This window comes from Numida meleagris, chromosome 4 (genome assembly GCF_002078875.1).
Source record: "Numida meleagris isolate 19003 breed g44 Domestic line chromosome 4, NumMel1.0, whole genome shotgun sequence".
Taxonomy (NCBI): domain Eukaryota; kingdom Metazoa; phylum Chordata; class Aves; order Galliformes; family Numididae; genus Numida; species Numida meleagris.
Genome location: NC_034412.1, coordinates 51,658,458 through 51,924,081, shown reverse-complemented (window position 1 = coordinate 51,924,081; position 265,624 = coordinate 51,658,458). Strand labels below are relative to the sequence as shown.

General features: G+C 41.4%; 7 protein-coding genes and 3 long non-coding RNA genes across 42 annotated transcripts in view; 5 read left to right on the top strand and 5 right to left on the bottom strand.

Moving 5' to 3' along the window:
- LOC110399100 lies at positions 11,862–35,700 on the top strand. Of its 2 annotated transcripts, none has more exons than XR_002438893.1 (4): positions 11,862–12,015; positions 22,655–22,803; positions 32,767–32,848; positions 35,349–35,700. It is a non-coding gene; the product is annotated as an uncharacterized LOC110399100 (long non-coding RNA). The 2 variants fall into 2 exon arrangements; XR_002438892.1 differs by lacking the exons at positions 32,767–32,848; positions 35,349–35,700 and adding exons at positions 23,358–23,437; positions 24,581–24,767.
- LOC110399155 lies at positions 48,720–154,988 on the bottom strand. Of its 2 annotated transcripts, XR_002438927.1 has the most exons (7): positions 154,864–154,988; positions 153,322–153,491; positions 152,569–152,702; positions 149,937–150,055; positions 146,963–147,139; positions 140,970–141,056; positions 48,720–48,773 (listed from the first exon to the last, which is right to left on the bottom strand). It is a non-coding gene; the product is annotated as an uncharacterized LOC110399155 (long non-coding RNA). The 2 variants fall into 2 exon arrangements; XR_002438928.1 differs by lacking the exons at positions 48,720–48,773; positions 140,970–141,056 and adding an exon at positions 146,118–146,296.
- LOC110397530 lies at positions 155,420–159,536 on the bottom strand. Its single transcript, XR_002437827.1, has 3 exons — positions 159,446–159,536; positions 156,566–156,711; positions 155,420–155,532 (listed from the first exon to the last, which is right to left on the bottom strand). It is a non-coding gene; the product is annotated as an uncharacterized LOC110397530 (long non-coding RNA).
- GPAT3 (glycerol-3-phosphate acyltransferase 3) lies at positions 175,260–194,178 on the bottom strand. 2 transcript variants are annotated; one of them, XM_021396007.1, is made up of 12 exons: positions 193,938–194,178; positions 186,556–186,628; positions 181,638–181,908; positions 181,075–181,149; positions 180,472–180,561; positions 180,155–180,248; positions 179,638–179,753; positions 178,409–178,464; positions 177,770–177,855; positions 177,375–177,503; positions 176,879–176,958; positions 175,260–176,351 (listed from the first exon to the last, which is right to left on the bottom strand). In XM_021396007.1, exons 1-12 carry the CDS (start codon positions 194,079–194,081, stop codon positions 176,225–176,227), a joined length of 1,341 nt encoding a protein of 446 aa, XP_021251682.1. In that variant the 5' UTR covers positions 194,082–194,178; the 3' UTR covers positions 175,260–176,224. The 2 variants fall into 2 exon arrangements, with proteins under 2 accessions (XP_021251682.1, XP_021251683.1); XM_021396008.1 differs by lacking the exon at positions 193,938–194,178 and adding an exon at positions 193,768–193,878.
- Positions 202,471–231,476, bottom strand: LOC110399072 (glycerol-3-phosphate acyltransferase 3-like). 14 transcript variants are annotated; one of them, XM_021397236.1, is made up of 14 exons: positions 231,339–231,469; positions 224,955–225,041; positions 218,417–218,489; positions 216,584–216,854; positions 215,381–215,455; positions 215,157–215,246; positions 214,147–214,240; positions 213,748–213,863; positions 212,144–212,199; positions 210,913–210,998; positions 209,671–209,799; positions 208,048–208,127; positions 205,049–207,577; positions 202,471–204,702 (listed from the first exon to the last, which is right to left on the bottom strand). In XM_021397236.1, exons 3-13 carry the CDS (start codon positions 218,454–218,456, stop codon positions 207,463–207,465), a joined length of 1,152 nt encoding a protein of 383 aa, XP_021252911.1. In that variant the 5' UTR covers positions 218,457–218,489; positions 224,955–225,041; positions 231,339–231,469; the 3' UTR covers positions 202,471–204,702; positions 205,049–207,462. The 14 variants fall into 14 exon arrangements, with proteins under 14 accessions (XP_021252911.1, XP_021252910.1, XP_021252919.1 ...); XM_021397235.1 differs by lacking the exon at positions 231,339–231,469 and adding an exon at positions 226,073–230,417; XM_021397244.1 differs by lacking the exon at positions 218,417–218,489.
- Positions 230,609–236,606, top strand: ABRAXAS1 (abraxas 1, BRCA1 A complex subunit). 5 transcript variants are annotated; one of them, XM_021397230.1, is made up of 9 exons: positions 230,609–230,759; positions 231,401–231,428; positions 232,696–232,732; positions 233,306–233,372; positions 234,006–234,199; positions 234,597–234,716; positions 235,321–235,405; positions 235,853–235,964; positions 236,099–236,606. In XM_021397230.1, exons 1-9 carry the CDS (start codon positions 230,673–230,675, stop codon positions 236,521–236,523), a joined length of 1,155 nt encoding a protein of 384 aa, XP_021252905.1. In that variant the 5' UTR covers positions 230,609–230,672; the 3' UTR covers positions 236,524–236,606. The 5 variants fall into 5 exon arrangements, with proteins under 5 accessions (XP_021252905.1, XP_021252904.1, XP_021252906.1 ...); XM_021397229.1 differs by having other exon boundaries at positions 231,401–231,491; XM_021397231.1 differs by having other exon boundaries at positions 230,643–230,759; positions 231,405–231,491.
- MRPS18C (mitochondrial ribosomal protein S18C) lies at positions 237,808–240,035 on the bottom strand. 2 transcript variants are annotated; one of them, XM_021397249.1, is made up of 6 exons: positions 239,875–240,035; positions 239,711–239,772; positions 238,794–238,877; positions 238,402–238,459; positions 238,028–238,087; positions 237,817–237,944 (listed from the first exon to the last, which is right to left on the bottom strand). In XM_021397249.1, the coding sequence occupies exons 1-6, from the start codon at positions 239,924–239,926 to the stop codon at positions 237,874–237,876; spliced, it is 387 nt and encodes a 128-aa protein (XP_021252924.1). In that variant the 5' UTR covers positions 239,927–240,035; the 3' UTR covers positions 237,817–237,873. The 2 variants fall into 2 exon arrangements, with proteins under 2 accessions (XP_021252925.1, XP_021252924.1); XM_021397250.1 differs by lacking the exon at positions 238,028–238,087 and having other exon boundaries at positions 237,808–237,944.
- On the top strand, positions 240,032–255,274 carry HELQ (helicase, POLQ-like). 9 transcript variants are annotated; one of them, XM_021397221.1, is made up of 18 exons: positions 240,032–240,335; positions 240,659–240,959; positions 241,882–242,060; positions 242,609–242,809; positions 243,781–243,853; positions 244,316–244,413; positions 244,896–244,994; positions 245,683–245,828; positions 246,684–246,923; positions 247,821–247,962; positions 248,264–248,368; positions 248,867–249,086; positions 249,849–250,006; positions 251,138–251,236; positions 251,519–251,692; positions 252,208–252,321; positions 254,381–254,515; positions 255,063–255,274. In XM_021397221.1, exons 1-18 carry the CDS (start codon positions 240,180–240,182, stop codon positions 255,138–255,140), a joined length of 2,718 nt encoding a protein of 905 aa, XP_021252896.1. In that variant the 5' UTR covers positions 240,032–240,179; the 3' UTR covers positions 255,141–255,274. The 9 variants fall into 9 exon arrangements, 5 of the variants coding, with proteins under 5 accessions (XP_021252896.1, XP_021252893.1, XP_021252897.1 ...); XM_021397218.1 differs by having other exon boundaries at positions 240,659–241,397; XR_002438866.1 differs by lacking the exon at positions 255,063–255,274 and adding an exon at positions 251,866–251,968 and having other exon boundaries at positions 240,133–240,335; positions 240,659–241,397; positions 254,381–254,395.
- HPSE (heparanase) lies at positions 257,877–262,891 on the top strand. 4 transcript variants are annotated; one of them, XM_021397225.1, is made up of 12 exons: positions 257,877–258,168; positions 258,992–259,137; positions 259,296–259,421; positions 259,541–259,714; positions 259,786–259,957; positions 260,073–260,120; positions 260,815–260,908; positions 261,132–261,238; positions 261,312–261,426; positions 261,697–261,815; positions 261,938–262,084; positions 262,258–262,891. In XM_021397225.1, exons 1-12 carry the CDS (start codon positions 258,008–258,010, stop codon positions 262,415–262,417), a joined length of 1,569 nt encoding a protein of 522 aa, XP_021252900.1. In that variant the 5' UTR covers positions 257,877–258,007; the 3' UTR covers positions 262,418–262,891. The 4 variants fall into 4 exon arrangements, with proteins under 4 accessions (XP_021252900.1, XP_021252899.1, XP_021252902.1 ...); XM_021397224.1 differs by having other exon boundaries at positions 262,198–262,891; XM_021397227.1 differs by lacking the exons at positions 261,132–261,238; positions 261,312–261,426.
- The window catches only part of COQ2 (coenzyme Q2, polyprenyltransferase), an 8,028-nt gene continuing 7,140 nt past the window's right edge, over positions 264,737–265,624 (top strand). Inside the window, 3 exon segments of the mRNA XM_021397234.1 lie at positions 264,737–264,946; positions 264,948–265,050; positions 265,329–265,495. Of these exon segments, the coding sequence (XP_021252909.1) occupies positions 264,752–264,946; positions 264,948–265,050; positions 265,329–265,495 (465 nt within the window). The 5' untranslated portion in view covers positions 264,737–264,751.

Genomic DNA, 265,624 nt, shown 5'->3' with positions numbered 1-265,624 from the left:
AGCCCCCCCAAAATATTGCCACACCACAGGAAGAGTGGGGCAGGTGAAAAATGGATGAGGTATTTGCTTCTCAGCTGGAACCACTGGCTATGAACCTAATGAGAAAAGGAAGAAAACCTCAAGGTGACAGGAGATAGGTCCCATTCCCGCAGCTCCTGGCCTCCTCCCTCCACTGGCACACAGCATTGTCTCCACATTATCTGGCAGTATCCCCTCAACTGGAAAAAGAGGCACTTCTATTGAACACAAATTTGCATGCACCCTACAGCCCTGTCTGAGGGATTTGCCACTAACATCACCAGCTCCACATACTGCTAATTGCAGAAACTGCTAATCCAGCTGAGAAGCTAAAATTATATTAGTTTTCAACAGGATTTACATATATTCTGTTGTATTTCTGCATCAGCTAGCAATTACAGTTTAAACTGTTGAACATGCAGCTTGCTGTAGGCCTAAGTAACATCTAATAGCATTAGCAATGCACTTCCCCATCAGCCTCAGGATCTCTTTAGAAGCTCATTGATCCTGAGCCCTGCTGTATGGCACAGCAGCCACGTGTTCCCCTCCCAGCAGCCTTCCCAGAGGCCTCTGTTCTTCCCAGCGCTGCTGCCTGGTGAGCTGAGGAGCAAGGAAGGGCCATGCACATCCCTCAGGGATTCCTTCACCTGCTGCTGGCTCCGTGGCATGCAGCACTTGATTTCCTTGATGAAGTTTTTAAATTGGGGATCATGGTGCCATCTGGATTGCACGTATCATACAAACTATACCTGCTGGCATTCAGACTGGGGGAAAGCTTTTGTTTTCTTGAGAGGGATCAAAGGTAGGCTTAAAATTGGGCAGAAACACTGGTGCTTCTCATAGTATTCAAGATATTAAGAGAGATTGAAAAGCCAGCTGTAAGTAGGGCTGTCAGCACTGCATTACCTTGGTTTTCCTTTTCTCCCTGTATGACGTGCTCAGTTAATTTCAGGCAAAATCAGTGGACTCCTACTCAAGACTCTATGCTCTGTTAGGGAGAGAGATGACTCTACAAAGCATACATGTGTACATCCAGATAAATATGAAGAGAGATCACAACCCTTAGAAATGACAGCACCCTTCAGTGCGGAAACAACATTGGCACTCTCTTTTCCTTCCGAGCAGAACTGGGCTCCCTTGGTTCATGAGAAGGAAGTTACAAGGGTGATTTTTGATAACATTTTAAGTGTTTAGGGAGATCACTCAGAGACAAAATGGTGTAACCAGATGAAACTGCAACTGCTGTTTCAGCCCTCTAAATAAATGAAGTGGTTTTAATCTGATCGGAATACTGAGCCAGAGTTGGTATCTCCCCTTTTAAAAATATTAGCAAATCTGGAGCAGCCATAAATGGACAAGATCCGGGTCTTGTTATAATCAGTCTTGAAAGCACTGCATATCACTGTGCTGTAACACAAACTAATTTATTAGTGAAGGTTCAGAGCACCTCTCTGGTAAAGCCGCAGCTTCACACAGTGCAGCTGGGACTGTACATCCTGCAATCCATGGCAGGGAGATGACAGCACCCTCCTATCACTGTAAGATCATGAAGCCTGCATCCAGGCCCAGGGCCCCCAGCACAGGAAGGATGTGGAGCTGTGGGAGTGGGCCCAGAGGAGGGCCACAAGGATGCTCAGAGGGTTGTAGCACTTCTCCTATGAAGAAAGGTTGAGGCAGCTGGGCTTGTTCAGCCTGGAGAAGAGAAGGCTCTGGGGAGACCTCATTGCAGCCTTCCAGTACTTGAAGGGAGCTTACCTCCAGGAGGGGAACTCGCTTTTTGCACTGTCTGAGAGTGATAGGACAAGGGGGAATGGCTTTAAACTAAAAGAGGGGAGATTTAGGTTAGATGTTAGGTGGAAATTCTTTACTCAGAGGTTGGTGAGGCTCTGGCACAGGCTGTCTGGAGAGGTGGTGGATGCCCCATCCCTGGAGGAGCTCAAGGCCAGGTTGGATGGGACCCCGGGCAGCCTGAGCTGGTGGGGGCATGCAGCCCTCGGCAGGGGCTTGGGGCTGGGTGGGCTATAGGGTCCCCTTCCAACCCAGCCATTCTGTGATTCTATAAAACATCTCTGTAGCTGTTCTGTGTCTGTAAGGCAATCTGTGTGCATTTAAGAGAGGGAAAAAACATCAATTATGAACACATCAGGAGAAGGTTGAAAAGCTCTGAGAAAGTGACAGACTTATGTTTTACAGCAGCAGACACATGAAGCCAAGGGTTATAAGGTGTGGGTACATAAAATAAAATTATATACATGAGTATATATATATGTATATATGAGTGAGTGAATAAGGCGAAAAAGGCATCAAATTACAACACCATCTAGCCTTGCAAATCTGTCCTGGTGCCAGTAGCTGTACCACTCTGTTCCAAAGGTGGTATTATCACAGCTGTGTTTGCATTCAGTGCTTTTTGTCTCTTCAGGATTTTTCCTGTAGGTTGGTGGGACTGCCCAAATGCTATCAGTGTTACTGCTAAAGGGACTAACATTAAATACACACAAGTGGTATTTTGCACTGTGGGGCTTGGCCTCACCAGGCAGCAAAATTCCAGTCTCATTAGGGCTGAAGCAGAGAAGTAGACCCTTAATGAGGCACATGTATGTTTCCCTCTTATACGAGCAGTGTTTGCAAGGGGATTCAGGCTCTGTCCAGCCTGGTTTCTTCTCCATGCCTGTATAAACAATGAGCACACCTACAGCTCCCCTATCTGCTATCTCCTATACAGCCACCAAAGGCACAGCAGATGCAGATGCTCCACCTACATCCACCACATTAAATGCACATTTGAGACGTAGGTCAGACCAGGGCCTCTGCAACATAAATGAGCTGTAAATGAGGAAGCATGGCTCCAAAAATCCCTCAGCTGCTGCTTCAGTGGTAACTGCTTTTGGTTGCTCAGAAGCTTTTTTTTCAAAAGCAGTGGTGCCTATCCTCAGGCACCCACTGGTGAAAGAGGTGTGAGGCATTCAGGAAATCTACCTATTGATCTATCCTGAAATCCAGCTGGCAAATCCCCCAGATCTGAGATTTAAAGCAAACAGGTTTACTCATTAAAACTTCTGTTGTGTGGAAAAATAGAATCATGAAGCATTAAGGTTGGAAAAGACCACTAAGACCATCCAGTCAAACCCCAGCCCATCCCCACCATGCTCACTAACCATGTCCTTCAGTGCCACATCTCCACAGTTCTTGAACACCTCCAGAGACAGTGACTCCACCACCTCCCTGGGCAGCCTGTGCCACTGCCTTGCTGCTCTTTCTGAGAAGAAACGTTTCCTAATATCCAACCTGAACCTCCCCTGGTGCAACTTGAGGCCATTCCCTCTCATCCTATCACTGGTACCTGGGAGAAGAGGCTGAACCCCACCTTGCTACAAACTCCTTTCAGGGAGTTGTAGAAAGTTGGGTCAGACAGAAGAAGAACTCCTTGAACTTTGTTAAAAACCACACAATATTTGAGGTGTTTTACTGTTAAACCGTATAGTCTGGCAAGGTTTTCTTTCTAATATCATCCCAGACGACAATGTAGAATATTCATACAAACTCTGGCATAAGGTATAGGGCAGGATGTCAACACATTTGGCATAGGATAAAAGCATTCTTCACCACAGGTAGGAGGAAATCCACCTAGTGATTTTAATCGGCTCTGGCTAAGGCTCTGTACAGAATGCCAGATGCACACAGGCAACACTTGCTTCTAAGCAGGTCTCTTACCCTGCACAAAATAATAATTCCAAAAAAAGAAACCCATTGTATTTAACCATCACAGACTGGGAAAGCTGACTCTCATTCATCTGATGGCAATCCTAGCAAATAATTCATACGTCAAAAATTAAGAGTGACACTGATCTGCCTTTAAAAGTGCACTGTAGAATAAATGCTGAAATACTCTGAACAAAACTTAGAATTTATGCAGTGAATGCATGGTTGTTTATAATTAAGTGATGAGCACTAAAGTGATCCATGGCAGAACACTCCTGATTTGACTCCTGGTTGGAGTCAAAAAAGGGAAAAAAATGATTCACATTATTTCTCATACCTTCATCTGGTATTTACTGCAAAATTACTGTCACACTGTGTACTGAGTCTATGTAACAGAATGTGCTGCAGGCTGTACAGCAAATCTGGCTTAGGAAATGAGAGCTCCCTTTCTGAGAAAGCCATCCCAGGTCATCTGCCTTCCTGAGCTGTAAACCTTCCTGACTGTCTGTCAACGCAGACGCTGAACTGCTCCAGCAAGGTGACTGAATTCAGGGCTGCTATGAGGCTCATGAAAGCACAGAAACCCATCAAGGGAATCCAGGGCTGCCTTTCACTTGGCAGCAGTTCACTTACTTTGTCATCATCTGACTGGGCACCTGTCTCATCTGATTCATTTTTATTTTTTTGCACAAAACTAAGTCTCTATTTTCATCTGTGAAATTTGAAGAAGTTTCCACTGGGCAGCTGGCCTCCTGCTAAATAAATGCCACTGACATCTGCCTGTGCCCTCTGTGAGGCTGGAGATGCTACAGCGGCTGCAGTGCTGCAAAGAGGCTGCCACGAGACGGCAGTGTTTCTGAAGACTTTTCCTCTGAACAGCCGGCTCTACAGATTTCGGGGATACTTGCTGCTTTATGCTAAAGGCCAGGAATAATTCACTGCTATGGAAAGGCCACCCTCCAGAGAGCTAGAAAAGAAAAAGGGCAAGCAGGATGATTTTCTGATATTTAAATGCAGTTGTTCACGCAAAATTGTCTGTCATCTGCTTCGCATTTCTCATTGTAATGGTCACTTCATTTTCAACCCTTTCTTTTGCAGCACTGGTGTCAGCATGCTTCACCTGAAGCCATATTATATTGCAAGCATGTTTGAGATGATTGGAGCTGCTGTTCTCTCCAGATAACATTGTCAGAGCGGAACATTTTCATCCCTAAAGGTGAAGAACAAAGCTTTGGTAACAGCATATTTTTACAACTGTAAATGATCCCAAGTAATTTAGGGAATGTGGGCAAATGCTTGCCCTTAATCAAGAGGGTGAGGTGCAGGCAGCTGAACTCTGCCAGCTCAGCACCCCTCAGCAGAGTTTTTCTGCAACTGCACAGCTGCACAGGGAGGTGGCCCAGCCCAGGGGTTGAACAATTCTTGTATCTTTCAGTTTGGATGAAACCAGGTATTCAAGATGACCCTGAAGAGGGAGTTATGCAGTTACAAGAACCTCCTGCTGCTTGTTGGGTTTTGGTGCTGGTGGCATTCAGCTCTCCTGCTCTGAAATTTCATTGGCTGGGGCCAAGCTTTGTTCCTTGAAGAGGGCAGAAACAAAGTTCAGAAGCATCTGCCATTGGTTGCCCTGAAGAAAAGGGCTTGATGTGTCCAAGCTCAAAAGGATGCCAACAACTCCAAAAATGAAATGCTTAAACAATAGTAACAAAAGCAACTGAACCAGAAGTCCATGTCCTTAAATGCTAGAGGTCTGAAGCCATACCCTCTGGTGACTGTGGACAGACTAACAGACACACTATAGCTTCTAACATTCCCAACTTCATTACCGCTGATGTGGAAGCCAAAAGTAACAGAGTTTGGCTTTCAGCTTCCAGGGAGACTGCCCACCACTGGCAGTTTGGAAAACCATCAGGCTGCCTGTAGCTAAGCACCTTTGATATCGAGTTGCTAGAAAAGAGGGCCATAGGAGGCCATCGTATTATATTCATAGTTGTTGGTCAGTTAGACCCACACTAGCAAATACAGAGGCTTTGCCTTTCCTGTCTGCAGAGTTACAGAAGTCTATAGCTTTTGTGTTTTCATTTCTCGTGATCGGTGAGCTTCAAAAGTGCCTTTTTGTAATTGCAGTTGTTGGTGAGTTTGCTGCATAAAACAAGGATAGAGAGCAACATCAAAGCTCTTTCTTCCCACTTGCCTCCTCTCTCAAGCCCTTCTCCATTCAAAGATGTTAGATTCTTTCCATTGCTACCCATTTTTTTCCTGTATGCTTTAATTGTTTGGTAGAATGCACAATATACATACTAAACTCATGCCATATTCACTAAGTATAAAACACTTTTCTCCATATGAGTTCATTGCTTATGCTTGTCTGGTACATTGAAACATGCATTTCTGGGAAGCTGCAATAAAATAAAGTTTTGTAAAACATACTTCATCGCAGTGATAAAAATGAAGTTACATCTGGATGGAAAGATGATTTTAAGTAGTAAAGCAGTGATTATCTTGTCTGGTGGAACAGCCAGAGAGGTTTAAGCAGAATATTTACCCTGAGTATTTGCACAGCATTTAAAAAGACTCAGTTCCAAATTCTTCTCACATGACAAGAACCATTTTGGCACAAGTAATTTTGCTTTCTCTCTTGTGCTCTTTACCATAAAGAAAAATGCAAGTGCGCTCATAGCTGTATAGCTTTTTTGGAGTAATGCCCATAAGGCTTTGGCTGATTGAAACATACATCCTAGACCATTACTGTATATTATATCTTCAAATTCACATAAAACAAACTACTGTCTCTCATAAAGATCCTGCCATCTTCTCTCACTCCACCAGACACAGACAGCGGGGACAGATCTTCCCCACAAACACACGATCACATCTTCACATCCTGCAGTGTGAAGACTGCCTGACTGGAAAAAGTGTTTTTCATTGTGGAGTGGTGAGAAAGGGGGCCCAGGACTGGAACAATGCTGTCCTAATGTTGATCACTGACAACGGTGTGAACCTCTGGGAACATTCAGCTCTGACTGATGGTTTTACATCACTGTAACCACACCAGAGTTAGTGAAGGCACTCTGGATTTACTCCACACTTCCAGCAGGATTGGAATTGGATTAATCGCTGGATAGACATGAACCTTTTCTGGAAAGTAATAAGCACAGATATTCTGTCAGGTAGCTAACCTCAGTAAGCATTTACATTATGTTACTTCAATCAGCTGACATGGCTGGCAGAAACATGAAATATGAGGATGAACAGCACGATATCAAGCTGACTTCATGCAGCTTTGGCAGTTTTATGATTACTCTAATTGCAGAAACAACAAAGCTCTGTTGCTCCTCTATTAACCTCAACTTCCCACATTTCCGCAATAGAATCGTATTCGTACTACTTGCATCCATTACCCTCGTAAATATGGAGATGCTGAGAGAAAAATCGCCTTTGAAAATGGTCTCTTCCATCTAGCCCTTGACTGAGTAATGACAAAGACCTGAGATGACACTGAATGAATAGTGAAAGTTGAATGAATAGCGAAGTAAAACATTTCTAATTATTTGTCATATACTTAAGTTCTGCAATCTTTGAAAAATTTGATCCTCAAACTGCAGGATGCAGGCAGTAATAAGGTGAAATGTTTAAAGCATCAGAATAAGAGCCCATTATAATAACACTGACTAAAGTTACAATCATGCTTTACCAAGTCCTTTGAAGGTTAACTTGTCGTACCTCAGAGAGCTGCAAATTCTGGCTTGTAGGACACTGCCTATAAACATCTTTCTGAACTTTCACTGTACTCTTGCAGTGAGCTTTCAAAAAACCATTCAAAGTGGCAAATGTTTATTTGTGGCTTTGTGGTTTGTCTACATATGAACATAAAAAAAAACGCAGTTAGGAATCTGAGGAATTACCCCAAGTGTTTATAGATACCAGTAAACTTAAAAATAAAACAAGATATTTCCATCAATAAAAGTGCCTTTTTACTACTTTGATAATGATCCTTTTAAAACCAGAAAATTGAAATTATCAGATGATTCTTGAAATTGTTGTTTGTACAAAAGACTTCTAAATTAAGAGCTGAACACTGAATGTAGTTGTAGCAACTTCAAACCAAAATTGTTCCCGGAACTGACACACTACGCTTGTGTCAGGCCTTTAGACTGCCATGCCAGTAGGATGTCTGGGCTCTAGACTACATCCTCCATTCCCATGTCCCGAGAAGGTAAGTGTGCCCCTTGTTTCTCCTGGAATTAAAGTATGTTTCAAGTTCTTTGGGACTAAAAGTCACAGATTAATGGCTTCTGTAGTAACTGTTTGAAACCAGTTCTGGATTTTGGCTTTTAATCATGCTTTTGATCCACAGTAAATCTTTAGTTTTTCCCAGAGGCTACCTCTCCTGTTTTCAGAGAGCTTTCTCACCACAGCATACCCCAGATAAATGCACCTGGTTTACAGGTCCTGCACAATCAATGCATCCTTCAAATGATGCTGCAATGCACATCCTCCATCACCCCCTCCCACAGAGGGATGACAGAGTGCAGACATGAGGAACTCCCTGGTACAGTTGCCATTGTGACATTTCAGAATACTAAATGTGGGCTTTAATTTTCTTTATTGCAGACGGTGGTTTCTTTTTCCCCTCACTACAGAAGTCTCCTTCACCAAGGAGGAAGATGGGAAGGGAAATATTTTACAACTTAAGGTAGAACAATTTCCTCGCCAGAACTGCTATGAAGGGTAGATGTGTTATTTTAAATATTTCCTGTAGTGTTTTCTGAATGTCATAAATGCACCCATCCCCATTTCCACAAAACCATAAAAGTGAGTTCTCAACCATTGTGCTTATGTTTTTTTTTTCCCTTCAGTAGAATATCTTTTAGCTCGCTTCAGTATTTACAGTTGAGCTGGTGCCTTCCTGCCACTGAACAGAAATAATGAGTGCCTGTCAGCATGAACGCCGCACTGCTTATGAGGACTGCATTCATTGGATAGCAGTTTGGAGCAACATAATTTATAATAATTAACACATTAACATTCCAGTAAAAGGTAGTCTTTGCTGTACTCTCACAGTACACAGCAATAACACCATCATCATAATAGTTAAAACATTACCTTAGCCTGCCAGAATCACTTGCTCACAATCTGCAATGCTAAATTAAAATGTTCTTCCTATTCCCATACACTTTACAGGTTATTTATTTTTAATTTAGCTTTGGGTTCAGAAGCTACAGCCATACCCAGTACTATCTCTACCATTCCTCCCTTCTCATTACACATTCACCAACCTCACGTTGCTGGCTTTCCACCCAAGCTGCTACTGGCCTTCGAGCATTTTGTGTGCTACCACAGCCCTAGGGCAGGGGAGTAACCACCTCCCAAATCCACCAGCCTACAAAAGAGAATTGGGAACACTCACTACTCCCAACAGGCACTTGCTGGTGTGTGAATATTAGGTTGGATATTAGGAAAAGCTTCGTTTCAGAAAGAGCAATGAGGCATTGGCACAGGCTGCCCAGGGAGGTGGTGCAGTCACCAGCCTTGGAGGTGTTCAAGAATCATGGAGATGTGGCACTGAGGGACATAGTTAGTGGGCATGGTGGGGATGAGTTGGGGTTGGACTTGGTAAACTTAGTGGTCTTTTCCAACCTTAGTGATTCTACAAAAAGAAATCAAAGTCAGCATATTCTTGGTGTTAAGTTCAGTAAATACTACTCCATTCTTTCATTTAATGAGCAAAGAGATTATAGGTGTGATTACTGCACCTATAATATGCACTATTTTCTATTTTTATTAATACTGTCCAAATCATAATCATCCTGTGTGTTTTTCATATGGGAAGGAAATACTGCAGAGGTACCCCTACCCTGAGGACAGGCAGGACAGAAAGGGGGACTGCAGGTGATCCGAACTGGACTCCTGACTGCGACATTTCCTATTTGATGCTTGTGGGTTGATCAGTGCAACACGAGGGCCAGCACCCTTCCATTTACTCACACTTGCCTGGTTTCTGTGTTTAGACTGAAAGCCTCAGTTACTCTCTGTGCATATATGGAGCCCCTACTACAAAAGAGACTTTGATCTTCTGATCCAAATGAGCCTCTGATCTTAGCTAGGGCTCATAGGTGCAAATGTTGGAGAAATAATAACAGATGGAATATCAGAGTGATATATTAATTACCATATAGAGCCATATAAAGCTAATCGGGGAATGTTTCTGGGCAAAGATCTCATAAATAAACCAAATGTGAATGCATAAATAAGTAGAATGCAAAAACAGAGCCATTATAAGGGAATATGTGTGATTTTTTTTTTGTCTCTATGTTAAACAGCCCTTGACATCTCTTTTAAAATTTATATATTTGCACTGGCAAAAGAACAATCCTTTCCACCTAAACTACAGAAAGAAAACAAAAATATGCTAGACAGCTTTGCCGTTAAGATACATTTTGTCTTGCTTTCCAAGTATATTCAAATTTCTTCTTCTGCCTACCTGCCTATCACACTTGTCAAGAACTAAGCATTGGAGTTTGATGAAGGTTTTTGAAGTTACAAACATAAATTAAAGGTGAGAATTCTAACAAGTAGTATCTTAGAGGAAGAAGGCATAATCAGAACTGCCTGAAAAAATTTCAGATCTGGCAGATCTTAGATACTGAGCTGCCTGTATATTTTTCACACTATTCATCTCATATCATAAGCTCATAGAACACATTTTCACAGAATCCTGGAATCATTAAGGCTGGAAAAGACCTCTAAGATCACGAAATACCACTTCAACCCACCCCCACCATGTTCGTTAACCATGTCTCTCAGGGCCACATCTCCATGAGAGATCTTGAGCACATCTCTTGAGCACCTCCAGGGACGGTGACTCCACCACCTCCCTGGGCAACCTGTGTCAGTGTCTCACTGCTCCTTCTGAGATTAAGTTGTTTCTAATATCCAACCTGAACCTCCCCTGGTGCAACTTGAGGCCATTACCTCTTGTCCTATTGCTGCAATCTGAGAGAAGAGGCCAACCCTCATCTCACAACAACCTCCTTTCAAGCAGTTCTAGAGCGATAAGGTCTCCCTTGAGCCTCCTCTTCTCCAAATTGAACAATTCCAGTTCCCTCAGCTGCTCTCCATAAGACTTTTGCTTCAGTCCCCTCACCAGCTTTGCTGCCCTACTCTTGACATGCTCCAGGGCCTCCATGTGTTTTTTGTAGCAAGGCACCCATAACTGAACACAGTACTCAAGGTGCAGCCCCACCAGAGCTGAGTACAGAGGAACAATCACCTCCCTGCTCCTGCTGGCTGCCCTATTTCTGACACAAGACAGGATGCCACTGGTCTTTTTGACTGCCTGGGCACACTGCTGGCTCATGTCCAGCCAAGCATCAACCAAAACCCCCAAATCCTTTTCCTTCAAGCAGCTTTCCAGCCACTCTGCCCCAAGCCTGCAGCGATGCATCATGGGGTTGTTGTGGCCAAAGTGCAGGACCTGATACTTGGTCTTGATTAACCCATCAAGACCACGGGAATGGGAACCCATCCCATTCACCTCAGCCCATCCAGCTAGCCTGTCCAGATCCCTCTGTAGGGCCTTCCTACCGCCAGGCAGATCAACACTTCCTGCCAACTTGGTGTCATTTGCAAATTTACTGAGGGTGCACTCAATGCCCTCATCTAAATGGTCAATAAAGATATTAAACACGATAAGCCCCAATACTAACCCCTGGGGAACACCACTCATGACCAGTTGCCAGCTAGATTTAATTCCATTCACCTGCACTCCCTGGGCCTGGCCATCTAGCTAGTTCTATCTTCAGCTAAGAGTATACCTATCCAAACCACAGGCTGCCAGCTTCTCCAAGAGAATACTGTGGGAGACAGCGTCAAAGTCTTTCCTGAAGTCTAGGCAGAGTACATCCACAGCCTTTCCTTCATCTACCAGTCAGGTCATCTGATCATAGAAGAAATTCAGGTTGGCCAAACAGGACCTGCTCTTCGTGAACCCATGCTGGCTGGGCCTGATCCTGCACGTGCTATGTGATCTCACTCAATATGATCTGTTCCATAACCTTCCCTGGCACTGAGATCAGGCTGACAGGCCTGTAGTTCCACGGACCCTCCTAGTGATTCTTGTTACAGATGGGTGTCACAATGGGAAGCCTCCAATCCTCCGAGACCTCTCTGGCTGATCAGGACTGCTGATAGACGGTGGAAAGTGGCTTGGCCACATTTTTATCAAGGCAGTTGGAGAAGCAGATTCACATCATACACTCCACAGGAGCACAGACCAGAAGAACAACAGCAAGGGTACAAGTAACAAACTGGAAATATGTTATGGAGATGAGTAGGGCCAAAAAGGTTCCAAAGAAGTAAATTGCTCCTTGTGAGGCATCTGGCCCCTCCGAAGTACTGCAGTTAACATCACCACATTCCCCTCATGTGTCAAACTCCATTGCACACAGCCAGGTCTCCACGAATGACAAACCTGAATGTTAAAAATTCCTTCTAAAACCAGCAGACATTCATAGCCATACAAACACAGGGCCTATGGATAGTGCAGATTTAACTAATGTATATTTCGCCACGCAGGGTTTTTTCCAGTATTCTAGAGCATCAAGTTCCTCTGATGAATTGCAAAGTGTATTTTATAATTTTTCTAAAAAGTAGTTCCTTTAAACTGTTTAATACAGCTATCAGGCTACTAATGGTTACTTTCAACCCTGGTAAAGGATTTCCATTATAACTCCTTATCCTCTGCTGCATGTAATTTTCCATAAGATTTACCTCTCAGGCTGACATTTTCCAACCTTGCGGTCTGCCCAAAGACAGAACTTTTTGAAAAGCTGAAGGAACTTTCCCTCCAGTTCAGCAGTGCAGTTTTAACAAGGGTCTCTCAGACCAGCACAGTGAAACTTGCCTCACTGGAACCAAAACCAACACATATTCTAATACCTATTGCTATAGTCACGATGCATAGACAGGACAAAAGAATTATTCAGGCTACATAAGACTGTTAGACACACTAGACTAAATTCTTCCATGGCGTCAGCTATTGCAAGCTCCCTGAAGCCAATGGGATTATACTACTTTACACCCAGGCTCAGTGAGGCCTGCTTTCTTTCCTGTAGGTGTGCAACTCAGGCTTTTTCTTGTTGCTCCACGTTATTTAAAGAGCTGGCAGGCTCTCCCTTTGAAGTGTTCAGTCCACAGAGAGCTCCCCTGTCGCGTGTTTAAAATGTTTTAGTGCCACACAGACTGCTGCTGCTCCATGCAGGGCTCCAGGAACACTCACTGCCCCAGTGCTGCCTCCCTCCCACATGCATATCTCCATTCAGGCCTCACTCTTTTTCCTCCCCTCTTACCAATACTGCAAAACCGCAGGCAAGCTTCTAGCAGGCTCTTGAACAGCACACAGAAAGGAGAGGCTCTTCACAAGGAACAGCCCCTCCACCCTTGATATCCTCTTGTCCTAGGGTGTTTCTGCAGCTGGAGACAAGGAGTCACGGGCTACAGGGTCACATTCTCAGTCCTAGTTCCCACTACTGCAGGTTCTTTGGTCTTGGGTTCTTAAGCCAGCCACAGCTTTGCTGGGCTTCTTGAGGAGCAACTGAGTGCTCACGCAGGCAATGTCTTCTCCTACCCTTGTGCTCCTCCCTCCCAGGTCATACATCTTAGACATCCCTCCAAAGACACACAGTGAAGGTACCTACAAAAGAATCACAGAATCACCATAAAGATCATCCAGTCCAACCACAGACCCATCCCCACCATGCCCACTAACCACGTCCCTCAGTGCTACATCTCCATGGTTCTTGAACACCTCCAGGGACAGTGACTCCACCACCTCCCTGGGCAGCCTGTACCAACGCCTCACCAGAAGGTAAGAATCCCACTAGCTCTGAAATGGACTCAAGGCCTTTAATTCCTATGCAGTCTTTTTTTTTTTTTTTTTTTTTTTTTTGCTTTTAAAGCAAAGTTCTCCTGTTAGCACTTGCTCAAGTGAAAATCACCACCTTGCAGTGTTTAGAGAAATGGGCTCTTTACAGCTAATTAGTTATCTGCCCTTTAAACCCAAGCATTCACCCAAACATGTGTTTGCCGTGTGGGAAAAGAGTGCCTCTTTCACACTTCTCATTATAAACCAAGCAGCAACGCAAGCTGACGACAGACGAAGGTGAAAACCACCTGTTCTCATTCAACAAGATGTATCACCGCAGCACCCTCGTTTAACAAACCTGTTGATTAAATAGGAATAAGGAGCCCATGGAATTATTTACTGGAATGAGAAAAAAACAACCAAACAAAAAAAATATACACCAAATAACAAACTACCCTGAAACATCCAAGATTAATGGAAAAAGTACTCACTTTTCCAGGATATTTGACCTACACTTGCAAACAAAAATCCGTCTTTGTCACACAGGGAAAATGGCTCTGTCACTTATAGATACGGGATAATGATCCCACCTGACATCTTGAAAGGAAACGAAGCAATTGCTGACACTCTGTTTTTGCCCAGTTTTAGATTTTGATTTGAAATCTCTCTGCTTTGGGGTGAAGATCGCCATGAACAATGCTAGAAGTAGTTATCTTGTTGGTCATGAGCACAGTTAGCCTGCTTATAGTTGCAACTTCAAAGAATAGAATGTTAATAGCGAGCAAAATTTTCCACACTGACCTGATCTGCGCTTGAAATTATAAAGACAAATTATATACTAACAGCAGGAGAGAACTCAAAATTTAGTTTTTATGTCTGTTCTTTCCCCTTCCCCATTGAAGTCACTGGGTATTTTGCCCACAGAAATATTTTATCAGCTTACATAACTAGAAACAAAAAAAAGCAGTGATCTAGATAGAAAAATAGAGCATCCCACCCGTAGCCCACATCCCCAGGGATGAGGGATGCTGCTGAGCTCCCTGATGCTCCCAGAAGCAGGCAATGCTATGGGCTGGAGAAGGGCTCAGCAGCCGCCAGCTGACACGAGAAGGGAACTGCAGCACTAGACTACAAGTCTCCCTTTCCCCCAGTTTTTAAAGAATTAGAGTTCATAACTAGTGGGCATGGTGGTGATGGGTTGATGGTTGGACTAGATGATCTTAGTGGTCTTTTCCAACCTTAATGATAAAATAACCCTATGATAACAAAGATCCTCACGGGAGTATAGTGAAAAGGGACACAATATGCTTCCTCCCACCATCCTTTCTTTTTTTAAAAACCCTAAACAGTGGAAGAAACAGAACCGCCAATGATCTCCCTTTTCAGCCTCTAAGAAGCACCCTGTATGCAACATTAACCTTTGAGTAGGTCAGGCAGATGCTCTGGTTAAGCAGGATCTCTTGATCCTGATCCTGGGAACATCTGAGTTAATGGGAAGTAGTTAACATCTTGGCTTAGGTCTCTTCTAACCCAAGCCATTCTATGATAAGTCTATGATAAGTGAATGCGGCAGTTTATGCTGCCAGCATAACAGAAGTTTGTGCAATCTTCAAGACAGCTACATTGCTATGAAGGTGGAATAACGTGTAGGCTCAGACTGTTCCAATTTCTTGGATGGAAGGAAGGAAGTTTTCATTAACATCACAGAAACAAGAGCACACATTTAAACATTTTTTTTTAATTAGCTGTAGAATCTCCCCTTGAATTAACCTCGTCCTTTGTTTAACCATTCACAGCTGAAACACATAGTGCATAGGCAACGTGCTTTGGGAGTAGCATGAGGGTGTCGGAATCAAGTAAATTGATATCCTTTTCCTAATACTAACTTGTGTACCTTTCAACAGGTCTCAGAGACTTCATGTACTTCATTTGTCAGTATTTACGTCAAAAACCACCAGGTTGAATTTAGGGAATCTCATGGGGCTTAACAGTACTTTGCAAAAGGGCACAGGAAAAACCTAGCCAGAATTCCTTTGCAGCTGCAAATTTTATTAATTCATTAGGCCATCTCTTTGACCATAAATTGCAGAAGTGATCACTGCTATTGTTTCTTCTATTTAAAATTCCAGATGTAAAGTGAGATGTCTAAACATGCTCGTGAAGACAGGGTAAAGAAGTGATAATCGAATTCAATTTATGAAGAAAGTGGGAGATTCATTGCCACTGAAAGAGCTCAGATCAAGTAACTGTATGCCTGCTAAATGGAGTGGCTGAAATTCTGCACCATGGCGCAACACAATTGATTTAAAAGAATTTGGTCCAAGCACTGCAAAAACTGCTAAACAGGCAGGGAATATACTATTGGCTCTGAAAGACATGAGGTGTTTTCAGAGGCACAGTGCTATCTATCAGCAACACAAATAACAGAAAAGGCTCAACCTTGATAGAGTTGATGTAAAAAACAAAGTCCAGCAGTTCAGCATGGTACTGAAATTCCAGGAGATTAACAGCTCCCTAGTAGTCAGTAGATTACAATTAGATACATTCCTTCTTAGAGAGTTTCCCTGAACAGAAAATAAAAACATTTCCAAAGTGAATATTCAGTGGACACAGGAAATGTTTTGCAAGCATTTTGCAACTTGCATTGCAAATGCAGACCATTTTTTTCCACAATGCTGTCAAACCAGAGGAACTGTGAGGCAAACAGTGATGACAGATATGGAATTGCCCTTCCTGGTTCTCTTCCTCTGGAAATCTGAGGCGATTTGAAAGGAGTCTTGTACGTTGTTAAGAGCATAAAATGAATTTCCTCAATACACAAAGCTCTATCCACTTTTAGGCTGCGTAGAAGTGTCAGTACCTACCATACACACTGTTCAGTGCATTTTACTCCATATTTTTATTCAAAGAAATCTACAATACAGGGAAAGGAGGCAACAAAAATGGAAAAGGGATTGAGAATCCTCTGGAAACCCTGTTGTCTGCCAGTTCTCTTCCAATACAAACCAGCCACTCTCAGCATGCTAAGTGGTAGTTTTCTAGCAAACCATTAAACAAAGTTCACGGAACTCAACTGACCAAATTGCTGTCTGGATTAGAGCTGAAAGACTGCAAAAATTCATGTAGTCTCTCCGATTCCTGCAAAAGAATCTGGAGTATGAATTAGCCTATACAACGCTTCTTTCTTACAGAGAAGATGATGACAACAAAATATGGAAAGCCTGGAACATTAACTTCATCATTTTGCATGACAGTACATCATGCCTGTCAATCCTGTAATTAAATTCTGTCTGCAAAAGATGCAGTTCATCTTCAGGTGTTTTTTTTTTTTTCCAACAGCGTTCAGTATATGATACCACCAAATGCATTTCTTGCTGAAAGTGCTTCTCATGACTTAAAACACAATTTGTTTTTATTGACACGGAAAAGGTCAACCCTTTGTATCTCCACTTTGTCATCAGTGGTAGGCATATAGCATGTTTTTTCCTGTAGATAAATGAATGGTTCAATAGCAGCTTATGTCCTTAAAACCTTCATGAACTTTTCCAGGCTGAAGAAGGAAATGATCATCTCAAATAAGCCTCCAGAAAGCTGGTCACCAGATAAACTTCGGGTCCAAAAGACCATGTCATTCAGAAAATGGCATTCAAACCAAAGTGCCCAGAAATTTGCAATGCCCATAGTTCATTTAAACTTGTAGCTTGAATTAAGTAATAGTCGACATATCCAGAGGACAGCAGTTAATATGTGCAACAGTAAATCAATTGATCTATTCTCTCCCCAAGTCACTTGCTCCCAAAGTCAGCTCTCAGAAGACTTCACTGTTGCAATTTCTTGGCTCACCTGGAGAGCAAATACGCTTCTGCTGCTTTTCACTAGCACTGATATTTCTCAGCAACAAAGTGCCATCCTCTTATTTGAGTGAGTTCTAACTTCTTCAGGTACAAATCAGTAGAACAATTACATTTTTTAGGTTTTGGCATCTTATTCCAGATCAGCTTTTCTACTTCTCCACTCTTCTGCAGGTTTAAAAGGATCATCACTCACTCTCAAGAGTTTGTAACCACCACCTCCTTCATCAGATAGTAACATTCCACTCTTCTTCACTTGCAGAACCCTCACCATTGACACTCTGCAGACAAGATATCTTAAAATCATCCTGTTCAAGATTAGGAGAAAAAGATACATCCACTGAATTGGACGCACATAATCTTAACTACTTGAGAAAAAAACAGGCAAGATGTGCACAGGAGTCAAAAAAGTAATTTGGGAAGACAGCTATTAGAGAAAACAGCAAGCTACCAGTGCTTTTTAGAAGCAGTGATTTTAGCAAATGGTCTTGATATCTCTCCTCCAAATTCCACTGCAAGTCTTCCTATTTTTTAAAAACTGAAAGTTGCATATATATGATGCAGCTGGACAGCAGTATTAGGCCAATCACTATCCAGGTAGAGCCACCTAAACAGGCATAGAGATTGGAAACAGCTAGAAGCAAGAACGGTAAGGAAATGAGATTAAGAATTAAGTGAATGCAGTTGAAGCACTAAGATGATTCTTGATTTGGAAGATGAAGATATGGCAGGTTAATACAGGCTCACAAAGCTCAGGCTTTGGCTCACTAAGCCAAAAGATGGATTCAAACACAAAGAAGTCAATTATCTTGAGCTGTGGAAAAGGAAGTCCGTTTTGGCAAACAAGTTTTGGCAAATGGCAGGGGACAATGTGACAGGCAATGGATGTAGAGAGATTATTTTAATCTGCTAGGCAAGATCTTGGCACAGACACAAGGTTTAACAGTGAATGAGTAGCATGCCAGATGATGTATTAATTTTTTGAGACTGCTCCTGCAGGGACAATGTGTGTCAGCCTAATGCCTGTTTCAGCAGTTTGGTTCTTTGGATTCTAAGGGAAGCACAGCAATGTTGTTCTCTGGTTGCTTAAGTCTGAATGCCTCTGGGCAGCAGTTCACCAGAAAAGAGCTCAGACTCAAAACAGCACAGTATGAATGGTAACAGGTGCTCATCTAGACCTGCAGTCCAAGGTAGGCTTTGCATGTTCCTCTACTGAACAACTTTCTGTAATAAGTTCTCAGCAAGTATACTTGAAATTGTTGAGAAGCAGCACGTAAATGGATCCACAGTTCCCCAGGTATCTGGCAAAGCAACTCATTAACAGTAAGAGGCAAAACTCAACATGTGTAGTATGTTACTAGCATATTAGGTGCAATGTGGATGAGCAGGGGAAAGTTGTCCACGAGCCCTAAGATTAAGTGAAGGTATTAGGAGTGTTATCAGATTCCATGGACAATTATTTTCACCAAGTTATGATTTTATCATATGTCATGCTTCCAATCACCAGATTAAAGATTTTCTAATGTAGGGTAGATGTTGGAAGGGAGGCACATCTAACCAGACTTCCTGGGACTGCAGACTCTCTCATGAAACTTTCATTACCTCCTGCTTTAAGGTAGAATGTCAGTACCACAAGTAAATAATTCCTGGGAACTTTAATTTGGTCTTTCTGTTAAAACTGATCTAATCTAATCTAATCTAATCCAATCCCAGTGCTATGGCTCTGTCACTAGAGGTTATTATAAATAAGGCTCATTGAAGTTCATAACTTGCCAGTGGCTTTTGAAACAAATCCAAGAGCTGCCTCTCAATCAGAATGTCCCTTTGGCATGAAGGCTTTCAAAAAGTGCATTTTGTGAACACATGGAGACAAAGATCAGAAGAACACTTTAATGCTGTTACAGGCAGTTGAGCAAGCCAGAAAAACAGAAAATGAAACTAAATCAACAGGGGAGCCGATGCCACACAGGCTGTGTTCTACGTAGGCTGCAAGTTTCCTCACTCACACACACCAGAAGGAAGCCAATTATACCCAGCCATAACAGGCGTTAAAAACATAAAGTGTATCAACAGTACGGCTAATTCTAATATAGCAGACATAGCTAATATAGATACAGCTCAGCTTATTCTCTTCTACCTTATGGAAAGAAAGCCTGAAAAATCATCGCATCTTTCCTAGTAGTATTCTTGCCAATACTTGCCTTAGCTGCATGTATGCAATCCCACTGCTGCCAGCAGGAATTCGGGACTGAACTCTGGACTGCCGTTATCCTTCTCTCAGAACAAGGAAAACATCTGATTACTGCTGCTTGAGCCAGAACCGAACTGCTAAGTTATTTCCTCCGAAATTTCCAGAGAAAATTTGAAAAATATTTTCTACTCCTAAAAACCATGCTAGGGAAATATTCAGGTGCTACAAGTTCATCTCATCTCTCAGTAGAGACTGACTGGGGGACAAGCTAGATCATGCCCCAGGCCTCTTCTAGGCCACACATCGAGTTTCCCTTCTGCAGAAACCAATGCACCTACAGCCCCTTCCCACATGAAATTCCTGCGTGGTCCAACACCACAGACACAGCCCGAGTCTTTTGTCCAATGAGATCATTCTCAAGACAGTGCTTGGAAAGACCTGCTCTGAGTATCCTTGCTTGATCAGGGAGTGGGGTCAGATGGACATGGAGGTCCCTTCCCTCCACAACCATTCTGGGATTCCAAATAACCACTTACTGAATATGTTGCTGGGTTTTTGCAGATTTCTTAATAGAGCAGCAGGTTGTTATCTGTGATTCCTGGAATACTACAGAGAAAAACAACAGTTGTTTTTAGGTTTGACCTGCAGAGGAAAGCACCAGCAGCAAAGTCCCAGCCCCTTTTGTCAACAGAAAACAAGAGATAACAGAGGTGACCAGTTTGGTCTCAGCTGGAGACACTGCAGTATATTTTGCAGTGAAACAACATCTCTTCCTCCTTCCAATAACTCCTGTCTCATTAGTATGGTTATTGTATACTGTGACACTGCAAATAACAGAAGGACATCACACGTAACAGAAAGTCATAGGAAAATCAGATAAATTGAGCTGTTCAGAGCTAAAAAAGAAAGAAGTAACAGACTGTACAGAACTAGCTTCTGCATAAATCAATGGAAAATAAAGCTCAAAAGAATCCAGTGCCCAAAGTGAAAAAATTCTGTTAGTAACGTAACCTGAAAACTTTCAAGAAATTAGAGTACAGACTGATTCATTCAAACATTCACTAACTAGATCTGGGTCAAACCTAGTCATAAATTTTTCACTCAGGCATTTACAGGAAAAAGATTGTACCTTGGTCAAAATCAAAGCATTTGATAAGCAGATATATCGTGACAAAAAGAAAATGCATTGAGAACATTAATTTTCCAGGCCTACAATGTCATTCCAGTTACAGAGTTTTTCTGCACACTCTTCACGTGATCTCATAATTTTGCATTTGACTTGCTGAGTTCTACTGTGATTGCAACTGTAATAGGCTGTTAGCATTCCCTGCAAGGTATGCTGCTCTGTGTACTATTGCTGAAACATTAAACGTTTATTTTGGTGATGTAAATAAGAAATTGGTTTTCCTCTGCATCCACTCACATCCTCCTCTTCACCATACTGATCCAAGTACTAACACTCTTGCAATGCATCAGTATGCCAAGACTAATACACTTCCCATCTCTAACAGTGTTACATGTACCATGGAGATAACACTGCCAGCAGCATCCCAGTAATGCCCATAAGGAATTAATAGCTCTATATTGGTCTTTACAGCACATTTATGAGGGAGCTCTGTCTCAAGGCTCAAGGTTAACCATAACTCCACGGTACTCACACCCTGCCTTGCTTGCAAAACACATAAGCTTGATGACCACATGAGAAACACATTATTACTGCACCTACATTGCCTTGCAAACATGCCCCAGGCCACTTTCTGAGTGGCAGCAATGAAGCTGATGCCCCAGTCTAAGGGAGGGTGCCAGGAGGCCACGAAAAATAAGAGTTCAACAGAGAAATTGCAAAGTGCTGAGGCAATATTTGCCAGTCACTACAAAGACTTGGGCAGCCGGGCTTTCTTCATAGGATGAGGTGTCAGCTATGCTCTGTAATGCAACCTAATCACATAAGGCTTTACAGAAAGTTCAGTTTATAATTCCCCCGGTCTATTCCATTTATCACTGTGTGACTTCACCCAAAAAGAATCTGATAAAACACACCCAGCTTTTATTTTGGTGGAGTTCTCTTTCTTTCATTTTTTTTTCTTTCAGAAATTGCGGGCCTAAGTGAATACTTGCAGTGTTCCTGTTCCATAAACGGTTTCACGCTTAACAGCAGGCACCAGAAAGGTTCAGTTCTCCCTCTGATCCTATGTTTACAAGGAGCTGGAGGTGGATTTAAACCATTTTCCATATTTGGGATCCACTCAAAACCAAGTGACCTAAGGGCAACCCACTGATACTCCATCTCCTACAGCTACAGAGAGGCCCTTCTGAACCTGAGCAAATGGAGAAGAGCCATCATGCGCTCCTTTTCCCCTTACAAGCAGTGAAGAAACTGTCCTGAGCAAGGGCTCTTCTCCTGTCTACAAGCAGCATCTCTACCCCTGTCGGTAGGAGACGTAATGGTCTCAGGCTGCACCAGGGGAGGCTCAGGCCTGATATTAGGAAAAACAGCAGTGGGGCACTGGCACAAGCTGCCCACGGAGGTGGTGGAGTCACTGTCCCTGTGGGTGTTCAAGAAGAGGGTAGATGTGACACTGAGGGACATGGTCAGTGGGATGGGTTGGGGATTGGACTGGATGGTCTTAGTGGTCTTTTCCAACCTTAATGATTGTATGATTCTGTAGGGGTAGACTGGCTGTTACTGGCCCACCACAGTCCTGGCAGCCCCATGAAAATGAGCCGCTGTGCCTCACAAGGATACATCAAAGAACAGAACTACAAAATAACTGATACATAACTAAGTCATCCCTAACGGATGCTTAAAAAGGAACTATTGAAAGCAAGAAAGAGGGGCCATACAAGGCACCAAAAGCTGTTAATAATGACAGAAGAAGAAGGGATTTCTGGTTAATCAACACCAAGGTCACAGTCTTGTGGAATAAATTTCATATATAGTGAATAACTCACACAGGGTGATGGTATGTTTAGCATCAACTCTTGGCAAAGATTTGTTTGCTTAATGACTTTTCTCCTTTTTTTCAGGCCAGCCACCTTTGACAGCAGAGAGCTTGTTAAAAGAGCTAAATGTCATTGAAAATGTGCTGTTAATCCTACTCGTCAACAAATGTTAACCACGAAGTGATAATAAAGAGAAGAAAGAAAAGATGTGGCTCCAATCGGGATTATGCTTGGTAAGTGCAGAGACCTCCATCACTCTCTGACAAGAGGCTCTCATACTGTTTCTCCAAATATATGTCACCATCCTTGATTTTGCAAAAGTGCTTTGATGTTCGTTTGCAGACGGATACACTGTACTTTTCCTTTGGCTTGTACAAACAAAGAGAGGCATTTTAGTTTTCTTGGCAAATACTGTCAGATGTTTTATGTGCAGCAATGAAAATTAAGTAAATCTTTGATATCACAAGTCCTCCTCACTTGAAACAAGCTTGGCTCAGCTACTGGTGAACGTTAAGGAAAAAATATATAATTTTTTTCTAGATAAATAAGTTTACAGATGTTCGTAATGTTTTGAATAACTCAGCACTCACCAACTTTAATGATCTCTGTGGAATCTGTTGGGAAGCAATAGTTGGAGAAACGAGCACATTAAGCTGGCCTTGAGTTCTTCCCGGATTCTGACCTTTTCTGCGCACACCTCCTCTCACTCTAAATCATTCCATTTATCAACGTAATTCTGTTATGTTGCAAGCAACTATTCTACTCCCATGTAAATGTGCTGCTTCAGTTTCATGCAGGAGGAGCATGTTAACCTTCAAAAGCTTGACTGGATTAAATGAAAACAAGGAAAACTCACGTCTAAGAAAGGTAATCACTTCTGCATCAGTGCTAACCAGCCTTGGTTCATGCTGTTCTGTTTTTTCCCACTTAGCTACTATTTCCTCTCTCCGTTGATTTCAAGGTCAACTACTAACACTCACAGGATGCCTGAGAAAATTCTGCCTTGCAGAGAACTTTTCCAAATTGTTGTGCATTTTGTTAAGTACTGGTTTTGAGACTTCAAATGAGTCACTTCTTAAATGGGTCTGCCACTAGTAAAAGATAGGACTTAGCTAAATTTGGCGGTTTATTACTACTACTAGAAGTTGCAGTAGAGTAAGCCTTGGGATCAGGGTTTGATCGAGAGCAGCACTGACTGGGTCTCCATTTCACATGGAGGTAGGTGGAACTAAAAGAGGAAAAATGTCACTAAGGAATGTTACCTGCCTATGTGCTAATATGTCTTAAAATGTCCTTTCCAGCATATTCAAGCATTCTCAACTGCAACACAGTAGTTTTCCTTTTTTAAGATTATTTTTTTCAATTCATTATAATTTTGCTGAAGAAAATCATGTTTAAAAGACTCACTTTACATTTTTGCATATCAGACAATATAGGGATAAAATAATTATATCTTACTACAGTAGTTTCAAATATTAGGGAGAAACAGGTGCAAGCTGTGAACCTCACAGTGTCAGTGGACAAGCTTCAGCTCAGTCCCACCAGGCTCTGTCTTTCAGAAGATGTGAGATCTTCCACTGCTCCCCAGATGCACAAGCCTACAATACAGCTGAAGGTTTTACAAGCAGCCCACAGTTTAACAGGCTAAATTACAACTTTGAAGATACTACTTTTGATCTCTTTTGATCTCATGAGTGAAGCTGAGTTTTATTTTTTATAACATCCAAGTTGTCACTCAAATCTAGATCAAGCAGGAACTTCATTTGGGTGCCTGTAGGTCTCTGAGCACTTCCCATAAGCATCCGGAACAAATATAACTACAACTAGCACAAATTGAAATGATTTATACCTAGGACTCCAACAAGACAATCTGGAAAGCCTGGCAGTCATAGAATTTACACAACAGTAATTGAAATTGAAATGATGCAACAGCTAGAAGCTCTGTTCTTTGCAGTGGCTTCCCAACTAAATACAGACTCTGTTTGTAATGTCTGTCCTCCTGCTCCACAGTACACAGTACACGAGGTCCTGCCTCACCACGCAATGTCATGCAGTCATCATGATGCAGAAAACATGAGTGTTGTCAGCACCTCGGATATGAACAGAAAGATCTTGTTTCTGAGAGAATCAAATTTCTTTCTCGTTGCCTTCAAAATATTGCTAGTCTGCACCACCTTCAATAATAAATGAAAAATTCTTCCTAGATCATGACAAGCTTCGATAAATTATACAGAAATACAAAGACTTAAGTAAATATCTACTCCAGTTGGCTAGGAGGGGAAAAATGAAAGCAATGAGGATTATTGCTACTATCACATTCCTAGGAAGTGCTCAGTTCCTCAAAGGAGTGGAACCAATACGAGTATCATCACAGAAATACCAAATAACTTAAGGTCCAGGATGTGAACCAACCATGTTTCCATTTTTCCATCCCTATAAATTCTCAGTCCAAGGGATAACAGTATCTCTATCATGACAAAATTTAGTTTCATGCTTCTGTTTTACTGTTTTACACAGGCTATGTGCTGTGCCTTAGCACATCAGTCTTTTCCACAGGTGTAAATAAATAGTTACGACACTCCTAACTGTGAAAGTAAAGCTAGACATTATCAGCCATAGTAACTTTCATCTGAAAGGAAGAACAATAAAGAGTAGGAGACTCCCAAAGGGCTATACAATTTGTACTTTAAATAAAAAAGACGCTCTTCACATCATTTTCAATAATTCTGTACATTCTAAGACAGTTCCTTAAAATTTCATCCTTTGTGTAAAGATTCGCAATTGTTGAATTAATAATTCACCTTCTCACTTATCACCACTGTCTCCTCATCTCCTCTCATTTGGTAAGACTGCATGTACATGCATACACCCTCCTCTAACACATACATACGAACACACACTCAACCATATTGTTTTACATGTAAATAGATACTGCCTATAAATTTATAAAGCAGATGTGACTAAGAGGAGCTCTGGTAGCGGAGAAATTAGATTGTGAAGTCAAGCAAGAAAGCCAGAAAACATAAAAATATTAGAACAGCATTTTCTATTCAAGGAGATAGTTTGATCTTTTTCCCTGTAAAATCTCAGATCAACTTCCACCTAAGCTGGAAAGATTTAAATATGTTAATATTAGGATAACATGATTATTCCTGCTAGAAAAAAAAGTCTCTCGCATCCAGACAGAATGTCGTAAATCATGAGTATCATGAAAATGATGTTTAAAGTAGGCTAAAACTTCCTTTCGTATACTTTAGATGTACTAAGCACTCCTGGTTCCTGCAGAAACTTGTGGTAGCTGAAGGGTAACCATCTCTTATCTTCTCTATTCAGGCACCTGTTAGGGAGTTCTTTTCAGATATGGTTAAGAACTTCCAATTCTTTATTTAGAGTCTTCCCCACCTTGGAAAAAGCAGCAAAGGAACACTGTCTTTACAAATGCTAAACTTCTGAATTTACCCTATGTGAAGAGTGTGCAGGGGTATAAAATAGATTGCTTCCCAGTTCATCTGCTACTCTCTCACCCGCAACTCCTGCCAAGAAATACTTCAAGCAGGAATACCTAAGTTTGCAAACATGACCTGAGCTGCAAGCATGCGATTATGTATTTTTGTGTAACACCAGGCTGAGTTACTCCTACAGTTACTTAAACCTACATGCAGACAAATCTTACAGGTACATTGCTACTCGAGACTTTCACGATGCTGCCAATGTTAGCAAAATTGCCCACAAAGCACTGTGGAAAGTCAGGAGAATTAGCAAGCAAACTGCCACTTGTTAGTAGAGAGAGGTAGTTATTGTATTGTATATTGACAAAGTTGGGTTTCTCCACAACAGTTAGTAAACAAGTTGCGCTCCAGTCATCCACTATAACATCAGAGGGCTTTGCTCTCATGCTTTCACCACCCTTCGTATCATTAAATCAAACATTCGTGCAAGGTATTTAGGACCTGCTTGCCAGATTGCAAAGGTAGATGTTGTTTTTGGCTCTCCCAGCAGAGCTGAGCCCTGAAGTGAAGCCAAGACCTGTAATCATTTGCCTTGACTGTAATAAAAATAAACATACCCCATACCATACGCACTTCTGAGGTAATTACTGCCATTAGATCACAGCCTGGAAATGAATTTTAAACCATGCAAAGAGTCAGAGTACAAAAAACCTGTGTTAAGATCATTTTAAATGTCAGATTACAACATGCCAAAGAATGGAGGCTCCAATTGAAAGACAGAGCTTCAGCTCCAGTCCACCTTGTTGGGCTCAGCCACTTCAACCCACATGGTTAAGCCAGACCATCCCTTGGTAGGGGATGACCTGCAGGCTCAGCAGAAACAAATCAGTTACTATATCTGAGGTAGTACTGCCTCTAGAAAGACAGTCTCTGTGTTCCTGTAAACCTATTTGAAGCATACATTATGCCTACCATGCATTCGCCACACCCTATTCTCTAATTTCTATTCCTAGCTGCATTTCTCTGCTGCTGCACATACACTTACCAGCTGAGCATCATCCAGTTAAAACTCATTTCATCCAGTTAACTCTCACTTGAGCTCCACATCTCAAAAAGTAAGAACTTATCTCTTTGCAAGGAACACTGCAAAAGGCCACGGCATATAGAATCCAAGAGTGGCTTCCAATTTCCACATCAGCTTCATAGCTCAGCACAACAGCTTTCCTGAAACATCGTATCATGAACCTATTTAATCAGAAAGCATAAATGAAAAAAAAAAGAAATCTATAAATCTCTAATGGTACATGCAAGGAACGGTAGAGGCTCAGTGAAGTTGTCTAATTGCATCCTCAGAGGCAAGCAAATTCCCTCCCTCCAAGGTGCTGATGTAGTCACTACTAAATCCCTCCAGTTGCTCCACACCACACTGCCTTGCTGAGAGGTTTAGGTAGATCTGAGCCATCAGACATGAGGTTTAACTTTCTGGATGACAGAAGCATGGAATAGGACCCCATTTTCTTAGGACCACCCACCACCATTAACTCCAAGAGACTAGAGATGCAATTTGGATGTTCAAGGGAACACCTGGAGCTGGGAAGCAATTATACATTTTTATCTACCAAATCCTTCTGGATAGCGAAAAACCCAAACCCCACCAAGGGAAGCTGTCTGACTTTTCTGAGACACTCCGGTCTTCCAACAGCCCATTGAAGATGAGAAAAAGTAAACAGTATTAAAAATTGATATGGAATAATTTGAAATTAAGAATGAGTGCTGATTGAGTGCTGTCAAGGAAATGAAAGTCATCCTGCTATCCTCCAAGCACCAAAGGCTTCTGTGCCTCAAGGAGTGGAATACCCACAGGAGCTGAGGAGAGCTCTTCCTGCAGCAGTACCTCAGGATGAGCCCTCTGCTAACCTCATGGCATGCTGGTGACAGCACTCTGAACTTTACACAAATCCAGTGCAAGGATCACTTAAAACTCTGTCACACTTCTCCAACAGCACGCTTCTACAACTTGCTTTTGGTATTCTTCTGTCGTTCTATCATTTAAAGGCAATAAACAATTGAAAAACTTGCTGTAAGATTGAGCATGATGCACTGGGAAAGGGAAGTTCAAGACTTGGCTGCGATAAACATGCTCCTTAGCCACACTGGTTACATTGTTTGTTGTTCTCTTGACCTTGCAATTACTTTCAAGTCATCAGAGACTGCTCCTCACTGTGGCTTCAAGGTCCTTTGTTAAACTTACTGCCAGTGACCCAGTGACAACACCACCTTGTCTTTAACTTCTGATTCAGAAAACAGTCATTCAAATGAAGGATACACTGACAGCCCATTAACTACAGCAAAGATTGCTGTTGTGACTACAGTTTGAGAGAGACCTATTTAAAAATAGATTCGGGTCTTAGAAACCACTCAGCTTATTCTGCCTTTTTCCCTCTTGCCTGCAAGACAAGTTACCAAACCAAATCTGGCATTTGTTTCCTCCCTGATCTAGTTACAACTTCATTACAGTAATATTGGCCAGCAGAAAGTAACTTATTAAATAAATGCCATTTAAGTGCGTCTACCTGGATAGCTGTTTCAGATAACAGAGACAGGGTAAAGGGAGGGGCTGCCTGACTCAGCCCACTCTCTGCCTTCCCTTGTCGCAGCCGGGCAGCCCATTCCAGCACACTGGGAAAGGGTGAGCAGCAGCCCTCAGTATGCAATAAGAGGAGAACTGAGACAGCCCCTGCAAGGCCTCCTTAGCAATTTACAAGACCAATAAAAATCTTCAATCTAATTTCACTATTTTGGTGTATGCACTTTGACAGCTGCAGCCAATGCTCCTGCAAGAGTGCATCTTCGTAGAAGGTTTATTCTACTCTCTAAAGAGGAAAGCCTCCAACCCCTCAGATTATCTCTGAAGTTTTTCCACAGAGTTGGAAGCAGCCCCCAAAGCTCAGCATAGACAGTTCAGTGCTTACAGCGTGTCACCAGAAAGGCCGGTGGCTTGTCCCAGGAAGCTCTTCACTGGGCACCTGTTGCTGTTCCCTCCAGGGAAGGAGCATAGGTATTTCTGACAACCACTGGAAAAAAAACAATTTTCAAGGAGATGCTCCACCTTAGGCACTGAGAGCAAGCAAGACCGGCCAAAACCACAATACCATGGACTTTTGGGAAAAGGCTGTTCATGTCCTTCTAACAGCACTTGCAGAATAACTCAAGATTCCATCAACAAGTAGAAGGACCTTCATTTGTTCCAGGGACGCTGTAAACCCAGTACCTCCTCAGGTGATCATTTGCTAGGTGGATACCTACCACCACCTCCCCACCACTCCCTGCCAGGGGAATTTGCCCCACGTTGAACTACTAAATACAAATAATGTTTGCAGAATGGGGCGGACTTTTTGGTCATTCCACTGTGATGACGCAACTAGCCCAGACTTGTGGCTTTGGGTTGGGGTTCTTGGGCATTGAGGAGTAGATAAACTTCATGAAAGGATTTGAAAGAAAATAGTAATGGGACCAAGAATAGCTGACCCACCGTAAGCTAGTAAACTAGTCCATTTATATATATGCACACACTATTGCTTCAGTACTGTTTGGAATTAACAGGTAATTGAAATTTGCCATAGTAGAACTGAATGAGAGGAATGCTTGAAATTCATGAACCCCATCTTAAACTTCCAGTTTTCTGAGATGATGGGATTCATAAAGGTCACTGTCAAGATCAGTTAGCATGCCACGTATGCCTTTTCAGAAGGTCTCATCTTGATTTCTCATCAGTATTTATTTCTCTGTCCAAGATCACAAGCCTTAAACCAGACAGAAAGGAGAGCACTTATTACCATTGCTACATCTGAGAGATTTGAAATTTATCAAAAGTAATTCCTCACCAGCTCTCCTTTTCTCTTTGCTACAGAATTTCAAAAGTACAATTAAACAACTTCAGGATTTTTTTATTTTGAAAGGATAATTTGAGATGGTCTTGCATTTACTTTGATGTATGTCTCACTTTAATGATGTAATCCTGAATATCCATTTCCTGACCGTTTTGCAAAGATAGCTGTATTATTACAAGAATGTTTACTTGCCACCTAACCTCATTTTAAACCAAACGTACAGTGAGTTTTTCCCCCCTACAAAGAGAAACTGTTAAACAACCTTTTCCACAGACCTATAATCAACCCTTTAAATCACACTTGAATAACAGACTTTCATTTATCAATTGATCCACTGTTCCCCCCCCTCCTCCACTTCTTTAGGTGCAGCAGATAAAAGACCCAGTTGTACCAGCAGAGCCCACTGCTTTGTAACCAAACTCTGCATGAGAGAAACATTCCTCTTTTTTGTGGTGCGGAGAGAGGGAACAGAGAAAGAGGGAGAGTTAAGTTTTGTTTCCTCATTTCTCCCTCCTCTGCCTAAGTTTGTTTTTCTCCTGGTTCTTTTGCTTTGTTTTGAGGCTCTGGGAGGAGTGTAATGGTGGTGGCTTGTGTGTCTATAAAATCCTTGAAAGCCATTGTGTAGGTAGGTCAAAGAGAAACCAAATTAAAAACTAACAACTTTTGAATTTCGGCAGCTGAAGTTAATGTTGACTAAGAACCCAAAAGAAGGGGGAGGAGTGAGGCGAGAAGTGGCCCTATGGAAAGCGAGGGCCAGCAGAGAGATCTAGAGGACGGCAGGCTCAGAAGGGGCAAAGCTGCTCCTTTTGATGTGGGAGGTCTGCAAGTAACCTACTGGGACACTCCCTGGGCTATCTCATTAACCATGTCACCAAAGCCCCCCAAGGTCCAGAGAATCATAACATTATCTCTGACATTACCACACAGATACAAGGTTCCTTAGGCAGTCTATAAACATGCCTGTACTAACCAATTCATCGTGGCTTGACACCCCTGCAAGGGCTGGATGCCCTTTAGTGAGCCGCATGAATTGCCCCAGTCATTCATCAAAGTTTCTCAGAGTGCATTTCACACAGCATTAAATTTAATTAAAGCAACACTGACTGCATTGTAATCCTCTGGAGGCTCTTTGTCAGAAGGAGCTGGAACACTTTCTACTTAAGTATCTATTGTTTAGGTGGGATTTTTTTCCTTTCATTGTCTCAACCCAAGTGATTTGCTGTCTCTCCCTGTTTTCTGTTTAAAAACTCATATCTCATGAAAAAGTTGTGCAATGAGAAGAGGAATCCTAGACTGACAAACAATTCAACTCCTGCGCACTTGCCTGTAAATGATGTAAAACATGGAAGACTGTTTAAAAAACCATATAAACGTACAAAACGGCAACAACAATACAACACTGGACACTGAAAGAGGATAACTAGCAGAAAGGAAGCCTGCAGCACAAGCTACCTGTCTGTGGGTATCTTCCCGCTGTGCTGCCTCAGCCATGGCCCTGTATCATCTCTCATCGCTGCTGTGATGAGAGGTGGCTCTGCAGACCAGGCAGCCATTGTTGGGACCCATGGCTGCAGCTGAACCCCACAGCAAAGCAGGCCTATAGCGGCTGGCATTCACCTTGGGGACGAAAGCATCAGGAAGAAACAGACCATCGAGGTCTCTTTTGCTCGCTCTGTTCCTCTGGATTCCCATTGGTTACTTTTACCTTCTATTTCATTGGCCCCTCCTAGCATTTAGAGGACAAGCTTTGTTTCCATCCTGCCAGCTGTCATTTCTAGCAGCCAACAGAAGTCTAAAAGCTCTGTTCTTATTTGGCAGCAAGATTTGCCTGGGAGAAGACATGGGAAACAGACCATGTAATTTTCAAAATGATGAAGGTTCCAACTCTGCATTGCAGTAAACCCTGATGGAAACATTTTGCGTAAACGGGGACAGCTGCTATGAGCACTTTTCTTCCTCTTGACCAAGAGGAAGTGCTGAGTGCCATTTTTCTGCGTGCAGTAGGCCATGGGGTAAGGAGAGATCACCTCTCTTTCACCAGCTATGCGACCCAAAAGCCAGAAGGGTCCCACACTGTTGTAAAACTGCCTAATGGACTAAGAAAATCTTCAGTGCTGCATGATGTGGAGTAAGATTTTGTGGTTGAACCACTGAATTTGTTATCCTATCATCTCCTCTCCACTGAAAAACTGAGTTTGCTTCTGTTATGCCTGAAGTGTTTTGTTATTCCTGTTACCAAATAACTTTAGATGACAAGGACATGTTCTTAATCTGTCCTCAACAGATAGGGAAGCAGCTGCACTCTCCCTTGTTTTATTCCTCCATGCAATCCCTCTGAAAATTCACCCTTACCATTACTGTTCTAGGAGCCTGGGAGTTTCCACTCTTTCCGTTTCTGTATTTTAAAAAAAAGGACAGTAGACTACAAAGAGCACTCGTGTTGCCATCATTCACACTCATCGGTAAATGAGAGGAGAAATGTTGAGTAGTTTTGCATTTCTCCAAACAAAAGCAGCTAGGCAATTGTGTCCAGAATGGGACCTGATAGGAGTTGAAGTTTCAAAGGACCTGACAGGGGGGTCTTGAGAGAAATTCTGTGTTATGCTCAGCCAAGATCAATGTTATTGTTTATCTCAGAGGAGTATTTATTTCCAGTTCTCTGTACTTCTCATAGCTCCTCATGTGAGATCTTCTGCTGCCATGCCGTCATGGAAAAGGTTCCATAAAATAACAGGAGGGGCTCAAGGCCCCTTTGATTTTCTTCACCAGATGCACCCATTACCACAAATTCATCAATTAGCCTTTACTGCAGTGCACACCACCTCAGCACTTAGCCTAGCTGCCTCACGTTTTTCAGGTCTCAGATACAAGAGGAGACTGGAAAAAGATCAGCAAACTTCGTGCAGGACTCGAGCCTTACGGGCACGCCTCTCACCCAGGTAAAAGTCCATATGCAATTCTGCCATCTGTGGAGTGCTGCATCAATTTGTACAACACGCCAATTTTACTACTGTAATTGTGCGCAGCCACACCACCCAGCACAACCTCAGTGGTCAAACTTGTGCATAACGTTATACTTTAGATGACCTCCTGCTGGTTTAGAAAGAAAAACTCTAACTTTATTCTCCCTTGGTATTTACTTGAGTTTCCTTTTCAAGCTTCTCAAACACACAATAAGCTTTTGATTATCGGGGTCTTAAGTGCTCCACTGGACACCCATTGTGTATTTATGAATGGAATTAATAAAGAAGCAATCCGACTCCATCAAGGGAGCATTTGCAGCTACTCTTAAGTGTCTCTGAGCGACACAAGTGGAAATTCAAAAGACCTAGAGGTTTCTGGCCTTCATTTTTTACATCCAGTAGAAGCCATAGGATTTCACATTTGTCATTTTGGGATCACTGTACAGCCAATTCATTTACTGAACTAAAAGTTATTTAGAAGCTGCACACAATCACACTATAAAACCACTTGCCTTGCTAAGGAATGCCAATAACCTTATTGCTATTTAAGACAAATTATTCTGGCTGAGTTTTTATCTCCATATAGATTTTCAAGTCACATTTTCACCTTTGTGTTGCAATTCTCTGTGAATTCTCACACAAAGAGTGCTTGAAATACGGATTGCAGTTTCCCTATTAAAATAGGATGAGCCCAGATGCGTTGCCCTAAAAAGAAACCAAGAAAGGGGGCGTAAGGGGCGGTATATAACAAGCTCTGTGTGTCTGTTAAGCCTTGCAAGTACATAACATGCCTTTTAACATCAAGTATGACCTTAAGTACTAAGTGCATATCAGCATTTCCTTTATCATCAGTGGGAGTGTTCATACACATGCCTATAAGTAAGCAAGTTTCTTTGCAATACGCTGCTTACCATTCTAACATCAGCAGCCTGAAGTAAACTTAAAAGGTATTAGCAAACATATTCTATCGTATACATTAATTCTGCCTGATCTACCTCTAGCTGACCTACTATCTACATCTGAGCTGATATTTATATGTTTTCCTTTCTAATTGCAGAAGTAGTTACCTTAGTATTAAATCCTTAACAGAGCTTGTTATTCACATGGGTTTTTTCCCACTGTTTGTCTTCCTTTTCTTGGCTTGGTAAGCCTAAATAAATCTTCATTTATACAAATTCATATAATGATTTTATCACTTCTATTCGGAAAGTATTTGCAAGATTTAGGGCCAAAATCAGCCTGGAGAGTCAGAGCACAGCCTTGAGAGCTTAAATATTTATTTCCTCTGCGAGGGCAGAAGATGACAAACAGGTATATCACAGAAGTCAGTGCCTACTAGAATGGCAGCGAGTTTATTTTAAAAAATTCTGAGAAGCTTAACTGTGTGACTCCCTGCAGCAATGAATGCCACAGGTAGCACAAATGATTTTCTTTTGTTAAACTTTAGCAATCATTCCTTCTGTTATGACATAAATACGGAGTTTTTCAGTTTGTGTTATTGCTCTCAGCCCCCCTCTATTCCTTCTCTCTTAACCACTGCTCTTTGTAAGTGCCCCTTTTATGTGCACCCACTTATGCCTACCCATTGCTATGAACCAGCTTCACACAGTGCTTGTCAGTGCTACTGGAGTTGCATCTGCAAAGGCTTACAAAGAAAAAAAAAAAGGAAAAGAATCTTTACCAGGGAAACAACATCAGTGTTAGCAAAAATTCTGCTACTAAAAAGTCTGACTTCTTGCTTCAGATGTTAAAAGAAAAGGCCTTGGGTACAGAAAAAGAAGATCAAACTTAGACAGCAATATATTTTAGTTTTCTCAGAAACCTTGGCCTATTCAGGCAAATGCACCAAATGGCTGCCAATGTCAGAAAAAAAGGTTGGGAAACAGTTGTGTTAGCAATTACAACAGTCTCTCTTCTTCCGGGTGAGATACACAGGAGGGAAAATCTCAAAGAGGCTCCTACAGGGCCAGCAATAGGGTCGGTCTGACAGATCAGCACAGGCAAGAGCTGCTTCTAAACATGTCATTTTTAACAAGGTTTCAGAAGTAAGAGGACCACAGAGGCCTCAGTGATCCCCTTTTGTACCCCTCAAGATGAAATCTGGTCCAGAGTGAGCAAGCTCAATCAGGAGCCACCTCAGATGCGAATGTGCCTCTCTGAGTCTCTCCAAGAGCCAAGACATGCATTAGTGGGATTGATGGCATCTACTGTTTTTCAAGAGTGTAGAGAACACATTTCTTCTACCATACAACCAGGATTCCATCAGGGTCTCAGCCCCTGTAAATGTGAGAACAGTCTTCAAGTCCAAAGAGTTGGAAGAGGTGCATCAGACCAGCAAGAAAACTGGAAAGTGGGGAACAAATATTCATGCCATCTTCTGAAACTTTTTAGCTCCAGGCTAGGTTATTACCAAACTAGTATTAATTAGTGAAAGACATAATACTCAAATACTCTTTTATCTGCTGTATTATTCCAGAAATAGCCCTCTTGTCTTGTGAGCTAACACACATCTTGACACTCACTGCTTGTAAAGTGTTTTGGAGCATCTTCACTGGAAGCACTATAAAAAAAAATCCCAACTGTTGTGTCCAAGTTTCTACAACACTGATGTCAGCAGCAGGGAGCATGCAACGTGTGTGATTATAAAAGGATAGCACCTTGGAAGAAAGTCACTGCAATGCTGAAATGTTGTTTAGGAAAGTGAATCAAGTCCCTTATCAAGCATTATGACCAAAAACACATTCTTCAGAACATCGGGAAGCATCTATCCTGCAATATGATATTGATTTTACCCAAATTTAATAGATGGCATATATGCAAACTGTAAAGATGGGAAGAATAATAAAGCATTCATCCTTTTTACTTCTTAGTGAAAAGCCTGCAGTGTTTATGAGTGTGAATATTCAGTCACATCAGTTATTTTTTCTGCATTTAAAGAAAACTATTGCTGTGATAACTGGACAGGAAATTAAGCAGGAGAAAAAAATACATTTTGTTATGTTACAGCAGGCAATATGCTATTATAATTATGTCACTTACTGAGTTCAGAGTCGTGAATAAAATTAGCTCAGGAACACCAAAAAGTAACATTCTTTTCTAAAACAAAAATACATTTAAATTCCCAGGTCTGTTGCGACAAAATACAACTATAAAAGTGAAACTTCCCACAGAAAAATAAGATTACTTTTATTTTCAAAAAGGCAGAAATCAGAGTAGAAAGGTGTTTTACATATGCATCTTCCTTTGCTATATTTATGTTGCTAACCTTGATCTTCAGTGAGAATGCAAATACCAAAAATGACTTAATGCAATGAATGAGAAGTGAACCGTATTTTGAATGTTTTGGACTAGTAACTAAAATTGGCTGGAGCAATTCTATTATGCATGTGAGCACGGTATTTTTGGAGGACATTCCTTTGACCAAAACAGAAGGAAGTAAATACGCACCATATAAAATACTAATAGGATTTCCTGTGGGGCTGCAATAACCTTGTTACTTAGTTGAAATAAGAAACATCTCCTTAAATCCACCATCACGGAACAAGGTACCATCTACACCTCAGCTGTCTTGAAACTGCAGAACTGCTGACAGCTGGTTGGTCATTCTGAAGGAGTTATCCCTTTATTACCACCATTTTGTCCTGTTCTTACTTTCTTCTTACATATCTGCCAAGAGGTCACTGTCAGTCATGGGTCTTTTGTTCTGATTTACTTCTTGGATTATGTCAGATGATAAATCTGCACAGTGAACACAATATGATTGAGGAAACTGGTGGTTCTTCAAATTTTCAAATTTTGACTGCCAAACAAAACCCTCTGCAACAAAACAGATTGAAATTCTGTAGCATTTTACTGCAGTGGAATGTTCCACAGCATCCTGAAATATGCTTTGAATTGATTTAGTTATTAACTTGACGCAAATTAATCTTTGTACTCCTAAGCTTTCAAACTTTGCTGATTTCTCAAGTATTAAAAACAAAAGGGGAAACCCAAAGAAGAGCAAGTTTAAGATTTTGATAGTGTAACGTGGCTATCTGATGCAAGATAATTCACACACATTTTGATAAGGACGTAAAGCTAGGCACTTCTGTTGAGAACAGCCCGTGATAAAACATCAGTCTTAATGTCCTAGTATTGCAGTATCTTTTCAAGGACAGCAGCAAAATGAATTGAGCAGGTAAGTCGGTTCGTACTTCCCAGAAGAACTGTTTCATAATCAGGCAAACACACAGACATTAATTTGAAGTTCATTCGTTCAAGTTCACACTTCACTCAAGAATAAGTACCAGCACTTATTTTATCCCAGAAAAAGTTTAGACCACTGAAAGCTTGCCTAGTTATCTAGCAGGAGGTAGACCACACGCTCCCATGAGACAGACTTCATCAAACATAAAGCTCTAACTAAAATGATCCATAAATAAAACCTATGATCTTTAACACAAGTTAAAGGCAGCACTAATGTTCAAATGTCATTTTTAGATGACTGCCTTGGAGCATGGTAAATAGCTGTATAGCATGGGAGTGGCAAGCAACTGTGTGGGTTGGCCTCTTCTCCCAGGTAACAGCAACAGGACGAGAGGTAACGGCCTTAAGCTGTACCAAAGGAAGTTCAGGCTGGAAAATTAGGAAACATTTCCTCTCAGAAAGAGTGGTAATACATTGGAACAGGTCAAGGAAGTGGTGGAGTCACCGGCCCTGGAGGTATTTAAGAACTGTGGAGATGTGGCACTGATGGACATGGTTAGTGGGCATGGTGGGGATGGGCTGGTGGTAGAATTTAGTTATCTTAGAGGTCTTTTCCAACCTTCATGATTCTATGATTCTATATACCTTGAAACTATAGAGAAGACATTGCTGGAACCTTTAAAACTCCCTACCACCATCAATACTTACATAACAAATGATTATTTACAATATAATGTGAAATAATTCAAATTCCAGCAACAACAATAAGGTACCTATACGTTTGCATCCAGAAACACTGTTTTAAACTGTAATTGTAATAAACTGTAATCAGCTTAGGAAGCTTTCCACATGTTCAACTACTACTACTGGCGATGGCGGGCAATGCTCCAACTTTTGGTTTTAAGAAAAAAAAAGATTAAAATTGAAATTATTAATTAAGAGGGCTAAGGAGCTAGAAGTAGCTATTGTTCTGTCTGATTTATATATTAGGACTGCAGTTCTATTCCTTCTTTTTTTTTTGAAAGAAGACTGCAAGAGGTTCAGCACCATATAAAGTGGAAATTCCTATGAAATAGGGACGAATACTAGGACAGGCTTATTGCATGAGGCCTCATCTCCTCTACTAGGTGCCCAAGCTGCTAAAAGAAACACAAAACAGAAAGCCTCACCAAAAAAAAAAAAAAAAAAAAAAGTGGGAAAAGGAGAGAGAGCCTGGAGGAAAAAAAAAAGTGTCACATATGCTAAGACTTCCTTCAGACTGGTTACTTATCCCCTCTGCAGGAGGGACACCCAGAGCTGGTGCCCAGCATCCAGCGGCTTTTGGAGGTCTCTAAGGGAGAGACTCCACAGATCTGTGCATCAGACTTCTCCCCAGGATAAGCCACATTCTGCTGCCTGCAGCTCAACCTGCGGGAGGAGCACCTATGCGCTGACCCACATAAAAGTACAGGAAGGGCTAAAGAGAAACTCACGTAACCACGTGTACTGTGTCTGTTCACAGGCGATCGGGTATGCTCAAGCATATGATACGTTCCGATGAGTTGAAACAGAGTATGTTCACACGTGAGGTCTTCACACCTGTTTGTGCACGTTCACATGTGGTGTGCTTATAATCATTCTTTCATGTTCACATGTGTGAAGACTTCAGGTGTCAATGCACATGACACGTACACACGTTGAGGCATGTTGCAGGCTCATGTGGTACATTGACGCATGTGGCATGCTGGTGCGTTCATGATTGTTGCAGGTTAATGTATGCTCATGTGTGTGGCATGTTCATGTGTGTTGGCACATGTCTGTGGTCATGTATGGTCACGGCACATGTTGCAAGTCAATATATTGCATGTTGTCACTGATGCATGTTGACTCATGCTACATCTCAAGGCACTGATGCATATTGCATTACTGCATGTCAACATGTCATGTTTTGCATGTCATCATGCATCAATCATGTTGTCGCATGTCAACATGTTGCATGACATCATGTGTCGATGGATGTTGCTTGTCATCATGCGTCATCGCATGTCATCACATGCTGCTTTCCAGAATCACAGCAGCTATCTGAACTCAACAGCTGCCCCAGGACTAGGGTAGCCATTGCAGAGTAAGCAGGAGCTTACAGCAGGACACAAAGCAGGAAAAGGTAGGGCAAAGCTTCAGCTGTCATTGCCACATATTCAAACTTTGATACGTGTGAGCAAAAATGTGTTTCTCTCTTAGTAGGGACACTGGACACATTGAAGATAATGCCTATAAAACTTAAACATTTTTGCATCTGTCAGTATCCTCAATCTTTTCAGGCATCCTGAACTGGAAGTTTAACATTTCTTGGCATCCATACCAGTCCCAGAGGTAAGGAATATCTGCCTCTCAAGGAAAATGCCCCAGTACATGACATGGGAAAGACTGGTAAGAGCGTTGTATGTCTTTTATGATCAGATTCCAAACAAGGAGGAAATTCTGCCACTATGAGAACAAAGTTCAAGCCTCCCCCTACTTGTTCCATCTAGCAAAGTCCTATGCCATTTGTTAAGCCTACCTTGCCTGAAACAGTGACGTTGTCCACCCCGTCCATCCTCTGCATCCGAGCAGTGATCACACACTGGACACTCTCCCCAGAAACCCCTAGACTGTGCACTGACAGCAGTACTGCTACTCCCAAACCATTGTCAATGCCCAGACTAGGCAAACAGGAAGACGAATGGTTATTCAGGCAAATTTGGGCCACCATGATGGGAAACATGCAGGGGGAAAACATTACGACCAGCATCCCTTTGAAACAACTTGACATCTGATGGATGAGCATCCATAAAATGACAAAGGCTCCCTGTGTAAAGCCCCTTGCTACCAACGTCTTCTCCCTGGGAAACTAATTACCCTGTACTGTCACTGAAAATATTATTTTTCTGGTAATTATTTTCCCTTTTCAATGACAAAGCGGCCATGAAAAGTCTACCCACGTCTTTTTTTTTCTGGTCAAAACTGGAGCTGAAAACATTACTCAGTGCTGTTCACGTGACTTGATCTAGCGGGAAGAGGAGGATGTTTTTGTGATGCTGACGCCCATTTGCCAGTTTGCAGTGTGCATGCATGGGAAGGCAGGGAAACAGCAGTAGTGACAGTGGAATAACAGTAGTGGTGTGGAAGCTGCATGAGGCAAAGGGACAGCCATCTAAATGCACTTATATGAAGTGCTAGGTGGTGATGTTTTTATCCTCAAACAGGTGCTCGACTGATTAAACTTAAGACATAAATGAGGCTCCCCAATGTATGCATGTGCAAAAGCAGTGGGTCCCAATCAAGGCCTCGCGTTTATGCTAACCTCCGATTTTGCAAGGCTCGAGATGCGAATCCAAGGTCCGAAAGTGCTATGTAACTTTTATATATCATCTTACATGCTATAAATATTGGAGAGCTTCAAAGCTGAATATGTCTCCAAAAAGAGGTTTTTGGAGAAGGGAAAAATTAAAGTGATTTTTTTTTTTTTTTTTGTATTTCTGTCCATTGCAGTCTGGCATAGTCTGTGTATCTATGGAAAGAAATCATGCTAAGCAAATTCTGGAACTTAGCCCTCAGAACATTTATATATTCATTAGCCCCAGAAGAATACAAGCTCTTACTTCATGGAAGGAGACAAATGATTTGATTACTGATAGTTGCCTAACCGAAGTTCTACATCACCTGCTGAACTTGAGGTTATCACAAGAAAAATGAGCTAATATAACAATCCAGCATATATATGTGAAGACATATGGTCAGAAGTTTCCTAATTCACATTCAAAATCAATTACACATTAGCTCTCCAGACAAAGACATTAAAAAAGAGAAATAAACCGTCCCTCAAAGTGTGAAGAGAGATTATGTTCGGCGGCAGAACCCCACACTCAAAACAATTTTTATAAATTAAGATGTACTGCTCAGTATATGTGCATCCACTGGCAATTAAATTACAAATGTCAGCCAGCAGCTGAGCCTGGTTAGAAGCAGTCAAGGTCAGAGGGAGCCTTCTGAAGACTGAGCTGAAACTGAAAACAAAAAGTTCTCTCAAGCAATGTGACTAAAGCTTTCACATTGCCAGCGTGTGACAGACTGGGATCTCCCGAGCACTGCACTTAGTGACCAAAATTTTGTCAGCTTCCCCTGCGTAACATCACCATCTCCAGTAAATATTTTCACATGATCTACCAATGACAAAAGCCTCTCATTTCCTGTGTGAGTTCTTCTACAATACAGTGCACGCTGAGAAATCACCATTGTTACCACTGCTGATAAAAAGCCTTATTTCTTGTTAGAGCTTTATTCTGTGGAGAATAGAGAAAGAGAACTTCTCTGTCGTTTTGTTCTGGGCCATCTCTGCACGAGTCAGAACACTAAACAACTGAAGTGGCAAATGCCTGGCAACTGTGCACCACAGCACTCAGCAGGTGAAACAAGCAGCTCTGATACTGTTTGGACAGACATTTTTAGAGGAGGAAAGATCTGTCACTCAGGCTTCTTACAAAATGCTATTACTAAAGTGTAAGCATCTAGTCTGTGTTGATCACAAATAAGCTAAAAAAGCACCCAATAACCTATTTTCTCTGTCAAGTACAACTCCCTTGTTTTCTTCTCATCCTAAGTCATTTTCCATTCAGGATGTCACTGAACAAGAAAGTCATCTGAAACACCTCACACATAAAAGTAAACCTGAAAAAGAAAAGACACGTTTACTCACGTAGGTATACAATCTGCTATCTGTAAAAACATCCATCCCAGGAAAAGAGAATCTGCCTAAACAGCTGCATCAAAACCCTATTATTTATGTCAAATTTTTCCTTTCTTCGGTTCAAGACTCTGCTGAAGAGGAAAGCTAGGCAGTTTCTAGCCCTGTGTCACAGCCTTGTTTCACCAAGACCTTGCATCTTGAATGCGCCAATCTATTCTTTTATCTCATCACTTGTCAAGTGTTTTGGATCTGATAGCACATGCCTTGCTTCAGCAAAGTGGTACGAGTCAGCTGATGGATACTGCCAGGAGGAAATTTAATACAAGTGAAATATTGCATGGTTTTTTCTCTTTTGAAAAAGACCACTCAGATAACTGCAATGTGAAAAACAAATTTGATTATGTGTTGACACCAGCATCAGCCAAGTGTCTACCATGAAGTCAAGCAACTGTCAAAGTGCTTGGTGAAGCAAACCAGCAAGTGTTCAAAAGATTCACTAATGTTTAACAAGAGTTATTCAATGGAAAGTAAGAATGCATACTCTTCTTGTATTTTATATGCTCAACAGTAGAAATCTGGAAATTCATCTCTGAACCACAGCCAGGTAAATAATTTGAACTATTTCCCACAATTCACGTAAGATTAAATAATAATAAAAAAGGTATTGCAGCCATACTTAGATTCTTAACAGTTGTTTTTTTTTGTTGTTCTTTATTTCTCAACAAAAAGTCACGAAGTCAGTTTTTACACCTTCTCTCATAATTGAAAGGTTAATGTAATTTATTTTCACTGGAAATTCTTGAGATGAACTCAGATTTAAGGCTTACGTTCCCCCCTTTACACCAGAGTAACAGTATCACGTGATTTAGTTTATCAATAAAAGAAGGATCAGATTGCATTAGTGTTTAGGATGAGGTATCACATTGCTGTTCACCTCCTCTAAAGCCAGACAGTATTTTAGTCTTAATTGTAATTAAAAAATATTATTCCAGCAGAGTAAGCATTTCGCACATTGCTGAAAGTATTGATAACCTTCAAAGGAAACACAAGCGCAATTATTTCCTGCAGCCTGAACCGCGGTGCCTTTTGTTATCCAGCTGTTTGCCACTGCAGTAGACAGCACTTCAAATTTCTCAGTCACTCAGTATAACTACAATTAAGACCATCTGAAGGAAGTACAATGTAGAGACCCCTTATCAGCCACGTTATACTTTCTTTAAGTGGCAATCCACTTAAGTGTGGGTAAATAGCATGCACTTATGAGTATAACATGGTTCTGGTTTAGTTTTTGATGCCAATGCAAATTAGTGAAAAGAAAGTCCAGCGAATGAAGAAATGTGCCTTCTTTTAGCAAGTGTTATCTCTAGCAGTTGGTTAATAACATTTTCTATTATGCTTCACAGTAGTATGTAGGACAGTTCGCTGAGCACAAGAGACACCGCCATCTACATAACGCATTGTTTATGAGAGTTACCAGGGGACAGAAAGGTCTTCAAAACACAGATTAACTGCTCTTGCACAGATTTTTTGTTTTGTTTTTACCCTATCAGCAAATATTATAGGTAAAAACAGGAGAAAACGTGAAATGAATTTCACTGAACACTGTTTATTAAATTTCAATACCACTATTAACTGTTAAACTATTAACAGTTATTAACTATATTATTAACTATCAGATCTGTGCCCAAGGGTCCTATTGAAACAGTCAAGGTTACATCACTAAACAAAATGTAAATTTACCCGCTTCTCAATGAATTGCAGCAGTACTGGATTACCATTTATTACAACAAAGCTCTGAAGGGGCAAGAGGGAATCAACACGAATTCAAAATGACTTAAAGCTCTCTTATTTAAATAGTCGTGCATGACATCAGGTACGGGTAATTTACCAAGAAGTCACAATGTTTCTTCATCAGAAAGTTTAATGCAAAGTACATGCCTTGTCTACAATAAATTTATGTTAGATGTTACAATTATAAAGACTCCAGTGACTGGGAAAAGACTACTACTACTTTTTTCTTTTCCTACCATGAAAAAAAGCTCACATATCTTATTATTAATAAAAATGCGATGGAAAATGAAAGTGGAGATATTTATTTACCAGGCTGGTGATTTAACAATTGGTCAGTGTAGTTCTGCCATAGGTCACAGTCTCAAGAAAATCAGCAAACTAACTAACTTGGTGTAGGGCCAAGGAAAATAACTTTCATCCTTTGGAACTTGATAATCTGACATTAACCAACAAGGGAAAAATTCACATATAAAGTTTCCACCACTCTAGCTACACGGAGCATTATCCTAGCACAACAAGGAACAAGAAAGACCTCATCCACAGCCCAAACCCAAAGGTTAAAATATGCCTTCGATACATGTCTGGGAGATGGAATCCAGTCCAAGAATAAGTGACCCTCTCTTGGGGAGGAGAAAGAAAAATCAATCCCCAACTCTTGGCAGAAGTTACACATGTGTTTCTGAAAGGTGCCACAGCAAGATTTGGAAACTCCTTGAAAACATTTTAAATACCATCTGTGACCCAGAAACCTGCCTCAGCGCAGCAGATGGTTCCCAGTAGTCCTTGCACAATAAATAACAGGTAGAACCGTAACAGGCTGGTCCTTAGATCAAAATCTGCATTCTAAATCAAAAAAGACAAACTACAGAAAGTTTGTCAGATGAAATATTAGTCAACCTTAGTTCTTAAATTTAACAAGCTTCAACAACAAGTAATCGGATGAAGCTTTGAAATTATAATTTAGAGAGAGCAAGTGACTCCATGGAACATACTTCAAATGCCTGGGCTGACTCCTTGTGCTGCTAAGCAATGGTTTGCACGCGTAACTGCTGAGAATGCAAATTGAATGGGAGGCTACTTGTGAGGGAGAGGGGCTTAATCTGACATGCAGTAAACTGAAACCTCACAACTCTCCTACAGCAGAAGATTTTAACTCTCTCTCTTCACAGGCTATCCCAGCTTAATTCTGAAGACCTTGCTCAGGTACCTTGACAGGTATCTTGTTTGGCAATCCTGCTGTTGTCTATAACTCCAACGCAAAAGGCGTGTGATCAGACACGTGATCAGAAAAGAGACAAAACAAGTTGGTAGCGGTCAGGAAGAAGCTACTCCTATAAGCTTTGCTATTGCAAGCTCCCAAAAGCAACCAAAAGAGTTTACATCATCTGTGATTGGGATACTTCTGCACTCATAGCTGCTGTAATCCCCACAGAGCAACAGAAAGATTATATTACAAAGGGCAGTGAACTACTGTAGTAATTGCTATTACAAACTCCACAGAGAAGCCAGACTGCATAATGTTGATGAACTAGTGCCCTCCTGAAGTCATACTCTTAATTCCCATATTATTTAGTAAACGTTAATTATTTCCAGATGGTACAAATCTCCATTTCAATGAAAATCATTTCATCACAGCAACTACCTAAGACTTCAACATTGTAGTCACTACCCTTGCCTCCATAAAACACATTTCCATACATTTTAAACACTTAAAAGAAAAAAAAAATCAACATCAGCTCCCTCTTCCTTTACTCACCATGGCACACCTTCTCTGTTTTGCTCTTGCTGCACTAAAAGACATCACACCTACCCAGAGCAATGAGTGCTATAGGTTCATATAGCGCTATGTGTTCATGGTATCAGTGGCTCATAGGAGACCCAAGTAGAACCCCAAATGCAACTCCTGGTTGAAAGGCAAGGAATTTGATAGCCGTTTCCAAATACAATCTTCTTAATGGAGGAACAGAATGTCTGACATGAGCATTAGGAAGGGAAGGAAATACAAAGCATGACAGAGTGACTGTCAGTAATTTAAAAGACTCCTCACATGGTTTACAAATACACATATATGAATAGCATATGAGGACATGGAAACAGGTGTGTGGGTGCTTATATATATATATATAAATACTATCATGGGACTGGGCTACTGGACTCTCTTAAAGACCATGTGGATCCTCCCATACAGCACACAATTATATTTTTCCCTTTTTGCAGTGGCAGTAATAGGCCTTTGGCACAAAAGTGAGATGTGCCAGCCCTGTTAGTGACATAAGAGGAGCAGGCATATATTAACTGGAACCATAACGTTCGGGTAATGCAGACTAGACACGAGTGAGTATTGTAAGCAACTGATTCTATAGGTAAAGCACTGAAGCATATTTCAGGTACCCAGGTGAAAGCCATTTTCATCATAAAACCCAGCCAAGAAAACACAATTTTATATCTTCTACAGCAACTCCTATTCAACATGTTGAACCCTTTACTCAGTCTTACTCTACAGCACATCCAAACTGAGCTACGATCCATCTTAAACATTAGCAGAAGATGCAAGACCACAGCTGTTAGACTTACTGCTCTTTGTTTGTGAATCTTAATTTCTTACAGGTCATATTCAGTAAGCAAATATCCCCTCACTGCCACTTTACTGATACTGGAATTAAGTCTTGTTTTAACAGCTTTAATTCTTGTTCTTTTGTTTACACACAATGAAATTCTGTGTCTTATTATAAGAATGGATATCCTTCATTAGATCCCATGTCTCATTCTCTCCAGTTACACGCCTTCCCCAGCAGCCAATAGCACAAGGTTAAGACAAGCATATAGAAAACAGAATTATCAAATCATATCAGTTCTCATCATCTGCAAGCAGCCATATCCTAAAGATTGCCTAAGCTGAAGATTATCACACTGTGAATAGAAGCCAGAAGTAGCCTTAGAGTGATTTGTCAAAATCCCTTCCTTCCATTTATTTATACTTTTTACAACTACAGAATTCAAGACAGATTACTACAACAGGGTAAGTTTTTTTTTTTTAATCAACTTAAAAAAAAAACAAACAAAATATTGCTATCAGTTCATTTCCTTGGGTTACTCTGATTCTTCTAGCATGAAAAATGGCAAGCAACCCTCCTCTCTTTTCACCTTCCTCACGGTGTTCTTGAGTTTATCCATCTATCTGATAAACCCCACCGAATAAGAGGGTTGAAACAGTATATTTTTATTTGCAAGGAGGAAAAAGAAAAACTTATCCTTGGTCTAACCAAATTGCTGTCTGTATAGTGTCATCTGAGAAAGGCTGTATGTTCATTTTTCTGATCGTTCAAGTAGATTCAGCTGTGGGGCAGGGATGTGGATCATAGCCAAGTTGTAGGGTTGGATTTTTTAGCTGTTGTTGTTGGAATTTTTTTTAAGGAATAGAGAAATAGAAAGGGAAGAAGATAAACAACAATTAAGAGAGCTGAGAAGGAAAATCCATTGGTATTAGGTAATCCGTCTGAGGGTTGTCCGCCATCATTTTCCCTTTCTAGGCCTCACCAGAAATAAGAAAAAAAAGGCAGCTCCGAGTGAAAGAGAAATGCTGGTGGATGTCAAACATTTAGAGGAGAAGATCACAGGCTGCAGTGGAGATGGCAGGCCTGCGAACAGTGCCAAGAGCAAGTGATGCATAAAATCATTAAATGTGAAGGGCTGGGCAACAGTGCCTAGACTTATCTGGAATTTAATCAGAGAGAAGAATTGCAAAAGAAAAGAATAGAGACGGCTGAAAGCTGCAAAGTTATGTGTTTGACCTTTTTATAACACACTCCCCCTTCTCTCCCCAGCCAGAAAGACTAAAAAACAAAAAAAAGAAGGAAAAGCAAAGAAAGACCAGGTAATCTCAGTGCATTATTGTGGGTATTACCAAATGAGTATACACTTATTTCTCTCCCTGGCTTTCTTGGGAATGCAGATGTGGCCCAAGTACCTGACAGCTGTTAAGCCAATGCAGTCTCCTCTGAAGGAGACTGTCTTCCCATTTTTAGCTTGCAGAAGAGGCAGACAGCTTGCCACAACCCCATTTCTACTTAAAGAGAAAGGCAACCTCAAAATATTCCATAACAGCAGTCATTTAGCCGGGTATAGCATTTTCATTTCAACATCATCTCAGAGCATTTGACAAGCTGCAAGCAGCAATGAGCCCCCATCACTGACTGGTATGCAGCTGTAGGGGGCAGCCTGGCAAGGACTCACCAGACCCAAGCACAGTGTGGGCACCCCAAATTTTTCTGTTCACACTCTCAACAGTGGGTCTGAAGTGATGGCTGGTTAATAAGGAGGACTGTTGGTATAAAATACTTCCCCAAAGGGCAGTGGTGAATCGCTGACTCTCCAGCCACTCAACAAAGCAAGCCAGCTGTTCTTATAGCACTTTAGCAAGCCACAAAAGGGCAGAATAAACATGAGCATGTATATGTAGCAGTCAGTCTTATTTCCTCAGCATCCTCCAAACAAACACAAGCGATTATTTCCCCCATGTCTGACTTAAGGGGACAGCATTCGAAGAAAGCTGAACTCCCCAGAGCTGTCCTTGTTCTCTGTGCAAACTACAGAGGAGCCAAGTGCTTTCATACCACTGACTCATGAAGGTGGGCAAGTGTGAACTGACCTCCCTAGAAAACCTGTCCTTGCTACTCTACTGGGTCAACTGTTTTTTTTTTTTTTTTGGCTTTACTTCCACGAGTCACAGCCAGCTTTGCACACTTCGGACCTCATCTTTATCTTTTTCTGTTGGCAGAAACCAGCTTCATAAACTTGCAGGCAATATGCTTGGGTAACTGTGCTATAAAGCTTAAAGAAAAAAAAGTATCCCTCAGGTCACCTCATGGTCAACCACAGTCTTCCTGAAAGCGGCGCAGGAGAAGAGCTGACAAACTGGAATTAAATCCTCTGATGTGGGATGTCTAAATATCCTTCTACATGCTAGTATGTGTCCAGACAGCCTGTTTCCCCAGGACGCTGTTAGCAATGAGTGTTACTGCTACTGTCTCTCAAACAGCACGGTGTGTATTTAATTCCAAGCCATAGAGCCTGCCACAGTCGCAACAAGCAGCGGAGGATAGTGGTGGCCCAGCATCTAGTGGGTAGTGAGCACTCAGCAGCTAAGCAAGCAAAGAAATCCCTTACCTTGAGGATTCTGAATTTTAAAACTCTTTGGATTCTTGCCTCAGAATAAGGCTCCTGCAAGAGAAAACAAAGAAACCATTTTGAATTTCAACTACAACATTACAGTGACGAGTCAATGTAGTAAATTAAGTTGGACAATGGGCCTTGTTTAGAATCACAGAAATATTAAGGTTGGAGAAGACCTTTAAAATCATCTAGTCCAACCACTAACCCATCCCCACCATGCCCAATAACCATGTCCCTCAGTGCCATGCTCACATATTCCTTGAACACCTACAGGGACAGTAATTCAACCATCTCCCTGTGCAGCCTGTGCCAGTGCCTCACCCTTCTTTCTAAGAGGAGGTTTTTCCTAATATCCAACCTGAATCTCACCTGGTGTACCTTAAAGCCATTACCTCTTGTCCTATCGCTATTGCCTGGGAGAAGAAGCCAACCTCCAGACTTGTATGGGAATTTGCAGTGGTATGTTCCTCCCCATCATTCACAGATACGTTTAGGGTTGCAAAAATAGTGAAGAGTCCAAAAATTCCATGAGCTCTTCATCAAGTGGTGTCTCTATGCCAACAATCTTTGAGAGACCCTCCATAAAACCAAGCCTAAACAGAAGGGACTTAATTTCTCTTCCTGCCACCAGTATTTACACAAGTGTATGTTGAGGTATTTAGAAGAGACCCAACTTCTGTTGACAGAAGAGTTCAAATGCAGAGCCTCACAAAACAGGTAACCATCAATTGAGACTTCTAAGACTAAAAGCGAGATTCTACAGTGTTTTAATAACACTATTTTTGCAGATCTTACACTTTAAAGGAAGTTCTATAGGAACATAACATCTGAACACCAAGGTTCAGAGCACTAAATATCTTTTTTGTGGGTTTTTTGGTTTTTTTTTTTTTGTTTTAAGCAAAGTAATGCTAAGTGTCTTTATTAACAATGTTCGGTGTACTTATTTTCTTGGCGAGCAAGCAGCAAATCCAGTATGCCAGTGCAAAGGCAGCCCCAAAGCAGTTGTGTGTTCCTGATGGGGCTGCCCTCAACCTGACTTCACTTCCCAGCTCTCAATACTCAGCACGCTGTGGGCTCTGTTTGGCCACAGACTCTCCCTGCAGCTGTGCTGATTGCTCAGTGGGGAACATGTCTGTTCTCACAAAGAATTTAACAAATTAACTAGGAACAAAGTAGCCTGGAAATGACATAGATTAACACATGCTGTGTCATGCCAAGAAGAAGCTTGTCAGCTTGTTGTTTTCACAAATCTGAAAGGAAAATTCCCAGGACCCACTCAATATATGAAGCTGTTTTCATGTTTAGATACATTAGAAAAGAACACAATCATTGCAGAGGGAAAGTAAGAAACAGCCTACGTAAAAAGAGTGCATAACAAGACTCCTAGGAAGCATCTGCAACACAAATAAGGTGAAAGATGGGGGAAAACCATCCTTGTGTAAATTCCACAATCAATGGAGACTTGTCACAAAAAGTGACAAGTGAATATTACAGAGTTGAACAACTAGAACATTTTATAAGTGTTTTGATAAATGTAAAACATAAAGAGACAACCAAGTCCACTGCTGAAATGCTCTTGTCTGAGAGAAACAGGGGTCAGGGCACAGTCTGGAAATGACAGGAAAATGCTGAAAGCTGATCAAACCATAACAACTCATGGTTTTGTACAACTCCTAAGAAACCTTAACAACATTGTAAAGCATATAGTAAAAAACATTATCCCAGAAAATAAGAAAATACATCTTCTTTTAAAAAGTTTATAGTAAAATAAAAATTTCATCAGTTTAAGAGTTTTTTCAATTGTCTAATTCTAGCCATATAAATGTCCTTCAGCCTGAAGAGTTTTTAAAGCTAACTGGCCAGCTAACTACTCCCAGTTTCAAGCTGATAACTTCATTCACTGATTCTTCATCTTGGTCCATCTTAATTAAAGCAAACATTCTGGTTCTCTCTAAAACACGGGACCTGCATTTATCTTTTCTCATAATGTACATAGCACGCGAGGTGCTCAGTTTCTGTTTGAGACTAAATTTGCAGAGTCTGTGACAGTAAAAGGATTATAGAATCAAGGACGTATAAAAATAAATATAATCACTGGAGAAGATCTGGAAAAGGAAGCTGATGTTCAAGGAGATTAGTGAGGTGGGATACACAAATATAGATGAGCCTTACCTCCTGAAAGAAGACCTAGGATAAGGAAGGATCACTAACGTAAATACCATGCTGTTACAAAAAGCTGAAATGCCATGCAAGCATGTCTTAATTTCATTTAAGGAAAATCCTCATGGGCTCATGTATGTTCTGCATGATCTTGGCAATGCTTCCATTAGTGATGTGAATGGAGATAGATTTTGTCACCTCCAGGGGTCCCTTCCAGACTTTCTTTTTCCCAACAATTTTCTCACATCAGCGAGGAACAGAAGGACCAGCTGAACTGCAGACAACAGTTGATCTTATTTGTGACGGTCGCTGTCACACTCAGCACTGATTTGGGGCCCTAAATGCACAAAAAGAAGTATTACAGACCAGAGCCAGGCCTATCGTGAAGCGGGGCCTCTCCCTCAGAGTCCCCCAGCAGGCTGCAAGCCTGCCCAGGTGAGATGGAGAAATCTCAGCAGTTGAAAGAAGGTCGTTTTGACTCCTTCTGCAATAGCAGCTCCCACTCTTGCTGCAGCTGTAGCAGCAGCGCTTTTAGTTTAAGAGGGAGGGGTGGCAGCAAATTGTTTCAGATTAATCTTTTCTTGTCAAATCTAGACCATATTTTATTTCACACAATCATGAACAATATCTCTGAGCACTTAATAGAGGCTGAGGGCTTCTGCATTTGAAGGGAATGGGGCAATTTCACAGGACATTTCAATCCAACCACACATTTGGACTATTCGTGTAGAAGTTAATGAAAACAAGACCTAAAAAATAGGAACCAGCAGTGAGTCAGCATTTTAGATATTCTTAGGTTGAATAATTTATTGTTTTCATCAGCCCGTTGCCAAAAGAAAACACACTATGGTACCCTTTAGAGAACAAATACATTTTTCACAGAAAATGAACACCTACAGCATCCCAGTGTGGGGATAACTCAAAGGTAGCCACTTGGAAAGGACAAGAGGAAAGTAAATTAAAATTTCATCAATTGGATGCTGAGTTTCTTCTGACAGCTGTAGCTGGTATTTGTTTGCTTCCTGATGTATTTGAACTCACCTCTTCAGCTAATGGAGAAGGACACAAGAACTGCTAGAGCTAAAGTCACTGGAAACACAAAGTCCTTCTGTGGTTTGCATACTGTTCACCAGTTGACAGTGCCTTCTAAAAAAAAATACTTCTGTAGCTATCAGATTGAGTATTTGACCAGTTTTCAGACAGTTTTAAACACTGAAAGTCAAGTAGCATACGTATGTGGGGCTTTTTGTTGTTTTTCTTCCAGCTGGCCAAAATTTTCTGTCTCTCCACAGGAACTTCCCATGCCACCTTCTCTTTACTAGTTCATGCTTTCCACAGCTCTCACATCCCACAGTTTCAGCTGGCCTCTCCAAAGAGGCATCAAACAGGACTCCATTAACTGTGAGTGTAATGGCCTTCAAAAAGTGAGTAACAAAAGCCATCAAATTCATTTCATATAGAATAACAAAATGATTAAGAAGGAAATACTGCACTCATCACCATCTTGACATTTGATTTGGTGAAATGATCTACACAGTGATGTGAACTGCTATACTGAGTGAGATCAAGGATCTGTGTGCTTCAGCACTGCGTCTTTGTCAGTAGCCCATATTAGCCACCATTAGCGATGAAACTGAAATGTCACCTTGGAAGAAGAAACTAGGAAAATTTCCTTCTAAAACTCCAACACTAAGAGGTTAACATATGCACCTAAACATGCAGATTCTGATCTATGTCCAGAAATCCACTCAACTTACAACTAATCTCATCAGCTGAACTACTGAATGTTTTTTAATACCTCACAGTGATGCCTGGGAATGAACTATGCTCCTGAAGTAGCTGCTGATCACACAACCTACAACCCAGGGCTTCGTTCAGACCACACCCTGCTATCACAGGTAAAGCAAATGGCATTCCTGCCATCACTTGCTGAAGTGTATTCAGATAGAAGCAGCAAGAGGCCAGGCTCTACACTGCCCATTTGAGAACCACTTCAGGACCGAGCCTCATGCTGGCTTGATAAACACTCTACCACTCTCAGTTATCTGTGCTTTGGTGGTGGTGTTTCTTTTTAACTAACAAGTGCAAATTGGCTTAATTTAATTTTTACCAAAAAAAGAGTACATCAGTTTATCCAAGATGCAAGTCTGGCTGACAGTCTGTTTATTTCAAAGAACCTCACATCTCTGCCAATGTAGAAATAAATAATATCACAGCACAGCATGCCTTTTCCCATTTATTCATTGTGTGCCCTAAAGATAAAGACAGATTTCCAGAGATGCTGAGAGCATGAATAGTAAGTTTGCTTTTATTTGCTAGACACAAGACGATCAGTTTTTGCAGAAAGATAGGCGGTCTATTTTCATCAGTGTTTGGAATGGGAAGTGTAGGAAAACCTTTTTCTTCTAGCCCAAGATAGGCTTGAAACACATATAACAAGGCAGAAAGAAGAGGAACAAAAGAATGCCTGAAAGAATGATTAAGTGCTTCTGAATTTACACAGTGAAATATGGACAGTTTAAATGTCCCAGCTATTTGCTTCTCTTCAGCTAGCGAGCAGTTTGAACACGCCGTGGTGCTGTAAGATTAATCGAGTTCTGCATGCTTTCAGCCTGCTTGGGGTACCAAGGAGAGAGAATAGCCACAGAATCTCTATTTGCCAAAGCAAAGAGAGTATCTCATTAAAGTATGATTAATAGCCATTTGTGAAGCAATTAATTAGTCATTTTGACAGTCAACCAATACACATGCCTTTGCTAGACTACAGGTTTGCTTTAAAAATAGTAGAAAAGAAAAAAAGAGAAAAATAAAGGTTCCCTGTTCTCATATCCAATACACCAGCACAGAGGGGAGGAAAAAAAAAAAAACAGAGGCTTTGCATATTCTTGTCTTGTCCGAATTCATTTGGTGTGTCTTTAAGAAAAACATCGCCAGAATAGAAGCCCTCTAACATGATTGATGGCTTCTCCTTCTATCCGCAAGTTGAAAATTCAGAAAACAGGGATTTTTTCATAGGTCTCACTGCTTATTGGTACAAGAGTTATTTCCACTTTGCTGCAGAATTGATTTGCAACACTGGCATATGAGTTTGTATATTTTTCTCACCAGCCCATCATGAAGTATCACTCAGGAAGTCTTCGGTGGCATGATGGATTGTGGAAATGACAGCCTCACGACACCATTTGCCATGGAAGAGTAGGATAATTGTCATTAACTTCCAGAAGCAGTGGAGCATCTGCATCCTTGCTGTGGATGCCTGCATTTTGCAAAGCATATTACCCAACAGCTGTACAAAGCACATACCACCATGCTAATTTAATTTCATCCTGCCCAGGAGGCTAGACATCTTCCTTCAGAGCAAGCTGTCTTACTCTTTGAGCAAGAGAGATGAAGAGCAGGTTTCTGGGTTGCACGTTGAGTTGTTCTGATTTGCAAAGCAACTTGTGGTCAGCTGCTGACCTTTCCTATACCCTAATTGCTCCTCTGCAAAACAGGCAATTATCAACCCTCCCAAAGATATATATTTTTTCGTAACACCTTATTAGAGCATTTTGCAATTTTTGAGTAGTATTACTACTGGAACCAGTAAAGCACTGAAAACACTATGACTATAACCTCTTCGTTTTCCATGTGCATTGACAATTTGTTGTTTATCTTACTCAGGTGTCTCCAACATCCATAGCCATTACAGAATGGAATTAAAACACAGAGTTAACTTGGAGCATGAATTTAGGCATCAAGAAAGTGAACAGGATGTAACTTGTGCCTTGAGTGAGGCTGATTATCAAGTTCCTTCATTGCACAGAGGAACAGACTGGTTAATGTGAATGCTAACTGCTTCAGAGCATGCAGCAGTCTTTCTGATGCACCTCAGATGAGTCTGAATTGCTTGGACTAGGGCACAAAAACGAGTATTTGTCTGCTTCAGAACAATGTTGTATTTGCAAAAAAAAACCTTGAAAACAGTGGACAGGCTGGGACATATGCCAATAATCAGAGAAGCCTGTGCTTCGTACACAAATCAGTGTATTATTCCTTTTTTTATTTTTATTACTTTTTAAATTTTCTCCTCCCTTACCTTGGGATGCACTTGGATACATAAAGACAAATTATCTTAGACTGCCTTGAAGCAGTAGCTTCTCTCTGCAGCAAACCTTCCTGATGACTGATTGGGCATAGTTCAAAAGCTCCTACCCTCAAATGCATCTAAAGAAACTGTGTGGCGTGAGAAAAATATTTGAAGTGGTACAATGTTATCCAGTAACATTGATTACTGTGAGCTACCATTTCTATTGCTAATATTTTATAAACTGTCTGTTCTTGAAACTGCACCTCATAAGTCAAGGTCTTGTTCAGTCTACTTCCTCCTCTCATGCCAGCCCTTATCAAAAATACCAATTTTAAAAGGCTTTTTTGTTGTTGATGATGTTATTTTTTTTTTAAAGTGTCAGTATCAGAAAAATCAATTTTCTTTTTTTTCTTTTTTTTTTTTTTTTTAATCTTCTTTTAACCAAGGAAGAGTTCACAGGAATATTTATCCACTGCATTGGAGATGATTCCCCACCAGGAATGTCTGCATTTTTTTCAAGGGAGGGAGAAGCACAGGGTTCATACAGGAAAACCATGCAAGCCCATCACTGTTAGTGGCACTTCTTTCAGGCTCAGTGTGAAGACATTCAAAGTACATTTAAAGGAGCGTGTGCCCTTCCACTGATTTCAGAGGGATCGGTGCTATCACAGAAGAACATTTTTAGGGAATCTTACTCTGACTCATGTTTTCATCTTTTTGTGTGGATAACAGAGAACACTGAGAGGGTCAAGACCATTAGCCTGGCATCATTGACCAGCAGTAGATAAATTTTATGCACATACACAAATTACATCCATCAGCCCAAGAGATGGAGAATTTTTTCTTCCATCTCCTACTACTGAAGCACTAAGCTAAAGGATCGCTTTACTCTCACAAACAGACATAGTAATGAAAAACAGCCAACCCTCACACAAGTAGCAGGTGACATGTCTGGACAAAAAGCTGGGGGCAGCAGAGGAACCTTGAGCTTCGTTGCAGGTCCTTAAGGGCTCCATCATAACAGTAGGAGAAGGCTTTAAAACAGTGAGCTGTCGAGGGAGCAAGAGAGGTTACCTTGTGATGGCAGAGTATACGGAGACATTTCAGATGGGACTCAAGACCTGTGCTAAGATAGAGAAAAGCATCTGAACCTGAACTCCTGCAAGCTGTCCAATTACTTCTGGAGTAACTTGTTGGTTTTATTTAGGAATCTCTCTGGCTGGGGAATGGAGTCTCTTATATCCTTCAAGTGCTAGCACTATATAAATGAATAGCATTATAAAGAACAACAGACAGATATCTGCACCTTTGCATATTAATGATGTGTTAACATTCTGGAGTGGCCCAGAATTCATAACAAGCATGCTTGCCTATGCAAGCACACAGAAGTTTAGATACATAAATAAATGCACTGAAAGGCAACTAAGACCTGCTTGCTCACATCCAGTGTAGTGAAGTCATGAACATAGGGTTAAAATATTATATTCTTCCCTGTCTCAGAAGTTCTGTTTTTGTTTTGTTTTGTTTTTTCCTTTTTTTCCCCTCTCTCTCTCTCCCCCCCACGGTGATATGCAGCAAAACTGTCTGCAACGACTGCAAATTAGCCACTGTGGATAGGACAGATTAAGAGCTGCATCCTCTGTCTGTGTTCATTGCTGTGCTTTTATTGACTCCAGCAACGCTATCCAAATTTGCAGCAGCTGAGAACCCATCCCAGTGTCATTCATCACTACGGTGCACACGAGCAAACGAACTGAGCTTCCCCCACCAATTGAGTCCCACACCAACACTGACAGCTAATGCTACAGTGCTGGGGAGAACACGTACCTGGCATGATCCTCCCCATACGGCAAGAGCACAGGCACCAGTAATACTTGCAGGTTTCCACCACACTTGCTTGTTTTCCTTCCATACCTGATTACATGAGCTGCAGGTCCCCTGTGCTCCCTGCAAGACAAGCTATACCCACCGTGGGTGCTGAGCTTAGGTGCTGCCACTGGAGTCCTTATAGGCTTCTGACTCAGAAATCCCACTGATGGCTGAGATGTGCACTCCTGCTGTTTTGAATGCCTTTGAAGTAGCAGATAAGTTACAACTCTTCCTGAGCTACCAAAATGAAAGGATAAAGATCTTGCTGAGGAGCCTCAGCTTGAGATCAGGTCCAACATCTCAATACAGCTTGGACTTGGAAGACTGAACACATCCAGATAATATTTCAGGAGGGTTACTTGCATCTGAGGTTAATGGAAAAAGTCAGGAGAGTAAAGTCCCACACTCTGTGGAGTCACCATCCCTGGAGGTGTTCAAGAACCATGGAGATGCAGCATGGAAGAACATTTAGTGGGCGTGGTGAGGATGGGTTGGTGGTTGAACTTAGTGATATTAGCAGTCTTTCCCAATCTTAATGACCCTGATTCCATGGGGGCTGTTCCAAAGAATTCCCCATGAAGTTCTGTGGGACTCCTTCCCAGCAACAACCACTAAATACAGAGAGCAATAAATAATCACCACAGAAACATGGTAGCCTGACAAAACAAAACAAAACAAAACAAAACAAAACAAAACAAAACAAAACAAAAAGAAGAAGAAGAAGAAAGATGAAGAGTGCCAAAAGGTTCAGCACTGCTGTTTTCTGTATCAGTCTAACTTCTCATAGTGATTTCCGTTGATGCTGACCTTAACACTGACCACCGGGTCTCAAGCCCTCTCTTCCTCTCAGGTATCTCTCTACCAACAGGTGCTGATTTGATGGCCAGCATTGCCATCGCTTTCTTCCTACGGCTTCTTTTTCCTCTGTCTCCACAAACATGGTATTCTTGATTCAGTCTCAAAGTTCTTTCCACGCATGTGCTGTAACTTCATGACACACTGAACCGGCTGCAGATACACTTGCATCTTAATCTAAAACTAAATGTTGTGGACTTCACTGCCTATACAGCACATGACATGCAGCTTTATGCAGTCTGAACGCAAACCACATACATGACTCAAGCACTCAAACGAAGATCAAAGTGATGTGTAAGTCTTGAGGCTTCCCCTTTGTCACCTGATATGAATAAACAGTTGCCAAAAAGGAGACCACACAGACGGGCAGCTCTAGATATTGCTTGAGGTTGTAGACAGGAATGCAGGATGACAATACAATATTGTATAAAATATACATTATCTGTAAAATAATTTGCAGGCTTTCACTTACATCTAGGGTTGCAAGCAGACAGATCAATGCTCTGGCTGCAAGTGACCTTTTTAGATATTTAAACATGTACTTCTGTTAGCATTTGTATACCAACTGTTTGTGTAAAAGAAAAAATATTTGTAACTCAAAACAATCACAGGACTTCTGCATTTTTCTCTTACGCTGTTCCTATTACATTCTGCAGAAGTTACAGCCCTCTTCTAGTCTCACAAATAGATCATTACCCCTAGCAAATGCCCTCCAACAAACCCTGGGGCAAGAAGCTACAAATCTATTTGCACAGCCCTGGTAACTGCTCTCCCAGTGCAGGAATCCCACCCAGTTCACAAATGCCAAGGACAGGGCTCTCCTGGGGCAGCCCCATCCCCGCAGTGGCTGAGCTCAGCCTGGGCACAAAGCTGCAGGAAGGACTCCTGAGAACAAAGCTGAGCTACGCTTGCTCAGTAGCAGGGCTCAGCTCTGAAAGGTGTGACAAAAACACATCAAGGAACAAAAGGTAGGCTTTGGTTCACAAGCCAGTCATTAAAGAAACCATATTTTCTCCATCAGAACCGTAAGCCACCAGAAAAATCCTGAGGCATCCACCAGAGACATATTTTAGGCTCTAGCCTCTATGCTGTTCAACTTCACTGGCTGACACTCTAATCTTGAAAGTAAGCTTTTTCAAAAACGATCACAAATCAAGCAACGACAGAAACATTTTACTGAAGTCAGCCATCCAGGAAAATAATACATCAGGACCTTACTCAGAACACAGTTAAAGCACTTTCAAGACTGAGCATAAGAAACATCATACTAACCGTATTTTAACCTTGTCCCCATCCCATCCTAAAACTGTGACCATGCCCAATGAACTTCTCAGCAGAAACCAAAGAAAATTCTCATAGACGGGAATAACAACCCGGCAACCTTAGAGTGCCTGCATCATCACAGCATCAGCAGCTGCTTCCTCGTTCCGATGCAGGACAGTAAATCCAGGAGAGCTGCTGCACACACATCATGTGCCTGGGAGGAAGCCGGAAAGAACAGAAGACTCTGCATGAAAAATGAGATGCTGACCAGCAGAAAGTGCCTGCCCATCTCAGAAAGCTTCAGCCCTGCAAGGACTGCTTTCTTTTTGGAGTAGTTTAGCAGTGCTTGTGCCATTCAGCCAGTGTTAGCTACTCTCTGTGGTCAGACCTGCCGATGATCACACAGCTCCAAGCGTACAGTACAGTCATTCTCAGGAAGCTTAAGGAAAATTTCCACTCTCACAAGAACAACAAAAGATAAGTAGATGTCAGACTACGTCAAAGTTTTCTGTAGGTGCTTTTTGCTGAAAATGTCTTAAATAAAGCTTTCATACGGGGAATTTGCATCCCTCTATACCTAGAAATCTGGCACAAGACCATGCTCCAACTGAGATGTTCAACCAAACAGGCTTTGTATGGGGGAATTTCCATGTTTTATCCCCTACTTGCTGTAGCCACTTAATAAAGGTTGCGGTCAACTGTAGCATTCAGTGGCAGAGTAGCAGCAAAGACAGTTCTGGCACCATTCTGGAATGTCATACAGTATCACAGAACCATGGAAACATCAAGGCTGAAAAAGACCACTACGATGATCTAGTCCAACCTCAACCCTTCCCTGCTGATCATGTCCCTCAGTGCCACATCTCCATGTTTCCTGAACACCTCCAGGGATGGTGACTCCACCACCTCCCTGGGCAGCCTGTGCCAATGCATCACGACGCATTCTGAGAAGAAGTGTTTCCTAATATCCAGCCTGGACCTCCCCTGGCATAACTTAAGGCCATTAACTCTTGTCCTAATCATAAAGAGTATTCCCAAAATGAACCCTACTAGCACTGAGACAGTATCAAAGTGGCATATAAACAACAACATGCCACAAAGCCTCCTAAACGCTGAATGTGAAATGAAAACCTACAGACCAGATTTTTCCCTAGCTTAGTAAAAAGCTTGCCTACTGCCATTCCACTCAGATAAAACTTCAGCTCTGCTGTCCTTTCACATATTCACACGGCTATTTGCTATGTGTTATTCCAGTGACATACTTCTTTCCAGATGTTAAATGTTTCATCATGCCCTTTCCTGCAGTTTTTATCAGGTCCATTTACACATGATGTACTATAAATCCTCCTTCACTTCATATACTATATCATGTAAGACACCCTGATAAACATACAGATACAGATATATGAAGGCTAGTAAATGTAATAGAAAATTTAGCATGCTACTTGTATAGATATGCTATTATTCTTTATCTTGTGATTAACATGGACTGGCACTACTGTACAGATTTATTGTTGACCATATGCTCTTTAATTGCCATTGCTTCCCCCAGTTTGCCCCCTTGAGCATCTGCAGCGTGTGTGGGCTGACACTCTCTCCTTTCACTCAGCAAGATCCCAGAACGATTTCTCAGCTGGACACCACAATGGAGAGAAAAATCCTGCAACATCTCCAAAGAGCAATTAAAATATATATTTTTTCTTTTTATTAGAACTGAACAGAGGGTAGGGAGGAAACTCACTGTCACTGATGTTCTTCATCTGCATGAGCTTAAATTAGCTAGAATGCTGTTTAATTGTGAGCTGCTAATGTGCTGCTCACAATTAAGCCAACTGCTGCTGGAGCAAATGGACCTGGGGAAAAAAGACTTTCAAGTCCAAGAGCAGATGAGCTAGTAGTGAGCGAGAAAACACGACACAGCGCTCTCAGTGACAGCTTTTACTGATTTAAGATCCTTTTGACTGTAAAACTTGGCCGAGACATAATTCAGCAAAGACTTTGATTCATTTTGAAAAGATTTACACTACGGTTTTAAATGAAGCCCAAGTTAATTAAGTGTCTTCCTACATTACTACCGAACAGTTCCTCTCAGCTTTTTTTCCCCTTGTGAACTTTACAAGTTTAGTTAAATAGTCTTTTCCTTCCGTTCTCAATTATATATAAGCAAACAGAAGTGATATTGGTTAAGTGACTTTGAAGCCATTGACGGATTATTACAATACAAACAATTTGTAAAGTTTTTTTTCCCACCCCCAAGGATCTTTTTTCTTTAAAGTAAAGATTAGAAAAAAAACTTGTTTATTTTCTCTCTCCTGTTTAGTCATAGTATTTTATATAACCTTCCTTAAATGAGGCTCCTCAGTGACAATGAGTGCCATAATTTTACATGCAAATCAGACTAATAAATTAAACAAATTTGCCTGCATATAAATGAGAAAGCAGTCAATTTATAAGCCTAATAATAACTTTAAAATTTTTCTATGTGTAGACTTTGCTAGAATATTTTTCATATAGACAGGTTTACCAAAAAAAAAGTGCCTCTTTGAAAAAATAAGAAGTTTTTTATATCTGCTGTTAAAGTATTTATGAACTTAATTTTCAAATGGTCATCTTTTTATATGGTCTCTAATTGTCAGAGGAGGGAAGGGAAGCCCAAGTCACAGCTGTGCATGCACCTCCACTGCTGGATGTTTTCAAGAAAAGGGTAGATGTCACACTGAGTGAAATGGTCAGTGGGCATGGTGGGGATGGGTTGGTGGTTGTACTGGATGATCTTAGTGGTCTTTTCCAACCTTAAGGTTCTATGACTCTACGCACTCATCCCTGAACTTCTTTGGTGACATGAAATCAACAAACCTCGTGGTGCTGCAGCCACAATACCACTGTCTCCAGGTGGCATCAGCCAACTTGGGCATGTTCACAAGGACACCACTTTCTCCATGTTACAGGACCCCCCAGCAACCAAAAACACAACCAAAGTTTGTGCAGAACCCTGTCCTCATTCTCCCTGATACCATTTCATTTAAAACTTGCAGAAGCGAGTTTAACAATCTCATTCACCAAAGCTGTAGCCAGTGGTTCCTGGGGTTTGAAGAGAAACATCTCCCCCCATTCTGACTGTTGCTGGAGGGAAGTGACCATTTCCATGCCACTCCCAGCACTGTGACTTCAGCAGAGGAGAGACAAGTGATATGACCTGAGAATGGGGCCAGATTTCCTTCAAATTAATGAGAAAATAATCAACATCTGCCATGAATTCCTCCTACAAACAGTCTCAGAGATATTCAGGATACGTCAATTCTGTGCAGCCCTAAGAAAATGTAGATGAAAACAACACCAACTTTGTTTCATGTGTAAGAAATACCTTATATTGAATTAAGACCATGGTTATATTGTATATTCAGAATTTTTCAGCATCTGCAATTAGATACTTCTTCACTGATACCCAAAGGCAAACTCACTGTGTTGCAAATTACTTCTTTTTCCTTTCTCTGTCCTCCATCAAGTTCGAGAACCATGCAGAATGCCCAAACACTAACAAATCAAACAAGGAAAAAAAGCAAACAAAATTGTCAAAAGGGCAATAGACCAATGATCGAGACCCTCACCACCCTATGACAAGTCACTCACAGGTGCAGCAATCCCACATCCTTAACAGTGACTGGTGGTGCTGCTGTAACCTTGTCCCTGCTAACCTACAGGCTACAAGCATGAATCTATTTTACCTTCCCCATATGCTCAGCACTCAGCACAGGAGATCCACAACCCCACCACTAAACTACCTGCTGCTCTTATATAAATCTCTCTGCTTCTGGACCGGAGAACATCTCCACTGGAAGGGATCCAAATTGTGGGAGGACAATTTGGCACGTGTCTTCAAAATAGCAGATGAATGTATTAATGGCCTGCCCCCTCCCCTGGCCCTGGCTCATTGCTTTAATATCCTGTCCTTTATGAGTGACTTTCAGACTCACTTTATATTATGTTGTCTACCCAGGCAAGCATTTCTTGGTTTAAGATTATTTTTATGCTTAAACAGTAATACATGTTTCTATTTATTTATTAAAACATTGAATTGATGCTGTCTAGGAAACTGAAGACTGCATCCATTCTGTTCAAGGCACCACATCTGCTGGTGCAAAGAGACCTCTCCAGATGCTGAGACCAGACATCCTGCACTGCACGAGGGCCATTCTCCCTCCCACACATATCCCCTATAACCACCCTAGGACTTCTGCTCAGGCAAAATGAAGAAATCCCTGCTCTTCAAAAAGCAACCACCTGCCTACCGATGCTAAAAAGAAATAGCTGCCCAACGGCTTGGGATCATGTTGTACAGGAGCACACAAAGGTTCAAGCGCTTATCTGGCCACGAGGAAGTCTTTCACCCAAGTGAGTGGCTTTGGAGTACATTAGCCTGGGGCTTGAGGGATTTCACAGTTACCAATTTATTTTTTCCGTAAAGCAAATTTCTAACCATCTCCTGCATGTTCATCTACATCATGTAATAGGCACAATAGGAATAGGCAGGAAGGCTGTATTTATTTTTGTCCAAACCTTGACCAAGGTCCAAGAAAACAGACTTTAAAATACTTATTAGCTACTGGAGATCTGCCTTCAAATTTCAAACAGAATAGAGGACCCTTCATCTACCTTCATAAAAACCAGAGATTTCTGAAACTCTGTTTCACTCCCCCTTATTCTCAGTAAGAGACTATTTGGGCATGGTTATGGTGTTAAGACTGTACAACTTCCATTTCAACACCAATCACAGCTCATGAACTCTACTGGGGGAAGCATAGGCAGCACTTGGGCTAGGGGGCACACAACAGGTCTCCCTCATTCAACCTAATATCTCACTGCTTATTTATCAGCTTAGACTAGGGCAAATATATAACAAGCCTAAATGAGAGAATCTTGGTTGCACATTGTAAATTTTTTTCTCCATATCTAGTGACTACAGCAAGACACCAGTGACAAAAGCATCTCCAATGTTTTGATGCTACCAGATTATTTGCTTCTGTCCCTTTGCTGTTTTAGACATTAATAAAAATGAACTGATAGAGATATTCACAGCATTCAGACAGCCAGGTTGTGTGATGGAAGAAGTACAGAGATATCCCCCATTATGGGATAATGAATGATGGAGAGGCTTAGACAGTTAGGCACATGGGGACAATGACAGAAAGCATACTTGATTATTTTAATTTCCTAAACAATGAGAGATCTGAAAGGTTATTTAAACTTCATACTCTCCAGCATTTGTCTGAAGCTATTATCTCACCCAAAGCTCTCACCTCCGCACAACCCAAAGAGACTTCAATACCAAACCGGTGAGATCTAATCAGAGTTTATTGCTTTTGGTATAAACACTGCCACATTTTTTATCTTTTTTATTAAATTTACCAACTTGAACATCCGTATTTGGGATCAAAAGGTGATTCCTGCACCCTGCCTCAGAGTGCTAGGCTATATTTCTCATACAATAAAAAACCTTTTCTTTTAATTTGTCGGAAAAATGGGCGACTTTTCATTACCAAGGCAGGGAGAGAGAACTTTTCATCAGATTATATTCAGAGTTGATAATCTCTTTAAACAGGATGGGGTGAGTCCCTACACCTGGACCTCTTCCACAGCCTCCCTGCAACTGCACAACGTAAACCCATCACTCTTGCAAAGGACAGCTCTAGAATTGCCTACACAGCAGAAAACTGAGGTTTGGGGAATTTCACTCAGTAGTACTGGTCCTGAAGAGTGGGAGCAGGCAGAGAACAAGGTGATGGGCACTGGCACCCATAGTTCATCCCAAAAGAGCCCAAACTGCACCCAAGGCTCATTTGACAAAAGAAGTGAAGTGGCAGCTTGAGAGAGAAACCAGAACATCTGGCTGTGTTTCTCCAGCAGATTAAAAGTTGAGACACCCAAATGCCACTGATACTTGGTAGCAGAGCTGCTAACACTTCCTATATCCTAAAATCTCTCACCTTCAGCTACACTTTGACACTTTGCCACAGCTCCCAGACTTGCCTCACTGTTGCTGCTCACAGGCCACTCCGACATTCTGTTTTTAGCACACATTTAGTCACTGCTTGGACATTCCCCCATAGAAAACCCACTTCTTCATTGCTTCATCTACCTGACTGCAAACTATTGGCTCTTGTTTGTTGGTTTGTTTTTAACCAGGATATTCTACCCCTTGTAGCTAACTCTGCTTTTAGTTTTCTAGTTGCTTAGATTCTGTCTTTGCAACCTCAGACTGGAAAAAAAAATACATTTCTAGAAGAAACAGCTAAAAATTGATTCTAAATAATTCAAGAAGCATTACTGACAAATGGATGGAAAGCAGATGATAAAGCTGTTATGCTCTTCAGTGTCAAGCAACAAAACGGAAGGAAGGAGGGTTTATATTAAAACTATATAAATGTAATTCATCCCCGCACACAGAAAATTTGTAGCATGCCTAAGTTTGTTTTTCACAAACACTAGTTATTTTTACAAGTGTGTTTTGTGTTAGGATTAAAAGAAATACAAATTAATCCTTTTGTAACTGGAAAGCACTAGTGTCCAGCTTCAACATGATAGTTAAGGAGCCTCAAGTTCATCTTAATGCTTTTTTCTAAACATTTCACAATCTCAACAAATCTTAACATTAAAATCACCCATGGCTCTCATCAAGTCAAAAACAATACAGTTTAAGCAAAGAGCAGTAATTTTGCTCATTTCTGAGGACTTAGTCTGACATGTGTCAACAAATCTTCCTATTTCAGGCTTTTCAGTTTTACTGAAAAGAATCCATATCACTGCCCTATCCCTGCATTTTACAGTCAACGGGCACTTACTGAAGATAAACAAATAGCTCACATATTAATGCTAATAGCAACAACAGTCATAACAATAACTCATACAGCTGCCTATTGGACTGGGGGGGTTGACCTACCAGGATGGCACCCATGCAGAATATTTTCGTGAATTCTGCATTATGGAAAACTATTTATTTAAACAAAGGAGTTACAGCACCAAAATAAAATGGAAACTGAAACTGGATTTTTTTTTTGTAGAACATAGTGAAGGATATAGAAAAACACTGAATGAGCTGGCAGTGATGTATGAAGACAAAATCATGACGAAATACTGTTATGTTGCCACCTGGTGACAGCAAAACAGCATTTTGAAATAGGCTGACAATGTCACCCCAGCTTCTGCTACACACGTGCACCCATACTGCAAAAACTGTTCAAAGAGGACAGTATATGCAGCTGCTGGGGGCACTTATATGATCACAGTACACTTTTCTGTCACTGTGCTCTGTGTACAGTCACTGGGTGCTCTTCAGCAATTTCCAACACCGTAAATTTTGTTGGACAAAAGTTACCTGACCCAATGAAATGTCAGCCGTGAACCAGAGGATGGCAACAGACTTCAGTGATAACACAGTTAGGGTTTCTCCAAAGTGGCTGTCATCTTCTAATGCAGATTTAGACAAGTAGTCAAAGCCCAGGTGCATTGTGGGATGATAAAACTCACCTTGGAGGGACTTAATGCTTAATTAAAAGGACGAACACTGCAATAAATGCGCTAATGAGATAAAATCTCACTAATTCCTAAATCTTATGGAGCCAAAGTGTCGGGCTGAGTTTTAATTAATAGAGTTCTATATGGGTTTCTCAGAAATAACAATAAAACATTAAAGTAGTAAATCATGTCCAAAATCCATCACAAACTTATTCTAATGTTGGACTAGATGATCTCCAGAGGTCCCTTCCAGCTCCTGTGATTCTGTAAATCCCGCAACCTTTTTATGTAAGGATTCAACGATTTCTACACTTCTGAAGATGACCGTCCCTTTAAAGATGTAATTTCATGCCACTGCAACCCTTTCCTTTTAGATTATCTTGTTATTTCACCATTAGTTTATCACTGCATTTGATATGAATAATCCCTGACACAACCTTCTCCCCCACCCGGTTCTTGCCTCAGGTGCAGTGAGATGCTCCATCCATGGCACTGAGCTTTAAGCTACACATGGTGTTTCTCTGGGAAGTTCTTTCTGCTCATCTCATTCAACCAGTCCCTTGGCTGCAGTGAATGAGTCCAGAGTCACTGTGGGCACAGCCGCTCTCCACAAGCCCCACGCACAGGAGGGCAGCAGAGGACACCTGAGGAGTTCACCTAAAACCTGTAAGAACTATTCATGCCAACAGACCCACAGCCGTTCAGCATTGCAGTTGGACAGGGCAGGAAGGAGAAGGCCAAAGGCACCCGACCCAATGCTCAGGGGAGCACGTCACCTCTGGTGTCCTAGCGTTAGGCTCTGTCACCCTCTAGTGGGTGATGCACAGAGCTTTGCCATCCCACCAGAGAGCAGGGACAGGGATTGGAACTTCCAAGTCAAAAGGTTTCTGGGTTCTCTTCCCAGAGATGAGCCAAACTCTCAGCACCTGAGCATCTTCTCCATTTGCCTTTCTCATTTGTTCAACTTTCAATTGTCTGTTGAGTGGCAATGAAGAAATACTAAAAATGTCAACATATAGTGGTGGGAGGTATGAGAATATGCCCTCATTAAACTTTTATGTATGTATTTATGTATTACACATGTACGAGTCAGCAAATCTATATTAATTTGCAGAAGATATAAATTAATATTAATATACTCATTGCACATGTTAAGCAGATTATGACCCATTTTTTGCCTATTAGTACACAAAATGTGCAGCACTGCACATTATTTTATGTCCTGAAATACATTACAGAGGGGCCAGGACTCTAAGGTAGCATGAAAGGGAATACAAACAAGACTTCTGCTCCTGACAAGGGCACTTAAAACCTTCTGCGAAGCATTTTCCAATTTTTTAAAGGTTTGCTATTTCTGATCTAGTGTTAACACTGTAAATCTGAAAATAGATCAACTTCAGCTTTGGGTGCAAATCCTTTTTTTGAATATCTAAGCATGACTTGAAGGTTGCCCTTTTTGCCTTTTAAATGTGTAACTGGCAAGGCCTGATATGACAAGGACAAGTGCTTTGAGTTGGAATACCACTGGAACACCACTGGCTGTCAAACAGGCACTGAGTTTGGACTGAGTTACTCATTATATGACCCGCAGGAGAGAGGCATAAGGGGTATTGGGTTGTCCAGGTCTCTGCAGCAAGCTGGGATTGCTCTTCCGTGAGTTTCCCCAAGCCAATATTCACGTGCACTGCCAGGGGAATGTGCTATAAAAACACTCAGCATTTTTATCTTGGAAAAGTAAATTTAAAAATAAGAGACACGGGGTAGGACCTGTTAGCATAATTTCAAAATTAGCATATGAACAAAAGCCAACAGTCTTTCTCCTTAAAACCATCTTCCAAGTGGCCAAATCAACCTCGGTTCTGCAGATGGAGGACTTACAGTTCAACCATGGCTGAGACATTCATAGCCCCCAGTGGTGGAGATCCCAATGGGACAGAGGAACACTGCATATTTCTCCCTGCCAGGCACAAGCTTAGCAAGCAGCCCATCACCGAGGCATGCCACGGCCCCTCCACGCAGCGTGGCAGCCCCACTCCCAGCTGTCACAGCGAGGCAGATGCTCACAGTGTTTGACTTTATTACAGCACAGCCAAATCAAATGCACAGCCACTGCTTCCTCAGATGTCTATATTTCATTTAAACTGGGATAAAGCAAAGAAACTGGAATATTGTCTCATCATGCATTCTAAATCAGACAGGGTAGAAAATAATGGGGAGTTAATCAGATCACTGAAACTCTAATTCACTTGGTATCGATCGGGCAGATTCCTAATGGGACGGCAGACCAATTTCAAATTACAGTAAGCGGACTTATCCTGGAATACCAATGACCAGCTCCTTTGAGGAGCCTGGGCAGACCAGGGGCTCTCCCCTCTTTATGGCACATACTCGGCCAAATGCATGAATGTATAATACAATGCGGCATTTAGCTAATTAATAGGAGATTGATGAAAGGTGCAGTTTTGAAAGCAGAAACCTCACTTGAATAAACATGGGATGAAAGCCCCAGCAGGAATTAGGGAGGCAGAGCCTTAGAAACAATTATTAAAAAAAAAAAGAGAGGAGCTAATGGAAGGTAATGCAATTAAACTAGGCTTTTCATTATATTAATTGTAGTCTTCATCACTGAAATCTTATGTATGAAGCATTTAACTCTTCACTGGCATTATTTATTACTTATTTACAGAACACTTTGCATCATGGCCCCAAGATGCAGGGTTTAGCATCGCTCATCTTGGTCAAGAAACTTGTTACAGGTACGAAACTTGCCTTTGCTCTGCACAGCACACTTGCTTATATTTGCACAGCAGTCACTGCTGAGCACTTGTGGCCATATCTGACAATGGGAGCATATTCTGAGAGACGTTGCCAGACGCAGGTGGCATGTGAATGGAAGCTTAGCAGCTGGACTTGCACTGCAGAAGGTGGAGCTTTAATATCACGAACACACAGACATAGCCTTCCCCAAGGAGAGGTGCTGCAGAAGCAGACGAGCTCAGGAAAGACCGCATGGGCAAGGACTCGCTCTGTTTGAAAGCACTGGTATATAGTGACAGAGTCACAACAGTGCAGGGAGAATGCAGTCTCAGTGACTAGAACAAATATTTTTACCTGCAGATTGTGAATGTAAATTATTATGACAAAGAAATACAGTGCTCATTTTCAATTACTGCCTCATTTGACAGGAAAATTAATCCTGATTCCGTAAATATCCATTATTCAGATTAATATCTTCAAGTACTTATAAATAACCAACATTTAGGGTATGAGTAATTCACAGAACACTCACAAATGCAATCATCAAGTTGTGCAATCAGTTCTCTGAGTCACAGTATGATTTCTGCGTTCTGACTGGATGTTTACACAGAATTTCAGCCAAATGGTCTACCCTGGTAGATACTCTTCAAGCATATTCCTACAAAAATTCATTAAGCTGCATGGAGACACCTGAAACTCAGTCAAATCTGGCATGTCGCAGCTTTCCACATGTTGTGTATCGCACAAGACCTGTGTCACCCCTTTTATGATGAGCACCACTTCCCAGGGGAGAAGGTGTCCTCGTGCAAAAGCAAAGCAGATGGGAGCTGAAGGAGCACTGACACTCCTCTGGGAGAACACCAGAGCTCCTTCGCAGCTCTTCCAGTTCACTTCTCCCCAACCTGGCACCCTCAGAGTCCGTATCAACACCCTCTAATCAGCTGACAACCACCTGCTGAAATCTGATCCTTACAGGCCCCTCAGCACAGGGCCTAAATTTAATTGCCTATGGTTTACTCTGGCAAGAAAGCAAATGCCACAGAATCATGGAATCTTGAATTATTAAGGTTGGAAAAGATCTCTAAGATCACCTAGTCCAACCCCAACCTATCCCACCATGCCCACTGACCATGTCCCTCACTGCCACATTTCCATGCTTCTTGAACACCTCCAGGGATGGTGACTGCATCATAGGCAAAGCACTGCGATAGCACCAGTGCAAAAGGCCCTGTTTCAGTGTGTTTTGTGTGTCCTTTCAAACTTCCCAGATGAAGTTCTCCCTACAACTATGGAGGGAGAACATATCTTTAATAGAAGAATTGAGTCAGCTTGGTTCAATCTCTGAATTGTGGCCATTCACAACTCTGGTCCTGAAGTCCCAAGCCAGCCTTAACCTGTGCCAGCTTCCTCCTCTGAGCTGCAGCCCTTACCTGTTCCCTTCCAAAAATAAGAGTTCCCCTTGAAACATGCTAGCTTTGCTACATTATGAGAACTGTGAAATCCATTGGGTCATTACCAGTGTCTTGGGCAGAAGGAGGCTTTCACATGGAAGAGTGCCCCAGTGCCTTGAATTAGACCTCCTTTGGTTATGTCACTGTCTAACAGCTGCCCTCACGATGGAGACCAAGGCCGTGGCTGAAAACCTACCAGGTGTGGGAAGAAAACTGCCTTGGACATTGCCACAGTACTATAAGGTATTTTACCAGACAAAAACTTTATTTCCCAATGAAAAAAAAGAAAAAAAGAATTAAAAGAAAAACAGCAAAAAAAAGCAGAAACTTTGCTCCACTGACATTCAGCCTTACGTGAAGGGTTCCTCCAGATTTTCCCCAGGCTAGTTTGACTCTGGCTGGCAAGCTTTCATTTATATTTCAGGGCTGGAAATAGCTCGTTTTTCAGCAGGTATTATAGTTGTCAGATTCGAATTATTCTCATTCGTTGAAAAAGTTATTTACCCACTCCTACAGTAGTTTCCAAGCTTATTTAGCATTTCCTCCCCTCCTTCTATCCCCGTTATCATTTGCTGTTAGTTTCAAAATATACATGAATGCATAAGCACTTGGTGAAAGTTCTTCAATAAAAGAGAGCACCACCCTGAACTACTCAGCAATGGCCAAAGCATTCCAACTTAGATTCAAAGCACTAGGGTGAATGGAGCTAAACCAACGGTGACCATTTTGGAACTAGCTGGTCCATTAATGGAATAGAAGTTTCCAGCCAGTTCTGCTGCAGAGCAGATGAGACATGTGTTGCTGTTGAAGCCTCCTGCCTGGAGTTTGAGCACAGGAGCATCTAGCCACATCTAGCAAAGCTCTTTCTTTGACTACATTCAGAGAAGTCAAAGTTTTCTGGGGGAGAAGCTTTTCATACTCAAGGAATCCAGAGCATCATCTCTGGCTCTTTCAATATTTAGAGCAGGCAATCACAAGCTGCAAAATATCCACGACTTACCAGAAAGGATTCAGAGATGGAAAAGCAAGGAGACCGTAACAGCAAGAAGGATTTTTCTCAGGCTCTTCTGGCAAGGTCTGCTGTAAAGGAACAGCTCTTGCCAAAACAAACACCCTCCACCCCACAGAGCAGGAAAAGAAGAAAATCTTTACTGAAGACAGACTTTTCCTACAGCAAGACTGACCTTTTAGTCTGTAATTGATGGGCTACAAGAAAGGTTGGAGAGAATGCCACTGCATTTAGAGGGTTTCACGGCATCCTCATAAACTTAACCGAGGATATTGATCGCTCTGCTCCAGGAAGCCCTGGTGGAGATGCATTGCTAGGCTTCAGCTGATGCTGACTCTTTTTCATAAAGCTATACATCAGTTAGAAATTGTTATTGATAGATGTCCTAGAAAGGTGGCTATGCTGAACAGCACAACCAGAGAGGATACACATAATCTGAGCTATTGCCAGTCAGCATTGCACAGGAGCAGACTTAACTACTGCTGATGGGAATCTGCTCATGTCTAAAAACCTGCATGGTATAAAGGGAATAAATCTTTTCACCTAGGAAGCAACAACATTATTCCTCATCACAGACTAATTCGAGCAGGAGGCGAAGCATGTAACGCTTCATGTTGACATGCAAGTACAGGATTTGGAGAGGCCCATGAATTGGAAGAGCAGGTTTTTCTCTGGGTAAAACCCAGTGCTGTTCCACACAACCAATGTCCTAGAGAACTTGAGGGGTCGCACAGAGGATCTTCATTGTTATTGTGATTTGAATCAAGAGTATTCAAACTCCTTACTCTACATTTGAGAGGTGAGGAGATAGGAGTAACACCACACTCCGAAAACACAAGATTGTTTGGAGAAGGGGTTAGTTTTTTGGAGAACCTGATGTCTTGCATACTGATAGAATGGAATCAGTAGGAGGGGATCTGAGGTCATGCTCTGTTCACCATTCGGTACTCTGTGTGGCCCACTGACTTGTGACATCCCATATAACTTCCTTAGGGACAAGAAATTCATCAGAGCCCGTTAATTCACCTGTGCCTTAGCAATCACCAGCTATCTTTAATTTAATCCACTGTTTACCTGTTCTCCTTCTTAAGAGAAGCTTTTTGGGTAGTCAGATGATTTTGCTTTCAAATCTCTATAAGGTCTAATCACAAAAGGTATTTCTACTGCAACATGTGACCTCACTAGCCAGATTTAGGTGGGGTTTCTTTCATTTTGTTTATTTTGTGTGCTAGGCTTTATTTATGTTTTTTGTTTTCTTAAATCCAAATATTTTTAAATATTTATTTTTAGACATGCAGTGCTTCATGTCTTCCATAGACATTACAGGTCCCACACTCAACATGGTTACTTAGGATGCTCAGCTAAAATTGGGGCACATGCAAAAGTGAACTGAGGACCACCTAACAGTTGGAAAAAACAGAGGAGAAATAAAAGCCACATGCATTTTCAAACAGTTTCACTCATCTTCAGCATTTGTGTTCATCCACCCCCATTTTGAGATATTTTAAGACATCTGCCATCTTGAAGCAACTAGGACAAACACTTGCAGCTAAATACTTAAGTGGGTCTCTCTTTCCAGCTTTAAGTTGTACAGCCAGATCTACCCACATTTCTTGTATTGTATGTAAACAAATGAGGGGTGAAACACAACTTCATCCTCTCCTAAGCTGACTACTTTCTACAGCAACAACCGAGTTCTGTGTCTGCCAGATCCTCACATCAGTGCAAAGATGCACAGATACATCAATTTCCACTGCCTCCCACTACCTGCATCCACGCACACTTACATCCAAGTATTGATTTCCAGAATTTCTCCAAGGAATGCCAAAAATAATAAACAAAAAATAAATCAGAAGCAAAAGCCTCTTTCCATTATGTATTAAATATCCTTCCATGAAGTTAGAACAAATAGGAGATGTATATAGAGTGCAACGGAGACATAAATCTAGTGTCGTAGTAATCGATTTCTGCCTTGTTCTTTTATTTCCAGTAAATAATGATCTTCAGATCTTTCATGGTGGCACTACAGTAAAGTCTGCTAAGGGAACACAGGCACTGTTTCATCTTTGCTGTAGCCAACAATAATGCCACTCTAAAATCATTACACTCACTTGTTTCCTGTAGCACACTGGTAACAACATTTAGCAGGATCAAAGGAAATTTACAGAGGGCATCCCCTCCACTAACCTCCATCCAATCACGTATATGATCAATAACGCATTTTGGATTGTTCAGCAACATGCAGAAATTATGGTTTTCTACAGAAAATCATGCAGCTGTGCATTTCTTCTTCATTTTCAGCTTTCTAAAGAACACCTCCTGAAAACTATACACAGCAATCATTTCTAGTTAAATCAATTATATTCAGAGGTACTTCTTGTATGTTAATTAAAACCTAAAGAAACTTGACAAAACCCCCTATTTCTACAAAAGTATTCACATTCATTTTTTGCTAAGTGTTGTGGAGAGCCTTGGAGTTGATTTCTGTGTTCAGACTCTGAAGTAGGTTTTTCAGTTTGGTGTATCATCAAATGAGGATATCAAGCTACAAACTTCCAATGAATTAATTAAACAGAAACTACTGGTTCCTATTTATAACTTCAAAAGAACAAAAAGTAGGAATCTTAAAGTACCAAATAAACAAAATCAAATTACTTAGAAGTCAGGTGATTAATATGGGTATTATTTCTCAGCTGTGTAACAACTGATAGTAAAATATTAACCTCATACACCAACAAGCTGATAAAGCTAAATGAAAGAATATCCTGCATTACTCATACCTGACCCAGTCAAATGCATGTCAGTACTGCTGCTCATCATCCTAGAAACTGTGAAGAACACTGTAAAGAACTAGCTTAACACACAAGACCAGAAACATTTCTGTTTAGGCTGGCCTGTTTCAGTGGTCAGCACAGAGAACTGATTAAGAGCAGACTTGTATGTGAAATCATATATTTCATTAGACAGAAGTAGTGAGAAGAAAACATATTAAGACTTAACTATACACACCGCTATCTCAGATTCCAATCAAACAAGGAAACAGCTCATTTTCTCCTATCATTGTGATTTTCCCCACTTTTTACCATTCACTGATTAATGACACTATTCCAAGTCAGAAAAGTCATTTTGTCAGACCTGGGAAAGTACTCGGGGTATTACAGTGTAGGGATCCAACTGCGGTCAGTGAATCTTAAGCTGAACTTATCCCCTAAGTAAGGGAAACACACAGCATGCAGTACCTAGTCCACCCAGTCTTCTGCTGCTGTGGGTTTGGCTCTTGTCTTTTTGAGAACTCCATAGAGAAACAATGGAAATAGTTTAAATTACAAGCTACCCAACCCATACGCTAATGGATGAACAGCTTTATATATAGGGAAGACGAGCTGCACTGAAATGCAGTAGACTGTTCTGGTGGTATTGATCTCAGAGATGTAATCCACCCTTTAACACAGCAGAGGATATGCAGATATGGGGAAAGCCATACTAAAATGAAGGCACTAGCACAGAGCTGAGCTGCCAACAACTAAGTCAACCACTTGATGTTTTTAGCCACGCCCTCACCTATTTCATTGGATCACTGCAACCATTTAGGTTCCAGTGTAATAGCTCAAAGCAGCCCTGTTTTACCCTCAATACAGAGTTCTTTTTTTCAGTATCTTTGGCCCATAGAACATCTGTGGCAGGTCAAATTAACGACATGAGTGGCAACTCAATTTGCTCCTCCATGAGTATGCAAATGCATGGAACAGCCTCTGGTGGCAATGCACACCTTGGGAACTCTGACATTAGGGAACAGCAGCTATCTATGATATTAGTGTCGTAGAAACAAGAACTATTAAACACCTAAGAGTGCCATGTTAGCTACTCATTACTTTGACAATAATTGAAACATACAGAATTTCTTTATAGACGTTGGAGGTTTCTTCTGAAACAAAGGAGACCTCAAGATGCTTAGCAGTCCTGAACTAAAAGGATTTAAACATTTAATCTTAAAGAGATGCTCCCAAGTTCCAGGCTAGAACAGTTTATAAAGGTCATAAAAATTAACTTATCTTGCTGACGGAAGCTTTTTTAATGCACTCCAAGTTACAAAGGAATCACAGCTGGAGCCTTCAGGCCAATGGTACTATATTTTTCTCCCATTAGCGGGGACAGCAAATATCTACATTTGGATTTTAACGCTGTATTTGTCCTCAATTCATTAGTCTTCATGGCTGAACATAAAGACACAGAACTAGCTGGGGAAGTGCATTTTCTATTTGTTTCATTGAATAGCCTTGCATTTGTTTGCCACAAGAATTCACTAAGAAAACTGCTGAAACAAAACAAAACAAGATGATTACTTAGACCAAGGCAAGTTCTTTCTATGCAATAATAACAGAGTCTTTAGTTCAATGCGCTAAAGACTACTTCAAAAAACCTGGGAGGACAATGCTCTGCTTGCAACAAGAAAGTTGAAAGCAGTACATGTCTTTGTATGCCTCAATTAGCTGCCGCATGGTGATGTGTAGAGGGCTGGGGAGGTTTCGGGAACTTTTTCAAGGTTCCCAATTTAGAGCCAACTTATGCCCTAAACTACATCATCTTTCATAGCAGAAAACTCCAAAGCAAGTCAAGCTTTCCAATGATGCTACTAAGGTTATTCTTCAAAGTAGATCTAATCCTTTCATTTTTATTAAGAGTGAGAGCCTTCACTACCTTATAGTATTACATTAGGAGGTATTTAGTTCTTTTCTACATTACTTTTTTAAGCTGCAATTTGCCCACACTTTGATTAAAATACATGTAGATTCCCAACATCAGCATTATTTGTTACAAATTAAAACAAAATACACATCACCACTCACATTCTACTTTAACCGCAACAGTTCCAAACAGAAATCTGACCCAGTGCTGATCTCCAAGTGTATTACGAGACCCTGGGTGAAACTTCTATTTCCTCTGAATTGAAACTTTGACTTCCAAAGAGCAACAATTGTCCTATGGACTCCGACAAAAGCATGCTCTTGTCAAAGCCCAGATGTCAAACTCTCACCTTTTGAAGAGGTAACAAAACAAACAAACAAAACAACAAAACAACAGCAACAAAGTAGAAAAGAGTGGTGAATTAAGAAAAGGAGCCTGGAACTGCATAGACATGGCCTGTCTCTCTAACACCTTCAAAATATTTGATGAAGTTGAATTTCAAATCTGAAAATGAGTTGGCTTTACACTTACAGTCATCTCAGCCATGTCATCCATACAAGTCAAAAGCTTACATAATGCTACAATGTACATAATCTGATACAAGAGTGGGTACAGAATGAGGCTGTAATGATCTCTGAAAGCACATAAGAGAGTTGGGTATGTATAGACATCCTGGTTATCAACTACATGACACATCTGAACTATCCTAAAGCAACTAAACTTTTATTTACTCCTAAGAGGATCTGTTCACTATAAAACTTTGGATGTTTGCCAACAATACTTTGTAAAATAGAGAATCAGACTTTAAGGTAAGTCTTTCAAGATGACTGCAAAATCTTAAAGGGGAGCTGAACAATTATTATAAGGTTTTCTATCAAAGCATGGCCGTACCTAATTACAGCAGACATTCCTCTAAATCTGCGTCTAACAGTGGTCAGTATGGAAAATGATTTATGTCAGAATTTTTTATGTTTCCAGACAATGGACAGATTACAAACGTGCATAGTTTCCAAGCTATGTATCCTTCCCAATGCTAAAGCAATGAAGTTTTATCAGCAGCTAAAGCCCAAGCCATGTTTGGAATAAACTGTGCTAATCCACATCCTCCACAAGAGGACTTGAAGAATCTGAGAAGCCTTTTCTAAAATGCTCCAAGTTTACCTCAAAGGCACTGACGGACAGGTGGAAAGTAAAAATAGTTCACACACTGATTTTAATACAAATTGACAGCCTGTTTTTCCACAAATGTATTCCAATTATCCATTGTACAAACTGAAACTTAACGTAAAAGCTTCAAGTGATTTGCAGATCCACTCTACAGTATATTGTAAAGTTGGAAAAGCCTGACGCAAAAGACTGTTCACATTTTATAGTGTTAGGTATGTGACATACTTCGAGGTGGACTTTTTCTTACACAGCTAAGGCCAATATAATTATTTTTATGCTTCTTCAAACACATTCTATTTACTCAAAACTCAGCTAGTCCTTATTTGGAAGGAAACAGACCACAAAAATAAGTCCCAGCTGCATGGTGAGGGTGATGATCCTCAGAAACGTCCTGTGCCTACTTGTTTAAGTAGGGAAAGCAGGTATGTTCAAGGATATTAAGAGTTTGATCCTAAAATTCCCAGTGGCACTCTATATGCACTTTGGACCAAGCAGAACTCAAAACACCAAGTCAGCCAAAAATACGCTTATTTAATGCTGAATTCAAGTCCCTTTCTACAATAGACCTCTTCATTTTTATAAGGGATCTCATCAGTGACAATTAGTAATACGTTTTAGGCCCCCTAGTGAAATCCAGTAGCATGCTGCTCCTCAGCACACAAGGTGCTATTTGAGTTCTTCACCAGATCTTTCAAGTAGGCATAGATCCACCTACAACGTGCTTTATCTAATGCTTAGCTTTCAGATCAAATGGCAAGATCTATATGCAATAAAAAAAAACTAGCTAATTGTTCTTGCGAAGCATCCTACAAAGAACGCACTGATTCAAGCAGATTAAAAGTTTGCATGATGCAGGTAAAGATTTAACTCCATAATGTCAGACGGGAGAGTGATTCTGAGAATACGGGATGTACCATATGAGATACTTAACACTGGGAAGAGTTTGAGTGCTCAGGGTTTCCAGAGCCAATCATAGACACAAGAATCCCAGTCTTGTCACAACTAGTGAGTTATTTGCACAGCTTATATTTCTTCTGCCTCAAATATCACATTTATAGCATGCAACAACTAGTATCTATATTATTACCACAGACACTACACAGTGACTTCCTGTAACAGCTGAGGTGACTGAAGAATGGCAAATACTACAAGAAACTGTATAAGAAGGAAGGAGGAAATGCTTCTTTCTACTATTTGGTAAAACACTCATTTGCAAACATTTTAAGCTAAGGTACACAGACATCAAATATTTGATATCCAGTACTAAAGCAGAAACACAAAGGTCAATAGTGCAAGCTATACTAAAAAAAGCATTTTGTAGCAGTCAGAAGAACACTTCGTTCACGGGATGCACATGGAGGCCATTTCTGACCTAACACATAGGTACATGGTACTACATGGTACTGCCGTTAGCAGGACCCTAGTCCTTACTTTACTTTTACTTCTAGAACATGGACATTAGCCTTTTACCAACACAGACCTCCCTCAATCACCCCAGACGTTCAAACATTACTGACAGTAAGTGCAGAGATATCAGCCAGCTCTCCCAGTACCCAGAGGCACATCCTATTCCATCCCTTCCAGAAACTCATCCACGTGCAGCTAACAGTCCATAATCCAGTCCTCTCCTGCAGGCTGTATTTCCCTCCCCAAGCCTGTCCTGAACCCCTACCTTGCTAAAGACTAAGGCCAAAACAGCATCAGAAACGTAGGTCTTTACCCTACCTTTCATCAGCTGTTGCCCACCTGACCCAGAGAAGCTCCCTTCCAATACAGTCAGTGCACAAGTACTACAGAAAAGCTGTACTGGGTACAGAAAAGCTCAGGATCTCAAATGTTAGTCTCACAGTAGTCTGCATTTCAGCAGCATTTGTGAAGAACAGTATTCATTTACAACACGCTGGAGTAAAACAATAATCACCACCATGAAGAAGTATTTAAGAATTTAAATTTAAGAACATAAATCTGTAATGGATAAATGGCAGCGCAGTACCCAGCAGTCTGGCTGTACTAGGAAGCCATGCAGATGGATCTGTACTGTGTTGGTCATAAACACACTTGCAAATTGAAGTCAAATTCATTTGCTGCCTTTGAGACACTTTGCTGACCCAGTCCATGTTCTAAACACTCACATGGAAGGCAGCTTCCCTTTAAACAGGGTACAAAGCCACCTAATCTTTTTCTTTCCGTTTGCATTTTTATCCCACGACCATCTTTCCTTTGCCTTAGTTTATTGCTCCTAGATTTTGATAGCCTCTCTGCTTATCTAGGAGAAAAGTAGAAACAGAAAGCCTTCAGCAATTCCATCTCAGCTCCTCACAGACAACAGGGTATAAATAGCACTGGTACATACTGGTTTGCCAAAACACAAGAGGTCAGAAAAAACATTTTCTTTTGAAATGAAAAAAAAGGAAGCAAAACCTAAGAACTGTAATAACAACCTTGGCATGAGACCAACGTAATACCAGCCTGAATTACACTTAGTACCAGACTCTCATTGGAAACCCTAGATTGCTTTCTTCCTGTCCCTGACATAATATTCAAGCTGGGTTTATATTTGCACAGAACGGGGCTGTTCAGTAGAGTCCATGCAAATCAAACACTTGATTTATGCATCATTCCACCGGAGGGTGTAACATTAAATTTAATTTTGTAAGAAAAGCCTGAGGTGCCTCTATGCCTGGGGCTGACATTGTGAACTAGGGAGAAAGGTGCACAAGAATTCATTACTATTTCCAATATGCGAAATGCAGCATTTGAATGAAACATTTGTCTCTTGTCAAAAGGGAGTAATGTCTGCTCTTTGTAAAAAATATTTCTCCCCCCACTTTGATTTTATCGCCAATTCAGCATACTGGGAGCTGAGGTTACAAGTATAGCTCAGACTTGTGATGATGGTGGGATGAATTGCATAATGACATGAAGAGGCATTGGTTGAGCTCTAATGCAGCTACAAAGCATAGATATTGATGGATAAAGTTGAATGCTTCCTGGTAGCAACACTTCATCAAAACAATTAATAACACTGCTGGTCTTTCTGACCTTATCTGGTAGCTCTTCAGAGAAGTCTCCTGCCTGCTTGATAGACTCTTTAGAGTTACCTACATATGTTCCTGTGCTTTAGTTCAAACAACAAGCTTGGAAATACCAGGAAGAAGCTTCCTGGTCAACTTCACTACAGCACCCAATCAAGTTAAATTGCCTGAACACTGCTAAAGGAACTCCGTTGCCTTTCATCCCAGACAGCACAGATGCTTCAGTTGTCTTTCCAGCTACACAGGCTCTTTCAGCTATAGATCATTAAAATGTTCTCCAATAACCTTTCAACATTTCAGATCTGAATCAACAGAGTACAAAGTTGGAGAGAAAGACCTACAAGCAGGGCAAGAACTAAGCATGGTCAGGATGCAAGTTAATCACATACTGCAGCTCTGTGGTGCTGTTATCTGTCAATAAAAGCAATAGCAATCCTTCCTTTCAACCCCTTTTTTCTGTTTCCTGCCTGTGCTGCCCCCCCCCAAGCAAGCTTACACAACCCAGAGAGAGGGCAGGAATTCTGCTGTTATTATAAAAGCTGAATTCAGGCTTCCCATGGGCATTATTACTACTGTAATAGAAGTAATTAGTCCCTTTGTTTTCTTTCTTAATACCATGCCAGCAAAACAGTTTCTCATGTCTCTTTTTATATTCTGCATTAAGTGGCACAAGACCAAGCAACATAGCCTTTTTATAGCCAAGTCCCTCTACTTCCCCACAGCCCTACAGCCACAGCACACCTGCCCATTCTGTACTGCAAAATCATGCTTTCAAGGTCAAGCCAGAGCATTCCTGTCCCATGAGGCCACACTTCTGCATAAGTTGTTCAGCTTGCCAAGCTTTGATAGACTCTTGATCTGAAATCTTGAAGCTATTTTCTTTGTTCAGCTAATGAACAGTATGGTGATGAATACACATAAGGCGAAATTGATCCACTTAATTCATCATTTGTACATATGTATAGATTTAAGCCCTTTTAAATGGATTCTGGGATTAAACACCTATACCTACATTTGTGAGCCATTCGAAAATACCTAAGGGCATTATGGCAAGTTTTGTCCCTTAATTTCTGAGATTCAAGGACTAGCCCCAGGTTTAGAATCTGTAGATTTTTAAAGCAAGTTGTTTTGCTGGCTTGTTCAATAGAGTCCGTGCAAGACTTCACTCCAGCTGCACGGCCCCATTTCCATGGCAGCTCCAGCAGATCTGCCCCTGAAGGCTGCACCAAACTTAGCACTATGCTGCAAAGAGCTTCATGGGAGGAGGTTAAGGGAAAAAAAAAAAAAAAGAAAGAAAATCAAAAAGGCAGCCCAATCATTAGAAGTCAGGCAAGACAGTATTAGATAAGAACACAAGCCTGAGAAACTGAGAATGGAAATGAAGAGCAGAAATCATCAGAAGCGCAAATTTTATCCCTAACTTTGTATAGTGTTAGCTCTTGTTATCTTTTGAGCAGTCCTCAACATCACACCTTCACGTGTCTTTCTAGTACTATTGCACTCTTGCTCACATATAGCAGTATGAGTCAATCTTATAGAAGGGAAGGCTTAGTACCTCAATAGGAAATATAATTAAATAACTAAGATCACATCTGGTGTCTTAGGCAACTGCCTTCTGACTAGAAGACAGCAATTTGATTGCCACCAAATTGCTAAACCTCATCTCTACGTTGCTGTTTAACAACCCTTACATTAATGGAATCACAGAATCACAGGGGTTAGAAGGGGCCTCAAGAGATTCCCCCCAGCCCAATCCCCTGCTAAAGCAGTTCCCAGAGCAGGTCGTCCATGTAGCCATCCAGATGGGTCTTGAATAACCCCATAGAAGGAGATTCCACAACCTCTCTGAGCAACCTGTTCCCATGTTCCATCACCCTTACCATAAATAAGTTCTTCTGCATGTTAATACAGAACTTCCTATGCTCAAACTTTACTCCTTGTCCTATTGCAACACACCACTAAGAAGAGTCTGGCCTCATCAATCTGTCTCCTACCTCCCTTTAGATATTTATAAAGCATTTATCAGATCCCCTCTCAGTCTTCTTTTTCCCAGACCCAGGTTACTCAGCCTTTCCTCTAAGGGAGATGCTCCAGGACCTCTATCATCTTTGTGGTCCTTCACTGGACTTCTTCTAGGAGATCCCGGACTTTTTTGAACTTGTGAGCCCAGAACCGGACACAGTATTCTAAATGTGGCTTCACCAGGGCAGAATAGAAGAGGAAGATCACCTCCCTTAACCTGCTGGCCGCGTTCATTTTAATGCACCCCAGGATACCACCGGCCTTCTTGGCCGCAAGGGCACACTGCTGGCTCATGGCCAACCTGTTGTCCACTAGGACCCCCAGGTCCTTCTCCACAGAGCTCCTCTCCAGCAGGTCAGCCACTGATCTGTACTGATGCCTGTGGTTATTCCTGCCCAGGTGCAAGTCTCTACATTTGCTCTTGTTAAACCTCGTTAGGTTCCACCCTGAGTAACTCTCCAGTCTGTGCAGGTCTTATTGAATGGTAAATGGAAATCTGAATGGAAAGCTGCCTCAACATTATGTGGTTACTGTCTTACCTTTACTGCAAATCCAGAACAGGATCACAGAGCTCAGACCCAAACTCCATCTCATATCTACGTAAGAGCCAGAAGCACCAGGAGGGAATAACACACCCATTATCCCAACAAGGAATAGCACAAAGCAAGTCCGCTAGTTTCCAGCTGGAATCAGTTCAGAGCTTATATCCATGAGTTTGTGCTGACAGTAGCCTCTCCTTCAGAAATTTATTCTCCTGATAGAATTATTGGAAACAATGATATCACCTCTGAATATTGCTAGGCTAAGCAAAGTCACACTCTTCCAGTTCTCCCTGAGATGATAGTCAGATCAGTCCTTTAATTTTCCCAAGCTCTCTTCTTCGCACTTACTCACTGCAAGTTCATTTGTTTTAGACTTCATCCTGAACCAGGCATTCTGTGCAAGCTCTCTCTCACACCTGGTACAACAGCACAAGGAGGATATGTGCCAGCAAGATCACTGAACCTCTTCGTGAAAATAACCCAGTGTGAAATATCCCAATCGTGGCAAACAAGGAAGTCAGACACATAACACAAGACACAGATCTTCTATTCCTCACAGATACTTTCAGCTGTTTAAGTTAGAAATGTATTAAGATAATCACAAAACTATTTTAGGAACCACTCTATATATAAGGATTTAGCGCTAAGAGCAATTAGCAGCAGGGTTAAACAGAATGAAGGAATAATACCATCACCAAGAAAACAGACAGTTTGTGGGTAGCTTTTTCTCAGCTTTTATAAAAAAAAATAGAAGAACAAAAAATACTGCTACTAGAAACAGAAGCTAGATAAACTCATGCTACTGATGAACTGTATATTCTTAACCATGAGGCCAAACAGCCACTAAAACCACTGCCTTTGGAAAAATAGATTGTATTCATGTCATATTCTTAGAGTTGGATGGAATTAAGTAGACCAGTGATCAACTGTATCATCCGAGGATTTATTCAGTTTTGAGCCAAGCAGGATATGTAAAACAAATTTTACTTCAATATATTTTATTGCTTATTGCTAGGTGATCGCATAAAAGATCCTGTCTCATACCTAAAAATGCCCATTTAGACAAGGTCACAATTAAGTATACCAAAGCACCTTCTGCCTCACTAGAAGTCTTTCAAGTGCCTGTATCTCATGTGGGCTTAAGATAAATCCCTAAATTGCCATTACTAGAGTGTTCCCCTCCCCCTGCAAGAATTCACTGCATTTACATGGGTCAGAAACACTCCAGACCTCATTATATGAATATTGATTTCAATAAGGAAATCAATAGGCATGAACTAGCAGCATTTTCAAAATGTTTTTAAAAGGACTGTAATTGAAACTTGCTCTAGATCTTGCACAGGGAGTGTTGATATACAGATTGCTGCATATGAATACCATCACACATTTTCACACTGTACAGCTTTTTTGGGAAAGCTGGACCTGATTCCATTCACAGCTCAGATAAAGGTGAGATGTCCAGCAGTGGTCTCTTAAACCTTGCAGTGTTTCGATGCAGTGGTTTCTTTGGTATAAGAGGGAGTTACTTTCTAGGTGGCATAGATCTGGTTGAAAGGGGAAAACTCCCAGAGTAAAGCAAGTTTGACAAGTGGAGCCTACCTGAGAGATCACGTAGAGTTAATTTTCATTAGCTTTGTGTATGAAGTGTTTATATGGCTACCTGAGTAACTCCTCGCTGAAGTGAGGAGATGCTCTCTGTATTAACCCAGGGTTGATACAGAGTTTGATACTGGTTTGGAACCACAGCTCATGTAAATTGGATCCTTTTAAAAATGAAGGACGCTACACAGATTTAAGTCAGCATTTAGAGTTTGGAGATGCAGCTATGTCATCAAGAGTCCTGTGGGGAAACAATTACACAGCAAGAGCTTCCTGAAGGGTTCTCCATTATGCCAGCATATCCTTACGCTGAGATAGAAGGCATCCGAGACATAACATGCACATTTTCTTTACAGGCACTACAATACGACAAAAACTGAATCCCCTTCGTATACATGGACTGCTTCATAAACAGCAGTACTTCATTCTCATTTTATCATCATGCATGTGTCATTTAGCCAGAAGAAGACAGTTAATTTCTAGGCAGAATTCTGTGCTTCTTAGAACTGCCCGTAGTTTTACATATTGGAACTCTGAAAGACTGCATTTCCTCAACAAACGAAGAATCACTGAGCAAAAAAGTAAAGAAAGAACATGCACATTCATTAGTGCTCCTCACAGCTCTTGCCACACAATATAATCTAGGTTTCATCTGTGAAAATACTGAATGCAGAGAACATCAAGAACATAAGTTTTCCTACCGACGGCTTCCATGCTTTCTTCCAAGAAAACTGTATGGATGCTGAGAGTGCTGAAGTATTCATATTTGATACGCTAAAGTATATCAAAGCTCCACTATTAGCTAAAATAGGAAGTTCCTAGGATTCCTGAATAATTTGCATATATTCGTTTGAGGAGTAACAAATGGTAACAAAGCTGTTATCATATATTTCTTAAGGAACAACTCTGTCAAATTTTGTTTACTCCTTTTAGATGAAACCGCAGAAGGCCATCTCCCAAGGGCTTCTCAACATGACAAGAATGTGACATCTGAAGACACAACTGTGTTGGACCAGGACTGCTAGTGAAGCGACCTCTAGTGAAGATGAAACAAGAAGACATATGTTACAGAATAACTGCTCCACTGTTTATTTATATTTACTATTTGTTCTGGTGACTATTGAGATGATGATTCTTTGTGAGAAGCTTTTTCTGATTTTCTTTTCAAGTCCTAACTTATTTTTCTTAATTACAAGCAAAGTTTAAAATGTGCAAGTTCACTTACTGCTGAGAAGGGCAAGAAGGTAGCAGAGATTTCTATCCAGATCTTGACTTTACTTGAAAAGAAAAATGATTGAATCCCAGCAGAATCCCTGTCCTTTCACTGGGCTGCATTGTTCATATATTCAAGCTACTTTGTTTCAGCTATGGCTACAGCTTCAATGAGTGAAGCATTTTTATAAATTAAATGAGCTTCTTCGAACTGGGCAATGGATGAAAACTAAGGTATCCTCTGCAAGCAGCTTGAAACTTGTCCAGGAATGTAACTTGATGCAACACTAACAGCCCCACTGGTTCTTTCCTCTGTAAGTATACTGGAATGCTACTGTGAGACCAGCCATTTTGTCTACTCAACTCTTTCCCTTGGCCCAAATTATAACGAAAACACAGGCATTATGCCCACAGACTCTTCCTGCAAACAATAAAAGCATTAAGCTATTTCCTTCAGATTTATGGCAGACCTATCTGCCTTCTACGTACATTTTATAGGCATTTGCAAGAAATTAACTAGTTGAGGCCAGCTTGGTGGCACAGAGAGAGCATCACACATAGCCAAGTAGTGGAACTGGGAATTTTGCAGGACTGGTCATCACTCACTGAAATAAGGATTGCAGCTTCCACCACAAAACTAGTGATAATCCGCCCACCACATGGCAGGAACAGGTTCCAGGTGCTCACCAACCAACTCAATAATGCAACAGAAGATACCTCATTCATTCATCCATAATGGTAGGATTTTACTGCTGCTCCTCACCTCAAGCATTCCTCCAAATGTAGATTGGACCGGGTCAGATTAAATGATTCAGTTTTGAGACTGAAATTTTTGGTTTCTCCATGGTTATTTCAAGGGGGGAGTAAAAGTAATGATCACTTATTTTAAGGGGATAATAAATATTTAGCTCAGAAGAAGGAAAGGCTATTGGCTTGAGCCACACTGCAGTCCCAAAGAGTTTTTATTCTGAGCCTAATAAAAAAAAAAAAAGCTCAGAGCAAACCCTGAATTGTTCCCACAAAAATCCCAGCAAAAAATAAACACATGCTTTGACAAAAAAAAAAAAAAAAAAAGTATATATATACATATACATAACAGGTGTCTAGTTCACAGCTACAGGAATTTAATCCACTTCTGTTTCAAGTCTACTTGATCTGTAATTGTGGCAACTGCTTACAGTTTGCTTTATTTCTGTTTTATAAGCACAGCCAAGGTGGTCTCTCTTACCCCAAACACAGACAGCTGCACCATGACCTCCTGCACAAACAGGGCCGCAATTTCAGGGGGACAAAGGATGATTAGGACAGGGTTCAATGACAGAAGCCACATCATGAAGTAACACTCTTTCCTTCACTGTGTAACAACTGTGTTCAGAAACTGTCTTTACCATGGGCTGGTGTACTTTACGCAAGCCTTCTATTTTTAGGCTGCTTTCCCTTATTTGTGCAGACTTTTTTTTTTTTTTTAATCCCCTTGCATTGGCCTCCAGAGCCTGTTTGGAGCAATATTGTGAAGCAAATGACCAGATATAATGACTTTCCAAGGTCCTTGTGATTCCTTATTAACATTCAGTTAGCATAAGTCCTGACTTTATTATTGACTACATTGAATACACAATACACTGACCTCTGCCATCTGCAACTAAATCTCTTCCTGCAGATCTATCACAGTGATTTCATACACAGAGGAAGTGGAAGAAAACAAAGCAGTAGCTACTTTGTTTTTTTTGTCCTGAGAAACTTTAACACTCTGTAGGAAAGGCTGCTCATGGTGCTTTACCATCACTGGTATCGCAGCTTTTTGTTGTTGTTGCTCAACGTTGGAGTATAATGTCAAAATCTAGGGCAGAGAGGGAGGGAAGTACCATACCAAGCCATTGTTTTGAATTAAGAAATCTTGCTGGAAGCCAAGTACTGACCGAGAACCCCAGTGAGACTTCTTTTTAAATACATGCTACCCTTCAAATTGCTGAAGGATTTAAAGATTGAAGGAAATAAAAGATTAAGTTGCTGAAATGTTGATGCATCTTCAAGTACCGAGGAAGACAGTATGCCAGCCACAGGAAAGTACAGAGAAAATGAGTAACATCTAATTCACAAAGATACGGGAAAATGATTTTCCACTTTTTATGTTCTTGAAATCAGCCATTGTGGATATCCAGCTCTTCTCATTGTTATCGCTGGAGGACTCTTCAAAGAGCTCACGTTCAACTAAAGCCACATCTTGCCTCCACCCTATTTCTGCCTTGCTTCTCACTTCTTGTGTTTCTATCACACATGCACGTTATCATGCAGAAATCACAGCAGCAGGAATAACTTTTCACAAAAACCCATGGTAGGATAACCACCAGTACCTCTTTTGGAACTATTGAAGTCAGCAGGCTTGAACCCACACCTGCGTTCATTGCCTAGTCAGAGTCATAGTGCAAAAACATGGTCATCTTTGCACAAGGCTCAGGTTCACTCGTGGCACATTACAAGTGTACAGATAAAGCCACCCATTCAAATCTCAAATCCAACACTAACAAACTTCCCTTTCCATCAAGTTCTAACAAATACTGTTGGCCTTGGACTTTTTTATCCTTCCCACACCACCACTGTCCTGATCTTTCCTATGAAGAAATGAGTGTGTGAAGTTACACATGGAGCTCTGGAATTAGTCCCCAATCTCCTCAGTCCCCCTAGAATCTTAAAAAGAAAAAAAAAGACAATCCTTTGCAAATCTCCATTAACTATCCTGGAGAGGGAACTTGTATTTCATTGACTGTAGTTTATGCAAATAGGATCAGAGGAATTAACATATTGGAAGGAGCTGACATTTGTCCTGATATATTGAATCGTTAGCATGACAGAATCACTTAAGCTGGATCCACTAACATCAGGTTTCCTCTCATTATTGACCCCTGCAGAGTAGGCCTGACAAGTGGAACTGCTGCAAAGTTCATTAATAATGTGAAATAAATCAATTGTTCGGGAAATACTGAAAACGGATGACACTGAACTCAGGCTTTCTGCAAATTCAGCACATATCAGTTTCCATCAAGGACACTAGTTATAACAATGTCCTTTTCTGACCTATATTCAGGAACTACAATTCACTCCTAGGCACGCTCACAAGGATACCGGGAATGCTGCCATCAATGGAATAATACACTTCACTGTAAAACAAAAAGCAATATTATCTTATCCACACTGACATACATACCTCAGACATTTTAGCCTTGTGATTGACACCCTCAGTGTGAATCAAGGGCAGGACACACAATCTGTAGCCAGGCTTTGTTTTCATCTCAGCAGAGCAGGGAGATGATCACTCGTGGACCAGCCAGGCTGCCCTTCCTAACACAGATGCACTGCCAAAGGCAACAAAGACACCTTTTACCTTACAACCTACAGGAGGCAGAGAAATCCATGTTGAAATAAAGCTTGGAAGAAATACGCGCATTGAAGACAACAACGCTGAAAATAAAATCGTCTTCCTTGTGTGAATACCAGAGTTTAGAGGGCCAAGCTCTGTAACATTCTATATTGGTGAGTGAAAAATGCAAAGCAAGTAATTCACATAATTCATGTTGCTTTTTGCTGCTTGCAAAATGTCCATGAACAGATTGAGATTTTCTCTAATATATTCACGGTTCAAGTTTACTCCAGTTTTGGATAATTTTTATCATCTGTTTTATGAAGCTGAATAATTTCTTCTGCAGACCACAAGCTGGTTGTAAATATTTGACACATGCTAATTGAAGCAGAATGCATCTCAAAGAGCCACTGGTGCATGTCGCACAACTTTGAGCCTTGGGATTACATGAGTTTAGCTCATGCAAGCCAGGAGAAAAAAAAAAAAAAAGAAGCTAAGTTTCTTAAGACCCTCAGACAGAAAGAAGTACAGAATAAGCTAAAAAGAATGAGAAAAAATTAAAGCAAATTTGTTCCTTTCCAGCACATACAGTCTTGGTCCAAAACCTCATCTGTAGAAAAACATTTACAAATTTATGGCTAATTGTAATGAATACAGCTTCTCAAAGCACAAAGTTAGTATACAACATCCTTCTGCTTTGCTTTGCTTTGCTTTATGCTTATCTTATCTTGCACCTCCATTGTTTGCTCCTTCATTCCCTTCCTGTTCATTTCTTAAGTCTTTCCATTTCTCACAAATGGAAGCAAATCTCACAAACCAGGAAACTTTTCACATCTTGCACAGCATCAGTTATGCTCTCGCTCTAAATTACAAGCATGGCAAATATTAACAATAATAGTATTTGCAAATGAAGTTCTGAAGGCAGAGCCTTATTACAGTTAAACATAACCCACACCATTTTGATACAATCCAGAAAATTCTATACAGGCACCTATAGTTAATCCATTGCAGATAAAGTACTGGCTGAAACGGCATCTAAAAGGCACAATCCTTTCTTTGTTGAAAAACAAGTCATTCAGCAGCAAACTGCCTTGCTCAAGGTCACACAAGCAGCTGTCAGCAATGCAAGTCAGGATAAACCAAAAGTCTGTAATTCCTACATATAAAAGCCTTCTACCCCAGATATGCCTTCCAGTTCTTCAGCATATCATCAGCATTTGAAGGTGCTTCCTAGCAGGCCTAAGATGGCATCACAACTGATGATTATAATGGGAAACTAAACAGTAAATGGAGCATTTTGTGTAGAACACCTGCTGCTCTCTGCCTATTCTTTTATAACCTTATACTTTCCAAGGTTTAAATTATAGATCCTGTTATTTCTGTGCTAGTGCTTTAATTTACCATCCCCAAAAATTATAATTATGATACTGTCATGACTGTTGTCTCCGTGGTGGCCTTTCAGTCGCATCCCTTCCATTGGTTCATCATTCTTTACTCTATTGATTGCTTTTGTCAACATCCTTCCCCCGGCTCGTGCAGTCCTGATGAGGACAGGTGGAGCAAACACTGTGGTGCCGAGTCAGCGCTTTGCTGGCCGATTTGAAAGGCAAAGAGTTCCAGGAAAGAGCAGTGAGTGCTCAGCCTGGTGCAGAGCTCTGCCAGGGTGTGATATACAGAGCTTCGTACTCGCCTACATCCTTTGCAATGAGCAAGGCAGGAAGGGGCACCTAAAACTCATCGTTGATTGCCCTCCTGGTATTTTGATATTAAATACTCCATAGAACAAGGTTTGTGTGCCTGCTTGTCACACACTTACTGAACCTGGTTAATTTTAGGAAAGCTTGGATGCTCACTCGGTGTTCCTGAGGCATGGAGACCTCATTTAAATGGGAAGGTAATGCACACAGGAAGGCTGAACTGGCTCCTTTGCATCTCTGTCCTCAGCCATCCCATCCTGGATAAGCAGGGTCCAGGTCTGTCCAATATTTCTTCTCCATTTAGCCACTATAGAGTTGTAGGGTCCATTAATTCCTATGAGCCTGGCTTTCCATTGATGCCCAAGTCCAGATGAACCACCCTCACAGCTGCATTACTGTTTATACGGTCATGCTGCTGACCTATCATCAAATTATTCTCTCGGCTCCAGCTAGGTTGCCTACTTGCCATACCAAGGTGTAGGCTAAATAACAGATGTGTTCTTTAATTAAGATTCAGAAGTAAGTATTGCAGAGATTATCAACCTCTTATCTCCACTTTCTTATTTATTAGAGCATCACTGCCATTTATTCTCTAAATAAGAAATTTAGGAAATGGACTTTTTCTTGCACCTGCAATGTACTATGTGCAGCTGAAGCTCTCCCTCCAGTAAATCCATCTTCCTTTGCTTCAGAAACACTGTCAGGCTGTGTCAGCAACTTGCCCTTTCAGAAGCAGAGGTATTTCCTGTTGCTTCCATTTCATTTGATTGGAGCCCTGCAGTGCCCTGAACACCTGATGAGCAGAGCGCAGCTGGTACAGAGTGCTGCTGCTGGCATCATGACTGGTATCCAGAGTGAGAATGCAATCTCATGCCCATCTCCATCACCAGCTGCCAGTCAAATTTTGCATTAGCTTCAAGGTGTTCTCCCTGACCTACAAAGCCCTTGAAAATCTTCAGTCTTTTTTTTTTTTTTTTTGCATTGATGGGATTTTCTTACATTGTTTTGTGCTGGCCTACTGTATTTTAGGGACAGTGAACCGTTTAGACAACACAGAAGCGATATAAACGTGTAAAGAAAATAATAGTGCATAACAGCTGATGAAGTTATTTACCTTCTGACTAAATGATTTGAAAAGGTGATTTAAAAAGGAACTATTTTAAAAATGAAAAACAATATACATGGTTGGGCACTGCAGACCTCAGAAAATATTTACCTTGCCCTTCCATCCTCAAATGACTGAAAGGTGTTAAAACAAACAAACAAACTCTAAACTTACATTATTAATATTTGCAAAAAATGATGAAAGCTCCAGACTGTGGTTTGATTTGATACAGTTTTTTTTGTTTGTTTTTCAGTCTTGAAGCCTTCCCTTCAAGAATTTAGAGCACACTGTACAGTACTACAGCACTGCCAAACCACTATCTCCCTGTGCACTCCTGCTTGGGATGCTGCTGCTTGGTGTGTAGCCAGGCAGGAGACCTATCCTCCCCCTCCAAATTGCCATCTTGAATTTTTAACCTGCTTAATTAGGACATGCAGTAGAAGAGAAAATCCTAGGCACCTCAAAACCAGGTCACGTTCTTGATCATAGCGGGAATATAGGTACAGAGTTGAGATTTTGCATATTTTCAGAGCCCTCTGCTATGCAGCACATATCAGTGCATCATCAAGATTTGGGTTGTAAATTAGGAAACATTTCTTCTCAGAAAGAGCAGTGAGGCATTTGGCATAGGCTGCCCAGGGAGGTGGTACAGTCACCATCCCTGGAGGTGTTCAACTACCACAGGGGTGTGGCACTGAGGGACATGGCAACTGGGGATGGGTTGGTGGTTGAAATTGGTGACCAACGTTAATGACTCCACAGTTCTATGATAAAGGCACACTGTGCTGCTGACAACACCTATTTGTTGAGGGGTACAAGGAAACATCAGGTTTGCTTTATCAGAAAGCAAGGCAGCCATTTCACAGTAGTATCTCATTTTGTCCAGAGCTGACCCTCAGTCAGGATGGCTTGGCTCCTCATTCAGAACTGGAGAGAATTCCTTTCCAATACATGTACATCAGCATCAGATGATGAGAGAACAGGAGAACACTCAAACTTTCAATCTGAAGCTGCTCCTTAATTGAGTAGACCATTTTGGCTTCCTCACATCTGAGTACTTCATGGGTGTGCAATTAAAAGGGGGTAATGCTGAACAAAAACTAGGTCAGCCAAAAGAGAAGAGAGGCAAAGCATCCAGGCAGAACTCCTGGGGGCTTCCAGGAATCCAGGCTGAATGCATCTCTGCACTCCACTGCCTCGTTGTAGCTAGGGGCCCTCCCACCCACTTCACCACAAACCCCCCTCATCCTCTGCCTTTATGGTGTCTTCACACTTCTGTTTATGGCAGCATCATCTTTTAACCTTCCTTGAGGCAAGTTTGCTGTTCACACACAGGTGGCTCTCTGCCTATCTTTCTCCAGCAGACTTTATTATCAGCAAAACCCAAAAAGAAATTTATCCTTTGTGCTGATGCAATTGACTTGTCACCTACTTTTACAGCTAATTAGCTCTTTAGTAGATTATGCCAGATGTCAGAGGTCATCTGATAGCTGATCCTGCTAAACTGACTGTAAATATTTCTTTCCAATTGCACGCAACTGCCTCTTCCTGCTACAGGCCCCCTCAAATTAACAATGCACATTTAACCTATTTATTCAGAAGGCGAAGTATTAAGTCTGGGTGTAAAAAAAATGACACTTTCATATAGTACAAGCACTCAGAAAGAAATCTTTCACTGAAGCCCTAACCTAGTAGGTGAAGATGTCAGAGATCTCTAATTAGAGCCTGATAACAGAGCTTTTGGTCCACATTTTCTACTAACATGTTCACTGCTTTCAATATCAATACCTATGGAAGATGTATCATGTGTTACCGATGCTGTATATTTGGTTAATTAAGTAGAAATGTCTAGGAATTTCCTACAAGAATAATCTTGTTATATAGAATGTTCCTTCAGTGTGGTACAAATTCACAGAAAATTTCAATTAAAACCAGCATTTTTCAAATAAAATTGGTGTTAGGAATAAGAGAGTAATGTCAGCAAGGGAGTCAGATAAGACTAAGTGACAAGGAAGAATATGAGAGAGAACAGAAATGTTGAATGACACAGCTTCTCATTACTTAACCTGGCTGTTTGTCTCTCTAAGCTTGAAAAGTGGTTCATTTTTGAAGCCTAAATGTCCAGTTTTCAGAAGTTCATTGCTCAAAGGCACTAATGAAAACTGATAAATATCTTCATAATGCAAGACAGCATTCCAAAGAAATCTCCAACTGGATTTTTTTTTTTTTTTCCCCAGAAATGACACTTTCCTTAATGGGGAGGGGGGGGCTCAGGCATCAGAAGTTGTACTGCTTATCCTACTTGAAGTTCCGCCTAAACTCTTCCAGAAAGTTTTTAAAGATATCTTTGCTTTTAGATACTCCCTCATGAAATAATGTAGGTAATTCTTTAGAGATAACTCTTTTGGGAGCTCTTAAATCCACATTACAGGTTTGCTCAGCCTGATGACTTCTAAAGCACTGAGGATAAGCAAACAATTCAGAAAGATACTTTAAATCTGTAAATCTAAAGTGAATCCTTGTTGTGGATGTCTTATCCCTGGAGGTGTTCAAGGCCAGGTTGGGTGGGGCCCTGGGCAGGCTGACTTAGTGACTGATTTAGTGGTTGGCAGCCCTGCCTGTAGCAAGGGGGTTGGAATTCAATGATGTCTGAGGTCCCTTCCAACCCAAGCCATTCTATGATTCTACTACACACTAACACCTGACTACCCAGTCCTGGTTCAGTCCTCTAAAGGCTCACTTGTCACAGAAATCAGCAGATACACCAGTGCTCTCACATGTGGGCTTCAAGTGACAAAGTTTGTCTTCAGATGTATTTTTTATGGCAAACATCACAAGCACACTGTTTGAAATCCTAATGGACAATGGAATTTAACTCCTTGTAGGACCATTTCTACTGCAGTCAGAAAACATCTTGAGACCCACAATTACCAAAGGCAAGCCCAGCCTTGACCAAAGCCAGAGAGCTACCTGAGACTCTACTTTGGGTGCAGCTTGGAGCTGCAGTCAAATGAATAGTTAGGGAAAATGCTCAGTAATTGCTGATCATTTTTCCCTTAATTTCATGGCCCAGCTGCAAGGGAACACACAGATGTGACCAGGAAAAGGTTGACTAATTTCTCAAGAACATTTTGTAAACACACCTAGGAAATCATACTAGCAATGTGTTGCTGGTTCACAGATCACAGAGTAAGAAAACTGCTTGGAAAAACTAGTGATTATGAAAGAAAAACTGCCAAATAGCATTTAAGAATAGGAGCAGTACTTCTCTCACTTTCTAGAATGATCTTGAGCAAAAGATACCTTCACCTTCAAACATCACATCATGCAGACAGAGTACCCAAGGTTTTAGAGAAGCACCCCTTCAATATTCAAGATTTCTGGCATTCACAACTGTCTTCGGCAGTGATTGCTTGAAATTCATTTTGCTATTCTTTCTGTATTAAGAAATCAATGCCCTTTTTTTAATCATTTATCTATCCAAAGCTCCTCCTAATTTATTATCAGTTCATTAATGTACTGCCTACTACCTTTCAAGATCATTAAAGAAGTTAAATAATATCTTAAACCTTCTTCCTCAGCATTTTGTCCCTTACAGCTATGTTCTATATATGTGATTAAATTCGCCTTACTGTTTCAAGTCTGATCACCCCTCACCTCTCCTCTACAGTTTTTTCTTTTTTTTTTAAAGGGGATGTGATTTCAGTTTCCAGCCTTACAGTTTTAAGGTATAAAAAATCATTTCCAGGGGTAAGACATCCACTATGTTTCAGGCCCATTGCCTGCTCTTCCTTTCAAGCAGCAAGAGGCTGAGAGGCATTAAGGCATTTGTAAGGCTCCAGCAGGACACCAGAGCCTCTCCAACTCAAGTCTCCCCAGTTTCTTCTGGCTTCTGAAGCAGAGGCCATCTAGGTGAACCAAAACAGTGTCCATCAGTAGTTCCATCTCTCCATAGAGTGGGCCTGCCTCTTCTCTCATCACCGCCTGATCCTACCTGGCTCCATGTTTTATCTGTTCTTCTGTCCTTGGCTAGATGCACTGTCTCAGAGCAGTGCACTGGATCCTCTGCCAGCTGAGCAAGGGCATTTATTTTTCCACCTTGGCAGTTCAGCACGGTGATTTGCACGTGATGGACTGGCCTCTCCTTGCACATCTCTATGCTGGTACCGTATAATTATTGCCTCTACTGTTAAGGGATTTTTAATTGTTTTTAATATTGATCTCTAGCCACATGGACGCACAAGTCATTTTTGCTTATTTTGCATTTGCAACGCTGTGTTTTGAAGCTGAGCTTGTCATCTACAACCAGGCCTACTTCTATATGAAATCCTACCTCCAGACAGCATCTCACTTCACATCAGTGAGAGTTCTATTTGGTTACAGAATGGAGAACTTTGCCCTAGATTAGCGATGACTTTAACAAGGAGTGATATGCTCATTCAGTCAGCAACAGATAGCCTACATTAATTTAACACTAACAAACTACATCAGCATAATAACTGTCACATCTGATTAGGAGGTTTCATCCGAGTTTTACACACAGTGCCTACCTGCCTTGTTCTTCCTACATCTTCTTCCCTGTTGTTCAACCCAACTCACCAGGAGAGTCCATTAAAACATAGCAGACTATTCTTTGACGCTTCTCAGATTAAACTTGCAGCTTAATGCCAAACACAAGATTAAATGCTTAGTTCTAAGAATCAGTTTTGGTCAGTGTTCAAATGAGAGCGCTTTAGTGAATGAGACAGAATGAAGCCAAAGAGCACCTTCCAAAGAGCTGGCTGCTGCCAGGATGGCGTGCCAGCTTGCTGAACAATACAGATGTCCTGTTCCCTTTCCCACCCTATAGCACAGTCTGTCTCTACTACTTCCCCCTACCTGGCAGGCCAGACAGAAGGAAAAGAAAAAATGAAGTTATGTTCCACCAGCCACCCTTCATCCTAACTTGCAGGTGTCCCAGATGAGATAGTTGGGCTGAAGGCTAAGAAAAACCTCACTCTAAGCTGGAGGTGACTTTATTTCAGATTAGGTGAAAGAGCTATCACTGCAACAAATAGCTGGAGAACTTTGCAGCCAATGTGGCAATATCTGTCCCGTCTCTGGGGTCATAACCTGGGCTCACTCTCATTCGGTACCAGCAGGGCAGAGTAACCTTCAGAGAGGCCACATCCTATGCTGGAGGGAAATTCTGTGCTTGCTGAAGTAGGTGCTGGGGCACCAAGCCTAGTAGCAGACCTTGGGGCAGAAGCAGCAGGGCACACAGGATCCAGCCTGTGGGGAGCTCTTCTGAGACCCACCTCAAGGCCTAGTCTTCCAGCTGCAGTACTTCATTCCTGGTCTAATGTGCCATCCATAGACTCACCCTTCTGCTCATTCTCTTATATCTATACCATCTTTCCTCTGAGCAATGCTCACCTCATACTGTGCCTTTCCAGACTCTATCCTAAGAGCCCAAGTTTCCCTAAATCTGCCTGTATCCATCATCTCCTCTTTGAATGGAGCATAATTCCACAAGCTGCAAGAACCTGAATGCACCTGCTGTTTACTAGAGTCATTTCTTAAAGTGCTGGCATCTCCCTTTGGCCTTAATAAACCAAATATTAAAATATAATGAGAACTTTAAAGCAAGCCAAAAAGAGCAGTGGCAGAGGACTCTGGCTCTTCAAGAAGATATTACAAAACTCATTTAGGAGCTAAGAGAAATAGTGTATTTAAGACTAGTTACTACCGCAATTAAATGAGATCAAGGATCAGGCATTATCAGTCAAGATCTCAAACTATGTCACTTCCTATAGCGCTCTCCAACACAGACATATATACACACACACACACACACTTGGCTAGACAAGACTATATCATTAATAAATTGGTAGAAATTTGTGTCCTTGACAAAATATTCATAATATTAAAACACTGTTGTAGTGAGAATAACTTTGATCTAAATATAATTTAGAGGTCTGTAACTGAATCAAAGTACGTATCAGCAGATTTGGGCGCCATGAATTCAAAGGTAGGCAAGCTTCATTATCATGTTCCTGTTGCATTCATAATCCATGCAAGCTAACCTCAACCTCTACCCTTGAACTGCCCAACAATTGGGCATCAAGATACGCACCACCACTCTGCTCCATGTGCAGCAGGTTTGCATTGGAAAGGACACAAAATCTGCCACCGTGGGCAGATTTACCATCAGCTGCAGAAGCACTCAGCTCACAAACCCTGGCCTGCTCACTCCACATCTGCTGTGCATCTATTTGGAAAGCAGGGATGGCACAGGCAAGAACAACAGCAGTTATAATGGGAGAGAGCAGCTATGAGCAATAGATTGTTTTTACTACTGTGTATCCAAATACATGGGAACTAACTCAGCATGATTTTACTGAAATTCTGGAACATCAATTTATAGAAATGGTGGGCAGGACAGTTCACTGTTTTTAATGTTTCCAGACAGCAATGGGTGTAATAAAAACCTTACAGCAAACAGTTTCCTTGGTACTAATTTAGCTTATCCTCTAAAGTTTCTTAATAGGACTTGCTCTTGCCAGTATTGAGCCAGCACAATAGAAGCCTCTGGTTTGGAGCTACAGTGCTGCCTAGGTGTTGCCGGTAAGCCTCATTTATTTATTTTGGTTTTTGCTGTTTTTCTAAGCAGTATAGTAGAACGAGTTATGCTTTCTTCGTGTCACAGGCCTCCTGGGCTGATTTTGTACACACAGAAAAAGAAGCTTCTGGCATTTTTCACATTTCAACCAGCAGTGGCTTGGCTGCATTATCAAAGCTGGTCTGGCAGATACACAGAGCAGAGCATCCAAGACCCACCACAGACGCTGCCTGCACAAATGAACTAATCGCACAGATACTGCTGGGCCACAGCAAGGAGGCCAGGGGAAAAATAAAAGCCCACGGAGACGGGACTAGGCCATGGCTATAAAGAATCTGCTTTTCTTAGCAGGTGCTTCAAGTTCCAACATCTGCTGGCCATATAAATCAAAGCTGCTTCTACAAGCGTTTACGCAAATGAATGACGTGAACGTGTAAATACACTATAAGGCTTCTTCCCTGTTACTATTCTTGGCATTGAACTCATAGAGAAGGTTCAGCAGTTTTCTTGCTTATGAAAAGAGTATGCTTATGGGAATAAACATTTCTAAGAAACTGGTGTTGTGCACAGGATTTTTAAAGATATCTTTGCATAAAATACTTATACAGTATTTTAGAGTAGGGAGCCTTCCTACTTTTAGCTCTATCATATATTCAGCTCCCATAACTGAGTCCTGATTTTAGGAAGTCAAAAGGAATTTCACAAGCTTGATCAAAAAGGGTATTTTCCTTCTATTGATCATATGACTCCTGTGAAAGCAAGCAAAGCTGTCAAAACTCTCAAGAACCCTCAACCAAACATCAGTGGCTATCAGGTGTGCTACTGTTTGTCACCTAATTAAGTGATGAAATGTCAAAACAAAAGTTTATTTTGGGGTGGTGTTAGTCATGTGGTTGGTGCACACCACGCAGCCTCCACGCTGATATGGCTTGAGACAAAGCGCTTTTAGGTACCATTGGCACAACATGCTGGACTGGCTGCCTCATCCTTGGTACTGAACGTGTCTTCCCGCATCTGATGTTCATAGAGCCACAGAATGATCTCTCTTTTTTACTGGACTTGTTTCCCTGAGGCAGCAGGCTCTGTAGACATTATGCCCCAACCCAAAGCTGCAGTGGGCTATTCACACAAGCTTCACATACAATCCAGCAAGCTCCTCCAAGATCATGGAGATGCCTACTGGTTACTGCCCTTTCCATGCAGATAGAATCATACCGCCATTAACATTGGAAAAGACCTCTAAGATGATCTAGTCCAATCACCAACACATCCCCACCACTGCCCTCCCCTCGTGTCCCTCAGTGCCACATCTCCATGGTTCTTGAACACCCCCAGGGATAGTGACTGCACCACCTCCCTGGGAAGCCTGTGCCAAATGCCTCACCACTCTTTCTGAGAAGAGTTTTCCTAATATCCTACCTGAATAGTCCCAGAAATCCCAAATCTGTCGCTCTAGCCTTGGAGACTATTCAGCAGATAAGCTGTCTCAGTTGGGTCCCAGTGACTCCATCGTGGCCACAATTTCATCAGCTCCACAGCTTAACCTTAACTTTGGTAATTTTCCAAGCACATCCATAGTCTCATATAAAATATATAGAAGTCAGGCATCTTTCTAGATGCCCTTCTGGGCTGAGTGTTTCCATGCTGTACCCCATCACTGAAAAGATCTCGCACAGTCATTTGGACTTGTAGAAGAATCTCTGCCAAAAACACATTCAGATGCGCTATCAAGAACAAGCACTGGGCATTTTTAATGTAACCATTTGTGACTTTCAAGCATTCTCAAATTGCGCCTCCATTTCTTTGGCCCTCAGAAACATCTGTCACTTTGGAACATCTTAGTGATTCTAGAATGCACCCTCGTGATTCATTTGAGTAAAAAGTACAATGGAGAAAAACTGAACCACCTACAAGCAGTAAGGAGATGACACAGAAAACACACTGTAACAGAAAAATATAATCAGGCTCGATTTGCTTTCCCACCTTGGAGCACTCCCGCACAGCTTATTTTCCATCCTGCTCTATTTACTCATTCTAATACCACAAGTGATCTGAAAAATCGATGTGAGCGTTCAAAGAATAAAGTAAATAAGAAAAAAAAATAATGACAGTCCATCCCTAAAAGATGAATCCTTATGTCAGATGGCACCAAATATCAGCACACAAAAAGATCGAAGGAAAAAAAAAAAAAAAGATAATAATGATTGATACTGAATCATTATTGCCCTGGATTTAACATAGACTATTTTGCAATATATCAGAGGAAAAAGTACTGTAAAAAGACTTCAGAACAGCGGTAAGTATTTAAATGGTACGTGATAGCTTTATAAAACAAGCGGTGGGTCTGGGAAAAAAAGTAAATCCTTGCAGCAACTAATAAGCTTCTGTCTGCACAGCGGAGTTCACAAAATGGCAATACTGTGTCATTAGGCTGGCACGACAGCTGAATTGCTAATACACCATCAGCAAAGCATGTGCAGAATGAAATCTGTGAAGTCCTGCTGCATGCCTGGTCTCAGCCCTAGTGCGAGGGTCTGAGGCAAGGCAGCACCTGCTCTGGATGCTCCTCCACTTTCAGAGCACAGCAACATTTACACCACATGCTACATGTTTTTCCAGACTCACCTGTGCCCTGCTGAGCTGCGTGAGCTCCACCAGCAAAGACAACTGTTCTAAAACAGTGCACGGTTCTCACGCAGGATCTAGCACCACAGACAAAGCAACATTAAGACCATGGCCGTGTACTACCTAGGCTGCTGTCCAGAAGTAATATGCTATGAGCCTTTGTCTGATGTAATGCAAACCCAAATATCACCAAAACAAATACTTAATGCTAGCAAAGTGCATGTATTATCAGAATACTGAGCAAACAATGGCTAATAAAAACACTTCCTCCAAATCAAACAAAGTCAGATTAATTACTGAAAGGTTACAACACAAAGGTACACTCCAGCAATTTTGAGGGTGAAGTGGTTAGATACCAACATCTAGTACTATCTTTGGTGTGAAGGAGGAACTTCTTTGTGAACAAAACAAGTGCAACCCACAAGTCTAAAGAGAAAACTATCCGTTGTATTTGTTACAAAAACAATTACAGAAGGAAATACACATGCCAGGCAACATTCTGCTAGTATAAAGCAGCAGGAGATGACTAAAATTAGTACACATTTGTCTAGCTGAAATCGAGTTATACTTTTCCTCCTAACACAGCCTAGTTGGCATGGCCAGCTGCGATGTCATTCCTGGCTACTGAAAGCCTGCAGCAGATCAGAAAACTGGGACCTCTTCCCAGCAGTTCAGCTTTAGATATAAAATATACACTCATCTCCATCCTGAAAAAGCTGATAAAAATTTTGACAAGGATCTAGAGCAGATGTAACCTCTAAAGACACCTGAACAAAGGTAACTTAAACCCTTTTTCTACCGTGGTTAATGCATAACCACAATGCAGAGCTCTTGGAATGGGTCCAGAGGAGGGCCACTAAGATGATCAGAGGGCTGGAGCACCTCTCCTATGAAGAAAGGTTGAGGGAACTGGGCTTGTTTAGCTTGGGGAAGAGAAGGCTCCACAGAGACCTCATTATGGCCTTCCAGTACTTGAAGGGAACATATAAACAGGAGGGGGAACAACTGTTTACATGGGTTGATAGTGATAGGACAAGGGGGAATGGTTTTAAACTAAGACAGAGGAGGTTTAGGCTAGATATTAGGAGGAAGTTTTTCACATAGAGGGCGGTGATGCACTGGAATAGGTTGCCCAGAGAGGTTGTGGATGCCCCATCCCTGAAGGCATTCAAGGCCAGACTGGATGTGGCTCTGTGCAGCCTGATCTAGTGGTTGGTGACCCTGCCCATGGCAGGGGGAGTTGAAACTAGATGATCTTTGAGGTCCTTTTCAACCCAGGCCATTCTATGATGAACTAGTTGGCACATTTAACATCCATTCTGAAACTGCCATTTGAAGCATTACAATTGGTTTGGTCAAATAAAAGGTAGAATCCCTCAGCTACTGAATACATAGAGCAGGCAATAGTTGTTTCAGATGTTATTTGTAGATTTTTGAACATACCTTAAAGCATTGTTGAAAAATTTTCAGTACATGTACCCTATTATAATACATGGTCTAACACTTCAGAACAAACTGGACTAGAAGTGCTAAAGACTATGCGCTGATTTCTGTAAATCACCTGCTTACATTTTCAAATTCCATTTAATTATATAAATAAAGACAAAGGAAAAAGGCTTCCTCTGTGGAAGCCAAGGCAAGGAATGTTTTCAAACAGGTTAGGCAGCGCACTGCCTACCATATATAAATTCATCATCCACGCACACGTTAATGGTGCGGAGGTTGGAATAGTTTCTATGAAAACCATGGAACATTGCTAAGGCTCTCTGAGACCAAAGCACACACAGTGAGAGTAATTGCCAAAATCAGGGCATAAAGCACTGTCCTAGCACCTTCCTTTAGAGCACAAACACAACACAGGACCTGTCAGCCCACTGATGAGAAAGGTGACCACTTCTAAGGAGAGCGGGCATGTTAAAGTATTCTGCTCACCTCGGAGCACAGAGCGGACAAAGTCAAAAAGGCCATTCTGGTTGGAATCCAAGTAATAAGGTAGTTTTGCCAATGTCTTGCCATATGGATGCACAGGTGATTTCTCTTACCTCGTAACATTTAATACACACATTCACACAGACTGCATTTCCAGGAAGAAAGGTTAGGGGATAAAATACCTTCCAAAAGGACAGAAATAACATCAAAACAAACAGCCTGAGCAGAACTCATCTAGTTAAAAGCCACCCAGTCCTTGCTATTTAGCCATAGCTCTCTACAACAGCATGAAATCAGGTTGTTTCACCATCAGTTTCCTGTTCTTGCAACTTTTTCCTTGTATGAACTTGGTCAAGTCACTAAACACCAGCTTCATACCCTTAAATTGAAGATACTGTCCTTCTCCCATATCCACCAGACTTACCAGCTAGGATGCAGTCTTTTTTGAGAAGTAAGAACCTCTGAACAGCCTTCCAAGGAATCCTACATTTGGTCAATTTTCCTCATCTTTTAGGTAATTTAATATTGCATCAGCAAGAACTAAGGTAGGTCTCTTCTCCACTTAACTCTCACTAAAGGAGTTACAACTCAGCATAATTGAATTCCAGAATTGAGAAAGAATTTCCAAATTTATGTTTTGCTTAGAAAGACCAAGCCTAAGTAGTAGTTTTGGGTGGATTAGGAAAGAATCCCAAAATCTAGAAGTATACATAAAAGTAATAATAATTTAAAAAAGAAATCAAGATAATGTTTCCATTTTCTGAGAAAAAAGTCTCTGCAGGGGAAAGTGAACACTTCTTTCTCCTCAATTTTTTTACTGGATTGAAGAGGCATACAGCGCAGTGAAGGGAGGAGACCGGTCTGGCTGCTGCAAGTATTATCTACACAATCCTCACAGTCTGCACATCCCAGAGAGACTCTACTGCATTTACAAAGACCTGGGGTGCCTACTTGACTGTTAGTGCCCTTGGAAAAATCCTACCCATTTACCAACTTTGAAGCCATCTCTCACTCTCCCCATTCTGGGGCCTGCAAGGGAGAATGTCTGGTACTTCACAGCTACAGTCCTTTGAAGTGCCATTGATATTCAAAGCTTGTGGAGCCTTCTGAATCATAATGGCACCCTCAAACGCGACTCAGGCCACACTACAAATAAACTTGCTCCAGTGAACCTGCTCGCTGCTTCAGTGTGCTAACGTCAGCCTACCTCTGAGAAAAGGGCTCCGCAGCATAAGCATTGCAAAGGAAAATAAAATCCTCAGCATGGAGCCCCGGAGAAGAAAAACAGTGAGATATTTAAACCTAACCATTTCTTTTTAAATACTTGGGTGTTCTTTACAGAGGGAATTTCCCCCTCCTCTGTTCCCCACCAGAACCGTCCAAAGCGTTACTCACTTTATTTACAGAGCTTTGATGTGAGCCTCCCAATTTTTAGTTCAGTTTTCAGGAATGCAAAGGTCAACTGATTTTCTCTTTCTGGGGAAATTAGGCTGAATTTCGTTCTGCCATTTATTCCAAACATGGAAATGTGTGGAGGAATCCTACCTTAATTCACAACAGTCAGAAGTTAAAACCTCCACTGTCAGAGAGTTTAGTCAGCTTGCACCAAAAACACATGCAATTTTACAGACAGAGGGTGTTTAGCCTCTGCAAATTAGCAGCATTTCAAGAACCACTTGCTCTCAACAAACAAAAATAAAGTGACATCCCTTATGTCTGAAAGTTGGGATCATCATATTTAGTGCTGGTTTGTAACAGTAATCTGAGTCTAATTAACACACGGAACAGCCACATCATCCAGAAAGCTCACAGCTCCCTGAAAGGGAATAGGAACTGATGGACCTCATGCCCTTGGACCCTGATGTCTTACTTGCAGCACGTCCATCTCACAGGGTGTCTGTATTTCTCTAGCACACCACAGGCATACACATATATGCAGCAACCCTTTATGCTATAAGCATATTTATAGTGCATGTATCTACAATCAGCTACTCCTGAACTCAAAAGAGGAAAGAAAAAACTATTCCTTTCTCTTTTGGCTTCATCCGAAACAAGCATCGTCTTGGAGATGAGGTGGTCAGAGTGTTATCAGCCACATAACCGCTCATGGAGAGAGTTCACCTTCCTTCCAATTCTCAGCACTGAAAAGAGAATCAGATTAATTCCTGCCAGGTGCTTTGAATGGGACACACGCTGAGCAGGTCATTAAGAAATGCACTATAACTAACAGTCTCTTGTGTCTTACAAGCAGCTTACTGCACTAAACTAATCTCACCTTTGATATTTAGGTTTCCTTTGCATAACAAAGGAGCAATCAGGTACATCAAAGGCTACACAGAGGCCAAGCAATTCTTGTCTATAGTATCAGAGTATTTTCCTACTTAACTCACTTGACAGGAAAACAATATCCATTCCAAGCTGTGAAAGAGACATCAAGCTGATCCCTGCCCCAGCAAACATGTGCCCTAGCACCATTAAAATAATCAAATAATACAGTTCTAATTGTTACTTGGTTTCAGTGCATTTGGTATCCCACTGGTTAAGACTGAAGCTGTAACAACGTGAGCCAACATTTTCAGATGTTCTCATCTGTACTTAGATAAGTATGCAGGTGAGCTCACTCATAAAGGGCCCAAGCTCACTGCATTTGTTCTAGATACATAATACAGTGCATTTGTTCAACCAGATTAAACACAACAGCCCAGAGTCACATCTCTGCATTTCTTATTCTTACTTGGCAAGGGGGGGATGGAATTTCTTAAACTTATTAACTTCCTGGTTTTCAAAGTCCCAACTGCGAGATGTATATGAAGTGCAATATTCTCTATTTGATATGTTTTGTTAACTACATAGCTACTAAAACACATACATTCTACGTATGAAACGGCTCCGCATCGAAACACTATGAGGCAGTGATGCATGTGTTAAACTAAGGCTCCTGAATACATCACTTGCATGTTTATACAGAAGGTAACAGTGAGTGACATAAAAATTCAGTCTATCACTCTAAACCATTCTATTCAATTTGGATATGGATATATGTATAAAATATATATATATATATGCACACACACTTGGCAATGCACATTCCTAGCAATGCCAACAGTTATCTCTCTCCTCCTTGATCCCTGAGAAAGGATTTCTGGCCATAAAACCTACAAAACCCTTAGCAAACACTTGGCAAGTCACTGAATGGGCTGTACATTCACTAAGGGGATTTCCTGTGAAGGCAAGTAAAGAGTTATCAACTGCCCATTACTACAGATTGGAACATCTTGAAATACAACATTTATATAAGGAAGCAAATAGTTCACATGCTTTGAAGTATATCTGTATTTCATCTACTTACGCCTAATAAGATGTATTACCTCCTGTAACAAACCACAACAATTTCCAGCATCAGTGCATCACAGTACACTAAAATCTCAATGTTCCTTTGGTTTTGGATGGTATTAGAAAACAAGTCTTCAACTGAATGAGATCCCTACTTCACAACGCAATCTTGTCAAACTTTCAGAAAAAGTCAAGTACTTCACCTTCCCGTGCTTAGATATGCTTGCAGACTCTTAACTTAAATGTTTGATTTGGTTCAAAAGCTCATACAGTCTGTTCAAGCCCTAGAGATCTATATCGTCAATTCCTTTGAAGCCTATTGATGCCATTGTTTCTGAATAAGGTAAACAACAAATGACAGTTTCCATCAGCTTTTGAACAGAAATTTATACTAACCAAAAAAGGCTCAGGAGCCTTGCTCATAGAATCATAGAATGGCCTGGGTTGAAGAGGACCTCAAAGATCATCGAGTCTCAACCCCCCTGCTGAGTGCAGGGTTGCCAACCACTGGACCAGGCTGCACAGAGCCACATCCAGCCTGGCCTTGAATGCCTCCAGGGACGGGGCATCCACAACCTCCCTGGGCAATCTGTTCCAGCACATCACCACCCTCTGTGTGAAAAACTTCCTCCTAATATCTAACCTAAACCTCCCCTGTCTCAGTTTAAAACCATTCCCCCTTGTCCTATCACTATCCACCCTCGTGAACAATTGTTCCCCCTCCTGTTTATATGCTCCCTTCAAGTATTGGAAGGCCACAGTGAGGTAATATATGGAGATATACAGTTTCAAGTGTGCAGAACCTCAAGGAATGGCAGGCACAGCTCTAGTTACGGACAAAAATAAAAGTTATGTTCACCTACACATTTTCTTCAGGTGCTCTTCAGGACGCACTAGTAAGCTTCTCAGTACCAAGAAGTCATGCTGATGTTATTTACTGTTTATTTTCATTTTTGAGTTGCCACTAACACAGGAAAGGCATCCAAAGCCCTCATCTGGCAGAGATTTAAGCACGGGCTGAAGTTTAAGCACTTGAACATTCTCACTGACTTCTGGTGAATTATGTTCAATGACGTAAGCATGTTAGTTCACTATTTCACATGAAATCAATAGAGATAAACTCACTGCTATTTGTCTACAGCAGTGATGGTTGCCACAAAGAACAGCACCAGGAAATTATTAAATGCATATTCATTGTAGGGCTTACACGACCCCTGGCATTGAGCCATCATTGCAGGAAGAAATATTGAGGAGCTATTTCACACTTTGTGCATGGTTCATGCTGGGAACTGAAGCTAGTAGTATTTGGACAAAACAAGCATGCTTCTATGTCACTGAAGCCCGTAATAAAATTTGCACATGCACACACACCAAGTATGGGACTCTGAAGGACATGTAACTGTAAATGTGCTATTTTGCAACTTCTAAGAGCTTGACTTTGAACCTTGCAATATTGTTTTGATTAGAAGGCTTTGGGGTTTGATTGTTTTTCCTCCCTCTGCTCTCCAATAGGTTATGCATTTACCACTGTAAAACTAGTGTATTTGCAGTAAACCATCTGCAGTTACCGAAGTCTTCAACCTTGCTTCAGCATTAAATCAACTACAAAAGCAATTTATTGCTTCATATATTCCAACACCATGAACAATATCCATTAAATCTCCATCTCATGGAGTGACCACACAGCTTTATGCTTGGATTGCTGTCCCGCATTACAGTGTCACCAAGATAGTGGATTACTCTCTGCCTTGCCACATGAGCTTCATTACAGCATCCTGATGCACCCAGATTCCTAAGAGGTGCTGTGTATTTCCATTTGGGGAAAAGGTGTCCCCAGTTTAAGTATACTTCCATCGCGAAGTGTAAACACTGAGTCCAAACTAGCATTTGTCCTGGGAACAGAGGAGCTGCTGAAATGCCCCTTCAAGAATCACAAGGTAACAGCCATTGAAGTTGCAGCAACTCCTCAGTGCTAAATCCTACACAGAACATGCATTGAAAGTCTCATAAATGTACCACATAAAATCAATTACAACATCATGAGCATTTAGCTTGTTTTTTCCCTGAGCTTGTACATCTTGTTGAAATAAGAGCCTTTCAGTCACTTTTAGCCAAATCTGAGTCTAATGGATATTGCTTTTTAAGACACTAAAATCACTTTTATTTCTTCCTTTGATGGTGTAGAGCAGGCTTTCATTAATGTACTGCGATTATTTTTTAGACTTTCTTCCTCCACAGTCATTGGAAACACCAATTCAGCAATTCCAGTCCTTGGTGCCTACATCTCAGAAAGGATTTATAATAAGGAATGACTATTACATGTTCAGTGAGATAATTTTTGGCCAGTGCCTAGAAAAAAAAATCTGTCAAGCAATCCACTACCAGTGGTTTAAAAAGGCTAGTGCAACTAGGTTCCATTTCTGCAGTGACTTCCAAGAGATTTACTGCACCTTTTCATGAACGAGTCCAGCACTTGTACGCAGACAGGACAAAAACTATAATCAAAAGGCTACCATGCAACAGGTACCACAAAAACTTCATAGGCAAATGCAGAAAGTTAAGTGTCAGCATGTCCCACCCTCCCAAAAAGAGGTAATCAATCTCAACACAGGTGACTACCACACTGGGCACTTCGGGCAGCTTTTTCAACCTTGGAGGTTTGGGCAACCTGCCAGTAATGAAGATGTATTAATGCTTAATGCAGCTTAATGTAATAGGTGTCATGTTCATAATTTACAGAAGCTCTTTCTAAAGCATTAAATTCATTTATACTCCTTAAAAGCTACTCAATCCTCAGGGCTAAGTTAGTTTGGTTGGTGAGAGGGGGCTCTTTTTAGGATCAAATGATATATAAATTGTTAACATATCCAAACTCATCCATTAGTGCGTGTGAAAGCAATAAATGTGCCAAAGTAGCAATAACATGATCGAGGAAAGTCATTGTGGTCATTAGGGCTGAAAGGGTTTCATTTATGGCCCCAAAGAGAACGAAGGCTATAAAATAAACCTTAGTAGCCCTGATGACCAGAGAGTTTACCATGTTAAAATAAAAAATAAAACATTTTTCGTTTCATAAATGGTCACATTTTGCTTCACCCATTTCACTGCCTTCTGTCACTGTACCCAACTCCGGGGTGCCACATTGGATACAAGAAGGAATACAGAGTGCGATACAGGAGATTTGTGCATTCAGGGGCAATGCTCATCACCTGCATCTTCCCACTGCAAATCACAGACACCCTGCAGAGCTGGGAATCGCCCCCAAGGGCCACAGAAGATCAACAGTTTGAGGCCTTGTAAGCCCTGCGTTGTGGTTTCTTGGCAGCAGAGCACATGCTGCTGTAAGGAAAGGTCTGTGCTGCTGCCAGACTCAGTGCGTTTCTGTCCCAGATCCTCTTCCATGGTATTTCATACCTGAGAGTCTGCTTTTCTCCAAGGCACACAACCTTAGCTGCAAATGAGCATGTAGCACCCAACAGCATGGAGGAGAAAGGTGACTTTATTTTCTTTGACACATCAGGAACACAAGGCTGACCCTGGTGGTGGAGATATCTGCGTGCCACTAACAATGATGTAGACTCAACAGTTATCATAAGCCGAATTCCCAAATCCATCACTCAGCCGATCTTTCCTTCACGACAGCTGCAAGATAGTCCAGTTATGAACCAGTGGCAAAAGCTCTGGGAACCCAGGATTTGGCATTCTATGTCATAAAAGAGCTGTCAGATCCATACTTGCACAACAGTATTTACAGTCCACATACTGTTAGAAATGTCGAAGACTTCCCTTGTCTTGAATTGCAGCACTATCTCTGTCCTGATGCAAAGGTAGATCAGTTGAGAACTATGGAGCTTAGTTAATAATGCAAATTAAAAGCTTATTTTAGCCTTTTCCTATTTTGTTTTCAAAGTGTTCTCAGAAACAAAGTACCAAACTCTGTTCCTGGTTGTTCAGAGATGTCCAGTTGGTACTAAGTCAAGACAATCTGCAGTGCTGTTGAGAGCAGAGCTTGAACTGAGGCAAACAAGCTGAGAGAATGACTCTGCTTGAAGGTTCTGCTACCTGTTCTTTGCCCATTGTGTCCCCTAGGACAGATGAGCACCAGGCAACCAGCAACAAGGAACACAATGATCCCACTAGGTTCCAGAGTTCTAGCCTCCGCCTTTTGTTGCTGCCCGGTTTTAGAATCATAGAATCATTAAGAAAAGACCACTAAGATCATGAAATCCAACCACCAACCCATCAACTACCATGTCCCTCAGTGCCACATCTACCCTTTTCTTGAAAACCCCCCAGAGACAGTGTAACCACCACCTCCCTGGATTTTTGATCAGTTTTTCATCAGCATTCCCCACCACAAGAGACCTTCCTGCAGCTGTCAGGGATCCATGGACACCCTGAGCCATGCCGAACCTGCTGCTGAGCAGGAGCTGATGCTGTGCCTCTGCACGCACTGCTGTGGGATCAGGGAGTAAGTGTGTCTAACAACCTGTAATTAAGTCATGTCATGTAGCCAGATTCGACTTGGAGAAAAATGCCTACAGTAATTGCATTTAGTTCATCTTGTAGCATGGTCCCAATCATAACTGTTAATTCAATTGTACGTTCATTCTGCCAGCTCATTGCCATTAAGCACACATTTAATTACTTCAATAAAGGATTAATATGCAGCACACAAAAGAAAGGACATCACGCTGTGCCAAAGCACACAGCTGCCCCACCATTTAGTGAGGAGATAAAGAAAGCATATCATTGGGCAGTATAATCCTGTTACAAATACATCATTATTAGATGAACATTCGGGACTTTTATTTTCATGCTTGTTATTCACCACTCAGCATACATATATTTCCTTGGCACCAGAAAGAGTTATAATGTGCGAGTGACAGCTCTGCCATTGTTGTCCCAGCGATGGCACCGCTGGCCCCCCTCTTCGCTCTCCCCAAGCTTGTAAGGTTGCTCTTATCTCGTCTCCAGGCGAGGGCTTACAGCAGCTACATTACAACATCCTGAGATAAGGGGCCCCGTTTGACATTATTCCTGTCTGTGCTGCAAACAACTGACAAGCATGGCAAGTATAAAAAAGGAGTGAGAACAACAAAGGCTGCTGCCCCCCCAGCTCCCCCGCCACCCTCAGAAGACAGCTCATCAATTCTCCAGGATGTACACAATCATTATTGTAGGGGAAACAAAGACCAGTGTCAATTGTGCAGTGTTATAAAGCAGTCCCTCAAATTAAAACCATGTACCTAACTGCATCTGATGGCAGAAGCTATTTAGCAGTGATATTTTACGGAAAGGCAATGAAAAGCAATAACTGCTTTATTTAATGTATCTGTTCAATCCAGCTGCCTTGGATGGGCCTTAATAGAAGCTGTCGATCAATGTCACAGCCTTTGAAATAACTGCAGCAGACTGCAATAAACACGAAGGGAAGATAACTAAAGCAACTGATCAGCCTCTTGTTACCTTCCTGCACTGAGAGATTTGTCATTTGTTTGTACTGCTTATAATAGCCTGGGTTGATGATTATCACACAGGAGGAGCGAAGCCAAATGGGGAGAGGCATGGATGAAATAAAGTTCACCTGGGACACCAGGAATTCAGGGCTGAACCTCTGGAATACAGCTCTGCTCTTCAGATGCTTCAGTTCAGGATAACTTCTTCCTCACTGTTCTCTAGCCCAGAGAAGAATTTAAAACCCACATTCGGGGCAAGCTGCCTTGCTCACCCTGGCAACTCTTCCTTAGCAGCAACACAGCTCCTCTACACAGAGGATTCCTTACCATAACAAACAGAAAACTCAATTACTCATTCAAACAGATGCTGAAGATGGCGATGTAGAAGCAGGTGGTGCACAGGCAGCTGCCTTTATGGCATAAAAGTACCCCAGTCAAACCAAACAGCTGCCTGTGAGAGAAGCAGCAATACCTGCTTGCCTGACCCGCTGGACTCAGGAAAGTAATTCCTAACATGCCTCTTTGCTGGGCGAAGAATCTCATCCTGGGCCTTGCATGGCAGCTACCCCTGCAAGAAGATGGGGCAGTCTGAAGTCCACAGCTGTTTCCACAAAGCACCTTTTGCTGGCAGCAACTGGAAGCTGCACAGATTCCACAGCTCCAAACACAGCAGAGGCTCACACAATTGCTCACATACACAAGGCACAGCTTAGGTAAGGGCTGCACAACCAAAACATACAGCAGCGCAATAGGGGGAGATACTGACTTGGAGCTGATCTGGTCAATCCATTTACCACAGGCCCAAATGAGTCTTTAAAGCAAGCTAAGATTATCTAGTTTGCTAGGCAATATTTTAAAGCTTCATGTTGGCAGCTTTGACAGCAGTAAAACTTGTGTTTAATTTAAGCTCTTAAGATACAGTAGGCTGATCCTTATTTGCTTTGCTTCAAGTAAACCAGAGAAAGCTCTACAAACAACAACAACAACAAAACAACCTGCAGGAACTCCTGAAGGGTTCTTCTTGTTTTCTGCAGGCCAAAGATTTTACTGAAAGATTCAAACCTAATAATTTTTTAAATGCTACCTAGAATCTGATTTGGTAGACACTTCTGTGAGAGAAGTATCAGTTCTCTGACACCCTCTGTGGATATAACAGGCTACAGAAGATAAATTCCTTGCTATTTTACACCTCTGCTCAGGTAGTTTACAACAACTGCCCACACAGTCTGCCTCAAGGTGTATCATTTATTACTTGTACCACTTCTTACTTAGGATTTTTCTAAAATGTTTTTGAAACTAATATTGTATATTTCAGGTTTTTACCCCTTGGTTTTCAGTTGTTGCTAGCATTATATAAGACCTAAGGTTAAATCTCTATGCATGTAGTTGTAAGCTCTTCAGAGACAGTGGTTAATTGAGACTAACACATGCCAGTTACTCCTGCCATAACAATTCACTCTTTAGGGATCTGTACACCTACTCTGTGTGCAGTCCTTCTGGACTTGTTTTGTACACGTCATCACAGTCCCCCTTTTCATCTCATCTTGTACTTACACGTTCCTCAACTATGCAAGCAGATTCTGAGTGCAGGGAAACAGGACGAAATACATACTGTTACTTCCCTTTGCATTCACAGAACGCAATCGAGCAGGTAAGTTGACTAATCCAAGGGCACAGAACTTCTGCAAAGTCCTTACCTCCTAAATCTTTTCTCATAATTGCCCAAATCATAATGCTGTTCCTCACAACAGGCAAGGCTCCTCTCCCCCACTGGAAGTGATACATCCTGACCAGAACAGGCCCTGACCAGAAGCACTCACCCACATGGCACCAGGATCAGTTAATTACAACAGTCTCTTGGACAGACTGCAGCCTTTATACACGGATAGCTCACCTGTAAATAATTTTTTTCCTTACTCTTGGCTCTACATACATGAAAAAGAAATAAACATGTAGTTACAAGATAGATGTAGGCACATGTTCATCACAGCTGCCCAAATGAAAGCCTGCTCTAAGTCTGAGCAGCAAACTGCCTTCAGTAGCCCTGCTTTTCCATGCAGATTCTCCTTTCCTGAGAAAGCCTGAAGGGCCACAGGACTGGACACGGCATTCCTCCAACTCACTGAGTTCTAATGTACTAATTTGAGCCATTTCGTAGCTTCAACATTTACAGTCAAAATCTCTGAAAATTATGTTAGAAAGGATCACGGGAAAAAAATACCCTGGAGTAGAAGCAAATGCCCAGGAAAAATTCCTTGGATAGGAGTACATGGATTGGCCAACAAGTGCAGCGAGCAGATCACAGTCCACATCAGGCAAAGCCTCAGTGGACTGCAGCAGACCTCACAGGAGCCTCCCAGCAGGCTTCCAGGGAAGCCTCCTCTGAATAGCCTTGTGTATAAACAGTACATACACCGGGTCTACAGAAAGAGCCACATAGCACCCAGTGTAAGACATTGGGCCAGGCAGACCTACTTCCTACAATAGTCTACAGCAGTTGTCCAGAATTTGTGTGAAAAATAAGCATATGGACATAGCTCCTAGTAATACTTAGTTTAGGTATTCCCTGGAGCCAGGAGAGGTGACTGTATTTAATAGGACAAACTATCAGGGAGTGAAATTCAGACCCTTCAAGTAAGCATCTTACATAAGCACTTACTGGAAGTCATTTGCCAGCCAACAATTTTCATGACAGTCATGAAATAGCATTTAGAAAATTAATTCCTGTTATTCCAGTACATAGAAGTCTTGAGAAGCAAGCTTTTCTGCCCATGATCAGAGATCAGTGCATTTTATCCTGTTTTGGCCTTTGAAAATCCCATAGACACATGTCACCAGCAGAAGTTTATTAGCATATTATCAATCCCTTCCACTCATTGTTTTCTGTTCCATAGTCTCTCTAGCTTAGAGATATGAAGTTTGTCATTCATGTTTGCGCTACATAATGGATTAAGCTAAGAGAAACTGTAACTACTTCTAAACCGGTGTTTATACACAACTGCCTTGCTTCCTAGGGCCAGCAGCAAGGCAAGTCAGTGTCAGCTGCCAGTATGCGACAGGATAACCTATGTTCAAACACATCCCAATATCAAAGCAAGAAGGAGAGAAGAGAATAGAAGGTAGTAATATCTTTCCATACTTTGCCAGTCTGGCAGAGCCTCAAGCATCCAAGAATGGACAGCAGGCCCTCAGATTGCAAAGCAACTGTCCAGCCTCCAAGGTCTCCGTTGTTTGTCTTCTTTGCAATCCAAGAAGAGTGAAAGGAATCACAGTTCTACTTTCTACACCTGCAGTCTGCATATCTTCTTCATCAAGATGAGGAAGTATCAAATATACCATCGCTAATCCACACTGCACCTGCCAATTAAGCAACAAACCCAAGCACTGTCAAATCGCAAAGCCAGGGCTTGTGATCAGCAATCAATCACATGGCTAGTGCCAACACTACAAACAGTGGGGATCTGGCAATGTGACTGCAATGCCCAACTGCTGTCTAGGGGCCGTTAGCCAAGAACCATTCACAGCCTCCATCCATTGTCTCTCCCAGTGCTGGGCTGCCCACTGCACTTCCGTGTCAGTCCTCATTCAGGAAAAACAAAAAAGGCTAGAAGTTCACAGTTTAACACAGCAGCAAACCCATTTTCAAGGTACTGTAGCTCCTTAGTCTGGTAGGACAACAGGGAATATGTTTTAAGGTAAGGTGCTACAAGCGATTAAACTCATCAGCAGGTGAATGTAAAGCTTAGAAATGGAGCAGATGACAGCCAGAGCCAAAAAACAGCTTCAGTTCTACATAGCACCGACCTACCCCTACTTATTCTTCCCTTTGCTTCAACTTTACACTTGTTCTCTTTCAAACCAAGAGAAAGAGTCATCAACACTTACATTATGTTGCCTCAACTTCAAGCTAAGGTACGAAAAAACACACCAGGATACTGAGCAGGCTATTAACATGTGATTTTAATTCAGCTACCTGCTTCTTCTAAATGGGAAATTGCTAGAACGCAAAAACTAACGTATTTATTCTCCATCTCAAGATCTCCAGCATCAGCAGCAACCCTCTCTGGTGTCATCACACAAAGGCTGTCACCTAGTGGTCTTCTGATCCATCTCTTCTCTATTTCTGCAGCATTCACACCCCTCTACTTCCTCTCCTTAAAAACAAAGCAATTTTTTATCCTCTTATCTTCCACTATGATTTATGCAGTCTCTTCATTTGGCTGTTTGTTATTTTCATTGAAAGACATCACCATCCCAGTGAAGGGCATTGCCCCATCCCTGAAGGTGTTCAAAGCCAGGTTGGATAGGGACCTTGGCAGCCTGATCTGGTGGGTGGCAACCCTGCTCATGGCAGCATAGTGGGACTGGGTGGGCTTTTAAGGTCCCTTCCAACCCGAGTCATCCAAAAATCCTATGACCATTAAGATAATGGTCGTGGACTTCCCTCCCATTTAGAGGCTGGATGACCAAGACACAACTGCCTGCCACTTAATCAGGTGCTGTTAAGCATCAAGCCAGTGTGTGCTTCTGCTCTTAGATAAGAAGAACCTGTTAGGAAAAACTAAACTAACTTTGTTAAAGAGATCTAAAGAGCAACTGTTCTTTGTTGAATTAGATAAGAGCAAGAAGAAACAGACCTATAGTCACAAGAAGTTACATGCTACTCATTACAGTTTCTGGTTTTCTAAACTGCTAGAAGAAAACAACTTCAGAAAGTAGCTACCAGCAGACAATCAGCAGCTACTAAGCAGAAACACTGACACCGTTCTGTAAGATAAAAAACAACCCTTAGCTACCCAGGTTAAGTCAGGGACATGTGCTCACATGCAAACCACCTCAGTCTTCCTGTATTTCTGTAGAAACAGACATCCTTTATATCATGGTTTTACAAAGTTATTTACCAGACAACCCCATCAGTAAAATACCTAAATAGCAATAGTGCTCGTGGGACATCCTAGGACTGTGTCAAGCAAACCAAGATACCCCATAGTGTTTTTTTTGTTTGTTTGTTTGTTTTTGCTAAAAACAGTTATTTCCATCAGTCTGAGGATATGGAAACAAATATCACCATTGTCCAAAATAGACAACAAGTATTAGACTTGTTATAGTTCAATTGTAAGGAACTTACAAAGACCATAGAGTCCACGTGCTTGACAGCTTCAGGGCTAACCAGAAGTTAAAGCCTATAATAAGCAAACAAACACATTCACATTATGCAGAATTTTAGACTTGGGGAGCATTTGTCCCACAGAGGGCTAGAAAATAAAATACTCCACAACCTACTGACAGACAGAAGTCCTGATCCACCACTGCACATCTGCTAACCTGTATACAGCTTAGTTATCTTCTGTTATGCAAAGGGATGCGTACCTGCAATTTCATCTTCATTGCTCTGGGGTTTTTTCTCCCAAATCTTACACATCCTCAAGATTACTCTGTGCAGAGAAGCTCTGCATTTAGACTTAACTGTGCATGTATTAAAGAAAAGCCAACAAATCAAGAATATTAGACAAGAAATGATAATGTAAATTTACCAGTACCTCTGGAGATGTAAGTAGAGTAGTCCCAAGGGGTGAACTAAGAATAGCATCAAAGAGCTTGGCTAAGGTTATTGTCTTTAATGGACAAAATTGCATTGACCGCACAGTGTCTGTAGTTAATGGCAAAAGTAAATTAATTTACAGCAAATGACACTATGGTATGGTCAAAAATTGGTATGATTGGTTACTGACAAGTCAATGACAGGCTGATCATGGGACACCACTAATGCAAAGACAGGCATTTATCGAGTCCTGCAGGACAGCAGCAATGCGAAGGAAGTAGATCCTTCTTCTGTGAAAGCAGCAATAGCCCAAGCTGCTCACCCATAGAGTCTATGCAATGGAAAGCTTTCAGCAAAATCTATAACAAGACATTGTCTTTCATTTTTATTGTATTTTACAACACGGAGTTTTCAGACATCTTTTTTGTTTTCCTTTAAAGGAGAGGTACACAAATCCATCAATAAACTACACAAGCTTATGTTCCTTCAGTTGAGAAGCAGGGTGTGACCAGATGCAATTCACGTAGGCAGCAAACAGCAGCACCGCAGCTGCATTTAAGTTGCCTGATGAAGTCCATGAAGAGTTTTGAACTCCGAGGGAGCTGTGAGCCCAACTGCTAACACTCACTGAGGGGCTGCATGTGAAATCTCTGGTGTATTGAGATGGTGCAAGAAGCCACGAGTTACTCTTTTTTGAGTAAAATAACTCTCATGCTGATGGTCAAAAGGTTTGATATCTCACCATACCTCTCCAAACCTTTTTGTTTAAACACAGTGAACCTAACCTCATCACAAGCCCTCCAGGCCATGCTACATAGAACATAGGAGCTGTTATCAATAGAGATCAAGCCACTAGTGTAAAACAAAGTAAAGTCAAAACAACTCAGTACCCATGGCCCTTGATGCACCTTTACTTACTAGATCACCTTGGAAAGCCACTTAAGGCATCCAGGGAAGTCGAAGCACTGTTCTAGCTGTAATCTCTAATACCTTGTTCCAACCACTACAGCCTCTGAGGAATGCAGCTGGTCTCAAAGATTTAATGCTTTTTCACATTAGTGATGTCAGCGCAAAATGGCCATCTTCTCTGAATAATTTATCTCCCCACTGCATAATTTTCTTATCTCTTTTTTCCCTTTTGGCTTTTTACTGTAGATGGGAAGGCAAGCGGCTGTTAGTCCTCGAAAAAACCTATGGAGCATCCTTCCCATCAATCAATTAAAAAACACTTACCTTACACTCAACATGATTTATTTCTTGTTAATACAATTGTCTCACTATATCCTTCTATTATTATACCCTTAATTCCATTAGCCATTCACTTAATGCTCTCCTTAAAGTTGACCCCAGTCTGGGGAGAAGAGAAAGAAAAGTTTGTATAATAGTGGCAATGCCAATAAAATTCTGAAGCTCTTCTCTTAAAATCCTGTAGGTCACTGGAAAGACAGATCCAGAACATATCCTGCTTGCTTTACGGGAGAATATTTATTTTTCATTCATCTTCAACTAAATGCCTCGTTGGCTCCAAGCTATTTGTATTTTTGTATTTCATTATCCACCGTACTGTTCTGACACAGCAACCTTGGCACAAAAGGGAACCTTTTTCCCCATACCTTCTCCAGCAAACACAAAGCCAGCTTGCAGAAAGGTGAAGGCAGTCGAGCATCTCACCACAGCTCTTATGGCAGAGAGCCTGGTCACGTACTTCTCAGAGAGCCAACATTCCCATTAAAGCCTTCATGGTTGCTGGCTGAGAATCATCAGCCTCTTGCTCAGGGGAAGTTAGAGCCTGTTAGCCTTCCTCTCATCAGGCTACAGCTATAAGGGAGGATGCTGATGGAGTGCCTGCCATGTGAGGCTAAGCCAACCCATCAACCCAGCAGGTTGCTTGCAACATCCTCCATCCCAAGCAACACACTCTCAAAGCAGAAAACAGATCACAGTTTTTCCAAGATGAGTCATCGCCATACACAGCATCCCAGACCTCTCCTTAAACAGCTCCATACAGTGACATACAGCTCATCTGAGCAACCTAGAGTTCCTAACATCAGGATCTCCAGTTGTGGCCCAATCCCTTCAAGCAATGGCCCAATGATAAGTTTCATCTGTTGAACCTTCCCAAGGCCAGCCATGCACGACCTCCATTCACACCACTATTACAAAAACCCAAGTATATAGCTTTTTCTTTCCCTTGTTTTCTGTATGTAACAAATGGTGTTATTTCTTGCAGACTTGCAAGCACAGTATGCATCCCACAAGCCCAACTGAAGCTAACTCCATAGGAAAGCGTAAGATCCTCCTCCCATCTCCAGTGGAGACACGGTGCCAACTCTGTCTGCCTCATGCAGATACATTGCAAACAGGAGGAGAAAAAAGTCTCTATGCTGCTCTGAGCACATCAATATGAATTTTACACAACATTTTCATGGACTAGCCGAGAACAAGTCATCCTCTGAGAAGCATCAAGTGCCCAAGCAGGCACTGCCATTAGAGGTTCCTCTTCCCTATTCAGTTTATTTGTTCCACCAGTATCACCAGATATTAAGCTAGGGTTTCAAGTAGAAATACATGGGTGTCAGTTACTAGTGTCAGTTTCTGTGATGTGATTTTTATTAATACCATGATCACTGTCAGCAATTCAAAAGAGGAAGACCGGTTTCTCTTGGTTTGAGGCTATGGTCTGCATATCTAGCAGCTTTCAAAAAAAAAAAAAAAAAAGCTATGAAAGGTAAAGGCCTTTCCCAACATATGTCAAGGCTTCGCGGCATTTAAAACAGAGCTACTAAGCAGATGACACAGCACACAAATACCTTACCCCAGAACTTCCATTACTCTTGGCATCAGGCAGCTGAGTCCTACATCCCGCACTGGGCTTTATTTCCCTTGTGAGTTCCCTCCTTATCTTCCTCAAAACTCCTGACTACAACACAATATTTTTCATGAAATCTACAAATAGTGGAAATTGAGCATGCGTGTGTTTCCTCATACCTGGCACAGGTGACAGTCCTGGAAGTGCACCTGCTACACATTATCGGTACATTAGGCAGTAGTAAAGAGGCCACAAAATAAACGGAACTCCAACTAATCACTGATTAACTTTCAAATTTAGCAAATATTCCTAGTGCTGTTAATTACTGAACTCTGTCCAAATAAAAACTTGACACTTCATAAGTATCAAACAGAGCTATATTTACACCTTCCATTTCCCCTAGTATTTATAAACATATACCTTCAGCAGTGAATCTTCTGATATAAAACATCATCTCAATCATATCCAGACAGTTGATTTCAAACATGGATCTTCCATGCTTTGACTAACTCAAACAAACACACCTCTTACTGTAGGCCCCACAAAACAACCCTGCGCCACATGCATTCCTACCAGAACTAGAAGTTACAGAAATGAAAGATGGGAAAAAAAAAAATCAATCCCAAAGATAAGCCAATGACTCTACTGGCCTCTTGCACAAACTCAGGCTGTGCCAGTCACAGCAGCACATCTACACAACCAGGGAAATTCTGAGCTCCATCACTAAGGAGGCAGTTTCCCATCTAACTTATCGTACAGCGGCATTTTATTCTGTGTAAGCAACTCACATTTCCTCTTGTCTCATCATTTTTCAGAGTACACAGAATAGCTCTTCCATGCCCTAGGTGTTTTTAATACATCCTTCTCTACCTAAAGGTTTGGCCACGTCCACCTCCTTGCCCTGAGATGCCCCATACTCCACTTTAGCTTGGTTTGAGTCCCAGCTTCTAGTAGAAGAAGGACTTCTTCCTGCTCCTTTTAGTTACCTGAGGGGAAAGATGAAGTTTGAAACCCCACATCTCAATACCATCACAGGGGCATTTGTCAGAGTAAACAGAGCCCTGAAGATTCCACAGTTAGTATCCCTCTGTACCAGCATTTCGCTAGGAGGTAGCACTCTGCCAATTCCCTTCCTTCCCCTGCAGGCAGGGCCTGTCTTTTGGCCGTCGTTACAAACCTTACAAGCTAATAAACATGGAAACTGGTCTATGCCTTGTACAGCCTGCCTACGGTGCTTCATTGTTTAGCCTTCACTGTTTTAACAGTAGGGGAAAATCTTTAGATGTGTGGTGAAGAGGAAAGGATAGGAAAACAAATGATCGTTTCTTTCCATACAACACGAGACTTTCCTCTACTATCACAGTGGAAAGAAAAGGCATTTCTTCTGCCCCGATCAGTCATAACATTTAAATCACAGGGCTAGCCATGAAATCTTATGCATCATTTAGATCTTTGATGTTGAAATGACTACATAGTAAAAACGCGTTGGCAGGGCCAAAGTGTCTGCTGTCAAAAAGGAAACACTGATTTATTTTTTTTGAACAGTTCTTCTCTTTCACTTTCATGAGGCTGCATTATCATAATCCCCAAGTTATAGCTCTGATGAGTAATTACTCCTGCAGCGTGGTTAGAGAACTGCTACTCAAAATCCTCATTAAAACACTTATGCATTTCTTCCGCCTTTCCCTTCCAGCTATTACCAATTACAATGATGTGTGTATAAATATACACTTTCCTCCTTGATGATTATCCCTATTTCTCCTGCCTAATTCATTCAGTAAGGCCACAGTTCAATGCTTTTGAGGCCACAATGGCCTCAATGGGAATTAAGGCTGACGTCAGAAATAGTGAATTGTGGCTTCAGTGAATGAATTTGATGGGAAAAATCGCACTGAATATCATTGAGAGACCTCCTATTCATGCAGCCAATGGCAACTTATGTAATATGAAATAAGGACCTCACTTTAAGTACAATCAGTAAAATTAATTGACCATTTGAGACATGCTCTTCTGCTGTTGCTTTAAGGAGCAGAAACAGAGCATAGTTTTACACAGACCCTCTCTATGCATATATTTATATGATTATACAGTGAGGTTTTCTGACCAGTGTGAGAAGCTATTAGGTTTTGTTTACCTCGCCTGCAGCCTGAGAGGTCAAAATTCATACATACTCCCAGGAGACACTCTTCTGCTTTCTCAAAAGAAATATATTCCAAGATAATGCAGCTAGTCATTGTAAATAAAAATACTGATGAGCGCCCATCTCATTTCCAGTGGCCTTTGGAAAAAAATCCTGGAACGATCTCCTGGAATAAGAGCAGAACCTAGATTTGTTGCTGCTATTACCAGCTCCATACCAAGAGAAGGCTGAGAAATACCAGTATTACCACCTGCTTTGGAAAGCTATACCTCTATTAATGAACCTTCAAAGGCAGAAACTTTAGGAGTTAGGGTATTTCTGGTCCCCTCTACCTGAGGCCATGGCAACGGAAACGCATACTGATGAGACAAGAGAAGGAGAACAATCTCATGCAAACCCCTGGGAAGTTTGAGGTAACGTCAAACTCTTAGAAGAGACTTGTATGTAAATCTAAGCAGCCTCTCCATCTGATAGCTTCAGGTAATTTACACAGCTTCCTTAAACATCTCTGACCTTCCCATTCTCTTTGGTGCAGAGGAAAGGCATTGCATTAGGTCCCACTACCTTTCAGTTTCCTCTATGCCTCAGAAGAGAAGTCCTGTTTCCACAAAAGAGCATTAGAGATATCTGACAGAAGATGTGCACTGGTAGCAATCTTTCCTTGTTTCTGTGCGAAAATAATATTTTTAAGTATTAACAAACTCAGCATCTCAGCTGCCCAAAATGGTCATTTAATAGAGCCACCGTTTATGGGCTTAAGACACTCCAGCTTCTGAGTCAACTTCTAAAATTCATTGAGCAGGAACACTCAACTTGGAGAACTGCATCTGGAGACAAAACTTCACCTGGGAAAGTCTCCTCCCCTTCCATTAACCCTACAAAGCAGCTCAATAATACATGCACTATGAAAGGGTGACCCTCTGATGCAAGCAAGAAAAAATATATCCTCTTTATTCTCTGCATAGTGAAAGGTATTTATTGCCAGCACAAAGTAGACTAGAAAAGGTCCTCCACTAACTGGAAAGGCTCATATCATACGATATCTTATTTATCTTTTCTGAAGAAGATGCAAGGGAGATGCCACACCCATAGTATTTACAAACACAGAAAGAGAATTCTGTAACACAGTATTTCCTGTTTTGCTCAAAGGCTGTCCAAGTCTGAAATCGTAACAGCTCCTATGTGCCCTTTGAAATGTCTAAGACATGCATTCAGGAAGAGTAAAACTAACAGGATGTGTCTCACTCTGTAAATGCATTTTAGCATCATAAGATCATTGACAAACATCTCGACACAAGAAGTTAGCCAAGAAAACAAGCATTGAATTTAAAGGGCTGGTAGGCTGTGCAGTAAAACCAGAGCATCAGCCATTCTGTGGGAGATAATCCATTTTATCCCCAGCAAGGCAACCAGAAATGAGAATTAATGGTTCAGCCTTAAATTGCTCAATATTACTAAGCTACAATATTCAAAAACTGAATCATTATCCAACAAGAAGAATGAAGGCTTAAAACAGTGAGAAATCGGCTAACCACCCCTCCCCAGAAAAAACAGCTACATAACTTCCTGGCTTTTCCTCAAAAAACACAAGGTTATCACATTTTAACGCTGCTCTTTAAATTCACACTTCTACTTCTCTGTTAGGGAACACAACCTCTGCTAGAAAATTTACAACAGGACACCAACACTTAGCAACATGTGGACTTTAAAAAAAACAAATACGTCTTCGAGATCAGATCTGAAGTTATAGCTGAACTACAAACGGACTCTGCCTCAATATTCTGTTAAATTCATCCAAAGTAAGCTGCAGTATAAGCAATCAAGCAGTAGATACAGCTTCTGAATGAGAATGTTTCTTCCTACATAAGGTTGCATTATACCTAACTACTCGTGATCCTCCCTAAGAAGGAGAGAAAAGTCAAAGCTACAAAGGCAAAAAAATACAGGCTTTTTCCTAATTCCCTATCTGCATCAAGGTGTGTGCATCCCAGTTCCTGGGCAGAAATGCCTTTTAAGAGGGATGCCTCTGAATCTGTTTGGGTCTTGCTTTTTTAAAAATGATGCTAAAAATGAAATTTCAGAGAGATTCCCTTAAAGAAAGGTTTGTGCTCATTTGCCTCAAGCAAAAAGGAGCGTGTATGTTATTTTATGGATTTATAACAAGGTTTTAGGAAAAACTCTGAAGATCCAAGGCACCAGCTGTATTCACTCCACCTGCATGTTCAGATGCTCCTTTTTCAGCCAAATACTCTACCACAGTAACCTCCAGTTAATAACATAAGGAAGGCTGTATCATTCGCAGCAATGAAACTTGGACAAAGCAACAAGTAATTGGGACAATCCCAAACTGACCTGAAAATTAAATGTGATGAAGACACTCAGCCACAGCATTGCTACGCTAGCCTTCTGAGAGCTAGAGTTTCCCAGGGATAGCATGCCGTATGAACAACATATCAAGAGGGTGACTGTCCCAGTACCACTCTGCAGGACTGAGAAAGTCCCCATGCCACACTGCACAACTGCAGCATTACCACAGGAAAATAGCATAAAAGTTTTCCAAGTTACTGCAGAAATACAGCTATAGTCAGAGACAATAGATTTAGAACAGGTGAGCCCGCTGTGGGTAAATAAGGCTCCAGGTGACCTCACAGCTTGCTCAGACACAAATGATGCAATTGATTGCAGCTGGCCTATGAGTCCCCACTATCACCCACTGGTGCAGGGGAACTGAAGTGAGTCACTTAAAACACCTGTAAGCATCACTTTGTTGCTTCTAGAAGTAACCGGCTAGCAGGAAGAGGTGTGGACACCTACACTGCAGGCTTTGAAATGCTGCAGAAGTAAATGACTCTAAAAGGTCTGCAAGTTATACAGCATCCTAGTCTAGGGTGAAGACAAAATGAGGAATCACAGGTGTTGGAAGGGACCTCTAGAGATCCTCCAGTCCAACCACCTCATCAGGTTCCTCCCTGCCCAGCTCTCAGCCTGTCCAGGTCTTGCTGAATGGCAGCACAGCCTTCTGCTGTACTTCCCAGCTGTGTATCATCAGCAAACTTGCTAAGGGCAGACTCTGTCCCATCACTCAGGTCACTCATGAAGTCATTGAACAAGACTGGACCCAGGACTGTGCCCCAGGGAACACAGCCAGCTGCAGGCCTCAAGCCAGACTGTCACTGATTGTGTCTCTGAGCTCTACCAGTCATCCAGTTCTCAATCCATCTCACCATCCTCTCATCTATCCCACACTGCCTAAGCTTCATTACAGGATGTTGTAGAAGACAGTGTCAAAAGTGTTGCTGAAGTCAAAGTATACAACATCCACTGTTCTCTCCTCATCCACCCAGCCAGGCATGACATCACGTATGGCTACCAGATCGGTCAAGCAAGATTTCCCCTTGGTAAGCTCATGCTGACTACTTCTGATACCTTCTTTTCTTCTTTTTGTAGGAAGACATAGCGGGAACCTGAGCTATCTGCAAATTTGTTTGTTTCTTATGTTTAAGTTTTTGATAACATTTTCCTTCTTACAGAATTTACTACGTCCACTGGCCTCATGCAGCACTGTATAGGAAACAGTGTGAGATATCTTCTGACAATGAACAACATATTTACAATTGTAGTCCAACAGCTTCTCCTTTTGTAGACCCACAAAATGGCCAGGCTGAGAGTCATTCCTCAGCATACAGGGTTTTTTTTAAGCAAGAATCGACTCCAAAACATCTCTTCTTGTCATTTTATCACAGCTCCAAATACACCATGCAGTTCATTCATGCTAGGGAGCTGCTCATTTTGGATTGAACAAAACTGAGGTTGTTTAAGAGCAAGAAATAGCCATAAATTGTGATCACCTAAATGGGAGTATCATTTCATAAAATACTTTTTATGTGAACCCTTTTTCACAGTCTGGTTAGGTAAGTTGTTATAGCCACTGTATATTTTCAGCAGTTATACCTCTAACTTAGAAATAATGGTGCTGTATTGACCACAAGATAACCCTTCTTCATTATGAATAACATCAGAGAATATATCTTTCATACTTTTTTGCTTTATTCAACAGTTTTTGGTGTGCCTGACCTTATTCTATTAATGTTAAGCAGAATTAATTAAAGCCATGGTTTTTTTTCCTACTGCAACATATTTTGCTTAAAAAAATAATGTATCTCTCCCTGATTAATTCTTCATAACTTAAATTATTACCTTTTTCCAGGGTTGTCATTGTTCCATATTCTTTTTTATGAGCCACAGTTTTTTAAGTATAAATCTGAACCTGCCTTCCTAATGTGAACAGCTGTTACACTTGCACAGTCCAGGCAGAGCTCCCAGCAGCCTAGAGCTGAAAGTTTGGCACTGTGACCAAAACACTATGCAGTCTAATGCATGTGTTGTGGGGTTGAGGGAGACACAGAGAGATTGCTGGGCCAAGAAACCAGCATTTTGGTAATGTTCACTGATTGCCAAGTTTGCATATCAAGAAAGAGATATTTTAAGGCATATATATTTGATCTCATTTCTATATGCACACCTCTGCCTCAAGTTGCAACTGGCTATTTTTTCCACATGTGCCACTTTTGTAGTAGGGAGTCATTTATGCTCATGAAATTGAGGTATGCCACAGATTTTTAGGGCATGTGGAAACCCTGGGTGGATGTTGTGTGAATGGTTTCCTTCTTGTTTCATCACTTCCCTAGAAAGGCTTGATTTGTGCGTGCATCACATGTGTTTGCACAGTTTAGACAGCTGCAGTGAGGTAGGAAGAGACTCTCCTAATGAGCCTGTGTACGCAAGTACTGGAAAAATGGGATTTATAGCTGTGGCTCTGCTTATTGTGGTCAAGAATACGTGTTGCTTCGTAGCGTGCAGAGAATAGTCCTCTGAATTCTTGGGCCAAATATGGAGTCTCTTCCCTTGTAATTACCAATACAGCATTTCTCTGAAGCTCCATGTTTTAAGAGATGCAATGAAGGTAGACAAACATGTCAAGAAATTATGGAGGACAACTCCAGTTCCCAGAGCAAACTCAGTGAAACTGAGATAGCAGACAGCACTGGTTTTACAAAATTTTAAAGAAATTACAGGATGGGAAAAACATTCCCCCACCCCTCAAATCTTACTGAAGTAACAGCACTGGCTCAAACCTGACCTCATCCCTACTCACTTCAGGCCAGATTTTCTCCACCATACTGTAGACACACTTGTTGCACAGCTCCACCCAGGAGCTAAATCTTTGCCTGCCATTAAAACTTGCACCCATTTCTGCAGTGTGCTAAGCATGTTCCAGTCTAGCTTCCACTCAACAGTATAATTTCCTGGATCCCATAAGCATTAAATGTATTTGACCAAGACATTTGGTATGGAAAAGCTCAGTATGGAGCAATCTGTTCCTGAGGTTATGCTCTCCTCCTACTTAATCGTGCTACCTTCATTTCTTCATCATTGCCAGGGGATCTTGCCATTTCCTGACAATTCATGTATAGAAGCAGACAAATTAACATAACTAGAAGGCTCACCTGTGCAATACTGGAAAAAGCATTAAAAAAAACTGTTTGTCTTTTCTGTTTTCCTGGCAGGCTCAGAGTCCTCGCATAGCCCTCTGTGAATTCTCCCCCCAGTTATTTGCCGCATATCTAATATGCTTGAAATTAAAATGCAGGGAGAGATGGAGAGCGTGGTGCTTGATTGTTATAAGCGAAAAAGTCTGAAGTCAGAAGTGAAGCAGTTAAAGCAGCAGCAGCATGTTTACTAAGCCATTTGAAGTTGATAGCCCACACGGCCCAGCTTTTTTCTCTATCTTCGTAAACCGCAGTGAATTGATGGAATGACCTGGACTTGATCTTCAGGGCAATATGTCTGATGGCACCACTGGATTGATAAATTGATTCAAAACTATTACCATGGTGAAAAAGCAATAAGGTCATAAAAATTGCATCAGCTGGCTAAGTAAATCCTGGCATTTCATGACAAGTAATGCAGAAGAATCGCAAGAGGATCTGGGCATGAGGCTGAATGAGTGAGCGAGAAATGACTTTGAAGAGCTCATCATCTCCGATCTATTCTTCCTGCCAGCGATTCATGCCTTCGCATAGTGCCACTTCATTATGGGGAAATAACTGTACACTTCTAGCATATTCCTGGCCGTCCCTGGCGGCCCCTGGAGGACCCTTAGCTGGTTAATACCTCATCATGGGCTTCATTGAACACTTTAATCTGCACTTGTGTGATCAATAGAATCCTGGTGTAAATTAAAAGGACAATTTCATGTAATCAAGCCTGTTAATGCTCATTTTGAAAACCATTATTTGTGGAAGGCATTTCGAAGAAAATTACAAAGCGACAGGCTGATGCACTCAGAGCTGATTCCAAAAGAGGTCATTTTTGTGACTGTGGGCATTGGGATGGTGGGGGCCCATCAGCAAAGATATTGCTGTGACGGGGGAAGGAGGCAGGAAGAGGTAAGAGGGGTTGTAGGAGAAGCAGTCCAGCAGGAACGTGTGCCTGCTCACTTGCCTTCATGCCGGGAAGAAAATGAAATTTTCCAGTGTTCTATTTCTGTGGCAAATTCAATTACTGTGGGGACTTGTTCAAAGCGGTGTAACTTCCAAGAGGTAGAAATTGAAAACCTGGCAGCTAATGAAATGGCAAATCACTAGTAAGTTAAGACAGGGGCTGTCAGTCAGATCCAACACCTAGAGAAAAATCGCCTCTTTCTTCCAGTTTTCAACAGGCTGTCATCCTCCCCCGACCTCCCTTTAAAAAGCAAAACAAAACTTTCTAGGACACCTCAGTAATTATCTTATTGGAGCTTAAATAATTCTCAGTGTCACATGGTATTTATTCCAAAGGATGCATGAGTCTGCTCCACCCTGGAAGGCATATCCTGCTCTTACTGAGTACCTGAGGGTAAGATTTGCCCAAAGCATTAATCCGGACATTCAGGCAGCTCCTGCTTCCTGTTGGTCAGACACCAACAGTTCAGAACCTCTGAAAACTAGAGATGGGGAAACCACTGAATGCTTTTCAACCATTTCAAAACATGCTGCATGACCTCAGCTGACCAGTGCTGCCTAGAAGATAGGGGTTATTTGCCTGGTGTCTATTGAATACATCAACCTGCCACTTCGACAACACTACTTGTAACATACAGGCCCACCAGCGACCAAGTCATACTTTGAAAATGAAGTTCCATACAAGGACACAGAACACACCCCATCAATATTTAAATGCTTCCCATTATGCCCCTGTACGCATGTTCATACTAAGATCTTTACTCTTCCATAAAATCCATAAAGTCCTTCTTCCTTTTCTTGTCTGTTCTAGAACAAACCGGACTCTTGTTGGGCTGTCCCTTGCATCAACACGAGCTTCCTAACTGAGCTTTAGCAACAGTGGAAGACGCTGTTAGAAACTGTAGTCTGAACATACTTCCAAAACTATAACTGGCTTACAAGCAGTAAATACTAGAAACTCACCGCCTTTCCAGGATGTTCTTCTGTGCAGCCCTTACAGAAATCCCCTCTTACCAAAATTGGTTGTTTCCTCAACAAAACGTGTGTTCATCTCCATTTATCCATACCTCTGCTCTCAGTGAATAGCCATTCAATAATCACCCAGTCTCTTCTGAAATAAGTCATTGAACTAAAAGTGATGTATTTGTCTATTAAGATCAGACAGGCATTCACAGACCTATTGAAAGTGAACAGTCAGTCTGAATTCAGGCTAAATAGACAGCAGCACATAAGACCTTCAAGTGCAAAGAGCTCAACTTTTTACTTCCAGGACAGGATTTATACCAGCTTAAATGAGAAAAACAACAGAGCAGAGAAAGCTATGCAAGCATTCCCAAAATAAATTGTCACACAACAGTTTATTTTTGAACAAATAGATAAAGAACAGCTCTAAATACATTTTAATTATACAAAAAGTACTCAACCAAGTTTAATTATAATTGCAGCTGCTACTGCCCAGAAAATTCTAGACAAAAGAAAAGTGTAACAGGCCAGGCTAATCTTGCAGTAGTATTCTCATATCCGACCTTACGCGAATAAGGAGCCCTCATTCTCCATAAAGGGATGCCTGCCTCTTATTCCTCGCAGCTATTCCCTTTCCCATACAATAAAGGCCATAAGAAACGTGACCTTCTGCTTCTGGTATAGATCGGTGTTACTGTCAAGATAAGACCGAGCACCATAACACTCCCTTGATAGCTGTTGATGGTGAGGTTCTTCCATGGTAAAGGGGCTTACAAGAAAAATAGCCACAAGGCTATTTGCTGCATGTCTTTATGCCACTATTTTTCTTAATGAAGTCATCTAAGCTTCACATGATCCCTCTGTTGCCATCCAAGTTATTTGGTTCAATTGCCCTCATTTTAGTTCTCTTCTAGAAGGGGCCAACATAAATACTCTGGCAGAGTCGGATTAAAAAAGTGTGTGAGATGGTGGGATTTACATAAACATACAGCATGGAAATATATTTATTTCTATATAGCCAGATTTTTCAGAGGCCAGTAACAGACTGGTTGCATGCAAAAGGAAACCGTGAATGGTGTGTAGATTCCTTACTTCAGCCATGTTTTCTTTTTGTCTGACCAAGCCCAGATACCTGTGAAAGGCAGGCTAATTGGTCTAGGAATCAGAGGGAGCATGCTAAAGTGCTCAAGATTAATCAGGAAATAGAACTAACTCACTCTAATATTTACACATATCTGGAGAAGAGAACGCTGTGAGGAAGGACACTAATAATGCAGTACTTCAACTTATTTTTATCTCATTGTCTGTTTTCGAATGAAGCTGTTTTCACTCAAAAACTAAGAAAGCAAGAGGACTAAGTCTTGGTTAATGAGGCTAATCACCAGGAGACGTCCTGTGAACTTGACAGAAGTTTTCCAATGTCTGTGAAAATTTGTGTTGGCTGGGCAGACAGAAATTCAAGTTCAGCATATTTATTTTGAGAAGGACTACAGAAAATGAAAGGAAGTGGGAACAACATGAGCGAAGAGAACAGAATTTGACCCTACACATTTAGAGAAATAAATTCTTCAAAGTGAATTGGAAGTAGCAAAGATGTCTCATACCAATAACAATTTAGATTTAATCTTTAGAATTTTTACTAAATTATTTAAGTAATATGATCCCTATTTTCAAATGTACTATACAGTTGTAAAAAAAAAACAATAAAAGAAAAAACATGCACACAATATTACCCAGACAGAATACATTTTGCATGAACAGTAATAAGTTTCACATTCCCTACTCCAACAAGTCAATTGAACTTCACAGCAAACTTGATGTGCAAGACCTCAACCTGGGCCTAAGAATGAGAGGCTTGTATCCTGAAGCTGAGATACAAAAAATTACGTAGCATTATTAAAGGAGAAACATATTCCTTACTTATGGATAAATAAATCCAATCTGAAGTCAGTACACAAATCCCAGAACAGAAAAGGAGACACTTGGACGATGTCCTATCTTTACATTCTACACTTACATTTTTAAATATTGCAGTACTTCGAAAGGCTTTTTAAGTGTGACTACCACGTGAGTAATTTTGAGTGTGATTCATTCTTATATTAAAGATTGCACTATACATACTTTTGATCTAGAAATACTAGCTCTGGTTATGGCTGTTAATCTACTTGGTCTCCCTAAAGAAACAACACTTGCAGTTACGCTGTCTGAACTTCTGTCCTTCCTCAGTAGCTTTTCAACCCAAGAAGAGATTCAGACCAACTCTGATGGACAAGCAGCGGTCTAGAAGAGAGAGTTCCCACTGCAGCCAAGTAGAAGATACAGGGAGAGAACAAGCCCCTGTCAGGGCCTCAGGAGAGATCAAAGCCATGACATACGCTCACCAGCAGGGACACAAATGCTGTTGGACTCCTTTCAGAGAGTCCACACAGAAGCACATTCTTGAGACAGACCCACACAGAGCCAGACTTTATCAGCTCCTCTGTTAAAAGCACTGCTTGTCCCACCCATGCAGCTCCTTACAGCAGTGACCCCAAATGACTTCCACACCCATAGTACCCTAGTTACAGTGAATAGGAGAGGCAATGGAAGAATCAAATCACTTTCACACAGAAGAGATGTATGGCTAGAGTAGTTTCCTCCACACTGTTAGCAAGCCCATTTGCATCACAATGCACAATCACTTTGTGCTTGATAGCAAGGAGCTGCAAAAATGAAAATTGGAATAACCCAGCAGAAAAAAAATCAGGGTGCATTCTGACTTTCCTGACTTTCTGGCTGCAGAAGCAACCTGAGCACGTGGCACTCACTTCACCTGGGCATTAGGTGCCATCACCTCGATGGCAAGCAGAGGGCCATCAGGTTCACTGCCTACTGCTTTTGTGCAAAGTAGCTTAGCAAAGAATTATCTTTAGCATGCATTAATTACATTGCACAAAGTTTATGATATGCAAACAAAAGTTGTCTTCTCTCCTACAGGCAGAGGCCGAGCTCCACCCAGGCAGACTCTGAGTCTCGGGCAAAGCTTTACTGATATCAGCAGAGCTCTGCAGAAAGATGGCAATTCAGCTTGGACTGCAAGACTGGGACTGAAACCCACGTGAAGGAACAAAGAGAAATAGCGCCTGTTTTAAAATGTGTTTAAGTCCAAGCATTTACTGGATAATAAATTATTCACTAAAATTCTAAGACAAACTGGAGCCTTATAATGATTTTACTACTAATTCAATCAGTCTAGAGTTCTTCATCATAATTAATTGTTGTTGGCATAATTATAAAATATCTTCCATTTTATAATGAGTATAAAAGTTCTGAAATATAAACTGAAGATATCTCACCTCCCTAATAGTTGTTTCTTAACCTTTAGGGCATTTTGTTTTGTGTGGTGATTGAAGTCAGTGTGAGCTTCTTTCTTTTACATACAGGACATTATCTCAGGTATTACTGATCAGACAACAGGAGAGGTAGTGTTTGCATTTTCCCTTCTTTTTGTCTCTCTGTAATGCTTCCACACCATGAATACAGTTATTGTAGCACATCCCACTCTGGCACTTAGCTGATATACCACTTATAGTCCCCATTCACTCTGTTTTGCTCCTTTTTATTTTACTTCATCTTATGTCATCTTTCATAAAGCAGCAGGACAACTGTCATGTCAGTCCAGAAGATGCCATCATCTCATTCCAAATAAGTATGTGCCACAGCTTTGTCTAAAGTGGATACAGCAAACCAACAGAGTCAGCGTAAAACCCTATTCCAACAACAGCTGCATGCTAGAACAGAAAAGGGTAATGATGCTGCTGATCTTGCTTCTGCGCCCAAAATATTGGAATAACGTATTAGTGGAAAGCACTGAGACTGGCCTCCAGACAGTTATCAGGTCTTGGTCATAGCTCAGTACTGGTTAGACAGCCTAAACATGCAGCTCTCTGTGCTTTCTACAGCACACCGCTTAACAGCCACTTTCTTTGTACTATGGTTGCACATTTACACAATGGAAGAAATTCTCCACTATCGGAGCAATGGAGCACTGGAACAGGCTGCCCAGAGAGGTTGTGGAGTCTCCTTCTCTGGAGACATTCAAGACCCACCTGGATGCCTACTTGTGCAACATGCCATAGGGAACTGCCTTAGTAGGGGTTGGACTCTGATCTCTAGAGGTCCCTTCCAACCTCTATGATTCTGCGATATACGTTGAGAATATTCTCAAAAACTGGCCATCAATGGTGGCCTCAAAATACACCTGAAGTCTGCAATGACCTCACTAGGGTTTGGAAACATTCTTTCTACTCTCCTTCCACAATGTTCCAGTAATTAATTCCTTCTGGCTTCACTGGGAGGCACCGCACAACTGTTTGGGGATGTAGCCTTGACTCATAGAAATCCCCACTGTTATGTGAACACATCCCTGAAGGAATTGTTCTTTCTGGAGGGTGAAAGGTTTCTAAGAACCTTGAAATTAAATGAGGTATAAAAAAAATAGAGGTAAAAGTAGAAAATGAATTAATGGGATCACAAGCTCAAAGAAATAGTGACTTTTTCAGGGTAAGTGAGAAATGATAACAGCCAGCTATTCCTGGAGCCTGTTTCTCTGATATCCATCAGTCACCACAAAGCCAGTAATGCTAATTCTCACAGTGCTCCAGAAGTGGAGTTCCTTCAAGATGATAAATCCCATCCCCGAGATCCTTTCCCAAAACGTGAACTGTTCAAGAGAGCAGCTCCCTCCAATACAATCCCTGGGAGTCAAATTCAGAGTTCGCCTTCCCTTCAAGGTTCCCTGTAATCCATAAGCTTGCTGCTTAATTGAAAAGTAATGAAGATATCCATGCTTAGCATTTCCCCCAAGACTGTTGACTGCTATAGCCAAGCTTTTTCCCAGACATGTGAAGAATGCTTAAAGTGCTTGCATCCCTCGGGTGTTGCCAGGCAGCTTTGTTTACTGGCTATCCAAAAAATGACTCTTATCTGTCAGAGGTGGCTGCATACTCCGAAGACCAGCCTGGTACTTAACTTGACTATTAAAAAAATATTATTCATCCACCCTCCCTACAGATCAGCCAGGAAGGGTTTAGGTCTCAGCTCAACATACAAGCTTAAAAAAAAAAAATCCCAGTTTATACAATCTTATAAAAGAGAGCGATGAACACAGCTCATTACCAGTTTTTGACAGGATTTAGCATGTCAGCAATGGAATCCACCTTGTAAGGAGGCACTGGTAGCACCATCTCCGCAGAATAACTTCAGTGGGACAAAGTCCCCCCACTTTTCCCCCCCAGAGCTCTGAAACCCCTGAAATGAGCTTGTCTAGACTTCACACCTCTCCTGTTGCTCAGCTTCTCTTTGAGTTCCAAGCATGGTGAAGAACAGCCACGGACAAGTTTTGAATATATGTTCCAGGATCTTTTAACCATTTTCTTCTAATGTATGAAGGAAATACGACTTCTTATAAATCTAACCCCCTCCCACCTATCATTACATGTATTCAGGGCAAGCACATCACACCCGTGACTCTCCCTTCCCAGACACTACCTAGTGCTCGGCTGAAGCTTTCTTTGGACACCTAGAATAAGTCATGAACAAGTGAGCACTTTTTTAATAGCGCCATTTCCCATTTACTTCATTTCCTTACCAATTTATTTTAAAGTGGACTGTCTTTTTAGGACTGACACTGCTTTCTGCCACTACCAGAGAAGGAACTAGACCATTGTAGGTCAGTAATAACAGAAAAAAAGTATAAAATGGTTTCCTCCAGCCACAGAATATTCAAGACTGCAACTAGTAATAATAATAGGAGACTGCAGGCATTTTCTTTTCATCCATGCACATCTCCTACTGTCCATGAGAACAGTCACAAGTTTCCATTAGCCAAAGATACCAGAATACTGATGAGGCTGTGGGAAGAGCTCTGTTCTTTATTGCAAGTTGGCAAGACTTGCTTTTCTGACTCTATCCCCTGCATGCTTAAACACCATTAGAAGTGGATGAAAAATACAATTAAAGCAATTTCATCTTTGCAGAAAAGGGTATCACATGGGTGAATCAATACACCTCAAAATATACATACAGAGATGAGGCAGAGGAAACCATCAACTGCAGGAATTGAGGTTTTTCAGCCTGAGGAGGTTAAACTGGGTGCGTGACAGAACAGTCATAAGATACATAAACATTTTGCTGCAGATGAAAAGAACGACTTGTTCTCCACATTCAAATGGAGAAGCCAAGAAGGAAGGGCCATAAGCAGTTGGCAGAGAAAACCAAACTAGGCATTAAAAAAAAACAAACTTTCTAACAGGAAAGATAATGAAAGCCATGCCACAGACTGCCTGGACAGGCTTTGAAGCCCCTGGAAAGCAATACCTTCAACCATTCATTGGACAGACGTCTGTCAGGAAGGACAGAAGTATCACTGAAACTTCTTGGGGGAAAAGAGGTGCTCTGTAAGGTCCCTTCCATTTTTTTTTTTAATTACAGATTCTACAGTCAAATTAGGAATGCAGCTGGCGTAAAAAGATGATGGCAGACAGAGGGAGAAGTCCTCTACCTCTGGGTAGTGAAGGATCTTCCAGGTGCACTGGGTGTCCCAGTACAGTGGATGTTTTCAGACAGAGGAATGACACTAAAGTCTAGCAAGGCGTAACAACATCAATACTACATCTTAAAGTGAGAGCTAATATTTATAGTTTCTTATACAGTAATGACACAGCCATTTGCTCAGGTGTATGCATGTTTTTGGGTTGTAAATAGCTCATTGAAAGGACTGTCTCTAATTTTCTCCAGTCTTTTGTTTCTACACCACCTAGCACAACAATGCTGACCATGCTGAGAGCAAGGTAAACTGCAAAAGGAAATTTAACTGTCAAGCTAAGGAAAGAGACAAGCATTTAAAGGAAGCTTACGTGTCTGCTAGAAGCATTCATTTGGTAGAGTCTACATTTAACAGTCTATACATTTAATTAAATTTAGTCAACATTTCCTGAGGGAAATCACTGGTGGGAGATGACTAGGGACCCATAAGAAACCCTTTTTAGAGCTCTGAGTCAAAAAACAGGTCAGGAAAAAAAAATCTCCTCTATATGAAATGTTTACTAAAACCTCTCTGGAGATGGAAGGACTCCGTTTACGAGGCTTCCAGACCAAGGCTCAGTTGAGAAGCAAATTTTTAAAATGCTAAGTAGGCAGAGCTGTCCATTTGACAGTTTGGTTCAAGAAAGTTCAGAGGTTACTCCTGTGATACAGAAGGCTGAGGCTATCATGGAAATCATGATAAATGTGTTTTCCAATGTAATGCCCTGAATGCTAGCACATTTTTTTGCTGAACATTATAGGGATACTTCACCTACTGCATAATTGATTTTCCAGTAAAACTTAGCCTCCTTTCTGATTCCAATAGAAATCTGCAAACCATTTTCTTTAATTATCCAGCACTAGGGTAGGAAAAGGAGAGGATCATGAAAGCACAGCAGTGTTGCTGAGTACTAGAGTTTAGTAGCTCTAAGAATATCTGTTGAACTGTGCACATGCACGTATGTTCACATAAACAAGGATATTCACAATGCCCAACAGGTCTCACAAATCACAGTAATACTTAAGCAACTGGATGTGTCCCCAGCACATATACAAGCATTCAAAGATGTTGGAATGAAACTGAGTTAAAATACACAGCTAGTTTATTTTTTTTTCCTCAGTTTGTTGGGTTTTCCCCTTCATCATCTCAAGACAAATATTTTTTTTTCAATTTGCAGAAAACTTTTGTGCAATTCTGCACAAAACTTTTCTTACTAACGCAAAAATTTCCTCTAATTTTGAACAGAAACTACCAACGCCTCCTATCAACGAAGAATTGAGAAACTGTGCTGCAAATGTATTTGCTTCTGAAACTTACGGAAGATGTAATTTGGAAAAAGTCCTCAGGTCACGTGGTAGTTCAAGACAGTGTGTGCTGTCCAGTCTGCATAAGTGCTGCATACTGTACACAAAGCGTCATCTGACAGTTGGACTAGATTATCTTAGAGGTCTTTTCCAACCTTAATGATTCTGTAATCTGCCTGTAATCAGATAATATATCATAAGTAAATCTCCTATGTAATATATCCCACAACGTAGGTCATACCAACAAACACCATCTCTTCACCAATGCAATGCATTCAGACTGTAGAATTTGTTGCTGTTTAAGAGTGCTTTGGCCCAAGATACCAATATACACAGTCATCCTGCTGACTCTTCCAGGCAATTCAGAGACTCAACAGGAATTCAGAGACGGTGAACATAAAAGGTGCTAGGCGTCACATCAGCCTGCAAGTTATTGGATTTCTTTGCAAAGCATCAGTAGCCAGCTGGCCACATCTTATTCTCAGGTAGATGTTCCCGTAGTCACATGAGCCCATGCTACCATTTGACAGTTTCTAGATAAGTAAGGCTGTCCTGTTTCAGTGAAGAGAGAAAGTACTGGAAAAGCAAATACTCCTAAGTGCTCTGCAAAGGCTTTCTTGCCACTGCTAGCAGAGCTCTGCTGGCAAGCGATGGGAGCATACCACTGAAATGAAAATTCTTATTCCTCTGACAGTGGATCGAAGTACGACAACAATTAAAACGCAACCTACAAGAAAACAACAGCCACTAACCCCAGAACCACGAGAAGGGACACGGCAAGAACTTAAGGCACTTTTACCTTTCCAGTAGTCTATTTTCCAGAATATTCTGAATCAAAACTAATCTCCCAGTGTAAAAGCCCACAACCACTTCATTTCCTTTACCCTCTGAAATAACCTGCTTTGCAGTCACAATTTCCTTCGAAAGCTCACAACATATAGGGCAAAAAAAAATGGGTGCATGAATAGCAGGAATGCGTGGAGAAGGTAGGTAGAAGGAACTGCATGCATTCTTATGTCTGTGGGCTTTCCAAAGCCCTGCTGCGAAACAAGGTTTATCATATTGCAGTAGCGACGGCATTGACTGCTTTAATTCAGAGGTATGTGTCCAGGGGCTAAGGCCTTCTTGTCATTGATACACTTGACTGGCAGGCATGGATCTTCCCTGTCAAAATATCCAAGTGTTTAAGTAATGACTAGTGCCACTTGAGTGGAAAAAACTAGGTGAGCTGTCAATACAACGGGTGTCAGAAGCACATTGTTACTCATCCTAATCACAGTAATTGTACACAGGGAGAGGCAGGGAAGAAAAGGAAATGAATGCCTATCTGCTGGCAACAATGCAACTTCATTTAACCTTAACAGACCAGGCATTGATATCATTTCTTCCTGGCACTCTCTGCGATCCTGGTGTCAAAACAGCTTCTCATTTGCAATGTATGACAATTTCCTCACATCTGAAAAGACACTGCTGCAAGTCAATAGACTATAAATTGCACTTGGAAATGGGATCATCTTAACTAAAGCCTGCCTGCTTTCCCCAGGAGGCCCCAGCCTGCTCCCCCTCCTTTTAATAATTTGTATGTTTAGGTGTTCGGTCAATTTACTCTACACTTGTAATGTCTTATAGCCAAGACCATCAATCAGATTCGGTGTGACAAAAATATCCTGCTACAATATTACAGGTTATTAAAGGGATGATGGGAGAAGGCTGCATGCATTTACCAGGCCCCTTTTTTCTCATCTCAGGAAAGCTGTCACAGACCTGAGCTGGTGATTCATCTTCCCTTCGCTACCAACAGGTAGCAGCCAGGAGTGGACTTGGATGAGTTGCTCTTGACTTCCAGCTCTCATCCCTTCTCCAGCTGCCCACTCCCTCCCGACATTTCTCCCCCTTCTAAGAGAAGGCATAACACATGTGCCATTGCAAAGGCCATATAGGTTATTAGTTCTCAGCTTTCAAAAAAGCAAGCAGAGTCCTAGAAAAGTTTGGTTTCAGTTAAAGGGCTTTCACAAAGGGCCCATCACAACCTGTGGCAATGCATTTTTTGAGGCAGTCATATTCACGCCACAAACGTTTTGCATAAATTTCTAAAATAAATGTTAACAAAATGCTCCCATTTGCATATTATTTTCAAAGGTTTTAAAATAAATATTTAAGTTAGAACACATACTATATTCTTATACATGTAAGAAATACATAAGTATTTTTGAGTATCAGGACTCATACCATTTTTCCTGAGCTTTAAGTCATGGGGCAAAATGGGGAGGAATAGAAGGGCAGCAGCTGACTCCCCAGTTATACAGGCTACAGACTGTCTGCACTCAAGGTGTCTATTTTATGACACTGCACATCACCACCAGAGCCACATGTCAATCCCAAAATTGAAAAAGGAAGGGCTGAATTGAAGTAATAAGCACTAAGAACAACAGGAGGTCTGCATGCTGCCCTGGGATTTCTACAAGTGACAGTCCAGGTCAGGAAAGGTCTAGAAGGATGCAACAAGCAGCACACAGATGCTGGGAAGAGCTACGTGATCTTACTTCCTGTGTTTTCTCCAGTGGGAGAGTCACCCTGACTGCTTGTGATAAACTAGCAGTCTTTATATTTTAAACTAATTGTCTTCTACTAAAATTACAGTATTTCCCTTCTTCTTTTGCAATAGGAGTAGTGTTGTATGCCTGATCCAGAACTCCAGCGTGATATCCTCATGCTGGCAAATCAGACACACAGAGAAACTCTGGAAATAAACAGGTATTTACTTTCTGCACCACAATTGTGAAGTGATCATGAATGGGGACACTGTTACTCTAACAATGAAATACATGCCTGTGTTTGTTAAACTCTGCTCAGGAAAAAGGGAGTCACAGCCCAACTCACCTGCACACTGCATGCTCAAGGTTACGTACATTGCTGAAAATACATAGTTCACAAACAGACTCAGATTTCACCCAAATTTCCCCATGCTGTGCTATATTCAGTTCCTCTTTATTACCTATGGACTGTGCTCAGCTGATACCACTGAAAAGCTCCCTGCTACTAAATGACAACAGGCTGTACCCAGTGAGTGACTGAACTGCAGAAAACCACGTGTGGTACTCACCTCCAGCCTTGCTCAGGACCAACTCTACAGCAGGACACTTGATTTAAAAGGTTTCTGTCACTCTCAGAATAACTTATTGCGTTGTACCTAGAAAACAAGCAAGGGAATCACAGACAAGTTTTTCTGGTCCTTTCTATTCTAGATACAGTACCTATGAGGTGGCTGCTGATTTCTGTAAGGGAGTGGACACAGCAACCCTTAGAATCCTACATCCCATTTTTTCAAGAGGCAGATGCCTACCAATAGCAATGAAATCACAGAATCATAAAATGGCTTAGGTTGGAAGGGACCTTAAAAACTACCTAGCTGACCTTCTTCTGTGAGCAGAACTGTCACCTACCAGATCCAGCTGCCCAAGGACCCACCCAACCCAGCCTTGAGCACCTCCAGAGATGGGGCATCCACAGCTTCTCTGGGCAGCCTGTTTGAAATGAGTATAAGAAAATCATGGAGCCCATTTCCAATGTCATTTCAGCATGGAATCCACGCAGTCTGAGGTGACTGTTCTACTACATGTGCCCACTATTCAGACTCCTCCTCAAGATGGCTTTGTTTGCACAAGAAACAGGGCTCGCAAGACCACAGGGCTCTCCTGATGGCATTTACCTTCAAAAAGGTGTTTTGGTCATGAGACAACAGCTGCATCCCATGCCATGAACTGGCCCTACAAGCAGCCTCTATAGCTGCCACACAGCACAGAGTCCCTCCAAACCAGCAACTCGTGTTTGTTTTCCACTTGTTATTCGTGACTAACACCAGCAATGTTGTTGGGATTTTTGTTTGTTTGTTTAAGAGCAATTTCAAGCATGGCTGATTTCTGTATACAGTTTCTTAACAGAAAAGGTCACAGCCGTTTTGCTTTGCAAGCCATTAAAGAGGAAATTCATAAGGCTAAAATCCTCAGTGCAAATTAATACAGGCCTCAAAACCAACCCTGAGCTCCACAGTTGGCTTTTCTTTAGTGCATCACTCTTCTGTAATTTAGGCAGCCCCAAAGGGGACTGCAGGGCAACAGCATTGCTTTGAAAACTGAAGAAGTGTACAAAATCAGTGATTTTTGAAAAAAAATTTTTAACAGTAGCCATTTTAAAAACAAAACAGCATTCCCAAAATCACAGGCAGCCTCACTAATTTACTATTTTCTTGTGTAGCAGAATTTGGACAGCAGCAGCCGCACTGTGAGTTACAGCAAGGCATGCTGTAGGATGCTATGATCTTTGCACAGCCAGCCCTTTTTTTTATATTGAACTTTGAACACACTGTAGCGTCTGCGCCTGTGGAGAGATGGCCCAGGAAACAGCTAGAATATTAAGTACCCCAATATATGTCTCCCAAAGGGGGCTGCTGCTAATATTATACATTGCAACAACATTGCCTGAATGGTTTATTAATGGTAGCAAAACAGAGTGAATACGACATACAATGATAATAACAATAAATGTTATTTATATGGTGCCTACCCATGACAGCACTCTAGAGGCCTCACAAAAATACACTTAAAATGCTGGCATTGCAGTATTAAAATATGCCCAAAGCTTCAACAAATAAAATAGATTTGATGTTTAAAATGTGATTTACTTATATGCTGTTCCCTTAGCAGCAAATAGACATTTTAGAGGGACAGACAGACTTTTTTTTTTTTTAAATGGTCGACATTTCATTTGTCTGTGTGTTTGGAAGGCACCTTATGGCAATGTGAACACATTTTGAGCACAAGCCATCTGCAGTCAGGTTCCTTTTAGGACTCAGAGCAGATTCCAGAGCAAGAGAAGCTCCTGAAGCAACCAGATTGCATTATGTATGCATGCAATTATAACTGCAAGATAAGTAAAAGCAAACTTAGCTTTAAAATGTACCTAGAGTGCGAGACAAGTGTGACACGACCCAGAGAAGCCTAACCACATTTGAAAGGTTTATTAAGAAACAGTAACAAGACTTTGATCGAGGCCCTATTTATCTGCTAAAATCCTTTCCTTATGCACTTCATCACAGCAAAGCTAAGGGGAGCATCAGCTCATAGCTCTGCCTGAAGACTTCCCCCATTGAACACTCTCAATTATGCACCGAGACATCACATATTGCCTCTTCTCATCTTCCCACGCCAAATACGTTTAAAATAGAAAACACTGAGCACACAGGGAGTGTGCATAGCATAACTCAGTGTCCCTGTGCTCAACAAACGCTGTTTTACAAAAGCGTGTGTGTATTCACACTGCCATTTTCAAGAATAACTATTCCAGTACCATAGAGAGCACACTTCAGGCCAGATAGACTGCGCAGACACTTGGCTGCAAGGAAAACAAGCTATTCTGAACTAAACCTCTGATTAAAAGCATTATTTGCTCTTTACTGGGGGGTTAACTGTAGTAGGTAGCCAAACCCTACACAGCTGCTCACTTGTTCCCCTCAGTGGTAAGGGGAAAAAGTGAGAAAGCTTGTGAGCTGAGATAGTTTAAGAGGTATGGAATACCCCTTTGAGTCAGTCAGCATTCGCTGTTCCAGCTGTGCCCCTCCCACAATAGCTGAAAGTTGGATGTTTTATCAAGATTGTTTTGGTCACAGATCAAAAGCACAGTGCCAGAAGGGTGGCACAGAAGAAAAAAAAGATTCTATCCCAGCAAAAATCAGTACACTTTTAGATACTTTAAATGTACTTAAGTGCGCTGGGTTTTGGGAAGGCTTTTTTGGTTTTTTTTGTTGTTGCTGTTGTTTTTTGTTGTTTTTTTTTCTCTTCTCTAAAGACAGAGAAAATCTGAGGTAACTTACAGGGAAAAGGCCTCGAACTCCATGGGAGAACCTGGCAAACAGGTACATCCTGACAGTAAAAAAAAATCAACTAAAAAATAATAATCAGTAAAGTATCAGTGGATTCCAAGCAGCAGTATTTTAAAAACACCAGAGAATATGACCTAATTTCTCTGTAGAACACACAAATCTTTACAGCAAAACCCTCTTTAATCCCAAGGATCCTCTGTCACCATGTAAAAATCTACTGCTATCCCTCTCCATGCAATAAGCGTAGCATCCTTCTTCAACTGTGAACAATGACAATTCCTCCTTTATCAAAGAACCCAAGGGAGAAAAATCATCTTGTCTTTGCATAAAACACCACTCGTTTTTATGCTTTATATAAAATAATAATGAATGTGGAAGGATCGCTAAGTTCCAAATCAATCACAGTCTTTTGATGTTATTATTAACTGCACATACTCCATTCTTGTGGTTTATGGTATCATCAGAACCCCTCAATTGATTTATACCCTGGTGATCTAGTTGTCTCTATTCATTATCCCATATTTAATTAATATATCCCTCAGAAGGAGTTGTCAAAAGACAAAGTTAATTACAGCAGCAAAAAAAAACTACTCAAAATCACGTGTCATATTTTAGTTCAGTGACAGCTCCCACAAAGGAACATTTAAGCCACTTTTGTACATTTTCCTGCTTCATTGAATAACTACTACTGTATTTTCCCATCCAAATAATGCAGCAGACTGGTCTGTGCTATTTACAAGGCACTTTAGACTGGAAACATTATTATTACGTTACTATATCTTTGAGCTAGGCTTCAAGTCCTGATCCTGAAGAATGAATAAACTGGCAACAAGTTATTAACCTTATTCATCAGGTTCAAGTAGCACCCTTCACTGGGGGAAAGAGAGTATTATACCTGGTATATAAATTCATCAGAATTTTATTCAGAATTATTCCAGCTGTGCAGGCAATCTTTTCTGAGATGCTTTCATTATATTCAAACAAATGACTCCTGCTGGAGGAATGTTTGCAGAAATGGTACATTTTAAGATCACACTGAAAAATATTGATATAAAACAAACATTTTAAGTCTTAAGTGTAAGTATTCATGGCGAGAACTAGATTCCAAAAGTTGCACTTATCCAGAGGTGTAGGGCTCACACATTCTACAAAAAGCTGCCTGGCTTGTCTCGACTTTTGAATATTTCAGGCGATATCTGTGGGATTCCAGTTACAAATAATTGGCATTTTAAGACATGCTTGCAGAATTTTAGTGAACAATTTAAATTATGAGTATGCTGATGAATTTCTATCTTTTTCCAGGTGTAACTTAAAAAAAGAAAAATCAGTCTTCGAACTCCATGTAAGAAGTGAGCTGAAGATGAATGCTGCTACGTATGTAGCACTTGCACTCTTTGTCATATGTTGTGTCACACAGTAAATCTATTAAACTGGTATTTTTAATACTTTTTTGCTAAGGTTCTTTTCTCATATTCCTCTCTTTATATGGCACAGAGATCTGCTGCTCTAGATCTAATAGTAAAATAGTAAATTCTCAGAGGGACATCAGAGTTAGAAATATAAAACATGTCAAAAATGATCTAAAGCTGTCCCAGGGATGGAAATCAATGTTACAGGTACTCATACCTTCCATCACACAATATTTTACTGTATACAGCATACATCTACATTCTTTCTCAAAAAAACCCTTCACAAACCTTAATCAAACAGCTGATTCAAAGACCTTACTACAAAGATTCCCACACCTTTACGACTAATGATTGCTGTCACCCTCCAAATTTTCACCACTGCCAGCACTGCTACTTAGAAAGCAGCAATTATATAAATGTTATTCCAGTTTACAGGTCTGCAGACCTGCCACAGACCACTTACCATGACCTCATGAACCACAGCCTGCAATTTGGGAACTGGAGCTTTGAGATTCAGCTTCCAGCTGTGTGTGTTTACCTACCATCCACTAACTGTACAAGAGAAACAGCTGTGGAATGAATGGTATTGCTACAAAGCAGTTGAGGACACTCACATGAAGAAGCATAACTCTGCTCTTGATATATATATATTTATATGTATTATTTATATATAAAAGCACTCTAACATGTATTTTATTTCCTGAAGTCTCTCTTTTGTTGTCATTCACAGACTTTTAAACATAAAAGGAGGGTTTCAGACTTCAGCTTTTCCTATGAGATTCGACTACAGTGTTTCTAACCACCATAGTGCAACACCACCACTCTGGGATAGGCCAGTCCTTCCCCTAGAGTCCCAGAAGTTTCAAAACTTTCCCAGCGCTGCTCCTTATTTGGGACATGTAACACCAGCATCCATGACAATCATACTATGTCAGAATGTAAAACTGAAAAGTATCTCTGTCCATGGCCAATAACAACAGTTAGCCCATCAGATGGGAAAACGCACCCTAGCATCCTCCTACACAAGATTAGTGCGCTGCTTACTGAACTTACTGGACATTAGTAGCTTTTGTATCCCAAGGAGGAGCGTGGCGAGCATAGTTCTTGTGATCTGCACTGGAAAACAGTGTTATGAACAATGACCTGCAAGAGAAGGATGGTCCTTCACTCCTCAGCCCTTCAAGCTAACATTTTCAAAAGTGAGTGGACAAAACCAGATCCCTAAATCAACATTTGATGTCTCGACCTTACAAAGCACTTAATTGTATTCCATCCAGCAGTTCAGTTCACCTCCAGAGGGCTGCTGCTCTGCCTACAAAGTTGATGATAGTCTTAATGCTTCGCTAAAGTTCCAAGAGCTGATCTATGGATGCTGTTGCACGGGGTGCCTGGAACCCACAGAGACTCCATCCAGCTCCGTTTTATTAGCGTCCCAAAAGGGGAGGCAATTTCTGGAGGCACTATGAATCTATGATCTCCGTGGATCTATGAGTTCATCAGCTAATTCTTCCCATGTTATTCAGCCTATTTAGTGACATTATTTTAGTTTATTAATCATTTCTGAGCAAACTTCAGTTTCTTACCCATTCATTTATTAATTGTAAGTCTAACACACAGCTAATGCAAGCAAGCATTAGCAAGCAGAGACAACACCTAAGGCCCTCAACTTACTTAGGTTTCTTCAACATGTGACAGAAAATATATAAAATGATGAACATAAAGAATATAAATAAAGGACAAGTATAAATAAATATACTATGTAAATCAAAATTATTAATTCTTCAAGTATTGAAAAAGGAGCATACTAACCAGAATCAGAGAGCTTGTCTTTTGGGGTGAGGAGTAAACATCTCCCATCATTCTCTGGCACACTCCCTCCTCCAGGGACCACATGTTTAAGGGTAGAGTATGGTTTCCTTGCAGTGCTGCTTTCAAGTAACATGTGAGCTCATAGTGGCATTGAGATACAGTGATAACAGATACAGGCTGAGGAAAAAGAAAGACAAGTCTGTATAGGATGGAGAGTATCAATATTCATTCATCAATATGGGGACAGTAAAAACACATTTAAAAAAACTTCATCAGGCTGCCTGTGCGCATCCCTGGCACAAATTACCGAAGTTCTCATGAATTTACTGAGAACTGAATAAGTAAATACTCCTCCTTCACTTGTATAGCAAAAAATGGAAGAAAAAAAAGGTTGTGAAGTGTCTGCTTGGGAGTATATACAAACTAAATCAAAGGTATTGTTCAAAATTTACAGCAGGTCATCTCTTCTTTTTTCCTATTTCTTTTCAATATCGAATGAAGGGCTGACCAGCAAGGTCAAACTTTCCTTATTAATGAGGCATTGCTAGAGCTTTGTCTCATTAGGGCACTCAGAACTATGCATTTACTGCAATTTGCAGCACTTAATAGAGAAAGGTCAGAGCAGGTTACGTTCAATTTCCACTTGGCAGAGGGAGGAAAAATGGAAGCAATTCATTTGCACAAATTTGAATAATTCTTCTCAGTCTCCTTTTCTTTATCTATGTCTAGATAATTCCTGCATCTTAGCCCACTCACAATCATCCCAAACCTGCCAACAGGCAGCTTTCTATGAAGGCTGTAATGGAGCTGACAGATTCTATGAATCCAGGTGTCAGAAGAAAGCCATTCGCTCCCCCCCTTCCCTCACTCACAACAGGGAATAGGAGCTGCCTCTAGTGAGCTCTTAAACTTATCATAAATGTATCAAGATTGCTGTGGGCCATGAAACAGCTGTAGACAATTAATCTTTCCACAATTCTTCAGCATAAGAATTGCTTTCTCTGCGAAGTAACATCTGCCATGCTGAGGTGATTATTCATGGGCAATGGGCGCCACCATAGTTTTATGCATAGAGCCATCAGTGGCAATGAAGCAAAATTTATAGTTTTCCCTGGTTCAGTAAAAATAACATTTCGGCTGCATTAAAATGTCATCCATCAGCATTGTCCCAGAGCACAGGGCCCCATCTCATCCAGAGAAATTAAAAAGTATTCATTTTAATGCTAACTTGTGAAGCTTGCAGTGACATTGCTTTTTTTTTTCCTCCTCCTTTTTTTGTAAGCAATATTGAGGAGGAGGCGGAGAACTGAAGGAAAAGGTTACGTGGTGCAGCGAAGCTGAGGATTAAATGTGCTACTGGGGAGTAATGATATACCAATTACTGGGCTGCTGGTTCTTATTTATTCATAACCCCTGAACGCTTAATCAAAAATCCTTGAATCAAATTGAACAACTAAAGAAGGAAAGTTATTTCACAGAGATAATGTAATTCTTCAGCTTAAAAAAAAAAAGCAAGAGGGTGCCAAATGGATATAAAGGCAAGACACAGCTCTTGCCAGAGTGGTAGGGTTAGTCTTTTAAAACATTAGCTTAAAGGAGCAGGGAAATTTAAGCCGGAAATGTAATGGTCGTAATTTACAAGCAAGTTCCTATTCTAATTCCTAGAGTAAAGCTGATTAATGCCTGCTTTGGCAGTGTCCTCAAGAGAGAGGAGTGTGCAAAAACTTACGGTGTGAAGTAAAAGTGCTCTGCGTTGCTAATGTGTCATGGCTAGATTGCAACAGCCATGCTGCCTGGATAGCATCTTCCTTTGGCAAGAAGTGACAAGGGTAAGGCTGCTGTCCCTGGAGGCGCTACTCACATAAGCAAATACAACACACGCCGGATTTAAGAATCTATTTGGATATTCTATGGACAAAATTTATTTTTCCTTGGTAAATATGCAACAGGAAGGAATAGCAGATCACATCTGCTCCTTTTGGAGCTGGACCCAGACTGTGTATGCCCCAAGGCCCAGAGGCAATGAAGAGCTGCAGTGGGTCCAACTCATGTCTGGGCTACTAACATGCCTGATTTATTTTAGGTGGAAAGAAAATATTCAGAGTATGAAGAGATATATGGAAAAGGCTTGAAATTCCAAAGAACTGTATCTAAATTGGTCTCCATTCACGTTTTTAGGAAAATTGGGATACATTAATTTCTGAAGTGGGTTCAATAGAAGTAGCAGTCCGCACATGCAAACTCTTCTGAAAAGTGAATTTAAAGTTATCACCCTTGTCTTTAGGGACAGACTGTTTTGAAAAGCACATCAGCCTTGAGGCTGTAGGTGAAGAGCTCCTCCGCAAAAGCAAGCTTAGCTCTAGGCAGGAGCACACACGAAGCATACTTTATCTTCCTCTACTAGGTTTGACTCAGTGTGTCCACAGACTGATTTTACCAATCAGTTTTATAGTCACATTTTTGCCTCTTAAGCTTTTTCTACAATTCTACAGCATTTATGTGCAGACAAGCTTTACCCAAGGGTTCAAAACCTCTATATTTTGTGTTTTTCTTATGATCAATCTTATTACAATATGAGCACTCAAAAAGAGAAACTCCAGCTTGGATCAGGAGTGAGACCTCAAATCCTTCAGGAATTTATCTGATGCCAAAATAACTGCTGCTGAGTCCAGAACAGCTCTCATTTTATTAAAACAATGTTAGCAGGTAGATGTGCTATTATTATACTACCTAATTCTCCAAGTACAGTTTGTTCAAATAAAAATACCACCTTCTCTATTCTGAGAGTCTCAAAACAATGTTAAATGCACAGTAACAGACAATTTCCAGTCTAGTGCCTATATCCAAGGAGGCAATTAGTTATGATCTGAAAGATAAACTATGTGCCCGTAAGTGAGAAGCAACTCTCAGGAATTGAGTGGTGATAAGCAACTCCAACGAGGAACAAACAGGCTTATGATAAATTGTTACCTACCAGGTTTGGTTTTAGCTTCTTCTGTTTCCTTTGTATTAAGAGGACTGGCTGAAGGCCCATGTTGAGGATGCAGAAGGCTTGTGCTGGTCTCTGGTGCATTCTGCACTTTTTACTGATTGCTGCAGAAAAGAAAAAAATTCAGAAACAATGAGACCTGTCCCCAGAATGAGAGCAAACAAAATCATTGTGATGGTTCGCACAAATTCTTTCAATCACATTGCTGATTCATTGGACAGGACAGGTTCAGCTCTCAGGTCCTGCCTGACCTCACTCAAATTATGAGGTGCCTTGCATAGAAGAAATATTACAATTGGCAAGATCAGAAAAGAGCAACAGTGCCTGCCAGGCTCTCTTGAGACTTCAATGTATCAGCCAAAGTGGCACTTTGAAGGACATAAGACCCAAAAGCAAGGGAAATACTGAAGGAGAATCGCAAGTAACAATCCTGTATAGATTCAGAGAGAGAATGAAACAGCTGGTGAGAAATTATTTAAGAAATGGATCTGACATAAGGATAATATACAGATCAACTCATTAAGGTGGAAGGGAAAAGACACCTCATGTTTACTAGACTGCTTTGTTGAGTGGACAGAATGATGAAGTATCAGCAGGCAAAAGAAACAGCTATAAGGAGGAGCTAGAGAATGAAAACAGAAGCAAAGGCACTAGGAAAGTTGGGAAGGGAAAATATAAAGTTAGTAAAAAAATCCATATGAAGGACAAAGAAAAACACAGGTACAGCAGAAAAGAAGGCAGCTGAAGCAGTTAACTTCCAGCCACCGCAATGCTCCAACATCTGCAACCATACACTTAGTTGTGAAATTCCATCTAGGGAACATAGATTGAGATCCTCTCTCACTTCCACAGGCAATCCAAACTTGCCTGGATTCAGTCTATGTGCAGAAATAACAACGTTTCAGTTACCACAGCTGAGAAAGCACAGTAATCCAGAGAAAATACAGACTTTGCATTTTTAAAGAGATATTTTTTTTTTTTTAAATTTCACCTGATCTTGGCCTGTGTTCCTTAATCTTAAAAAAAAATGGAGTTTCAGCTTACGAATATGAAGCTCTTTGTGAGCAGAAAAAGTCCACAGGCTGTGGGCATCCAGCTTTGCAAAGAACAAGAACAAAGAAGAAAGAAAAAAACACAAACTCTTCCAATTTTCTATTTTCAAGTCAGAGAGGCCAGGATAAAACAAACTTGAGCAATCAAAAAAAGTCTGCTACATTTCATACGCTTAACTTTAGCAGTCAAAATAAAACAAACTATGTTAAATATTACTTAAGAATGGGGTTTTCACAAGCACACAGGAAGAAACTCAAGATCCATTCAGTATTGCACCTGTCTCTGACAGCTTCAAGAATCAGAACCCCAGACAAACAGCATGAGATCAAGACAGAGTACTTTTTCTCCTAGATGTTAATCTCAGTTGACAGCTATGATTGTTTCAGGGATCTCCTAAGCCATAGGCTGCCTCTTCAGCATCTCTTGCAATATCCAATCCACCTTAACAACAGTGTTACGCTTTTGATAAAATAACGGTTTCAGGCACTTCTTAATACCTGCCCTTAGTTCACTGCTATCTCTACCCCTCCCCACTACTATGAGTCTGTGAAGAACAGCAGTAGGAGACGCACATTTGTCAGGGCTCCTGGCAACAGTGCCAGGCATCTCCAGATTTTTCCAGCAGCTCTCAGGATATTTGACTTCCTCAGAGGCCAGGTTTATTGTGTATTCAGTGGAGCAATAGAGCTCCTCTACATGACTCCTGCATGTCTCAGGAGGGAAAACTGGCTGAGATGATGGAGTAGGTGAACCTTTTTCTGGACGCTAGCAATAGAAGCATGATCTAGTTTTCAATTTAGAAATGCTTCAACTCAAACAGTAAGCCCCAAGGCTTTTAAAGTTTGGCTCTTTTTTCAACTGTACAATTACCCTTCCCAAGAAATGTTAGGACAAGACTATTAACCACGTTATTGATTTTCTAAAATAACAATCTTACCGTGACTTCATCAGCAAATCTGCTGATGCCAGGCCATAACTACACTTAGTGGTCACACCAAGTCATCTTGCCCCACTAGGAAGGTCTCTCTCACCTTGAAGATGCCTGGGTTTTGCCTGGCTGAATGCTCTGAGGGATTCATGAAGAGCTTTTAATTATCATCTATAGTCTGACGACTGGAAACCCCAGTGGAAGTTCATGCTTATAATACCTACCTGAACATAATTTTCCCACATGCAAGTTTCCTCTGAGTAGAGTAGAAAGGTGCACTGAAGAGCCATTCTTAGAGGACATAGCATATCCTAACAGCTTGGATATGTCTCCAGGGAACCTGCAGCTGGCTTGCACAGACAGCACAAAACCAAACCTCTGTGTCTTTGCATCCAAGGTCTACCGTGCACTGGATTTTAACTCATCCGGCATCACAAACCAATGCAACCCCACTTCCCTTATGCTAAGCCAAAGGACCAGTGTAAAAGGGAAAAGCACAACTTCAGTCAGAGGAGTTCCCCATAGGCAAAAGGGAAGAACCAGATCCTGGCAAGGAAGTACTCTGCTAGTCACTTGCCAGGTGAGGTTATGAGATCACAGGCAACCTGCTTCAGGACATGTGAGACTGCAACCAACCTGAGAACTGTACTCTGGTCCTCAGTCCTTTGGTCCTCAGTCACACTCTTCCATCAAGCACTCCTTTACACTCATCTTTCTACTTGGGACGTGGAGGGACGTGTTCCTGTCCAGGAATTTATCAGCAGTAAGGCCTGTGCAAAAAGTAATTTAGGATACAAGAGAATTCCCAGAGAGAAGTGACGCATTTCTGCAACCTCAACTCTCAGCCAACAGCACCCCTTCATTCACTTTCTATGAAGTGCTCACGTTTGGAGCCAAGCAAATGATATCTTTTCTCATATTCTTCCCATAGGGCTGTACACCTTTTTTTTTTTTTAAATATGGTTATTTACTATAACTTTACTTCATTAGCGTTAAAGACTTTATTTCATGTTAAATGTTGGGGGTCTTTTAAAATAGGAGACATGGGGAAAAAATAGAGGGCTACTTTATCAAATACATTAAATTCTTATATCTATTTGATTTTTAAAAATTGTGAAGCACAAATTATACAGAGCTTAGCACTCAGAGTCTCTTCCTTGGCCTATAAAGTCAACAGTTATGGTGTTAAAGTTTAATCAATCCCATAAAATGTTACTCAGAAAGTGACCCTGGTGTTATGGCTGAAGTACATCTCCTACATTAAAAAGCACTTTCATGGAAGCCAGAGCAGTGTTATTGAAAGAGCAAGCTAATAGGTATCTAGATGAGCTTAAGAGAGGGAGGTAGAAGGAGAGTATTGGGAGAGGCAGTAGAGAAAGGGGAAACAACCTTTTTTCAATGGAGCTAAACACGGATGGATGGATGATCAGATCGGAAGGATAAAAAGCTCCTTTGACAATTGCCCAGAAGCTGAGTTCTTCGTGAATTTCACAGTAAAGCTGGATGCAGTTTTCACATTCAGTATGAAAAGATTACAGCAAACACCAATGGTTACATCACTGTAAAGAGACAAAAGACCCGATCACATTTAGCAGTATTCAGAAACCTGTCTTCTGCAGAAAGTAAGGTTAATTCAACTGCAGCTTTATCAGAACACAGTATTTGTTGGCAAAAGACAAAATAAAGCAAAAAGATTACTAATTACAGTCCATGAATATTACTTTTAATCATTTTAATTCTGAATACAAATACATTTCTAACCTCCAGCTATCTTCCACATAAACAATAAAGCCCTATGCAACACATATGTGAGCCTTGCCACATATTCTAATTCATTTATGGTTTGGATTAGAATACTCAGTATTCTTCAATATTTCTGTCATGGTCCACAATAATTTTGAGTCTTGTCATGAGTGAAGAATTTGAAAGCACACTAAACCTCTGAGGGAAATGGTATGGCTTAAAATCAGAACAGGTAAGCCTCCCAAGAAATTCAAAGCCACTCAGCAACCTATTAGATCTTTGCACTTCACAAAGCACAGCTTAGACTCTACCATTCATCCACAAGTCGTGAAGCCTGCCAGATTTTATGTGGAGATTATAAGCTATGCTGAGCCCTTGGACCAGTACACTGTGCCTTCCAGACCCACGTCTAAACATACACAATCCACTCAGATGATTAATTTAAATCTAATAAAATCAGCACCTTAACCAAAACAGTCCCCTATGGCTGAAGCTATGCAACAACTATAAAGGAGACAAAGTCTGTGGTCAACTCAGATTTGAAAAGCAGGTAAACAAAATATATTTAAAGATCAACAAGGAAAAAAATTCTTATTTCAAAGGCCTCAGTCTCAAGATTATGTTGATAAGCAATTTCTTCTTTAGTGTTTAGGATTTTGGAATGCAACATTTGTTTGCTTGCTTTAGGAAATTTCAAGTGACTTTTCCTCTCAGAGATACAGATGAGGAGTGGGCCAGTCTGCAAAGATGATTCCAAGTTAATTATACCTGGAAGTTGGAATCTCATCTGCAGCATAATAAAACAACAGTTTTTCAGTATATTTTAACTGACACAGATGAACAAAGAATTAATTAAAAGATTATCCTAGCCTGATCTTGAGTGTATTCCAATACTGCTATTCCAGAGAGTCTTTTAATGCAATAGGGACTGAAAACTAGGAAAGTTCTCATCTCAAAGGAAGAAAGATATTTTTCAAGTCACATTTGCAAGTTTCACCCAAAAAAACCAATACTGGACAGCTCCCTGAGCCTGCAGGGCACCCGGGCAAACTACTCAGAGCAAGCCCTCCTCAACTCTCCTCAAGAATTTGTTAGCATTCAAAAGGAACCATTCTCCCAGCTAGCAAGAATTACATCTCAAATAACTGTATATTCATTCTCACAATTAATACACAATGCAAGAAGTACCTGCAATGATTCCAGCAGAAGGCAGACACTGACTGAGAGCTTTGCAGATAAGATAATGTCAAAAACAAGACAACAACCTGAGGAATAATTTAAGGAAAGCTCTTCACAATTCCTGCAGGTGCGCGATAAATCTGAAAATGAAATTTTCAAGTGAAATGAAAATTTCAAGTGCTAGAACCCAGATGAACCAAGTTGAATGTATGAATGTGTTATAATATATACCCCAGATTCATGCCAAATTATATTTATCTGAAGTTCATTTTGAACCTCTCACTTCACAACATAATTTGGAATTCCTCCAAATCTTGGTAGCATTTAGAGCCAAGGTTTTGATGAGTAATCTTGTTGTGTACAGCAATGCAAGAAGTATTTTAATACATGTAATACTTAAATGGAAAGTTATAATATTAATTCAATTGTTGCATTTAAGAATTTGACAATGCTCAAACACTACAGCCTTCTGTACAGTGTTTATATCTAATTACACTAACAATTTTCTTTGACATACTTATTCCAACTGGGCATTTTATAAAATGATGAGAACACTCACCTTATTAACTTCCTTGAGTTGTTAAGGTGAAATTGCAAACATCCAGACGCTGTCTTTAGGGGAACAACTTCTAAGGTCTTCAATTTACTAATGGGTCCAGATCTCCAGAATGATCAAACCTACAAGCACAAGAGACTGATTATCCTAGTGCATCCACTCATTCGTTCTTTGGGGCACTTTATCCGCTTCCTCTCCATCTCCCCCCAATCCTGGCTAGCTTTATACAGCTTTAACCGCAGATTTTACTCCTTGCTGAGAGACTACTGCAAAGCCACGGCTACCACTTTCAAAGCTTTCCTTCACTATTTGACCTAAACATTTTGTCCTTCTTTACATCTCACTATTCTAAGTTTATGTTTCCTACATACAAGAAACAATTCTTTCCTTCTCCATACCCCTCCCCCCCCACCAACATGGAATATTTGTAGACCATGGTTTCTTGCTCAAAATCGAGATGTTTCTATGGCAATCAATATATCACTCATCTCCCTGCCGTGCCTCAGAATGCCAAAAATCAAAGTGAAGTTCTTTTTAAATAATCTCACACCAAAGCAAGGTTCTCTACTATAATCTTGACTGGGAACATATTAGTAGAGAACACACATATAAGTTCCAATGGGAAGATTGCTTCTGATTTAGCAGAAATGCAATGATTTATAAACAAATAAGCATGCCTTCAGTACAAAGTTCAGATACAGATTAGTGTTCAAATCCCCCTAGTGCACAGGCAGGATTGCTGTCTCAGTGTTACTTCAGTCTATTCAAATTGTCAGCTAAAAAAGGCTTTTTTTTTGGTTCCCTTAAATAACTTATTAGTTAAAAGGATGTGAATTAACTTAGAATGAATGTTCAATTCATATAGTTGAATCGCCATCATCATTATTACAGGAAGCTCTAATCATTACGCAGCCACTAATATCAGACATTCTGCTAGCTTGCCTTTAATGAACATGACTCACATTTCACTTTAATGATTCCTGCACCAATGCCTCCTCTCTACCTTCTGCTTCTAACCAACCATGGGGGAAGGGCAGCCTTTCTAAAGACGAAAGGCTACCTTTTAAGAAAGGAATAACTCCCAATATCTTTGTTTTATAGGTGCTCATGCTGCAAAGACTTGGATATATCCGGAAAGTCCAAGAAAGTACTCACAGTCATCTTCTTTCAAGGAGTCTTGAACTGTGACACTCTAAATGGTAGTATGTCAAAGAAGTGTTTTCCTCAATAGAACTGAACTGTCTGTAGCATTTCCTCCAGAAGAGTCACCTTCTCATCTTGCTCAATCAACTCATCCTCTCCTACAAGAGAACACAGTAGCTGAAGCAGAGTGGAGCCGGCAGGAAAGGAGCTTGTAGAGGTTACAACACACAAATGCAAGTTCATTGCACTAAGGTCGGGAACCAAAGGGCCCATGGGAATATTTCCAAGCATTTCACACCCTCCATTCTCACCCAAACCTAACTTCATGGCAAAAATCAGCTATTGAGATACTGCAGCCAGAGACTGCTAAAACAGTTGCATGGTTCACTTAACTCCATTTCCTGGCATCTTTAATGTATTCACAGCACAGGTCATTTTTCAAATAATCCCCCTCAGTCAGGTAGCAGACAAATATTTCTGTGGCAGCCATAAACAATTGTTTGAGAAGCATTACCAATAACAGCCAAGGATAGGCACAAATTGTGCACTTCACATGTCAGCTACAACAACAACAAAATATGTAGCTGCATTTGTGGACACAAGGATTAAAGACCTGATATTTTGCACAAGACTTGCATTAAATCCCTTAAACTTTTGCTGCCAGTAACTACATCACTGAACTGCAGAATCATTACACTCTCTGTCATTTAAACAGAATTCTTCTTCTATTAACTTGCTAGAGCCAATGCAATGCCACATGCTAACACAGCCTTCTCCAAGGATAAGACTTCAACGGTTCGAGATAGTCAGGTTGTATTTTACGGGTCATGATTACAGGTGTAAATATTTCTTCTCTACACCATGAGAAACCCTCTACTGCACTCATCAGTTAGACAGACTGAAACATTTTACAGCATTCCTGCTGGACAGATGAAAGAAAAGTTGAGAAGACTTCACAGAAGTGCTTTTACATCCATTCCAGGTGCGATGTCTGACATTTGACTACAAAGCACTCAGCCACCTGAGGCCACAGATGAGCATTACTACAGCCACTTGAAACACTTGCATTAGTCAAGGAAGGTAGAACATCATTTCTAAAACTGGTTCAGCATTTCAGTTTGCTTCCCATTATTTTGAAGTTTTTGTTTTTTTTTTCCCCAAGTTTCATTCACACACAAATTCTTTTCTTTCCCTCACTAACTTTGGAGAGGCTTGTAGAGTTAAGTGTCACCAAGCTTTCTTGAAACAGTTTAATTCTTCAGAACCTGTTTGATATCCACATTTACGTGTAGCATTATATAGCAGTGATGTTTGGTCAAATCCTGAATTAAGGATTCAAAAACATAAATACTTTCTGAAGTAAGCGCTAGTTGGCTTAATAACCAGCGTTCGTATCGCACTTAAAAGACACAAAGTTCAATGTATATGCTACACTACGTAAACATACTACTAGCACTAATATATGCTACACACGCTACCACTGTTTCTGCACTGCAAGCCCTTTATACAGTAGCTCAACACACATCTTAAATGGGATGGCTTATGCTGCTGCAAGACCAATTTGCATGAGATATTGGGGAGGAGCAATTTTTTTTGTCCATTGCTGCTTCAGACAATCTGAGGAGTTTTCACTCATGTCAGTCAGGTTCAGCTAGAGATCATCACCACACTTAGCCTTAGAAAGATGCTAGTGATGTACACTGTGCAGCGAGAAGGCAGGAGAAAATTGAAAAAAGTTTCCAGACTGCCAAAGCTCACATGGACTAAAACCAAAAGAACACAGTAGCTATTATTGCTTGCTGACAGGGGCTGATGACAAATAGAGCTGCGTCTTTCCTGCAGCCTTGTCACAGGAACCATGGAACATCATTCCAGGAGCAAGGTCTCAGCTTGCATCACTTCTTCAGCAGGTCAGAGCCTTCCTCACTCAGCCTGCCAACAGAACTTCTTAAGGAAACAGGGATGAGAATCAAGTGCATTCAGGAAATCCTAGGCATCCTTCCAGTGATTTCATGCATACAGACTGACACCACCAGGCCTGAACCAATCACTAATCTCGAACTGGACAGAGTGTATTTCTAAGCTCAACGCTTCCCACACCCTCAGACCCTCAATATGACAGCTGTGTGGTGACCACATGGGAAAGGGTGGGGGCAAGCCAGCAAATTGTTATTCAAACTCCACAGGATGATCCCAGGAAGGGACAAGGATGGGACACAGCATGCAGTCTCTCTGTCAAGAAACTTCACTGCCAACAGAGGGGATAGAACAGCATAGGAAATGCTGTTCTCTGCACACCTAAAGCAATAGAAAACAGCCAGCAAGGAACTCCCTTCTAATTACCAAAGACAGACATGAGACTACCCTTTACCTGCAGCCTTTGGCTACCAGTTATACATTACATTTGTGCCAATGTTTACACCCCCAGTTACAATCATTACTTGATCACAGCACGTCCCTTTATGCCCAGTGCCTAAAGAGATGAAGGACTTCCTTCCATTTTGGTTTTGGAGTACCAGGGATATTACTTTGTGCATCTAGTTCCTTCTGCAATTCCTCTCCGTTACGTCTTAAACTATACAGCAACCTTTTCTCAGTTCTGTGGTCTACAGCACACAACAATTTGCAGGATCACAGTTGAACTATTTCTGGAAATGCTAAACATCTCATGTCCAACATTTGTTTGTTGAGTAGCTCAGTATAGCTCAATCCATCATCACTGACTTTGGCCTAAAATATTAAAATACAAATGTTTGAAACAGGAATGAAAGAACCAAGTCAGCTAAAATAACATTGCTGGTATGAAACACTGGCCAAAGCTTTTAGTGATCCCAGAACAAAATGCTTTCCTTTGTTTTTGATAAAAACAAAATTAAGCTCCCCAGTACTCACTCACTGCTGTCATCTCACTTCACCTTATTACAGCCAAGAAGAGAAGCAGAACTGCTAATTACCACTGGAAAGACTGTTTTCCAGATTCACCTGCAGAAAGAAAAAATGGTTAACCAAGAAGAAAATGTGGTATGAGTTCAGAAGCCTGTGAAACCATTCCACATCTAGGCATTGTCCATACAGATTCATTGTCCACACAGAGTCCCTTGAGTATTCAGGACCAAATTCTGGCATTTCAGTTGATGCTAAACAGCATCTTCCACAAGTAGCTGCAAGGGACTGTGAGCCACTGAGTTAGACTCTGACCCTCGCAAGCTCATTCAAGTTTGCAATTATCCCAAACTGTATTCTTGTCAACAACACACAATTTTCAATACATCACTTGCTTTTCAAGTCAAATTAACATATCACAGTCAGACTGTGCTTCCTATACAACTCTGTCCTAATTGAGACTTTCATGATTTTATTTTGAGAGAGCAAGAGCTTTCATTTGTGATTTCAGTTGCAGGGACAGATAGATAATGAACTGTGTAGGTTTCTCCAAACAAAATTTCACATCCCCTGGATGCAGCTACCTGACAAAAGACATTAGAGTACAGGAGCTGGGACTGTGCTTAAGCTCAGACATGTATTGTTAAATGTGACATGCTCAATTTATCATTAGTTATGAAGTGAAAACGGATGAATACACATTCAATTTAGTTCAGCTGCTTTCTTCATTTATCACACTCTTTCATCATCCATCATTCCTCCCCACCACCCTTTTGATTTGCACAAATAACATACTTTCATAAGTTTAATCTAATTAATCATAATTGTAAGGTAATGTTCCCTTAATGAAGCGTATATTGAGCTTTATAAACTTTGTTGCAATTTTAATAAAATCTGTTCCAGATAGAATCTACAAATGTTTTCAATGGAGCCAAAACCATTCCTATCTCTCTTCCCCACTCATTACTAAGGTTGATGATGATGTATCAGTACAAAGAGTTGCTCAAGCATATTGCTCTTTTATAGAACAACTGTTTCAATAAATTGGAAAGCGTTCATCATTTTATGAGAGAAGACGTGCAGTTAAAAAAGTTAATTGAAATAGAAACAAATTAAGAAACCAACCTTAAAAGATTTTCATACCTTACTTCTATGAAATATACAATACTTGCTACCTTATGAGGGCATCCTGAGTGCCAAAAACTGTATAAAGAAGAAATTGCTAATTAGCATCAAAGGTGGTGGGCAGAACTAGCAAGTTTTGCTGCACTTCTCCAACAGCAGTTAACACAGAAGGGACTTGCTGTCTGGCAACATCAACGAACAGAAAACTCCATGCACAAGACCAAGTAATAAAATTCCAGTTCTGCTCAAAGAAAACCTGGTGAACTGAGCCAAGTCATACTAATCCCTAATTTCACTCTCCCCCTGCACTGTCTGTAGTGGACAACATTGCTTACCTTATCTAGTTGTGATTTCCCAAGGTTCATAAAACATTTCAGAGCATCTGGGCAGAAAGTGCTGTGGACATTCAATATGACTTATGATTGTTATTAATGTGCAATTTCATTTGATCATTATTAACATACTGAGACTCTTCACACCAAGATTAACATACCCTGCATTTGCTAACACCACAGCACACTCATTTGTATCTGTTTCAACTCATATTGGCAATTATTTCGAAGTTGCAAAACCAGAAACAACACATTAGAGAATTGACTTGTTTTCCCCATGACAGGCTTTCACATCTGCAGGCCACTAATGACAGATGCCTGCCCTTTTCAAAATTGGGCAGCGTATCTGGTTAAAAGTCGTACTTCGCTCCAGGGGTTTCTGTCTATGTCAGCAACCCAGTCATAAAGAGTACTGGCAAGTTAATACTCCACCCATCCAATTATACATCCACAACATTATTTCCACATTTTCACTTTTGAAGTGTAGTTTAACTACTTTTACTTCAGCTTCATTCCAAACTTTTGAGAAGTAACAGCAAAAGAAACAGTTTTAACCACTGTATGCTATTACTACTGCCCCCCATCTAAGTGAAGATACACCTTGCCATGGTGACAGGTGAACAACCCAAAAAGCATCCATTCCACCAGTTTATCCTGATGCAAGTCATTATAGGGTTATTTCATTCTAGGAACAACAGTGCAGTTCTACAGCTGGTTCCCTAACTCATATTGTACAGTTTAATAGCTATTCCTGTCCATTTTGTGAAATAAATGTTTCAAGGTTTCTGGCAAACTGTTAAGACAAAGTTTGCTTGTGACACTCCCTTGTTGCACAAAGCATTAGAGCTGCAAATTTGCCAGTGCTCCCTTTGGACCTGGAATCTCCCCCCTCCCAGCTCTCTCCTTCCCATTTTACCCCCAAAAATAACACGGGCCAGTGAGGAATCTTCCTGGTGGCACTTTCTGTTCCCCATCCCATGCAACTTGACTTTTCCTTTTCCCTCCCCTCAGAGAGCATCCTCTAAGCCTAAGCTGCTACAGCAGCCACTGGGTCCGAAGCACTGCTACCAATTAAGGTAAGTACAAAGTATGAGATCAATTAATCATTTGTTATCTTTACAGTGCAATAGCTGAACCTCCACAGTAGGCAGTCCAATAATCCGTACAACCCCCAAGCTGCTCATTTTCTCCTAAGCTGATCATTCATTACCCAAAGCATAGCAGCATAAAAAATTCTTCACCGTTAAAGGCAACCAGTCTAGCACAAGTGACAAGTCTTTGAAGCTCTAGTCCATCCCAAGCCCACGGAGTTTAAGGTGCCTGTAATACACATGTTAAATCTTAAGCAGATGTAAGGGCTGATCCCATTTTCAGTGAAATCAAAGGGAAAATGGATCAAACTCTTGGGAATCAGGTTCAACAGTTCACAACACTCACAAAAACAGGCAACCCTTACAAACACACTGTTCTGCCTTAAGTGCTAACACTGTCCTAAAGCAGAAATATACAAGAGTCCAATCCAATGGACAAACATGCTCAACGAAAAAGCATACTTCCTGTGAATTGAGTGTAGGCAAAAATTGCCACCAGTTGTCCAGTGAATCTATGAAGGCTATAAAAGAGAGGTGCAAAATATCCCAGTTCTTATTTTCCTTGCTCTGAACTGCCCTGTGACCCCTGTCACAGAGAGAATACCCAATATGGGAATGCAAATGACATGGAAGTCCCACGAGATACACACAAGTTAATTCTCTGCAAGAAAATCTCAGACACAAGGTGATGCTCACCACTTTTTCCTAACATACAGCCATTTCTTTTGATAAAATGGTATTCTTTGATGAATCCCTTCAACTTGGCAAAGATAGACTATACTGGAAAAAGGGTAACACGACTCATCTCTGCTCCTCAAAACAGCTCAGTAACAAAGACAGGATAAAAGACAGTTCTATGGAAAGCAGTAAAGTCCGTGACCTCAAGTTCTCAAAACAGGATCATCCATTTAGAGAATAGCCATGGTCAAAAAAAAAGAAGCTTTGATGATAGAGAGTGTCCAGTTGAAGGGAATGAGCTGGTCAGCATTTACGACCATCTTGATGTTGAGAAATACTTGATTTTGAAAAAAAACTTGATTTGTTTTCATTCAGATTTTGAAAAAAAAAATTTTATCTAGAATTAAAAAAGAAATTCTCATAACCAAATCTCAGCATCTGCTTTCCTTCTGTCTCTTCATACTCTTTTTCCTACAGAAACTGATGAGTGGAAACAATACTATTCTGTATATTGAAATGCTTTTTTTGCCTGCTTTTTCTTGGAAACGCAAGGGCAAGAAAGGAGAAGCTTTAATGTAGTATAGGACCTCCAAATTAAATTCTTCCATTTCTGAGAAGCTCAGAAGAAAAGCAACGTTGCAGTTTTTCATCCCAGTTCCTGCAAGATTTCCACCAACACAAGTGCAAAGAGGTAGCATTCCTGGAGCACAATGCATCCATCTGAACATATCCAAGCTGAGGGTGAGGAGGCACTGCTTAGTCTGAACAGCAGTCCTGCCCATGTATGCCCGAGGCAGCAACAGTTGCAGCAGTGCTGCATCTCTTCCAGTACAGCAGGTGGTGAGGGGGCAGGAGTTGCCCACAGCACTTAGATTATGCCTCCTCAGCAAAGAGCAGAGCTTTTTTTCCAGCACTCTTCTGTCTTGGTTTTCCCAGCATTACAACTCACATTTTCTGAAGGGCTTGAGGCCACTCCAGGATTGTGTCCTACTTACTATCAGCAACTGAGTCCAGCGCACTCACTGAGGCTCCCTTCATCCAGTGAAGCTGGTGGATGAGCCTTCTATTTAAATAAAAATTTAAAAAAAATAGGTTTTGTTTTGTTTTTTTTTTTTTTTTTTTTTTTTTACAAAGCACAATCTCTTACATTTGGTTGTTGTTTGCTCAGGGAGTTTCCTTGTCACTTACTAGCTTGGTGCAAGGTATTTACTGAGCTCTGCTCTCCTGGCAGTGGAACAGAAAGGGCTTGGATTCAATTCATTATTGTTTAATGCCATATTTGCAGTAAGATTCACCTCTTTAAAATAACACGTTGCCACCATACTATACTGCTAGCAAAAGATAAGAAGAGAAGATGTACTAATTATCATTTAAGTTACATATCCACCAATGCTAACATTGTTGTACGTGACCACTGCAGCCTTGCTTTCAACTCTAAGGCAACTGCTCATAAAACCTGTCTCTGCCATAAAACACTGTCTGCTCAGAGGGACACTGCTAAGTTTTAATTAATGGATACTTTGTAAGAAAAGCACAAGGTAAAAAAAAAAAACATCTACCACACCCATTTCAGCAAAACTGCAACTCACTCCCATATACAACCAGATTCAGTTTCATGAGTGTGTAACAGCACATAACCAACAACCCCCACCCCTGAGCTAAGCCTATTTGTTCCACATCCACGCTCAGCATAAGAAAGCATTTCACTTGGGCAATTGTTTGTCTCAAAATTAGAAATAAAATATTAACAGCATGCTACCATTCACTTTTTCCAAAGAAAGCAATCATCTTCCTTATGTTTTCCAACTTCTGGTTAAGAAGGTGTTTTCCTGGAACAACTCTAAAGGAAAATTGCCAGGAATGGAGCTGATCAATTAACATCAGGAAAGAAGAACTGCATGCATATGGGTAAGTGGGGAGGATGTGCAGGGAGAAAAAGAAGTGGTAATGAAGGGGTAGAGAAGGAAATGAGTTGAGCGTTGTTTCCTGTGAACTACCTTATGTGTGTTGGCACCTTATCCCAGCTTTTAAAAAGAGCGACTCAGCCTAGAGATAAAATTCAGCAGGACCGACTTGAGTGGTAAGAGCAAACTTAGACCCTGACAATTACTAAATAAGAACATAATTAATTATTTCTTCAACTGAATAGTCCTGAATCCTACCACAAATCAATCAGCTCTTCTTGCCTAAGAAGCTCTGACTCTATTTTAGCTCAATGAAAACAAAATCAATGAAGGCCAATTATAGCCCATCTCGTTAGAGTATGCAAATAGTGCACCATATAGATGAGCTGCTATTGCTTCAGGGCACTGCTGAGAAATATGCTTGTCAGGCAAAATGCAAACGTGAGCTGGTACTGGCCCCTAGCTGCATGCTGTAAAACACCAGCTCTTTTCCAATAGATTTCAAGGGCATGCAAAAGCAGCAGACAGTATGTGCCCCACAGGAGTTGCTCATTAGTTTACTACTCACTAATTTAAGTTGCAGAAAGCCCACAAATGTGTCTCAGAACACAGATTCCACATTAGTTACTAGAGATGGTGCACAAAGGAATTATTCAAGTGTGACTGAGCCTACTTTCCTTCCATCACATGAGGTTATGAACAAAATAAACTTTAAGAATAAAAAACTGTATCGTAACAAAAGGATTTCAAAGATCCACCAACAATAATTGAACATCTCACCCTCTCAAATGAGAACAGATAACTCCAAATGCCCAGAACGCATTTCTAGCCACAAACACAGGCAGTAGTGTATATCCACTCTGCTACCATGCTAATCTAAGCCTAACCAAAACCCAGACAGTAGCATTGCAGGAAGCTTTCTTCTCTTCCCTCTGAAAAGTCAAACTGTAAAGGAAAAGTTTGCCAAAGTATTCACACGTGTAACATATGACCTCTAGCTCTCTAGAGACAAGAGCTTACTGCAAGACAAACTGCTACAAGTTGAACTCTGCTGGTGCTCTTCTGCTTTGCATAGCCCTGTGCACAGTCTCAAAAACCTGGCCTTGCTGGGTTCTGTTCATCCTGACTCAACTTCCAATAGTTCCCTCACAAGAAACTATTATTCCAGTTCACGCATCACCTGCAGGGTCTGAGTCTGCTTCTGCGTTCTCTGGCTGCAGTCTGAGCACACTTTTGGCCAAAAGCTTGCTGCATGCTGACTTTCTGCCCATGCAGTAGATGTGCTTAGCTTTATGGACTATTTCAATTGCCAGCTTATCCTAACATTTCTTAATTGGTTATCTAAAAATAAGTATTTTTGTATTGAGGAAGTGCATATGAAGCAAAGGTGCATCACTGAATTCCTCCATGTGGAAAAAAATGGCACCCATTGACACTGCTGAACATTGATGGAGACCAAGCAGTGGACGAAAGCACAGTGAGGTGGTGTGCGGTGCGTTTCGGCAGTAGCAACAGTGGGCCACCTCTGCTGGTACAGATATTCAGTAGCATGGCACGCAGGCTCTTGTTTAGCACTGGCAAAATGCATAGATAATGGTGACATTTATCCTGGAAAAAATAGCATTGTGTAGCTGAGAATTTGCTCTATCGAACAGTGTTACTGTGCTCTTTGTAGCCATTGTAGTTTCTATGGAAATAAATACGAAGTATTATTTTCAGAGCAACCTACGTAGTTAACTTTTAGTTCTTACTAGTCTAGTCTGTTAGTAATAGACAATAAATTACATTAATCTCCCTTACGTTGAGTCTGTTTTGGTAATTGGCTGAGTTTTACTTGCTATAGTGTCCACCTTTTTGAAGAACCACAGTGACATATTCAAACAACTTTTATATATAAATATATAAAAATATATGCATACATACACACCTACTTACTTACTGAGATCTCTCTTTTTTCCACGCTCCCATCAAACCATACAGGAAAAAACAGCTCCGCAGTAGGCCAGGACAAGAAGGCTGCCTTACTGATGGGAAATCCCAAGGACTGCAACAAGCCTGGCAGGAGTAAAAGAACTTGCTGTGAGGGCAGCAGCCCTATTTAGAAGGGGATAAAATGCAACACAGTGCAAGCTCCAACAGCGAACCCATTTATACAGACTCAATCCTTGCTCAATTTCGTTTCAGCAGGTGATGCAGAAAGACAAAGGAAACTAGCTCAATCAAATATTGAATGCAGTTTAAAGTCCCAAATTGATAAGACACTTCAACTCTGTGAAGCTAGAGGTTTAAGTACAAATTCAAGTAAACTGAAGTAAATTATTTTGACAATAAGCTTGAACTTGGCTGCCATTCTAAACAAGATTTCTGTAATCAAGTTTACTATAATTGAACTAGGTCAGATTCAAACTCCACTTGGATAAGCTGGTGTGTTTTTCCACCAGGAGCCAACTGGACGTATTCACTCCTGTATAATAAAGCCCAAAGCAAGAGCAACCCAGATTCCAGGAGCTGTTTCAAAGCAGTGAGGGAAGGCGTGAAAGCAGGAGTCTGGTCATTTCATACCAGGAACTTGACAGTTTGTTTGTCATGAACCACAAAGGGTTCAAACCAGTAAGACATTTTTCACAGTTTTGTGGCTGAGATTTTGCCAATGAATTCTGCACTGTTTGGGTATTTCACACACACTAGGTTGTGTGAAAGAGAGATCAATAAGCCGCATTTAAAAACAGAAGTCCGTATGGATATTTATATTATAGAAAAAAGAATGCCAGACACTCATTGGTAGTGTCCTGTTGGAAGATATAATATCTGAAAAGGACCCAAAGTGAGGAATATACGAATTTGAAAAGGATATAAAATTCATTTGACAAGTGTACCTATGCCAGAGGCTGATTGCCTAAAATGATAATAATTTGACCAAAGTAGCAGCATGCCCTAAATTGGGCTATTAGAAACACCTCCAGAATCAATTAAGACAGGCTGCTGGTGAGTGCTTGCTAGTGAGCACAGATCTATTAAACCTTAAACTTTTCTCTACACTGTGCAGCAACAAAGCGATGACATTCTTGGTTAAAAGGTAGTTCTCAGTCTAAATTGTTATCGCAAATTTTACCAAGCCATTCCATCCCTCTCATTATGCTTCCAAAATCTCTGCTCATACTGCAGTAAATCACTTTGCTCAGATAACTTAAGGACCAGAAATCCGCAGATCTATGGAAATTAGAAACCCTGATCTTAAGACAGCACTGATTATTAACTCCCTACAAGTTTTCATAAAGAGATAAATGAGTACATGTCATTTTGAGGGAGGAGCAGAATATAAGACAAACTCCATTGCCACCTTCAGGGTTTATTTTGAGCTCCTTTGAAACACAGCAGATTTCTATATTGACAAGTGAGAGTGCAAGCATGTCCTGACTGAAACATACTCAGAGCTGTGTGAGGGACTACACCTTTAAGTAAGCTGAAGTTTGGCCCTGGTACATGAAGAGCTGATCACTTGACTGCTCAGCACTACTCCAAAAGATATTGAGGTGGTAACAAGGAAACAATTGAGCTGGGCTTGAGTACAGCATACTCTGAGCAGCAAGGTATTTCACAGAAGCCATGAATGCACTCCCTCTCCAATCACATCTTCCTCATAATTCATGTGTTACCTATAATTTCACAGAGTTTGCCCATCTGTACTATTTCTAAGCTTCTGAAGACTTATATTTGAGCCCTGTCTTTCTAGAGATGTCAGAATTTCCAAAGATCTTATGGTACCTCAAGCTTAAGATACAAGGTTTTTAGGCCTCTCGCTACAGCACGCAATACCCACCGGGCACCTAACAAACCTAGAATCCTGAAGTAGTCTCCCATAATGTCCAGCATCACCACATCCTCAAACCCTAGATAAAATGGTTAACTTTCACCAGGTTTAGGGAGCTGTCAATTGATCACTGGCTTATGTTATTAGAAGGTAGTTAATTTCAAAGTCAACAGGAGTCTTCCTCGCCAACAAGTAACAGCCTTGTTACTGTTAAGCAAGACAGAGAAGACGTTCCTGTTGCTGACAAGGGATCATGCTGCTTCTGAATTCTCATCCCTCCCCTGAGTACCAAACCAGTGTTAAGAGCTGAGTGCACAACACAAATGGAGAAGTTTGCAATTGTTGGAAAGGATTAATCCCTGACCAGGTAGCCAACTTAGGTCGAACCACTGAACTAGATGAAGTGTAAGAAAGAAAACTACAGTATGCTGCACAAATCTTGTTTTGTGCTAGAGACATCCCCATGTGGGTTTCCACTTTATGCAATTGCGCCGTCAAACACTGAGACTAATCCATTATCCTAGGATGTAGTGAAAAGAACACAGCATCCATCTCATCGTTCTTCCACAGCAAAATAAAACTAATTGAAGGAACCAGTCACTTTCTACTGTAGGGAATGAACGGCAAAGCACAGACAAAAATCCGCTGCCACTAAGAAAAGCTCTGACTCGTGTCAAGAACTCACTTCGGAGGCAGAAAACATGTTGGGATGTCTAGCTCAGGGCTCCCACTGAAGGTGGCGGCAACGCTGTGGTAAGAAGCAGACAGTACAACCCACTTTACCTGCCAACTCCAATAGTATCAAACCGAAATCATAGAAGAGTCACCCTATTCCATTCTAGCTCAGACCAAAAAGCTGTCTTTACCACCTAAACCTTTACAAAAGAATGAAAATGTTGATTTTAAGTAATCTGCCAGCCAGTTTATTGTGCAGGGATGTAACTGAGAATGAACAAAATAAAATAAGCCTATAATCTTTGATGCAGTCAACTGAAGCACAGCACTGCTTTGCAAAGAGCACCAAGGCCATTTTCAGCTAAGAACTCAGTGTGTTCCTAATTTCAGGTTACAGCCTAGAGATCCCTAAGAAAATTTCCCTTATGTTTCTGTGCAGCTTGCTTTCACATGGGAAATCTATGGACTTTGTACTTAACCTTTTAAGTCTTGATAAGATCCATACCAGTTTTAAATTGACACAACTGCAGTATGTTTAAGAAGTTACACTGGTGAAATAGCATCAAGACATCACGTAACCAAGAAGTTCCTGGAATTTTAAGCTTACCACTCGCTTCCTCTGAAATTAAAACCCCTGTCAAATCAGGTCTTTGAGATATGCCATGCACACAGAGCATCATCTGGTGTGTGACAAGAAACTGGATATAGTCCAGCCCATGGATGTATGCTACCACAGGGCATAAGGACAAAGACACTGCTGCTGACAGGAGCTCAGGAAACATCCTGGAATTCAGCAGGGTAATGTCTTCGCCAGTAGCCCTTCCCAACACACAGATGCTGAAACAGCAACCTGGAAAGCAAAGCAGATTTTCTGCCCCTGTGCCACACCTAGCCTATAGAAAAGAGGGAAGAAACAGCCAGTGGGATTTCTCTGCACCTCCCTACTCTGTTGCAGGTGTAGCTCCACCAAAGCTCAAACCCAGGCAACTCCATACACATCTGCCCAGAAGGTGGTCCTATCACAGCCTGCAGTGCAGTAAGGTGACCCAAGCACTTGCCCATCCCATGCAAACTAGCAGTATGCTTTCCTAGATAAGGCTGCTGCTTCCAAATCTCATGTCTGTCTAGTATTTTAAAACAATAATATCATTTTTCTCAATAGCTGAAGGGTAAGAAGAGGTCATATACACCATCATAGAGCCTAAAAGCCAGATATTAATTTTGAAAGACTGTAATAGCTTTGTGATCTGTGCAACAAGAAAAGCATCACCATCATTCCAAATGATGTCTTACATGCACTGGCTTGTCCATAAAATGAATTTACCTTTTCATTATTATTTACTGACTCTGCTTGTATTTCATTTGTATGGATTTTTTTTGCAGCAAATAGAGGGGAAAACAGCCTCAGAAAATCTAATATAAAGATGGAGACAGTGAACAATTATTGGAGTCTGTATCTTGACTCCTGAGGTCACATTTCTGCATTTTTTATTATGTTCATTACAGGGAAATAGAAGGGGGAAAAAAAAGGAAAACATTGTGGATGGCAACAAATCAGAGCTAGCAGTGGCAAGGACATTCTTCAGGAGCAGCAGTGCCAAAACACACAGCTGTGCTGAAATGTTCACTCTTACTGTTACGCTTAAACAACTAGTTTATCATCCAAATCAATATTCAAAACCCTCAAGATTTCTTAGCAGCCTCCTAGTCCAATGGCATATGCTCAGGCATGGCTGAGTCAATACCCATGCTTTGCAGCACACATTGGCACAAATCCACCTGCATAACTCCCAACCCAGCGCAATACAGCCTGTAGTTCTCAATCACCAATCTGCAGTCAGGGCAGAGACTAGAGCCCTTCAAAGCTCCTGCTGCTCATGAGACCTCATACAAGCTTCTCTAACTTCAGGACTGGGCTCATTCACATCAGTGTGGGAGAAAAAAGAAGAGTATCATTAGTTCTATTTTATCCTCTCTTAAAGCAAAGCTATCTCAGTGAGATCTTGTCTGGAAGGAAGGCTGATTAGTGTGCAGTACAAAACTGCACTGAAAAGAAAAATAACGGGACAGTGCAGAGACTATGATGTGAAAACACTCAGGACCTGCTCCTTGAGCATAAAATAAGGCCCAGTATTAGCAAGACACCAGCCTATGGTGTCCTGTATCAATAAAGTAAACAAAGCTTACTGAGTTCAACTTTCTTAATTGAAAAACAGAAACATCTCTAGTCAAGGACAACATATCCATGCAGATTTTAGCTGGGGTGGTAAAACAGCTGCTCCAGAAATAGGACACAATAACTTTATGTCTCCATTGTCTGGCAGCGCCTGAATTGTACTTCCTACCTATCCCAGAAAGAGGCAATTAGCCAGGTAGGAAGAGAATGCATTTTCCCCCCCTTCTCTCTTTAATCCAATTCAAGTTATACAGAAAGGAAGGCAGAGATTGGGAAAAAGAAATTGGGAACAGGCGGAAATACAGATTTTACTATCTGGTTAGGCAGATATGCTAAATGCTTAGGCTTTTCTCCAAGAATTTACTTGGGTTTTGAGTAGTTTTCCATGGGAAATGCAATTTGCAATATCATAGCAGCTGCGAACCAGGCTCCATGTTCCTAATAACTTCGCGCTTGTCTATTGCTTTCAAACAAATTTTAGAAAGAAAGCAAAGTTCTCTAAGATCAATACAGCTTACCAGTTTCATTAATACAGACAGGCAGCCCAAGGAAGATTTCATTCATGCCTCCAAAGAAAGTAACAGAGACATTATACGTGGGAATCTGCAGCCAACCTATCTAGTAGTATTTCAACCCTGAACTCCCAGTTCAATTAGAGCTTGCAGGCTAAGGTTAGGCACAAATCTACATAGAATCCATAAGGAATTAGGCCCCCTTAGCACTAGTACTAACAGAATCTTAGTTTATCCAGCCATTGTGTCACGTTCAGCACACTTTAAAAAGAAAAGTCAGGAGCTAGCATCCTACTACTAGGGTGTTATTACTAGCACCTTGAGAAAGGTTTCATAGTTGGCTTCCGTCTTCATCTTAGTTAAAAAAAACTTAATGTGTTTTCTGGCTCTTCCCTTAAATACCTCAGTACTGCTTAAAATCTGTTCCGTTCCTCAAGCAAGAACTTGCAGACTCAGTAACTCCTGGACTGTCCAATTCTTGAGAAGTACTAGGCAGAACAAAGAAGAGCAGGAATACATCACCACGTTTGCCCTCTTAGCACTTATTGCCATCTACGTTTCTATTATCTATATGTCAGAAACATCTATCAATCTTTCAAGTAGTGGAGAGGACATAAGAAAACTTAAACATCAGTATAAAACGTATTTTTTGTTTTGGTCCAGGAGCCTGCAGAACCAACAATGATTTTTCTTGTAATAAAATCCCAACGATTCTTGAGTATTTTCATTAGACTCCTTCACACCAAGCATGGATCTTCTGTGACAGCCTGCATGAATTTAATGTTTGTTACGTATGATCAAAGAAAAGCCAGGTGGAGGCAAAGCAACTTAAGCACAACACAAACAACAGAACCCCTTGCAACACCTGCTGTGCTCATAGTAAAAATAGCAGCTAGATTTAAGAAACAGGAGAACTGGGCTATCAATTTGATTTCAACAGCATCTTTGAAAACAATTACCTACACCTTCATCCAAAGCCAGAGAAGAACATCCCTGCCATAGATTTGCCATAGTTTGAAAGAAGAAATCCGTTTCTGTAACTTATATGAAGACTAAGTTAAAAAAAAGAAAAATAGGTCCTTAAAAAAGAATTAATGCCCTTAGCTCCCAGCACTAGGAGCTAAATCTTAATTTCAACTGTCACATGGATTCCTTGAGCTGCCACTACTGTTCCAAACAAATTCAGCTACAGCATTTCCTCAATCTGTCAGAGAAAAGGAAAACATTGTACAGCAAGCTTTCTGAAAACACAGGAAAGAAATGAGAGCAGATTAACTCTGGCAGTGAGCCAGGTGGCATCTTCTATTCATTGTCCCACTGTTAGTAACCATTTGAGTTTACACTGGTGCTCTATAAAAATAGTAACCCTAAGTTCATAGACTCATTTCCTTACCACTCCAAGAATGTCTATCTCCTCTAATTCATTAGAGATATAGTCCAAAACCATCTATTAGCAGTCACTGCTGCTCACATAGCTGGTATTTAATATAAAAAAAAAAACAGAAACCCACTTTTGCAGACATATTAGTACCCTGGGAGTACAAGGCCAAAAATTATCAAATCATACTGTGGATGGAGTCAAAGATTAAGCAAGATAACATTTCGCATAAAGAAAAAAAGGTGAGTAAATGCAGGTTTCTTAAACACCAACAGCTTTGTTCATTCCTCCATTCCTGCAAGCATGCAGCAAATAAAAAGCAATCAAGGAATGCTCTGTCTCATAGCCATACAGATATGCTCTTATTCAGTCCTTGTAAGATGTACCACTAATTTGTGTTTTTCTTGTTTTCTCCAAAGTAAGAAAGAAATGTTTTGTTTACCGCTTCGTTCAGCAGCAGCTACCTATGAGGCTCTGAAACTCAACTTTATAACACAACAATCAATCCCATTTGGCTTGCTAGATATGATTGAAATATCATTTCATTATATTTCTTATTAGCCTTTGATTCAGCAAGAGCTTTCCCATTAAAAGCCAGTTTTGCCTTAAGCAAGAACCAAATCAATCTTTGCTGCTTTCTCCATATTTCAGATCCTACAGCTGCAAGCACTTGCATTTAACACGGCATTACCGTGAGATTTCATCATCCGATACAGTTTGACTGCTGGCTATCAAATCCAGAAGCAGGAAATTGAAAGACATCAGCCCATAAGTTGACTGTGATGATGGTCTTAAGAGTCCTACACTTATGCCTTCATCTAATGCTTCTTATTGCATCTATTGATGCAATATAATGCTGCATACATTTTAAGTTCTCTACATATACACACTTCTATAGAAGTTAAAACATTCTAAATGCATTTATTTTGTGTGTGTGCGTGTCTGTGTAACACTATAACGTGATAGTAAGTACAGCAATAATAGCAGGGTGGTGAAGTCTTTGGCTGCAGCAAACGAGGACAAGCCCAAATGCAGCAGCCACGGGTGCAGAAATGAAGGAAAAAAGCTGCTTACCTTTGGAAGGCCTCAGGTAGGCAGGGATCTCCAGCAAAATACACTCACCTCCCCCTGCCAACCCTTAAATGAGGTCTGGGAAGGGGTGGATGCACCTGAGCTCCCCTCAGTTGGCCCTACCTTCCCACCAGGTGCTCAATCACTGTTTCAGGCCATGACTCAGCACTTCCACTACAGTGTGATGTGTACATTTGTGCATGTGTTATTTAAAAGTTTTCCTTACAGAAGGCTTCCTACTGACAATACAAGCTAGCAAATATCCAGCTCAGAGCAATATCCAGAAATAATGATGACCACATTCATTAGCTTACACAAGTTCATCTTAAGAGGACTAATATAATGGGTCAAAATGGAACCAGGTTCAAATAAGGCAGAAGTCTTTGCCTGCATCTCACTTCTGTTACTTCTCTAACCTTCTCCGTACAAATAGCTTTGCTCTTATGAAGGTCTGTAATGCTAAACCTGAAAGTGTTCTTAAGAGTTGGTTTCTGATGTCTTCTTCCACGGTCACATACCTCAATCAGGCCTCATGATCAGTTGTCCAAAACAAGCAAAAACATGACTGTGTCTAAGTATTACATAGGCATTTACATCCATGTAAATTCATGTACCTAGAGATGATGGAAAACATATCACTCTTACAAATAAGCGTTCCTATGTCAGAACAGCTTTAAATGTGATTTTCAGTTCTAGCACAGTAATTTTTTCTACTCTGTCTTACATTGAAAGTCACTTTGCTACAGGAAAATAAGACATACAAAATCAACTCACAGCTTATTACAAATTTAGAAACTCATTATTGCTTTCCAGTTAATTACTTTAATTACCTGAGTCTCCCTGACATGACTTCAAGTTCTGTCTGCATGATGTCTCCTACTCTAGACAGGAGAAACACTAAGCTAGTTCAAAGGGGGAAAAAAAAAAAGGAAAAAGTCAGGTTAGAAAACAGGAGAAAGCTCAGCAATAACTGGTTCTTTAAGTCACTGTGACTTAAGTCACATGTTACCAGGAAGTAAAACTGTTTTGCTTAAATACTCATAGAAAAGAGCATAAATGCCACACAACACTCATTAGAAATATAGAATTTATTAACTCTTTACATTAAGACAGCAACATATTGCAACTTTGAACGTGCCACTTGTATCATAGATGACTTACAGATCCTCTGTTTACAGCTGTAGCTATTGCTAGCCCAGAAACGTTTTACTGAATTGGAGTGGCTCTTTAAACCTTTTAGTTATTAGCAGCAATTTTTGCAGAAGGGCAGTCCTGAAAATCCACTTCATGAAAATACAGCTGTCGAAGCCTATGTTATCCAGATGCATACTGAATCTTTATAGTTTGTGGTCCAAAGAAACCAACTTTGACAGCAGCAGTGGGCAGGGAGATTGAGGACTTGCCCCTTCCCTTCAGAAGGAGTTTTCAATAAAGGCAACTCCATGTTGTAAGGCCACCAAATTCCTCATTATCTTTGAACTGCACTTTTGGCAAGGCAAGCTCCTTTCCTATCCTTAAGTTCTGCAGTCCTTGTTCCCCTTTCCCCTTGCACATCCAGGTGCAAGCTAACAAAAGTAGTCAATATTACAGTTCTGACATCTTAAAACATTTAAGAAATCCACAGCTAGAAAAGTCTGAGCAACAGTAAAAGAAAACTGTTTAAAGCTTCCAAGAATCACAAACAAGAATTATCTGCACAACCAGTGCCCTGACATTACTCAGTGTACTTCCCTTTATTCTTACAAGCTCAGGAGAAAGGTGGCAGTTTTTTTAACCCCTTTAAGTCTTTTAATTCTTCACATGTTCTGCAGGAGAATACAAGGACTTACAGTGCCTTATTGCACAAAAATTCAGAGGAACAAGGAAGTGAATAGAGATGAGGAGACACTGCTGTTAGCAGGCTCTGCACCAGCCATACAGAGAATATGCATACACAAAAGGGATTTTGTTGTTTTGTTTTTGTGTTAATTAAAAAAAGAAAAACACTATTCCCGCTAAGGCTGGCTGCACAATACTTGTTTCTAACAACCACCTTTCAGTCTGACTCTGTTCCTGCAGACAGACTTCCTTGTGATCCATTTCTCACTAACATCTTGCTGTAGTTTTTCTGTTGTTCTTCCTTGAAACTGTCTTTGACTTTTGCTCGTTTCAGACCTCCATCCCTGCAACAGAGCAAGAGAGAAGAGTAAGCCATCATGTTTGTTATCTGTTTTTTTTTTAAACACTATTGTCCAACTACGTGTCACATCAACGGATTTAGTCAACTCTAGTCTTAACATCCAACATATTGGAGATTTTCCTTAACTTCTACACCCAGTTTTAAGTGTTTTTTCCTTTGTTTCTTTAAATAGCAAATACCTTAAGCCTTAATGCATGTGTAGTTCAAGTGTAGAGCTCATTTAAAGCAGCCTGATCTAGTATTGCCAACAGGTTCCAGCTACAATACAAGACCTTGCCCATCTGAGGCACTATTTCCTACAGACAGATGGTCTCATAGCTGAATCAATTCACCCATTCTCCATTGCTTTTTTTATTTGTATACAGGTATGTGACTGTTAAAGTTACTCTCTTGTATTCTCCCAGTTAAAATGAAGTTAAGGGCACTTCTCAATCAAAAACATTTAACAAATAACAGAAGCCTACAAGTTCAAGCAGTCCATATAGTCTTAACAAGGATGCTATCACTCACCAGGGAAGTTCAGTCAGTCCTCCTTGGCGAGCAATGACTGACCTTACTCGGTTGGCAAACTGAACAGCGTCTTCTCCTTCCTTTGAGCATTTTAAGTGGAATCAAAACAGAGAGAAGTAAATTCAAACATTTGTAAATTCAGTAAATTCAGACCTCCATCACACTCATCTGCTTCAAATTAACTCCGTACCAAGTAATCCCACCCTCCTCATGCCAACATCACCTGAGGTTTCTATAGGATAAACATTTAGCTCATTTTTCTCCAGAGTATTGAAGTTAATTTGCACCTTTACTACAGCACTGGTAGTACCAAGCTGCATTCTACATCTGGCAGAGATTCTCCCAATACTTCAATACATCTGGAAAAGCTAAGTCTAATCATGTATCAAACTGACCACCAATAGAAGCCCTGTATAAAGCAGATTTGGAGACATGGAGTGGACAAGGGTTTTGGAGAAGAGGGCAAAGAGATACTTGCTAACAGTGATGATCTTACCTTTCTAACCATTGGTGGCATGTACCACACGTGGCAAACAATGGCCCAGCTGGTCATTATTCGCAGCAGGTAGCTGACAATGTTGTATTTGCTGCTGTTCCAAAATGCATCTCCAAACTGAGGATCATACTGCAAGGGATCACAGGAAAAAGAAAGCTGAGAACACCCTCTCCCCCACAAACCATCACAGGCTGTCTTAAATGCAAGGTGGATGCTCTCATTCACAGGCCAGGCTCATTCCAGTCACTTGCAAGCCAGAAGTCAACCACAGCAGGTGGCCAGTTGTCAGAGTTGCTGCACTTTTCATTAGCGGCTCTGAGACAGCTTCCCACCACTCTGACAAAAAAAAGACCCCAAATCATTTTCAAGTTCAGCAGCCAGACACTTCCTCATACCTTGATTGCAACAGGATAGATTGTCCCTCCTATTTCAAAGCTCCCCTTCTTGAACATCATCACAGATGTATTGTTTATACAGGTGCCTGTCCAGAAGATAAAGTTAGTATTTCACACAGCCTACCACATTTCAGTAGCAACAGCAGGGAGGAGCAAATGCAATGCAGGCCCTTGTGGGTAAGTTAAGCATCTCACTCCTGCTTGCTTTCCTTCCTTCTCTTGTGATTGACTTGCTGAATGAAGCCACAGCAAGCGTGAGAGAAAAAGCTCAAGGCTAAGGTTAGACCTGTAGCACAGTGAATAAATATTCACAGGGCAAAATAAACTGTCTTCTCATTCTTTGGCCAGGATACCCAACAGGCAGGGCAGTATTACATTGCCTTAGGGTAATCTTACATGAAAGATGAACCAAATAAGAAAGCTAACCCAGAGGTGAAAATTCATTTGGGCACCACAAGTCATGAGAACAGACATGACTCTATGTTGAATTGGAGGAAAAATAGTGGAGGGAACACTGGTCTAGTATTAGATACGGAGGTCGGCAGCCCTGCCTGTGGCAGGGGGGCTGGAGCTTGATGGGCCTTGAGGTCCCTTCCAACCCAAGCCATTCTAAGAAATAAGAACAGTTCAGTTTCTTACCTTCCGGAAAAATTAAGATTGGAAGCTTGTTCTTATCTGCCACGTGTTCCCTGAGTCTGTGGAAACAAAAGGTACAGTTAAAAACAGCTGTTTTTCCACTCTTCTTTCCCCAGGCAGGTGCATCAGGTTACTGAACACATTTATAAGAAACCAAAACTGCCTACCAGGCACAACTTTGTACCTTCCATTCTGTTTGCAACACATCTGAAACGTTGTGCAAAGAGTCCTTTATGCCATGTGCAAATTATTCCAATTAGTTTTACACTGAAGGAACACTTTTCCTGTACATTATTTTATAAATGGTTGTCAGGAAAGCCAACCAACATATGCCATTAGGTCATGCCAATTAACTCCAAGCAAACACAGTTTGCAAGAAGTGGCTTACAGCAGGAAAAAACCTTCACGGGCTCCGCCTTACTTATTGGAAGCTCTTTTTCAGCCAGATACTTCCCCCACACAACCCACCACCACCACAGCAGCAAGCAAACATTATTATTTCTAACAGCTCCCTTCTTGAATAAAGTCTAGGCAGATCCTGCTACAGAAAGTCCACTTTATAAGCAGAATTCAAGTGAATTTTAAGTCCCAAAATTTATATCTAAATTAATAGCAAAGTAGCTGTTAGGATGATAATTTCCCAGATCTGATATTTTGTCATTGTCTCTTGCAGTTCAGACCTTACTAAAGCCTTTGTACCTGAACCATTTCATCCTTTCAAGCACTTCTTCTCTGTGACTCAGGAACTATTTATTTTGACCACTGTACCAAAGCCCATGCAAACAAGCAGTTTCAGGTTATTCTGAATAAACCTGATCAGTGGACATCATCTCTTCAACCCACTGCAAGAGCAGTACCCTGCTTCATCCCAGCCTACAGTAAATTGCAATTACAGGTGACTGGTGTCCCTATGAATAGGCTTTATAATTAGCAGTCCCCATTTGGAATAAAGGCAATTGCACGTGCCAAAAGATGACACTTTTGCAAGTCAGCCTTTCATCCTCTCAGGATTTTGAGGTCATACAAGTTCCCCATTTCCCACTGCAGCTTCACTGCCTGCTTGCACTTCTGTCTTTCCACAAACATGATTCCTAATGCGGGTCTCTTCAAAGCTTACTTCTTAAATCTGAATCTTCCATTGTAGAATGATTGTTCAGAGGTGATCTGTCAAGCACTAGAAGGTACCAGAGTCGCATGAGTTGCACAATTTCCCATTCCAACGTACAGCTCACCTTTTTGTCACTAGATGGCGGTCTTTAATTTCCGAGCGCTCAAACCAGACGTGGGGACAGGCCTTCACTGTGGCTCTCTGAATAACTCCCATCAATCCACCGTGAACTTGGCCAACCTGCAGGCCCAATGAAACATATCAGCACCCAAGACCCCCAGAAAAGACCTATTTTCTCTCCTGCATCCCCAACAGATTAGGTCATACTGTAGACCACATCTCAGGATTGAGAAACACGCACAAAAGTTATTAAAGCAAATTCACTTGAAAGGATCTACAAGCATGCAAGAAAACCTCTCAAGTATTTCAAATAGAACCTGAATTGATGTTCCCAGAGCAACTTCATCAGCGAGCAACTTGTAGTCAGACTTCAATATACTTTGTTTTTCCCCCAGTGACTCATGCTCAAGGTAACCTTGTCTACCAACCTTGAAAGCTAAAAAAAAACCACTGAACTCATCAACCAATATTCCAGTTTCTTTTTTCCCCATCTTTCCTCTCTGTCATCAACCTCCTCATACCATTGCATAGCATCCATCATTGGTCAAAATGATCGCATCTATCGGTGATGTGTGGTTGGCGACGCAAATGCCTCCTTTCTGAGGTTTGTTCTCCCTGCAATTACAGAATTTGTTGTTAGACTACTAGTGCACTGTGCACCACATGAAGCACACAGTTCTGTAAAGCTGTCGGTTAAATCACCACCTAGCATGATATAAGCCTGTGGTTCATGAAAAAAACTGCCCTCCTCTCCATGCACCTCCTCCGTTCCTAATGGAATACTCATAAACACGGGAGCATAAACACAGTTCTGCAGCCGTAACATTAGCTTACTCACTTGTTATGGTAATGGATAGTTCCAGACAGAGCTCTCACAAGGATCCGGGAGCACGTGAGGTGCACCACTTCACTCAGATAGTTTTTCATACTGAAAGAGAAGACACAGGCATCTGGGGCATGCTGGAAAGCAGCTAGACACATGGGATAAGTCCTTTAGCCTACTCCACATAACTCAGCACTAAAAGATTTTCCTGGAACTCTGGTGTAGGAGGACTATTCCCAGGTCTACCATTCACTACAGCACCTATGCCAAAAGGCACATCATGTCCTTGGTCTCATTTACCTAGGTAAGGCACCTGTCAGACTGTTTTTTTTTGTTGTTGTTTTTTTGTTTGTCTTAATCCCAGCACACTTTTTTTTTTTTAAGTTTTAGTACTCTGGGTGAGTATTTATCATGACAGCAAGAAGGGCCCCATCAAAGCACTAGCCTTAGTGTCAAACACGGCAAGCAGCCACCCTGAGCAAGGCAGCATTTTTGTGGGCAGACCAGACTATCAGTAGTCCAGGACACGTAAAACTTGTCCAGTCTCAGTCTTGAGTACTTTGCACTGATGCAAGGCTACATAATTAGCCGTTTGATCTTCACACAGACAGCACTCACCTGCTGTTCGGCAGCTGTCCTACCACTGTTGTCCCCACAATCATTGAGGTAATCCCAATGGTGGCGAGAGTAAAGCTACAGAAAAACAGACATTAAAGCCAAGTAAGAAGTTTGATTTATTTCACTATCACATTGAACAGTGGAGCTCCCTTTCCATTGCAATTATTCTGCAGGTCCTTTACACAGTCAGTTCTCCAACTTGCTATTAATTCCTCGACACACAATGCTCAAAACCAAACTAGCTAAGGCAGCAGCATCAGATGCCCTGACGCACGTAGTGTTGCAAGTTTAACACTGACATTTAGAGATTGCAGAGTTTACATTCACATTTATAATATATGTGACCTAGGGAAAGCATCCCAAGAAGAGATGATCACTACACCTCATGTACTGTCCTCAGTGCACAAGATAAATGCTCTGAATGGCTTCTTAACCACTCAGAGGAGAGCTTAAGCCACTTGATCTTCCGTGTCTGCCAATTTTGACTTGGTCTGAAAAAAACAGGGCGGAGCACATTTACATGATCCCTGAGCAACAAAACCCCTCCGCAGCCACAAGCTTACCGGAGTGGCAGAAGGAAGCAGTACCGTACTATAACCCCAACGACCCACACAACAGTAAGCCTCAGGCTGACGTAGTGGAAGTTGACATTAGTCCTTGTGAGGAGATTCCAGGAGACCAGCTCTTCAGAGGAAAACCTCTGGGTGACTTCATCTTCCACAATGGCCTCAAACCCTTTTCTGCAGAAATAGAATATGTCGGAGAATTGGAACTCCATTCGATGTAGACCTGCAATTTCTTTCTCCATGGGCGTTTCATCTCTTTCAATGATACCTTAAGGAAGAAAAGGGTAACCATATGAAGAAACGGGTCTATAAATTAAACAGTCATCCTCTAGAGCACTGCTTTGCCTCAGGATACAAATCTACTACTGTCAGAGCTGGACAGTGAGATCAGATGGGTAGCTGAACACCACGTACCCTTCAGCAAGCCAGTTCTAGCTCCCCTTCCCAACATCAACACAAAATATATCAAGTTTTGTTGCCTACTAGAAATGAAGCAAGAAGGCAAACTGCTCTCCACCATTTATAAAGTTCTCAACTTGGCAGCTTCATCCAAGATTACCCTACCCTTTTAGAGGAGATCAAACACAAACTTGGTGTCTCCATTCCCTGCTCCCAGTGCTCTGTGTATTGACAGGCATTCCATTTCCTCTGGGAGTGGAGGCTTCTTCATTTGCTATGTCTGTTTCTAGTTTGGACATCATGGCTCAGTAAAATCTATTAAGACACACTCTATTGCTACCTGCCAAGACTAGACCAAAACAGTGTCATAACCTCTGTGTATGGACCAGCTCTGAGCCAAATGCACCAGCTTGCCTTCACAACATCAGTCTTTTCTATGTGCACATACAGGGCCACACTATTTTCATTCCATTTACACTAAAATAAAGAAAAATCATCCCAAAAAACACAAAGCACAAGATAACTTGGAGGATCTTTAATGTAAGGTAGTCTGTCACTAACAGTTGCCTTTCAGTTTTAGCTCTGCCCGTGTGATGCCTAGCAATAGAAAAGAAACATGGAATGGTCAGAATTGCAGTACAAATAGCAATTATTTCTTCCTACTGATATATATATTTTTTTTTAATTAAAGCTCACTGTTTGATAAGCACTCATTTGCCACTTGAGCTTTTAAAGACAAAGACAAGTCATGCAAGCTAAATATAAAGATCAAGTAGTTGCTTTCTGGTCTGGCTCATGGAACGGATGACCGAAGACATCAGGAATAGCATTTAACCAGAAGAACCACCCCCCTGAGACACTCAACTAGGTGACAGAGGTCCAAGTTCAGGTAACCACTCTGTCAGATGCCCTCTGACAAACTGCTGTGTCTCAACATCGAGATTCACGGGTAAGAAGGACGCATCCAGCTGTTTCAAACTACAAGAGACTTTCTCACAAATAGGCACCCTGCAGTGCTTAATTTTCCACAAATTCCTAAAAAAAACTCTTGCCAGCAGCAAACTCCAGGAACGTATTACATGCAGCATTTACATTACAATTGATGTGAGAATTCTTTGTATTGCACTGTAACACGCACTTGTGTGAACACAAGAAGGAGCAAAGGAGCTCCAAGAAATGCCTCACAAATTTCTAATGTAAATACTGAAAAAAGCACCCAAGAAAGGCATCACACTGCAACAAACTCCTAGCACCTTCAGCTCTAAATTTTGCAGCCACAGCTTGCTATTTCATCAAGACCAGCACATTTTCCTATCACTAGCCTGTATACATAAGGAAATAAATATGGCACACCCAAACAAGCATATGCCCTTCAGAATCCAAATTATACAAAGTATCACATTCAGCAGCACGTATATACTCCTGTGTAGTGTTTTAAACACGGATCAGAGCTATTTTGCATCTCATTCCTTCTTTTTCAGTCAGTCCCTTACAAGTGTCAGCTGTCTGGATCTGAAGCGTCATTGCTAGATCTCTGTCCAGCGGTGAACTAGACAGCCCAGCCTCTTGCTCCACCCAGCTGCAGGGGTGGGAGACAAGTCACAGCCAGCAAGCGGGACAGCGAGACTCCAGCACCCAGCCACCAGTAACATTCCACACACCAGTTCCCAGAACCCGGAATGCTCAGACAAGCAGCTGCCTCCCCAGCTCAGGCTTCTCAGCTCAAACTGCCACGAGCACCGACACGAGGCTCAAGCTGAGCATCCTGCTGGCACACCACAGCTGTAACCTTTCCTCACCAGCCTGCCCAGTCATCATCACACCCTTGTGCACAGGCTGCCTTTGGAACAAGGTACTCCAAGCAGGACCTAAAGGTATTATGATCAGAACTAAGCACGTGCTGCTTAAGTGATATACTTAGCCTTCTTGTAATCAGTATATAGTACTTAACAGCCTTTAATCCCTTGGCCATAGGCAGAGCTCAGTCTGCCAGAGGTAGCTGAAAGACAGCAGTAGGCAGGAGTACAGCAAAAATCTCTCAACATCAATGCACCACAGCTACGACATTACTCAGCATGACAACACAAGTCCTGAGCCTCTCAGCTCTCACACACTGGTTAGTTGATTATGCAAGCCTCAAACTTCACACTATCTGCTACTTACATTACTCGTATATGTCTTTTAGTGGATGTCACTTAAGTGAGTTTAACGGTGTTTCAGTGTTTTTGTATCTGTCAGCTTGAAGGCTTGCCTTTTGACCAGCCAGCACTTACACTGACAGCTCAGAGCGCACTCCCCAGCTGCTCTGAGACGCAGATGCAGTCTCCAAATACCTGCTTGGCCAAGAGCTCTAATACTGGGACCAGCACAGAAGCACAGTGCCCTCTAAACATTAAACACAAGGTGATAGCCCCAGGTAATTCCTCATGTAGCAAGAACCACTCAATATCTTTCTTGGGACTACTCCTCACACACAGGGGAGCTGGCTGCCATATGTGCTAACAGATGTGAAATACACAGGATTTCGGTACTGGAGAGAAAGGCGGTGTCTGCTCAGTTACCTTCTCACTTAACTTTTATATCAAGAGATCAGGTGAGATTAGAATTTAAGGTATTTGAGTAGCACATTGTTCCTCGGCCAGGAAAATTGGTCCTGGCATGTGCAATGGTCCCTTCTTTCCTGACCCATCTCCCAGTGAGGACTGGATTGTCAGGATAAACGGGAGAGGTACGTGTATATTCCCCCTGCGTCAGCCACCACTGAACACACACGTGCATACACACGTGCAGACCCCTACCTTTACCCCATTTTAATCAGCTACTCAACAATTCATTATCAGCAGAAATTTCTCCTCCCTCAGTAAATATTGCATAATGCAATCAGGCCTCTGCCTGCTTGCATTCTGACACCTCAGCAAATGCCAATACAGGATTGATAGACCTTCACCCGCCCCAGTCACCAAGTAGTCTCATTCGCATACAGGAACTTAATCATGAGTCAGTCACTGTGCTTAAAAAGCACACAAGAGTATTACAGAGAAAACAGTTTAGTGTGAGAGCGCAGATATCTGCCTTGCCTCCCTCACCATCTCAAAAAAGTAGCTCAGAGCAACGTGCACTACCTCAGTCTTCTCTCCCTAAAGTTTTCCTTTCTTTTCTAGGGAAAGGACAACCCACGTGCCTTCACAATCAAACTTACAGGAAGGACAGTGCTCTCTATGACTGTGCAATTAGAGCAGCACAGTCACATCCTCCACCCTCTCAGTGACCCAAGATATGATGGGACACATCACCCTTACATGAAGAATGAGTCTTAGTCCCTGCTTCACTGACTCTGTGGAGCCTAAGGCAGTTGATAAAACATGAGGGAAACCACTACCTCCCTTTTTGCACCCCCCAAATAATCTTCAAAACTCTTGTAACATAAAAAAAATAATTTTGTTGTGGCTGGAGAAAAACTAAGTTAGAAGTCCAATTCTGACCTGCGTTAAGAGCTACTGTGCAGTACCTCCAGTTTACTGGTACAGCTGCCAACTGAGAGCTGAGTCTGCTCCCATCAAAGCCTGTTTCAGGCCCAGCACGAAGACAGCACAGTAACCAGTCTTTCCAGTATCAGTAAGGATGCTCCTTGGCAGATGAAACACAATCAGTTCTGCAGTTCAGTCCCCATCTGTATCACAATCACATCAGCTAACTGGTAGAATCAGATAACAATTCACTTGTTATCACTAAAGGGCAAACTCTTCCTGCTTCCAGCTCTGCTGCCAAACAAAGAGAGACAGAGAAAATGCTGACACTAAAGCAGTCAAGAAAACAGAGCAAATCCATGGTGATACAAAGGCAGTTTGTACCAAGACTATACCCAGAGCTACACTCTCTGCATGCACAGTTTCCACATCCTCTGGTAGCCAGCTGTGACCCAGCAAAAGCTACCATGACACACACACTGTATGAGGTAAGATACAGTTAAAAAAACACTATTTCAAAATTAGGCTAAAGGAAGAAATATGAAGCAACTATTCAGCTGTCTTTCTACAAAAAAGGGCAGCAAGAAGCTTATCTGGCAAACAGAGAATTAACTCACTCAAGGGACCAACGCTTAACACCAGCACACTAATTAACAGAAAAAGTGTAACAGCACACATATCCAATAGTCCTCCAGTAGCACTGCTTGTGAAACACAGTCCGCTCTGCAGTCAGATCTACTCCGATACTACTAAATGTACCCTGATGCTCCCAAGATAAGTGTTGGCAAGCAGCCTTGCAAGCTGTGACCTAAAGGCAGCTTTCAAGACAAAAGCAAGTTCATACTGCAACTCATATTTCCCTTCTGCAGGAACAGTTAATGTGCCAGTAGTATTGCAAAATAATTAGATATACAGTAAGTTGATGGCCATCCCACTCCTCCGCTATTTTTCACTCTTGAACTCGCACGTACTTTCCCATTTAAAAAGGGCTCGGTCTGCTTACTTTGGCATGTTAGTCTTAACAATATGATCTTACTCCAAGTTCTTACCATTAGCAGCGGGAATCTTCAGCATCTGTGGCTGTGGCTTTTTGACACCCTTTTCTATCCGTATAGTGGCCCACTGTTAAAAAGAAAGAATACATTAATTTTCCAAATGTAGTACTCACTTAAGAAACAAGTCTCCTGCAAAGCAACACTTAAAAACAGGTTGTAATTTTCAAACAGTCTCTTCACCAGACAACAATCACTGGTGTTCTAAAAACCATATATATACGACCCCTCTGAAGAAACGCTGCTGAATATGTTTAATAACAAAAACCATGCAGGTACAGCGAGCACTTTCTGGCTATGCTTGCCAGTCTTCAGAGAACCAACAAAGAGCCTGTGTCATTTCAGGCACAGAGCCACCACAAGCCTTTGTCACTAGGCAGCTCCTGGAGCTGAGCTGCACAACAGCCCCTGATGAGCACGTAGCACAATGCAACTCATTCCGCCAATGCTGTTTCACTGCACTGAACTACAAAAATAAAGTCCTCAGTGGATTAAGTCCAACTGAGGCCTGAACAAGCCAGCTCACCAGAGTTAACCTGTTGGTTTTACTATGTGGTTTGGGAAAAGGAGATTGAAAGAGGGGAGGAAGCAACCCCTGCTCCCCTGGCCACAAGGAGCATGCTGATGCTTCCCAGCACCTCTGCTTGCCCAAAAATCTGTGAGGCAGAACCTCCCTGGCATCATGAAACATCCTCTCACTTGCAGCTCCGGCAAGGCTGTAGCTAGTTTAACTTATTCTTGGGCTTTCCTGGCCTTCAGCTCAGCCCGTTCTGTGCAGCGCTGTGCAACAGCCCTTCTGCCTACACCAAATGCCATTTTTATCAGGTTGACCACAGCAAACCCTTGGCTGCCCTGGAGCTTGCCCTTCACCCTGGAGCAGCCCTTCTGCCCTGGGTCCACTCCTTCTCCACACAGCTACTTTGCCAACAAGATGGAAAGTCCAGTCGAAGAGGACTCGCTTCACTGCTCATTCTGAAGGTAACTGTTTTAGTTCCTTCCCCATGAGACCTTACCTTATTTATAGAAAAGGTATTACAGTAAGTGCCTCCAGAAGACACTGATCCGGCAGAAGTTACTCATGCGGAAAAATATGGATATTCTGCTGCTCAGACCTCCACAGCTCCAGCAGCAAAGGCATACTGGTTCACAGCACAGAAACGGGCTGCATTAATCTATGCAGAAAGGACTCAGAGCAAGGTGGGACAGATGGAAGTCACAGGACATCTTTTTGGTGATCATCCCAAAGCTAAGCCATGCTGTTTCCTCCTTTTCCATCCAGTAGAGGGGGGCACTGGGGATTCAGGTCCATCCTGAAGGCACCACCTCCAGCACATAACCTCTCAAGACCAGCACTGACAGAATCGCTTCCTACATCCTGTCTCGCTAAATCACAACCTTCCCTAACTACAGGACTGCTTCTTTTCTCAGTTCTTCTGCAGCTGAGGTGCAGTTCCAGGAACTATTACTTCTAGGAGTAGCTCTGCACCTTCTGGCTACATCATCATCCTTGGCAGTGCTATGCCTGTAGAAGTCCAAAATGAAGCACCGAAAGCAACGACCTTTTCACAGCACCTTTATTTCTACATTTCTTCCACTAACCAGAATTAAGGATGCAAGGAGAACTACAAATACATTGATACTCACTCTTTGAGCAGGCTTGAACCAGAGGTTTTAACCCAACATAAGCAGGCAAGTCACTTACTACATACAAAAGGAAAAACATATGGGGCTACTGGCCACAGCTACACACGCTAATCACAGAAGAGGAGTTCTCATCTACCAAGCCCTCCTCAAATAAGTCTTCAAAACCTCGTGCTGGCCCACTTTTGCTTTGCACAACCAGGGAAAAGAGCTTCTCTGGAGCACAGAAAAAATACACAACTCTCCCTTCTGATTATTCTCATTACAGAAATCCTGTGGTTACAAGCTTAGCTCACACCAAACAGCGTCAGAAAGTTTGAGCACAATCAAGCACAAGGCAGCAACAACTTGAGGATACACATTGAGACACGGCTGTGCAATACTCTGAAGTTTGCAACATGCTAATATATAGCAATATCCTTTGACACTTCACTTAGCAAAGCAAGTAGTGGACTTTTCCCCAAAGCACATAGAGACCACAGGGTCACATAACCCCACTAACCAATCTTCTACCACCTAGATGTTTTTATTCACCCCTCTCAGAAGACATCTGTGCTTCCCACTCAGTCTGACAGTCCACAGGTTCATCCAACTTGAGCAAGCTGCAGTACCCCCAAAGGAGAACTTGAGAGGCAGAGGAAAAGACCAGAGAGGACTGTTCTCTTTGCCCTCCACCCATGCCTTGCCAGCAGACGGGCACGCAGCCACAGCACAGCACCAGTACAGACGTTGCACAGAGTGTGTCCAGGGACTGCTGCCTTGCACTCTGGCAGGGAAGAGCTGAGGCAACTTCACTTTTGCTGCCAGCTCTCCCAGGAGACTGAGGCACACTTCAGAAAGCCATCTAGCCACAATCAAGCCATCTCCCCTTCTTGTTCCTTTCTCACAGAGACTTTGGGCACAGGTCTACCAGCTGCTACTGCAAACTGGTTTCAAATCCTATTAGCTCTTTCTCCCATGTCTGTCAAGCTTCCAAAGAGCAGGCATGTGTCAGCAACCAAGCAACAAGACTCGATTCTAACTCGAGTTTACTTAATGTAATCATGCCACTTATCCTCAGGCACTTGAAATAAAACATTGGCTTTGACAGCACTTCTAACTTTGATCAAGTGAGAAGCTTGTGTATACCCAACTTGGAAAGCAAGAAACACCACATGCAGCTACGTGAGTCATTTTCCTTCCTCCTCGCCAGCTGGTCATCCGCACCATCCATAGCCATTTCAGCTGCTTCCTACCCTAATGCCCAGCTTCACATCACAAAGAACTTTCACAACGGAATCTGATTCATCTCACAGAGGGGAAAATACCGTGACTGCGTACTGCAGATCAAGAGGCATCCTGAAACTCAAGCACAGGCTCAGTTTTCTTCAGCAGATGAGCGAAAAGCCACGTGGTAGGTTTCATGGATGTGCTGCAGTAATACTGACGTGAGTGCGGGTGCTGAGCAGGCAGCGTGAGGCACCTGGTGCAGACCTAAGCCTTCACCAGGGACACCGAAGCTAATTTTGGGAAGGAGCATAAAACACTTCTAATGTTGAAAAATCTGGTAAGTTGTGCATCTACGTACATCAACTAGTATGTAAAGCTAGAAATCAGCACAGTGACAAAGTATGTAAACACCACAGATCCAACTAGGTAATGTTGCTATTTGTGCTGCACTGGGCTACCTAGCTTGCGTGCTTTAGCCACACATGCCGGTCTGAAGATACTATGCTGCATCTCACCAGATAAGAATAACCTTTCCTTGAGAACATCCCCACCTCATCCTGATAGGAAAGGCTTTTAAGTTTCCAACACCTGAAAAAATACACCACGCACAGCAAGCCAACAGCCTGTACAAGATAGTTAAGAGACCTATAGGGGTTACGCAGTATTCAAGAAAAGTCCCATCATAATTCAGATGCAACCACAAAAAGCATCTGCAAAAAGATTTCCAAAACCAAAACATCTGCAAGCAGACAGCTACGTTCTAAGTCAAATGCAACACATGGTTTCATGAAAGCAAACAGAAAAGATCATTTGTGAGAGTCAGTCAAGTTAGTCCAGAATACAACATGGATTTCCCATTTCCCTAATAAATTGAGCTTTACTTCTCATTTATCAGCTTTAAATACCATCTCTGGTTTAGGAGCCACGTTCACCGATTATCGAAAAGTGAGATTACCAAATTACTCAAGCTGACTGAAATCCTAAATTATAACGGTGTTAGAATTTGTGCTGTTCCTTTATTTAAAGAGGCTGGCGGGTCATGCTCAGCACAAAAGCTGGCGTGCTAGTTTAGGTGATCACTCCTTGCTGGAGGCTTTCCAAACCTCAACAGCAACAGAGAGATTTCAGAGCACCTCCCACGCAACGGGAGGCAGGAAAATCTGTGTAAATCAAAACAGCAATGCAAAAAAAGGAGCAATCGTTTCAGAGGGAGGGTGAAAGGTTCTCTGTGGTTATCCACGTTATCTTTTCCTCACCCTCACAAGATGTCTTTGTCATTGCCTCCAAACAGGACAACGTAGTCCAGCTTTACAGGAAAGCACACAGGGGATTTGCAAGAGAAATGCTAAGCGGCTTCTTCTACACCAGCTCCATACATTGTAACTTTAAGGCAAGACGTGACTAGAGCTGCTGCTCTTTGTGAACAGTATTTACTTATCAACAGCATCAGAAACGCTGCTGCTCATGTGCTTGTGAAGTTGGGAGCAGTTTCAGGTCAGTGTTGTTGACCAGGAAGATGCTGAATTAATTATTGATGCAACCCCTGTGGAGGGTAACCCCAGCTCTAGTAACCTGACCTGCATTCAAGCAGCCTTCATTATTCAATATGCTGAAATCACCCATAAGAACCTGCACAGGACTGGGGCAGCTGAGGAACTTAACACAGCCAAGGAATTGAAGATTATGTAGCAGATGTGCTAAAATCCTGTTCCAAAAGCTATTTCTGGCCTGTCAACAAGGGTGCATCACCCCCATCAGACTCCTCTTCAAGAGCTGCTTTCCATTAACTTCTGCCCCTTCAGAGCAGAGGGGGCAGAGTTCTTCACCCAACAGCCCACAAAGGACACCAGCTACAGAGATACAAAGACCTTGAACAACGGTGTGAGACACCACTAGTCAGCAAAGCTTGCTTAAAGAAGTCAACAAATTCAACATGAGTCAGCAGAAATCCCATAGTGATTCACAGATTTATAGGCTACTTATTTCCCCTTTTCCTTCCTCATCCTTACAATTAGCACCGCATGCCATAGCTCCTAATCCCAATGGCAGCTTAGGAGGCAAAGCTGACACCTGGACTACTGGGGAAGGAACACATCCCACCCAACAAGGCAAGGGCCTACCATTTGACCAATGGCACCAAAACATCCTCATTGCCCCAAGGTATATTCTCAACTTTAGGTCCTTTCAGGTTACCAAATTGATCTCTAAAGCAAGTGCCTTCAATTCATAGCTACCAAATACTGTTACACTCTTGTTCAGTTAAAGCGCATTCCCTGCCTGGCAGCATAATAAGTATTAGAAATTGCTTCTGTTATCACGGGCCACTATTAATCCCAGATAGATAAGTTACATAATGTTAGTGCACCTACTACTCCAAGCATCTATTGTGCGTTACCACACTCTGGGAGGAAAAAAAAAAAAAAAAAGCAAGCCAAGAAATGCTTTCTCTGCTACTCAAAAGCCCCAGAATTGGAAAGGTTTGATGGAGGGGAGCATATGACTGAGACCAGGAAGGAAAGATGCACAAAGTGAAAAACTGGAAGCAACCTGGGGGTGTTTAAAACCAACAGGGAGAGCTGTCACACTGTGATAGACCACAGGAGGCAGGCTCCATTGTTTCAACAATAAGAAATATTTCTGTGGCAAGTGATTCCACAAGCATCAGCCCAGCAGGGCAGCACTAGCCTGAAGTATTCCTCACAGGAGTCAGCCGCTGCCAGAGAAGCTTTTGTAGCAGTTATCCAACATTTGAACAACATGCACTTGCTAATACTGTGCCAGAGATTGTTCTTACCACACTGGAAGGGAAGCCACAGGCAGAAGAAAGTGAGTCGTTTTGTCTCAATTTGGCAAAGCAATTCAGAAGCAAGTTAATATACTGTAAAGAATACAGCAGAAAAGAAGGTTTTCTGATAACAAGTAGGCTACCAGCGCTCCTCTGAGGTAAGGATAGCTGGTCATGGTCTTCCACTATTTTCACCTTCTCATATAGAGAAGCAAATACATATTTATGTACTCTATATCAAGTTGGTTATCCCTAGTACAGCACTCCGGGTTCAATCAACACTACTGTCTGTACATGCTTAGAATAATGCTCCTTGCTGAGGCATTTCAGCACAGAGAAAAAGTCATTGTGCACCAACTGATCTCCCTTGTCAGTAGTGTCAGACCCCCAGACAGAAGAACACTTTGTTCTTTAAAGGAGCTTTTCCTCTCTTTTCTTGGGCCATGCCTGCAGCATGGGAAATAAGCATCACCCCTCCTGAATGAAGCGTAAACAGATCTATTTCTATTGCCAGACAAAAATACTATCTCGAGTCCAGCATCATTCTCATTTTGCTCCATACCACAGCCTCAATGAAAATGGCATGCCACAGGTTCATGTTTGTCTGCCACATTACACCTGAGAGTGGATTAGCAGACACACTGCACACCTTCAGACTCTACTGCTACTTGGTCCTCAGACTCCAGCGCCGAAGATGACAGAGATGGCCCCTTGCAACTAATTAGCTCTAACGAAGCACATATGTTACCTGACAACATAAGCTGTGCAGGAATTCAGCAGCACAGTCATCATGCCCTCCCACAGAGCCAAGAAAGGACCGTACACAGCCAAAGCAGAGTAACGCCATACTCCACGAACAGCCACCACTCCACCAACAGTTTCTCCAATCCAGCCCATCAAAAAGACAACAGAGGCTGCAGGTGTCCAAAGTGCTCTGCAGGCCCAAGATCCCACCATCATCCTGGCAAAGATGAGGAGTCGGCCAGAAGATCCAGGGCTGGAACTGAAGAGGAAGCTGTCACGAGAGCCACTGAGCTGCCAGGAGCCTCACTTGTATGAGACTGCAGCACCCTATGACTCAACACAGCCACTGCTCAGCAGGAAGCTCACAGATTGAATTCAACAGCCAAGGAAGTTTCAGGCAGCACAGATACAGAAGGCTAACAGTTAGATATTCATCACATTCCGGTGTTAACGTTATTTCTGGCACGGAAAATTCAGATGTGACAATACCTATCTCCAAGGGCTCTTGCAGGCGCTACCTGGAACTGGCTATATGCCAAGCTGCTGAGCAAGGTGTATTTGTGAGCCAAGGAATGGACATTTCTCAACAGCAGGCGAGCTGCAAGATGTTCTCTCCATACAAGCATTCTGTGGGAGAGCACAATCCACATCTCAAGTTCACCTTGTTTCATCCAAGCAGGACGAGTCGGTCTGCTCAGGAAATGAAGTCCAACCTGGCCGGCTCTTCACCTCAGAACCCTTCCCAGCTTGGGAATGGCGACTCTCCACACTACACAAGAATAAATCTGCCTGAGGCCCCCAGAAAGCACTTCAAACACTCTCATTCTCACCAAAAGCCTTAAAACGTATCCACGCCAGCACACCGAAGAGCTATCGCTGAAGAACGAGACGAAACGAGGTAGCACAGGCCGTACACAGCCCGTCATGGCGGCCCCACGCCCCACGCCCCCCGCCCGCGCAGCGCAGCCCCGGGGCAACGAAGGACGGGCGGGCCGCCTACCTCCAGCGTCTTCACCAGCACCCACATGTAGGCCTCGGAGATGCCCAGAGAGACGCCCAGCGCCGAGGGCAGCACGATGAGGGCGAACACCAGCGAGAGCCACGCTGCGCCCAGCGACACCGCCAGCGAGCCCAGCTCCTCCATGGCGCCGAGCGCCCGCCAGCACCTCCAACACTGCCACTACCGCCGCGAGCACGGGCGCCGCCGCCCTAAGGCCCTTCGGCCCGCCCCCGGCTTCGGCCCCGCCCCCCCCGCCCGGCCCGGACACCTCGCTGCCGCCTCAGCGCGGTGCGCTGGAAAGGTACCGGACGCGCCGGGTGTTCCGTGTTATTTAGGCAGTTTGGCTGCAGGGGGCGGGCGGCGAGGGAGGACACGAAGGCCTTGTTTCCGTGAGGGACGGAGACGCTAGGACATAGGGTCACAGAATCACAGGGGTTGGAGGGGACCTCTGGAGAACCCCCAGCCCAACCCCCTGCCAAAGCAGTTCCCTGCAGCAGGTCGCACAGGAAAATGTCCAGGCGGGTCCTGAATACCTCCAGAGAAGGAGACTCCATGACCCCGCTGGGCAGCTGGTCCAGTGCTCTGTCACCCTCACAGGAAAGAAGTTCTTCCTCATGTTCATTAAGAATGCCTGTGCTCCAGTTTGCACCTGCTGCCCCTTGTCCTGTTGCTGCACACCACAGAAAAGAGCCTGGCCCCATCCGCTTGATTCCCATCCTTTAGATAGCGACACACATTGATGAGATCCCTCTCAGCCTTCTCTTCTCCAGGCTGTCTGAGCTCTCCCAGCCTTTCCTCACGCAGGAGATGCTCCAGGCCCCGATCATCTTTGTTGCCCTCCGCTGACTCTCTCTAGAAGTTCCCTGTCCTCCTTGAGCTGGGGAGCCCAGAACTGGGCACAGTGCTCCAGATGTGGCCTCACCAAGGCAGAGCAGAGGGGGAGGATCACCTCCCTCGCCCTGCTGGCCACGCTCTTTGCAACGCACCCCAGGATCCCACTGCCCTTCTTGACCACAGGGGCACACTGCTGGCTCACGGCCAACCTGCTGTCCACCAGGCACCCAGGTCCTTGCCCGCAGAGCTCCTCTCCAGCAGGTCAGCCCCCAGCCTGTACTGATGTGTGCAGTTATTCCTCCCCAGGTGCAGGACATGCCCCTGTTGAACCTCATCAGGCTCCTCTCTGCCCAACTCTCAGCCTGTCCAGGTCTCACTGAATGGCAGCACAGCCTTCTGGTGTGTCAGCCACTCCTCCCAGCTTCAGATCATTACCAAACTTGCTGAGGGTACACTATTCCTCCATCCATATCACTGATGATGTTGGACAAGAGCAAACCCAGTACTGACCCCTAGGGGAAACAGCTAGTTACAGGCCTCAGACTTGTCTGTGCCATTGATCATGACTCTCTGAGCTCTACCAGTCACCCAGTTTCGGGCTGAAGATGCAGGCTAAAGTACTAGTTAAGTCTCCCGAGACTATATGGAGACTCTAGTGTCACTCTCCTAGTAGTCCGTATGTTTTACAAACTTATCGATTAAAGGTTCCAAGTCCGTTGTGTGCCTTTAATTTTATTGGATATTGTTTCCACCTTACCAGTCTAACTCCAGGCTTCAGAGAGATTACCTCAGGTGTAGCTGACCGAGACTTCCCTGGGATTTCTGTCACCCATCCCATCAGGTTTACAGCATCCATTACAACCTCCAGGATTTCATGTTCATCCTCATTTTCCTGTAAGACAAATACCTGTGCCTCCAAGGCCTTTTCCTCAGGTATATTTCTATGAATTACACCCGCTTCAAAGGATATTTGTGCATTTAACTTATTCAATATATCCCTCCCCAACAAGGGGATATACAAAAATCGATGAGTAAACACTCGATTTCCAGTTCCACACCTTAAACGTTGAAAGAATGGTCTTGCTTCCCATTTATTGGTCCTCACCTGCTCCTTTTTTTGCATCTTTTTCTCCACTTCATCCCTGTTATTATAGACCCTTCATGCAGCATCCAACAATTTGTAAATAGCTGTGGCATCCCTTTCTTCCATTTTTGCAGTTTCTTTCTAACATCTGAATTTGATTATCCCACAAACAATGTGACAAAAGTGAATGCATCTGATTCTTTTTCAAGATCCAGATTGCCAATTTCCTAGATGTTTAGCATAATCTTTCATAAAATGCTGATGGGGTTTCATCTTTCTCTTGTACCACCTGATACAGTTTAGAAACTTTCCTTGGTTTTGGTATTGTATTCTTTACTCCAAATAAAATTAACCTTTGATATTCAGTTATCAAATGCCTCTGTGCTTGATTATTAAGGTCCCATCCAAGACTGATGGATGGAAAATGATCGTCTGTCCTTCCTGCCTGGGCATCTTGAGCTTGAACTTTCTTGACTTTCCCTTTAGCTTTAGCTAAGGCTGTTTTCTCCATTCCTCATAAGAGTGAAATGCTCAAAATTATTTGCAGATCCTGCCAATTGGTATCATGATTCTCAATTATAGTTTCTAATACCTTTCCCACTTTTTTTCCTGGATCCTCTCTATATTCCCCTGACATTTCCTTCCAAACCTTTAAGTCCTAGGTTGAGAAGGGAACTTTCATGAATAGAAGAGTGTCTTCCATTCCAACCGCTTGCCTTAAAGTAGCCTGTATCACACTGCCTCCTCCTCCCCATCCTCTGCAAGTTCTCCTTGCTATTGAACTAAAATGATCATCCTCTCCTTCACTGTCTATCTGACCGCTCACATCCTCCCCCCTGCCTCATCTGTCCTTTTGGAGGCTACAAACAATTCCACATCCTCTTCCTCCTTTGACATTTCCTTAAATTTCTGACTCCCTTTACAAAATACTGCAAGCTGAAGAACATCGCTTCGGTAATTTTACTCTACGCCATTTCAGTGTTGAAACATTTGCATCCTTTATCAACAATCTGCATTCTTTCTGACTTTTATAATCATTCCTCAATGTGAAAAATATATCCACATATGGTACCACATCCCATTTTCCTTCCCTTTTATAAAATATCATTAGTTGTATAATAGTATTATAATTAAAAGTTCGATTTTCTGGCCATTTTTCTTGATCTTCCAAAGTATACATTGGCCACCATAAATTACAATACATTATTAATTTTTCTTATGAAACAGACCTCCTTCAAACTTCCCCCAGGGTCCCAAAATGCATCCCAATGGCAATGCCTTAGGTATTCCTTCTCCCAGTTCAGAGGGACCTCCCATTATTATTTTTATTATTATTATTTTCAGTAAAAAGTATACCAAAACTGAGCTCTTTACAATAATTCCTTAAACAATAACAAGTATAAAACAAGAGTAAAGCCAAAACAAAGTTTTCATGCTTTTGTCATCACAGTAGTAATGCATGAGGACTACACTGTCAACGGTTTACAGGCGTTAGGCCCGATTCCGTGACAAAGGGGACGGGGGACCCAAGGGCCCACGTCCCGGGAAAAGGGGAAAGGGGAAAAGGGTAGGGAGATGGCTCTAAGAGCAAAGAACAGCGGCAACAATCTGAGGAGAAACAAACTAATTTACTAAATAAGATATCGGAATGCAAAACAACACACTATAGTACAACACACAATAATTAAAATTTAAGCTGATAAATCCAATAAAGAGAGAGAGAATGTCCCAAAATCAAGGTAGGCCTTACTCTACTACCGACGATAAGACGGCTGGAGAGCGAGGTGCTGCCAAGACAAGAGACGGCGGAAAAAGGGACGAGGTCTCGTGATCTGCAAGTTTTGATACTGCGAGCTTTTATCTTTTCCCTCCGGCTGGAAAATGGTAACAGAGGAGCAAAGTGCCGTGGGGAATGTAGTAGTCCTTCTCTTCTGAGGACCAGGTACATTCACTACATGATGTTATGATGTGGAGTACCAATAACCGAAAATCATAAAACCATGACATACACGCAGAAGGATATTTTCTGCAACTGAAATACCCTAAAATACCTTTATAATGTCTCTAGGACAAGCATTGGCCAATTACTCACCACCCCCTGGAAAGCAAAAGACAACGTTGTTGTTCCCATTTTGCATTGATAGTTTCTTGGTTCTGAGGAAAAAGTGAAGGTATATCCTGAACTAGACATATTTCTGCTGTCATGCAATGTTCTTCTTCTAACACTGGCAATTATCCAAGCATCAGCTATCAAAATAAACTTGTAAGAATAACAATTAACCTAAGAATATGTATGTTCTTTCCGATATCTGTATCACCTAGAGCCAGGTGAGTTACTTCAGCTTGGATCAGAAACAATGCAAAACAACCGAGTACTGTTTACAACATATACACCCCAGGGCTACATTTAAAATTTGCATTCTCTTTTTTTCACCATCAGGAAGACAAACAAGGCCTTTATTCTTTGCATGTGAATTTTCATTGCAGATGCAAATGGAAAAGGCCATGGGGGTTGGCTGATTAGTTTATTCGGGGCATTGAGGAGCTGAAATCTCTATCCTAAGGACAGATGTAGGAAAATAGCAACAGTGCAATCTGTCCAGCTCCTCACGTCAATAATATAGATATACTCATGCAACACGAGGGTTTTTTTTTGTTGGCTCACAGAACCTTGAAAATTGAAAATAATGGATAATTTTGATCCGGCCTGTGCGCTTGTTAGCCAGTGTTCTAGTAAAAGAAGGTTGAACTTGGTATAGCATATGTCAAATTTGGTGCCACACAGGAAATTTTGCAGTTACAGAGGGCTGAGATCCATCCATGTCCCTGAAACATCAAAGGAAAATTCTGGAGGCCTCTTCTTCTAACATGCGTAATGAGGAATTAAGGTGTTACTCTTCTACTTTAACAGCATGTATGTTTTACCTATCCCTGTCCTGGATGGCATCGGAGGCAGTCAGATGTCTGCAGACTCCATGAGCTAACAGTAGGGAATTAACAGCCTCCATCATTTGTTTCTCACAGCATGAGAAGAGCACTAGTTTAATTCCTGCTCCCGTGTAAGGACAATGGGAAAAAAATTGCTGGTGAAAAGAAACACTAATGGTCTCCAGCTTCAGGTGCTCACACTGAGGTAAGGCTGAACACATAAACAAACAGAACCTACTGCATCCAGGTTTCCACTGTACCCTTAAATGAATAATTCACAAGGATATTAATGTTAAATTGGAGAAAAATCAGTTTTGAGGGTGAGTTGCTCAAAGAACATTCTTCTCTGCCTGGCAGAGTGTAGAGGAAACGTGTCTGGTAATCTGACATCCTCCTCTTAGTGACAAAGCTGCCTACTCCTGGAGTGAACGTGCTCAAGTGCTTTCTTTCAATTTATCTTGCATTCCCATCAAAGAACAGCTAGCTGTTACCTGCAAAAACTGTTGACTTACTTAAAATGAAAATCAGTTACTGTCTTTGCCAAGTGGCCTTTGTCTTGTAAAAAAAAAAAAAAAGATACAGATGTTATAAACCAATGATCATTTATCTACCGATAAATTAGTTTAAAATTAATTCCACCATTCCATTTTGTTTGTCTGCTCTGTACCCCATGAGAATATATAGTTCTACCACCCCACTCCAAGCAGCGAGCCTGCTTTTTTCTTTCAGGCAGTGGGACTATACTTTCAGCGTGGGTAAGACAGCATCATTCAACCAAAGACACGGAGATTGCACTAATGTTAATAATTTTCCATAGTTTCATTTTCTGAAGGCCTATTTTATGTGCAGAGACTACACATATTCATACTTTCTAATATAACATTGTCTAGGAGAAAGTGCAAACCATGAGAAAGAAAAATCCTGTGAAAATATATCAGTATAATTATAAGAAAACTTTTTCATATAACCTTATACTTTGACTTATTTCCTGAAGTGCAATACGTGCAAAGAAGTGCAGAAGTTGCAATTAAATGCTCCACATGAATCCAAAAACTGCAGAGCTTTTTACTTTTTTTGGCTGTACTTATTTTATCCTACTAGATTACCAGTGCCTGTAGAGTTTGTCTCTGTGCAAACTTGGTTTCCAGGATCAGGAAAATCCTACTGAAATGTCTGGACAGCATCAACTCCTTCAGCACTGCCAAGTTATTGTATGTATTATTGGCTTCTGGTGGGTCAGATCTAGTAAGAAGTAGCTTTTCATTTGTCTCCTGTCACTAGAGCTGGCAGCTTCAGAATATCAAACAGTAAAAATCTGTATTCTATTGGAAATAAATATGGTCCTACATGCCATACTTATCCTAATACTACCTTCTATCTCCTGCCATTCTGCTATTCTGCAATGGCAGGTAGCCAGTAAACCACTTGGGAATTCTGTGCTCTTTCATTTGTCTTATGATTGCAGGCAGGTCACGCTTTCTCTCCACCACTTTATTCGCTGTAACTCACTGTAAAAATTGATATGCTGTATACACAGAGGAGTCAGATAGTTTCAGCTTCAGTTTGTATCCTGGAACCTAACTGGAATTTTACTCTCTGCCATGTTGCCATGAACTTCTAATCCTTGTTGCACAGAAACTACAGATAAGCTTTAAAGGTAGCCTTGCTTTTGCATAGCTTTAATGCCTAGCAGTGCGTATTCACAGAGCTGCAGTGAATTGTGTGCTGTCTCTAGCAAGGATCAAGGCGCAGAAGCTCTGTGCACTTCATCAGCTCAGCACTGAAGCATGTCCCACCTCAATCAATGCAAATTCCAAAAGTAAGAGATTATGGTTGCTAGGAGTTCAGTGATACAGTTACAATTAGAACCCTATTAAAATCCTAAATCCAGCTTTTTGTTACAAAGTATGGGTAAATGTGGATACCTAAAGTAAGTGTTAACAGAAGCAAGCAGAAGCAAAGCAGATTCTTGCAGAAATAGCCAATGTGACCTGAATTGCAGCAAAGACAACTGCAGCCACAGAAAAGGACCCATTTCTGCCCAGGACCGCCCGTTAAGTGGCCTTTCCCAGAAGCAAGTACTTCAGCCAGCCCAGCCTTTCTCCTCACGACCCTGCTGCTTTCAGGAGTAGATTGCAAGGTAGGCCCAAGGCCACACTCTTCCTTTTCTTTCCACTTGTGGAGTTGTTCTATTTTGAGTAAATCATTATATCATCCTTGGCACAAAAGCTCCCATCCCAGCTGCATCTGTTACAGGGCTCCAGAGTCAAACTCCCGTCTTACGGCACTTCCCAGTCTAGTAAGTGACACTGAGTTAAACTCAGTCCCACTTCTAAGCCTCAAACACAGAAATATTTTTCAGCTTCTCCTTGTGCAAAAGTTAACTGCCCAGTACCAGCCCTGTTTACAGCACAGGTCACAAAAAGGGGGCACGTAATGAAGTTCAGCTGCCTGCCCACAGATGGCACAGACTCTCTTTGGCTGCCCTTCGGCATTCCACCTGACTCTCTTTCCAAAAGGCCTGGGCTTACATAGCTCCTACATTATTTAGCTGTCAGCTTTGCACACGTGTCTCACACAACCAAGAGTGTCTCTCATGTGCCTGTGCTGACGTAGAACCTGAATCTTTAATGCCAGCTTAAAAAAAAAAAGAGAGAGAGGTTTTCTCCAATTTGCAGTGATGACATGAATAAATGATGGGTAGACTTTCACAGGTGCTCAGCATCCAGTGTTTTTCATTTTCATACAGACAAAGCATTGAGGTTGGACCATTTATCCTCCCCTCTATGATTTAATCTCCTGGGATGTTACAGCTAAAGCTGTTTGTATTGATGCAGTTTTTAGTACCTCTCTAGCAAGCAATACATTAAACATTTTTCAGTGGGGATGTCTTAGTGCTTGTTCCTGCCAGCTGCTAAACATTCTGAACTTCATGCAAGAAAAACACCTAAGCATATACTTAAAGCTTAGCTCTGCAGCAGTAAAGCAGCATCAGAAGGCAACTGAGCACTAGTCTTCCTTTCCTGATAAGGATCTGTGCTCAACTGACCAAACTGCTGAGCTAACTTCACCACTGTGTTAACATGGGAGGAATTTTGTGGGTGTCGGTGTGGTTCTACACATCAAGCACAGGAGGAGATGCACACAGCACCTGCAGAGAGCAAAAATGCTATTAAAAAAAAGAGAGAGAGAGAGAAAAGGACAAGCCAGCAGGGACAAAAGAGTTTGCAGCACAAACCAAAGGAACACACTGTGAGGATGGCACCTCCTGGCACTGGCCACTGTGACCGGAGGCCTGGCAGCCTGGCTTCTTCCCCTGTTTCTTTTTTAAACGCATGTATGTGTGCACACACACGACTCCAAGCACTTTGCTATCTCTTTAACGACCTCAATTTAACTTGAAATTTTACTGTTCTTCTCTGTTCATGCTAGTACTGTACGGAAGGACAAAGTGTGCTGCTACCAGTAAATTAACTTTCCCTTTCATCTTTTGACTTAAGTGCTATTACGGTTTGTGCTTCCCAGATGACACATAAATAAGGGTCTGTGCCTCCCTGTCACATTAGAGATGCGTGCGGTGCTGCCGCCTCCTGGTCCCACAGCAAGAGCAGCTGGTCCCAAGTGGGTGAAAGACCAGCTGGATAGAAGTCAACTTCAGCTTAAATCAAACATTTCATAAAGGCACAGTTCATGCTTTAGAGACCTTTAATAAATTTATGATATATACATGATAGATATATATAGTTTTCTAATCAATTGTAGGTGCTTTTCATGGAATAAAATGAAAAAATACTGACAGAGTGCTAATTTGAAATAGAATACAGAGTTTTATCAAATGTGTGTACATACACAAATCTCTTGTAAAGTTATACATTGTATGGGTAAAGGAGACTGACCCTAGCCATATACGATGCACATTTTAAAAATATATATATTATATAATCCATAAGCAGTATTTAATACATAGACTAATAGCTAGTATTTAATACATAGGCTAATGAATGCTTGTGATGTTCTTATAAAATACATTGTTTAATAGCTGCCTAAATTATGTTAAAAAGTAGTATTTAGTAACTATTCCTATATAAAGAAAAAAATACCTTTCTACATTTTCTGTTTGTAAAAAATCCGGTATACAAGGATGTAGCATTCTCCTCAGAATTATTCCATTTAATATCCATTGGTACATAGAATGTTCTGCCACATGCATCTTCCTTACAGCCAAATACAAATGCCAAGGGATACCAAATGATGTCAATAATCCTCAACTGCACACAAATCATGACTACTGATTAGTAAAGCAATTATCATATTAAAAGAGTTCAACAGGGCTCAACATACTGTAAAATTAGAAATCAGTCAATAGCATGGCCATTATATAGAACAGCATTGATTGGATGTACCGAATGCTAGCCTTGATGACAATTGATCAGAATGAACCCTGCTCACAAAGGAGTCTGCTACACTAATTGAGAATCCATCGTTAAATAGAATAGTAAATCAAGGAGGAGGAAGGGAGAGGAGAAATGGATACAAAGCTAAGGTCCCGTAGAGGAACAAGAAAAAGAAAAGAGCCAAGAAGGCCTCTGTCTCTATACTACCTCCTGAGAGTACTTCTCCAAAACCAGATGATCCTAAGAAACCTTCACAGGTCATCTCCGTAATCTGTTTCAAAGCTGGGGAATGTGTTTGAAAACACATGAACAAATGGGTTTTTCACCACAGGACAAGCATTTCCAAAGGCAAGTCATCCACAGATGATGTCATCCATCTGTGATGAATCTGTGACCTAACTCCACTGGTCTACTCAAAATCAGGCCTCAAATCACACACACCTGGAAAGCTGAGCAGGCTGCCCTGCTGTTTTCACTGCTGTTCCAAGAAAGGAGTACTGGCAGAAACAAGTCCAAAACATCTTCCATGTTATAATGCCTTCAGCATTATATTGAATTTCCAAGTACAAATGAAACAAACATCTCCATGTCATAATGAAACGTTAAGAAAGGTGTACGGGGAGAGTTTTCCAGTGCTAACTAGATGGCACTATTCACATTACTTTTAAAGCACATTTCTTGTAATACATACAGTGACTTGATCGGGTAGTTAGGAAAGAGAGAGGCATCTCCCAGTAACATAGAGCAGGTCATCTGAAGTCAGAGAGAAGAGCGCTGCAGATGTTCCTAAGGGTAACATGGCTGTAGAAGAGACTTTTGGAAGACAGAGGAGTAAGAATTCTGTAGCTACAGCGGTCAGTCTTCATGTGCAGATACACTACAGTGAAGGATTACGAGGGGTTTTTTTTTACCAAACTCTGATGTTATTCTCAGAGTCCAAGAGGTCATAAAATTGCTTATCGCTATGTCTTCTAGTCATCTGTAATGTTTCCTTAGATATAATTAACCCAGATTGCTAATGTCTGAGAAATAATAATACACAGCAGGCATTTAGGCATCCTTTACATAGTATTGCCAAACAAATTATAGAAAACAAAGTCACACCTCAAAACTTCTGGTCTCCTCTGATATTTGATTCACATACGTTCTTGGAGGGCAAGGAAACTTAGACAAGCTGTCTAAAAAAAACGGTAAATTAGGGCAATGACAGTCAATTACATGTAAACTCACTATAAAGTTACGAAGCTTCAGGTTACTTGACACTATTAGCAGAGCAGCACAACATACTTTCAACATTAAAAGTGATTATACCCCAATAATCTCTTCTTAGTCTGGAGGTTAAAACCCAGAAATATGAGCCAAGCCCTCAAGTCATTTCAGTCTGTACATTTAATATAATGTGAAAGCATAAACCATCTTCACAAGTTCTACTTTCCCCAAAGAAAGACTTTGGCAATAGTAACACGAGCATCTGAGAAGTTGCTTTCAGGTGACTTCTTCACAAGCTCCAGTGCTGGAGGCATACCTGAGAAAAGAGAAGCAAGTAAGACACGGTAATCCAGCCTATATAGGATTCTGAGAGTTGCCCTTACTTATTCAAGGCCTCAAGACCAAAGACATGGCAGGTAGCTCCAGCCTTTGGCCCAAGGCAGAAGCACAATAGCACTAAAGTGGTTTAAGGTTGTGGATCCCTCCAGGACTCACTCTGTGCTCCAAGACTGCACTGCACCTTGAGCATGCTACATGATTATTATCATCAATGACTTAAAAGTGAATCTTATTACAAGAATTTTGACTGCAATGTACACAGCTGATAAAATAGTGATATACTCAGAATAGGGGCTAGATTTTATTCACTCATTCCAACATACCTTTATTTTCAGCATATGGCCCTCTACTTCAGGCATCTCAGAAGTACGGGATGAGCACACCTACGACCACATCGATTCGTATCAGTTTCATCAATAAGATAAATTCGGGCCACAGCAACAGTTAGCATCACTTAATTCTTGACTAGCAGCACCAAATTTTAAAGCAAGGCTATATTTTACAATGCAGAGCTGGTTAGCTGTGTCAAAAGGCCATCATATTTTATTCAGAAAATAAGTCATCAAATTAATTACAAATGCAAAGCTGACTGATGAAGGAGCTGAAAGGCAAGTATATTAAATGACAAACAAAAGGAAGTTTTCCACATCTACTGCTGCTATTTTAGGCTTCTGAGGAAGATACAGATGCAGTGTTCTTCAGGTAAATGAAACATCTTGTTTATGCATCTTATACATGTACCAATTAAAAAAAAGTAACTTATAATGACATTTTTTGAGTGCCTGATCCACTGAAAAAAAAATCTCTCTTTGATATAGATATATCTATTGGCACAGTTAACCACAAGACCCTATTGCATCTACTCCTGAATAGGTATGGAATTAAAAAGGACCTCAAGTAATTTAAAGCCTGGTTTCTGGCAGATTGGCAGATAATACGCAAATAAAAAAGGACACGTAACACAGATGTGACATAAGAAATAAGAACATAAGAAATAATAAGTTGCAGTTTACCATCTTTCCACTCACAAGTTATCCTGAGAACATGATCTTTTTACTGCCACCACATCCTCCTGCTGGAGGAGGAAGACATGCTTAGCTACGGTCTTTTTGAAAACAACCAAGTCCTCCATAATGCTGGTACTCCGAGTGCAGTAAACAACCACAGCTAAAAGAGTTTGCCAAAGGTCACTGCTGACAGATGCAAGTGAAATACAGAACATGGATAGAATATCGAGGGAAAGGAGAGGGGAAGATGGAGTGTAGATTAAAAAAGCAACTCCAAAAACAAGAAACATTTCTTCTAAGCAAGGTAAGACAAGTAGTCTCTATTTGAAGGCTGGCATTCACACCTCAGCTGTCATTGAGAAGTTGCTGCGTTCGCTGTTTGCTTTAAATGTCACTGTTCTGTATAAAAAATTACCTCTTTGACTAAGTGTTTAGCTTTTTCTTGTTAAGATAGCCAAAAGATGGCAGAGACCTGTGCCCACTCCTTCCACAAGTGAAGAAGTGAGGTGCGATACTTGAAGATTCAGACATCCAAGATGAGTTATAACTATAACAAGGATCACACATCCAACAGCTCTTCTCCTTTAGGGAACTGGGGAAGCGTTGCATGACAGGTAGAGAGGGACATCATCTCCTATCATCTTGTAAAAGCACAGTCCAAATAAGAAAATTCACGTTCCAGCAGTTCTGATTTCACCATCTCTTTCCCTCTCTACCCCTTCTTTTTCCCTATTCTGTCTCCCCTTCCATCTCTGAGAAAGATGAAGTGACACGGTAATGCGGGAACCATAGACCCAACACTCGTCTTAACCCTTGACATAGAGCTATGATCTCTGTTAGTGACTATAAGATATCTGCTACGCAGAAAAAAATCTCTGATTTTAAACTCTGGCACACTGAAGAGATTTAAGAAGTATCACTTAAGAAGCAATAATTACAACACAGCATAGCAGAAGCCATGACATAGGTTTTCTTTAATTTGTGCAATGCGTACAGACAGACACAGGAAGGGATATAGGAAAATCAGAAGACAAAATATAAATTTTAAAATATATTTTTCCACACCACTGTCCTTGGCTTTCACTGACTGATCCCCATGTCACACAAGCAGCCACCTGGGACATGTTGCCATGGCTGCTGTTCTGCCATTGGTCAGTGGGACGGTGGGAAACATCCTACCTCACAGTCACTCATCATGTGACATGGAGAGCAAAATCAGCAAGTGCTTTGTTCCCTCTGACATCCAACACTTCATCTGCATCTTGGAATACTGAAAACACTATGGTGAACTGTTCCATGTCTTCTCATAGAGCAAGTGTATCTCTACAACAACACAGTGCCTGAAGCTCACAGGAAAATGGCTAAAACAGGATGCTGATACAGGTTGCGAAGACATATGTTTTGCTAATAGTTAAGAAATTAACAGTTAAGTGTCTAAGTAACTCAAAGATTTTTTTAAAAAATGTATTTTAATGAACCTAAGTAATTTTATTGCAGATTCTTCATATTCATCATTGAAGCGAATTTCACAAGAATCTCATAAATGTTCCTATTTTTAAACTGATAACCTTATTTAAAATAAAATACAATTCCTTCATGGTTTCTCTGCTGTGTCACATGCAAAATATCTGACAGGGACAGCATGAAAGAATGGGAGTTTTAATATAAAAAAGCCCATTTTCCACAAGGATAAGCCCAGTCAAAAAAAAATGAGATAAAATAAATAACATTTAATAAACATTTCCACTTCCCACAAATCCACTTTCTGTCACTAGCTGGCAATATTTTTTCTGTTGCTCTTCCTTGAAAGACTCTTTGACTTTTTTTCTTTTCAGTCCTCCATCCCTGAAATACACAGATAAGGAAACAGCCTTCAGTTCACATCAGAGTAAAGGTAGAAAAACGTTACAATATTTAGATTGCTCAGTAACAGCAACTTTCACCCTAGATGCTGGCTTTTGCAATGCAACACTAAATGATTTGTTCTGCCAAGATCTATCACACTATAAACAACAGCCTCACTTTAATCTGATGTTTAACAAGCAAAGAATTTATCCTCACCGAATTCCACTTTCTGGCTGGAACTACCTGTCAGCTCTGTTTATCTTTTTATATTTTATTAGTCTACCTATACTAGTAAAGCTGTTCATAGAATAAGCAAATAGTGTCTCACTCAGAGTCTGTAAGGGTGACGGGCTACAGCCAAAGCAAAGAAAAGAAGGAAGAAATGTTAAAAAGAATCTAGGCTTAAGTTTTAGATTACAAAACGCCTAAATATATCTTTAACTCATCTTCAAAGGCGTTGCGCCTCTTACCAAGGAAGTACAGACATTCCTCCCCGAGCAGCAATGACAGCCTTGACTCTGTTGGCAAAGTGAACAGCATCTTCTTCTTCCTGAAAAAGATATCAGGGATTTGCTGAGCAGTTGAAACATTTTCTCTGTGTCTCCCTTGAAGAGGCACCTTTCATCAGAAACCAGGCACTTCAGTTTATGACAGGCCCACAAGACAAATGTGTGCTGCAGATATACTCCAGCTGCTCCTGAGGAATGCCACCTGGCAAGTCAGCATGCTGAGTTTGCCATCATTCAGTCCCAAGAATAACAAAGTGTGAGGCTCCGCGCTTTCCATGGTAATTCAAAGTAACATGTAGAACAAGGTCACTGGTCTGGCCAGAGCATGGAAATGTATCTGCACCCGGTACCTTGACACCAATCTAACCACAGGAAGCTGGGAACACACTGAAAGGATCACCTTGGAGGAGGTGGGATGCCTTGAACAGAGCTGGGGCCAGGCACTGTGAATTTTCATGGGTCGCTGAGGGTCTATTTGGTCTAACTGCAGAAGACACTCAAAATGCATGCATTACAGCAGCCTGCCTTCCAAAACTAAGGCTTAGCAAAAGCTAGGGTAGGCAGTACCAGAACGGGCATTGCTGGAGTGAAAGCCTTGGCTCTCAGCTTCAGGTAGGTGCTCAGGGGCAGTGGGCTGACACACCCATGTTCTACAGCTTTCTCTGCTGTTTCAGGTTTCCCACACAATCTCATTATGCCAGAAAGAAAAGAAAAAAAAAAAACACAGAGAAATGACTGTAAAGTAACAGTCTTAAATTGGTCTGACTTGCAGAGAGCTAGAAATGAGTGACTGAAGCAGATAGAAACTAGCCAAATGAAAACTCTAGAAAGCTTTTTATAAGACCATCAGCTTTCTTGAACTCGCTCACTAAGTAAAGAAAAGAAAGGTGTCATGTTCTCTAGTAAAAAAAGACTTCAGTGAAAAAGACAACCTTCTGGACCCAAGATCCATCTCCACCTTCCTACAGCTGCTGTTATACCTCCTGAAGCCTATTAAAATTAAGGACTTTTTTTTTTCCTTATTCCTAAACAGATGGATAGCATAAAAACCTATGTGTTACATATGTTTTGTACACCAGGTTAGCCAGGAATTTCAATGAGAAGCAAGATAGAGAGAGGAGGCAAATCCATCTTTTACAGTTTTGCAACTTTGTTAAGTGTGCAGTTCTTCTTGCAGCAGGCATGTATGAATTGTGACTATACTTTAGTTGTGCAGTTACAAAGGCTCTGAGATATCTATGCATGGGTAAGTGACTATGGTATGGGAAGTTTACAACCTTCACAGAAATGAGCTTAATTTATGCCAAGAGTGCAACATGAACCTTAGAGATGGAAATAATAAAACCAACATAATAAAATTACTTTCGGAGCAGCCCCCATATATTAGGATTGCTGTCATTACCCTAATAAGCTGCACATCCTGATTTACAACCTTTGCTTAATTTTAGGAGTACAGTGTCACTTTCTATACTTTTTCCATTACACTGTCAATAAAGATTTGCTGACATAACGATAACAGTAATGCAGGATTCCTCTGAGAAACCATTTATGAGCATTCCCAAAACACAGACAAAAGCTAAGTACCTCTTTGACCATTGGTGGCAGGTACCACACATTACAGACAATAGCCCAGCTGGTCAACACATTAAAACTATAGGTCATCATGGAATACTTGGTGCTGTTCCAGAACGCATCTCCAAAGCGAGGGTCATACTGGAAGACAAGAAGAATAAGCCAAAGGGCACAAACTGCTATCTAGGCAGTACATCAAGGTGTACGACATATGCACAGAACGATAGGGGCAGAGATAACAGCAATCAGAGATCATCCAGAGATAAGAGAAGCACTTCAATGATGATACAGTAGAAGAGTACGAAAAAATATGATGTCAGAAAGAGTATGATATCAGTTCTGAAGAAAGACAACCCAAAGGCACAAAACACCCAGTATATGCAGAATAAGAGTGCATCCTTGACTACATACAATGTTCAGCTGCACTTAGTTCCAATCACATAGGCAATCTTTTTTTTTTTGCCATGAAGTCATATAACAACTTGTTACAAGAAGGACAAATCTAATCACACCTCCTAGAAGTAATTATAGTTCAAAGCTCCATGTTTTAACATTTGTTACAAGTTAATACAAGTTAACGTGTGTACCCTGGCAGCAAAAAGGGCCAACAGTACCCAGAGGTGTATCAGGCTCAGCACTGCTAGTTGGTTGAGGGAAGGGATTGCCAGGCACTGCAGCAAGCTCCCCAGAGCAGTGATCACAGCACCAAGCTGCCAGAGTTCAAGGAGCATTTGGACAATACTCTCAGACACTGGGTTTTAATGTGGGACGGTCCTGTATGGAGCCAGGGGCAGAGCTCAATGATCCTTGTGGGTCCCTTCCAAATCAGGATATTCTGTCACTCTAAGAACCTTTACAAGCAACACAGGACCCCAAACTAGGACAGACCCACTGAAATAAATCTCTATAACCAGATAGAGCTACTCAATATGTAAAGATTTGTCATCTACAGATACGCTGACTTGAAAGGTTTACTTGATAATGCTATTGTTACTACTTGTAACAATTTCCATAAGGTTATGCAACCTTATAGCTTCAGGAAAAGGAAGTTATGTACCTAGAGCCAGAACAACTTGGCTAAAGTTTACTAGAGAGTTTCGCAAGCGCCAGGAGAATAATTCAATTAGTATTGCCCTTATCCATCAAGAGCCAGTAGCCCCAGAACAGAAAGACCAGGTGGAACTAAACACACAGCGCTGTACTTCTTTTCAAGTTGTTCCCAAGCCATTCAGCAAAATCATTTTCCATACTTACTTTGATAGCGACTGGATGGATGGTGCCTCCTACTTCAAAGCTTCCCTTCTTAAACATCATAACTGATGTGTTGTTTATGCAGGTACCTGGCCAGAATGAAAACACGTGAAAAGTTCAACTCATTCTGCAAAAATTATCAGCAAATGCATCCTACACTGCCTTAAAGAAAACGAGGTTGCTAGAAGAGAACACAGTCTTTCATTCAGAAACATAATCCCAGAACCATTATACTACACACTATGTAAGAGACTGAGAAGCAAAAGGGTTAATGTCCCAAACACTTGGTAGAAGTGTAAAAGGAGATCACCACTTAACCAAAGAAGGAGCAAGATAAGGAGTGGTTGGAGGAGGAGGGTCGTGTGAAGGCAAGAGTTCACTTCTCCTGACCAGTTTCTCTTAGTTTGTGATAATGTGAAGATCTGTTGAATTACAACAGGAAAACTTAGTGGGAAAAGGAGAGATCTCACGAACTACACCTTCACACCAAAGAGGGTCAACTAGTGGTCATCTGGGCAGAGGGAGAGTGAGAACTCCTGAATCCCCTCTGACTTACTCCCAGAACAGTTTAGATGTCGAACTGCACTTGGGCAGGGGTAGGGCCTTACCTTGATCACAATGTTAGAGGGGGCCTGACAATCACCTGAGACCCCAGACTCATATACAACTGGTGACTGAACCCCTTCTGGGGGGGCAAGTCACTAGCATGTGAAAGGCAGAATACTGCCAGTTTGGGTAAGCACCCACCACAGGAGGAACAACCCCAATTACATCACAGGATCCAAGGGTGGTGATATCTCTTTTTTTTTTTTTTCCTCTTTTTCCCCTTTTCTCTTTTTCTCTCTCTCTTTCCAAGTCATATTAGAACATAATGCAATCCATACTATCACAGCTTATTGCCAATAAGGTACAGATACTTAAATCTAAATGTCATAGTGGGATACAAATGATACATTTAACTGATCATTTGGTGTCATTTCACCTTAATTTACCCCAAAGGGTTCTTGAACTCTGATCTCCAACACACTACCCAGAGTAGCTCAGAGTCAGGTAGCAACACGCTAAACCAAATAAACTGTCATAACCTCTTGTTAAACAGTAGAATCTGACTCTTAATATCTCACGAGAGCTCAACAATTCTACAACTAAAAACAAACACCTCCATTTTAAAGATTAGATATGATAAACTGCACTCAGTGTAAAGTGAACAAAACAATACAGCATTGGTTCTTACCTTCTGGAAAAATTAAAATGGGTAATTTGGCCTTATCTGCAATGTGTTCTCTGATTCTGTGGAAAGAGAATAAAATTTCCGTGTACACTTCATTTTCACAGAAGACTCTCATATTTGTATTTGGTCAAGAGTCTAAATATAGATTATCTCTTACACAGAACAGGAAAAGCTCTTGCCTAACAATTCTTTGACAGACAGTGGTCTCAGCAAGGATGCGTACTAGCTTCAGGCCTTGAAGGTTTTCTCTTGCTAAGTACATAAGTAGATTTTTCACAAAATCGTACACTCTCCTTTTATTTCACCATCTGGACCCAGTTAATAGAAAGCCTGACAATAACAATACAGTGGCATGTAAAATTGGTTTCTATTTATCTTTGACAGGTTCTAGTAACGAACACTTGAATTCTCGTTGACTGTTTTGCTTTTTTAATAAAGTGTATTCCATATTTTAAGGTTTTGTGCTGATGTGCATATAAACATCAGTTTATACATATCTAATATTTCTCTACATCTGGGTATGAGAAAGCTATTTTACTGCATTTTCTTCATTACTTAAAAACAACTGCTTTTAAGCAAATAATCCACTAAGCAGATTACTGACACACAAAATCTATCAGTTTTCAAGATACCTGTCTTTCATATGAATCAAGAGCATACAGTCCCTCTGAACTCCATGTAGAAGAGCATAAACAAAACATTAAATACCAAAAAAAGCAGAGATTGATCCAGTAAAGGGGCACCTTTTCCCTTTTTTAAGGGCTCATTGCCATAGATACTTGTTTCACATTAGGCTGCAATGCACCTATTTCATGAAGATTTCAGAAGACTAAGAAGACCTACTACAAAGAAACACCTGAGAAACCAACAAATGCCATAACAAGTCTACCATTTTCTTGTCCTTAAAAGTCTAATATACTGTCTCTGCCAGGAACAGTACAGTAGGCCTTTGAAGCAGCACAGGCAACAAGCACTGACACTTCTCCAAGATGCTCTTCCAGCTTCTAGCAGTTAGGTAGTACCATGGTAATTTATTTTACCACAAAGTTGTTTAATTCCTTCTGCAAACTTCTGCAGGCAAGACAGGCGAGTACTGTGGGTGTTTCTAATGAGCTGTGACTGGCTTCCTCAGATAGTCTGTCTATCTCCTCAAACAAATAGGTAAGCCTGATGTTAATATTTGCTGTTGTCAGCTTCCCTTTCTCCTGTACTCACAGCAGACATAGCCAGACTTCTGATGCTCAGGGCTGATGGAAAAATGTACAAGGGTAAGGTACGATCTAGGAAACTGATATGCTGACAGAACTCCAATGTTGGTCCTGACATCCAGAATCATCAGCCCTGAAAATGAAGGGGCAGGCATCTGTCTGTGGCAAGCAGTCTGACTGTGCCAATGTGGAAATTCACAGAGGTTAGAGGACAATCAATCAAAAAAATCCAAAGAGCAGTGCTACAACCTGCATCCTCATTGTCAGAGTAGTTCCAAAACTTACAAACACCTACAGCTGCCTGCCAAGAAGAGATGCAGGGTCAGAACACTCTCAGCTCACAACGGGACCTCACAATTACTAGACTTGATGAGAAAAGCAAATACCTCGCTATCCTACCTTTTTCTCACCAGATGGCGATCTTTCATTTCTGAACGTTCAAACAAAACATGCTGAGTGGTTTGCATGCAAGATTTCTGAATAAGTCCCAGAAGCCCTCCATGTACCTGGCCAACCTGCAAGCCAAAAACTAAAATACTTATAAGGCAAAAATACACACAATTATTTGACAAAATTCTGACTAAAGATGCATCAATTTCTAAACTTCTTTCATGAATTATACCAATTATTTTGGACAAAAGTGTGCATGCACTTACCTGTCTGAATAGAAGTTCCGAATAGGAGAATTTGAATGCTCAAAAATCCCACTCTCTCTACCAATAACTTTATTCTCCTGCCCAACATCATATCTGTGAGTACCTCAATATTACCAATATTTACCAGCTCTCTTGCTCATACCAAGGAATAGCATCCATCACTAGCCAGGATTAGAACATCTAGTGGAGATGTGTGGTTTGCTACACAGATGCCTCCTCGCTGGGGTCTGTTCTCCCTGTAACAGCAACCATGAGAGTAATTACTTCACGTTTATTCTTCAGACTTCAGGCCCCACCAGGTCCTCTATCTAGCAAATGTACAACCACAACAAAGATCCTCAGTGACAAAAAAAATATAATGTACATACATTATCTGTAGATATCCAAAGTACAAGAACACAAGACAATTTAAAATACTAGCATAACTCTAAGGTATTCTAGAACTTCTGGCTGTACATTACAGAAGTCATCTTTCCCCGTACATTTAAGAATCCCTTCAGATTTCAGTAGTTTTGGTCAAAACCATTTTCCTTATAGCTTAGAATATGTATAATCACTGGAGAAGGTATTTCAACTGCATTCATTACCATTCTCAGAGGCATACATCAAAGACTACTCAAGCACTAAACTTGAACTCATAGATAGTAAAGCACGGCTTTCTTTCCTTTCTAGATTATCAACAAAAAATATTTTGAGGGCCTGTAATATAAACCTCCACAACTAAGCAAGCAACATATTAGAAGAAGTTATTGAAACACCATCCATAACGTACTAGAGAGGTGAATATGAAGACTGAGGTTACCAAACAAATTGGCTAAGAGCGGTTGAAGTTTTTATGATGATGTTTTTCTAGGCAATTATAACATGTTAATGGCAAACAAAGGAAAATGTTTAAGTCTGCATTTAATGAAGAATACAGTACTACTCCAACACTGCATTCTCTGCAAATACCCAAGAGACAACATAGCAGAGCACGAAAACATCTTGAAAGAAATCAAGATAGACAGAGTCTACATGATCTACACAAGTTTACCAAGGCTGCAATTCAATACAAGTATCTGTGCAATAATGGAATAAAAAACCCCTTCTGAAACTTGAGATTCAGTACTGTATGAAATCAATAACAGGCAAGAGCAGGGTTGCACCACTCACCTGTTGTGGAATTGAACAAGACCACTCAGACACCGGACACCTAATGCAGCACATGTCAGCTGAACCTGGTTACTCAGCCAGTGTTTAACCCTGGAAGAGAAAAGCCACCCCACAGTTGTACACATCAACTCTCCAAATTCAAGTACATTTCAGTTCCAGTACCCTAATTCAGCTCCTCAGAGAAATGCAAGAGAACTGGGAAAGAGCCCTCAGAAAACACCCACCTGCCATTTGGAAACTGTCCTACTACCGTAGTTGCTGAGACCAGCAAGAGGATGCTGAAGAAAGCCAAGAAGATGCTAAAAAGTAAAATAATCTTCATTAATTGGTAAGAATCAAAATTGGAAGAGGAATCTGAAAGAGAAAATCTTTTAACCCTTGGATTCTTTTCCAGGATGCTTCTATCCACCATAAATAGCATCTAACTATCAACACAAAGCAGTTAAAGCCAATGAGATATGAGTGCAGGTTTTCATTCAATTAATCCTCCAGTAGAAAACTGCTTCTTGGAGCCTATTTTACAAAAAGAACCACAACTTGATCTCAAGGCATCAAGTGGAGAAGAATTCATTGTCTTTGGCAAATAGTGACTATGCAATTTGTTAACACAGGTGAGATTTCTGAGTAGCAAAACAGAGAGATACAATTAAGTTTTTAAAAATCTACTCAGAAATTTCAGTAGCTATTTCTATTCCAAGCAGTAAGTTACTCTACAACCATGAAAATTAAGCGTTGTTGGCCATTAATGGCTTAGCAAAACAAACATTGAAGTTATTCCTACATAAATGGTATCTTCCACATAAATGGCTTCTACATATCTAAGTTGACACACAGGCACTTGAGCTCTGCTATGCGCTTAACTGTTATGACATCCTTCTACACACTCAAGAAGAGTAAGACGTTTTACAAGGTTCTGGTTCTTACTAGAACATATTTATAGTTGTATCTGTCTGGTCAATGTGAGAAAGGCTGGTTTTGCGCAAAAGAGCATTCAAATTTCTGTAAAGAAACACATTCTGTGGGATGTCTCTTTCTTTCTCCCATCCAGCCCTGCACTGACAGAACATTGGCTTTGCTTCACATCCCAAGGGTTCAGCATACAGTCTTTCTCTCTTATTCACACAGGCAAAGCCTGACACTCTCAGCTGAAACAGCTTTTATTTTATATAACAAAAAGATCTCCAGATCATTGCTATGATTTAAAAAACAAAGTACATGAATACACGTATTTGCATACTAATAAAACATACAGAACACAAGAAACATGCATCTTGAGCATCCTTTTTCCCCTCTGGAGAGTTTTGGTGACAACCTGGAAAGCAGTCACGTCACATACTCATTTCTGCACTAGTCAATAACATATAATGTCATACCTTCTGTTAAAAGTAATATGAAAAAACAATCCCAGCAAATTACATTTGGCTCACCGAAAAGGCACCAGGAGACAGTACCGGATTAAGATCCCAGTGACCCACGCAGTGGTCAGTTGCCAGCTGACACGGTGAAAGTTGGCATTGGTTCTGCTGAGGAGATTCCAGGACAACAGCTCCTCAGAGGTGAACCGCTGCGTGACTTCATCTTCCGCAACTGCCTCACACCCCTTCTTGGCAAAGTACATAACATCTGCAAGGCTGAAGTATCTCCTATGTTGGCCAGCAATCTCCTTTTCCATGGAGGTTTCCTCTCTTTGGACGATCCCTTTGTTTCAAGAAATGAACAGGGGAAAAAAAAAAAAACATAAAAAGAAGTCAAAAGCATGAGGAAAAGAGTCTTCCTTCCCACTCAGTGAAATGGACAATGTAGAGTCCAAAAAAAGTAAAATAACTGTACTTTTTAGAAATAGCTTTCCTTCTACTCTAAGCACCATAATTGCATTGGTATGCTTTGTGTATGTACTAGCACTTAATTCCATAACTTACTTCTCTAATCCTACGACATATCATACCACTAAATTATTGAAGGAGACAAGCATTCAGAATGAGCTGCAAATAAAATCCTGAGCACAACACCTACTTCACTGTCATTTATCAAACAATGTAGGTACACACAGCTCCAAATGTTGTCAGTGTACTGCTTGGATTACAGATCTCTCCTCTTGCCTTGTCTCAAAGCTAGGCATTGTTTATATTGTTGTTGATTTTGCTGCTGTTGTTTAGTTTTACTTTCTCCACAATATTTTCCCAGCTGTAACAAACACCTTCCTCCGATATTTTTTCCTCAGTCATCTCCTCCCCCATCCTCTCTCCTTTAAGAGTCATCTCACTACCAACAAACATTAAAGCTTTAGATTTTTCTGAGTTACACACACTGTAAGATAAATGTACAGTAGATAAAGAATGAATAAAAACTAATTCACATTTCATATCTGTAAAATTAATGCCTCACAGGATGGCCACAGCTGTGTTCTTAGCGATGTTTGCTGAGATCACTAAGAGACCAGATTCCTACCTGGCTGGTAACAATGACTAGAATTGCACTGAACCACATCAGCTAATATTCTGTTTTTTTATTTTTTTTTAATTTTAAAATAAGGCTCATTTCAAGAGCCTTAATCAGCATACCATTAACTGATCAGAATCAGAGAACTTCTCCCAGCTGCGCATTGGTCAAACTCTCAATGTCCAAGAAATCATCAGACTTGAAGGTCATTAGCTAATAAACCAGTCCATGTGACTAATGACTAAGAATGGCAGTAGCCAGTTCCTTTGTGGGAAAGAAGAAAGGGAAAAACAGATGTGAAAAAAAAAATTTACTCTCTCAAATTCTGTCCCTGTATCTAGAGAAAGTGCAAGAGGTGTCTGCAATCCACAGGGTAGCGTAGCTGCTTTGCTTGAGACTCAGTGTTTTGCATGCTAGGAGGTAAAAGAAGAGAAAACCCATAACGAGCAATGTCAGCTGCAAAAATTAGTCACTCCTAGTCTTGTAAATAGAGAGAATTGATGGAGTCAGAAGTACAAAATAGACAGGAAAAGAGAGACAGCTTCCCTAATGGTTATCAGCTATATCTTTCTTTAATGCCTTTTATTCAGAAGGCTCAATCATTCACAGACATCTTTCTTATTAGACACATAAGGCCTCCTTTGTTGGTTTACAACATCAGCAACTACTTTCTCATTGAACTCCTTATTTACCATTCCAGTTTTCCAACTTAACATCACATAAAATGTATATATCTGTTCACTCCTTCCTGGTAAGATATCAGAGTAGCTGCCTTTGTACCAGATGAACAGTGCTGTGTCACTTTTGTTCAGAGATCTTACCATTGGCGATTAAATTTTCAAGTGCCAGCGCCTTCTGCATTTTTATTCCCTTCTCAATCTGCAGGGTTGCCCACTGTTCCCAAAAGAAGAAAAGTAGATGTTGATGGTTTTCATTTTGTCATTTCCAGGTACTCTGGTAACATCTCTACGTGAATTGTCTGAGCCTCCTTTACTGAAGCCAGGACTCGGATTTTCAGTTTTCAAATTCAGCCTGAAGACTGTCTTGAATGCCTCCTGTTTCATTTGTTACATTGATTACCTGTAGTCATTGTCATGAAAGATCATTTGGCTCAAAGTTATTTTCAGGAGTTTTTATTTTTCTTTGACCAAATTACTGAGCTATCTATGAGGCTCTCTGAGAATCATGAGTTCAAAATTCTGTCTTCTCCAGTCAGCTTCAGCAATAGAATGATGCAAACTAATGTCACTGATATGAGAAACATTCTGGGGAAAAAAAAAAAAGACTTAAAAATGGATTTAAAAGAATAACAGAGATGATGTCAGCCTTAGTGCATTCATGCAATTTGTATTAACAGAATACAAAGGAGGGACTATTTCACATTTGCAGTGTTTCCAAAGGAGTAGTTGTGGTAATGAGCTTTTATCTTCCCTGTCTTTTTGAAAAAAAAAGCAGATTTCTTCTCCCTGTGCAGAATACCACTAAACTCAAGATCAACCATACCAATATGCCTACTTCTAAAGTTTTATGCTGGCACAAAATGTTTTCATTATACATGTACTGGCATATCATCAGTAGCTTTCAGTAGTAGATCTTCCTCAATTTATATCAATACATATGTCCTAATAAAGAGCCTCAGGTTCTTATGTGTAGGCTCTGATCATTTTTTAAGGAATCAACGACCCACTCCGCAAATGTCCTCACCTGGCATTAACTCGTCCACCTACTATGGACCAAGGTCCATCCTTCTACTCAGGGTAAGCTCTTGGTAAACAGTTCATTTCTCATCTTACTTACAGGCATAACCATCTAAGCCACCATACAGATTGACCATTAAGGGTTTTCATCACATTCCAGACCTATAGATCTGCACGTGCCATTAACTTTTATTAGTTTTTTTTTACTATGCTTAAGTTTTGCATGGTTCCTAACAGCTCCTTCTGTAGCTATTGAAGTTTAACTCCATGACAAGACAGAGACAGTTTATCGTGGCAGAATTAGGATGTTGAGTTCACCTTTGGTTGACTTCTGCTACCAGCATCTTAAAAAAAAAAACACAACAGTAACAAAGATAAATAGTGAAAGTTATGTGATACATTAAACTCCATTCAATGCAGATCTTTGCCTTATCTATACTAGAACATTTCATTAAAATACAGTGTAAATGTAAGATGTAGTAGCTGTTCCAGAACCACTTACTCCCTAAGAAAGCTGAGCTGGTACATCAACTATCTCAAGCTGTGATAATACATCGTGAGTCATTCAGGAGGGGGGACCTAGGAGGTATCAAAAAACTACAGCCCACGCAATGAGAAAAGAAAGAAGATACACCACATGAACAAGAACATTGTGAAAAAATCAAAGTAGACGTGTAAAATTTAAGCTGTACATATTCTACTGCTGGTCCTCATCCCTCCCCCAATATCCGAAAGTATGAGGGATGACAAGAAAAAAAATGAAAAAAAAATCACCAAAGCTCAGCAAATAAAGCCCCTTTTCTTACTTTCTGCTTTCTTGTATTTTGTCTGTCACCCTTATCTTGCCCAGTCATCTGCCAGTTGGCAAGCACCTCCAGAAATCAGTTTGTCCTTGCTGTCTTTTGAATACTTCAAGAAGTCTACCTTTTGATTCCCAAGTAGAAAAAGGGTACAATCACTAAGTGACTCGCAAAAATATATTAACTAATTCAGTGAGCAAGATAAGTCAAAACTGACGAACACTGAAAAAAGTCATTCATAAAGCATAATATCCTACCTTGCAGCAGAGAGAAATAGTGGGACTAAAGCATCGCTCTGAAACTAAACAGGCAACTAAGGCTACAAAGGCAGAGGAGAAGGCAGGTGAGGGAGGGCTTCCAGTAGAGGAATGGTTACAGGTTAGCCTGGAAAACAGCGGCTACAAAATTTCAGCAGGTGCAGAGCAGGCACATAAGATACAGTTACATATTTTGTCTTCTAACACAGGAACTGGGGAGAATGGTATGAAAGCACTGGGCAATGAGTATGAGCAGGAAAAAAGTAACACCTTTTCATGGAACAGACAGCGAAGTTGTGGAGTCCACTGCCCAGAACATATTGCTAGAGATCAATTGAAACGAGTTCAAGGAACATTAAAGTACAGACAAAAATGTCACGGGATATGCAACACAAAGTCACTTCTCCTAACTTATGAATCACCACGAGAGGTCAAAGCAATGGGTAGCAGGGAGAGTATTCTTAGCAATACAACTGTACAATCACGCAGCCCTTAGGCTTTTCATCGAGCACATAAGCTGTCTCCTCCCAAAGCCAGGACTAGGTCAAAATTTGGATTGATACAGCAGCATAGTTACTATCTTCTCCGGCATCCTGTGACATCTGTATGCTCAATTTGTTTTTGAAATATGAAATAAGGCTTTTTGATTGCTTTTGTTTTGTACAGTATTGAGACAGAACTGTCTGTCTGGTCTTTGTTGCAAAACTGTAATGAAAGGCTGTTCTAAATAGCTTACAAAACCACAGATGTTGTAACTAACACAGAACTGAAGAGCTGAACGGAGTAACTTCATTCCTAAGTTTGCTGAGTGAATGAGAACTCAGATACCGTGCTTTCCTCCCACCCACTTCTCAAGTGATGAGAACACAAGAAATCCAAACATCCTTCAAGTGATCCCACCTGAACTGCTGAAGACTCCACTCCTCAGCTCCAGCGATCCATGCAAGTCTCCCTGTAATTACCTTCTGAACAAAATCAGCATGCATAATACCACATTATATTAATTACTCTCTTCATAGTACATAACATTATAAGCTATACAATATCAAACGCTAACTACTTAAATCTCATTTCTGTTTTTCTGCTCCTTTTTCCTTTTAAGTACAGTTCAGTGAGTTGTTCAGTATTCTTTTTTTCTTTTTTCTGTATTGCATAATAATTCATTTTTCTCTTTTTCCTTCCATTTCCATGTTTTACTACCTCTCTTTTCCTGCGGCCTCGCAAAACCTTTTTCTAATCACTGACCAAACCAGGTTTTTCAATCCCCTTCTTAGCTTTGTTCTCATGAGTGACAAAGGCACAGTGTTTACCCTGGTGAAATTACTCCATGTAACATCTTTTGAGGTAATTACCAAAAGGCCAATGGGTTTTTAGTGCCAGCTAGAATCACCGTCTATGATCAAGCACCTACGGTTTTTTTGCATCAAGCCGTCCTCTCTAGCCTCATTTTCCCCCTTGTTTTTGGAAAAAAAGATTTGTTTTGTTTCAAACAAACACCTATCTAGATTCCTTGCTGGAAAAGAAGCAAAGGACAAATTCAAGTATTTCTGTACATAAATTCCATCCTGCTCATTTATACCAGCCACTATTCTCATTGCTAAAACACTTCAGTGAAGCTGGAAATTAAAAAGAGGCACATCATCATATGCCAACATTACCCATCGTTTATGAACAGACTTTACAAACCTGAGCTCCAAGCAAATTCAGTAAGGGCTATAGATATCCTTTCTTTGCAAATGCAATTTTGAAAAAAAATATTATTTAATCTTAAAACCCCTGATTTGCACACCTACTCTTTTCTTTTTCTCAAATTGAGAAAACTTGGAGGAAAATAAATCATGTTTTTCTTCTTTCTCCATTTGTGTATTCATTTAAAATTGTATGAAGCAAATATAGATTGCTCTTAGAAATTTTCTATTCATTTTGCTGGACTACACAACAGACTAAGTCAAATGCATAACAATGGAGAATCCAGTCAGCATCCAAGGTTGGATTTCTTGTAAAATACCAATCAGTTGTTATGCACTTTCTAAATTGCAGATATTGCTGGGATACTGTTGGCATCGTGCTGATATATGACTAAGGATTTTTGGAGTAGCTACTGGAAAAGGCATCATATTTCCCCACTCAAGCTAGCAACAATAACAGAGACTAGTCTTTCTGCATCACCCTGTTAGCAAGAGCTCAGACAAACAACATCACAGCTAGAAACAGGTTGACATTTCACTAGGTTATCAGTGCCAACTTGCTCATGGCTTGAACTGTGTGCAAGTCTGCTTTAAAGCTAACTGCATGCCAAGTTAGCACTTTCCACAATCCTACTTGGTATGATCCCCAGGACTTTCAGAAGAGGCCCAGAAACTATAAGCAAAGGCTTTAGCCCAGCATTTCCCAATACTGCTCTCACTTCCTCAGAGCAAAGTGAGCTGTAGCACAAGCAAAGTGCTACAAAGTGCTCTCCCCTGTTTCCCACCAAGATGCATCTTTGCTTCTCTTGTGGAAAGAGAAGCTTTTTGCATACCTCAGCAGAACATTGCTGAAATTAATCAGAATATAAAATCAGATTTTAAAAAGAACATTTTTTTCTTGCTTTCAAGACAGTTAGGCATCAACTTTCAACTGAACAACAAAAACACAAAACGCCTACATAGAATCAGCCTGAACTGTAGTATGCTATGTCATGCTCTGTTATTAACTGCTCCAGAATTGGGAAACTATACAGAAGAGGATGCACCTGATCACAGAACTAAAGACTTACTACTTTTTCTCCTGATAAATCAATCCTACACATTCTGAAGGCAAGATTATTGTACTTGTAAACTTTAGACAATTACAAATACAAACATTTAATGCACATTCCAAAGAGAAAGACTTCCTACAGAAAACAGCTCCACAAAGTGTCAAATTTCCTTTGAAAATGGTAAAAGCATGGAGGAGGGGGGAGGTAGGGAACGAAAAAAAAAAAACACCAAAAACATTTAAATATCTGTCAACTGCAGCAGCAAAGCTGTCAGAATGAACACTTAGGGCTTGTGCTTGATGTGAGAGCCTCATTAAATCAATTTCATACAGAAGTGACACAAGCCTCTTACTCAGATACTGGTAAGAGTTTTATCAGCATACCACTGGCTGATAAAATAAAGTATCATGCATAAAAGCCAACATTACATAGAGCCATGGTAGCTGGTCATACCCCATTGATACCAATATCTGAAAACAACTGGTAACACCTACAGATTGCAGCCAGGTCCACTAAGTTAAATGATGTTTAAACAGCTGAAGGCAGCCCCTGCCAAAGAGTTCTTAATCACTAGTAAACAAGAGACAGAGGAATTCTAATAAGACAGAAATTATAGAGGATTGTCAGGGCAAGAGAGATGTAGTATTAATTATTAAACACGTCACATGGCAATGTGATATGTGATGAACTGACAGCACCTACTTCTGGCCATTAATGGGCATAAAAAAGTCAGATCTGAAAAACAACATGGAATCCTGGCTTATTAAAACCCAAAAGAAACTTGCATGATTATCAGCAGAATCAGGATCTTAGTCATGACCTATTCACTTCTAGAGAAGTGAACTTTTAGAGGGTGGCATGTATTTCTCCGGTCTTGCAGAGCAGAAGTTGTAACTGTTGGATGACACAGGTTTAGAAATAGAATTGAAACAAGTGCAGTCTGTACTCTTACCTAGAACAGTACTCATTTATGCAATATAACTGAAACAACCAAACCAAATCCATTAAGCTTACATACTTCTAAAATACATTTTTTGTTATTTATAACTTCTCATAAACTAATGCATCATTTTATTTATATTTGATTTTCCCAAAATATAACGTAAAGTATTGTAACTAGCTTGAACTATGTACAACTTACCATGGAATCTCTACTTAAACATGAGACAACCTCAACCTGACACTGTACAATATCCCAGCATTTAACTAAATATCATTAAAGATATCATTCAAAAAAACCATCATGTAAGTCAAAAGTGGAAGAAAAATCCCACCAAAAAAATCAAACAAACAAACCACCCCTTCCCCCCTAAAAAAAACCCCAACACCCTCCATCCAAAAGCCTCAAAACTTCCTGATAGCTTTTGTAGCATCTATTTCACATGAACAGATTTTTTTTTTAATTAAAAATATCCTGTTGAAAACATATACCTTTTAAATGTAATTATCAACTTACCTCCAATATTTTTATTACAATTTTCACATAGACATGAGAAATCCCCAATGACACTCTGAACATTGAAGGCAAAAGAACTAGCCCTACAAATGAAGCCAGCCAGATTAACAAAATTTTGCCCTCCCCAAGGCCATAGCCCTGTCTGCTTTCTTCCATGCTGGCTCCTTTAAAACATCGACCTGCTGCCTTTCTAAGAGTATTTGCTCATCTGCTGTGAAGAATCAGGCAAGCTTCAAGAGTCAGAGGCAAATAAAAAAAATACACATTCTAAAAGCCAAGGGTATTCCTAGGAGAGAGCTGCTGCCCTCTAAACCTGCCACCAGAGATGCTCTCAGTGATAGCAAAATTTTTACCCCTTATCCCGCCCCAGCCCCACCCACTTCCATATAATTGATAAGCATTTACTCACTAGATATAAGAGAAGAATATATGTCTGGTAATAAGGTGCTGTCAAATGAGAACTTGTCAATATGTCAGCTGGTTTACTCAAGGTGTCCTGACAATAAATTGTAATACAAAATCAAGTAGGTGCAGTTTTCAAATAATCTAAAATGTTCTCTTTAAAAAAAAAAAAACCATAACACACATAAATAACTTTTCCAAATGAAGTCTGGTCAGATTATTTTCTTCCTTGGTCAGGCTTTCTACTTCACAGTGAAATGACTGCCTCATTTTAGTATTTCACCACAAGAACCAAACTGAAGCTTTAGGTTTAAGTCAGCTACTTGTTGTTTGTTTGCTTTAATACCTCTGAGATGTAGATGCAAATTGCAGCAGGCAGAATCAACATCAGAAGCGAATAAAACCTGCTCCCTCTCGTTCTACAAGAAATTAGCCGAATTGTATCACAGGGTTACAAAATGCACTGTGGTGGAGAAACAAGTCACATATCTTTGCAGGAATCCAAACACACAATTTAAACACCTTAGATAAGGAGGTTTCACCTTCTATCACATGAAACAGCAATAATTTAGTATAGTATTTTTAGGAAAGACCCAGTATAGCCCCTAATTCCAACCCCTAGCCTGTCCTTCCATATGCATCAGAGAAAAAACAGAAGCAACTGTATCCCTAGAACCTATGGGGAGCCCACCAGCTGCTCACTTAAAACCTTACCACAGAATAAACCAATTAACTTTGGTGGAATTACCACTCTGGGCATGACTTCCAAAGCAGTTATGTGTGGGTCCATGAAAGAGCTTTCCTTTGCAGGTGGTCACATTCGTGTGCTTGTCTAAGAGCAGGGCTGCCCGTTTGAAACTTCCCCATCCCCAGGCACCACTGTCTGGTTTGTGTGGTGGAGCAGCCCCACGGCACGCACACTGGATTCTTCAGGAACTAAAGCAGACACACTCTAGAAAATGTGCCCGATATGCTCCAGTCACGAACAGAAACACAAAAATCAGATTGTGCTGCACACAGCTAAGTCCTCCAGTTTATACCATACACCCAGGGACCAACAAGCAGGCTCCTTGTTACAAGCTCACGATATCATCACATGCTTCACATGCCATATGAGTCAAGTACCTTTTGTGTCTTCAGATTTGCTGCTGGATGCCAGACTTCAGGTCTTCATAATTCCACTGCACCTTCTTCCGCAATCTAACTTTTGTCTTCTTCCCCTCATTATTTACCTGCTTCTGATAATCTATTTCTGAGCACGTTACATCTTCTGGAAAACCCTGTTGGTTTGTATTTTAATGGTTTCTGCTTTCCCATTGCTCTCTCTCTCAATGGTAACAATAAGCCCCTGACTCTGCCATGCAACCGGTCCTGCCCTGTGCACCATTACCCACTGTTCCCAACCCATCTCACCAGAAGTTATAAGTTCTTCCAGGCTTCTTTAGGAACAATATTTCTTTGTTAGAAAAACAGTTCTGTTTGCTCATTCCTCTTTAGCTACCACCCCTTGCATTCTCATTTCTGGCCTCTTCCTACAGCTGCTTGTCCTGCTAACATGTGGTCGCACAAGGCAGGGGGTCGTGGATGATGGGATGTCGATGCTCAGGCACAATGCAGTGCATCTGAGAGCTGCCTTCAGCTTCAGCACAGGGGATTGGCATACACACCAGCTAGGTGCTAAAACCTGTGGGCGGGAGGGTGGAGGTAGTTTCTCGCACCTGTCTTGAGTCAGAAAAGGTGGGCCAAATGAAATATCGATAGCCCGTCAGGACATAACAGGGAGGCGTAGCAACAATCTTAACTGGCAATAAGCCTAGGCATAGGTTAAGAGGGATTCTTTCTTAAAAGGAGAGAGACAAATTTCCCTCTCCTGAATGGAGGAAGTGGAATTTTCCTCTCCTGAGTGAGGGAGAATTGTTTTCCATCCCGCGAGAACTTATCATCTGCACTTCCTCTCTAACCTTTACCAAGTCGTATTCCCCCATATCAGAGTAACAGTGTGAACAGACACTGTAATTCTTCCCTTCCACCTTCTAGAAAGACAGAGCACCCAAACCCCTCCCAGGCTCACCCTCCCACCCTGCTGAATGACAGGACTGCAGCCCTTTTTCAGCTGTAATTTCCCTGCCAAACCATTCAGCCTTTGAGGCTTCCTCGGGGCTGCCATGACAGCTTCCACTGGCGTATCCCAAAAAAACCAGAACACATAGCAAAGTTATGCCTGCTAACAAGTATCACTGAGTCGGGAGGGGGAACAAATAAAGTGTGTGTGGCGGGGGTGTTGACAGTCTATCACTTTTCATCCAGCATGCCACATTTGCCATACAGCAACAGAAAATTTCAACTTTTTGGCCAATTGCACATGAAAACAAATCCTTTTTGTGGCCATAGAACAAATACCTCCATAGTGACTTTACAGTCTGAGAGGTTACTTATGACAGAAAGCAATTTTTCTGAACCTTCTTCTTGCTAGCCTCAGCTTATTCTGACATGACCCTGACACTTATTAGCTGCTCTTAATCCAGACAAATGTCTGTGCAAGGAAGCTGGGAGACATTTGTATTCCATGAGAAATGCTCATTCTGCCACGACGGTGTCAACTGCCTGTTCTTGGCTCTCAGTCCTTGAGGTCATTCTACTCACTTGTTACTGTTAGGCAATGCTTTTTGATTGTCTTGGGGAACTGGAACTATGATCAATTTATTTTTCCACTGCGTGGAGAAGGAAACATAGCACCAACTATTACCAGTAATATTAAAATTAAAAAAAAAGCCCTCTTGGTTTTTGATTAAACTTTTCTGATGTTTCAACCTCACATTGTGTAGACTCCTCACCTGGTTGTTAAATAAGAATGAAGCTTGGGTCTGTTTTTTATAAAGACTAAGGTTTGTACTTCAGTTGTGAGAGATCTCCGCATCACCAGAATAACTTTAAAGGTCACCCATTCTATGGCGAGCAATTTCAGTCCGAATATTCATATCTGGAAACCATACTGCTCTCATGCAATGAAGTGCAAATATCCACTTCTCTATATACATAATCTGACTGACCTATCTCTGCTGTTCTTTAGGTCAGCATGGACCTCATCAGTGTCACAAAATAGATCTGTGTCTACATCTGACCACAGAGGAGTTGTGCTACTTATAGGTTATCTCTGCCTGTCAACAGGTGAATTATGACGTTGAAGAAGTATGTTTAAGCATTGTATTACTCATTGGGATGATTGTAACATGTTTAGCTCTGACAACACAAGCATTATGGTTTCCTCAGAAGATAAATTCAGTCATTACAAAACCTTAATCTTCATATCAGGATTACATCTTTATATCACAAAATCTGGGAGTCCACTAGAAGTTCTGCCTAGATTCATTTAACTCAGCAGTGTACAGATACCCGTCAGACGATTAGGTGTTGCATGGCTTTCAATACACATTTGTCAATACCCACCTTGTATATGGTTTGCATATCATTAATCAAAGAATCACAGAATCATTAAGGCTGGAAAAGACCTCTCAGATCATCTAGTCCAAATACACACCCAACCACCCCACTAAGCCCACTAACCATGTCCCTCAGGGACACATCTCCACAGTTCTTGAACACCACCAGAGACAGTGACTCCAACACCTCCCTGGGCAGCTCTTCCAGAGAGTAAACATTTCCCAATATCCATCCCGAACCTCCCTGAGGGCAACTTAAAGCCATTACCTCTCATCCTATCTCTGTTACCTGGGAAAAGAGGCCAACCCCCATCTCATTACAAATGTCTTTTGGGGAGTTGCAGAGAGTGATAAGGTCTCCCCTGAGCCTCCTCTCCTCCAGACTGAGCAATCCCAGTTCCCTCAGCCACTCCTCGTAAGACTTGTGCTCCAGACCCTGCCCTCCTTTGGACATGATGAATACAGAAGAATAATTTGTCAATGACCAACATTTCTCACACTGATCAAATGTATAAAGTGCCCTCACTGCTCTTGTTTAGAAGTGGTTGCAATCACAGTACAAGGAATTTTGGGGCAATTGCTGAAAGATGCCAGCATTCATGTTCATTTTTGCCATTTTCTCCTCAAACATCTATGTAAACTGGCCACATCCTTACAGCCTTGCTGCCTCTTACCAAGGCAACGTACTCCATGTCACCGTTTGCTCCAATACATCACTTCAGTTGCATGGTATTTATTACTCATTCATCTAATGTCCTGTAGCCTGGATTGCAAGAAATGCCTGACAGCTGTTTCCTGTTTATCTTCTGAGTCATTTTACATCACCTGAAGAATTCATCATCCCCCTGCTCATTGACAAGCTTGTTGAGGGAGAAAAAAAATTATCTTAGCCAGTTCTTTTCACTGTGAGAATGGGTAAGAAGCTCAATAATTTTCCTCTTCAGAGTATTAGTACCATTTGCATGAATTTAAGTATACGTAAATAATTTTTTAAAAATCTAAGTATGCCAGAAATAGCCATACTTCTTTTAAGTTTTGCTGACAGGCTTAAAGGGAAAAGAAAGTGCATCGAAAACATTAGTTTCTAATGAAAGATAAAAATACACAGAAATACATATGACAGACCCAAATTGGTGAAAATACCCCTTGAGAGACTGCAAGTGCATAAATCTTATGCAAAAACTGATTTTTTTTAATTATGTAAAAAGCAGCGAATAAGTTTACATGTAGTCCTGATGAGAGACAAAATCAAGCTTCACTTCCTTTCCTGAATTGAAGAAACCATGGTAGCCTTTACAACAGATCTCTATCTCATCTCTAAGAACACTGTAACTTTCACCTCTCCCTTCCTCAGGTGGTTTTTAGAGGTGCATTCTGATCAGGAACACCTACTAAAAAGTGTGGGGGAAAAGATAACATTACTGCAAATATTAAAAAAATATGACTATTAAAACAAGTCAAAACAGAAACTGCCCAAACTCAGTTCATACTGTGAGGAGTGGTGCGATGGTGCTTTTGTCAGATAGTTGCTTTACGTTACTCATTGTCTCCATACTAGAATTTCTGAGGTTATTAGCTCAGAAGATTCCCACCACCATCCACAGAAGCGCACCTCCAGATACATTCACAGCAGCACACCCTGTTTCAAAGGCAGGTGGTTTTCCTTCAGCGGATGCTCTGCCAACTCTGTGCCACTACATATTTTGAGGTGAAAAGACACAAGCTTCCCACTCTGAAGCCAGGAATATAGTCTGTTCCACCCACACCGCCAGCAGGACAACCCAAGCAGTTCTGTTTTGGTGTTGTTTTGATGCTTTAACTTACTGTTCAGCACAGCCAGGATACCACATTTTGCTCTCAGGACCCACCCGCAAAACTGCCTCCCTCAATAATGGTATTGTTTCTCCTTTAAAGGAGGAATTTACACTTGGGAATTACTTGATTTTGTAGAACTGCAGAATCGTTAGAGTTGGAAGGGACCCTTAAAGGCCATCTAGTCGAACCCCCCTTGCAAGGAACAGGCATCTCTCATCTAGTCATCACAGTTTCTGGGTTTAATAGAGCAAAAGTTTCCCACCGAAGTGGGAAGGTGAAGAGATGGGTGGTAGAAACACGCCAGGGCACACAAGCCCACCTCAGGAAGGATCACGGCGACCGACCACCGGCCCCACCAGCCGCAGGCAAGGCCCGGGACGGGACAGGACAGGCCGGGCCAGGGCCTGCCCTGCCGCCGGCGACCGCTGGGGGCTCCCGCCGCCGCGGCGCGGCCCGCCATTGTCGGGGGCATGGAGGGCGAGAGCACGTCGGCGCTGCTTTCAGGCTTCGTCTTCGGCGCCCTCGCCTTTCAGCACCTCAGCACCGACTCGGACACGGTGCGTGCCGCGGGAGGGACGGGGGCGGGCGGCGAGAGGCGACCGGGCGGGACGGCCGTTGTGCACGCGCGCGGGCAGCGCTCGGCCGCCATGTCGCAGCCAGCGGCCTGCCCCCGCCCGGGGCTGGCGGTGCCGCTGCCATGACGGCGGGCAGGGCTCGGGGCCGCGGGCGGCGCGTCCCTGCCGGCGGGGAGGCCCCGCTGACAGCGATGCACCGCGCGTGAGGAGCGGCGGAGCCCCCACGCAGGGCCGCGCCTCGCCTGGCCCCACGGCCCTTCGGCAGGGTTCCCGCTGCTATTTCGGCTGCTTTCGCTACTAACAACGCCGGGAAGTTTTGGTTTCTTTCAGAAACTAGGAGAGAACGGCAAGAGGCGGTGCGGTGCTGCGGCAGCCATAGTGCTTCTGCCAGGGGCTGATAAAAGTTGTGGGCTGGGAAGCAGACAGCACATGGACAGCCACAGACCGCGCCGTTTCTGATACACGCCTGAGAACGGAGCCCAACTTCTTGCTTTAGCTTGCATGTATTTAAAAGAGAATGAGAACCTGCACTTCTCTCCCCCTAAAGTGTTATTTACTTACTGTTAAGACCGTACTCTTCTTAGAAGTGAGATAACGTGTCCTTTTGTTCTCTCCCCAAAAAGGAAGGCTTTCTCCTTGGAGATGTGAAAGGTGAGGCCAAGAACAGCATTACCGACTCACAGATGGACGATGTTGAAGTGGTTTATACAATCGGTCAGTGCGTCCACATTTCTCATAGCAAGCTTGCTGCCGGGACATCTGTGACTGCATGCAACTGCTAGATTCTAGGCTGCCCATTCACATCAAAATGGGCATACAAAGCTTATTTTACAACATTTAATTGCTGAAGATTCGTAATTTTAATCTGAAAAGGATAAATTTTAACACAAATGCAAGTTCTTAGCTCCTAGAACATTTTTTCATTGCCTGAAATGCAGCTGCCTGGCAGAAACTTGGTACAGTCAAGTGAACTTTAATGCATCCATGCTTAATACAGAACTTGAAACGTATAAAATACTGTGAATGTTGCAAACTTGCAAACTATGCATTACATTCAGCAGATGGCAGGAGTATTTTTCCATAAAAATCTCCATGGCAGTGGGAACAGATCTACATATTATAGTAGTTCTTAAGAATATATGCATACACAAATTTAACTTGATTCCTGCAGAACACAGTCAATACAAAAAAAAAAAGTAATGCATGCCTTCTTTCCAACCTTAGTGAAAACAGAAGTCACATCTCATTTTCCAGTTTTACCCCACAACAGAAATAAGGAAGGTTTAACTTTCCTCTACTGAATCTCACTAGTGAACCAAAAGTCTGGGGAAAGTGTAGTGCCACTGATCACACTGTGTAGATTCTTACACACAGTTAGTTGCTCCAGAATTCAAGGTTTTTTTTTTGTTTGCTTTGATTCAGTTGTTTTATTTGCTTGATTTTAGATAACTTGTAAAAATGAAAGTTGGGGAGACAATGGGTAAAGAAAAGGATTCTGAATGCCATCCCTTATCCTCTTTCACATGCCTCTCATAAACCCTGTTCTCCAGCCTTATTCCCCTACCTAGCAGTATCTGTGCTTTGCTGCAATATAACCAAAGTTACCATTCTATGATTTTATATTGTGTTCTATTCCTGTACTCAACAGAATGGAGGGAAAAATTAAGTGACAAATTTGATTTTCCACTTGATAAAAATGTATCAAAAATTCATAAGTTATAGAAGTAGTTCCTCTTCACACTTGGAAAAAAAAAACTGGGTTAGACTTTCTTAAAGATTTCCTTTAAGCAGATAATAGCTTGATACAAAGACATAGATTAAAGTTCTTCCTCATTCCTTACAATAATTCTCATGACAGCATACAGAAAAATGTACATCTTGAGCTGACAGATCAAGTAATATTGCTTTCTCATTTCAGATATACAGAAGCATATTCCATGCTACCAGCTGTTCAGGTGAGAAAATCTTAAGTAAAAAGATGCAGAAAAAGTTAATATTAACCCTAATTTTAACTCAACAAGTGTTAAACTTGTAATACATGTCTGAGAAAATCACCAAGATGCAATAACAGATGCAGTGTCAGCTCTGTAGAATTACAAATGCTAAAAGCCTTATTATATTAGTTGTGTGCACATTGTTTGTGTTTGTATCTCTTTATGTGGAGATGTGGTATGCCACACCCTAGCGAGCTGTGGAACTATATGAACTACTGAATGATGTCAGTCTGCTGCAAAATAAAGCACTGCTTTTCTAAAACAGGATATTCTGACCCCTCATCCTTTCAGAAAATAGAAACATGGGGTCCTGCATCAGGCAGAAGAAACACCTGATAGTTCTACATCAGGAGTTATTTCACAGACAAATGTTTCAAGTTCTGTTGTAAATAGGAACTCAGCTGTACAGATTTACATCCTGATGAGAGGAAAATCACAAGATCTCCCTCTGCAGTCCTTCTGTAAATTAAGAAATACAAGTGTTGCCAGAGAGGCACTATACAAAAGTCCTTAATTGTCATAATTTTCTTCTAGCTTTTATAATTCTGCAGGAGAACTGAACGAACCAGCCCTGAAGAAAATACTATCAGGCCGTAAGAAGGTATTTTCATATCTAATACATGCCAACAGACTATCCCAACTTTTTGGGGTTCTCTTTGGTTGTATTAATTTTTTTCCATCTACTCCATCATGCTGCTTGTCAAGACAGCTGCATTTTCTTCCCCTCCACAAAGAAACCTAAATTGGTAGTATACCCTCGAATAAGGTTTTCCACAACTTGATTTTTTGTTTTCCTAAGTGAACTGTTTCAACATCTGAAAATCAATTATACCAATTTTTAGACTGAGATCAGTTGAGGTCACCTTTCACTTCACTCCCTTGGTTAAGCAGAAGCAAAATCACATACAGTCTTCTCTGTAGAAAAAGATTTCTCAAGGGGAAAGTATAAGCTGAAAAGCAGCAAGTGGATAAGTAGCCAAACCAAGTTTGCAGACTTCCAGGTTGAGCATAACCTCATAAAACTGTTTCAAGTGGATTCCAGAACAAGAAATGTTGTCATACTAGGAAATAGTCTTAGGCAGTCCAGGAGCTTCAAGTTAAGTATTTGCTTAAATACGTACACAGAACCATTCAGATTGATGCCTTCATACTGAACCTTCCGCTTTGCTTCAATATGGAATATACAGACGGTGTAGTTTGAGAGCAGTACTGATAAACTTTATTCTGTTTGCAGAGTGTAATAGGATGGTACAAATTCAGACGCAACACAGACCAGACCATGACATTCCGAGAAAGACTTCTTCATAAGAATTTGCAGTCACACCTATCAAACCAAGGCCTTGTATTCCTTCTGTTGACTTCTAGTGTGATGACAGAAAGCTGTTCAACTTACAGGCTAGAACATGCCTTACACCGGCCACAAGAAGGGTAATCAGTTTGTTCTCTAGTTTTAACAAAGCTGTTAAATAATGCATCTGGGACTTGACTTTTTTTTTTAATTTTAATGGTTGCAATTGAGTTACTGTTAGGACTAGTTTTACTCTAAGCTTTTGGTAGGCTTTATGAAGCTATTGACACAGGCTGCTAAGCTGCTAAAGGGCCAGTTTTAACAAGGAACTAATGCATTAATGCATACTTGACATCCAAAAGCAGGGTAAACCATATACAGAACTACTGCTCAAAGTTTAGTCACCTGTATGTGACATTCAGCAAGAATTACACTGTGCACCTCTGGTTGTAATGCCCAGTGGGAGGGGATACTGAAATACTGAAGGGGTATGCTTAAATGTTAATGCAGCATTTTCTCATACTTATGCTCTTGAAGTCTTTTTCAGAAAGTTCCTCTAGTCGTTACCAACTTGGGTATGGCAGAACAGCAAGGTTATAGAACAGTGTCTGGTTCCTGCGCATCTTCTGGCTTTGCAAGGGCAGTAAGACAACACAGGTACAATATAAGCCTTACATACTGGTATCTGGAGCTTTCCAGTAAGGTTACTATAGCTTTCTTTAAATGAAGATTTTTAGGTACTAAAAGAAGTGGTACAGCTACACATTCCCCACTTCTTGACTTAGCTCCTGTAGTTTTTGGCCTTTACAAGGGACTTCAAAATGAGTTCATCCACATATTGGCAGTGAGAGCAGTCTCAAAATAAGCACCTAGCACTGCACCAGCCTACATAAGGTAACCACAACTGGAAACAATACTTAAGTCTTGATGACAAGGGATACGCAATACTATCGCTAGAATAAAAAAAAGTCCAGATTATTAGCCTAACGAGCAATTCATACTAGATATCTTAATTAAAACTGAAGGTCCACATCATTTTTCCCCCTTACAATTTTATGCATCAGCCAGTAGTCAGTACCATCTTCAGTTAATGGGACTCTTGAAGTTACCCAAAATAAGCTTTAGAAAATCTGACTTAAGAATAGTCAATCTTAAAACAAAATGATGAAAACCTAAAATGCTTCTTTCTTCAGGAAAGTTCCCTTCAAATGGGCATTGATATGGAATCAATTTTCAGTTGTACATCTGAATTTTTCTACAGGTCAGAATTCTTTTATGAAGATGGATCCTTACAAGAGGTTCACAAGATAAATGAGATGTATGCCACCTTGCAGGAGGAGCTGAAGGTCAGTTAAGTATACCCACAGCACAAATATTTTCAGCAGTACTAAGGAGTCAAGCAAAGCGTTTGGTATCCTGAACCAAGTTGGGGGTATAATGCAAGATCAGAAAGCTCTTTGCTGTACATAACATTTGCAAGTACAAGTTTTTCTTCAATAAACTTTAAAGAAAAAACAAGTGTACTGAGAAATTCTTTAAAGAGGATTATTTCTGGAAATTATCATCTCTAGTTTGTTATAGCTCTTTTGGGCAGGTAAGGACAAGTAGAAGACATTGCACCTCACTCAATACAAGACTGAAGTTCTCATCTCCAAAACCAACCTCAAGCATGTTACTTCAGCTTTTTAATACCATGTATCAATATCAGAAACTCAGTAGTTTTACAGGATTTGCTAAAACTAAATTCTACTTCTGCTAATGCAGCTGATCTCAAATGAGATTTTTCTTTCCAGAAAATAAGCTCTGATGTAGAAGTCAGTGAACGATCTGTAGAGAAACTCCTAGCAGAGGTGAGCCAATTAAAAGAAGAAATCAAGAGAAAAAAGCAACACAAAATCTCTTCAGGTAAGTTGTATCCAATGCCAGCATTGGTAAGACTGCAAAATTTTATTTCACTGGTGGAAGAACTTGTGAACTTGACTAAACCAGAGCAGTATTGGTAGAAGTATACAAGAGGGTCTGTAACCTTTGTTTTTCAGGAGGGAACAAAGATCACCTACAAGAACCAAAGGAGAATGTTTTGCTTTGTCAGGCACTGAAAACATTTTTCCCCAATTCTGGACTTCAGACATGTATTGTTTCCTTCAAAGGAAGGATCTCTAAGAACTGCTGTAAGATTGACCATAATATTAATATCATGGACAAATTGACTCTCATGGTAGAGGAAAGAGACTTCACTGAATCTGAAACAAAACTAGTAACCAAGCGCAAAGTCAAAGTCACCACAACAGGACCAAAATCATTTAAGAAATTAAGATCACTACAACTTGACCAAGAATTACGTCAAGATGAAGAGGACGGCAACCAGGAAACAAAGCTTGCACTGAGTAGCACTGAAACAGATGAGGAAGCATTGGAAAATCTCAAAGACACAAGTGAATATTCTTACTCTCCCACTTTCTGATCACTTAATGATTTGCCCAGATTTATTTGTACAAAAAGCTACTGCCAGCATATTAAAGTGACAAAGTACTGCAGGGATGGAAATAGCTTACTGAATTTTTCTAAGGTACAAATATGTATTTTTAAATGCACAAATCCTGCTTGGCCTAAGTCAAGAAGAGTCCAAATGACATTCCTTAATTTTGCCTTGTAGAGTTAAGTCTGTATTCTCAGGGTTTTAAGAATATGCTAGCACTGTGTTAGCATTGAGATCATCTCACTGCCTCAGTGATAGAACTTCAAGTTGCTGCTGAAGATTTCAGGACCATCCCAACAATGAGCCTCCCCTCAGCAGAAGGTGATGTGCAGAACATCAAATCAGATTTATCTTAGAAATAGCTGTTTATATATAACTAAGTTTTTAATACTTTTACCTATCTGGTACTTAATTTTCCCATTCCATTTTAGGAAGAGACAAAACTGAACTTCAGCAAGACCTCTGAATAGGTTTAGTGGTCCATACATCTAGGTGTATCTGGTACTACTTAAATCATTCACACTTCTTCCAGACAACCGTAGACTTCACACTGCAACTGGCACCCCCCCCTTCAGTCAGTGAAGCAGTATACCAACCATTAAAATATTCCTCCACAGGGAAAACACTTAACAAATCAACAGTTTGCTCCTTACACTCTCAAAGAGTACACACACAGTCTAAAAGGATAATCCTCTTAACTCTGGGTCTAGCCTGAGGGGTGCTCTTGTATTCTCAGAGAACACCACATCTTGTTGATCCACAAGGAGGCATTAAGTCAGTCAGCAACATATCATTGACCTGCACAGCTGCAATTCAGCAGAGGGTACCCATTCTACCTCAGAACACTTCAGGTTTCTATCCTCTTCACAGAGGAATTTTGGTTGCCAGGAGCACTCCTATTTGGTTCATCAGGGCTTCCTTTAGTTATCAGAGGTACTTAGGTTTTGTTCATCGGGGCAACAGCATATCCATAGCACATACCCCTCCCATTGGGTAACGAGCAGTTGATCACACGATTGTTACATGGTGGGCTGCTAGGTACACACATTGACTGCATGGTGGCCCTCTCCTCAGAGATAACCCCCATAAGTCAGCCTGAATGCTGAGAAAGAGCAACAGCTGAAAATGGTTTCTCTTGGTCACCTACCAGTATTTGTTTCTCTTACCACACTGATCATGGTAATCATTAACCACAAAAGCCTGCTGAGCAGGTTACATCTCAGATGGGTGCCATTACCAAGCTTTGAGCCAAAAAATTGTTCCAGCTTCTCACACCAGTAAAGAACTATTAACCATGACATTGTTTTATTTTTATTTCTTTACAGTATGTTACTCTCAATACTTAATATTACAAATCTTGGGGTCTGTAAGAAATGATGGGTTCTTAAACATAACTGGCATAAATCCTGTAAGAAAATAAAATAGAGGATATTTTTAAATAAAGGATAAGCTTGGCTTACCAAATACTCTGAAGTGTAACAATACTTACCAAGTATATGAGCTCTTTTTATGGCTTTTGAAATTTCTTTCTGCTTCTTATCACACAAGCCTAAACAAATAAGCTATTTTTAGCCTCCTGGTTTTCAACCATAATTCATTAATAAGTTTAAGGAGGAAGAAGTTTTATTAGTGACAAATCTCTAGCTTTGTCAAAGCCTCCCTACAAAAAGGTACATACACTTACATAAACTGTTAAGATAAGAAGTAATTACTTAAGGGATATTCTCATTTCTTGATAAGACTACTAATTAATATGAACATTTCAGGATGTGTACAACCAGTATCCAATTCCGTATACATATCTGATAAGTGAACTAGACTCTAGAAGGCATCAACATTAGACAGTAAGTGTATTTCACATACCTGTTATATGCCTGCCATAAATGCGGCCAGTGTATGGAGAAACAAACTGGGACAGAAGCTATTAGAAGGCAAAGATAATAGTGTTAGGGGTTGCTTTGTACTTAAAAGAAGCTTTAACTTTTTTGTATTCGGATCTTTTTCTTACAGAACCTTCCACATTAACATTTAAGCTGTACAAAAGTAGAACTAGAATTGAGCATTTGAAGTTACTACAGATTTGAAGTTACTAGTTACATTACTAGACTTATCAGTAAACACACAGTGTTTTAGTTTTTAGATCCTCTAGATATTGGCATTAATCATTCAGTATGAACTTTAGACTTCTGCTCCCAAGCCCTTGAACACTATAGACCAATTACTTGTATATAAATATACATTTTCAAGGCACTCACCTGCACATTCTTGTAGTCCACATTTATTCCACATAAGATACACTTTTTAGGAGGCTCTTTATAGGGATTCTCCATTTCTATAGGCTGTAATTAGACAACAGCTAGAATGTTTTAAATTTGCAAGAAAACAGTCAGCATGCTCTGGATTTCATATGGATCCTCAGGAAAAAGATGCCTTCAAACCAATAGGAGCCCCTCTCCTACAGAGACAGGTTGAGGAAGTTAGGCTTGTTTAACCTATAGATGAGAAGGCTCTAGGGAGACCTCACTGTAGCCTTCCAGCACTTGAAAGAAGCATACAAGCAAGAAGGAGACTGCCTTTTTTATATGATATGATAGAAGTAGGACAAGCAAAGTGACTTAAAACTAAAGCAGAGGAGATTTATATTACATATGATGCAGAAATTATTTACTCAAGAGGGCAGTGAGGCCCTGGCACATGCTGCCTAAAGAGATGATGGATGCCTTATCTCCGTAGGTATTCAGAACTACATTAGATAGGGTCTAAGGCAGCCTGAGGTGGTGGGGAATAACCCTGCCCATAGCAAAGGATTGGATAGGCTGTAAGGTCCCTTCCAACCCAAACTATTCTGTCGTTCAGAGAAAAACAATATTTCTTTTAGGCATGAGCTATTAGAACAGTATGAAATAGTTACACTCATAGTAGCAGACTATGCCTTATACGGGATACTTATTAACACCTAGTAGTTGATTTCAGAAACAATGAGAAGTAGCAATAAACACAATAACCTATACAGGAATATGTCTTTCAATCATAAGAGCAGCAAGCATAGCACAAGACAGTATTTTCGTTTTTATTTTTTGTTCGGCAGGCTCACCTACTGATACTGAAGTTCACTCTTAGTTACTAGGAAGAAGGCATGGTACGTCCCCGAATAAGATTAAGGAACCCTTACCAAGTCAGACTGGGCCGTTGCTTGCTGGTGCTGAAGACGACACGGCCTCTCCCACAGCAAGGCTGCATAGCAAACAGACAACACCGTTAGCGACAGCTCGGTAGGGCACAGCCCAGAACCAGCGCAGACACACGCAAAAAAGGAGCAAAGCACAGCCCACTCACCCGGCACCCATCTGCAGCACGGCCTACAACCCACTGCAGCCAGCACCGCCATATCAGTCTCTTTCCCCTCCCCTCAATACGCAAGTTCCACTGCGCCCGTCAGCCAAGCGGAAGTACGATCCGCTGGCCAATGGGGCTGCGGCCTGCCCTACTTGGGACAGGCGATCGGTCGCGCTGCTGTCGTATGGTGTAGCGAGTTTTGTTATCGGGCTGAAAGCGGCAGTTGGGGCTGCGCGCCTCGTGGCTTTGTTGGATGACATACATGTAGCCTTAGTATTGTCTTGACGTCTCCCGGCTCCCTCCTCATGGCCGAGCCCGCTCTCGTTGTGCGGAGGAGGAGTCGTCGTCTCGGCTCCGCTGGCAAGCGGAGCCGCACGCCCGCGCGGCCCGGGGCCGCTTGCTCGCCGCTGTCTCGCAAGAGACTGAGCTCTGGGGGTGAGGGGGCCCCGGCCGAGCCCCCGGTACGGAGGTGGTGGCTGGGGCGGGGGAAGCGGGCTGAAGTGAGGCTGCGGTGGTGGGGAGCATGTGAGCAGAGGGTTGTTCGGGCTCAGAAGCCTCAGAAAAATCTCCTCCTTGACGCTGTGCTGCATTTCACTCATTTGCAAGCATATATTTCTTTAAGAATGAAATTGTTTCTGTTTTTCGCTAAGAAGGTGAAAAGACAGCTTGATTGCTTGATAAATTGCAGAACAGTTAAGTGAATTGCACTTCGTACTTCAGCTGCCAGTTTTTTTCTAGCTTGCTTCTTTGCAGTGTTAATTCTCTTATTGTTATGCTTCCACAGTGTAACAATGATAGTGAAGAGGATATGTTTGGTGACTACAGCAGCTTTCATGAAAGTGATTCTTTATTAGCTCAAGTTCTTGATGCAGAGCGCCAACACCCCCAGGAAAAAGATGTGGACATGAAAGCAGCTGCGGAGTTTGCACATGGGAATCTTCAGTCAGAAATGGACCAAAACAAGCAAGGTCATTTTCATATTACAGAAGATAGTGGTGTACATAAAGTGGATGAAGATTATGGCTTCCAAATTAATAAAAATGACCCCGGAGATACCAATGAAGACCTCAGTGATTCTGTTTTAGATGAATTGCCTTCATCACAACTTTTGTATTTGGAGAAAATGGGTGAGCTTTCATCTCGTTCCCAGAGATCTGCAGGCACAGAGAAGATGGATAAATGCAAGAGTTCCTCCTTGGACAAAATCGGGAGTCAATCATCTCCTTGTCCTAACTCTGAACACAAAAACAGAAGCACAAAATGTTCCAAAAGCTCTAAGCCTGATTCATGTAAAAGCGTGAGTCTTAAAGATCATCTAAAAAGTGCTATGACTGGAAATGCCAAAGCCCAGACTCCAAAGATCTCAAAGACCAAGCAGCTTAAAGAAGCTGTTTTATCTGAAGAGATTTTTGTTGCTAGGGAAACTCTCGGATCGTCATCTTTTGATATAGGCCCTTTTTATGGATTACCCAGTAAAGTTAAACATCTCCTGAGGCAATTTCGGGGGATTGAAACACTTTATGGTAATAGAACTTATGGGTTCTTCAAACCAAACAATTGTAGTATAAATTAAGTATTTTCTATTTAATCCATTATGGTGTAAAATTACTGATTATGGTTGCCTTACTGTCCATTGCACAAATTAAATATTTAAATTAAAATATTTTCAAGTGTAAAAATAAGATAATGTAATATTACTTGTTGCATCTAAGGGAAAAGCTTAAGTCATGTTGGATCTCCAGAAGATGAAGGATAAAAAAATTAAGGTAATAATAGCTAAGCTGTGTCAGAAGAGAGTTGTTTTTCAGCAGTGTGGAGGAGGAAGATGTGGCTTACAAGAGTACTTTTTTGTGTGAGATCCGAGAAAATGGGGAAGCCTGTAGCACTTGACTGAAGAAAGCTCTTGAATACTGAATTGGTGTGTTTTGTACAGCATAGGCAAAGAGCCTTATGGGGGATGAACATACCCTTAAAAGGATTGGTAATAATTCTTTTTTAATTTTGCAGAATGGCAGCATGATTGCTTAACATTAAAATCTCTCCAGCAGAGGAAGAATTTGATATACTCATTACCAACTAGTGGTGGAAAAACACTTGTTGCTGAAATTTTAATTCTCCAAGAATTACTCTGCAGGCAGAAGGATGTTCTGATGATCCTGCCGTATGTTGCCATTGTCCAAGAAAAGGTCTGGAAAAACTGTTTCTGGTATTGTGCATCTTCTGCAGTATGCCTTGTTATATGGCTGGTTTTAGCAGTAACGTTCAGTAACTGTATTTTTCATGAAAACATTTTGGGAAATGAGGTGCTTTGCTTTTAAGAGCTGCTCTGAGACTCATTTCTTATTCTAACAGAATATTGTGGTTGTCACTTCAGTATGCTGAGTTACAAGAAACGTGGAGATTCTTGAAATGATAGTGTTCTGCAGTGTCACCTGTATTTTTGTTCTTATTTCAGTGTATTTTGCTTCTGGAAGAGTACCATTGTAATAAAAACAAATACTACTCTGACTAAATCAAAATGAAGTTAAAGAACAGTTAAACCACCCTTGACAAAGTTTATGAACGCTTTTGCTTTTTCAGCTGGGGAAAGTAGTCATAGTTAATGTTTTGTTTTCCTTACGCTGTTGATTTAGATGTGGGTAGGTTACATGCGTGGCGAGTAGCTGAGACAGGTCTGACATTCAGAATGAGCATGAGTTTGTTTTCAAACTGACATTAGTTGTTTTTCTTATAGGTTTGGGGTTTATCAAGCTTTGGGATAGAATTAGGTTTCCTGGTTGAAGAATATGCAGGAAGTAAGGGAAGATTTCCACCCATCAAGAGGAGAGTAAAAAAGTCACTTTACATTGCTACCATAGAAAAAGGGCATGCTCTTGTGAATTCATTGATTGAAACAGATAGAATCGATGACCTTGGTCTTGTTGTAGTAGATGAGGTAGGTCACAAGATTTTCCATAAATATCTTTAGTTAATTTTATTGGTTTCGTTTCCAGGGCTTACTGTGTCACGAATAGTATAACTTCATTACTGCATTGATACTTTGGGATGAGAAAACTGATCTGTAACCAATGCACACTGTGATCAGTGTTATTTTTATTAATCAACAGAAGTATTCTTTGTCAGGACAGTAGACTGTGTTAACATACCTACCGTGTTAGTGGTTAATTGTAAATCAACTGTTTCTCAGTTTGGCTCTACAAAGTAACAAAAAATAAGAAGTGATTTTGAGTTGTATAGAATGTGTATAGAATTTGCATGTTGTGTGCCTGAGTGTGGTACCCTGGGATTTGAAGGCTGGTATACTGAAAGGAAAATAAAGTCACATTTCACTGAGAATTACCTGTTACTCTGCTTTTTAGTAGTGTGACTGAGTTATACTGTTAAATGTTAATTGTGGAGTTGGGTTACATGTGTAACATGTAAAATGGGTGTTCAGTTCTTGGAATGCTTCAGGCTGACTTTATTTAAACACAACTTCTCTAAATGTAAAAAGGCTTAATAAATAAGTTAGGATTTTTCTGTAGCACTTGCCTGCTAAAAAAAGAGATTTGTTTAGGTTCCCTAACAAGTGTTTCTTAAAAATAAGTTGAACAAAATATGTTTAGGTTGCTTCATTTCTGTGCCAATTCTGTACTTGCAGGAGATATCATTTCCATTATACTTGTGATCTAATTAAATTGAATGCAAATTTTAGTTGCTTGTACTCTTGGATCTTTTGTCCTGTGGTTCTTAAATACACATTAATTAAGGTAATACTTAAGGAAGAAGCTTAGGAAGTCAACTGGATCTCGAGGTGGAGTGTTGACAAACACTCCACTCAAAATTACTTAGAAATATACAGTTCTCTTTGTGGGAATATTTGTAGCCCAGTAATGATACTTTGTTGTTTTCTCTTCTGGTCTGCAGTTGCATATGATTGGTGAGGGAAGTCGTGGAGCAACGCTGGAAATGACTCTTGCAAAAATACTTTATGCTAGTAGTAAGTCAGTTGCTCAAATATTGTACAATGGTCATCTGTGGAGTGAAGTCTTGGCTTTGCTTTCTAGATTTATATCATCTTGGCTGCTTTTGAAAAATGTGTTGTGTCCATGACCTAACAGTGTTTACTGCTTTGATTGTGTGAGTTATTTTACCCCATAAGGATGGGCTGAGTGTTCTTGAAGCTTTTTTGATACTTCTCTGAGTAATCCTGAGCGTTGTCAAACATCTTCCATTTCTTCGTAGGAGCCCCTTAGCCATTGCAATTAAATGTCTCTATAGAGAAGGATTCCTTTTTTATGTTTACATCTCAGGTAATATTTCTTAGCTATATCCCCCTGAAACCTGCCAATTTGGTGCTTAAATACTAATAATGAATAAGCAGGCTTATGAGTTAAATACTGAGCAAAGTGTTTAAAATGGTGAGCATGGAAATAAGCTCGTTTCAACTTGTGTTTTACAGAAAATACACACATTGTTGGAATGAGTGCAACTTTAAATAATGTTGGAGACCTGCAAAAGTTCCTGCAAGCAGAGTACTATACGAAAAATTTCAGACCGGTATGTACACAAAATATTGTAAAACAGTAAATATTGTTCTGGCTTTAAAATTATAGCTGCCCTGTTCAGATTTTAAACACGGGCTTTGTGTTTGCTTTCACAGTGTTTTAAAAATTAAAGCAATATGCATGCTAAGGCTTGCAGTTGTACTAAAAAAAACTTGTTTCATGATTTGCCACGCAGCGTATTGTGTACATACATACGCTTACATTTCTAAATTAGTGATGAATCATTACTGCTCCCTTGATACATGTGGAATCTGAGCTAGTGGTCTTTGATGGTGAGAACTGTTTATGAACACTGATGTGTATTCTTAGCTAATTAGATGTTTATTTTGTCAGAGCAGATAATTAGATCCAGTATTTTAAAAATGCATGCATTTATGTGAAGCATTATGCTTATTTAAAAAAACAGCCACATATCATTAATGGCTTAATCTTGGTAATTTGACTACTGTTTGTTTGTGGCTTAAATCAATCTAGGTAGAGTTAAAGGAATACATAAAGATAAGAGATACAATTTACGAAGTTGACAGCAAAGCAGACAATGGCTTTACTTTTTCACGTGTCCTTAATTTCAAGGTAAGATCTAAACTCCTTTGAACTATGTTTATAAAACGTTCTTATTCGTTGATTTCTTTACAGTGCTTTCACAGAAGAAATAACATAGTTGACTTGTCATACATATAGCAAAGACAATAGTAGACTTAGGGGAGGAAAACATCCTTTAAAATATCAGATATTTGACTACGTTTTAACATTTTTACTGCTCATGAAGTAGAAGGTAGGGTTTGGTTTTTGTTCAGCGTTCTCCCATGTAAGTAGTAAAGGGCTTGAAAATTCCAGAGAACTAAATGCTGCAAGTCTTTGGATATAGATTTTCTTAGCTGCTTATCACTCAAATAATAGAAGATAGGTTCATCGTTGTAAGCTTATTACTGCCTTATTTGGATTCACTTCAATGTTAAGAGAGGTGGGTGATGGTATGCTGCCACTAGCACAAGTAACATTGCTACTGTGACACTATGGATAAAGATATTAGGGAGGAGAAAGAAGAGCATTTGATTTTTATATAGCTATATTGAGGTGGATCTTTTGGTAAACTGAAGTGCTCAACTGGGAGAAGTTCATGCTACAGATTCTTGTTTTTTATGTCACCTTAATGTAAATGGAGAATACCCTAGTGAAGGCAGAGAACAGGTACTGAGTACTTGCTGACTTTAAGAATTAAATTCTGCATTTAAAAAAATGTTTGTCAATCTGTTGATAGTATTCTAGTAGTCTGGAGAAAGCAGATCCTGACCACATCGTTGCACTGGTTACTGAAGTTATTCCAAAATATTCCTGCCTAATCTTTTGTCCCACTAAAAAGAACTGTGAAAATGTGGCTACAATGGTTTGCAAGTATCTGAACAAGTATGTTTTATTTCCTGATTTTTTTTATTATGTATGGAATTATTGGCTGGAACTTGGGATTTATCTTAACTAGTATGGTAGTGGCTTTCCTGGGTGATGAGGTGTGCTTTGAATACATAGAATTGTGTGAAGCTATTAACTGGATATATTATAGAAAACTGCTCAAGGCTTATTAGTAAACTGTTTTACTAACTTTTTTCAGCAAATTTGATAAATAGATGACAAGTAATTTAAAAAGTATAATAAGAAAGGGAAAGCACTTATCTCCACAAGCTACTTAAAGGCATTTTCTCTATAGCCCTGTATTTGGTCATGTATATCATTAGCTGAATATGTAAGTATCAAATATTCTATACTTACAGGACGTAAACTCTAAACTGGGCTTCATTTGCAAAAGAAATTGAGATTTGTTTGACTTGATAGAAGTCTGATTTGATAAAATAATAGTCTAGCAAAGCTTAAATAGTATGTAGGAAGAAATTACATTTATTAGTCAAATTTCCCTGCCACCAAACCAATTGGAACCAATTTTCATGTCCATAAGCTTTGCTATAAGCTGATATTGACCCTCCCTCTTGTCTTCAGTGCACCTGATACACACCTAATCAATATTTGGTGCCTTCTGTACCCATGCTTCCAAACAACAAAGAAAAATCAGTTGTGGGTGACTTCACTCTCTACTTGTAAATTACTGTTTGAAAGTTATCAGAAACAATTCTTTATCCAAACTCACATATTTAGTTACAGGAATGGATAATGAACAGGAATATAAAAGATATGTTATGTCTGCCTTAAATTTTCTAAGCGATTATTAATTGATCAAAATCTCAAGGAATGTTTTTTTTGTTCTCAAAGAGAGTTCAGAGCTCACAGGGAGAAAGAGAAACAGGACCTCATTAAGAACTTAAAGGATATTGGAAATGGAAGCATCTGTCCTGTTCTGAGGCAAACAATTCCTTTTGGTGTTGCCTATCACCACAGTGGCCTTACAAATGAAGAAAGGAGGAGTATAGAGGAAGCATACTCTAGAGGTGTCCTGTGTCTTCTTGCTTGCACAGCTACATTAGCTGCTGGAGTCAACTTGCCAGCTAGAAGGTTAGTTACCCAAAGATATTACATTGTTTCATTCTTGCATTTTAAATAATAAGCCTTAAACTGGAAATATCGGAGCTCTTAAATATCTTTCAGCTGTTACTTGGAAATTTCAGGAGGAAGTAATTTAACACATTCAGCTCAGGACAGAATTAAAACTCCAAAGTTATCACCTAGGAGAAATGGATCAGTAGCAAGTCTCTCAGAATGCATAATTGAGGAACACTTTCCTGAATGGATGAAGGAATTTTTACTATATTGAGAATTTCTTCAATATTCAGTAATAATAAGCAGGTTATGATGCTTTTTAAATGCTTTCCCAAGAATAATGTTTAAATCCTAAAATAATTATTATATAAGGAGATAATGTTTAAATATGTTTTACCAGAAGAAGATGTTAACATTTGTTACACAGGTATTGATGGTATGGCTTGCCATGGTCTTTAAGACCAAAGATTGTTTGCTAAGAATCCAGTTCTGTTTGTCTATGTTTGAATAACACATCTGAGGGGAGAGAACTTTACTCTCATACAGAGAAGTGTGGTCTGTTTTCAGCATCCCTGGCTTAGGGTCAGTGTTCACAGAATCACAGAATTGTAGTGTTTGGAAGGGACCTACAGAGATCAAGCCCAACACCAAACCAACCACACAATGTCCAACACACAATGTTGCTTGTGTTTGACTAGATACAAAGGCTCTGCAGCAAGTAATTAAAATGGATTACGGTTCAAACTTCAAGCTTAGGTGTTTTGTTGAACGCTTGTTTTGAAACAAGTACACTTCATTTTGCTTAGCTTAGTTGCAAAGCATGAAGCATATCCAGAGAATGTATTTTTAAGATATTGCAGCTATAGTAATTTTAACATGAAGCACAACTTACCAATGTTTTTTTTTTTACAGGGTGATTTTAAGAGCCCCTTATGTTGCTAATGAGTTCCTGAAGAAGAATCAATATGAACAGATGATTGGCAGAGCTGGTCGAGCTGGTATTGACAATGCTGGTGAAAGTATTCTCGTAGTGCAGGAAAAAGACAAACATTTGGTAACTTGTATGAAGCTGTTGGTGGTTTAAATCATTGGATTAAGTTGGTGAGATGAAGAGGACTAGATGAGCTCCTTAGCCTAATCTCTGTAGAATTTCTGCTCTAAGTAATTGTCTTATGTAATACCCAATAATTGCTTTGGTCATATGTGGTTTGCTTTCACGCATTAGCTATAAATGCTAGATGTCTACAGATACTTTGTTTATAAGCAGAATCATGAGTACCAGTACTTCAGGACAGTTTAAAACTATTACGTAAATGCTTTCTCTGTAGCAGTATATTTCTTGGGACTTTTTTTAGGTTCGAGATTTAATTACCAGTCCTTTGGAGAATTGTTACAGCAATCTTCTGCCAGAGTCCACCAAGGGAATGCAGTACCTGTTGCTATCATTGGTTGGACTGAAGGTATTAGTTAAGTGTTATAAGCAGTTTAAGTGTTTGGGGGATGCAATAAACATCGTATTGTTTGATTCTGTGGGAAAACCAGATATTTTCAACAGTTGCACTTAGCAAAGATCAACACAGCGTCCCTACAGATGAGAAGTGCAAAGCTGTGAATATTTTTCTCACTTAAAAAGTAATGACACGACATGACACTTCTCCAGTGTGGACGAGGACAAAGTTATGTCTGTCTTCTCCAGTGTTTTTAATACTTCCATTTGTGATGCTAGAGTCTAACAATAAAAACTGGCAACAGTCAAATTAACAGAATAGGATAGCCAGGATAATAAACGGATGGACGTGCTGTCCCATCAGATCAGTGATCAACTGTCTATTCTATTTGTCATGTAGCTCTCTATAGACAACTTAAATGGTGGTCCTACTGAGCAATTGTTTTGAATAGCGTGCTTTTTTGTGCGATGGAACATTTAGACGTGCTAATCACTTCCAAATCTTACACAGATTGCAGTTACCCAAGAGGAAGTGTACGATTTTATGTGCCATACATTGCTGGGTGTTCAGCAGCAGCTGCTGTCAAAAGAGAAGAGCCTCTCAGAGATCATTAGAGATGAACTAGAAAATCTAATAGAAAAGGGACTCTTAAAAGGAAAAATAATGGAAAAGGATCAAAATTCAAAAAGTACACTAACAATCACTCAGTTGGGTAAAGCTACATATAAAGGTAAGATTAATTTTTTTCTTCGAGAAACCTTTTCATCTCAATCTTAGCTCCATTTGATGTGGTTTTCTCTCTTCTCTTTGAGAAGGCAATTAAAAAAAAGCTTGCACAGTGCTAGTTTAGTTACTAAATAATATGTTGGACTCAAATTAAGAATGAGTAAGCATTATGTGACTGAACATTACGGGAATGAATTTTAACAACATAAATCACAAGGAGAGTCAAACCAGAACTGTATTAAGATTAATGACTTAATTTGATTCAGTGTTTGCAATGAAAATTATTCACAATCTCATTTTTACAAGTAGGCATTGTGAGCAGTGTTATTTTTTAGTCTAGAAGGAGATTAATGGGGAAAGGAAGTATATTACACATGGTCCAAATCTAATGCAAAAAGTATACCAGAAAGTATGATTATTTTATCTCACAGCATGAAGATTTAGGGCAAGGAAAGCAGTTGTATAAAACTGAGAGACAGCTTCAATCTGTAAAACTTATATTTTGTGTGCTTTTGGAACATTTGAATTATCTTCTTTTTAAGAAACTTCTGTATGTGGAAGTCAGTGATTGCAGACTTTTTGCAGTTCCTTTTCACCAATAATTATAGAATACAGCAATTATTTGGGCTACATTTTTCTCTTGGATTAAGATTGTGCTGCCAACAAACTTTTGTAGAAAAACGAAACGGTGACGTCATGTGAGAACCTATTGCACTTAACTGTGTAGCCTTTCCTAAAATTGCCATGCACTGTTTGTTTATTTTAGGGTCTATAGATGTGTCGTACTGCAATCTTCTTTACAAAGAACTCAGGAAAGGCTTGGAAGGGCTGGTTCTTGAGAGCAGTCTTCATCTTCTCTATCTGGCTACTCCATATGATGTGGTTTCCAACTGTAGCCCAGACTGGATGATATACTTGAGGCAGGTGAGATTTGCATTTCAAACCTGGATCAGGGCATATACTAATGCTGCTTAGTGGATTTGAGTGTGTTTATACATACAGAATGTAATTAGTACAATAATGCTTTGATGAAAAGGTAAATATGTTCATGTTTTCAGTCATGGGGCAGAAGTGCTTTTCTTTACCTCAAGAACCTAATTTGTCTTCTGCATCAATATTTCGCCCTCATTGTGAGAAACTGCTGCATGAAATATCTCTTCGTTTTCCAGTACTCAAAACCCTGACTGTAACCTTGATGCTAGCCTTGCCATGAGCAGGATGATTGATCTGGGACAAGAATTACCTATAATCTAATTACCCATGTCCTGCAAGGAAACTGTAGTTAAGTGAGCCATCTTTACCATCTGTTGCTATGTCATTTTGTCCTTAATTTTGGGAGTAAGATCTGCTAGTGAATATTAAGTCTTAATCCTCATTACTTCTGCATCTGAGTCTAATGCTTAGCACCAATCAAAACTGCAATGATCATCACCATGGGCAGTACCTATCTACAAACTACTATGCTTACATAAACCATAAAAACACAGATCTTACTCTAGCATTGCATGCCTTCAGCCTCTGTAAGATCCAAATACTCATCTTCTCTAAAGTGTACTAGACTAGAGGTGACACTAAATTCTGTATCGCTGCCTTTGTTAATGTGTGGTACTCAAGAAATTGACAGGTAAAGAAGCTGCAGGTCTGACTGCAGAGAGGTCAGCCTAGTATTCAAATGTTAGATACAGCTGTTTAAAAGCATGGTTTTACTTTCAGAAACAGGCTTCTGATTTCGGTAACATGCTTCATAAGAAGCACACAACCTTTGTATACATACACCAGAAGGTTAGCAGCTGAACACATCTGTATATGTAGCCTTAAACCAGTGGAGTTAAAGGTGAAAAAGTATCAAAGTTTCTCATTTGTGGAGGAGAAGGGAAAGCAAAATTACCTATTTGCCCGCAGGTGGGATGAGTATTAGACAAATGTGATGCAAACTAGTTTTTAGAGCTAAATATACCACGTATACATTGTCTACAGCTGTTGTGATTTGTAACATTTAACTTCTAATTAGTTGTTATGAAGAAATGATTTTGACTGTAGTCAATCTTCCTTTAGTTCAACCAGCTAAGTTCAGCAGAGCAAAAAGTAGCAGATGTGGTGGGAGTACCTGAGAGCTTTATTACAAAAAAGGCTTCTGGCCAAGCCATCAGAAAGGTAGGCTGGAGGTTTCTTACAGCTAAGACAATGGCGTAGTCTTGTAATTTGCCTGTTTAGAAATGGAGTACTTTCCTGAAAGTATTGAATTATTACTGTTCTTTTACTCATTAACTTTTTTCACCTCGTGTTGGTTTTCATACTGTTTAATGTATTTGGGTCCAACATATACCTGTTTTAGAGATGTGAAGAAACAGGGATGTAAAGGCTTAATCCCTGAAGAGTTAGCAGAAGGTCGTGAACTTCCTATGGGTACTGAGTTCTAACTTGTTTTATTTCTAGAATGTGGACAGTGCTGTTGTAAACAGGCTCTATCTGTCATTTGTCCTGTATGCCCTACTGAAAGAGACCAACATATGGAGCGTCTCAGAGAAATTCAACATGTCCCGAGGTTATGTGCAGAATCTCCTTACATCTGCTGCCTCATTTGCCTCTTGTGTTCTACATTTCTGCGAGGTAGTGTGTTAAATATCTCCTAGTATCTTCTCTTGATTGGTTTTGCAAACCCTGGAGTTTTCTTATGTTAAACTTAATACGTATGTTGCATTTCACCTCTCTGGTGCGTAACTGTACATTGTCTGTCAAGAAAAGCATGCCAGTACAATGATGTATATTTCTTGTATTAACAGTAAGCCTGATGGACAAAAGATGCAAATATACCTGCTGAACATGTCATTGATCAGTGTCATAAAGAGCAATTCATGGAAAATCTTATGAGTTTGCCTTTGTGAGGTGAGGTCTTCTGGTTGTAGAATGTGACTGGGAGAAAGGACCGGCCTTGGCTGGTTCTTTGCTTCTTTCTCCATTGAAATAATGCATTCTTCATTCTTCAGAACTACCCCAGATTTAGCTGAGGAGTGCTAAATGCAACTTTGCAACGAGCTGGAAGAATAGCAAACAAGAGTTTTCCTACTGTCTTTCTTTACTGTCTTTTTACTGTCTTTGACTTTTAATTGTTCTTGTCTCTGCAGGAATTGGAGGAATTTTGGGTTTATAAAGCCCTGCTGACAGAACTTACCAAGCGCTTGACGTACTGTGTTAAGACAGAGCTCATTTCTCTGATGGAGGTAGCAGGGGTTCTAGAGGTAAGTAAACCTATCTTGGACAAAGGCAAACTTCTGTGCTAAATGTTGTTATCACTAAAGTATCTCTGGAAGACCAGGCTAGTTTTTCATTCCAAATTTGGCATCGTGCAGATGTCTCACAGCAGTCCAGGACATCAGGGGATAAAAGGTCTTGACTGCTGGGGAAACGTGAGCTGGAGCCAGTCATGTTCTCCTGCTGGTTGCTGCTGCAGCAACAGTGAATGAAAACACTGTATTTACGTACTAATTAAGAGCTCTATGCTCAATTGTGAAGCAGAGCCCAGATCAAGTTTATTTTGAGGTTACATTACAAGATTATCACAGAAATATGGGAGGTTATACTGGGAACATAAGCTTCTAGTATCACTAATGCTGGTGCATGTATTTTAAATAAGAAATGTAACTAGTTTCTGATCTGAGGACTCCCATTCGAGTAGGAAGATATTATGGGACCTGAATGCAGGATTGTGAGTCATTACTTGGACCTCCTTTCAAAAGGATCTGTCTTTGCTATCCAGCATACTGTAGAAATCAGCTTGTCAGCAGATTTGGTGGCAGTGAGTTTTCATGCTGAGAAGTGACAATTGTGAAGACTTGCAGCTTGATGCATTTTTTATGAAATTGCCTGAATTTGATACAAAGGGAAAAGAAAGGTCTTCATTCCATGGCTTGAAGTCTGTAAAGGCAAGAATAGTCTGAACAGCACGATTCTGCTGAAGTTGCATTGTACAAATTGCTCTTGAAATGTATTACTCTCCATTAAGGTGCTTCTGCACTGGAATTAAAACTGTACTGACAGCTGGTACTTTAAGCAGATACTCCATCTTGAACAGGTATGATTTACATAGGTTTGTGTGTAGGAAACTGATAAAATCAATATTTGGGTTACTGTAGTGAATGAGAAAATGCCCTTAGAATTTTCTGAGTTGCCAAGAGCAAACTATAATCTTCCCATCACTTATTAGCAAGGACAGGCTCTGAGCCATTGGTCATGCTGTGCGTACAACTGCACAACAGCACAGAAAATATTTGCTGGCAATTAATGGATACTTTTTGTGAAATCTGTGACACTTCACTAAATACCCATGTATCATCTGTAAGCTTTTTAGTTGGATGCTTAAGAATATATATGCCGTCAAATAGTATTTTCTAGTCCTTGGTGTCTTAACAATAGGTGAAAAAATGTGATTGACCAAATATATGATGGCAGTGTACCACTTCTCCATCCAATAGGATTTATTGCTCAGGCTATTAGAGCCTTGGGATTACCAAATGCTCTTAAAACTAGCCTAGAAATGCATTTTGACTTAAACTTTGTATACAAGTTCTATCACTGTCAGTTTTGCAAAAGAAATTACTCCCAAAAGACTCTGTATATAGTAAATACAGCTTGGCTGCAGTGCATCCTTATACCAGAACAGGACCAAGCCAAGTAAAGAGAAGCAGATCACACGTACCCCCATGCTGGTTTTAGCTGTCAAATTCCAGAGAATCTCTCCTGTCCTTGTGAGCTAACAGCCATGACTTGGTGTAAAACTAGAAGATACAATTGACTAAAGCAAAAAAATAAAAAATAAAAAATAAATAAAAAAATTGATAAGCTTTTAACAGGAAAGTACAGTCTTTTCTGGAGTTCTGTGGAAGCTCACAAGGTGGTATTAAAAGTTGCAGAAAAATAGGGGCAATGCTTTTCAGACACAGTGAGCTCTCGTTTCATTTAAATCTTCTAAAGAAGGCAAGGCAGTGATTCATGTCACTGACAGCAAATGCAGAAAACATGACAAAAAATGAGGCTGGCAGAAACAGTACTGTGATGGCACAGGGGAAGTAAGGATGCCTGGTTTACTTAGAACTGTGTAAGGTTTTTCAGGTGTAACTCAGTACTTCTGGGGTGCTAGCGCCAGTTCTAACGAGGCTTGCTGTTCTTGGCAAGGTGAATCAAAGGGAAACTGGATCAATATTAAATATATATATATAAATGTTTGAGGTGGGTGCAGAGATTAGGACTGAGGATTCTTTTTGCCTCTTATAATAACCTGACACAATTTTTGGCTTACAGGCACGAGCTAAGCAACTTTATAATGCAGGGTTCAAAACTTTAGTGCACTTAGCTAATGCAAATCCAGAAACTCTGGTGAAGATGATCGAGCATTTGTCACGACGTCAAGCCAAACAAATGGTTTTGTCTGCAAAGGTAAGCAAGTATGTTAAAGGAAACTACTAGAGGAATGTGAAGTTTCAAAAGTGAATATTTGAATAACATGAAAAGAAAGTGGAAGATTCTGTTTAGAAATAAAAGCATTTGTGGATATTTGCAATGGCAATAGTGATCTGTATCAATCTAGTGAATTCATTTTCTTAACCATGTTATTTATCTTGGGTGGTTACAAGAGGAGTGAATGCAGCCACTACTGCCCTTCATGCACTTGAATGACTGGCAAATAGAAACTACTTAAACCAATTTTGTTTCTATATGGGGGTAGGAAAGAGTTCTCTTCATCGGAGAAGCAAAGACCAGAAATGTTTCGGTAGCTGATCTGGAACAGTAAACAGTACAAGGTCTTGGTAGCAGTATATAAGAAGATATTAGTCCTTAGAGCGCTGCAGTCCTGTGAGCAACAGCATTGCTTTGTATCTGGTCTTGAAAAATGAAACAAACTTGGAAAGGAACACTGATGTTTAATCCTAACAGTATAGCAAATGATTGTCTTAATTTCCTAATTATTTGATTGCTGTTACAGATGCTGCTGACTGAAAAAGCTGAAGCTTTACAGGAAGAAGTAGATGAACTCTTAAAGGTGCCTACGGATATCCCATAAACCTACTGACCAACTAGGTCATTAAAAAAAGTAATAATGAATTGAAATATTTGGGCATGTCTTAGGTTTTAACTTCATCCTATGTACACATGCTGTAAAAAATAATAAATACTTATTATCTTTTGTGTACATCATATTTGTGTGAATTTTGAATTCAAAGTATTTCTTGGAAGCTTTTATTTATTTGAAAATTTTGATAATGAACCTCTTCCATGGTAGACTGGAACCAAAAGATGTGCTATTAAATGGTTCCCATTTTTATACATAGCTCTAGGAATGCTTTGACGGCTGGACTTAAGTGGTGATGTCTATTTATGTGTGTCAAACTATGGCTCATAGTTGACTTAAAAAGCACAGTAGAAAGTGATGCTGTAGCATCGTAAACATCCTTTAGGACACCCATGTGTGAGTGAACAACTTTACAACTTCTGCTGATGGGAGTTCTGTCCTCTGGGGAAAGCTAATGGAATGAGAAGTAGAGTTGTAGCTTTAATGCACAAATACCAGAGTTGCATAAGGAATTGTACATACTGCCTCTTTTAAGTATTGTTTTTAACACTAAATGTTAAAATGTTAAAACTGGTGTTTTGAACACTAAATGACTATTCTGTCTCTCTTAATGCCTGGGGAGAGAATTGTTGAGGGTGATTCTGTAAAAGCCTTTCAAATAGGGTATAAATTTTCTTTAAAGGTTTTTGAATTTTAAAGGCTATATCAGAAGCCATATCAACTTCTGAGACTACAAACGTAAATGATAGTTGTTGTAGTAAGGATTTTGAAAGCCATAAAGAAGAGAGCAGCTCTAGCAAGAAGAAGGTAGGCTTCGTAAAAGTAGCTTTAAAAATGACTTAGACATTTAGTCACGACACAGTGAGCTCCTTTTTCAAACTGCTGTGTAAAACGTGATAATGTTAAAGCACTTCACATGAAGAGTGATCAAATCCCAGTAGGGTTTGCAGTAAAGAACTGTCTCTGCTGCAAAAGGTTGTGGTGAATAAATGATGAGTAGTATTTTGCTGCTGATTTGCTTGTTTCATTAGAGAAACCTTGAGTAAACAAGTAAATAATCTGTTAGCCTTCTTTTGGTGGAAAAATGCCTCTAAAAAGGTTAATTCTCCTACTTTCTATTGGCTTTGGGATTTTAATAAATGGAATTGAATACTTGGAGTATTAAACCAGGCCAGGAACTTAAACCGTAAATTATTTCCAACGCCTAACCGGATGCTCTAAAGGCTTATTGGTTTGCTCAACTGTTACTCTAACTTGAAATGGTCTTACTTGGAACTTCATACTCTGAGGGATTTTGGAAACAAGCATAAAAACACGTAAATGTTTCTGAATTAATCCTCTACAAATAACGCAATAAATCCTTACAGCAGGTAGCTAACCTGCTGGCCAAGAGCAATACTTGCAACCCTCTCTCTCACCACATGTGTGGTTCTGCATGTGGCTTGCAGAAAGCTGCGTCCAGAAGGGGCTGGCGGGAGGCTTGCAGCCAGGTTCGCTGCTGTGGTCTCTGCATTCTGGAAAGGTGCTGCAGCGTGAGCTGGCCCTGTGTAGGCAGTTCTCGCTTCATCCTGCGATTCAAAGCTTCATTCATCACTTTCACAGGCCTGGCATGGGGTGCAGGTTGCAATGAAAACAAAGCATGTGAAGGTTTGTTTCAATTTGTAGATAATTCATCTGGCTTCTGAATTCAAAGACCTGTGGTGTAAAATGCGAGGAGACATGAGGATGATGCAGGAGGCCTTTGGGAAACACAGCCTGTGGTTTTAATTATTTAGGAGGCCTCATTTTCAGTATGTAATCTACTTTTGCAACTGAGTTTTGTTTCAATGAGGTAATGGGGTTTCTTATGTAGAAACAAAGAAGTTAATCTGACACTGCCAGTTTTGTTCATCTGCATAAATGTTGCGATGCCACAAGAGCTGTTTGCCCTTTGCACAGGGTATTCTTCCCTTCTGCATTCCCTTTGCACACATAAATAGAAGTCAGCTGGTTCTCACTCAGGAAGAACTGGGGTGCTGCTGTTGGTGATAGCTCAGTGCTTCCGTGGTTGGGCTGCAGAAATGCCTAGAAAGTGCTGTTATTGTTACAAACTCCTGCTGTGCACCTTCCCAGGGCACCACTGGCTTGGGAGCAGCGGAAGTGGTGGCTGGGGGACAGGGCTAGTGTGGAGCTTTAGCAGTAAGGAAGGGTTTTTAAGCATGTCCTGGCCCTCACGCCCTTACTCTGTAGCTTCCAGTACAGCACTCTGCTTGTACTTCTGTGAGTGACAAATGTTTCTGTATCCATCTCCCTTCACGTGCAGGATTTTAAAATGTGCTTAATGCAATGCGGAAAATGCCCCCAGTAAGTGATGCTAATTGCTGTGTAATACCTGTTGTGTAACTTTGCAGCTGCAAGTGGCTGTGGGCTCCCTAAAGGTCAGCGAGCCCTGGACCCATCGTACCCACCATCTGCTCTCTGTGGATTGCATCCCAAATGTAGTGTGGACCATTGGATCCACGTCCCAGTCGCAGGCCTGGGTGGCTGCTGCAACACCCATGGGGTGGATGCAGGACTTACTGCAACTCACCCTGCAAAGGATAGACACGTACCATACACCAAAATGGGAAGCATCCTGGAGATCATGATGCCAAGAGGAGTGTCGCTGATGCTTCCGCTCCAGCAGAGCCGTGGGTGTGTTTACAAACGGCAGTGCTGATGCGATCTGGTTGGTCTTGCTCTGGCGGAGAGTGACTTCATATCGGGAAAACCGGGAGCGGGCAGCTGTGGGGCGGTGCTGGGGCTGCCCGCCCTCCAGGGGTGGTGCAGGGGCGGCAGCGTGGCCCAGAGGAGGAGGAAGGTGAGAAGGAGGAGGAAGGATGCTGGAGCTGTTGTTGCTGCTGCTGGCTGTGCCGCCGAGGCAGGCGGCAGAGCTGCAGCTGGGGCTGCGTGAACCCATCGGGGCGGTAAGCCCAGCCTTCCTCTCTCTCACACTGGACGCCAGCTTGGCCCGTGACCCGCGCTTTGTCGCCCTGCTCAGGTGAGCCCTGCAGCCACCCCACTCCTGGGGGAACGGGTGAGAGGATGCCAGGTGATGGTGTGTGATGCTGGCCGGCAGTGATGCTGCTGGCTGGGACAGAAGCGGGCTGAGCCTTCATGCGGCTTTGTGGACGCTTGGTGGGGCTCTGGGTGCTGTGAGCCCCAGTAAATGCCAGGGAGGTTCTGTTGTGCGTGAAGGTGAATCAGGAGCTGATAAAATCAAAGCCTTTTTGTGCCCTGTGAGCAAATCCCAGGGCAGCTCAGGGCTGCCAGGCGATGGGCCCCTGGTCTGTTCCTTCACCTCTATTTCTTCGTTCTTTTCTCCTTTCGATTCAACTTTTTGTTTGTTTGTTTGTCTTAAAACCATTTAATTTCTTTCCTTTTCACCCACCCGATCCCAAGTTCTAGCCCTGCCCCACTGCTCCAAAGCAAAGCTGGAAGGCAGTTCCAGCTTTATCTGAAGGCGGACAGCTCTGGCTGCCACGATGACACCAGGAAGTGCTTGGTGGCCTTGTATCTGCTGAGTGTCCCCACAGGGTGAGATAGGGTTGCTGCCATCCGAGATAGCACTGGAACTTCATGCCCTGCACAACATCTGCTTTACTTTGAACACTCATTCCACATGCATTCTGGTTTCGGTACAAAATCCATCCATTTGGTGGTTGTCCGTGGAAATAGGGAGAAATGGTGCACAGCCAGCTTGAAGCCCACACTTTGATGAGATGGGTGGCTCAGGTCCTGTGCTGCAAGGTGTCCCTCTGAATGCTGCTGATGTTTTGCCTCCATGTAGGAGATGACCCTGCAATTTAATTTACCTTCCACAGACACCCAAAGCTGCGCGCTCTGGCCAGTGGGCTCTCCCCAGGCTTCCTGAGGTTTGGCGGCACCAGTACAGATTTCCTGATCTTCAATCCCAACAAAGATTCGACTTGGGAAGAGAAAGTCCTGTCAGAACTTCAGGCCAAGGGAGGTAAGAGGGATAGGACCCCATGCTGCACAGAAACTGATGTCTAGTGCTCAGCCCCACGCACACCTCTCCCATTTCCTGGTGGTGGGTATGACCTTTTGCATGTTGTCCTGATGTGGTGACGACAGCTTGGTGTCTCCCATCCTTCTTCTGCCCTACAGATGTGTGCAGAACATGGCCCAGCTTTGCTGTGGTTCCAGAGCTGCTGCTCACCCAGTGGCCCCTCCAGGAGAAACTGCTCCTTGCTGAACATTCCTGGAAAAAGCACAAAAACACCACCATTACAAGTAGGTTTTTGATGGGTTTTCCTTGCAGGGTTTACAACCAATGGGTCACAGCGCTCCACCCCGTGGTGCCCAGCTCCACGCTGAGGCCTCAGGGTGAAGCTGTCCTCTGCCCCCTGCAGGGAACACGCTGGACATCCTGCACACGTTTGCCAGCTGCTCAGGCTTCCGCCTGGTGTTTGGGCTGAACGCACTGCTGCGCAGGGCCGGCCTGCGGTGGGACAGCTCCAACGCCAGGCAGCTGCTGGGCTACTGTGCACAGCGTGGCTACAACATCTCCTGGGAACTGGGCAACGGTAAGAACTCACACTTTGGCTGGGGATGAGCCCTGTGCACACGGTGGTGCTGATGGGCATCTCCTCCCCAGAGCCCAACAGCTTCAGGAAAAAATCGGGCATCTACATCGATGGCTTCCAGTTGGGACAGGATTTCATCCACCTGCGACAGCTCCTGAGCCAGCACCCCCTGTACCAACATGCTGAGCTGTATGGCCCAGACGTGGGGCAGCCTCGCAAGCGCACCCAGCACCTGCTCAGAAGGTAGGCAGGGTGCCCGGGGCCTGCATGACACTGATGGAAGGGTAGTAACGATGTGCTCCAGGGCGGGTGCTGCAGCATGTCACCAGTATCTGCTCTAACCCTTGTTTGACTGCAGCTTCCTGAAATCCGGAGGAAAGGCGATTGACTCTGTCACCTGGCACCAGTGAGTACCCTCAGCTGCTATCGCTGCTCTGCTTGTTGGCTGTTATATTTTTTTTATGAAATGTCAATTCACATGTGCTAGTGGAAAGGAGGAGGTGAAACACCTCTGTTGGCAGGTCCCCGATGCCTCTGTATAGTGCTTTCCTCTCAACAGCAGAGTATTCGAGGAAAACTCAAAATCTGTGCCAGGAGTTGCAGTGTAGACACAGCAGCAGGGAATGCAGTGCACGCAAGGTCGCTTTGATTGCTAAACACGTTTTACCAATGAAAAGAGAAGTGATGTGCAGAGAAGTGAGAGCACAGCAGCTTGGCTTCTCTAAACAGCACGCAGAGCTGCACCCTATCTCTCCCTCTCGCACGGAGAGCTTCGCAGCCTTTTGGCGTATGCTGCACTTTGGTGGGAACCAAGAGCAACTTTGGTCCACCTGCAGGACCTCTCTACCCACACCTGGGGCTTGCACCGAGTTCCCCAGCCACAGAAAGATGTGTGACTGTGAAGAGATGTGGCACAGCATGGGGCAAACCAGATGGATGCGGAGTGGTTGCAAGGACAAGCAGTGGCTCTGTTCCTTAGAACAAATGCTCAGCAGCTTCTCAGCTGGTGCAGGGACACTTCGATTGACCTTGCATGACAGCAGGCACCAGTGTTGGTATTTTTCCTTCATTTCAGCCGTTGTTTTTTTTTCCATTATCAGCTACTATGTGAATGGTCGAAGTGCAACAAGGGAGGATTTCCTGAGCCCTGACGTGCTGGACTCCTTTGCCACAGCCGTGCGTGATGTCCTGGAGGTGCCTGCTCCTCTTCAAACCTCCCTCCCCCATTAGGCTTTGCACAGAGACTGGTCTGCTGTGCAACAATTAATAAGCATCCTCAAAGCTCAGCTGCTTCTGACAGCGCAAAAAACCTTAATTTTAGCAAAAGTATTAAGAAGTGCACAGGGCATAGGCGGTTGCAGTAACTTCAGTGGACAAAACCTGACCTGTCTCCTATTTCCCTTCCCTCTCCACACAGATTGTGGAAGCAACAGTGCCCGGCAAGAAAGTATGGCTGGGTGAGACCAGCTCAGCATATGGTGGGGGGGCCCCCCAGCTCTCCAACACCTATGTGGCCGGCTTCATGTGAGTGGCAGCGGGAGCCTGGGAGCTGCTCTAACGCTGAGCCCCGGTGTGACCTGCGGCTGGTTCCTGGCAGGTGGCTGGACAAGCTGGGGCTGGCAGCCCGGCGTGGCATCGACGTGGTGATGAGGCAGGTCTTCTTCGGTGCTGGCAGCTATCACCTGGTGGATGCCAGCTTTGAGCCCTTGCCGGTGCGTACATGACCTGTCGGGAAACACCACGTCACCGGCCTGCCAAAAACACTGGGCATTTCTCCCTGATGTTGTGCCCGTAGGTTTGGCATGGGGTTTTCCTGCATGAAGGGCAGTGTGTCCCCTATGGGTTCCCTGCCAGCCCCACAGTGCCCTGCAGAAGGGGCATAGCATTGCCAAAATCCAGGTGACGTGAAAAGCTATGGGGAAAAAAAGTGGATTTGCCAGAAAAAAATGAGTGCTAGGTGGAGATGAATGCCGTCCCCCCAGGACTACTGGCTGTCGCTGCTGTACAAGAGGCTGGTGGGCACCCGGGTACTGGAGGTCAGCGTGGAGCGAGCGGATGTGCGGCGCCTGCGGGTCTACCTGCACTGCACCAACCCCCAGCAGTAAGCAGCAATTGCCCACATGATGGCAACACCACGGCCGTGAAGCTGCCCGGGGGCGGTGGCAAAGAGGTAGTGTGTGGGTGCCTATTGTTTCTACTGAACTCATTGTCTCTCTCATGCAGCCCCAAATACCGGGAAGGAGATGTGACGCTGTTTGCCTTGAACCTCTACAATGTGACCCAGAACTTGCAGCTGCCTAAGCAGTTGTGGAGTAAGAGCGTGGATCAGTACCTGCTGCTGCCCCACGGCAAGGGCAGCATCCTGTCCAGGTGAGCTCACACCTCTTCCTCTTGGAGCTAGGACTGAGCAGCATGTAGGCAGCCTCAGAAACCTTGCTTATTCTGGGGCTGTTTGTCGTGCTGCTCCGGGTGCCCTTGCTCAGACCCAGAGCCAGAGATGATGCTGGCAAGCAGGCCTGCAGCATCCCATCATGCCTCGGCAGGGAGGTGCAGCTGAACGGCCGCCTACTGCGGATGGTGGACGATGAGACGCTCCCTGCACTGCATGAGATGGCCCTTGCCCCTGGCAGCACACTTGGCCTGCCAGCCTTCTCCTACGGTTTCTACGTGATCAGGAACGCTAAGGCTATTGCTTGCATTTGAGCACGCAGGGTAATAGGGCTCGCCACGCGGTGCCACTTGTTTTTGCCAGGTAGGGAGATTGTGGTCACAGGCTGGAGAAAGCCAGGTCACCATAAAGGCTTTGGCATCCTGAGAGCAACCCTTGAGGGGCACGCATCCTTCCTGCTAGGAAAACAGCCTGTTTGGGCAGAAATTTGTCTCATGGCAGCTTTTCGCATCTGTGTAAGGTGAGTTCCCACCAGTGCAGTTGGTTCTCTTGGAATTACGTAACTCACACCACCATCAGTGCCTTACAATGTTCAGAGCACAGCAGGGGGAAAACTAACATGCACCGTACTTCCCTTCTTTGAGCTTTAAAAAGATGCTATCGGCTCAGTGGGGTTTCAAGGCAGAGGATTGGCTTGTGGTTCACATGAAGGCTTTAGAGCACCAAGCAAGTGGACATTCTTTGGAACTGTGATCAAACAGGCACAATAAAATTTATATTTAAATGCAGAGTGTGAAAGGAGTGTTTGCCCACGCAGTATATGTGCTTTGTGTGAAGGTTTAGACACCAGGAGGTGATACATATCCAAAACACAAACAAGAAAGGCTACGTTTGTTCATACTGTCCTAGTTCAAAAAGAGAAGTACACAGGGCATAAAATGAGTGGAAAAATCTCATGTTGTCAATATAAAGTTGTTGGTGTCTTGTTGTTATTACTATGTAAGCTAAAATTTAGACATAAAAGCTGAAGGTTGCCTGGTGGCTTCTCTTTAAACCTTTCTAACATTTCTTTCAATGCTTGTGACTTTGATATGGGACTTTTTTTTTTTTTTTTAAATAAAGTGATTTATATTAGCTTTTGGCAATTTTCCTAGAAATCCTGCCCAGCTGAGGGTGGTTATTGCCTGCTGGCATCAGCACTGGCTCTGCAGCTTCCACCAGTGTGCTGGAGACTCAGATCTGTATGTTTATGCCACACCTTGCTCTCTGACCACAACTTGCATTCCTACATTTGTTTTCATTTCTGACACTGGAGATGGTATTGCTCACACTTGATTTACTGTAAATCAGTTCGTGGAAGGTGGAGTAACACATGAGTCACGTGGAAGTATGGAAAGGGGAATCTTCTGAGAAAGGAGAACAATTTGGCAAGTGTGAGAGTAAGACAGTGGTGTGGCCTTAATGACCTTTGATGATTTCTAAAACATCTGAAATCTTTCATTCCCTAGATATTGTTTGTGAAGGGCCAGGGTACTTTACAAGGAACAGAACTCCACTGATAAAAAACTGTTCTAGCTGGTTTTCCTGAGCTTCTTAACAGTACCCTGCAGATGCCCTGGGGTTTGTTCATTTCCGAGAATATGACCAGAAACACTGACATTGTAACAGCAATTGGAATAAAACTTAACAAAACAAGGTAGTGGTGATCTGTGTCTGACAGGATAGGGATAGATGCAGGATGGCTTTTCCCAGCATAGATTAACAGCACTGAGGGTTTCCTAGGTTTGAATTAAGTTTGTGGTGACCGGTCTTGTCATGAAACATGACTAAAGTGGGGGAAAAAAAATAAGTATTTTACTCTGCCAGATGAGTAGTTTCTTTTATGGTCCTTTGCACGTTGATTTACTACTGTGGAGTGCCACTTATTGGAACAGTGAATGGAAACATGTGAAAGTCACCTTGTTATTACACTGGTTTTCTGCTTCCTCCTGGCAGTCAGCAATTTGGGGAACTAAAACTGTTTCTCTTGATTTTTGTCCGTGCAACTGTTCTCAGTGCTGAAGGAAGCGTGACAAGGAAACTATTTTCTAAGAACCCCTCAACGGTAGCTCAGGAAAGCTTCTATTGCCGACATCACACTTCACCAGATTAACTTTTACTGCTCTGTCCAAAGCTCACATCCCCAGTTTATGCTTTATTTGCAGTACGGTGACAGACAACCAAGGGAATGAGGCTGCGTATCTGGAGGCCCTTTGCAAAACTGTGAATGTTTATTGTTTATGGCCTGGGAAATGAGACATATACTGCTGTGTGCGCACATACGTCTTTGCGTAATCTAAAGGAAATTGCCTGCATTAAACACTTTGGGCAAATTCTGCAGCCAAAACAGCAGACAGGCTTGTAGTGAGATGCTGCAGTAAAGCAGCTAGAGACTAAATGTGTTACTGTGCTGAATGCGCTGTTGTTACTTGGCTCCCGCAGGCGGGACACCAACTGCTCAGAACCAGTGTCAGGCGAGGCCCTCGCACACCCAAGGGCTGCTGGCCGTCCTCTATTGATGCCCAGCGTCCTTCCAGTCACTGCAAAGAGCCGGGAACAACCATGAAAAGCCGTTACAAGCCCTCAGATTCCCACAGGCCGCTCCCATCATGGCCGTCCCGCTGCTGGCAGACGGCACGGCGCATGCGGTGCGGCGAACCACAGCGCCCCGCCGGAAGCGCTTCCGGCGACGGCACGATGGCGGCGCTGCTGGCGCGGCTCAGCCGGGCTTCCTGCCGCTTCCGCGCCGTGCGCCCGGCCCTGGCCGCCGCCGCCCTGCCGCTCCGCTGCCCGGCCGCCCCGCCGGGCGCCCCGCGGCCTCTCACCTTCTCGGCGGCCGAGCTGGTGCGCGCCGCGCCGGGTCCGCTGCGGCCCTACCTGCACCTGATGCGCCTGCACCAGCCCGCCGGTAGGTGCGCGAGGCGGGGCTCGCGCCACGCGGTAGCCATGGCGACGCGGCGGCCAATGGAGGGCGGGGGCGCCGTCACCACGGCAACGCGGCAGGCGTCGCGACGCGGGGGGCGCGGTGTCCTAACGACGCGGTGGCCATGACGACTCGCAGAGCGCGGTTGCCGCGGCGCTGAGCGTGGCACCGCCGGATAAGGGCAGCGGTCGATGGAGGCGTGAGTCTGCTCGGGGATGCTCTCTGTCTCCCCCTTGCCCATCCCGAGCTCGTTCTGCCCGCAGGGACGTGGCTGCTGTACTTGCCGTGCACCTGGAGCATCGGGCTGGCGGCTGAGCCGGGCTGCCTGCCTGACTGGCACACGCTGTGTCTGTTCGGCGCCGGAGCAGTCCTGATGCGTGGGGCTGGCTGCACCATCAACGACATGTGGGACCGTGACTACGACAAACAGGTGGAGATGTTCCTCCTCTGTGCCTTTGCCCACCACGCAATTCAGTTGTCCGTGTTTCCTCCTAGAGTGGTGGAAATCATTTTGTTTTGTATAATGCTCCTGTGTAGGACTGCAGCAGTCTACTCTGAG

Excerpts from the sequence above, each read along its gene's own strand:
- GPAT3 (XM_021396007.1), bottom strand. The coding sequence starts at position 194,081 with ATGGAGGAGCTGGGCTCGCTGGCGGTGTCGCTGGGCGCAGCGTGGCTC. Across the intron at positions 178,465-179,637 it reads CGCCATCTAGTGACAAAAAG|ACTCAGGGAACACGTGGCAG; the intron begins GTGAGCTGTACG and ends TTGTTTCCACAG. Across the intron at positions 177,856-178,408 it reads AATCTTAATTTTTCCGGAAG|GCACCTGTATAAACAATACA; the intron begins GTAAGAAACTGA and ends TCTTCTGGACAG.
- HELQ (XM_021397218.1), top strand. The coding sequence starts at position 240,180 with ATGGCCGAGCCCGCTCTCGTTGTGCGGAGGAGGAGTCGTCGTCTCGGC. Across the intron at positions 245,829-246,683 it reads GTTTGCAAGTATCTGAACAA|AGAGTTCAGAGCTCACAGGG; the intron begins GTATGTTTTATT and ends TTGTTCTCAAAG. Across the intron at positions 254,516-255,062 it reads AAATGGTTTTGTCTGCAAAG|ATGCTGCTGACTGAAAAAGC; the intron begins GTAAGCAAGTAT and ends TTGCTGTTACAG.
- MRPS18C (XM_021397249.1), bottom strand. The coding sequence starts at position 239,926 with ATGGCGGTGCTGGCTGCAGTGGGTTGTAGGCCGTGCTGCAGATGGGTG. Across the intron at positions 238,088-238,401 it reads TTATGGCAGGCATATAACAG|GCTTGTGTGATAAGAAGCAG; the intron begins GTATGTGAAATA and ends TTATTTGTTTAG. Across the intron at positions 237,945-238,027 it reads AAAAAGAGCTCATATACTTG|GATTTATGCCAGTTATGTTT; the intron begins GTAAGTATTGTT and ends ATTTTCTTACAG.
- LOC110399072 (XM_021397248.1), bottom strand. The coding sequence starts at position 224,701 with ATGGAAGAAAGCAGACAGGGCTATGGCCTTGGGGAGGGCAAAATTTTG. Across the intron at positions 210,999-212,143 it reads CATTTTAATTTTTCCAGAAG|GTACCTGCATAAACAACACA; the intron begins GTAAGAACCAAT and ends CATTCTGGCCAG. Across the intron at positions 208,128-209,670 it reads TGCCACCAATGGTCAAAGAG|GAAGAAGAAGATGCTGTTCA; the intron begins GTACTTAGCTTT and ends TATCTTTTTCAG.
- ABRAXAS1 (XM_021397229.1), top strand. The coding sequence starts at position 230,673 with ATGGAGGGCGAGAGCACGTCGGCGCTGCTTTCAGGCTTCGTCTTCGGC. Across the intron at positions 234,200-234,596 it reads TTACACCGGCCACAAGAAGG|TCTTTTTCAGAAAGTTCCTC; the intron begins GTAATCAGTTTG and ends ATGCTCTTGAAG. Across the intron at positions 235,965-236,098 it reads GCAACACAAAATCTCTTCAG|GAGGGAACAAAGATCACCTA; the intron begins GTAAGTTGTATC and ends TTTGTTTTTCAG.
- HPSE (XM_021397224.1), top strand. The coding sequence starts at position 258,008 with ATGCTGGAGCTGTTGTTGCTGCTGCTGGCTGTGCCGCCGAGGCAGGCG. Across the intron at positions 261,427-261,696 it reads CCAGCTTTGAGCCCTTGCCG|GACTACTGGCTGTCGCTGCT; the intron begins GTGCGTACATGA and ends CCGTCCCCCCAG. Across the intron at positions 261,816-261,937 it reads CACTGCACCAACCCCCAGCA|CCCCAAATACCGGGAAGGAG; the intron begins GTAAGCAGCAAT and ends TCTCTCATGCAG.